At 38.6% G+C, this 288,358-nt stretch overlaps 2 protein-coding genes across 2 annotated transcripts; both read left to right on the top strand.

Moving 5' to 3' along the window:
* The first annotated feature begins 88,807 nt into the window (after positions 1–88,807).
* On the top strand, positions 88,808–89,599 carry LOC149248336 (uncharacterized). Its single transcript, XM_089449157.1, has one exon. The coding sequence runs from the start codon at positions 88,808–88,810 to the stop codon at positions 89,597–89,599; it is 792 nt and encodes a 263-aa protein (XP_089305283.1).
* A 34,024-nt stretch (positions 89,600–123,623) lies between these two features.
* Positions 123,624–281,955, top strand: LOC149248335 (protein ABC transporter 1, mitochondrial-like). Its single transcript, XM_089449139.1, has 4 exons — positions 123,624–124,734; positions 205,874–206,099; positions 268,178–268,330; positions 281,782–281,955. The coding sequence occupies exons 1-4, from the start codon at positions 123,923–123,925 to the stop codon at positions 281,953–281,955; spliced, it is 1,365 nt and encodes a 454-aa protein (XP_089305265.1). The 5' UTR covers positions 123,624–123,922.
* The last annotated feature ends 6,403 nt before the right edge of the window (positions 281,956–288,358 follow it).

The raw sequence follows: 288,358 nt of genomic DNA, 5'->3' as shown, positions 1-288,358 counted from the left end.
CTCAATACATATAGCAAGAAAAATAAATAGAACAAAAACCACTCCACCAATGCATAAGAAATTATACGAGGTTTGCAATGAAAATGAACTCTTTATTTGTGATAGCACTTGTTTCAAATGAACAACAACAACTTTACAATGAGAAGAGCCTAGCCTTTTATAGAAAAATTATAACGTCTAGTTTGACACCTCCTCAATAGAATATTTAGTAGTCATCCACATGTTGGAGACTTAGTAAATTAATTCATAAATTATTACAAATATAATTTTTAATTGATCCACTATGGGTTGACTTGAACAAATTTACACAATTTAGCTCAAGATTCCCTTTGCTCATGGTCATGTTGACACTTCGAAAATCACTGCGTCAACATGGGAGAAAACTACCCAGTCCGTACCTTAAGACAACTCCTTTTTCGTTTAGGTAGTGGCTCCGACTAGGGATAATGGGACCAGTTTCCCAATGACAGGTTATAGACTGGATGTGTAATGCTTATAGTGAAGTAAAATAGATGGATTTTTAGTCATGAATTAAATGGAAAACATATGCATTAATATACTCTATAACATGGGATTGTTTGACATTTATCTCGATGCGATCTATAATGATTTTCTTTACTAAATGACAATATAGATTGCTCAAACACCAATGGAAATGAAAATATTTCAAGATGATTACTTTGACTAAATAATTAATCAAAATAATGTGTATAACTCATAGCGCATTCATAATATCAAAGCAAATTGCTTAACATGTAAAAAATATCAATGGCATCATGATCAGAAATGAATACATGTAACATTGTTCTTTAAATACCATGTAATAAGAAATTTGAAAAGATAAATACACTATTTATTTATGAAAAAAACAAAGCTACAACGATAGAAATACCAGATGCACATTGCTCGGCTCATAAAAGAAATAGAAATATTTTAGTCCTTCTCACAAAGATGATTTCGGGAGTACAGAAATGCAACTTCTCAAAATTCTTTATGAAAATTCCTAAAACAATGTTCTAGTCATTCTATTGAGAAAAGTATGAAAGTACAATAGTGCGAGCTTTCGTAAGCCTTTCTTCATAAAATTCCAGACCTTAATTTCATGCAACACGTAAGCCTAAATAACAGAAAAACAATTGAATGTATTGTGTAGAGCGTTGAGGGCATTTAAACAGATCCCTTCAATAACGCTTAAAGGAAAACAATTTTTTGGTAGAAATTTCTGAATGTGATTTGATGTCTTCATCGGCTTTGTTTGTTCCATCGGATTATCTGGATGTTTGTCCGTCTGTTTGAACTAAATTTCCACTTATCAACACAATTGTCCTCCTCTGTCATGAACCTGAACATGGAAAATAGGAATCGATAAGCTGAAAATAAATGAGACTGATAAGCGAGTTTTATTTGAAACAAATCATGTTTTGCAGCAAATCATGATAAAAATGTAGAGCGTAATAAATCCGAACACAACCATCATGGAAAGGAATGTAGAGTGAGGTCTATGACAAGACAAGTTAGACTTTACGGTCTTATCGCAAATCACAATTGCTTTTAGACCGGGGGTAGGACTTAGAATAATCTCAATCGGTTGGAGACCAGGAGGGGATGAATTATTGTCATATTTCGAGCAGGAAGAAACCCTATCGAAAGTCCAAATCATATCCATTAATACTAAGTCGCAATCGTAATGGAATGGGAAGAGGAGAAAACATGACATATGACTCTTTGGTATTTGTGATGGACGAAGACACGGGGGAATTTATGAATTAACATGTAATTTCTATCGGGTCCAGGGCTTGATTGCAGATTGCAATACTTGGGAATAACGCAATTGCAGTTATGGAGTGGTAGACTATAAGAGGTGGCCAAAATACTAGCGATTTGTGATATGCAGGATGATATAAGGGATGACGTGGAGTATGACGTGGAGGTGACATGGAGTATGATGTGGATCTGACGTCACTGATGATGTCATATCGCAATCGGCATGAGACTTCATATCGTAATCATAATTGGTATGAGGCTTGACGCTAGGAACTTTGCGATTGCACGAACACGATATTTAATTTAAATGTGTTTTATAATCACGGCGGGTCCGGCTATATGGAATATCTCAATTGGTTAAGGCATGACACATGACCCTTTGGTAACTGCGATAGCTCCGGACATGGGAGATATATGGAATGGATTGTATAATCCCGTCGGGTCCGGGCATTATCGCATATCGCAATTGGTTAAGGTCTGAGACTTAAGTTCTGTGCTTTATTGCGATAACTGCGAACGTGGGGTAATAATAGAATTGTATTAATCTTGTCGTCGGGTCCGGGGTTAATTGCATTTCGCAATTCAAAGTTGGCGGAGGGGTATTTTCCTTTGGAACTTTGTTTATTTGCGATGTGGGGAAGTCTTTGCCTTTAGATAAGTCAGAGTTTTAAATTATAACTTGTATTTTAATTGAACTCCAACTTGTTATTTTTATTTTGATAACCCATATTGTTTAATACTTAAGGTTTTTTGAAGCCTAAGTATATTTTTGGTCTCGGGGGCTATTAAAATTTTGTTTTTTGGATAATCAAGGTTTAATACTTGGGATTTAATTAAAAATCCTAAGTATTAAACTTTGGTTATAGTTCTTTATTAACAATTTTTTTGTTAATTTTCTATTTTATAATTTTTTGGTTTTTTAATTAAATAAAATCAAAGGCTTTTTAAAATTAAAGAGTCTATTTTTAATATAATAAATCTCATAGGAAATTTATAATATATTAAAATGGGGGTTGTTGAATAGTACAACAATTGGTGGTTCAGTGGAAGAACCACTTATCTCTAATAATAATGAATTTTTTAAAAAATTCAGTAAAAATAATTCAAGAAGTGAAAACTACTTTTCGAAATATTTAGATAAATAAATTAATCTGACTATAAAACTCATTAAGGTCCAATTTCTTTAAAAAAACTCGTGAATGAAAAACTCCTATTTACTTGTGTTAGTCATTAATCAGTTGTAAAAATAAATCGAAGTTTTAAATTATAACTTGTATTTTAATTGAACTCCAACTTGTTATTTTTATTTTGATAACCCATATTGTTTAATACTTAAGGTTTTTTGAAGCTTAAGTATAGTTTTGGTCTCGGGGCCTATTAAAATTTGGTTTTTAGATAATCAAGGTTTAATACTTGAGTTTTAATTAAAAATCCTAAGTATTAAACTTTAGTTATAGTTCTTTATTAACAATTTTTTTTAAATTTAGTAAAAGTAATTCAAGAAGTGAAAACTACTTTTTGAAATATTAGGATAAGTAAATTTACTCTGACTATAAAACTCATTAAGGTACAATTTCTTTAAAAAAACTTTCGTGAATGAAAAAATCCTATTTACTTGTATTAGTCATTAATCAGTTGTAAAAATAAAGTAGGGGGGCTTTTATGACTTAGTTTGTAGTGTACTCGTTTGTTATAGGTAGAGCCACTGCTGCCAGCAGGAGTTCATAGCCTCGACAGGGTTACCTTTTAACCAACAACAATCCAGTATCCCATCCATTTAATAGTGCAATAATTAGAGGTAAGCTTATTTTTCTTTTCTTTTTTGATGCTAAAAAGCCATTGTCCTGGTTTGGTGGCCAGAAAACGACAATGCCATTCACAGGCAATAATTAAAACTGAACAAGTTGTCTCGTGATGAGACCCCTTGTCTTACAATTAAAAATCATAAGCCATTACCCTGATTTTGTATTCAGTGTGGTAATATCAGTTTAATTGGTCCCCTATGAACATGGTAAACAGGCTTGTGATCAGACCTCTTATCTTTTTAGATTTATTGTATTTTAGAATTACACTCTAAAAATTCTCTTTTTAATGGGTGGGGAGGATCATCAACTCCTTAAGAGTTTTGGATGACAAATCCGAGTTGAAAGTATTTTAGTCATAAGGTGGTCTTTACTTTTTTAGGATAACCTTTTTTTTAATTGAAATTAGAGTATAAGGATATAAATTTTGAGGCTTTTTTTTAAGATTTTACAATTTAATGGAAAAGATTTTCAAAGTTCTATAATTTTTATTTTTATTTTCAATTTTGGTAACCACTTCTTAAAAAATTCCTACCTTCAAAATGAAAAAATAAAAATAACTTCAAGAGATGTTTGAAAAGTCAATAGAGTACTATTTAACATTTTATTAACAAAATATGTAAAAGGAAAATTAAATTGCAGCGGGATGTGTTAGCGCTTGAAATTTCACCTCAGGCTGAGAAAGGTAAACCTCAAGGCAACATCAAACCATTTAGCCTCGTAGCTAGCCCTACGGGGCAGGAGAAGGCTCTCTCCGGTCTGTCTCATAAAATCTTCAATAGATGGAGATGACCAATAAGGTAACACTGATACTAGGCTAGTAAACTTATCAAAGAGTTTGATTTGAGGTTTTTTGAGTTTTTGGTGGCAAATTGAGGAGAGGGCAATTTAGGGTGCGGGGATTGGACACAGTTTCTGCAGGGGGTTCCTTGGGGCAAGGTAGGAGACAGTGTTGATGCCTTTAACTGAGGTGGATGGTCAGGAATGAAATGCGAAGAGCTAAAGAGAGCAAACAATCACTTTGAATTCTCTTTAGACAGTAGAAAACATTGAAATTAAACAAACTTAAAAGCAGAGCATGGCAAGCATGAATTCTTACTTTAACACTTCATTTGTTTAATGTGCAGAAGCAAAAGAAAGGAAATGAGTCACATAACAAGCTTACAAGTACATTGAGAAAAACACCATCAACACATGAGTCCACAAGAATCCCAAAGAGGACTGCAAAACCCTGGTCTTCCTTAGCCAAAAATTGCAGAGATAAAGTGAATAATACAATGATAGCTTCTCCCTCAAGAGTCCAACCATGAAAATGAACAAGAAAGTACATAATATAGATGATCTAACCTCTTTCCCTGCCTCCATGGGTCGAGCTCACTATCCTAGGAGCTGTTTCAAACACTTCTAAACTAAGCACTACAAACTAGGCAGTCAAAACAACTTGCCTCTATAAGCTAGGAAACCAATTCATTCATTTAATATTTACCCTTTTCATGAATGAATCTTCTAGAAGTGTTACATAAGAGTAAAAGTGTCTTAAAATTACTATAATTACATCAAAGATAATCATCTTCCACCCCAAAAAGTAAAACTGGGTCAAAACTGCGTTTTCTGGGCTGTACAATGCAATCTTGGCAAAAACTGCCTGACAGGTCGCGCGCCTTTGGAGCGATGTTTGAGGCACTTTCAGGTGTCCAAATTGAGCAAAAGTTGGCTTGTTGGAAAGTTCTGTGAGTCTACTTTCCAACCCAACTGGAATTTTTGAATTTGGAGGTCATTTGCTATGTCAAAACTTAATTCTCCCAAGACTGGTTTCTGCAACTCAAAAAAGGGCCAGAAAGTCATTTTTTGGTAGTTTTTTTACCTTTTGGGGGACCAAAACTGCACAAAATCTCAAGTCCATCCATGGGCATATGTAACTTTGCATGAAAAATCTAGAAATGCTGAGTTTTTGCCAAAAGGAGTTGCCATGATGAAGGGTCGCGCGCGGGGTGAGACCCGTTAATGGGAAAAACCTGCAAATTGCCTGAAAATGTCAAAATTCACCCAAAATTCTCAAAAAAAATTGGGTTTTGTGCTGTGAGTCCCCAATAAAGTACCATTCTCAGTCAAAGAAGCTTTGGCCAAAATTTGGAGTGGATCGGGCGTTTTCCTTCGTTTTTGTGCTTTGGCCAACCGTCCTTGGAGCACCTTCGTTCTTGCCGGTATTTTTGACATTTCTTTAAAACCATGACACCTGTGAAAAAAGTGAAGGAGGTTTTTCTTCTTTGGCATGTTGTGGACAAAAAACTCTCTCCGTTTTGCAAAATTCATCTTTGATTGCTCTGCAACATCATTTGAGTGCGACTTGTCCAGATGTGTGAAACAAGGAATTTTGTCGAAATGGAGCGAAATGAAGGGGATAGGGGGATTCTAAATTCTTGGGGAAATTTTTGGGAGTGGGGAGGGATGTTAGGAAGCAGGGGAAAGTGGAATCTCAGAGATTGAGCGACGGGAAGGGGTCCAAAAGGGAAAAACACAGGCCAAACCTAGAAAATTGCTAGGTTGTAGCTAGAAACTAGGGTTTGTGCAAAAATGAGGAATTTGGGCGATCTAAGGGATGGGAAGTGTTTGATAAGGTACTTTAAGGATATGGGAAGGTGTATGAACATCAGGAAACAAGTTTTGCCGATGATTTGACCGTCCAAGAGAAATTGCCCTCAAAACCCTAGGAGAGGGAAATGACCTTGCCTAGGCGCAACTGAAGCATGAATAAGCTGTAGAATGACCCTATGGAACTTGACATGATGATGAAAACCCTCTGAATGATGATAGACTCAGCTAAATGCTGACATGAATTGGCATTTTGACAACTTTAAGCCCAAAAGCACAATGGAGACTTTTACTTGCAAATGAAGACCTTTAAAAATACAATCATGATCTTCTTGAACTGTAGCAAGAAATAATTTTTCATGATGGAGGGCCTACCTTGCAAAATTTGGCAATTTGTGGCTCCTTGGTGAATTTTCAGGCGGTTTTACAAAGAGGACACTGACGGGTCGCGCGCCTCACCCAACGGGTCGCGCGCCTCTGACGGGTCGCGCCCGTTATAATTTTGCACTGCTGGAAGGCTGCTGACGGGTCACGCGCCTCTGACGGGTCGCGCGCCTGGTCTGATGGGTCGCGCGCCTCTAACGGGTCGCGCGCCTGGTCTGACGGGTCGCGCGCCTGTCAAGCTCACAAATTTCTCCCAATCTCTCTTGCAGGCACTTGCTCAATGACTTAGATGCACAATGAGGCTCGATGGAGGGAGATTGGGGCTTTTATAACCTTATTTGAATTAATTTCATGCCCAAACCCACTTTATAATGTTTTTCCTTGACACTTTATAAACTTAACTTTTTCTTGGTTTCCTTTGTCCTGAAATTCACTGATTTGATGCTTTTCTTTGATGCTTTTTGCAGGGATAGCATCTGAGGGATCTTGGCAAGGGAGCCAGGGTTACATGCTGTCCTTAGAACCCTTTTGAAATTTCACCACCTTTACAAAAATTTGAAAAATGACCTTGGCTTTAAAAACAGAATTTTTAAATCCAAGGTGAAAATTAACTGTACAAGATAAAAAAATTCGAAGAAACATCTTTACAAACATCCCTCTGGCTTGCTGAACACTTATTGACCTTTAGAAACATGACCTTGTAGACATACTTGACCAAAACCCTAGACCTAGGAATTTGACCTCAAGACAAGACAAGACAAGCTTGAAAGAGATTTAAGGACTGAAATGACTTTGATCCAGCAATGCCAAGAGGGGGACAAAGACATCAGCTCCTCCATCAGGGTTATGGCATGCCTAATGGGATGCAAAAATTGACACTGATGAGACACCTACTTATGCAAATGCAAAGAGTTTTGATCGCTGATGGAGGGCTCAAGACCGACTCTAACAGGATGTACAATGGAAGTGATTTTTTACAGATTTTATTCTTTATATATATATACATATATATATATATATATATATATATTAAGAAAAGAATTTCTTTAAGGTGAGCCCATTTATAGGAAGAGAATCTCTATTGTCTGATAAATCTTGCAGTATGAATGTAGATGGGCTTATCTGCTCAATAATCTGAAATGGACCAAGCCATAATTTCTGAAATTTGGTATGTTTCCCTTTTTCTTCGTGTGCTTTGTCCCACTTGAGAACTAGATCTCCAACTTGGAAGGATCTTTGTGTGACTGAACTTGCATCAAAAGAAGCTTTCATCATCTGTTGATGTTTGGTGTGTGTGATTTTGGCATTTTCCCTTTCTTCTTCTAGTTTTAGGATTTGTGAATTTCTTAAATCCAAGGAAGAAGAGGGTGTTTCTTCAATAAATTGAACTAGGGCTAATGAAGGAAGAGCTAAATGTGATGGAATAATGGCTTCCTTCCCATAGACTAGGTTAAATGGAGAAGTGCCTATAGAGGCCTTATGAGTTATCCTATCAACCCATAGAGAAAATATTAAAGCTTTGTGCCAGTGTCTCTGATTTTGATCAACAATTCTTTTGATTATTCTAAGGATATTTTTATTAGTGGATTTTGCCAAACCGTTTCCCTAGGGATAGTAATTAGCAGAATATTTGAGTTTAAAACCTCTCCTAATTGCAAATTCAATCATACTGGTACCCGAAAAATAAGATGCATTATCAAATATAAGTACAGAAGGCAAACCAAATCGTGTGATGATAAATTGATCAATAAATTCAATAACAGATTCAGATTTGACTACCTTTAGCGGAATTCCTTCCACCCACTTAGTGAAGTAATATGTAGCAGTCAGAATATATGAACGTTGTTTAGAAGAATGAGGAATGATCTCACCTATGATATCCTATCCCCATTGTTTGAAAGGTTGTTCGATGTTGACTGGATACAGAGGCAAGGCTGGTTTCCGTTGTCTTCCAGAAGCCAATTTGGCATGTTTTGCAATTCCTTACGTATGTGTGGGTATCTTTGAAGAGAGTGGGCCAGTAGTATCCAACATGTAAGATTTTTTGTACAATAGTATCTCCTCCAAATTGCCTACCTGCTAGTCCATTGTGAAGTTCCTGCAAAACGGTTTGTGCTTCAGACTTTTCAAGGCATCTTAACAATATGGAATCATAGTTTCTCCTAATAACACGTTATCAACAATCTCATAATGACTTGCTTTTAATCTTAAAGTTCTCTTTCTTTTATAATTGAATTCGGAAGGAGCATATCCATTTTTCAAGTAAAAATTAAATCAACGTAATGGGACTCTACATCAATTACACTTACCTCGGAAATGTGTTCATTGTTACTTGTGTCCCCTTTGGCTGGTATGTTGGATTCTCATGTAAGCAACCTGCAGAAACCTTGCCTTCTAACAATTTTGGTTGGCTTAATTTCAATATCGTACTCCTATAGAGTTGTAACCCAATTTGCTCTCTTTTCTACTAATTCTTTATGTATTAGTAATTGCCTCACTGTTGGGAATGGGATTATTACTTTCATGTGTGATTTTAAAAGAAAATGTCTAAAATGGTTTACAAATTTATATACACCAAATGCTTGTTTTTCTACTTCTGAATAATTCAATTCAGCACCCTGAAAATTCAAACTGGAAAAAGAAATGGGTGCTTCAATTTTCTGATTATCAATTTGTGTCAAAACAACAGTATAAGGTGTTGAAGAAGCAAAGGTATATAAGATGACATGATCGAAGAAATTTGGAGTATTTAAAGAAGGAGCATTAATAATTTGTTGTTTGATTAAATCGAATGCTTGCTTTTCATGCTGACCCGATTTAAAAACCGCATCTTTCTTAATCATTTGTTGTAACAGCAAAATAATTTGTGAGAAATAAGGAACAAACCTTTTGACGAAATTGATCTGTCCAAAAAATGATTGCATGCGTTTTTTGTTATATGGTGGAGAAATTTCTGATATTTCTTTTATTCTATCAGGGTCAATGTAAATTCCATTTTTTGACATAATGGATCCTAAAAGTTTCACTTCACTAAGAGAGAAAAAGACTTTTTCGAATTTAATGAAATCCCATATTTTCTACAGCGTTCAAAAATTTGTCTTAAGTCCTGCAAATTATTATTTATGTTCTTTGAATAAACAGTAATGTCATCCAGATAAACAACAATCGTTTTGTTTAACAAACCTTTGAAAGCTATATCCATGGCTCATTGGAAAGTGACCCCTGCGTTTATTAAACCGAATGGCATTTTTTGGTAGGCATAAGTTCCCCATTTAGTTCTGAAAGTAGTCCTTAGCCTATCAACTGGGTGGACCATGATTTGATTATATCTTGAGAAACCATCAAGGAAATACATAAGTTCGGAAACAACAACTAATCGTAAAATATGTTACATAATGGGCAGTGGGAATTTATCCTTTTGCCTGGCCTTATTGAGATTCCTAAAATCTACACAAATGCGGATATCACCGTTTTTCTTCCTAACAAGTACCAAGTTGGAAACCCATCTCGAATGCCTAACAAGAAAAATGATTTTAGCCTTCAGGAGTTTATTCAATTCCATTTGATTTTATTTTCTAAGTTTGGGTGAATTTTCCTTAATTTTTGTTGGACAGGTTTATCATTTGATAACATCAGGATTGTATGTTGAATGATGGAAGTGTCAAATGTTTTGAGATCTTCATAACTCCAATCAAATACATCCTTATATTTTTTAAACAAATGAATGAAGGATGATCTTTCTTCAGACGAGAGACCAAGTCCTAAATTGATGTTCCAAGGTTTAAGATTTTTCCCAAGGTTTATTAATTCAAATCTCAAAGTTGAACTTTGTAGTTTTGAATTAAAAACTCTTTTAAATTTGTCTTTTAAATCATAGAGATCCTCAAGTTTTACTATAGATTTGGGTATGGTATTATCATCGATTTTCTGTTTTAATTGATTGTCATGTTCATCCTCATCAAGTATTTTTTCATCGTATGATTTTGTAGAAGTTAAGAACCTTAAAATGTCTTCATCGTCATTGAATACCAGTCAGTTGGTGATATTATCAGGAATGGATGGTATAAAGAGTAACTCTACAAAAAATCTATTGGGACTGTAATCTTCGAATGGGATTAGTTTTGATGCAATGTTAGCAAGAAGGTCAACATTGGCATTATGAATCCTAGGAATAGTATAAATGTTAAACGCTAAAAAATGTGAAGTGAGAGACTGAACTAATGTCTGATAATGCTTCAAGTGTGTAGAGATACAATGCATCATGTTTCTTACTTGTTTAATTACAATTTATGAATCTCCATAAACTTGAAGGTATTTAACGTCAAGGCTAATTGCTTTATACATACCTTGGACCAATGCCTCATATTCTGCAAGTCAACTTTGTCTTCACACCTTCAGGATTAATCAATATTCAACCTGCTCCTATACGATCACTTGATTTCGACCCATCAAAATACAATGTCCAGAATAAAGAATTAACTAATGGTTTTTCTAGCATATTTAAACATTCGGAAAAGTATGTTTGTGAAAAAATTTCAATTTGAGAAGTTACATAATTACTCAAAAACGGTGACGTTTGTGCTTTAAAATTCTCAAAAAATGATTCAATAAAGCAGTTTCCAAGAATGTTGTTATTAAATGCTATTTCCTCATTTTCACCTTCAAAATATGTTACCGAATGTTTCATGTGTTTTTCCCTGTTGATTCTAATTTTATTCGGCTTTCCATTAAATGGGAGCCATAAGTGAGACCTATCAGTGGAAAAATAACTGTGTAGTTTTTCTTACCAATCTCTAATAAGAATTAAACCGTAGAAATATGGGATACCAACAACTAGTATATCAATTATTTGACAACCTTTAGGATTCGAACATAATATAATAAGAACTAAATTCATTTCTCCTATGAATTTTACTTTGGTCCTATCGATTTGTACAATGTGAACTGCAGTTTTCTGGGGTGACATGTTTAATTTCAGACAAACTGAATACGACATGATATTTGAAGAAGCCCCTGAATCTACCAAGCATTTATGTACTTTTTTATTAAATATTTCAAAAGTCAAAACAAAAGGAGGGGTATGTGAATTAGACTTGTCACCTATTAGAATAGCATCAAAGGAATTGAATAATGAATGACTAGGAGGTTTACCCATTCCATTAGAAGCTTTGGATACCACAGCAACAGGAAGAGGAGAAGCAGGTACTGCGTTCAATTCTTTCAGTAAAAATTTTTGTTGTTGTTTGAGTTGAGTGAGTTCATCAAGGAAAATGTTTGCTTTTATTTTCTTCATATCCTCAACTATATTGTACTCAATAGTATCTGAAATTACTAGAGTTCTGGGTGAAGATGGAGAATTGGATGAAGACAGAATTACTTGGGGGAAGTGGAAGTGGATTTTTTAACAGCAGCTTTATCTTTAGCAGTGGAAGTTGAAGGTTTCTATTTTTGAACTGGTTGTATAATATCAACTGGACCTTTACTTCTTGTGCCAAAAGGTAATGTTTCATATTCATTTTCATTATCATAAATAGGAAGAATAAAATCCCACATTCCGTTTAACTCAGCTCTTTGTTCATATTAGGATTCATCAACAGAAAATGTTGCTTCCTCCTCATCTTCATCATAAGTTTCTGCATTAAAAATCATGTGTTGGAGTTTGTGGATTATGTTGCGTTGTGTTATATTCTTTCCATGACTAGCCTATGTAGTTAACCGAGGGGTTAGAGGGGGGCGGAGCCCCCCCTTCGTTGCGTTGATTGCGCAGTGGGGGCGGCAACCCCCCCTATCCGGGGGGTTTGAGGGGGAGGGTAGCCCCCCTCTACGGGGTCTGGGGCAATGCCCCGGGAACAAAAAAATTGGACCCTGTATTAGGTTGGGCGAACCTACCTATGCTTTTGTGCATGGTCTTCGCACATGGTTTTGGATGCGATGGTTTTCGATCAATGGTTTTGGACGCGATGGTTTTCGGCCCATGGTATTGGATGCTTCGGCATGTATAAATATGTATTGTAACATTAAAAGGAAAATAATGAAAAATCAAGCTAGTAGCCCCGGTTTTGGGATCCATGGGAAAATCTCTATGTATATGTGTTTTATGTGTTATGCTCTCGTTATTGTTTATTTTCTGTGTTTAAGAATTCATATGCAGGTAATTTCTGTACAGGGTTAAAACCTACATTTGGTATCAGAGTTGTTTTGGCTTCAAGGGGACGCCTTTGTTGATGAGGGGTTTCGCTCAGGCCTGTGGTAGACCCTATTCAGTGGGAGATCTGCAGGATCGATTCTGGTGGTGAAAGAAGATGGCGAGCAGTGGAAAGATAGAGATCAATAAATTTAATGCTTAGAGTTTTGAGTTGTGGAAACTCAAGATGGAGGATCTATTGGTGGATAAAGATCAGTGGATTGCAGTAGATCTAGGTACTAAACCAACGGGAGTGTCTAATGAAGAATGGAAGAAGTTGCATCGGAAGGCAAAGAGCACAATACGATTGTGTGTCTCAGGTTTAATATTGCTAAATGTATCAGGGGAAGCTACCGCTAAGGCTTTGTGGGACAAGTTAGGGACTTTGTACCAATCTAAGTCTCTGGTGAATAAACTGTTCCTACGGAAAAAGATGTATAACCTGAGGATGAAAGATGGAGACTCGGTGACAGAGCATCTGAACGCATTTAATACTGTGGTAAGTCAGTTATTATCTGTTGATATTAAAATTTCAGATGAAGATAAGTGCATCATTTTGTTGTGTTCTCTACCAGATTCGTGGGATTGTCTGGTTATTGCAATAGGTAGCAATGCAACTGCCTTGCAGTTTGATTAAATAGTCTCATCCTTGCTGACGGAGGAGATGAGACAGAAAAAATATGGATAGCCAGAATGGTGATGCCTTTTCTATACGAGGACGGTCCTAGAATAGAAACAAAAATAAGTCATCGAGCGGGAGATCTAAATCTCCAGGAAAACCTGTAAAGGTGGTTTGCTGGAAATGTGGAAAGGAAGGGCACTAAAAAAGGGACTGTAAATCTAAAGATCCTAACAAAGGAAAGGGATCTGATGATGCTCCTTCTGCAGAGGCGAAAACAACCTTAGATGAAGGTCGGGTTGTGCACTTGGCTTCTTCAAGTACACATGTAGATCATGAGGCATGGTTGATTGACTCAGGTGCATTCTTTCACTTCACTCCCCATAGAGAGTGGTTCTACGAGTATGAGAAATACGATGGTGGTGATGTCTTCTTAGGGGATGATAGGAAGGTTAGAAACGTTGGTCACAGAAAAGTAAAGTTGAAGTTGCAAGGTGGAAGAGTTAGAACACTTCCGGGTATTCTGCATATTCCTGCATTGGCCAGAAATATGATTTCTGTAAGAAAGCTGGATGATGCAGGTGTAAAAATAGTGTTTGAGAAGGATACCTACAAGATGGTTCGGGGAGCACTGGTATTGATGCAGGGAGTTCGGATTGGAACTCTGTACGAGCTGCAAGGTAGCACTGTTGTGGATGGGTGTAACAGTTCTGTGGTTCCTGGAAGTGGAGCAGAAAATCTAGTGGTCTCTGGAGAAAAGACCATGCTATGGCATCAAAGGCTTGGACATAATGGAGAGAAGGGCCTTCGAATACTTCATGGTAAAGGTATGGTGGAAGGTTTGAGTAATAGCTCTCTGGATTTTGATTTCTGTGAAAATTGTGTATATGGGAAGCAGAATCGGGTGAGTTTCCCCTCTGATGGTAAGAGGACGAAACAGATATTAGAGCTTGTGCATAGTGATGTGTTTGGACCTGTGAAGGTTCCATCACTGGGTAAATATGTGTACTATGTATCATTTATAAATGACTTCTCAAGGAATACATGGATACATGTCCTTAAGAAAAAAATCTGAAGTCTTTGACAGGTTTAAAGAATTTAAGGCTCTAGTGGAAAACCAGACAGAGAAGAAGATAAAGGTTTTGAGGTCAGATAACGGTGGAGAGTTTTGTAGCAAGGAATTTGAAGAATTCTATAAGAAGTATGGTATAGCATGACAGAAGACTACTCCATACACACCTGAGCAAAATGGAGTTTCAGAAAGAATGAACAAGACGTTGATGGAAAGGGAAAGAAGCATGCTCATTGGTGTCGGGTTAGAACAGGAATTCTGGGCAGAGGCGGTGGAGACAGCATGTTACCTAGTCAACGGATCACCTTCATCAGCATTGGAGGATAAGACTCCACAAGAGGTATGGACTGGTAAGAAACCCTCTCTTTCACATCTGAGGGTATTTGGATGTGATACATATGTACATGTTCCAAAGGAGAAAAGAACAAAATTGGTTAGTTAATCTGAAAAGTGCATCTTTAGTGGGTATAAGGATGGTTTAAAGGGTTATAAGCTTTGGAACCCAGTAACAAGGAAGGTTGTGTACAACCGAGATGTGGTGTTCAGAGAGGTGAAAGATGTTATTAAACATGTAGTCTCATCAAAGGAACCTGAGAAGATAGAGTTTGAGCTTAAGGAGTAAGACTCAGACTCTATAGTAGAAGAGGAATCAGAAGATGAAGAGCCACAAACTCCGAGTATGAGAAGATCAATTCAAGAAAGAAAGTAGCCAGAAAGGTATAGTCCATCTGCTTTCTATTCAAATTTTGCTTTATCTATTACTGATGATGATCCTAGAACTGTGAAGGAAGCAGTGGATTCAGAGGATGGAAAACTCTACAAAGAGGTCATGGTTGATGAAATGGCATCTTTGCACAAAAATGAGGCTTGGGATCCTATCGAGTTGCCGGCTGGAAGGAAACCTATTGGCAGCAAATGGGTGTTCAAGAAGAAAACAAATGCAGAAGGAAAGGTGGAGAAATACAAATCTTGGTTAGTAGCAAAAGGTTATTCCCAAGTACTGGGAATTGATTTTGGTGATATTTTTTCTCCTGTTGCAAAGGTAGCTTCTATTATATTACTTTTATCGGTTGCTATTGCTTTTGATTTTGAGGTAGAACAGATGGAAGTGAAGACAGCATTTCTTCACGGGGATCCGGAAGAGGAGATCTACATGAAGCAACCTGAAGGCTTTGCGATGAAGGGTAAGAAAGAACTGGTATGCAAGTTAAAGAAGTCTTTGTATGGGTTAAAACAGTCACCAAGGATGTGGTATCAGAAATTTGATACATTTATACGGGGACTTGGCTTCACTAGAAGCAAAGCAGATCACTGTGTGTATTTTAAATTAATTGGTGACCGTGTTATTTATCTGGTCTTGTATATGGATGATATGTTGTTGGTTGGAAATGACAAAGAAATTATCTAGGATTTGAAGACCCAATTGTCCTCCAAATTTGACATGAAATATCTTGGTGCTGCAAACTATATTTTGGGCATGGGAATTACAAGAGATCGAGCAAAGAGGAAGCTCTAGTTAAATCAAAGGAAGTATGTCGAGACAATATTGCAAAGGTTTAATATGCAGGATAGTAAACCGGTGAAGGTTCCTATTCCTGTAGGTGTGAAGTCTTCTGCTAAACAGTGTCCCAAGACACAAGAACAAGAAGAGGACATGTCCCGTGTTCCATATGCAAGTGCAGTCGGTAGCCTGATGTATGCGATGGTCTGTACTAGACCAGACATTGCATATGCAATGGGAGTATTGAGCAAGTTTATGTCAAAACCAGGGAAGGAGCATTGGACAGCAGTGAAGCGGGTCTTCAAGTATTTGCATGGCACTAGTGATTATGGTTTGTGCTACCAAGGAAGACTGGGATTGGACAGAGTTTTGGATATTTGTGGCTTTGTTGATGCAGACTGGGCTGGAGATCTGGATCAGAGAAGATCGACAAGTGGGTATGTGTTTAACCTATTTTGAGGTGCAATCAGTTGGATGAGTAAGAAACAATCTGTAGTGGCACTATCAACTACAGAGGCAGAATACATGGCAGCCACTCATGCAAGCAAGGAAGCAATTTGGTTGCAGAGATTGTGTTTAAGTATGGGGTTAGTACAACGAGCTATAAAGATAGACTGTGACAGCCAAAGTGCAATTTTCTTGGCAAAGAACACTGCTTATCATTCAAAGACAAAACACATTGATGTTCAGTATCACTTTTTGGGGGATATGATAGAAGACAAAAAGGTGTTGATGGTAAAGGTGGACACTTTGAAGAATACTGTAGATGCATTGACAAAATCTGTGAGCTCTGAGAAGTTATCTTGGTGTAGAGAAACAATGGACATTGCAGTGCTGGATAAATGACTAAGCTCTCTTGTGGCCCCCTGTGGAAAGAAAACAATAAGTGGGAGAATGTTGGGTTGTGTTATATTCTTTCCACGACTAGCCTATGTAGTTAATCAAGGGGTTAGAGGGACGGGTAGAGCCCCCCCTTCGTTGCATCGATTGCGCAATGGGGGGGTCACAGGGGGGGTTTGAGGGAGGTGGGTAGGCCCCCTCTATGGGGTTCGGGGCAGCGCCCCAGGCAAAATCTTTTTGAACCCTATATGAGGTTGGGCGGACCTACCTATGGTTTTGTGCATGGTTTTCGCACATGGTTTTTAACGCGATGGTTTTCAGTCCATGGTTTTGGATGCGATGGTTTTTTGTCCATGGTTTTGGACGCGATGGTTTTCGGTCCATGGTATTGGATGCTTCGGCACGTATAAATATGTATTGTAACATTGAAAGGAAAATAATGAAAAATCAAGCTGGTAGTCCCGGTTTTGGGATCCAGGGGAAAATCCCTGTGTATATGTGTTTTATGTGTTATGCTCTCACTATTGTTTATTTTCTATGTTTAAGAATTTGCATGCAGGTAATTTCTGTACGGGGTTAAAACCTACAGAATAGGTGGTTGATTTCTTTTATATGTTCTAAAAGGTTTTTTGGAAGAAGATTCAACTACTTGTTTTTTGATCTCTACCATCTTGTTAGACAAAGTTTTAAGGACTTGTTGCAAGCCTTCAAGATCAAAGGGATCTTTAAGTGCTTTCTTTTTTGTCTCATCCTTAAATGTAACTCTTTTTAATTTTCTGTCTTCCTGATCCTTTTTATTTTCTAGTGCATTTATCCCCTTCTCTACAGACACAGCTTCTTTCATGTTTTCTACTAAGGTATTTTTATTACCTTTATCTACAAAAATTGCTACGTTAGAAGGAAGAGATGAAATATAGCATTCAATTTGTACATCGTCACCAGGTCTAGAAGTAGCTGGGATTTATTTAACAATTTGTTAAATCTGGAATTGAAATCTTTTATCTTTTCCCCTGAATTCATTTTTAAATTGGAAAGGTCATTGATAAGAGATGTGGTTGAGCGATCATCACCAAATTTAGTCAAAAATATCCCAACTAGTAATAGAATTGGTTGGAAATGAAAAGTTCCAAGACCCTATTGATCCTGTAAGAGTGTACACGAATAATCTAACAACAATGTCTTCTTCAACTACCTCATTAAGATTGATGGCTAGCATATAATTATGAAGGTGATCTCAGCAAGTAATCCATCGTTAGGATTGAATTTGGGAATTCATATTTCAAGATGTTTTAGTAGAGGATGAAGTGGTGCTGGCATTTGAACAACTCTCGGATCGGACTACGGTCTAGCTGCCATTGTAACAATTGGGGAGGTGGATTTCATGAAAGAACAATTGGCAGTTGTGATAATACTGCTTGAGGAAGCACTAGTCATTTGTGTAGAGGAAATGGAAATAGATGAAGGGATCGGTAGAGAAAAAGGAAATGAAAAAGGAATTAATGGAGGTGTTTGTGAATGAGAGAATGAGGTAATATGTCTAATAGATATTTGGGAATATGATGTAGCAGTTTTAGTTTAGAGGGATTGAAGTGGAAATTCAAATGGCGAGATTCCAAGTTTTCCACTTTGGGACCGAGTCAAAACACCAATTCCTTGAAAAATAGAAGTTATACTTCCTTCAGAAACTTCGGATGATTCAGGCTTTTCTGTTGAAATGGAGACTTCTTCAGTTTTCTTTATCAAAGTTGTAATTTCTAGTGATTCTGGAGTATAATCTGCAGGGATTACCTCAGGAAGTATTCTAGGAGACTTGGGAGGTGATTGTACAACTCCTGATCTAAAAGTAGGATATTTTGGAGAGGATCTGGAAGTTGTAGGAGATTTGGAGGGGGAATGACTCTTGTAATGGCCTTTTGTTTTTGGTTTGGACTTAATTTCCATTCATAATCTGCATGCCCTCCTTCTAGCACGAAAAGTGTTGAGGCCTCGAAAATTGATGCGTCAACACGAGGGAAAAAACCACCCGATCTGGACCTTAAGACAACTCCTTTTCCGTTTAGGTAGTGGCTCCAACTAGGGATAATGGGACCAGTTTCCCAATGAAAGGTTATTGACTGAATGTGTAATTATTATAGTGAAGTGAAATAGATGAATTTGCAGTAATGAATTAAATGGAAAACATGTGCATTAATCTCCTCTATAACCCAAGATTGTTTAACATTTATCTCGATGTGATATATAATCATTTTCCTTAGTAAATGACAATATAGATTTCTCAAACGCCAATGGAAATGAAAATATTTCAAGATGATTACTTTGACTAAATTGTTGATCAAAATAGTGTGTATAAATCATATCGCATTCACAATATCAAAGCAAATTGCTTAACATGTAAAAAATATCAATGGCAGCATGATCAGAAATGAATACATGTAACATTGTTCTTTAAATACCATGTAATAAGCAACTGAAAAGATAAATTCACTATTTACATATGAACAAAACATACGTACAACGATAGAAATACCAGATGCATGTTGCTCAACTCATAAAAGAAATAGTAGTAGTTTAGTCCTTCTCACAAAGATGACTTCGGCAGTACAAAAATGAAACTTTTCAAAATTCTTTATGAAAATTCCTAAAACAATGTTCCAGTCATTCTATTGAGAAAAATATGAAAGTACAGTAGTGCAAGCTTTCGTAAGCCTTTCTTCAAAAAATTCTGGACCTCAATTTCATACAACACGTAAGCTTAAATAGCAGAAAAACAATTGAATGTATTGTTTAGAGCGTTGAGGGCATTTAAACAGATCCCTTCAATAACGCTTAAAGGAAAACAATTTTTTGGTAGAAATTTCTTGGTGTGATTTGTTGTCTTCATCAGCTTTGCTTGTTCCATCGGATTATCAGGATGTTTTTCCATCCTTTTGAACTAAATTGTCGCTTATCAGCACAGTTTTCCTCCTTTGTCATGAACCTGAACATGGAAAATAAGAATAAATAAGCTGAAAATAAATGAGACTGATAAGCAAGTTTTATTTGAAACAAATCACGTTTTGAGGGAAATCAGGATAAAAACCTAGAGCGTAATAAATCCGAACACAACCATCATGGAGAGGAATGTGGAATGAGGTCTATGACAAGACAAGTTGGACTTTATAGTCTTTTTGCAAATCGCAATCGCTTTTAGACCGAGGGTAGAAATCAAAATAATCGCAATCGGTTGGAGACCGGGAGGGGATGAATTATTGTCATATTTCGAGCAGGAAGAATCCCTATCGAAAGTCCGAATCATATCCATTAAGACTAAGTTGCAATCAAAATGGAATGGGAAGAGGAGAAACATGACATATGACTCTTTGGCATTTGCGATGGCCACGGACGCGGGAGAATTTATGAATTGACATGTAATTTCTATCGGGTCTGGGGCTTGATTGCAGATCGCAATACTCGGGAATATCGCAATCGCAGTTATGGAGTGGAAAAGTATAAGAGGTGGCCGAAAGGCTTGCAATTTGTGATATGTGGGATGATATAAGGGATGACGTGGAGTATGACATGGCAATGACGTGGAGTATGACGTGGCGGTGACGTGGAGTATGATGTGGATCCGACGTCACTCATGATGTCATATCGCAATTGGCATGAGACTTCATATCGCAATCGCAATTGGTATGAGGCTTGACTCTTAGAAATTTGTGATTGCGCGGACGCAGTGTTTAATTTAAATGTGTTTTATAATCACGGCTGGTCTGGCTATATTGCATATCGCAATTGGTTAAGGCATGAGGTAGGACCCTTTGGTAACTGTGATAGCTCTGGACGCATGAGATTTATGGAATGGATTGTATAATCTCGCGGGTCTGGGCTTTATTGCATATCGCAATTGGTTAAGGTACAAGACTTAAGTTTTGTGCTTTATTGAGATAGCCGCGGACACGGGGGAATAATAAAATTGTATTAATATTGTCGTCGAGTCCAGGGTTGATCGCATTTCGCCATTCAGAGTTATCGAAGGGGTATTTGCCTTTGGAAATTTGTTTATTTGCAATGCGGGGAAGTCTTTGCCTTTAGATAAGTTGGAGTTTTAAATTATAACTCATATTTTAATTGAACTCCGACTTGTTATTTTTATTTTGATAACCCATATTGTTTAATACTTAAGGTTTTTTGAAGCCTAAGTATAGTTTTGGTCTTGGGGGCTATTAAAATTTGGTTTTTTAGATAATCAAGGTTTAATAATTGGGTTTTAATTAAAAATCCTAAGTATTAAACTTTGGTTATAGTTCTTTATTAACAATTTTTTTTTTTTAAGTAAATAAAATCAAAGGCTTTTTAAGATTAAAGGGTCCCTATTTAATATAATAAATTTCATAGGAAATTTATAATATATTAAAATGGGGGTTGTTGAACAGTACAATAGGTCCATTACTCAACTAATTGGTCCATCAAGTGTCCGATGGCTAGTTAGACCCTATAACAACTAGTTGACTTCACCAAGGGCTATTTTTTACTTGAGTATTCCTTACGGTAATTGAATTAGCCACATGGAAGTTGGATACCCAACAACCTTGACTTTTTGACAACTATGGAACCTAGGTATGTTGAAATTAGTCTGGATCTAAACTGGTTATCTCTCAAAATATTCATATCTTGCCTAGTGTTGCCACATCATCGCCTACCTACCACATCATGATCCTTGTGCTAGAGCTCTAATTCCCTAGGGAATTTGGAGAAACCAAGACATTGATTTTGTTCCTTATTCTATAGACCAATTTTGATATATTGCATGTCAACTTTGTCAAGATTTTCAATTGTTAAGCCTCTTGGAAACTTGTTAGCCACATCATCATGTCCAAGTGGGGGGTCTCTAACGCCCTTAAGGATTTGGAAAATCTAAAAAAGCATGGGTTTTGTTCCTCTCATTGAGGAGATCACTTTTGACTTAATGCATGTCACAAACAACCTAATGCTTTACCTGAAATTCCCCTTGGAAACGTTTTCTGACTTGTTGACCAAGTTGTAGCTAGCCACCAAATGCTTAAATTGGGAAAATTCCACGTGACATGGAATCCTTTCATCATGCTCTACATTATGAGATTGGGTTGACTTTTTGACCACCTAAACCATTTTTCATTGGGGACCATGAAATTCCTCAGGAAATGTGAAAGTTGTCATATGAGATGTTATGTTGTGAGAGTTTTAATGAGGAATACCAAGGTGAAGGTCACCTATATACTCGATCAAACTCTAACCATGTGGAATGACATAGGTGTTAAAATTAAAAATTTGTGGTCAAATTCCACCTTGGAAAGCACAGATGACAGATTATGATTGCATTGAATTCCTCTTTTCGAGAGGACCAAAAGTGACCTAAAGATCACCTCATTTGGACAAGCAGAAGTTGGTTTTTGAATTTATGTACCCACTCATGTATATTGGATTAGGTTAGCCCTATGCATATGTACCAATGGTTAGGTCGACCTCAACATCAAGTGGACCCTCATGGAAGCCTATAAATAGAAGATACCTCAAGCTCATTTGGACACAATTGACAAAGATCTCTTCTCCTCTTCTATTTTGTCTTGGCTCACACAGGTCTGACGCAGGAAGCTCACAGAAGGGTCCGAAGCTACAGGGTGAAGCTCACACTGAACTAGGGTTTTCTGATTCTTAGACGTTAGCACAAAACTGGGCATTTTATTTCTTAGACGCTAGCACATAGTGGTCCTAACAACGTCCAGTGACCCTTGGATGCTGGCACAGAGTGTTATGGGAAAGTCAGGGAGGTTAGGGTCTTTGTTGCTCAGTTTGGTCCCCAAATGCTCGCACAGTATGGTCCTCAAAGTGGCTGGGCTGCCATAGACGCTCACACAGTAGCCTTAAGGGAGTTTCTGGGGGTTTAAGGAAGAACATAGTATATTTCTCCCCGGACGCACGCAAAAATTCCACCAGAGAGCATCCATAACTACTATAGACGCTCACACGGCTCCTCCTACCTGCGTCCGGGACTCAAAGATGAAACTACAGTACTCCGAAGTTTTTGCTCAGTGACAACAGTGTTCAGCAATAGGCTACAGACAGTGATAGTACATTATAGTTATCAAAATCATAGGTTTTATGTTTGGATGCATTTCATGGATATTCTAGTTGTTGTGAAGATATGGATCGTTGTACTCTCTTTTGAGGGATCATTTGATGAAAATCTATTAGAAGAATATTTGCAAGGGTTTTCTCCATAGTGGGTTTTTCCCTAGTCTTTGACCAATCCTGGTGTCTCTATTTGTGCATGCTTTTCTTCTATTGTTCCTTTATGTTCCACTGCATTGATGATGATGATGTTGTTCTTTCTATATAATTTCATAAGTTGATGAATAATGGTGTAGATCTAAATAATGTAATGATGATATGGGGTGAACTTAATGTGTTAATGGAGAAATGCAATTATTAAAGCAAAGAAGAATATAGCCCTATGAAAAAATAACACGTGATCAGAGCTGGGCTGAAGAAAAGCCATGGAGATCACCCCCATGGAGATACTTTTGATGTAAGCAAGAAGAGGATGGTAGAGACCTAAAAGAATCCTAGGGTATGAAGGAAACCCTAGGTAGTAAGTGCTTAAGGAATTGATGTTTAGGGTTTGAGATAAATCTTAGTTTATGGAAAAGGCTTGAGATTTGGTGTATGAAACTCTAACATGGTCTATGTGAAGATGCTCAAGCACTTGGGACAGATTTGATGAAGCCCTATATGACTTGGTTGTTGATAAAGTTGATTAAAGACAAAATTCTTATGTGGACTATGGATAGTGATTACTCTTGAAGGCTAGTTCAAGAGGGAGAGGATCACCCCTCATTGAAGATAAGTACTCCTTGACTTATGATGTTTCTTTGTGTCTTTACTCTTATGAATATGATTATTATGATTATTGTTTTGATCATTTCTTATACTTCCTACATGTAATTTTGAGTATATGGATGTATCTAACCTCCTTGATGAGATGTGATAAGTGGATCCCTCTTGAGGATCATTTGAGATGCAGGAAAGAAAAGCTAGATCTAGAAAGAGGTAAAGAGGCACTTGATGAAAAGGTGACAAGCACTACAAGCTGTATATGAGAAGGTGCACACGTATTTGAACACTACAAAAGGTATATTGTTTCAATGTTATGTTTCAGTTATAACATTAGATGACTAGGTAATCCTTATGGTATGTTGAGAATATATCCTTTGCAAATGGCTCATGCTTGCATATGAAAGATATTTTGATTTATGTTTCCTATGATGAAATGGTGCACCTGGTATTGAATATTTTGATCATGATGATCTTCTTGATTCTATGAGGCTACTTATTGTTGATCTTGGATATAGTGGCATAACTTGATGTTTGGCTAACATCTATTGTTCTTGGAGATCCTCATTCTAGTACCTCAACTCTATTAAATGAAACTCTTGACACTTGAAATGCATAAGACATGATGAATCTCTTATAGAAGGTTACCTCATTGATACTCATAATGCTTGTGATGAGTATGATGAAAGTATGTGGAAAATCGTGTTGTTTTAGAAAAGTTTTATTGAATGACCTGACTTGGTCCTATGGTAACCTTGATGATAGAACTATGAGATTGATACTCTAGATCTCTTATTAACCATGTTCATGTTTTTTATAGTAATTATGGCATATGGTAAAACTGAATGCCCTAACCTAATGGATTGACTTGATAGAAGTGATATTGTGTCCATGATCCTTGAAGTATGTTGTCACACTTGTCCGTTGTCCCTATAATGTGAATCTAAACTTTGATGAAAGATTGATGTCATGATGTGATGATCTGAAACGATCATATGTTAAACGAAAGTAGAATTGATTATGCCAACAGTGAACTAAATGTTAACTTAAAGTGCTTAAACCGTGAGAACTGCTTGAGAAGAAAGACTTTACGACAAATGATAAACATAAGCAAGATTTAAAAAAGAAATGAAAATCAGCAAAACACAGCGATACTAGATAGCAATATTGATTACGGAGTTTGTCCCTGATGGACTACATCTCCGAGTCCGCTTTCAAGATGGGTGACTGCTTTATTAGGATTGAATCCGAGGAGGTCAATTACACAACAAACTGACCAGAATTATCGTGCACACAGGCACTTCTAATCACTATCACAAGAAATCTCTCTGAATCAGCTTTCCTACGCCTATCTCGGTTCCCAATTCTGACTCCCGATTCTCCTATTACACTGAAAACAAAACAACCTATATCATCCAGAATCTGCATACAAAACTCAAAACCACTCTCCCCCATCTTCAATGAAAAAAACTAGTTTTATAGCCCTCAAGATGCATTCTAACTCCTTAGGCTGAGTTTAGGGATGCATAATCTGAAATTAGGGTTTGTTTTCCTTGGTCTTGTCATTATTTGACACCTTAGGTAATGGTTACAAGGTGGCTTTAATTAAAATAGTCAAAACTTAAACGAAAAACCCAAAGTAAACCATATAATAAACATAATCCGCTGGCGGTTTATCTAACGGCGCGTTCTTGGCTAACTTCCCATGTGAATAGCGAGTTTCAGTGGCGGTTGACTGGCTGACTGCCACCTACATGGTTACCCTCCAGCGATTCCGGTCTATGGTTGCCTACGTGTTCATATGCTTGCGGTTCTTATGTCGTGGTTATGTAACCTCCGCCTGTTTTGTAGCTGAATGCCATGGTTCTGTTACCTGTTCACATGTTGTCTAGTCAATTTAACGTCTTAAATTGCTCTACATAAATTATCAATCCGGGTATCCTAAACTGATGAAGTGTGGTGCACCATATGTGCTTAGTTAACCTTTTTCTTACTTCGTTGTTTTATAGTTTTTTGTTTTGTTTTGGGGTTTTGTTCTTGTTGATCTCCTAAAGTGTCTAATGCAAATGGAAATCCTATTCCTAAGTATCTAGAAGGCAAGTGTGGATACAAATTTTAAGGCAATTATGTCCTCTATAATGATTTCCGGAACTTAACACTTCAGAAGGTCTTAGAATATACTAGTGATGACAGTAATGCTTGAACAAGAATGGAAAATGTGCTACTATTTAAACGAGTAAATAATGAACTATTGATCATGAAACTATTATCTCTGTTGTTGTCTAAATATAGAAAAGCGATTTAAGCTACTGCACTCAAAGAAATCAAAAATTGCAAGGAAAGTAAAACTAAAATCAAATTACACATTCATAATTCGATCCCTTGCCAGTAGTCCTGTTATGGCTTTCGGAGGTAACCGTCAATGATATGAGCAATTTAATATCTAATTGCAGAAAAGTAAAACTAAAATCAAATCACACATTCATAATTTGATCCCTTGCCAGTAGTCCCGCTATGGCTTTCAGAGGTAACCGTCAATGATATGAGCAATTTAATATCTAATTGAAGAAAAGTAAAACTAAAATCAAATCACACATTCATAATTCGATCCCTCGCCAGTAGTCCCGCAATGGATTTCGGAGGTAACCATCAATGATATGAGCAATTTAATATCTAATTGCCGAAAAGTAAAACTAAAATCAAATCACACTTTCATAATTCGATCCCTCGCCAGTAGTCCCGCTATGGCTTTCGGAGGTAACCGTCAATGATATGAGCAAGTTTATTTCTAAACTAACTAACAAAGCAAGTAAAGAAGACTGAAATCAAAACAGAACTGGAATTAAAAAAAAACTAAGAAAAGCAAAGTCAATAGAGAGGTTAATATCATGTCACTAGTTGATGCAAAAACATATAAAGAAAAACTAATCTACAATCAACCGGTTGAACACACTTACATGAATTAAAATTGCATGAATGGAAAATCTAAACTATCAAACTTGAAAGAAATCAAATGACATAATGAAATCAAAGCAAAATTACAAAATGAAATCTACTCTACCTTACATTCTAATATGCTCCATGACATCTACTTCACATCTCCTTCCATGTTGAGAACATCAAAGCTTTATTCAAATTCTTCAAAATTACAAAGTACAACAAAGCTTTCCAAAGCCATCTCACAAGCTAACAAGCTTAAGAACTTAAGAACTTACAAGCTAACAAATGAAGGAGAGAGATCTCCTATTTATACAAAAAGATTACAAGCCATCTCATTAATGAGAGTCCATGAATCTCTCCCTCTACCTCTAGAGTCCTAATCAATATAGGAACTGATAAGAAACATGTCTTCTTAGAGTTACAATATAATTAGGAGATGTGACACATATCCTCATGATCCCATGATTCTTTCCATTCAAATTCGAATTTGGCCTTAGAGTGCCACATAAGGGTCTTCTAGAAACCTCCTTTCAACCTACACATGTCGACAATCTCAACCCATTTGTTAGGTATAAGCATATGCACATTATTTTCTAATTTTTAACCACAAATTCACTTAAAAAGCTTAGAATTAATAAAGTTTGGAAAAACATAAATGTGGCCCAACGATAATGAAAGTGGGATGAATGTCGTGACATAGTAGTGAAATGGAGGTGATATAATGGACATAATAGTGAAAGTGTAATGGAAATGAATGACATTTTCAAGACTCAACACATGCCACCGGTTACGGTTTCCCTTTCCACTGATGTTTGATGTTGCAGTTAGCTCTAAACTCCGCCCGATGAACCTTGTTCACACAGCACGCAGTTCCCGATGCACTTAACTTTGCGGTTAGGGGACTGATATATGGTTTATGACTGTTTTATTACATATTTTGCAATGTATTTATGTTTGCAATGTTTACAAAGGTCCAAGGGTTAGGTTTAGGGTTTGTAGACTTAGGTGTCAAGCTTAGGTTTTTTTTAATACAGTGTGTTGAATAAAAGTCAATTAGGACTTGGTACATCAATTACAAAACCCTTTTCACAATATGACATCACCCAATGACCACATCACGGAACCACACATTACTGACAACGACTAAACGATGCCCATGAACTGCATGCTGATGATGAACTGAACTTGTGCAACTGATCTGACGAGATCCTCCTGGATCAATCCTCTCCACTTGAAAGCTTTTGGACCACAAAAGTTTGATTTTAAGCAGATATCAGGTGAGGGTATAGTTCCCTCACTTTTCTTATTTCCGTCCACCTTGCCTTGCTCGGATTCATGCCCTTGAGTCCTACTCGAAGATATTCAACATATCCACACCTCAAAGATCGAAACATCCTGTCCAAGACGATATCTTCCTGCAACTCATTCATATACTCAGGTGTAAATCATCAATAGTCGAAATCTGTGTATCTTCCTTGAGATCCATGATCATCGGAGGTTCATACAATTTCAGATTTTCCACATTTACAACTGAGTAAATTCGCATGTAAGGAGGTAAATTTAATCGAAATGCATTATTTCCAATCTTTTCCATAATCTTGAAAGGGCCATACCTAATAGGTTTTTGTTTCTTACCTTCTCCTTTCAACCCATCTTTACTGATATACAACCATACCTGATCACCGACCTGAAAATGATGATCAACTCGATGCTTGTCATGGCACATTTTATACTTGGCCTGACTCTTCTCTAACTGATCTTGCACTGCTGCATGTATCTGTTGTATCCGTTGAATGAACTTGACTGCTTTGTTCGCATCATCATGTTCACCCACTTTATCCTCTTCACCGAACATGATATCCATCATTGACTTCGATAGATACCCAAAACATGTTTTGAATGGCGATCGATTAGTTGATGAATGTAAGGCTCGATTGTAAGCATGTTGCATGTAAGGTAAAGATTCATCCCACAACTTAGGATGTTTACTGCAATAACCTCGAAGAATATGTATGACTTTCCTGTTCACCACTTTTGTTTGTTCGTCGGTCTATGGATGAAAAGTTGTGCTCTTCTTCAGCTTTGTGTCCATGAGTTCCCATAAAGTGGACCAAAATTCTCCTACAAAATGAGTGTCTCGATCAGAAATAATGGAAGTAGGTAACCCAAAATGAACCCATACCTGATCGAAGAACATCTTTGCAGTCTGTTCAGCTGTCACTCGCTTTTTGCATGGAACAATAATACACATCTTGTTGAATCTTTCAACCACAACATATAGGTAATCAAGCGCTCTCTTGGACATAGGAAGTCCTCCAACAAAATCCATAGAAATATTGTCCCATGGTTGAAAAGGAACTGGAAGTGGCATGTACAAACCAATCTTTCGATTGCATGGTTTGCTGGTAGAACACATCACACATCCTTTAATGTATTTAGCAGCAATTTCATACATATGAGGCCAGTAACAATACCTTTGAACTTGTGCCATTGTTTTGCTTACTCCAAAATGTCTTGAAATGCGAGAAGAATGTGCTTCCTGGACAACATGTGTTCTTTTTGTCTGTGGTATGCATAACTTACCCAGATGATATAGCAACTTTTCATGAACATGATAATTGATCTCTTTCACCTAAGCACCATGAGTTAGTGATTTATAAATATCTTTGAAATCAACATCCGTACTATATTTTTCTATATAACTTTCATGCTTTAAAGAACTACTATGAAGCACTACTGAAGCATTCAAAGATGGTCTAGACAACATATCACCTACTTTGTTTGTGACACCTTTCTTGTACTTAATAGTAAGTGAAATTGCTAAATAAACCCCATCCATTTGTAATGACGAGATTGTTGCAACTTAGTTTGAGACTGAAGGTACTGAAGCGTCTGATGATCTATGTGAATCATTGTTTCCTTACCCATTAAATAATGTTTCCACTTCTTAACACTTTCAACCAAAGCAAATAGTTCTTTATCATATGTCGGATAATTCATTACTTCCTTAGAAAAAGTTTCTGAATGAAAACAAATTGGTTTCCCTTTTTGAAGTAAGACTGCACCCATTGCATAACCACTAGCATTTGTTTCAATTTCAAATGGCTGTTGAATATCTGGTAAAGCTAAGATTGGTGTTGTGACTATTTTCTGCTTAAGTGTATCAAAAGCTTTTTTTTGTTTACCTCCCCACTGAAAGGGAACTTTAGAACCTATTAATGCATGTAACAGTGAAACAATCAAAGAAAACTGAGCAATAAATTTTCTCCAGTACTGAATTGCACCTAAAAAAACTTCTAACTTCAGTCACATTCTGTGGTCTTGGCCACTTAACAATCACATCGATTTTAGCTGGATCTATTTTTAAACTTCCACCTCCAACTATGTAACCAAGATAATTCAGTGAAGTTTTCCCAAACTCACATTTAGAAAGTTTAAGGTACAACTTTTCTCTATGCAATACTTCGAAAACCTGCTTAACATGATTAACATGCTCTTCTATACTGGAACTGAAAATCAAAATTTCATCTAAGTAGATTATGACAAATTTCTCAATGTATGGGCGGAAAACATCATTCATAACCCACACTAAATTTGTTGGTGCATTACACAAAACAAAAGGCATTACCAACCATTCAAATAGTCCCTATCTAGTTTTGAATGCAGTCTTCCAGATTTCATTTTCTGCTATGCGGATTTGATGATACCACTTCTTAAATCTGACTTAGTGAAATAGACAGCATTTTTCAGTTGATCAAGTAAATCATCTATCCTGGGAAGAGGATACCTGTTTTTTATTATTATCTTGTTTAAGGCCCTGAAGTCGACACATATTCTCCATGTCCCGTCTTTCTTAGGAACCAAAATTATGGGTGAGCCACATGGAGATGAACTAGGTCGAATAAAACCTTTTTGAATCAATTCTTCAATTTGTTTCTTTATTTATTCGTTCTCTATAACTAATAGTCGATACATTCCAATATTAGGAAGAGGGGCATCAAACATTAATTGTATTTCATGTTGTATTTATCTTTTGGGAGGAAGATTTTTCGGTTCCTTAAATAGATTTTGAAAAGAATCTACCACTTTAACCAATCTATCTTTGAACTGAGATTCACAACCTGAAAAAAACATCTTGTCGATCCTTATGTTGTTCTTTTACAACCATAAGTACATATTTCTTACTTGAACTTATTAATCTCTTCATCTGATTAACTGAAACTAAATCCAAGTGTGTTTTAAGTTTATGTGCCATGACAATAAATTCAATCCCATCTTTCTTAAGATGATATTTATGCTCTTTCTTATAAAACACTGCATCACAATCATAGAGATAAGGACTTCCTAGCACTACTCCACATATATCTACTGGAATCACATCTAAATCCACTTCATCAATGTAGTTATTTGTTATGGAAAATTTTAACCAACACTGATTTGTGACATTAATCTCAGCCTCTTTATTTAGCCAACCTAGAGGGTATGGTCTTCGATGATTATGTGTCTCCAAACCCAATTTCTTAACTAAATATTCATATATTAAATTTGCCTGTGATCCACTGTCAAATAATGTATCTATCTTTATGTGCTTATAAGTTATCCTTATGTGAAATAGTTCAACCCTTTTATCCTCATTTAGATTATTTCAGTTTGAAGAAGGTATATAAGTGCTAGAACTTGAATTAGTATCAAAAGTTTTACCTGTTGAAACCATTGCGGTTATTTTACCTTCATCACCTGAGTTGGAGCCCAAATCTTGTTAGATTATTGTATTGGCCTTCTTTTCACCTTTCTTCTTTTGGAACTTCTTTGGTCTGAGTTCTAGGTGAAGTTTCCAACATTTGGACTTATCATGTTCGATCCTATGGCAATGAGTACAAGTAGGTCTTTCACCTCCCTTTTGAGATTTCATTGATCTCTTTCCCTTCAGGTTGCCCTTCTTCTTGCTGTCTTTGGAATCCTTGATTTCCAATTTCCTGGATGGTTTCTGTGAAAACTTGAATGGTCTACCACCTGATTCAACATGTATGACTTGAACACACACTTCATCAAAATCATCAAGATTAAACATCAATAATGTATGCTGTAAATATGAATGTAAACTAACGATGTATTTTAACAAAGTTTCACGTGTATCCAATGAAATACCAAGCGCTAATGCTTTCTTTTTGAACTCGTCAGTAAACTCCTGAACACTCTGCCCTTTACCTGCCTCATATGTTGCCAACCAATAACAGCTTGTTGCATGTATCCTAAAGGATAGAATTATTTCCTAAGAGCTTTTAAAAACTTAGACCATCAAGAGATGACTTTACCTTTCCTCTTTACATATATCTGAGTTTTACTTTCCCACTAGATTAAAGTTGTTCCCCCCACTCTAAGTGTAGCTAACTGAATTTTCGTTTTATCGCCAAAAATCTTCTAAATACTACAATACACTTCTAACTGCTTAATCCAGTTATCTATCTTTTCAGGATTCATTTCACCATCATAAATAGGTAACTAAAATTTTACATCAAGTTTCAAAATATATGTTTTCTTAGGTTTTTTTTCTGTTTCGGATTCTGAACTGGATGAAGAAGAAGATGATGATGATGATGGAGATGAAAAAGGTGAAGGAGGTTTATCAGCCTTTCCTTTACCTTTGTCCTTATTCTATGTCTTTGAAGAAGAAGCTACATATCTCCCCTTCTTATCTTCATAATGTTCTCCCAACATCTGCTGCATAGTCAAGAATGCTTGTTGAGACTATTCATCGCTCATCTAAGTTTCAGGGGTTTCACCTGCATCAGATCCTGTCATGGTGGACTTATGAACAACTCTTCGCTTTCCAATCTCTAGATTAATCTCCTCAAGTATTCCTTCTCCACGTTGCAACTTTGACCTGGTTAACATTCACTGACAAATTCTACAAATGCAACGTACTCTGATACCAAATTATATGATCTGAAATGATTATATGTTAAACTGAAGTAGAATTTATTATGCCAACAGTGAATTGAATGTTAACTTAAAGTGCTTAAACCATGAGAACTGCTTGAGAAGAAAGACTTTACAACAGATGATAAACATAAGCAAGATGTAAAAAAGAAGTGAAAATACGCAAAACACAGTGATACCAGACATCAAGATTGATTACGGAGTTCGTCCGTGATGGACTACGTCTCCAGGTCCGCTTTCAAGATGGGCGACCGCTTTATTAGGATTGAATCCAAGGAGGTCGATTACACAGCAAATTGACCAAACTGATCATGCACACAGGATCTTTTGGTCACTGTCACAAGAAAGCTCTCTGAATCATCTTTCCAACGTCTGTCTCGATTCCCAATTGTGACTCTCGATGCTAATGTTACACTGAAAACAAAACAGCCTATATCCTCCAGAATCTCCATACAAAACTTGAAAAACCACTCTCCCCCATCTTCAATGAGAAAAACTGGTTTTATAGCCCTCCAGATTCATTCTAACTCCTTAGGCTGAGTTCAGGGATGCATAAGCTGAAATCAGGGTTTGTTTCCCTCAATATTGTCATTATTTGCACCTTAGGTATTGGTTACAAGGTGGTTTTAATTAAAATAGTCAAAACTTCAACGAAAAACCCAAAATAAACCATCTAATAAACATAATCCGCTGGCGGTTAATCTAACGGTGTGTTCTTGGCTAACTTCCCATGTGAACAGCGGGTTTCAGTGGCGGTCGACTGGCTGACTACCACCTGCGTGGTTACCCTCCGGCGGTTCCGGTCTACGGTTGCTTGCGTGTTCATATGTTTGCGGTTTTTATGTCGCGGTTATGTAACCTTCGCCCAGTTTGTAGCTTACTGCCATGGTTCAGTTACCTGTTCACATGCCACCGGTTACAGTTTCCTTTCCGCTGCGGTTTGATGTTGCGGTTAGCTCTAACCTCCGCCTGGTGAACCTTGTTCACATAGTACACGGTTCCCGACACGGTTAGCTCTGCAGTTAGGGGACTAATATATGGTTTATGACTCTTTTATTACATATTTTGCAATGTATTTGTGTTTTTCAATTCTTACAAAGGTCCGAGGGTTAGGTTTAGGGTTTGTAGACTTAGTTTTCAAGCTTAGGTTTTTTTAAATACAATGTGTTAAATACAAGACTTTTAGGACTTGGTACATCAATTACAAAACGTCTTTATAATAAATTGTCACAATGTGACATCACTCAATGACCACATCGCTAAACCACACATTACTGACGACCATTAAATGATGCTTATGAACTGCACACTGACGATGAACTGAACCTGTGCAACTGATCTGATGAGAGCCTCTTGGATCAATCCTCTCCACTTGAAAGCATTTGGACCACAAAAGTTTTATTTTAAGAAGATATCAGGTGAGGGTACAGTTCCCTCACTTTTCCGATTTCCATCCAACTTTCCTTGCTCAGATTCATGCCCTTGAGTCCTACTCGAAGATATTCAAGATATCCACGCCTCGAAGATCGAATCTTCCTGTCTAAGATGATATCTTCCTACAACTCATTCATATACTCAGCTGCCAAATCATCAATAGCTGGAATCTGTGTATCTTCCTCGAGATCCATGATCATCGGAGGTTCATACAATTTCAGATTTTCCACATTTACAACTGAGTAAATTTGCATGTGAGGTAAATTTAATTGAAATGCATTATTTCCAGTCTTTTCCATAATCTTGAAAGGGCCATACCTGATAGGTTTCAGTTTCTTACCTTCTCCTTTCAACCTCTATAAACTGATATACAACCATACCTGATCGCTGACCTGAAAATGATGATCGACTCGATGCTTGTCATGGCACATTTTATACTTGGCCTGACTCTTCTCTAATTGATCCTGCATTGCTGCATGTATATGTTGTATATGTTGAATGAACTTAACTGCTTTGTTCGCATCATCATGTTCACCCACTTTATCCTCTTCACCGAACATGAAATCCATCAGTGACTTTGGTAGATACCCAAAACATGTTTCGAATGGCGATCGATTAGTTGATGAATGTAAGGCTCGATTGTAAGCATGTTTCACATAAGGTAAAGATTCATCCCACAACTTAGGATGTTTACTGCAATAACCTCAGAGAATATGTATGACTGTCCTATTCACCACTTCAGTTTGTCTATCAGTCTGTGGATGAAAAGTTGTGCTCTTCTTCAGCTTTGTGTCCATGAGTTCCCATAAAGTGGACCAAAATTCTCCTACAAAATGAGTGTCTCGATCAGAAATAATGGAAGTAAGTAACCCAAAATGAACCCATACCTGAATCGAAGAACATATTTGCAGTATGTTCAGCTATCACTTGCTTTTTGCATGGAACAAGAATACACATCTTGTTGAATCTGTCAACCACAACATACAGGTAATCATGCCCTCTCCTGGACATAGGAAGTCCTCCAACAAAATCCATGGAAATATTGTCCCATGGTCGCAAAGGAACTGGAAGTGGCATGTACAAACCAATCTTTCAATTGCTTGGTTTGCTAGTAGAACACATCACACATCCTTTAATGTATTTAGCAATAGTTTCATACATACGAGGCCAATAACAATACCTTTTAACTTGTGCCATTGTTTTGCTTACTCCAAAATGTCTTGGAATGAGAGAAGAATGTGCTCCCTGGACAACATGCACTCTTTCTGTTTGTCGTATGCATAACTTAGTTAGATGATATAACAACTTGTCATGAACATGATAATTGATCTCTTCCACCTGAGCACCATGAGTTAGTGATTCATAAATATCTTTGAAATCAGCATCCGTACTATATTGTTCTATATAACTTTCATGCTTTAAATAACTACTATGAAGCACTACTGAAGCATTCAAAGATGGTCTAGACAACATATCAGCTACTTTGTTTGTGACACCTTTCTTGTACTTAATTACTAAGTGAAATTGCTAAAGAAACCCCATCCATCTGTAATGACAAGATTGTTGCAACTTAGTTTGAGACTGAAGCTACTAAAGTGGCTGATGATCTATGTGAATCACTATTTCCTTACCCATTAAATAATGTTTCCACTTCTTAACACTTTCAACCAAAGCGAATATTTATTTATCATATGTCGGATAATTCATTACTACCTTAGAAAAAGTTTCTGAATGAAAACAAATTGGTTTCCCTTTTTGAAGTAAGACTGCACCCATTGCATAACCACTAGCATTTGCTTCAATTTCAAATCGTTGTTGAATATCTGGTAAAGCTAAGATTGGTGATGTGACTATTTTTTGCTTAAGTGTATCAAAAGCTTTTTGTTGTTTACCTCCCAACTGAAAGGGAACTTTAGAACCTGTCAAAGCATGTAACAATGAAGCAATCAAAGAAAACTGAGCAATAAATTTTCTCCAATACTGAATTGCACCTAAAAAACTTCTAACTTCAGTCACATTTTGTGGTCTTGGCCACTTAACAATCACATCGATTTTAGCTGGATCTATTTTTAAACTTCCACCTCCAACTATGTAACATGGATAATTCAGTGAAGTTTTCCCAAACTCACATTTGGAAAGTTTAAGGTACAACTTTTCTCTATGCAATACTTCAAAAAGCCACTTAACAATCACATCGATTTTAGCTAGATCTATTTTTAAACTTCCACCTCCAACTATGTAACATGGATAATTCAGTGAAGTTTTCCCAAACTCACATTTGGAAAGTTTAAGGTACAACTTTTCTCTATGCAATACTTCAAAAAGCCGCTTAACATGTTTAACATGCTCTTCTATATTGGAACTGAAAATCAGAATGTCATCTAAGTATATTATGACAAATTTATCAATGTATGGGCAGAAAAAATCATTCATAACCGCATGAAAGTTGTTGGTGCAATACAGAAACCAAAATGCATTATCAACCATTCAAATAGACCTTGTCTGGTTTTGAATGTAGTCTTCCAAATGTCATTTTCTGCTATGCATATTTGATGATAACACTTCTTAAATCTGACTTAGTGAAATAGACAGCATTTTTCATTTGATCAAGTAAATCATCTATCCTAGGAAGAGGATACCTGTTTTTTATTGTTATCTTGTTTAAGGCCTTGAAGTCGACACACATTCTCCATGTCTCGTCTTTCTTAGGAACCAAAATTATGGGTGAGCCACATGGAGATGAACTAGGTCGAATAAAACCTTTTTCAATCAATTCTTGGATTTGTTTCTTTATTTCTTCATTCTCTATAACTGATAGTCGATACATTCCAATATTAGGAAGAGGGGCATCAAACATTAATTGTATTTCATGTTGTATTTCTCTTTTAGGAGGAAGATTTTTCGGTTCCTTAAATAGATTTTGAAAAGAATCTACCACTTTAACCAATCTATCTTTGAACTGAGATTCACAACCTGAAAAAACATCATGTCGATCCTTATGTTGTTCTTTTACAACCATAAGTACATATTTCTTACTTGAACTTATTAATCTCTTCATCTGATTAACTGAAACTAAATCCAAGTGTGTTTTAAGTTTATGTGCCCTGACAATAAATTCAATCCCATCTTTCTTAAGATGATATTTATGCTCTTTCCTATAAAACACTGCATCACGATCATAGAGATAAGCACATCCTAGCACTACTCCACATATATCTGTTGGAATCACATCTAAATTCACTTCATCAATGTAGTTATTTATTATGGCAAATTTTAACTCACACTACTTTGTGACATTAATCTGAGTCTCTTTATTTAGCCAACCTAGAGGGTATGGTCTTGGATGATTATGTGTCTCCAAACCCAATTTTTTAACTAAATCTTCAAATATTAAATTTTCCTGTGATCCACTGTTAGATAATGTATCTATCTTTGTGTGCTTACAAGCGTTCAGCCCCGAAACCACACTTTTCCTACACATTTTCCTAAACTTTTTCCCATCCACCTGAACCTCATAAGCTATCAACATCATTGCATATTGAGTTTAAAAGAGCACATAAAGTGGTTTTCTAACTATGTTTTGTGTTTGTTGTTTGAACTAGATTTTTTCTCATAAGCTACGGAATCTTGTCACTTTTCGCAGCCAGTTCAACTTTCCGCAGCCTTTTTGTTAAAGTCTATATTGCAGGTGTCTTCAGGAAAATCGAGCCACATAGGCAAGTTGAAATGACGTGGACATGGACCGAGTCCTATTGCCTCAGTCAAATTCATCAAAGAAGGCCATGGTCAAAGGTGGTCAAGCGGTGGTCAAATATAGGAGTCCTACAGCAACAGGACTCCGTTTTCAAACACGTGAAGACTTTCGTGGCCGTTCCTAGATCTTTGGGGACTTATCGACACCTGTGGACTGCTCCATAAGGCGAATCCAACAGCCACCCTCAATAGATTTAATCATCACGGCAGCCATGATGCTAGATTCATGGACGTTGTCGTTCACGGGTCCTTTGTCAGCGCAGTTTTTAGGAAATCAGTTATATAGCCTTCTGATATAAATAATGTGTTTCCATACGCATAATAGTTAGTCTTTTGAATATATTGTTGACTGTTAAAGAGCCCACTGTGTCGTGACACTGTTTCGTTGTTATGATTGCGTTCTGAATATATGAGAAGACTCTGTTTCTGAGCATATTTCGTGGTTGATAGTTGTTTCCCGAGCTTGTACAAAAGGACCCTGCACATGCCGAGGTTTTGTTTATTGTTGTACAGTTTCACGTTGTATTTCTTTATGTTTATCATGCCATAGTTATCCACTTATGTATATTGCATTTCCTATGGTATTAACATTTCATTTTTGTCCATAATTTTACATGTTTTACATTGCTATTAACGCTGATCAGTGTATTTGTTCCAGATTACAGTAGGCAGCCAAGGCATTTGTATATAGTTTCCACAATGACTAATGACATGGAATCAGTCTTGTCTTTCTGCTGACTTACTTTTCTTAGCTTTTAATTCCAGTTTTGTTTTGTTTATTCCAGTTATGCTCATTGGCTTTATCAGTTAGCTTAGATATTAAATTACTCATATCATTGTCAGTTACCTCCGAAAGCCATAGTGAGACTAATGGTGAGGGATTGAAGTATGAGTGTGTAATTTGATATTAGTTTTATTTTTCTGCAAATAGATATCAGATTGCTCAAGTTGTTTATGATTACCTCTGAAAGCCATAGCGAGACTAACTAGCGAGGGGTCAGACTATGAATTGATGTGATTTGATTTTAAGTTTACTTTTCTGCAAATAGATATCAGATTGCTCAAGTTGTTTATGATTACCTCTGAAAGCCATAGTGAGACTAACTGGCGAGGGGTCAGAATATGAATTGATGTAATTTGATTTTAACTTTACTTTACTTGCAATTTTTGGATTTCTTTGAGTACAATAGCTTAATTCATTTCTCTTGTATTTAGACAGCAGCAGGGATAATGGTTTCATGATCAATAGTTCACTGTTTGTTTGATTAGAATAGTGGCACACTTTTATTTTCTTTTAGGAATTAATTTCATCATTGCATGTTCTAAGACCTTCTGAAGTTTGAAGTTTTGGAAATCATTATAAAGGACATAATTGCCTTGAAAATTTATATTCATACTTGTCCTTTAGAATTTCCATTTCACATTAGGAGATAAACAAAGATAAAAACCCCCAAAACAAATAAAAAAATCTAAAACGACAAAAAGTAAGAAATAGGTTATCTTGCACATATAGTGCGCCACACTTCAACAGTTTACGACTCCCGGATTGACAATTAATATAGCAATTTAGGACACTCTAAATTGACCAAACATTTTGGCGCCATTGTCGGGGAAGTGTAACTAGGTAGCCAATTTCTTTTAAAAAAAAAAAATCAAGGAAGGTAAAAATTGATAACTTCTCAAAGTATGCTCTCCTCTTGCACCTAGTGTGATCTGGAGGATCAAAAAAGAGAGTTATTGGTTCAATAAACTCTTGAGTATGCTCTCTTCTTGCACCTAGTGTGATCTAGAAGATCAGAAAGAGAATTATTAGCCCAACTTGAAGATAAAAATAAAAAAATGACATGCATAGAGCAAGAGATTCTAGGGGAAGGTTTATAGCTAGGGCCAAGAGTTCAATTTTTACAACTCCATCTACTTCAAGGCATAGACAAGATACACCTCCATCATCTCCAACTCACACTCCCAGCCTTAGGATTCCTGGAATTCAAGGGGCAGCAGTTGAATTAGGAGACTCTCCCACACTATCCATCAAATCTGACCTAGGGAAAGAACCTTTCTTCACTTCTACAAGGGAACATATTGTAATCAAAGAAGTAGAATCACCTGAGGAAGAAGAGGGAGAAATTCCTCCTCATTCGCCATTAATAGAAGAACCAGAGGACTTTGAAAACTCTGAGGAAACTATCATGACAGAGGAAGTAGTAGACGGATTTGGAGGAGGAGGTAGAGGTAGAGGTAGAGGAGGAGGAGGAAACAATGGAGGAGGTAGAGGTAACAATGGGGGAAATAGGGATGGAGATAACTCGTTTGGATTTCCTATAGTTGATGAGGAAACTCATACAATAATGAAAAGCATCTCACCATATGTCCTCCCAAACTTTTATGGGTTGCGAAGTGAGGATCCTGAAACATTTCTATTTGAGTTTGAAGTCATGTGCCGAACTTATGACTTTATGGAAGACTCTCAAAAACTCAAATTGTTTCCTTCAACATTGAAGGGAGTTGCTTTGAAATGGTTCATGGGATTAGTCACTCAATCTATTAGGACTTGGAATTATGAAACAAACATTTTTTGATAAATACCTGGACTATTGCATGCCCACCAACCATAACGATGAGGTATTCAAAATGGTGCAAAAAGAAGATGAAAACTTGGAGGATTTACTTGAAAGATTTCAATACAACTTGAAAAGATAAAAAATTAGTAACTTAGATGAGGAGACCTTGAAAGCCCTTCTATTAAAAGCCATCAGAGATGAACGGATAGATATTTTAAACATGATGGCAAAGGGAGATATTTCTTAACTTCCACTTCATGACATAGCAGAACTATGTGTCCATCTCTTGAGGGGAAAATCTAAAACGAGAAAAGGGCCTAGAGATCCTTCTCTTATTAGAGCAAACAAATCTGCAACTGGATCAGTAAGTAGGGCAGAGATTGGCAATATGCTTGATGAGTTCAAAACTGACATTCTAGGGAGCCTTAGTGAACAACTAGACACCCTTAAAATACAAAACAAGAAGAGAGCAGAAGCTGAAGCTTTGGCCATCTTTTGTCCAAAATGTAGGAAGAAACATGCTCTAAGCGAATGCCCCTTGGATGCAAAAGTTGTAGAAACATGTATGATTTTCTCGGAAAGCCATGAGACCAAGGATTGTCCTTCAATTCCTGGGCTCAAAGCTGTTTTTTAAGAAGATCCAAATTCAGTAGAGTCTCTCTGTTTTGTTTCAAGGAGATATTGGCAGGGGACAACAAAATCAAGGGATTAACAACCCTATGAACTTTCAACCCCCGCCAAATTGGAATTCTTGGCAACAACCTTGGTCCCAACCTCAAAATCCATATCAACCATGGATACAAGGTATGCAAAATCCTTATGGGAGATTTTCTCAATTCTATCAATATCCTCCATCTTTTCAAAATCAACAAGCTCCACAACTTCCAAATCAAAATCCACAACTTTCATTACCATTTCCACAACAACAACAACCTTCTCAACAAAATCCAAATTCTCAACTCTTGCTTCCATTTCAACAAAAGACAAATCAACTACCAGCCCAGCCATTGCCAAATCCCAATAATAAAAATCCTCAGAATGCTTACATGGTAGAAGGACAACAATTTCCTACCTATATGATTGTTCCTCTCAATGATGTACAACTCAGATCTGGTAGAGTTTTAGAAAAACCTTCTATAGATGCTCAAAAGAAAAGTATTTCTGAGGAAGATTCTCTTAAAGTCAATAAAGGTTCTGAAGCATCTCTTCAAAACCCAAACACTCAAAAAGAAAAAGAAAAAGAGTCAACCCCCACAACTCCTATAGTTGAGCAACCTGCATCTTCATCCACACCTCCTTTCCCTGAAAGATTACAAATTGACAAAGGGGTGGAAAAACAAATCTTGTTGCCTGACTATGATTTCCTAGATGAATTAAAGAATGTCTGTATCAAGATTCCCTTGCTACAAGCCATTAGAGAGATTCCTATTCTAGCAAAAACAATAAAGGAGTTGAGTCTCAAAAGACCAGGAAGGAAACCAAGAGATACAAGAAGAATCCACCTGGTAGGAAAAATTGCAGATATCATGATGGGAAAAATTACCATGCAGAAGTATGTAGATCCCGGTAGTCCAATTGTCAAGACACATATAAATGGGGTAGAAATTCCAAATACTTTGATTGACTTAGGGGCTACTATCAACATTATGAGTAGACAGACTATGGAACAGCTTAAACTTCCTAATCTTGTTTTTACACCTACCTTACTGCAGCTTGCAGATAGATCAATAATCAAACCAGATGGTGTATTAGAAGATATTTCAGTCTCCTTAGATTCTTGGGAATATCCAGTAGATTTCATGATTTTGACTCCCAAGATTAATTTAGGAGGGCACCCACTTATCTTAGGAAGACCTTGGCTAGCCACAGCTGATGCTTTCATTAGTTGTAGATCTAGAGATATGTACATTTCTAATGGTAATTCGACAAAGAAGTTCAATTTGTATCCTCCAGCAAAAGCAATTACAGAAGTAGGAGATAATGAATGGGTCGATGATGAGGACACTATACAACCTGTCTTTACCATTTCTAAAATTAGTGAAGATAGTCAAATTCTAAACACATTAGAAAACTTTGAAACATCTTCAGAATATGACCACACACAATTTCAGTTAGATTCTGACATTGAGTATTTATCATCAAGAAAAATGTCTCTTTACTCTATGGAAGAGTTTGGTAGCTCTGCTATTGAGATTTTTCCAGGTAAAACATTGAATATCAATAAAAATTTGGAAAAGTCACAACAGGAAGAGCTAACCAAAATCTTGCAAAAACATTCTACTGCATTTGCATGGGAGTATACTGATATGAAAGGTATTGACCCTAAGACTTGCATTCATCACATCTACATCGAGGAAAACAGTAAACCAATCAGACAACCTCAGAGAATGGTGAATCCAAACCTTAGGGAGATAGTGAAAGAAGAGCTCCAAAAACTGCTCAATGTAAATTTCATTTATCCAATTTCAAATAGCCGATGGGTTTCTCCTTTGGTTATAGTACCTAAAAAGAATGGTAAATGGAGGGTATGCATTGATTACAGGGAATTGAATAAAGCAACTTTGAAGGATCACTTTCCTTTGCCCTTTATCGATCAAGTATTAGATACACTAGCAGGCAAAAACTACTTTTCATTTTTGGATGGTTTTAGTGACTATAATCAAATTCAGGTAGCACCTGAAGATCAAGATAAGACCACGTTTACCTGTCCATGGGGAGATTTTTCTTATCGAGTGCTTCATTTTGGATTATGTAATGCGCCTGCAACATTCCAAAGAGTAGTACTAGGAATCTTTTCTGATCTAATCCATAATTGTGTAGAGGTTTATATGGATGATTTTACAGTTTATGGTAATTCGTTTGAAGAGGCATTAGAGAATTTGGAAAAAGTCCTTATAAGATGTAAAGAAACAAGCCTTTCATTAAGTCATGAAAAATGCTTTATGATGTTTACTGAATGTATTGTTTTGGGACATCACATTTCAGGGGATGGGATTAAAGTCGATAGATCAAAAGTTGAAGTCATCTCCAAGTTGCCTATTCCAAATTGTCAAAAAGATGTTAGAATTTTTCTAGGATTTACTGGGTACTATAGAAGATTTATAGAGAAATTCACGAAAATATCATCTCCACTCTTCAAATTACTTACAAAAGACTGTGAATTCAAATGGGATCCTGATTGCCAATCAGCATTTGAAACTTTGAAGACAAGAATATCTGAAGCACCTATCTTGAGAGGACCAAATTGGAAACTTCCTTTCCATATTTCTACAGATGCTTCAGATACAGCTCTAGGAGCTGTGTTGGGTCAAAAGGATTTAGTTCCTTATGCCATTCACTATACCAATAAAAATTTGACTCCCACTGAGTTGAACTATACTGTAACTGAAAAAGAGTTCTTAGTTGTTGTTCATGCAATCAATAAGTTTAGACATTATATAATAGGTTATGAAACTTTTATTCATACTGATCATTCTGCGATTAGATATTTAATGAACAAACCTGTTACTAATGGAAGAGTTACAAGGTGGCTCTTACTTTTACAAGAATTCAATATTACTGTGTTAGATAGACCAGGGAAACAAAATACAATAGCTGATTTCTTGTCTAGGATTCAGAATACTAAAGAAGATTCTCCTGTAGAGGACAAGTTTCCTGATGAATATTTATTTGCAGTAACTACTAAGACCCCTTGGTATGCAGATATTGCTAACTATTTGGTTACAGGGAAACTACCTCCACATCTATTTCCTAGTGAAAGAAGAAAGATTATTCAAGAGAGTTCAAAATATTCATGGATTTCTAACGAATTGTTTAAAACAGGGCCAGATCTTGTGATCAGAAGATGTGTTAGGGAAGATGAAATTCCTGACATCCTCAAGGCATGTCATGATGAACCATGCGGTGGACACTTTGCTGACAAAAGGACAGCCTATAAAATCCTCTCTTTAGGATATCATTGGCCTTCCCTCTTCAAAGATGCAAAAGAATATGTCAAAAGGTGTGACAGCTGCCAAAGAGTAGGGAAACCGACCCTTTCAAATGAAATGCCATTGCAACCGCAGGTACTCATCGAAACCTTTGAAAAATGGGCTTTAGATTTCATTGGACCTATTAATCCACCATGTATACAAAAGAAGTATATATTGGTATGTACTGATTATGTCACTAAATGGGTAGAAGCCAAAGCATTATTTTCTGCTACTGAAAATTCAGTTGTTAATTTTCTTTATGAGGATATTTTTACTCGCTTTGGTGTTCCAAGAGAAATTGTGACAGATCAGGGAAGTCAATTCACATCCAACCTGGTGGAGAAGCTGATGGAAGAATACAAAATCAAGCACAGAAAATCTACTCCTTACCATCCGCAAGAAAATGGCCAAGTGGAGTCTACAAACAAAGTTATTGAAGGCATCATCACCAAAACTATTCATCTACACAGAAGAGATTGGGCAGAAAGGCTTCTTGAAGCCTTATGGGCCTACAGAACCACATGGAGAAATACAACAGGACATTCTCCCTATGAACTAGTTTATGGGAAAGAAGTCCTGCTCCCCATCGAGTTCCAAGTCAAAACTTTTAAGATGGCAGTTCAGTTGGGGATGGATCTATCAGAAGCCCAAAAGCATAAAATGGAGCAGTTGAATGAGCTAGATGAGATCAGACGAGAAGCAATCCTAAGAACTGATCTAGTTTAGTTTCAAAGAGCTAAGTGGCATGATAAATACATCAAAGAGAAAAAGTTTCAAGAAGGAGACTGGGCATTGCTATTTGATTCCAAGTTTAAAGACTTCAAAGGTAAATTTCAGACTCATTGGCTTGGGCCATATGAGATTGACAAAGTCTTTAGCAATGGAGCGGTAAGAATCAAAACCATTGATGAACTTCAAACTCCTCCTATTGTGAATAGCCACAGATTAAAGGTCTATCATAAGCCACTCTCAAAAGAGGAATTTGTCAAAATGTTTCAAGATAGTTCTGCAATAAGGCTGGTGAAGAAGAATCCTTCTTCTCCACCAGCCTAGCCTTTGTTCCTTTCTGTTCTATAAAAAAAACAAAAAAAAGAGAGTAATGTATAAGCCTAAAAACCAATCACAGATTGGCAGTCTTATACAGAAAATACAGGGCGAAAATTAGAATCTTCTAACGCCCTATATTTTCCAAAAAAAAAAAAAAAATCTTTCCCATTTTCATTCCACTCCACTTCATTTTCATTTCACTCCATTTCATTTTCACTCCACTCCACTTCATTTCATTCCACTCCACTTCATTTTCATTTCACTCCATTTCATTTTCACTCCACTCCACTTCATTTCATTCCACTCTATTTCATTCATTTCATTTCATTCGGCCAAATAAAAATTTTTATGACCCTTCTCATTCATTCAGTCATCATTTATCCATCTTCATTCAGTCAAATGATTGTTGTGTCAGTTTCCGCAGATGAAACCAGTTTCCGCAACTATCACTCTTGTTTTCAAAACTGACAATCAGATGTTAGTTAAATAATCATGAAATCAAATGCAGGTATGACCGAGGACATATTATGAAGACATGGGGCACCTAAAGGCATCAACAAGGAGAAATTGATCAAGGGTTAATGGACAACAAATGGCAAAAATTCCAAGGTATGAGTAGAAATTTATTTCAAATAGCAATCAAAGCACATTTTTGTATAGTTATTAAACCATAAGCTCCACTATATGCAATGATTGGTGTGATAGCCTCCATAACCATTCCACGACATTCCTCCACGAACCATGCATTTATTTTCCAAACGGTCTAGTGATTAGCCTTCGGATTTAATTTGTGTTGGCTGCATTTTAACACTCCACCTGTAATCATGAGGACGTGGTTGGTTTGACTACGGCTCTTCTCAGCCGCACAAAATCCGCAGTCGTTTCATAAACGTGTTCGCGTCTACTCTGCAGCCACCCAATTTAAAATTCTGCCGAATGCACTTTACTCCCCCTACTATTCTATTGACATCACAGCTGCATTTCCACCTTGCTCACATAAGCCTTCGCCCCATTTCACGAATTCACTTCCGCTGCCTGTCCTCTGTTTTCCGCTCACAGTCACTGGTTTTCTCCATAAACTCTATGTACTCCCACAACCCAGTCGTCTCACTTCCGCTAAACCCTCCTCACGTAGACGAGTTTTAAGAACAGAAGGAAAGATGGGTCTGTTGTTGAGGGCAGAACCGGAAGGGCCCAAGTTTTTGGAAGGATAACTGCAAGTGAAAAACATACTGAAGAAGGCAAGATGGCTACGGTTTATTCAAAAATTCAAGGGCTAAAACAAGGAAATTACAAAGACTTTTGCGAGGCCTTTTAACGGCCAGGAAGTGGAAGTTGGAGACCTCAAGTTTACAATCACCGAGGCATCCATAGCATCCGCTACAGAACTCCCGCAGGAGGGCGAACGTTGGTTCAAGAACAAGAGCTTTGACGAGAAGGCTTGGAGAGTCATACTATGCAATCCAGGTATGGATGTAACTATATTCAAACAAGGAATTCATGTCCATGCTTTAAAAGAGGAGTGGGCCAGTTTATTGTTAATTATTCAAAAGTTCATTACCTGTGAGGGCCGTTTCGGGTCAATGTATATGTATCATACCCGGTTGTTGATGAACTTTTTAGAAAACCAAACCCTTAATATGCCCTACTTTTTATTGCTGAGCTTGAAAAAGATGTGCACAACAGTCCAAAAGAATATAGAAGACATAGAACCCCACTTGTATCATCATGGGCTTGTGAAAATTCTAATTGAAGAAAAAGAGGGACAACTGGGAATGGTTTCTGGTGAGAAACTACTTTCAAGAGCCACCCGACGTACCTGAGAGCAATACAACAAGAAGGAGTAGGAGGAAGGAGACAAATGTAAGAATTCAAGACCCTCCTATTAGCAAAACCAAAGAAGTTAATCAAGAAGAGAGGCTGGAAAGAACCAAGGATAGAAACCAAGGAAAATCAAAAGGGAAACGAAACATAGAAGCTGTATATCAAACTTCAGAGCCTTCTCAAAAAGAAGACCACCAAACATTGTCTGAAAGATTAGCTTATCTTCGAAAACAAGCGGTTGCAGCCAAGAAGAAACGAAAAGAAAAGAAGAGTATGGAGGAAGATACTAGTCCACAGCATGTAAGAAGAAGCTCTAGGCTTAAAGGGAAATTAAAGACAATAAAAACCAAAGGGCCCCACTTTATTGATTTGGGAGGGGAAACCCCAGAAAAGCCTCCAGCAACCTCTCCTGACCGTAGCCCACACCATACTTCCATTTCACAACCAGATGTTGACATGAGTCCCTCTCGGCAAAATTTTGAGATCAGTCCCTCTCAACCAGATTTTGGGGTCAACCCCAGGAAGAGTACACCTGATGTAGACCTAAATCAACAGGAGATGTATGATTATATAGAATCCTTAGAGAAGACAGCTGCAGGTCCAAGCATGTCATTCACTCAACCTCACACAGCACAAGAAGCTCTAGTCCAATCATTGAAACAAGAAGTTTTTGAATTGGAGGTCTTAAACAGACACATTAAACAAGAAAATGAAGCACTAAAGGAACAAAGTAGATTGGACAAGATCATTCATGACAACACAATGTTACACCTTGGACTATGGCAAAAGAAGAACAGGAAATTAAAGAGAAAGTGCAGGAGGTTGAGTAGGGCATTGATCAACCTCAAACTTAGATGCTTGATGAGGAATCCAAGGATATTAGCAGCACCAAAGAAGAAGAGAAGAGGGTTGGATGTACTGGCAGAAGTTTCAGAGCACATGGAATAAAGGGAGGATGATCAAAATTTTGGTTGCATGGGGACATGCAACACCTTCGCAGTGGGGGTATGTTGAGCCCCGAAACCACACTTTTCCTACACATTTTCCTAAACTTTTTCCCATCCACCTGAACCTCATAAGCTATCAACATCATTGCATATTGAGTTTAAAAGAGCACATAAAGTGGTTTTCTAACTATGTTTTGTGTTTGTTGTTTGAACTAGATTTTTTCTCATAAGCTGCAAAATCTTGTCACTTTCCGCAGCCAGTTCAACTTTCCGCAGCCTTTTTGTTAAAGTCTATATTGCAGGTGTCTTCAGGAAAATCGAGCCACATGGGCAAGTTGAAAATGACGTGGACATGGACTGAGTCCTATTGGCTCAGTCGAATTCATCAAAGAAGGTCGTGGTCAAAGGTGGTCAAGCGGTGGTCAAATATAGGAGTCCTACAGCAACAGGACTCTATTTTCAAACACGTGAAGACTTTCGTGGTCGTTCCTAGATCTCTGGGGACTTGTCGACACCTGTGGACTACTCCATAAGGCGAATCCAACAGCCACCCTCAACAGATTTAATTATCACGGTAGCCATGATGCTAGATCCATGGACGTTGTCAATCACGTATCCTCTGTCAGCGCAGTTTTTAGGAAATCAGTTATGTAGCCTTCTGATATAAATAATGTGTTTCAATACGCATAATAGTTAGTCTTTTGAATATATTGTTGACTGTTAAAGAGCCCACTATGTCGTGACACTATTTCGTTGTTATGACTGCGTTCTAAATATATGAGAAGACTCCGTTTCTGAGCATAATTCGTGGTTGATAGCTGTTGCCCGAGCTTGTACAGAGGGCCCTTGCACACGTCGAGGTTTTGTTTATTGTTGTACAGTTTCACGTTGTATTTATTTATGTTTATCATGCCATAGTTATTCACTTATGTATATTGCATTTCCTATGGTATTAACGTTTCATTTTTGTCCATAATTTTACATTCTTTACATTGCTGTTAATGCTGATCAATGTATTTGTTCCAGATTACAGTAGGCAGCCCAAGCATTTGTATATAGTTTCCACAATGACTAATGACATGGAACCAGTCTTGTATTTCTGCTGACTTACTTTTCTTAGCTTTTAATTCCAGTTTTGTTTTGTTTATTTCAGTTCTGTTCATTGGCTTTATCAGTTAGCTTAGATATTAAATTACTCATATCATTGTCAGTTACCTCCAAAAGCCATAGCAAGATTAATGGTGAGGGATTGAAGTATGAGTGTGTAATTTGATATTAGTTTTATTTTTCTGCAAATACATATAAGATTGCTCAAGTTGTTTATGATTACCTCCGAAAGCCATAGCGAGACTAACTGGCGAGGGGTCAGACTATGAATTGATGTGATTTGATTTTAAGTTTACTTTTCTGCAAATAGATATCAGATTGCTCAAGTTGTTTATGATTACCTTCGAAATCCATAGCGAGACTAACTGGCGAGGGGTCAGAATATGAATTGATGTAATTTGATTTTAACTTTACTTGCAGTTTTTGGATTTCTTTGAGTACAATAGCTTAATTCATTTCTCTTGTATTTAGACAACAGCAGGGATAATGGTTTCATGATCAATAGTTCACTGTTTATTTGATTAGAATAGTGGCACACTTTTATTTTTTTTTAGGAATTAATGTCATCATTGCATGTTCTAAGACCTTATGAAGTTTGAAGTTTTGGAAATCATTATAAAGGACATAATTGCCTTGAAAATTTATATTCATACTTGTCCTTTAGAATTTCCATTTCACATTAGGAGATAAACAAAGATAAAAACCCCCAAAACAAATAAAAAAATCTAAAACGACAAAAAGTAAGAAATAGGTTATCTTGCACATATAGTGCGCCACACTTCAACAGTTTATGACTCCTGGATTGACAATTAATATAGCAATTTAGGACACTCTAAATTGACCAAAAAAGAAGTTATCCTTATGTGAAATAGTTTATCCTCAGTTAGATGATTTCGGTTTGAAGAAGGTATAGAAGTGCTAGAACTTGAACCAGTATCAGAAGTTTTACCTGTTGAAACCATTGCGGTTATTTTACCTTCATCACCTGAGTCGGAGCCCAAATATTGTTGGATTGATGTATTGGCATTCTTTTCACCTTTCTTCTTCTGGAATTTCTTTGGTCTGAGTTCTGGGTGAAGTTTCCAACATTTGGACTCATCATGTTTGATCCTATGGCAATGAGTACAAGTAGGTCTTTCACCTTCCTTCTGAGATGTCATTGATCTCTTTCCCTTCAGGTTTCCCTTCTTCTTGCTATTTTTGGAATCCATGATTTCCAATTGCTTGGATGGTTTCTGCGAAAACTTGAATGGTCTACCACCTGATTCAACGTGTATGGCTTGAACTCACACTTCATCAAAATCATCACATTTAAACATCAATAATGTATGCTGTAAATATGAATGTAAATTTCCGATGTATTTTAATAAAGTTTCACGTGTATCCAATGAAATACCAAGTGCCAATGCTTTCTTTCTGAACTCCTGAGTAAACTCCTGAACACTATGCCCTTTACCTTGCCTCAAATGTTGCCAACCAATAACAACTTACTGCATGTATCCTAAAGGATGGAATTGTTTCCTAAGAGCTTTTAAAAACTTAGACCATGAAGAGATGACTTTACCTTTCCGCTTTACATCTATCTGAGTTTTACTTTCCCACTAGATTAAAGTTGTTCCCCCCATTCTAAGTGTAGCTAACTGAATTTTCGTTTTATCGTCAGAAATGTTCTAAATACGACAATACACTTCTAACTGCTTAATCCAATTATCTAGCTTTTCAGGCTTCATTTTGCCATCATAAATAGGTAACTCAAATTTTACATCAAGTTTCAAAATAGATGTTTTCTTAGGTTTCTTTTCTGTTTCAGATTCTGAACTAGAAGAAGAAGAAGATGATGATGATGATGGAGATGACGGAGGTGAAGGAGGTTTATCAGCCTTGCCTTTACCTTTGTCCTTCTTCGTTGTCTTTGAAGAAGAAGCTACACCTCTCGCCTTCTTATCATCATAAAGTTCTCCGATTATCTGTTGCATAGTCAAGAATTCTTGTTGAAACTGTTCATCGCTCATCTTAGTTTCAGGGGTTTTACCTGCATCAGATCTTGTCATGGTGGACTTATGAATGACTCTTCGCTTTCCAATCTCTGGATTAATCTCCTCGAGGATTCCTTCTCCACATTGCGACTTTGAATTGGTTAACATTCACTAACAAATTCTCAAATGCAACGTACTCTGATACCAAATTATATGATTTGAAATGATCATATGTTAAACTGAAGTAGAATTGATTATGCCAACAGTGAATTGAATGTTAACTTAAAGTGCTTAAGTCGTGAGAACTGCTTGAGAAGAAAGATTTTACGACAGATGATAAACATAAGCAAGATGTAAAAAAGAAGTGAAAAGAAGCAAAACACAGCGATACCAAACATCAAGATTGGTTACGGAGTTCGTCCCTAATGGACTACGTCTCCAGGTCCGCTTTCAAGATGGGCGACCGATTTATTAGGATTGAATTCAAGGAGGTCGATTACACAGCAAATTGACCAGATTGATCATCCACACAGGAACTTTTGGTCACTGTCACAAGAAGGCTCTCTGAATCATCTTTCCAATGTCTATCTCGGTTCCCAATTGTGACTCCCGATGCTCATGTTACACTGAAAACAAAATAGCCTATATCCTCCAAAATCTGCATACAAAACTCGAAAAACCACTCTCCCCCATCTTCAATGAGAAAAACTAGTTTTTAAGCCCTCCAGATGCATTCTAACTCCTTAGGTTGAGTTTAGGGATGCATAATCTGAAATTAGGGTTTGTTTCCCTCAATCTTGTCATTATTTGCACCTTAGGTATTGGTTACAAGGTGGTTTAATTAAAATAGTCAAAACTTCAACGAAAAACCTAAAATAAACCATATAATAAACATAATCCGCTGGCGGTTTATCTAACGGCACATTCTTGGCTAACTTCCCATGTGAACAGCGGGTTTCAGTGGCGGTCAACTAGCTGACTGCCACCTGCGTGGTTACCCTCCGACAGTTTCGGTCTACGGTTGCCTGCGTGTTCATATGCTTCCAGTTTTTATGCCACGGTTATTAACCTTCGCCTGGTTTGTAGCTGACTACCATGGTTCCATTACCTGTTCACATGCCATCGATTACGGTTTCCCTTTCCGCTGTGGTTTGATGTTGCGGTTATCTCTAACCTCCGCCTGGTGAACATTGTTCACATAGCACACGGTTCCGGATGCGGTTAACTCTGCGGTTAGGGACTAATATGTGGTTTATGACTCTTTTATTACATATTTTGCAATGTATTTGTGTTTTGCAATGTTTACAAAGGTCCAAGGGTTAGGTTTAGGGTTTGTAGACTTAGGTGTCAAGCTTAGGTTTTTTTTAATACAATGTGTTGAATACAAGTCTTTTAGGACTTGGTACATCAATTACAAAACCCTTTTATAATAAATTGTCACAATGTGACATCACCCGATGACCACATCACTAAACCACACATTACTGATGACGACTGAACGATGCCCATGAACTGCACACTGACGATGAACTGAACCTGTGCAACTGATCTGACGAGATCCTCTTGGATCATGTGATGATGTAGTAGCTAATGTGAACATGTTATTACCATGATGGATATATGTTTGATTCTATGATCTAACAAGATTTGTTGTTGCATGACTCTAGTAAAGTCAAGTTGACAACATGAAAGAAATCGAATGAAGTGGATTCTCATTCAGAGGGAGAATCTCTCCATTTGTATTATATGTACTATTGAAGTATGATTTATGGGTATCTGACATTGTTGATGTACAACAAAGATCTGAACCTCACTTGCACAAAGGAAGGCCCATAGGTGCGACTATGCCTGATGGACACAAAATTGAACTTTTGTGCACAAAATCAGATGTTCACCTGGAGGATGTCAGTGCTACAAATAAGTAGAAGATATCTAAAAGATCTGAGACCAGGGAAGTTTGAATGTTTGCAGGTGACCAAGACATACATATAGATATGTCATTATGTTTAAAGTTTTTGTTACACGAGTTTGACATGATTTGGTTGATTGATATATATGAGTTGTATGATGTCTGATGATGACCTAGATCTTTGACTCAATGATTAAGATATGACTTGGACTATAGATCTTAATATGATATAAAATTTGGATATTGACATGATGTCTAATTTTTTGACTTGACGACTAATGATTTGCCCTGATGACAGTGATATATGAGCATAGTCACTTCCAATGACTTGTATTATGGGAATGCCTTGCTTGATATTGTGTGGTTGATGATAAGTTATTGGCATGATAATAGACGATGGCATGTCCTGATGAAATCCCTACCTGTCATATGGTTCAAAGAATTGACATTGAGATATTGATGACTTTTGATATTAGTATTGATTTGGCTTCTAAACTTTGATGATCTTATTTAGTTGATTTGATAGCACAATAAGGATTTATGAAAGGTTGGGCATGATGGTTTGGTAAAGTGTTATGGTTGCAATGAGCATTGCATGAATCAAGCTCCCTTGATCTAGATATGTCCATGATGATGTATTGGTCCAAGCCTTCAACTCAGAAGTGTTCCAAGGTATGACTTTGATATTATTTTGGGTTTTTATATATTGATGATCTACCATTGCCAGGTAAAGAGCCTCTGATGATATAAGTAAGAGGGATATGGCCTCTGAAGCTTGTAATAATGTACCATGGCATGATGAATTGATTTATGAATTTGGGAAAATATAATTTATATTGTGAAGCTATTGGAAAGTGGAAATGCAAATCCTTGGACACTTTGATTTGAATTTAAATATGTTGTTGAACTTGACATGGCATTTGACAGTTGATTGAAGCATTGATATTCCGTTTAGAACATCCATCCATATATATATATATATATATATATATATATATCTATATATATATATAATGTGCATAGAACCTGAATAAGTTCATGATTGAGCCTCTTTATACACATTGGGTTGCCGCTAATAATCCTTCAAGATGTTTGCATGATATGATCTATTCTTGGTCTGAGTTATTCTTCCTATGATATATGACTGTATGGACATGTTGATGATGATGAGATGAGCACATATGAGTGCTACCTTAGTATGAGATCTGCCATGATGAGAGGTTTGTCTAGTCAATTTAGTGTCCTAAATTGCTCTACATAAATTATTAATCTGGGTATCGTAAACTGATGAAGTGTGGTGCACTATATGTGCTTAGTTACCTTTTTCTTACTTTGTTGTTTTATAGTTTATGTTGTTTTTGGGGGTTTTGTTTCTCATGCCTAAGGAAATTAATCTAAGAAAGAAAAGTTATGCTTCTAAATGAAATCTCTAAATGTTAATGGACAACTAAATTTAATGACTTTTAATGCTAAAATCTAATTTCTAAAGAAGGGAGAAAAGGAAATGAACATTAGATAAATACAAATCAAAACTTTGAATAGTTCAATTAATCTAAGCCGACAAAATGTCTATGAAATAAAAGCAAAAATGATAATGTTATTTGAAATGGAAAGCAAATACAAAACATGTAACTAAATGAAGTGTTTTGTCACTCTCCTACACAATTTTGGGAGAACGACCTCCTTGTGATAGCATTTTGAGGGATTCAATACTTCATTGTTCTAAAACTGAAAATGAAATTTAAATGAAAGACTAAGACTGAAAGTGAAATTGCAACTAATCTACTATAACAGCTAAATGAAGTGCTTTATCACTCTGCTATACAATTTTGGGAGAACTACCTCCTTGTGACAACATTTTGAGGGACTCCATACTTCATTGTTCTAAGAAAAAGTAAACATAAAAATGCAGAGAAAGACTCATTCATAAATGAAATACTTCACCACTTAACTTTAAGATGAACTATCAACTGAAAGGGCTTTTCGGAAATATTCACTTACAACATGAGTTATTAAACTAACATCAAATCTACTGTGTGTTCTAATGCTCCAAGCACCAACTGGAAAATAGGAGGACTACTTTCTTGGACTATTTTGCTAAGCATAGATTACACAGTTAGATAGATCTACAATCAACCGGTTGAACACACTTGCATGAATGGGAAATCTAAACTATTAAACTTGAAAACAATCATAAAAATAAAATGACATACTTGAATGAAATCAAAGCAAAACTACAAAATAAAATCTACTCTACCTTACATTCTAATGAGAGTCCATGAATCTCTCCCTATATCTCTAGAGTTATAATCAAATTAGGAAATGATAAGACACATGTCTTCTTAGAGTTTCAATACAAATAGGAAATGTGACACATATCCTCATGATCCTCTCCACTCAAATTCGAATTTGGCCTTAGGATGCCACATAAAGGTCTTCTAGAAGCTTCCTTTTGACCTACACATGTCAACAATCTCATCCCACTTGTTAGGTATAAGCATATGCACATTATTTTCTAATTTTTAACCACAAATTCACTTAAAAATGCTAAGAATTAATAAAGTTTGGAAAAACATAGATGTGACCCAATAATGATGAAAGTGAGATGAATGTAATGACATGGTAGTGAAATGAAGGTGAAAGGGAGGTAATATAATGGACATAATAGTGAAAGTGTAATGGAAGTGAATGACAATTTCAAGACCCAACATACCCCGCAATTGAAGCTATTGCATGTCCTCATGCAATATATATTACATTAATTCTTTTGATCATTGAGCTTTGGCTTAACTTTGCATGATATTATTTGATAACTTCATATTTCTACAAAGTGTTTTACTTGAATTGCAACATGGTTGGTTCTTGTGTTACAACTATATTTTGTTGTTGCATTCAATTTTGATCTTTGAAATTTGCATAATGATAATTTGATTATCGCTGCAAAGTATATCTTTATTAGATTGCATCAAGGTTGGTTCTTGTGTGACAACCATGATTGTATTTGTATCCAATTGTCCTTTAAGCACTTTTGAAAAGCCATTATATGCTCATAATAATAATGTAATAGTTAATATATTTTGGAAGTATGTGGGCTTCTGAATATGATATGAAGATGGCAAGATATGAATATGAACGTATTTCACCCCCCCCGCCAACTGATGGTATTGGCAATTTTATGAAATAAGGAAGAGAAATGTTTTTCTAACAATTATCATTCTAGCTTTTTATGGAATTCTATGGTAAAAAGTTAGAAAATGACATACCTTAACTTACCCTTTGGAAATGGATGAGTTGTATGTGTGGTGGCTACAAAATTCTGATCATAATCTTCTTCAAGTGGTTGGACAAAAAGAGTCATGGATAAAAGAGTCAAGATGACTTTTTATTGCTTCTACTAAAACTTGCTGAATCTGCTCCAAAATGCTGAAAATAATAGTCTTCATGTCTTCAAAACTCATTGGCACAATTCTTGTTATGTGAATGGATGTTCTGATGTCGAACATAGCAGAAAATTGTTGACTTAGTGGCCATTAATGGATGCCACTAGTCAACATGAGAACTCTCACCATTGATGACAATGAGAGTCAAGATGCCCAAACACATCTTGCTAGGTACAAATAAATTTGCCGATGTCGAGTCACCTAGAAGATTCGATGAACAAGGGACATTAATGTATTCCCATTTTTCATCGGCATGAGGACTTGCCATTAAGGCATGCAAGCCTCAAGGTATTTTTGCAAGGAATTTAGACTCAAAGGGCTATGGACTCAATAATTTGCATTGAAGCAGGGTTTATTTACGAAATGAAAATGATAAGAAAGGGAAAATGAAAATGGAAGATGGAAAATGGAAAGTAATAATGGAAATGGGCAATAAGCATGTAACTGAGCCTCTTGCTTTTATTTGTGGGTTAGGAGTGGACAAAAAGTAATGGAGAATGTATGTGAGTGTAAATGGAAAATATGAAGGGAAATGAGGTGAATGGTTTATTATGAAGTATGGATGCAATGGAGACAATAGTATCTGAAAGTTTTGCAAGCGATTGGATCTGATTTTGCATTAGCATGTGCTCATGCATTGATACTTCTTCTTTGTTGCTGCTCATTCTCTTATGAAACAAATTGGTCTCTAAGAGAGACACTATTCACTTGTAGTCATCTGTCCTTCCTCCTGGAACCTGCAAAAAAAACTAATACTTCTTCTGCAATGGAATGTAAGACTATCAAAAGAGAGAGGTGATCAATCTCTCTAGTTATGATATTTACACACAAAATTAAGAATTCGTATTAATGAAACAAGTTCACGAAGGAAAACCAAAAGAATTTATACCTGCTTCAGAATTAGTGCCTCAAGTTAACTGTTATATCTTTTGAGCAATTTATTCATTCTTGACTGTTTCAAACTCTGATGATGGATTTCTCATTGTGTATATCTTGTCAATATCTTTCCAATGACACTTCAATCATTGAAATCCGATTTCGTATGAGAAAATTAGACTGATTTGAACAGTGAGGTTTTTCAGTTACATAATTGATGTTTAGTTGCGAAATGCCTTTAGCTGCAAAACGTGCACAGTTTTTGTAGCTAAAAATCTTGAACAGAAAGTTAGCTATCCATTTTTCATTATCAGTCCAAAATTAATCAATACCTTCCAGAAAAATGAGCAAATAATCTACTTATTTCATTGATTCAATTTATTTTTTTATATATATACCTGTGAACCTTTTGTTTTGTTTTTCATTTTGCTCCCTGAAGTCAGGAAGATCATGCGGCGACATAGTGATAACACACACCTCAAAATTCCTGCCCTGATGTTTTCCAAGCTACCCATGTAGTCATTTTTCCCTCTTGACACTTGGAACCTGCAAAAGCGTGAAAGTAGCTGCGGAACAGCCGATTAGCTGCGGAATGTGGCTGTGTTCCGTAGCTAAAAGACAGCCAAGACATCAGCTTTCTGATTTAAGTTATTGGAAAAGAGATTTTATGCAGCCAAGTACCAGGAAGAAAGTCCAAGACCGCAGCTGGTGCACTTGGATGAAAACAGAGTGATTGTATGCACAAAAAGGCATTTGACAAGTGTGTGGGAGAAGTCTGGTTAAGCACGAGTCGAAAACGGAGATTGCATCATTAGACCGTTTGGCATTGAGGATGGAAGGCGTGGTGTCATCAGTCTAAATCGAATTGGACTCTTAGATTCGCCATATGGATTGAATGCCACAGCATGATTAGTTTTCAAATCGAATTTTCCTTCCTCAAGCGTGCCGTGTTCAAACAGTGCTCTGCTCATTTAATGAAATTCGTTTTTTCCTCACACAACATGCCAAATGGGGCTCTAAAGAACCGGAAAATGCTCCCAAACCATTGTGAAATTATCCAAACCGTTTTTAGGTTATCTAATTGACCCCATTCTCAAAAAAACCCATGTTTTTTTTTTCCTAATTCGTTTTTATTTGGCTGGAATTTGCATTTAAAATTTGACTTTTTTAGTTCTGCGTTTTTCTGGCAAATGCGTCTTCTGTAAAAAATCAATTTCGAATTTTCTCCAGATGCAATTACAGCACAGACAATAGCACCAGCAAATGAACCAGCCAATGGTGTGTTCTCGGTGATATAGCCTCTACAAGTAAGGCTCTCGGTGATCTGAACACTTGCGTTTTCTGGAAATGGTGTATGGATTAGCAGGCGCACTGGTGGACTATTTCATCATATGTTTCAAAGAACATCTCATCAATAGGTCCAAGAAGAGCTATTCCCGATTGCAATTCTACCTCTGGTTGATCTGTTTCTGCCTCAGCCGAAACAAAAGCAATGTACTTCCCTTTGGGAGCAACATTATGTGAATAAGAACAACAAAATACATACATGTCAGACTTGCGTCCAAGTTGCTTCTGAGGCAGAATTATCTGTACTGATTGGGAGTCATTTGTGTTTGGGATGGGGTGGCTCATTACACAAATTGCACGAGCAACCTCCATAGACAGCACTAAGACGTGCAAATCTCTGAGGTAGTTCACCCAACCCATACAATGGGTATATGTATGGCGACCCTCCTTGAAAACGTGCAAGAGATTCTTCATATAGCTTTATTTTATTTACGGTCTTTTCTCTCTTCATGTGGGCAATGTTTTATGGACCTTCTCCTCGGCTGCAGTGGTGATATGTATTATTCGTTGGTTTTTTTTTTTTAATCGATTTGTTAATAAAATTATATGTTATACTTTCAAAAAAAAATTAAAAATATACATATATATTTTATTAAACAAAACAATAATTTTTTTTAAAATGATTTGTTATTAAAATTATATATATATTCAAAGATTTAAAAATATACATATATATTTTATTAAACAAAACAATTTATTGAAATTAAAGTTTTCATTGAATCAAATGAAATGATGAAAATATATATATAACATAAAAATTCTTTTTCTGATCCTCCAGATCACACAAAGTGCAGGAGGAGAGGATACTCGAGAAATTATTAATTTTTTTTTTAGATGTAAGAAATAAGGTCTCCTAATTACACTTCCCCAGCAACAACGCCAAAATGTCTAGTCAATTTAGTGTCCTAAATTGCTCTACATAAATTATCAATCTGAGTATCGTAAACTGATGAAGTGTGGTGCAATATATGTGCTTAGTTAACATTTTTCTTACTTCGTTGTTTTATAGTTTATGTTGTTTTGGGGAGTTTTGTTTCTCATGCTTAAGGAAATTAATCTAAGAAAGAAAAGTTATGCTTCTAAATGAAATCTCTAAATGTTAATGGACAACTAAATCTAATGACTTTTAATGTTAAAATCTAATTTCTAAAAAACAGAGAAAAGAAAATGAACATTAGATAAAAACAAATCAAAACTTTGAATAGTTAGATTAATCTAAGCCGGAAAAATGTCTATGAAATGAAAGCAAAAATGATAATGCTATTTGAAATGGAAAGCAAATACAAAACATGTAACTAAATGAAGTGTTTTGTCACTTTGCTACACAATTTTGGTAGAACGACCTCCTTGTGATAGCATTTTGAGGGATTCAATACTTCATTGTTCTAAAGCTGAAAATGAAATTTAAATGAAAACTAAGACTGAAAGTGAAATTGCAACTAATCTACTATAATAGCTAAATGAAGTGCTTTATCACTCTGTTATACAATTTTGGGAGAACTACATCCTTGTGACAGCATTTTGAGGGACTCCATACTTCATTGTTCTAAGAAAAAGTAAACATAAAAATGCAGAGAAAGACTCATTCTTTAATGAAATACTTCACCACTTAGTTTTAAGATGAACCATCAACTGAAAGGGCTTTTCGGAAATATTCACTTACAACATGAGTTATTAAACTAACATCAAATCTATTGTGTGCTCTAATGCTCCAAGCACCAACTGGAAAATAGGAGGACTACTTTCTTGGACTATTTTGCTAAGCGTAGATTACACAGTTATATAGATCTACAATCAACCGGTTGAACACACTTGCATGAATTAAACTTACATGAATGGGAAATCCAAACTATTAAACTTGAAAACAATCATAAAAATAAAATGACATACTTGAATGAAATCAAAGCAAAACTACAAAATAAAATCTGCTCTACCTTACATTCTAATATGCTCAATGACATCTCCTACTTCACATCTCCTTCCATGTTGGGAACTTCAAAGCTTTATTCAAATTCTTCAAAATTACAAAGTACAACAATTTGAGCTAACAAAGTTTACAAAGTTCCCCAAATAAAGGAGAGAGATCTCCTATTTATACAAAAATATGAGAAATCATCTCATTAATGAGATTCCATGAATCTCTCCCTATACCTCTAGAGTTATAATCAAATTAGGAAATGATAAGACACATGTATTCTTAGAGTTTCAATACAAATAGGAAATGTGACACATATTCTCATGATCCTCTCCGCTCAAATTCGAATTTGGCCTTAAGATGCCATAGAAAGGTCTTCTAGAAGCTTCCTTTTGACCTACACATATCAACAATCTCATCCCACTTGTTAAGTATAAGCATATGCACATTATTTTCTAATTTTTAACTACAAATTCACTTTAAAATGCTAAGAATTAATAAAGTTTGGAAAAACATAGATGTGACCCAATAATGATGAAAGTGAGATGAATGTAGTGACATGGTAGTGAAATGAAGATGAAATGGAGGTGATATAATGGACATGATAGTGAAAGTGTAATGGAAGTGAATGACAATTTCAAGACCCAACAACGTTCGTGGCACAATCAAGGTTGAGTATGATGTTGCTAGAATGACTAGCTATGAGCAGGATGAAGAATCTCCTTAGAGAGTTGTCTGGGCATGAACTGGATATGACATGGGTAAGTTGCGATAATAAAGAGTGGGATCCGATTGGCAGAAATCCCATATATATAGTTGGGACCGTGGTACTCTCATATACTAAGATAGTGCAACTATATGAGACAAGCTTAGGCTAGTGGATGGCACCTCCTTGAGAGGGAGGACGATTATGGTATCTTTTTGTGATTTATATGATTATTTATGCTCTAACATGATATTTGATTTGATGTCTTGTATAAACAAGAGACAACTTCTACTGATAGATGATGATTACTTTATACAAGTACGATGATATGAGTATGATGAGAGAAATGTTGATCGAGGACACTGAGCCAAGCTCTTCCTCCCCTATCTGAGCTCCCAGGGTATGGAATTGAGATAGAGGGCTCCTGGGGTTGAGGGAACTTTAGACAATAGGGTGTTACCCCTATTTGTTACCCATAGGTTTGGAGTAGTAGCTCACCCTATATTGGTCGTTGCAGAGTATACCCTAGTTGGCATCATACCCACAAGCTGGGCTTGTTGGGATTATCCCTCTCTGTCTGGCCAACGGTTGAGGAGGCTTGGGGGCGTGAGATACTTACCTTTGGTAAGTCGGGTATCTCACCCAAGCTAGGATTATGATGTAGGTGTTCTACCACTTGACTATTCAGGGTCATTGATGGGAAGATCAGTAGGAAATAGGATGGGTTGAGTAGTAGCTCCCCTATATCACCTATTGCTCGATATGGGGTCATAGTAGTAGCTCCCCCATGATATTCTGGGTTGAGTAGTAGCTCCCTAGTGTGGTTCCAGGTTAAGGTGTGCTCCCTAATGATATTCTCTCTGATGATGATGTGGATCATGGATCTGACTCCTCGTCGATATTCCTGGGTAGTAGCCCAATGGTATTCCCGGGTAGTAGACCGATAACATTTCCAGGTAGTAGCCTGATAACATATTTCCGGGTTGTATCTCATTGACATATTTACGGGTAGTATCCCATTAACATATTTATGGGTAATATCCCGTTGACATATATTCTGCGTAGTAGCCCGCTAACAAAGATTCTAAGTAGTAGCCTGTTAATAGATATTCTGGGTAGTATTCCACTGGCAGAGGTTTCGGGTTGTAGCTCGATGAATAAACGGTGGTAGCTTAAGCTCCCCACTAGTAGCAAATTATTTTTCTTTTAGATTCGATAATATTCGTCATATGGGCAAGCCAAGAGGTAAGCGAGAATAAACAAGAGATGTATATTGATGATTTGAAATGATGAGATACTTGGGATGGGACGTATGTCAGGTATAATCAATGGCCAAATATTGGCAAGTGGAATTCTCCCTAGTTGAGAGGGAGTGTTAAATTAAGAAAATACGGTCAAATTCCACCTTTGACAGCTCAGATGACATAGATGATGATTGCATTGAATTCCTCTTTTTGAGAGGACCAAACTCAACCTAAATATCACCTCATTTGGACAAGTAGAAGTTGGTTTTTGAATTTATGTTCCCACTCATGTATATTGGATTAGGTCGGCCTTATGCACATGTACCAATGGTCAGGTCATCCTCAACATCAAGTGGACCCTCATGGAAGCCTATAAATAGAAGATACATCAAGTCATTAGGACACAATTGATAAAGCTCTCTTCTCCTCTTCTATTTTATCTTGGCTCGCACAGGTCTGACGAAGGAAGCTCATACAAGGGTCGGAAACTACATGGTGAAGCTTGCACAGGTCTAACAAAGCAAGCTCGTACAAGGGTGGGAAGCTACATGGTGAAGCTCGCACTAAACTAGGGTTTTCTAATTCCTCGACACTCGCACAACACTAGTAATTTTAGTCCCTAAACGTTGGCACACAATGGTCCTCACAACGTCTAGGGAGACTTGGACGCTGGCATAGAGCGTTATGGGAGCATCTGGGAGGTTAAGGTCTCCGCTACTTAGTTTGGTCCCCGGACGTTCGCATATTATGGTCTTGAGAGTGTCTGAGTTGCCATAAACACTCACACAACACCCTTAAGGGAGAGTCTAGGGGTTTGAGGTAGAACCAATCATATTTGTCCCTGGATGCACACACAGAGTCCACTAGAGAGCATCCAGAACTGCTATAGACGCTCGCACATCTCGTCCTCCCTACATTTAGGACTCAAAGATGAAACTGCGGTACTCCAAAGTTTTCAATGAGTGACAGGAGTGTTCAGCAATAGGATACAGGTAGTGATAGTACATAACAGATATCATAGTCAGAGTTTTGATGTTTAGATGCATTTCATGGATATTCTAGTTGTTGTGAAGATATGGATCATTGTACTCTCTTTTGCTGAATCATTTGATGACAATATATTAGAAGAATATTTGCAAGGGTTTTCCCCATAGTGGGTTTTTCCCTGGTCTCCAACCAATCCTGGTGTCTATATGTGTGCATGATTTTCTTCTATTGTTCCCTTATGTTTCGTTACATTGATGATGATGATGATGTTTTGTCTATATAATTGCATATGCTGATGAATCATGGTGTAGATCTATATATTGTAATGATGATATGGGGTGAATATAATGTGTTAACGGATAAATGCAATTATTAAAGCAAAGAACAATATAGCCCTATGAAAAATTAACAATAGGTGCACCTTGACATGTGTTGCATTGACCCATACACTGGTGATCACCCCTACAAAATGCAAGTTCCCATAAAACAACGAGTTCTTAGGAGAGTCCACCAAAAGCCATACAATTCAGTTAGGAACGAGAGTTCTTAAGTGAATCTTTCAAGGGATATGGCATGATTCAAGCAAACAACTGAAATACAGACTCAAACTGACAAGGCCTAGGTCTAGGATGCATAATATAGGGCCTCACACAGTTTTTACATGGCTTCTGACTTGTGACCTTGAGCATACAGTGATGGTGGATAGTGCACTGAAAAAATGTATTTACCCCTATTGACAAGAGGGGTTACAGGACTAGTTTGCTTGGTAAATTTAGCAAATGTCAATTTCATGTTGTCACGGAATTTTCTCTTGTCCCTCGTTGTTCATTCATTGCCTGAAAAATATGTGTTGTTGTAGGTGTCCTCTTAGTTTATCATCCAATTTCTGATTTGGTACAGCCATCTTTGTCTGAAATATCATGTTTGTATATGCACAAAGTTAGCTTAGATATGAACTAGTACTAATATGGATTCATAAGAAAATTTGAGCATTGATTCAAGGGCTAACCATAGCATAAATAATACTATTGTTACACATGATTGTGTGCTAGAGAAACATGTCCAAATCACACTTATAAAATGCACCCAACGTGGTTGTAAACATTCTAAATCGATGCCCCTTCATTTTTAATAAATTCTAGATGAATGAAATCCACCAAATCTGTCACAAAATTCTAATTTTGATCGCCATATTTCATATTCACTTTGTAACCCAGAAAAGGCTTCAAATATGAGCATAGTTTTAAAAATCGCCTAGGTCAAACCAAAATTTGACCAAACTAACTAGTTAGTTACCTGGGCTATCAAACTAGCCCAAAAAATGTGATTCAATGGTTGGTCAGTTCCAGTTTGGTACCTAACTAATAGATCCCATCAAAAATCAGTTGGTTTGGATGTCGCATGGTTGGGCATGTTGATGGGGCCTGTGGGTGGTTTTTTGAAAACCATAAGTAGGTTTCCTCCTAAATTCTCCCCCCCCCCCCCCACACAAGCTTATAAAAGGATGTATAAGCTCATATTTTCCTCACACATTCGTTTTCTAGTGTTTGTGAGCATATGAGAGCTTGGAAAGTTCTGAAACAACATTGAGTTTTGGAGGAACAACAACAAGTTTGGAGGTTCATTGTCATCTTGGAGCTAGTTTGGAGTTGTGTAGTGGAGTTAGCATCTTTGGGAGGAGGCTTTATCAACTAGTTTCATTCCCAGGTATGATTTTTCTCTTAAAATTTTCCATATTCCATTGTTGTCCCTATTTTAATTTTTTTTTCCATTATTTCAACTTTCAAGTAAAAAAATTGCCCTTGTAGTAGACTAGTAGTTGATCATAGATTTTGAATTTCTCTTTCATATTTTCATATCTCTTTCCTTTCAAATTTGAAATTTCATCATCCACCATGGCTCTAAAAGCCAAATACAGTGCATGGGTTCATTGTGATGTTGTTAATTGCAAATGTTGGGAAATATTGCAAACACCCAGTGGGAAGAGGGTGTATTTTTAGGTTGAAATGACACTTGGCTAGTATAGGAGGCCAACTAACCACTTATGATGCACCAGATAAAGTGATAGGGCCTACTAGGGAAGAAAACTTTGAAATTTTTGAGAAGTTTCATGAGGCAAAGGCTAGGGAAAACGTTATACAAGAAAAAATTGCAAAGAAGAAAGAACTTGCAGAAGCTATGGCTAGGAGAGAATCAAGTGGGTTTGATGATTTTGACCTTGAGGAGTCCTTCTCTATCCCTTACACTAATCTCCATGACTCCTTTCATTATGTTCCTCCCCCTCTTGGCTCTCACTCTCAAGCCAAAGGTAAAGAGGATGAACATTAAGAGTTATTTCACACCTTCCTCTGCCTCTGCCCGTGCTAATGCCACTGCCTCCCAACCAAGTCTATCTCTACCCATCTTGGATGCTCATTGAAAAATAATGCAAATATGTTGATTTTGAATACATTGCAATATGGTGATATGATGCAGCTATCCCCTTTAATCATTACCCGCTCACCTTATTACGAAATTATGTGGGATGTTGCTTTCGTTGCAGGAAAGAGCTTCAAAGGCCCTACTATGCATGACTTGAGGGGAGTGCTTTTTGGAAAGAGAGGTTTCATCCATAAAGGTCAAGGAAAGGGGAAAGGGTTTCCAACAATGATCTTCACAAGGAAAAGGTACATGAAACCCTCAAAAAGTCCTCAAGTTGAAGCTAAACCTAAACTATGGTTAGCTTAGGGCTAGTAACTAGTGAAAAGAAATTTATGGACGATATTGGAGTGAATGGCTACCAAAAGGAAGGATTTTGTGGCAACCACTCTCCTCTTAGCATTTATACTCTCTAACTTCGAAAATTCCTCTTCCCTAGAAATTTGCACCAAGCCCTAACTTGGCCACTTGGCCTTAAAGCGACCAAATTAGGGCAAAAGAGAGAAGGATAAATTAATGGGTTAAAAGTTAAATTGATCATCCACAAGAAGTGTCAGTTCCTAGAGCCTTGGGAGGGTGGAATCTATGATGTGATAGATTAGCCAACAAGCTTCTAAGGAGGTTGAAATTTTGATGACCTATCAATTTCAATAATTACCTATGCAATGTATGATAGAGATTTCATGGGAGAGCTACCAAGATTTCACCACTAGGACCATTCATTCACATGTTATGTATGAGTAATGTATGCAATAGATCATCTAGATAGAGTTCAAAATATCTTCAATCAATTAGGGCACAATTAGCATAACCTGGAATCAACATCATTCCATACATTAGACATAAAGAAAAATGGATATTAAAAAATTAGGTACACTTCCAAGATAACATGAAAACATTCCATCAATGATCTAAAGAATAGATCCAAAAATAGACAATTCAATTTCGAATATCAAAATGCATTCATAGATCTTTGATCCTCCCCAAGAAAGAGGCCGAAATTTTTAGAGAGGGTGAAATTGCAAATGCTTGATGATGAATGACAAGAAGTATCCCTCCTTTATTTGTATGAGGAGTCTGAATTCTAATTTAGCCTATTATCCCCCTTAAATTAATAAAATCATGTGCCATAACATGCTAAGCCATAATTCGATGTTGGGTCCCTATAATACTAGTGATTACCCCATTACTATTGTAGTTATACCCCTTATTTATATTGTTGTGCCCCTATTACCCCCATATTGTTATTTCTGTGCCCCATAGAATCCCTCTATTGTTATTTTTGTGGCTTTATATTATTATTGTTAGGTCGGCTGGATTATATTGTGACTCCTTAGACTCCTATATATAGAAAGGAGGTTTTGTCATTTGTATCATCCAAGAATTGTTCATTTATGTAATGTAAAGGAGGTTTCCCCCTCGAAGAGGCTGAATTCTAAGGCGTTGATCTATCTCTTCTATCTTTTCTTGAGCTGGTTTCATAACATTTGGTATTGGAGCTTTGGATTCTAGGGTTTCGCTGCTCCAAACAGGTCATCTTGGCATTTTCGCTATAACTTTTTTCTGTGATGTTTCAGAAGTCGCAAAAAAAACCCATTTGAGAAGAAATCGTGCTGAACCTTGGGTCCGAATTTCAGAGATTTTCGTGCGATATTTGCGGAGATATGATCTGAGGAAGTTGGTCTTTTTGCAGACTCCTGAATTACATTCAAAACAGGTGACCTGGGGAAAATCATCATAACTTTCTCTCTGGGAATCAGATTGAAATTTCGTAAGAAGGTACAGAAAGAGGACGGACTGTAGTTTCTTGTATATCTTTTTCAGAACCAAAGATTGAAAATTGTGCACGTGGCACTTATTACAAGTTCACTCTTCTGGAAAGGTCTATAATCAGGTCATCTTGGGAGATTGTGCATAACTCTTTCTTGGAGAATCCAATTTGGATCAGACTGGTGGCATTGGAAAGAGGACACAGAGAGCTACTACAGGTCACAAATTCATAACTAGATAATTGGAAAGTACAGAGATACATCAGAGGCAATATCAAGCTCCTACAAAGTGAAAAAAGGTGTGTAGATTTTTTTAAATTTTTGCTTAAGCTTGGTTTGAAAATTTATTTTGAAGGAATTCAAAGGGCATAGTAGAGCATTATTATCGGTAATTGATGCCCCGAGGAAAGAAAATGCAAACACCTAGTAAGGAACCTGAAAGCTCTAGCATGACTCATGAAGAAGAGGAAGAAATGCTACATGATATATCAAAATTACAAGAACAAGTGCAACAAATGTCACGCTCACAAAAGTTAACAGATGCTAAGATAAATGGCGTGGAAGCTAAGATGAATGGCATGGAAGCTAAGATGGACAATTTGAAGATAGATTTGAACAAAAATTTGAAGACAGGCATGGCAGATTTGAAGACAGATTTGACAAATTTTCTACAAGAAATACTTACTAATGGTGAAAAGGTAGTAAAGGAAACTCATGATGAGAACAAAAGGAATGTTAATCATGATTCCATAGACGCTAATGTTGGATCGAAGAATCACCATATTCTAAAAATCGATATGAGGAAGTTTGATGGCAAGGATCCCGCCACATGGATATTACAAATGGAGCAATTCTTTGATCTCAATAATGTGCAAAACGCACAAAAGGTACGTATGGCAACTGTATATTTGGAACCAAATCAGTTTGTATGGTATCAATGGCTTTGTTCTCGTAAACAATTTATCACTTGGGCAATTTTTATGGAAGAATTGATAGCACATTATGAGGATACAAAAAGCAACACTTTTTTTAGCCAATTGATAAGTCTCAAACAAAAGGGTTCAATAATGGAGCACATTGAGGAGTTCCAAAAATTGAACATAAGGGTAAAAGATATTCCAGAGGAGCATAGGATTGATGTGTTCATAGGGTCTTTAAAGGATAATATCCAACATGATGTGCGCCTTTGGGAACCTGATTCATTAGAGAAGGCATTCAGGTTAGCAAGAAAAATGGAAAGCAAAATTATGGCAACTAGGAAGCATACTATTCACAACTATAAAGACGGAAGTGTTGTTGCCCATAGTCTTCCACAACCTACAAGGTTGACACCACAACAATTGGAAGAAAAAAGAGAAAAAGGGCTTTGTTACAATTGTGATAGCAAATACACAAAAGGTCATAAGTGTGCTGAGAAGAAATTATTCTACATAGATTGTGAAGAGGAAGAAGAAAAGGAACAAGAAAGGTCAAAAGAAGAGGATATACTCCAGGAACAAAGCCTAGATGAAGACATAACACGTTGAAGCGATGAGCAAACCAAAAGCTAACTAAAATCATCGTTGAACGCTATCACTTGCCACATCATTAACCTTTACGTCATTGCTAACCGTCCAATTGATAGGGGAGCTATTAGTCGACAGCTTTATTTCAATACGAGGATTTTTATTTTTTTTCTTATTTTTTTAATTTATAATTTAGATTGATTTTCAAGGAAATATGTTGAGTGTTTTTAAAGAGGACGTATGGTCATATTATAAGTGGTGGCATAATTTAATGGTCTATAAGTGAAGTATTATAATATTAAAATGCTTTGTGCCCCTCTTTTTGAAGACCATAAAGTGGATGAGTGGAGTAATGAGTATAGGGTGGTGTGATATTAATATATTAAGGTGTGGTGACACATTCATATATTAGGAGTGGTGGCACATTATATTAGGAGTGGGCATATAATATATGCCACATTAAAATATTATTGCGAAGTTTTTTTATTTTCGTAATTAAATTAATTTTTATCTAATAGAAGATATTAATTTTTATCTAATAGAAGATATCTAAAAAGGTTGAGATTTTGAATCGAAAGTAAATTGTTTTTTATGATGCATTCACTCATTTCTATTGTGGGTGTAGTTCTTTCTCGAAAAGAGAATTATCATGTGTGGTCTAGGAAGATAAAACACACGTTAATTTTTAATGAGTTGTGGGAAGGAATTTATGAAGGAGAAGAAGACAATACACCAGAAAAGCCTACTTCGGGCAAGGAGCTTGTCATCTGGGAAAACAAGAACAACAAGGCCTACGCCTTGATTGCAGCGTCTGTAAATGAAGAGGTGAGTCATCATATATCAACATTTTCAAATTATTTTGAAGCTTTAATGAAGTTGAAAGAATTATATGACTCACACTCTGAGCTTGAAGTTGTTCAATTGATGATCAAGTTGTTCAATCTTGAGTTGAAAAATGATGACCCTCTTGCCTGATCCATTGTGCATGACATAAAAGCCACTGGTGTTGAAATAGATGTTCGTCTCACTGCTTATGTCAAGGCACTATATCCCAATTATTCACATTATCTTGAGTCATTGCAAGCAAGTGGCAAACTTAAGGAGATTTATTTTGACTCCCTTAAGAAGAAGTTTCGTTAAAGAGAGAAGGTGTTTGGGAAGAAGACAATTCCTCAGTCTTTTGAAGAAGTTGTGTGCCTTGTTAATTCTCTATAATTTTCCCTAGGCTGAGGAGAGAAAATCAGAGGTAACCACAAACCACTTGTAAGCTAGAATCTAGCCCTTCTAGCTTTAGAGAGGGCTCTCTCTGTCTAGAAGTTTGGATTACTCAGATTTTTGGCTAGGTATGGTGCTCAGTAGGATGTAGGTTTAAAAGTTTGTTGGAAGGAAGGAAGACAGATCCATTGGGCATGGAGTCATGTCAATTTGATTGTTTTCCCAGTGAGAGGATGAAGAGAGAAGGGGTCTTATACATGGGAAAGGTAGGCAGTCTTGGTGGTGAAATAAAATTAGTTCATTGTAGGAGGGTGAGTATAATAAAAGTGGAAACAACACATAGAGCATCAAAACTGTGGATGAATTCTAAATGTTGTTTCAAGAAGAAAACATGGATTGTTTGGCAAACTATATCAGATCATTATTAAAATGAATTCTGACACAATATTGGTTTAAACCAAACATGAAGAACATGAGACAAACTTACAACATGAAAGAAGCATGACACCATCAAGCGCTAACACAGGAATCCCTGCAAAAATTGACCTATGTCTTTCCTTCACTGCAAAATATTTGGAAAAATACAATGCACACAAATTTTGTCTTCTAAAACTTGTCCAACACTTTTCTCCTTTGTAATCACATCATAAATAAGCAAAAAAGAGTCAGCTCCCACCTCTAGGGGTCGAATTCCTCATTAGGATTTCAGTTTCTAACTTCTACAATGAAAATAGAACTGACTGCTAAATATTGGGAACTGCATAACTAGATCTTTTCTAAGCATTTCACATTAATTTCTCAACCTCAAAACGAGCGTGTGAGTTACTGAATGCTTTATTATAATTACTACAACCACAAAAACAAATTACATCAAATTTTGACTTAGTAAACTCGTCCAAAAAGAAGTTTGTCTGGAAACGCAGCGCCAAAAACGTAGCACATCTGCCAGTTTCGCAGCAGCTCCCAATTTTTGCAACAACTCCCAATTTTCGTAGCAAAATCCAATGGCAGACAACAATGTTCCTTTGGTAGCCTCCAACGCGTTTTGAGAGCAGAGAATGGGTTTTGAATGAGTGAAAAGGAGATCCAAATGCACTTTTTAAAATTTCATCCACCTCTAGAGCCTTCCTTTATGTTAATGATGATCCATTTCAAAATGAAGTGGCATTTGTTGAAATGATTGGAACATGACATGACTTACCATGATTGATTCCCTATAACTGACATGACTCACCTTAACTAACTCATGATGACCAAATCTTTCATGACATGACCAATGACCCCTTTAAACCATAATACTCATGAAATCAAGATTGACATTTACAAATTGACCTCAAATGCATAGAAAGACTGAAATGACTAAGATCCCTATAATATAGGACCCTTACATGCCTTGCACAGAAAGAGAAGAATAATGCACAATATTAGTTTAGAGGAAGAGGTGGTCGAAGAGGAAGAGGAAGGAAGAATTTTAGAGGCAAGGGGGGCAAACATTTCCAAGGAGAAAGATTTAATCTTCATTGCATATGATGCAATAGAGATGTACATGATGCTTCCACTCGTAAATTGCCTTGGGACAAGAAAGAAATGAAGAAAAGGGTAAAACATTTGGTAAAGGGAAATGAAAATCACTTGAGTTTGCTCATTATGTTGTGACACATTGCAACATTGGAGTAACTGAAGATTTATTCAATGCTTCACTTGCTTCACGGAAAGATGCTTGGTTGTTTGATTCGGGAGAAACTTGCCACGTGAATTTTAGAAGAGATTTATTGGAATAATTCATTGATAATGTTGATGGAGCCGTATGCTTTGCATATAAGTCAAATCTCAAACCATCGTGGCTTGGCACCATTAGGCTCAAATTTCCTGGACTTCTACATTTTCTTATCTATGATGTTTTATACCTTTCAAAGCTGAGGAGAAACTTGTTGTCTCTGGTCCACATCCACGAGCAAGAACACTCCATTCACATATTTGGTGGCAAGTTTGAGGCCAGAAAAACATCAAATCATTCACTTGTCATGATTGGGATAAAAGAAGAAAGACTTATGAAGTTGCAAGGAACCTCTGCTCATGCACATAACTTTTCATACAGTTCTCACTATGAAGAAGGTACACTTCCATCAAGTCTTTTATGGCATGCTATATTTGGACAATTGAACTATGATCATCTTTGTTTGTTGAAGAAAAATGGTGTTATTGGTTTGCCTATAATTCCTAAGAAACTTAAGCAATGTGATGCTTGTATCTTAGGAAATCACGAGAAACAATATTTTCATGATTCTCATTCTAGAGCACAAAAAAAACTTGAACTCATTCATTATGATTTATGTGGCCCAATGCGTGTTCCTTCTGCAAATGGTTATAAATATATGATGACATTTATTGATGACTACACTAGAATGTCTTGGGTTTATTTATTAAAGAACAAATATGAAGCTTTTGAAACATTTAAGAACTTTCATGCATGGATTGAAAATGATGCACAAAATCACATTGGCTCTATTCATACTAATAATGGAAAAGAATATACTTCAAATGAATTTGAAAACTATATTCGCCAGCATGGGATCAAACATCAAACAATTGTGCCTTATAATCCCCAACAGAACAAAGTGGTTAAAAGAATGAACACGACAATCTTAAATATGGTATGTTCAAACATCAGCCTTATAATCCCCAACATAACGGAGTGGTTGAAAGAATGAACAGGACAATCTTAAATATGGTACGTTCGATGATGTTTTTCAAGAATGTTAAGCTAACTTTTGGGGTGATGCAATTCTATGTGTTGTGTATATAAAGAATAGGTGTCCATCTCATGCTATTGACAACAAGACTCCTTATGAAATGTGGCATGACCACATTCCTTCGGTGAGGCATCTCAGGGTTTTTGGTTCCACTTATTAAGCCCTGATAGCTAAGGAACAAAGAAACAAACTCGGTGCAAGGAGTCACAAATGTATCTTCTTTGGGTACTCAAATACCTCCAAAACATATTGTCTCTATGCTGAAGTGAATAAGAAGTTTAGAATATCTAGAGACATGATCTTTCTTGAATATTCCAAGACTAACAATGTTGTTGAGCGGCAACTTGATTGCTTGGATAGATTCGAACATGCAAAGTCCTTTTAAGAGTTTAATAATGAGATTCCACATTTTGAAGGGGGGGTCCCTATACTGGATAAATTTGTGGAATCTTCTTCTGAAGAACTTTTTCCCCTGCATGAAGGTCCAACCATTGATGGCACTTTGAGTGATGTGATTGACAAAATTAGGAGGCTAAATCTTGATTGATCCCTATCTTAGTCAACTAAGAAGCATGGGCCATCTCAGAAAGGTCCTCCAAAATGGCTGACAAAGACACTTGAAATTGTTCATCATGGTGAGGTTGGAAAGACAAGAACAAGAAGCTCAACCAGATAAAATGGAGGTGATGTAGACGATCCTGATTCACCTGTTGATTTGGATGTTTCGTATGATTGTGAACTAAATTTGTCTAGATATTTTGAAGTAAATTCCTTCAAATAAGTCACTTCTCATGATGAATGGAAAGAAGTGATGCAAAAAGAATATGTTGCTTTGATAAATAATGGAACCTGGAAGTTAGTTGATCCTCCATTGGGAAACAAACCAATAAGCTACAAGTGGGTCTTCAAGAACAAGTATAAATAAGACGTCTCACTTGAAAATCACAAATCCAGGCTTGTGGCAAAAGGTTTTGCACAAAAGGAAGGGGTCGATTATGATGAGAATTTCGCCCCCACAGCAAAATGGGCTACCATCTTGATACTCTTTTCCTTGGCAGCTCAGAACAGTTGGAAAGTCCATCAAATGGATGTAAATACTACATGTAAATACTACTTTCTTGAATGGAGATCTGAAAGAGAATGTTTTTATGTCCCAACCAAAAGGATTTCTTCTGAAGGGTCGGGAACAAAAAGTATGCAAGCTTGAAAAATCCTTGTATGGCCTTAAGCAAGCACCACGAGCCTGGTACGAGAAGTTAACTGAGCATCTTTTGAAACTCAATTTCAAACATTGTGATCTTGATGATGCAAATTTGTTTGTCAAGAAATTTGGAAAAACAATTGTAAATCTTGTGGTGTATGTAGATGATCTCGTGATAACATGGAACAATGAGAACTACACTGCATCCATAAATAAGGAACTGAGGAAAGGTTTTGAAATGAAAAATTTGGGCTATGTTCACTAATATCTTTGTATTGAAGTAACCCAACATCCAAAGTTTATATTCCTCTCTCAAAATAAGTACATTGGAGATCTATTGTACAAGTTTGGCATGGCTGAGTGCAATTCTTTGACTACTCCAATGGAATAGAACTTAAAGCTCACATCCATTGAAGGAAATGGATTTGAGGATGCAATGAAGTATAAACAGCTCGTAGGAAGTCTCAACTACCCAACTACTACCAAACATGAGATTTCATTTGTTGTTGTAATCCTCTCCAAGTTTATGCAAAATCCTTGTGAGTGTCATTGGTCTGCCGCAAAAATATTTCTAAAGTACTTAAAGGAAACTCAAGACTTTGGACTCAAGTTAAATAGGTGGGTGACTTCAGCTTGATTGGATACTTTGATTCAAATTTCGATGGAGTTAAAGAAACTAGGGAATCTACTTCAAGTTATGTTATGATTCTTGGATCAGGAGTTGTCTCCTGGAGGTCATGCAAACAATCAGTTCCAGCAGATTCCACAACTGAGTAAGAATATATGCCAACAGCAGAAGCAACAAAGGAAATTGTTTGGCTTAGTAAAATTTTGGAAGATTTGTAGGAGAAACAAGTATATTCAACTCCTCTTTTTATTGGCAACACTTCTGCAATAAAGTTGGGCAAGAACCCAAAGTTCCATGATCGAACGAAGCACATCAATACAAAATATCATTTGATTCAACATCATGTTGAGGCCAAAACAATCCACTTATGGCATTGTTCCATAAATGAGTAGATTGCAAACATATTGACCAAAGCACATGGAAGGGAAAAGTTTGAAAGATTCAAAATGATGCTTGGACTCACCAACATCCCTTCGTATTAAGGGGGGGAATGTTGACACAAGGAAATTGGAAATATTGTAAATAGATAAATAAAGGAAATTGGAAGACAAAGAGACATTGGGAGATTAAACCCAATAGTCTCCCTCTCCTTGTATATATTCATATCCTCTCTTAACGTAAAACAACAATTTTATTAAGAGTTACTCTTGGCTTGCAAAAAGGATTATTTGTATTTTCTTTGAGACTCTGGGTTTCGTTCTTAAAATGGTTATCCATGGGGAAAACCCTGTTGGAACTGTGATCAATTCTAAGCTCAACTAAATTGTTGGGGATATAAATTAAAGGAAATACAAGTATTGAAGGAGTTCTACCTTTTTCTCTTGATTTGCTTCACCGAGTTGGTACAAATACTCGGCCTCATCAAGACTATATGTTGGCACACTTACATGACAATATTCTTGGGTATTTTGACAAAGTCTAAGGTACGTTCTGAAAATAATTTCTAAGGTTAAATCAAACCCTAACTAGAGAATTCCCTTGGCATGTGGATGTCTAAAATTTGTAGATTTGAGGAAACTTGTTTGAATACTCTACTCAGTCTTTCTTTGGCACACAGTTTTGTTACAAATTCCTAATAATTCGTAGTGTTTCTAGGCGTGATTAGAAGTGTTGTTACAAATGAATGTCTGTGCATACTAGGGCATGATCTGAATCTAGTAAAAGTCTTGATCCAAGGCTCCAGCTCACATTCTTTTGCCTCGGTCTGTGGAGGATTCTGGGACAAACTCTTAAGAGTTTTGCAGCTCCCATTGATGACAAAAGGCATCCATATCTGAAGTATCTTACACTGTAATTTTTGAGACAGTTTGTGAAGTTATAACCTGATCACTTGAAGTATAATTGTTCATAACATCACATTGTGAAATTAGTTATGCTCATGGTTTAAGGGTTTTGCCACTTTAGTAGTATCCTATTTGCCTATTGAATCAAAGGTTGTTCGTGGGTGTGTTGTATATTTGAAGATAAGAAAACTATGATGAATACTCATTGTGCTTGAGGATTGTTTTATCCTGGATACATGAGATGGAAATAACAAATTCATATTCATCAAATAAAGGCATAGGCATCAAATCATCTCCAAGTTTGTCTATAGTAAGTTGAAGGCAAAATTGGTTCAGGTGCTTACATTATTACATCATCTTGTAGAAGGCTTAATGCTTGAGGTACAAATTTGTTCAGTTTCATTATCACATCTTTTGCAATAGTTGAAGAAGTTTGGCTTGTTCAGCAGTAAGGGTTCATGTGTCACATCCTTCTATAGTAGTTGAAGAAGTTTGGCGTAAGTGAATAGTATTAGTCTAGGCATATCAACAACTGAGCTTGAAGTTGGGACATCATTGCACAATTGAGTAGTGTAAGAGTTGACCCTTGAGTTTGCATGAAAACCTCCACTAAGATTTTAATTGCATCATAAGTCTTGATGAGATGATGGCATTAGGGTTTAACAGTGAAATATGTTGAATTGTTGAATCAAGCTCACATTGCAAAGGCATATGGTCATGTGTTCATTATGACAGAAATTGAGACAACTTACAACTAGGCATAGGTCGAATTGGTGGCATAAGGGATTGTGCTCGTGGGCACAAGTCAACAATGAAAGCAGTGGTAGTTATACAAGATATTGAGACCAAAGCAAAGACAATGTTGATTTTTTTATTGTGTTTTTTGACCCACTACTGCGATAGTTACCAATATATACATTTATATGACAAACAATATTGGTCACATTTGTGAAGCTAGGGTTTTTATTGCAGAAGTTGAAGTACAACATTGGAATTGATAGCTAGGGTTTGATCATTGAACAAAAGAAGGTATTGTATATGTTGACGACTTTGTGCCAATACTACAAAATGACATAAGCCAACAGACTATTTGATGTTATTTATTTTATTGAGCGTAGGGTGATCTAGTCTAAAATATATATGAAACGTGGTCCACTATGGTGAGCTTAAGGTCTGAGCCCTCAGGGCAAGTGGTAGCTTGTTGAGTAGGGTGGTTGGGTGGTGCAAGGCAGGAGAGTGGAGTCTCCTTCAGGTTGGAACCTAAGAACACTTCAGGGTGGCAGGATGGTGTTAAGGCAGGTTGAAGCATGTACAAGTTGTCAAAGCATCCTTCTAGTCAAAATTGATAAATCCAAATTGTTGGAGTTGGTAAACTAGGGCATTGGAGAATCCTTTCGGTTGTAGCTGATAAATTAGGGGGTTAGAGCCTCCTTCCAGTTGTAGCTAGAAAATCTTGAAAGTTGGAGCTCTCCATTGAGGTAATCTTGAAAAGACATATATTAAGAAGCGTCTGGTGGTTTTTTTCCTAGAAGGATTTCCACCTAAAAAAATGTTTTCTACTGTATTTGATACTATGCATTATTGAATGGTGTTTATTTATGTTTTGATCTAATACTAATGCTAATTAATTCTCTGAAAAGTAAAAATTAACTAATTAAAGAGAAATATTGCTTCACCCCCTTCTCAGTATTTCCAACAACTCAAGGATTAGAGCTTGCTTTGTACGATGTATGGCAGTGATTACGACCTTAAAGGTGAGGAAACTCATTGCCCACCAGGGGTTGGGACATGCAAGGGCTCCTTCTCATAATATGACTAACAACATGTGCTTAGGAACCAGGTGACAACCATAATAAGTGAGGTAGATTTCATGCTAGGCTTTTGCTCACACGCTAATGTGTATGTCTCAACAATGTTTTTCATTTTGGTTTTCTTTTGTTTTTTCATTTATGTTCCTCATATTCTTTTTATTTTTCTTTTATTTGCATCAACCTCCCAGGGCCAAGTTCTAGTCCCTACCCAAGCATCAGGATGTATGGTGTCAACCCCAAAGAACCATTGGTCAGTTGAACCCGAAGAAGGGAGGTGGAACATGGGGCTCATAATGTAAGATGGAAAGTGGTAAGTATGGAATAGGGAGAGATGGAACTACACTATGTCAATCACGACTTCCCAAGTAGTGCCCCTCCTATACCCATTGGGCCATTAGGGGAGGTCTAACTCAACTAGGCTGAAAGATTAACCCCCCATTTAAGGTAAGGGAACGAAATAACGGCCAAAACCCCCCTCTTCCTTTTAGGTTAGCAAGTAATCCATGCCAAATTCCCAAAATACAAACATGCATAAGCACCTGATTGCGAAATGAATGAAGTACCTTTTGATTGGAATCCCAACTTCCAATGTGCGCTCTTGCCAAATGGGTGAGGAAACATATGACTGATGCAGGTGGTGGAGAAATGAATGGTACATCATCATCAATTATTAGTGGTGGTCAAGGGTTATTGGTTGTCGGTTGGAAAAGATTATAGAAGTAAAAATTCCCATATGGGGTCGCCCACTTTTGGTGGGTAACATCTCCAAGAATGAAGGCCTCCTTTATAAATAGAGGAGGGATACTTCTTGGCATTTATCATTAAGAACTTAGAATTTCAGCCTCTTTCTTGGGAAGGATCAAGGATCTATGAATGAATTTTGTTGTTTGGAGTTGAATTATCTATATTTGGAGCTATTCTTCGGATCATGGATGAAATATTTTCATGTTAGCTTGTATGTGTACCTAATTTTTGAATATTTGTGTTTATTCATGTCTAATGTATGGAATAATGTTGATTCTAGGTTATGTTAATTGTGCCTAATTTATTGAAGATATATATCTATTGCATGCATTACTCATACATAGCATGTGAATGAATGATCCTAGTGGTGGACTCTTGGTAACTCTCCCATGGAAACTCTATCATCTATTACGTAGGTAATTGTTGAAATAGTGGTGCTATGGCATCAAAATTTCGGCCTCCTTAGAAGCTATTTGGTTGATTTATCACATCACAGAATCCACCCTCCAAAGGATCTAGGAACTTGCCCTACTTGGGATGATCAATCTAACTTTTAATTCATTAATTTCCACTTCTCTCTTTTACCATAATTCAGTCCCTTTAAGGCCAAGCAAATAAGTTAGGGCTTGGTGCGAATTTCTAGTGAAGAGGAATTTTCAAAGTTGGAGAGTCTATATTCCAAGAGGAGTGTGGTTGCCACAAAATTCCTCCTTTTGGTAGCCATTCACTGCAATCTTGTCCATAAATTTCTTTGCACTAGTTACTAGACCTAAGCTAACCCTAGTTTAGGTTTATGTTCAACTTGGGGAATTTTTGAGGGTTTCATGTACCTTTTTCTTGTGAAAATCATTGTTGGAAACCCTTTCCCCTTGCCTTGACCTTTGGCCATCCCAACACTCAACCCACTAATCAAACCCTAGGTCTTGTGCCTCATCAAATAGGCCTCTACCAAGAAAGTGAATCACCTCCTATTAGAGCCTTGTTCCTTTTTTGTGTCTTTCTTGTAGAAGGTCTAGCCAAATCACCTAACACTTTATACCTAGAATAGTATACATAGGTGAAATTTATCACATAATGGGACTCCTCCTATCGATGAAAACCCGTAAAGAGCAGGGTGGTTTTGGTTGTGGTGACAGTGAGCCACTGACCCACTATTGTCTATTGGTTTATTTTATTCCTTGTAGAGTTTCCCTCTCTAAGGTCTGTTAGATTTTGCAGAAACAAGCCCCTTGTTAAGGTGTTACAATTAGTGGATGGGGAAAAATTGGCCATGGGCTACATTTATGAGGCTATGGATCAGGGAAAGGAGTAGATACGGGAAGCCTACAAGGACAGGATAGGTAAATATGTGCCTATTTGGGATATCATTGATACTATATGGAACAATTAACTCCATCATCCTATACATGTATCCAAGTATTTCCTGGACCCAAAATATCATTATAAAGCTTAACGCGAAGAAGATTAGGATGTAAGGTCAAAGATGGGTTATACGAGTGCTTGGAACACATGGTACGTGAACATTCATAACAATTGGAAATACATTGGAAACCCACTAATTTATCTAGGGACACATGCATATTTGGCAAAAATCTAGCAAAGATTGCAAGAGATGTGGATCAACTACGCAAGTAATTCCAATTTTTTTGTTTTGTTTTAAGTTTAGTTGTTTAAAATTCAAGCTATAATTTGTAAATTATTCAAAACTACCATCTAAATTATTAAACAATGAACCAACTCTAGTCTTTGTCTTTGTAGCACATTGGTGGGAATCTTTTGGCAACCAATGTCCTCAATTGAAAATTTTTGCAGTTAGAGTGAGTAAGCCACAAAAATCTGCAAGAAAGACTCAACCTCATCCTCGAATATACTTGAGTGAATCCTTGATGACTCGACCTTGGAGTAGGATAATCTATTTATGAAAGTGCTTCAAGTGACATTAGAAGGGCATAACACTAAGATATAAAAAAATTTTCAAATTGACTTCAACTAGGTCTACAATAGGTCCTAAACTGGACTGAAAGAAGCCATAGGAATAACGTGAATATGCGACAAAATAATATTATACTTTTCCCTAGAGCTGTCCACAAAGATGTTGCAAGAGACTCTCAAGGAGGGTCTAAATTAGGCCTTAGTCTAGTCAAGGAAATGGTTTCAATATATGTTAGGTTACGTCCAAAACATGCTTTGAACAAGCCACATAGATTCCCCTTTTTGGTATGCTTTAGTGTGTCCAAAAAGAACCTCAAAAAATCCCTAACCAGAATACAAACATATGTTAGATAACATCATAGATTGCCCTAATCAAACTCAAATTTGATGCAAAGGGTACTTCAAATAAGGATGAATTTTCTACCTCAAATAAAGAATGATAATTCCACAGAACCTTGAATCTTTAGACCTCGGGAAGAATGAATGGCCTTAGAAAATGATCTCAATACCCTAGTGTGAAACCCTTAACCAAAAAAATCAAGCCCATAATACCTTCAAAACTTCGACCTACTTCAGATAAGTGTGACTACTCCAAGCCACAGATAATTCTTGCAAATATGTGCATACTTGTGTTGCTCTAGGGAGGATAAACGGAATATGTATATATATTGGTCAAGGACTTATCTAGAAGGGGAAAGGCGACTTGATAACAGGAGGGAGCCAACCTATGAAATTTGAATTTTTAAATTCAAAATTTTGGAGCCAGATTTTAATACTTTTTGGAGGCCGACTTGATCTCCAAACTTAATTAATTATTAAACTCTTTACAAAATCCTCCTTCAAAATTGACTAAGGTAATTCTTGATAAGCCCAACAAATTTCAATTAATTCTTCATTAATTGACCAAACATTAAGCTACCCTTTTTAATCACATTTGGCTACTTTCACCATGACTTTTGGGTTCCAACTTCAAGTAACCATATCTCCCCAACTGAGAGGACCCACTTGACATGTCACCTACCATTGGAATTAGCATGAGGAGGATAATTAAATGAATATGGTATTGTGATCAAAATCATTGTCCTTTACACCCATTTTCCTCAACAAGTGCGGGGCATTCTAGGGCATCCCTTCCACTCTTCCAAGGCTTGTTATTTGGACCTTCCAATCAACGCAAACTAGATGAATATTAAGAGTGTCCAATGTTTATTTTCTTGAAACTTTGTAACTACTTAGATGAATTATTGAAAACAAGGCAATTGAAAATTGAAACCAAAATTACTTTCACCAATATATTGAGTTTCATAATAATCTATAAGCAGTGGAAAAACACCAGAGATAAAAACACATGCGCACAAAATTGGCACACTTATTTTGCCTAGGAAACCCAAAAGGGGAAACCTACTTTCTTTGTTGTGGTATTTTATTGATTGTTCTTGAGCAATTGGATCTATTACAATGCACGTTGCTACTGCAACCAACTATCTCTCTCTGAGAAATAGTCTCGACCTACCCTGAGAATCTTTGTTCCTTTCTCCACAATCCTTGCACCCTTGGAGCTCATATTTCCTTGCCCACCAGTTCCTATTTCCTAGCGCACTAGGGCTCTTATTTCCTTGCACAATTCAACTCCTATTTCCTAGTACACAAACTCCTATTTCCTTATGCACTTGTGGCCTCATAAATCTATGCACACTTACTCGTCAAGAATATGCACTCCACACAAAGAATTATCTATGATCTGATCTCACAGAGAATGATGTCTCAATTATGCCTTTGTCGTTCTCCTTATATATAGAATTTGAGCCATGCAAGCAGGCCTAATTCAATTTTCAATTCTCACTTGTAGCACGAGTTGTGATTTCGAGTTAAATGAGAACTCAACTCGTTCTCTCTCCAATCAACATTGGAGTCTTAACTCGTTCTCTCACTAATCAACACTGAAGTATTAACTCATTCTAAATGAACTATAACTGGACTTGTCACTGCCACCTCGTCGTGTAGTCTAACTAAAGAAGACTCCACTTAACTGAAGCTCCAACACTACACATGAAAACTTGATGACCATTCCAATAAACTTGAAATCAACTCATCATAACTGAAGTCTATCTCATGAACTCACACTCATGATAGAGAAAGACAAATTTGTGGTTTTCATTGGTTAAGGCACAAGCCAAAAGACCTTCCATCACTAGATTTTCAACACTCCCTCTTAGCAAGGAAGGTATTCTATATAAATCCTAACTTATCTTTGAAATAGACGAAATTGCCTCTTGTCAATGCCTTAGTCAAGATAGTTGTTGTCAACTCCTCTGTTGGAATGTATGATAGCTTCATTATCCCTTTTTGTACACAGTCCCTAAGATGATGATACCTAATCTCAATACGCTTGGAGTGATCATGAAACATTAGATTCTCAAAGAGGTTAATGCAACTCTTATTGTCACAATGTATCAATGTGGGCTCCATCCTTTGTTGAAAAGTCCCATAAGCAACTTCCTCATCCAGATAGCTTCACAAGCTACCAAATTGGCATCCATGTACTCGTCCTCTATTGAACTAAGTGCCGCTGATCTCTACTTCTTTTTGAACTATGAAATAGTTTTTGAACCAATATTGAATACGCAACCTAAAATACTTTTCCAATTTGTAGAGCTCCCTGCCCAATATGCATCTGTGAATCCCTCAGGCCTTACTCCATGAACCTATCTATACCATAATCCATAATCTGTCGTGGCTTTTTTATATCTCAAAATGTGCTTCACTTCAACACAATGAACTCCGTTAGGATCCATTATGAAGTGGCTCAATTGGTTCACTACAAAACATATGTCAGGCCATGTTTTGACTAAGTAAACTAATGACCTCATCAGCTTCCTGTACAATGTAGCATCTACTCGCCCTACTCCGCTAGCATCCACCTTCCTCCAGTTTGTGACTAGAGGCATGGTCATGGGTCTGCAAACTTGCATATGAAACCTCTAGAGGATCTCTATAGTGTACTTACCTTGCCCCAAGAAGATGTCTCCACCACCCTGCCATACCTCCAACCCAAGGAAATAGTGCATATCCCTACGTCCTTCATTTGAAACTCTCTTGCAAGATCTTCCTTTCAATCCTAGATCAAGATGTTTGCTCTAGTCAAGAAAATATCATAAACATAGAGCACTAGAATGAGCGGAAGCCCTCCAACTATGTTTTAGTACAGGTTGGCATCCGCCTCACTCTTAGTGAAGCCCAATCCCCAAAGGTAGTAGTCAATGTGTGCGTATAATTCTCTCGGAGCTTGCTTGAGCCCATAAAGAGCTCTCTTCAGCAAATAGACATGAGTGTCTCTACTAAAGGTCTTAAATCCCTCTAGCCGCTTCATATAAATTTCTTCCTCAACCACTCCATTAAGGAATGTTGTCTTCACGTCCATCTAGTGGATCTTCCACCCTATCCAAATTGCAAGTTCTAGAATCGTCCTCGTGGATGAATAATGTGCCACTCAAGAAAATGCCTCATCATAGTCAATGCCCTCAACCTTTGAGAATCTCTTGGACACAAACCTAGCCTTGTACTTCTCCACAATCCCATATGCTCCATGCTTCACCTTATACACCCAGCGCAATCCTACTACTGATTTTCCCACTGGCCATGACACAATCTCCCAAACATTGTTCTTCATGATGGAGGAGTATTCCTCCACCATGGCATCCCACTAAACTCGCTGAGAGGTTGCCTCCTCGTAACAAGAAGGATTTATGTCAACAACTCATAAGAAATGATACCAGACTCATAATCAACAATAAATCGACAAGGAAAAAGAGTCAAAGAGGTTTAATCGGATTAGGAAAAAATCAGTGAATTCAATAAATAAAGATATATACATATATTGAAAAAAGAAAAAGAAAAACAAAACACACACACGCACATTTTTCATTGATATTCAATAAAGTCATGTCCATACAATATATAATATCAATAGATGTCCAAAATGTCATGAATGAATAATTATCTCATGTATGTTACGAGTCCAAACATGATCCAAAGTACTAAATCTTGACTCCTAACCAGTGACTACATAGAACCAGAAGCATATGCTTCTAAAAGTTTACAAAATACTGCATACTAATCAGTAAAAAATCAGTAACTAAGAGTCTGAGACTCTAAGAGTGAGAAATATAAGCGATTCCTCCCACTCCTTTGCTTGCTTGACTCTCTAAGTTCTCCAAGTCATATAAGCTTAAAAGAGGAGCCCCATCTACTTGGACCCAATATGATGAATTTGTAGTTTGCAGACCTATCTCTTCAAGGTCAATTGGCGAATGATCCAAACCTATCATTATCACGAGACATTGAAATGTGAATTAAAGTTTGAACTTTAAAGTTCAAATCAGAGTATCAAACCTTCAAATTTAGGCTCTCACCTAGTATTTGCTTGTTGTGAAGTCGTACATTGTAATGGAAAAATACAAGGTCATTTAAAACATCATTACCGATCAAACGAGAACTATTACCTCAAAATGAGAACTCTAGCAAAAAAACCCCAAAAAACATGAAAAAAACACCCCGAAAACAAAAAGTGTTGATTCTACATCACCACTTTTTTTCAGAGTAATTTTCAATATTTTTTAAAAATAACAGTAAAAAACAATAAAAACCATTTTGTTTGGTGCAAAAAACACCTTGAAATAGAAAAGTGTTTATGCTGAAATAACGATTTTTTTCGGGGTAAATTTTCAACATTTTTTAGCAATGGCGTTAAAGATAAAATATCAAGACTCTGAAAAACCTTAAAATTGCAACAATTTTCAAGCATGGAATTAAAGATAAAATATCATGTCTCTGAAAAGCCTTAAAATTCAAACAATTTTCAATCATGACGTTAAAGATAAAATACTTATAATTGCTTTCAACCATAACATTAAAGATAAAATATCGTGACTTAGAAAAACCTTAAAATTTTGACAATTCTTCAACCATGGAATTAAAACCAGTTATCACGACTACAAAAAACCTTAAGTTTTCAATATATTTCAACCATTGCATTATTGAAAAATTATATGACTAAAAAATCTTTAAAAGTGAACACTTGAATAAAGAAGTCATTATACCAAGGGTAATTTATTTTTTAAATGTTAAAAGTATAGCTATTTTAAAATCTTAGCCTAATACAACTTGACACATTGCAGCAAAAATTTAAAAATCAACCATCAAATTGACATGTGGTGTAGGCCAACTACACCTACTGCAATGAAATTTTAAAATTCAATCATGAAATTGATACGTTGTGGGGCAGACTTGTCCATTATAACGATAACTTTAAAATCAACGATCAAATTCAATCATGAAATTGATATGATGTGGGGCAAACTTGTCCATTATAATGATAACTTTAAAATCAATATCAAATTGACACATAATGAGGTCGGGTTGCTAGTTGATGATCGACACGAACCCTAAAAAAAAAACAAAACAAAACAAAACAAAATAATAAATAAGTAGATAAATAAATAAAAATACAAAATACAAAACAAAGCAAAAATTAAAAGATTAAAAAAAATGAAACTAAAACAAAAAACAAAAACAAAAAAATAACAAAAATTGATAATAAAAAATAACAACTAATAAATAAAACAATATATTAAAACATAATAGAAAAATGACCAATATATATATATATATATATATATATAGATATAGATATAGATATATATTCTTTTGATGACCTCCTTTGTGAGATCCATCACCTCATAAATGTATCCCATAGCGGGTTTGTCACGATCAACCATCCTGAAAGTTCAAGCTTTCAAAAATAAAAAGAAGCTTGAAATGAAATTTTAAAAATGAAAAAGTTAAAAGACATGAAGTGCCTGAGAACTCTCACAAGGGACTTCGTCACAACAATAATCTCTTTGACAGCTTTCCAAAAATTGTCGTTAAACACAAATGCAATGATTTCAATGCCTTTAAGGGCCTTGGAATGTTTAGATTCCATCCACTCAGGTCCCAAGAACATCCTCTTCAGATTTACCTTTTGCTCAACCACAGATTGCAAAGATATGAAATTTGTTGCAAATCTAGTCACTACAGGCCGAACAATTTCTTTGTCTTCAGTGTATTTTCTAATGGTGTTTAGGAAAATAGTGTGGTTGTATAGGTATTTGGTTATGGATTTGGCCTTCTTCAAAACTTGACGTAACCAATGAAGCTTACCAATGTCCTCAATCATTAAATCTATGCAGCGGGCAGCACGACAGGTCCAAAAAATAGTGGGGTGCCTAATCTCAAAAAGTCTACCAGGAGCCATATAATTAGCTGCATTGTTGGTGACAATTTGTACAACATGTTATTCTCCCATTTCTTGAATGACTTCCTCCATTATTTCACAAATAAGTTGGGCAGTCTTAACCTTGTCTGAGGCATCCACTGATTTGAGAAACAATGTGCCTACTGGATAAGATACAAGGAAATTCATTAAAGTTCTATTCCTTTGACTTGTCCATCCATCACTCATGACGGTGCACCCTATTTCTTCCCATCATGAATGAAACTCAAATAGCACAAACATAACATCTTCAACACTCTCTAACTACAAATTTGTCCTAAGTCTCTTTGATGAAGGGGCTTTGAACCCTAAAACTGCTGCTGCTACTGTGCGCGCGCGCGCGCCTGAGCCTGCCATCGAATCTCCCTGCTTCCTTGCAACAGCTTGATCGACCAGCATCATGGATCCTCCGGATCCGCCCAGTGGGGATCCGGAGCTACAGAGGGCTTTCTCAAATCTGGTTAAATCTCTTCCTCAGCAAAGACCTAGACCAACAACAACGAAATTTGTGAAGAAGCTAGATATTTTACAGGAAGTTCATTTGCCCCCGACCATTCCTCGCATGGCAGCCATTTCCTTAGCAAAGAAAGGATTAATCGGGCAATTTACAGGACTGTGGCCTTCCCCCAAAACAGTGCAAAGGTGGGTTGAACGGAACTGGTCGGACAAGATTCAAGGCAAAATATCCATCAGATTCTGTGGTAGAGGATACTTCACCTTTCATTTCGAAACTAAGGAGGACAAGGATCTAATCTTCAGAAACGGACCTTACTTTATGGACTCCAGGGGTCTCTATCTCAACAAATGGACCCCGGATTTCGATCCAGAGCTAGACATACCAAGCGCAGTTCCAGTCTGGGTCAGGCTGCCCCATCTTCCTCTTCACTGCTGGGGCGACGATTCGGTCAAAGCAATAGGAAACGCGGTCGGAAAATACATAGACCGCAGTGAACCCAAAGACAACATGCAGGCCTGTGCGCGGATTTGTGTTGAAGTTGATCTGGGGCGTGGACTGCCGGAAGCCATCAAACTGAAAGTAGACGACTGGTGCCACATTCAGCAGCTGGATTATGAACAGATCCCCTTCAAATGCAAGGTATGTCACGAATATGGACATTTTGCAAATAGATGTACTAAAATCATAAATGTAGAATCAGAAGAGCAAGAAGGGCAATGGGAAACTGTAAAAAGGAAAAAATCATCGCCCCCTCAGAAACCATCGGACTCTGAAGCTCCTGGGCCTTCCCACCAACACCCCTCCAATCCTCATTCAGCCCACCAGCTCCCTTCCTCTTCCTCCCAGCAACCTCCTCTCCATCACCCCTCCTCTCCCCCTCGATCTGTGGATCCCTCCATTCCTCCATCTTCTAATCCTTTCGCATCTCTCACTGAGGAAGATTCCGACCCCTCATCTGATCCTCCTCTCCATCCCTCTCCCCCTCACATTTCTCAACCCTCCCCTGATACCCCCTCTGCCAGAATAACCAGAAGTTCTTCAAAGGATCATGGAGCGCCCAGTGATGTTCCCAAAAAAGGGCCTGGCAAAAAATCGGCCAAACAGCAGAGAGAAGAAAGCACTCAGAAAGATATCGCCATGGGCTCTCAGACTCCTATAGAATCCTTTATCCTTGGACACTCGGATAAAGAAAACAATACCAAAGGCAAAGAGAGGCGAGCACCTCTCCATGTATCTGGTAAATCATGATGAAAATGCTATCCTGGAACAGTAGGGGACTAGGGCACCCCTCCAAGATAGCAGCCCTTAAGGATTTAATCCAAAGTGAAAAGCCTGAAATCATCCTTGTTCAAGAAACAAAGCAGGATCAATCTGAAATCAATAGAGTCATCAGCCAGCAAAAGCGTTACAGTGGTTGTGCAAGTGAAGCAAGAGGAGCCTCAGGTGGCATCCTAACAATGTGGGACAGTAACAAATGGAGCTGCAATTCCACCAAAATACATCAGAACTGGATCAACGTTAATCTAGAAAGCAAGGAAGATGGAACAACGGTAAAAATCTACAATATTTATGCTCCGAATCACTACAGGGAGAAGGAAGTGTGCTGGAATACTTTGGAAACAAATATAGAAGAAGAACAGGACAACAATCTCATTCTTGCAGGGGACTTCAATTTGGTTTTGCATGCCAACGAAAAAAGAGGGGGAAACTTCAACCCAGACCCTTTCAGAAACCGACTTGAGAGCATTATGCAGGATCAAGATCTGATCGATATCAAACCCAAGAACTGCAAGTATACCTGGAGCAACAGACGATTAGGAGCTGGCAACATCATGGAGCGCCTTGACAGGTTCCTCATAAATATAAAATATCTGTCCACCTTCACCACTGGCCAGTCAAATATTCTTAATGTCTCCGCCTCTGATCATTATCCAATAATACTTACTCTGCACAGACATTGCCAGCTAGGACCTCTTCCTTTCAAATATTGTTCTCTCTGGAATTGTATCCCTGCAGCAAAAGACGCGGTGTGGTAGGCTTGGACCCAACATGTAGAAGGCTCCCCGACTTATATCTGGGAGACAAAATTAAAGAGAATAAGGCAGGCTCTAAAACACTGGGCAAAGAGCAATTACCAAGAGCCCGAGTTGAGTAAAAAGAAAATTAAGAAAGATCTTGAGGAAGTGCAGCAAAATATTGAAGTCTTTGGGCTTTCCCGGCAAGCCAAAGAGAACGAAATAAGACTTTATACCCAGCTGAAACAAACTATAAGGGATGAAGAAATTAAATGGAGACTGAAGTCAAGGCAGCTGTGGCTGCACGAGGGAGATAAAAATACTTCATATTTTCATAAGCAGGCTACAATCAGAAAGGTTCGAAATATGGTGAGCACAATAAGGGATAGCGATGGGAATAGCTACAACACCCAGGATTCCATAAAAGAAGCAGCCACCAATCACTTCAAAAATCTTTTGACAGAGGAAAAAAGTGAGGAGGATTACACAAGTTTACTTCAGCACATGCCTAAAGCTGTCACCCAAGAAACAAACAGCAAGCTCACGCAAGAAGTAGAAGAAGAAGAAGTTCAAAAAGCAGTATGGAGCCTTCACCCAGACAAAGCTCCAGGACCTGATGGGTTTCCAATCAGTTTTTACAGAGAGTACTGGCAGATGATCAAAAAAGATCTTTTAAAGATGATACGATGGGTTTTACAGAAAGGCAAAATGGGGGGGCTCACCAACTCAACCCATCTAGCCTTAATTCCAAAAGAAAACAGACCCTCCACCTTCTCAAGGTTTCGACCAATATCCTTATGCAATTCTGCATACAAAATAATTACAAAAATTCTTTCAACCAGACTTAAGCCTTATCTCTCCTCTTTGATCTCAGAAAACCAAGGGGGATTTCTCCCCAATAGGCACATCTCTGACTCCATTCTTCTTGTGCAAGAGGCCATTCACTCAAGCATAAGCAGAAAGGAGAAAGGGTTTGTCCTAAAGCTGGATCTTGCCAATGCCTTTGATAGGGTTAGGCACTCCTTTCTGCTTGCAGTCCTTCATAAAATGGGATTTGACCCCTCCTTCATCAATATGATCAAAGCCTGCATATCGAACCCATGGATTTCCCCTCTGATCAATGGGAGACCTTGTGCTGCATTCCAATCCTCTCGAGGCCTAAGACAAGGCTGTCCCCTGTCCCCATACTTATTTATCCTCATGGCTGAGTCTCTTAGCAAAATCTTGGATTTCAACCGAAGAATAGGCCTAATCACTGGCATCAAATTTGAGCAAGGTACAAAGAACATCAACCATTCCCAATTTGCTGATGATACCCTCTTGATTGGAGGGGCGTCCACCACTATTGCAAGGCGCTTCAAGACGATATTAGATCAATTCATGGAATACTCAGGAGGGAAGGTTAATCAGTTAAAAAGTTGTATTTATGGGTGGAACACATCAGATCACACCATCCACAGCATTGCAAAAATTCTAGGAGTCTCATACAAGATAAACTGGAACCACTTCACATATCTAGGGATGCCGGTAAGTATGGGACCTTTGAAGGCTGATACTTGGAACGAAATCCTTGACAAAATAAAGAGAAAAATCCAACAATGGGGATCTATGTGGCTGAACCCAGCAGGTCGCCTGGTTCTACTAAAATCAGGTTTGGCTTCTCTACCTATTTATCGTTTCTCTTTGTACCAAGCTCCAATGGTCTTCCACCAAAAAATGGAAAGAGCTCTCAGGTTTTTTTTATGGCAAGGAGGAAAAAAAAAAAAAAAAAAAAAAAAAAAAAAAAAAAAAAAAAAGTTCAATCTGGTCAGTTGGAAGAATGTTATTCAATCTCAGGAGAAAGGAGGACTTGGAATAAGATCTCCAAAACTGCTGAACTTAGCTCTTGGAGCTAAAATAATTTGGAGAATGATCACAAGGGCCACAGCCTGGTGGAAGACGGTTCTTGAAGCAAAATACCTGAACAGCTCTAGGCACCAACTCCTGGACACTAATATTCCCAATAGAGACAGTACAAAAATTTGGCAGCTCTGTAAGAAAGCCATACCCTTTTTGTCACAGAATACTTCAAAGGTCCCAGGAGGAGGGAGCAGCATCAATTTTTCCACTGACCGCATATTAGGACAGCTTCCCATTGGATCAAATCTGGAGGCAACTCCTGCCATAAACTGGCTTAACAGCAGAGGTATATGGAGCTTAGCCCAAATTTCGCAATGGGACAACCACTCTCATGCATGGACAGGTTGGACATTACCGAATTACCCCAGAGAGATAGAGGCAAGCATCACAACTTTCAAGAACCTTCTACACAATAAAGCTCCAACTCAAAAAGGCAAGCAAGATGGCTACCGTTGGGACACAACGGGAACCCATTACACGGCAAAAGCTGGTCACCAACACCTCTGTGACAGCATCTTTCCACAGGAAGTATGGAGCCAATGGAAACTGGTGTGGAGAGTAGAAGCGCCCCCTAAAGTCAAATTCTTTTCTTGGCTCCTCCTGAAAGGGAAGATACTAACAGCAGAAAATTTAAGGAAAAGGGGTATAATGGGACCGTCAAGATACTCAAATTGCTGTAAAGCAGAAGAAACAATACAACACCTGTTTATAGATTGCCAGGTTGCTGAAGAATGCTGGAGTCAGATGGCCACAATTGGGGAAATAACATGGGAGCCCAAGACAACTATTGCAGAAACTGTTTATAATTGGAAAAAAAATTGTCCATGGAAAGGGAAGAAGAGCAACTTGACACAAAGGATATGGAACATCATACCCTTGACCCTTCTCTGGCGCATCTGGTTGGCGAGAAACGGGAAGGTCTTTCAAGAGAAAGGATGCAATACCAGAGTCATGTGTCATAAGGCAAAGACTTTAGCGGTGGAGGCAATTTTAGCCCACTCTCAAGGCAAGATCGAGGCTACCAACTACAGCATCGAAGAAAGAAACTTGATCAGCTATGCCCAAGGGATTACAAGTAGCACTCAGGAGTCAAGACAAGAAAGGATTCAACCGAAGGAGACAAGCACTGTCTGGAAGCTGAGGTTAAAGGAAGCGGATTTTGCAATTTGGTTGGGTAACTGTAATAGGTTCTACATGTTCTTCGATGGCGCCTCAAAATCAAATCCAGGCCAAGCAGGTGCAGGGGGCCTTATCTGCAATGCTAACGGCGAGACAATTCTTCAATTTGAATGGGGATTGGGAGAGTTATCTAATAACAGGGCTGAGGGATTGGCTCTGTATCAGGGTCTCACTCAATTGATCAAGATAGGAATAAAGAAAGTTATAGTCTTCGGCGATTCAGCAATCATCATTAGACTCATGGCTCTGAGGCAGAGCACGCCAAACATTCTATTGCAACAGATAAATTGCAGGAATCAGATTCTTCACGACCTGCTAGAAGAAGTCCGCTACTATCACATTCTTCGTGGGCTGAATAAGGAAGCTGACAAGGGTGCCAACAGGGCATGTGATCGTGCCAAAGGTAGTCTTCGCTGTAATAACACATCATCCTTCCACCCGTTACCATGAACGTCACGCAGCTAGTCAAAGCCTGGTGTACCGTAGTTAATAGAATCTATGACTGCAGGAAAGCAATCAGTGCAGGAGACAGAGTAGGTATGGTAGATAAGACTTATACCAGAATTCAGATAAGGAAATCTATTCAGCGCAGGGGAATCGGTCATCGAGCAGGGGAAAATCGTCCTAACAATCAGATCCTAGATGCAGGCCAAGATATGCATCGGACAGTGTGGTGGATTATTGGGAGACGCAGGGCTCACTCCCGCCAACACAGCCTGTTGAAAATGCCTTTATATGCCCCGGGCATCACAAGCCATCCTCCCATAGGAGATATCAGTGCCCATAGTTGTAAGAGCGGAGCTGCTTCTGCTTCTTTACAAATCGATCGAGGTAGCTGCTTCAAGGCCCTTGCGCGCACGGTGTCAGCAATCAGTAGCAAGCAAAGAATACAGAGACACTGTGTTAAGAAAGAGATCCACACAGCCAAGTATCTTCCAGCGACAATGGAGCGTCCAGAACAATGCTTCCACTGCAGGGATTTACAAGCAGAGTTTGAAGAAGTCCGAGCGCAGCAACGAGCCCTGGAGGATCAAGTGAGAAATCTGGAAACAAGACTTGAGGAACAGTGCAAAATTATTCATGAGAAATACAGGGCTGAGATGAACCTCTTCTTACACAGAGTTCATTCCTTGCATGAACAGTTTAGCAGTCTGAGCAATAGATGTAGCCATGCTGAAGAAAAGATATCTATCCTCAAGTACATGATGGATAAAAAGTTTAAAGATGCAACATCCTCTTCTAGTGCAAAGCAGAACGAACCAGATCTGGACCCAGAAGCGTCCACAGCAAGAAAGATGAGTCATATAGACATAGATTAGATATGGTTTGTAAATGTAAATTTTGGGGCCTGCAGTTCGTAAGGATTTATAGTAACACTAGAAGTTTTAGAGGCAGGATAACTAAAGTAAGGATCAAGGAAAGGAATCTTTTTGTAATTCCTTGGATCCAGAATGCTCAGGATGCATTATATGTATGGCAAACTGCCTTTTTCTTTTCAGATTAATATATAGCAACCGAACTTTGTCTCAAAAAAAAAAAGGGGCTTTGAACCCTGGACCTACAACAACAACTGCATCAACCATAGCTTGACAATAAGGACTTCTGGCACAATGGGAAGGTATGTCAGAATAGTACCAAAAGTTAGAAATGGCCTTCCTTGACTGGATCTGGATGTTTTTTTTTCCAACCAGTGCCATCCAAGGTAGGTTGGGAACCGTTTTTTGTGCGGGGAGCAAGAAAATTGTTTATGTTTCCACCTCCAGTGTTGAATGCAGGAGGATTCATTTGGCCTTGAGTTTAACTTTGATTTGGAGGCATGTGTGGGAAATTTGGGAATGACATTTAGGATTCAACAAAGGGAGATGACAAGGGAGTATTGGAATAAGAATGTTAGCTCCAAGGGTTCCTATTTCTTTATTTTGCTTTACTTTCTTGGCATTATGCCGACTCAACATATCAAGGGCCAAGGTTGCTTGGTGTTTGACATTTTCGTCAACATTCTCGCAAATACCTATATCATGGTTGGGTATTTGTGCCCCACTGAGACTTAAAGAACAAGTTTCTCACGTGAATCATGTATAACAAGTAACTAAAGTTATCGAAGCACAAGGGAGAATGTGAAGCTTAGTCCATATCTTTACTAAACAAGCATTTCAGTGGTTGGACACCCACACCTCTCAACTCCAAACCTGGATAACAAAATCAACTTACCTTATAGAAATCTTTGGAGGACACAAATTGTCAGCACAAGTGAACATCCCAATGTTTAAACCTGGATAGGACATTGTCCAACATATAAAAAATTGTGAGTCATAATGGCAAAGAATTGGGTATGGGGACGAAAGAGTGTGACCACATATGTTTCCCAACGCTCTTGAGGACTTGCCTAACAAGTGGTATAATCTAGAAGAAACTCGAGGTCAGTCATTATAATCGGGTGAGTTAAAAGATTACTTTATTAAAGATTTGAATTCTGACCAAAATAGCAAGCACTATTTGAGGAAACTCACTAATTTTTATTTATATTTTTTAAATGAGTCTTCTAATTCACATAAATAAAAAAGAGAAATAATAGTTGAATCATCTTCGACTCATGTATGTAATCATACATCATGCTTGACAAATCATAATCTAGCTAAGTCACATGGAAATGGAGAATATCCATATTCCAGAACAAAGTTTTTGTTGGAAAAAGGAGAATCCCAAAAATCTTAAAAAAGTTTAAACAATGTATAAAGTTAAAAAGGAGGAAAGCAAGAAATCAAATAAGTTATTCATCCCGCCAATGTATTAGGAAATAAAATTTGGAGATCAGAGACTTGATGAGTCGAAGACCCCCGCCTAGATGGATGCAGATATAAAGATTAAGGAAGTCGATATCTTGAATGATGACTGACCAAAAATGGCTCGACTCGGTGACTATTGGTTGGATAGACAAACAAAATAATTCATCGACTTGCTAAAAGAGTATCAAGACGTATTTGCACACGACGAGTAATATCTCAAAGGATTTGTCAAAGAAAAGGGGGAAATGAAGATTGATCTCATTCTTGGAACAAAGCCAATAAAGAAAATACCTTGCAAGCTTGATCATACATACAAATTGTTTGTATAAAAAGAGATTGAAGGAATTCTAATTGTTGGCATCATCTATCCCATTAAAAAACCGGAACGAGCAAGTCCCATGGTTGTGCAACCCAAAAAGCGTGACCTGACTAGTTTGAGAATATGCATTGATTTCCATGGATTGAATAAGTTAACAATGACTGATCCATTCCCAACACCATTTGCAGATGAGATCATAAACAAAGTGGTGGGTCATGAATGTTACTCTTTTACATATGGTTTCTCAGGGTACAATTAGGTACCCATTGCAAAAGAATACCAAGAAAATACCATGGTTGTTACATGATTTGGCTCTTTTGCATATAAAGTAATGCCTTTTGGTCTAAGAAATGCACCCTCGGTCTTCTTGAGAATAGTAGTTAAGGCATTCCAAGAGTATTTTTATAATACGATAGAAGTATGTTTTGATGATTGGACTATCTAGACATTGTTAAAAGATCATACTCAATGGCTAAGGTTGATGTTATAAAGATGTTGACAAATCCAATTGTCTCTAAATATTAAGAAATGCATATTTTTCTACTCCTATTGGAATACTATTGGGGCATGTAGTATGCAAGGAAGGGATCAAAGTGGATATGGAAAAAATCAAAGTGATCCTTGACTTGAAACCCCCTGTTAATTAAAAGAAGATTAAGATATTCTTGGGGCACACTGGATATTATAAAAAAATCATTTGACACTACTCTAATATTACTTTCCCATTCGACGAACTACTAAAGCAGGATCTTTAGTACATATGGAAAAAATAATGCAATGAGTCATTTCAATTACTTAAAAGGATATTAGTTGAAGCACCTATCTTAAAGTTTCCCAACTGGTCAAAAAAATTTCTATGTACACGTCGATGCATCCAATGTCACAGTCGGGGTTATTTTATCACAACCAGACAATGATTCCATAGACCACCCCAATGCGTACATTAGTTGAAAACTAAATAAAGCTAAGTGAAACTATTCAACAACAGAAAGAGAAGCACTTGCCACGATCTTCGTTCTCTAGAAATTTTGCCACCACCTCCTTGCAAATCCTTTCATCTTTTCCACAAATCATCAAACTTTGAGATACCTTGTCAACAAGGCACTCCATCAGGGTTAGATCTATCGATGCCTATTTTTATTCCAACAATTTGAATTTGAAGTAATAGTCTGACCAGGTAAAAAGAAACTCAGGTCCGACCATCTGTCCTAACTGGAGACATCGAAGGAGTTGACATATATTGAGGATGATTTACTTGTTGCTCATTTATTCAAAGTAGAAGAAATTCCTGTGGAACTTGTAGATATCACCATTTTTTTACACATAGGGAAACCACCTGATAGATTGTCCAAAAAGAAGAAGAAGACAGTAGCAATTAAAGCGACACCATTTTCTTTGATAAATGGCCAATTATATGACCTAGGAACTAATGAGGTACTTAGAAGGTGCATGAAAGGGAATATATTATTGAAGAAGCTCATAAAGAAGGTGTTGGCGAGAATTATAAAGGAGACAAAACTGCAAGGAAAATCCTCCGAGTTGGATTATGGTGGCCGACTCTATTTTGAGATTGTTGAATACAAGTCCATAAATGTGATGTGTGTCAAAGAACATGTCGTTTGTTTTCAATAAATTGTATGCTTCTCCACTCGATAAACCTGACTCAACCTTTGGAGATCTAGACGGTTGACTTTATCGACCTATTTCCCAAAAGAGCTAGACAAATGGGTGCAAAATACATTATAATTATAATGGATCATTTAAGAAAATGGGTGCATAAAAAGCCAGTAGAATCTTGCACAAAAGAAGTAGCGGCTAAATTCATTTATGGAAACATAGTAATAAGATTTGGTTTTCCTATGACCCTAATAAGCGACAAGGGTACACACTTTATCAATTCTAAAATCCAAACAATGTTGCAAAAATTCATGGTTGAGCATAGAAAAACTACAACTTACCACCAACTGGAAAATGGCACAATAGAATCATTCAATAAAATGTTGCACAAAGGAGTCATTAAAATATGCAACTTAGACAGAGATGATTGGGATGACAAAATCCTGACAATCTTCTCAGCATATCTAATGACATATAAGCAATCGAATGGATACACACAACTCAAAATGATCTATGGACAAGAGGAAATTGTACCATTTCACTATACAACCAATGTTACGAATGTATCGACTGTGTCAAAATGTGATGATAGAAAGGTTGAGAAATAATGACTCTATTAGTTACAACATCTAGACAAGGACATGATCCACGCATTACACCAACAAAAAGTGAGCAAAAATCAATAGAAGGCATGGCATGATAGCAACTTACAACCAAATAATTCAAAAGTAGGAGACTTAGTGTTGTTATATGACAATCGAGTAAAGGGGAAGCCAAGGAAATTAGAAATTTCATGGCTTGGCCCCTTTGTGGTCGAAGATATACATTCTTCGGGAGCTATTTAGCTTAAAACGATTCAAGGTCACATATTCAAATCACTCATAAATGGTGCTTGACTAAAAAGATATATCACTTGACACCGTCGCCATGCGATGAGTGAAAACTTCTTTGAGCTGCCAGGAACATGGGCTAGTCTGAAAATGACATTGTAGCATACTAGCTAATGGAATAAATGTATTATATTTTTCTTCAACTTAATTTTAGTTGTTACAAGTAATAAATAAATATGATTATTAACAAATAGTTATAAAGTTGGTAGAATAATAATTGTGTTAGCAAATGAGCACCATTAATAAAGAATACTTCTAATCAAATGAACAAGTGTCACAAAGAATGGAGCGGGGACAAGACTTAAGGAAATTCTTAAATAGTAAATCACAAGAAAATACAAGTCGACATTGACAACATCATGAAAGAAGAAAAGACCGATGAATAATATATAGAGAGCAATTTTAAAAAGAGGTCGAATCGACCAGGAATAAAGAATATAGACTGCAAATCAAAAGTCGAATCGACCAAACAACTATATCCGATCGGGATACCACAATTGACGGCATAATCACATCACATTTAAAAATTCATGATGACTTAGAAAATTTTAAAAAGTGAATTGACCGTCAAATCATGAAAAGTTAGGTAGCCATGAGCATTGCATGAGTCGAGAGCCATTGAAAAATCAAATATTAATGCGAGGAGATGACTTCCACGACAGAACACAAATAGAGTTAATGAAACAATTAATTTGATGGCTATAAATTTGAAGGACCGAACAGTCTCACCTCCCATTGTTGAATTCTCATCGAGTGTTGCATTTGAATTGATGCAGCTTCTAGACCTCCCTAGCCCAACGATTTCCGACTCTGAGTTGCTCGAGTTCTCTAGAGGACAAGAATTTCAGGAGGATTTCAAAATGGGGAAGAGAAGAGTTCACTTCCAAGATGAGGAGATTACCATAGAGCTAAGAACTAAACCTTGGTTCGATCAAGCTACCATGATAGAGCTAGAGCTTCAACTCCACAATATCAAACCAGCAAAAATGGATGAGCCATTGTGGGAAAAACACTTCGAAGCATTAAAGGAATGGGAACTAGTAGACAAGAAATTGATTGCAGATGTCGAATTGTTGCACAAAGCTGAGATTCGAGACTATCTAGGAACTTCACTGGTCACGAATTTCCAAGGCCTAAAATAAGAAGCCGTGAAATTCCTAATTAGATGGTACTGTGATGGCACCTTAAGGTTGGAAAAACCATTTCATATTACACCAACAATCATCTACAACATCACTAGGCTGTCACATACTGGAGAAAAGATATTGAAGACGATTTCACTGCATAGACTCAAGAGTTCATAGGAGGAATGAAGGCCAAGAATTCCAAAGGGCTAATTATCACCTAAGTCTGGGATCCACAGGTAAAGTGGCGTGTATTATTGTCTCCCTCTATCTTAATCCAACTGGTCGGGCATCAACATCAAATTGAACATGCTGGAAGTAATCAACCAAATTACCAAGATAAGAAAACAATATAACTGGGCAAAAATATGTTGTCAGCATCAAAAAAGCTAATTGCTAGGCATGTCAAAATTCCGGTAAGATCATTCACTTTACATCCTTAATAATATGGTTAGAAATGAAACAAGTCTCCCTAGTTGGTAAGGCAATATTAAGAAAAAATTATATCTCGCTGATGAAAAATTGCAATTTTTTTTCACACGACTGGTCAAGAACCCCTGAGTTGGTTTCCCCATAGGATATATTTAGGAACTAGTAGTTGAATTTAAAATTGGTGTTAAACAAATGGAGGGTTTACTAACAAATTCGACGAATGATACCTAACATGTTGCATATTCAACTAGGCCTTAACACAACAAGGGTCTGGTATGTTGACTCGAGTGATGTCGACCCTACGGGCCTTCCCAACCAATCTTTTATTGAATATATCTTTGATGAGCTAAGTCGATAGACAAACAAAGTCTTCCTAATTCTCGTATTTTCTTGGGAGCTGCAAAATAAAGTATTTTTTTGTTAATAAATGGGGAGCTGGAGGAAGAATGGGAAGCAAAGTTATATAGAACATTGTTCAAAGTTGACTTGTTTGGTCCTTTGCAAGAATCATCAAAGAATCCCACAGGCAAAGAAACTAATAAATCTATCAATGTTAAATAGCAAGGAGTCATAATTAATTGGAAAAAAGTCTTAACAAACACCATACTTGACGACCCTAAACTACAATGTCACCTCGACTCAATTGCAAAACAGGTCTTAGAGGAGACAATAAAAAAAAGTTGAGAAAATCTCAAGATTTTTTGTGTTCATTTATCTACCCAAATATTTTATTGTCCTTGGGACATGCTAAGGAAATTTTTATTGAAAAATTCAAACAAAAGATGATGTTCGACTAGGACAAAGAAGCATATCAACAGTCGACACCAGTGAGGTCAAATGCCTAGAAGGTAACACCTCCATAAAGGTAGACCCAAGGTCAGTCGAGTAGCGACAACAAAGAGAAAGAATAAGTACTAGATATCGACCTAACTTTAGACTCGCCTCCTGTCACTTAAACACATGTTGTATAAGTGAATCATGGACAATATACACTGAATGGCCAACATGTCGATGTTCATGAAATATCATTAAAACAATTTGAGCCAATTGACTTGGGTAAGGGTACTATAGTAACGACTAAATTAGAGACAATAGATTCACTTGGGCACATCCTCAACTCAACAACAAGTACCACCTACATGGCCCACGAGGATTGATAGTTCTGCTCAGACATCAAGTTTAGGATCAACAAAGGAAAAACCCTCCATACCATATATTTTTACCTATGCATTTGATAAACTTGTCTTTTCTTGCTTGGAATATACAACAAAATAAGCCACAAAGACATGTAAAAATAAAGCTAATGCGAATGATAATCTAAGACAAAGGAAGCAACAAGAAGAGGAGACTTGGTCGAATTGCATGACCCAAGTAGCAGAAAAACTTAATCTAGACATTCCAACCAAGGTTGACAAACCACTTGTTTCTATTCAGCAGTTGGTCTACCAATTGGTAGACCACAATGTGCAAATGAACGAACATGTCACCAACTTTAGTAGTAGGCAAAGGATCAAGGAAACAAAGCATTGTTGGGTATTATCCAAGAGGAACACATGGAATTTGTGAAGGCCAAGCAAAGCTTAGAAAAACAATGGATAAGATTGCTACACTGGGCACAATCCTCAACAATTGGCTGGCTTATCTATTAACCACATGTAGCCGACTAAGACCACAACAACTTCTCATTCTTGATTTATCGACATGACAACACACTGTCTTCAAAATTCGACCAAGAAATGCTTTGGACAATCAAATTTCAAAGGAAAATAAGATAGAGATGTAGTTGATGCAAGAGGAAATATTGTGGCTCGGGGAAGGAATAAGGCATAAATGGAAGCAACCAACACCATTGATCAATTACAAAGCACCCACGATAGAATCAAATAGTTTAAGTAGCAGAGCATGCCCGACTAACGACTGACCCAATAGAGCTTAGTGGCTAACAAAGTGCAATACTTGGAAAACTTGAAGACCTTGGAGGTGCAAGATCAACAATTATCAAATATTGATCGATATTCAACTGACACATTCAATAACTTACACCTATCATTTATTAAATTACTTTTGGAGAAGCACCTGTCTAGGCACAATCAATGGAACCGGCCCCTCCTCGGACAAAGTTTAATGTTTCTAAAACCAAGTATGTCAGAATACGACCCAACACCTGAAAAATACTTTGACATACGAGTGATTAAAGTGGAAATGGTCCAACTAGTTGCTGAGAGAGAAATGGAGAAGAGGAATTCATATCTTAAGTTCCACCGGTGGGACAGAAGCAAAATTAGTCAACCAATCTATAGGATCCATTGACCAACCAACCCGCGAGCAGCCAAAATCTCAACCATCATCATCACTAACAAAACAATTATTCATCGACTACTAACTCTCCTGTTATTCCCTTTCTATTTATATTTCTATCCTATGTATTAATTTTCTCAAATTTTGAAAGTCTCCAAATCTCCCCCTTCTTCCTGATAAAGAAGGCATTGAGGGTGGGGGAGATGTTGGAGGGGTTAGTCGACTTGATCAACTAGCCCAGTCGAATCAACCTATCAAGTCGGTATAGATGATTAAACCATCGTATATATATATATATATACACACACACACACACGCACTTGACTCTGTGTACTAATCTTGATTGGTTGTCGAGGATATCTAATATAAGTGTGATTTTTTGGTTCTCCACTAATTTGTGTCTCTTCTCTTTTCCTTGTATTGCATATGATTATGTAGTTTGCTTGTTGTTCCTGCCTACTTGCTACCAATGCATACATTCTGGTAGATTGCAACACACACCTTAATTTGGAGAATATCATAATGACTAAAGTCTTATTAATAAATTTATGAGATTTAAGCCCTTTTAGATCTAAAAAATTATTTTGTAATACTTTGATACATTATTTCCTACAATTCAATAGGTATGAACTAAATTTGGTGTGTCAAGTGAAAGTTATGGTAACTTTCCTAAAACTTGCTTAATTTTGGCCTCCTCCCACGAGCAAAATTGTATAACGTGCCAAGTGTCCAATTCTTCAAATATGATTTTGAAATTTCTACCTAAGGTACTTCTATATGTCTCCTAAAATGCTTGAATATTTCACAATCTTAAAATTCCCAGACAGAAAGATACAGCAAAAACACCAAGCTGACCTATTTATAATTCATTTCATGACTATTCACAAACCCTAACGTCCATAGTGTATAATTACGAAAGTATAGTGAACCAAATTCTGAAAATTGAACTAGATGTCCCCCAAGATTTCTCCTTAATATGGTCCAAGTTTCATTGATTGAAGAATCACATAAAAAAAGTTATTGCAAAATGCCAAACTGACCCGTTGGAAACTGATTTAAGGAGAATCCAGGAACATAGGCTTCCTTAGAGCATATATCCAAAATTATATGAACCAATAACTAAAATTTGAACTATATGTTCCCTATTTAAAAAGAATCCAGGAACTTAGGCCTCCTTAGAGCATATATCCAAAATTATATGAACCAATAACTAAAATTTGAACTATATGTTCCCTAATATTTCACCTCAAATTGGTCCAAGTTTCATAGTTTGAAACCTCATAGAAAAAAGTTATAACGAAAAATGCTAAACTAACCTGTTTGAGACAGATTTTATGGGCCATTAAAAAACCTTAACTTCCTTGGAACATATCTTTGAAAATATAATGAAACGAGATCTAAAATTTTAAATGAGATATTTCTTGAGATGTATTCTCAATATTCTCCAAGTTTCACCATGTAAAACCTCCTAAAGATTAATGAACTGACTTGTTTGAGACTGATTTTAGTAGCATTTAGAAACCCTAACTTGGAGAATATCTCTGAAAATATAGCGAACCAAGATCTCAAATTTGAATCAGATATTGGTTGAGATGTCTTCTCACTATTTTGCAAGTTTCACCATATGAAATTTCCCATAAAAAAAAGTTATTGCAAAAATGCCATAATGGCCTATTCGAAGAAGCAAAACACTAGGATCATGAGCTTTGATACTAAATGTTATGATCCTTAAGCCTTAAAAATGATAAGAAACCAATAATTACAATCCTCTTCGAGGGGGGAACCTCATTTTGCAATGAATAGAATATATAAGACAATATTTTATGATTTTAAGACAAGGTATCCTTTTGTTCAATGTGTGCTTGGAGGTCACATTTCCCCTTGCCTTTTCCTTTGGTTGGGACTTTCTGAGGATCCTTCCCAGCATGTTCATCAAGCATTGTGTTTTTGCCTCCTCGACTCAATTACAAAACAAGTCTTAGAGGAGACAACAACAAAAAGTTGAGAAAATCTCAAGATTTTTTGTGTTCATTTATCTATCGAGATATTTTATAGTCCTTGGGACATGCTAAGGAAATTTTTATTGAAAAATTCAAACAAAAGATGATGGTCAACTAGGACAAAGAAGCATATCAACAGTCGACACCAGTGAGGTCAAATGCCTAGAAGGGAACACCTCCATAAAGGTAGACCCAAGGTCAGTCGAGTGTCAACGACAAAGAGAAAGAATAAGTACTAGATATCGACCTAACTTTAGACTCGCCTCCTGTCACTTAAACACATGTTATATAAGTGAATCATGGACAAGAGACATTAAATGGCGAACATGTCGATGTTCATGAAATATCATTAAAACAATTTGAGCCAATTGACTTGGGTACGGGTGCTATAGTAACAACTGAATTAGAGACAATAGATGCACTTGGGCACATCCTCAACTCAACAACAAGTACCACCTACATGGCCCACCAGGATTGATAGTTCTGCTTAGACATCAAGTTTAGGATCGACAAAGGAAAAACCATCCATACCATATATTTTTACCTATGCATTTGATAAACTTGTCTTTTCTTGCTTGGAATATACAACAAAACAAGCCATAAAGACATGTAAAAGGAAAGTTAATGCGAATGATAATCTAGGACAAAGGAAGCAACAAGAAGAGGAGACTTGGTCTAATTGCATGACCCAAGTAGTAGAAAATCTTAATCTGGACATCCCAACCAAGGTTGACAAACCACTCATTTCTATTCAGTAGTTGGTCTACCAACTGGTAGACCACAATGTGCAAATGAACGAACATGTCACCAACTTTAGTAGTAGGCAAAGGATCAAGGTAACAGAGCATTGTTGGGTATTATCCAGGAGGAACACATGGAATTTGTGAAGGCCAAGCAAAGCTTAGAAAAAACATTGGATAAGATTGCTACACTAGGCACAATCCTCAACAATTGGCTGGCTTATCTATTAACCACATGTAGCCGACTAAGACCACAACAACATCTCATTCTTGATTTATCATCATGACAACACATTGTCTTCGAAATTCATGCAAGAAATGCTTTGGAGAATCAAATTTCAAAGGAAAATAAGATAGAGATGTAGTTGATGCAAGAGGAAAGATTGCGGCTCGGGGAAGGAATAAGGCATAAATGGAAGCAACTAACACCATTGATCAATTACAATTTATCCACGATAGAATCAAATAGTTTAAGCAGCAGGGCATGTCCGACTAATGATTGAACCAACAGAGCTTAGTGGCTAAAAAAGTGCAGTACTTGGAAAACTTGAAGACCTTGAAGGTGCAAGATCAACAATTATCAAATATTGGTCGATATTCAACTGACACATTCAATCACTTACACCTATCATTTATTAAATTACTTTTGGAGAAGCACCTGTCTAGGCACAATCAATGGAACCGGCCCCTCCTCTGACAAAGTTTAATGTTTTTCAAACCAAGCATGTCAAAATACGACCCAACACCTGAAAAATACTTTGACATACGAGTGATTAAAGTGGAAATGGTCCAACTAGTTGCTGAGAGAGAAACAGAGAAGAGGAATTCATATCTTAAGTTCCCCCGGTGGGACAGAAGCAAAATTAGTCAACCAATCTATAGGATCCATTGACCAACCAACCTGCGAGCAGTCAAAATCTCAACCATCATCATCACTAACAAAACAATTCTTCATTGGCTATTAACTCTCCTGTTATTCCCTTTCTATTTATATTTCTATCCTATGTATTAATTTTCTCAAATTTTGAAAGTCTCCAAATCTGCCCCTTATTCCTGATAAAGAAGGAATTGAGGGTGGGGGAGATGTTGGAGGGGTTAGTCAACTTGATCAACTAGCCCAGTCGAATCAACCTATCAAGTCGGTTTAGATGGTTAAACCATTGTATATATATATATATATATATATATATATATATATATATATAGACAGACACATGCACTCGACTCTATGTACTAATCTTGATTGGTTGTTGAGGATATCTAATATAAGTGTGATTTTTTGGTTCTCCACTACTTTGTGTCTCTTCTCTTTTCCTTGTATTGCATATGATTATGTAGTTTGCTTGTTGTTCCTTTCTACTTGCTACCAATGCATACATTCTGGTAGATTGCAACACATACCTTAATTTGGAGAATATCATAATGACTAAAGTCTTATTAATAAATTTATGAGATTTAAGCCCTTTTAGATCTAAAAAATTATTTTGTAACACTTTGATACATTATTTCCTACAATTCAATAGGTGTGAACTAAATTTGGTGTGTCAAGTGAAAGTTATGGTAACTTTCCTAAAACTTGCTTAATTTTGGCCTCCTCCCACGAGCAAAATTGTATAGCATGCCAAGTGTCCAATTCTTCAAATATAATTTTGAAATTTCTACCTAAGGTACTTCTATATGTCTCCTAAAATGCTTGAATATTTCACAATCTTAAAATTCCCAGACAGAAAGATATAGCAAAAACACCAAGCTGACCTATTTATAATTCATTTAAGGACTATTCACAAACCCTAACGTCCATAGTGTATAATTACGAAAGTATAGTGAACCAAATTCTGAAAATTGAACTAGATGTCCCCCAAGATTTCTACTTAATATGGTCCAAGTTTCATTGATTGAAGAATCACACAAAAAAGTTATTGCAAAAATGCCAAACTGACACGTTGGAAACTGATTTAAGGAGAATCCAGGAAAATAGGCTTCCTTAGAGCATATATCCAAAATTATATGAACCAATAACTAAAATTTGAACTAGATGTTCCCTAATATTTCACCTCAAATTGGTCCAAGTTTCATGGTTTGAAACCTCATAGAAAAAAGTTATAATGAAAAATGCTAAACTAACCTGTTTGAGACAGACTTATGGGCCATTAAAAAACCTTAACTTCCTTGGAACATATCTTTGAAAATATAATGAAACGAGATCTAAAATTTTAATGGGATATTTCTTGAGATGTATTCTCAATATTCTCCAAGTTTCACCATGTAAAACCTCCTAGAGATTAATGAACTGACTTGTTTGAGACTGATTTTAGTAGCATTTAGAAACCCTAACTTGGAGAATATCTCTGAAAATATAGCGAACCAAGATCTCAAATTTGAACCAGATATTGGTTGAGATGTCTTCTCACTATTTTGCAAGTTTCACCATATGAAATTTCCCATAAAAAAAGTTATTGCAAAAATGCCACAATGACCTATTCAAAGCAGCAAAACACTAGGATCATGAGCTTTGATACTAAATGTTATGATCCTTAAGCCTTAAAAATGATAAGAAACCAATAATTACAATCCTCTTCGAGGGGGGAACCTCATTTTGCAATGAATACAATATATAAGACAATATTTTATGATTTTAAGATAAGGTATCCTTTTATTCAATGTGTGCTTGGAGGTCACATTTCCCCTTGCCTTTTCCTTTGGTTGGGACTTTTTGAGGATGCTTCCTAGCATGTTCGTCAAGCATTGTGTTTTTTCCTCCTCGACTCAATTGCAAAACAGGTCTTAGAGGAGACAACAACAAAAAGTTGAGAAAATCTCAAGATTTTTTGTGTTCATTTATCTACCCAAATATTTTATAGTCCTTGGGACATGTTAAGGAAATTTTTATTGAAAAACTCAAACAAAAGATGATGGTCGACCAAGACAAAGAAGCATATCAATAGTCAACACTAGTGAGGTCAAATGCCTAGAAGGGAACACCTCCATAAAGGTAGACCCAAGGTCAGTCGAGTGGTAACGACAAAGAGAAAGAATAAGTACTAGATATCGACCTAACTTTAGACTCGCCTCCTGTCACTTAAACACATGTTATATAAGTGAATCGTGGACAAGAGACATTGAATGGCCAACATGTCGATGTTCATGAAATAGCATTAAAACAATTTGAGCCAATTGACTTGGGTAAGGGTACTATAGTAACGACTGAATTATAGACAATAGATGCACTTGGGCACATCCTCAACTCAACAACAAGTACCACCTACAGGGCCCACCAAGATCAATAGTTTTGCTTAGATATCAAGTTTAGGATCGACAAAGGAAAAACCATCCATACCATATATTTTTACCTATGCATTTGATAAACTTGTCTTTTCTTGCGTGGAATATATAACAAAACAAGCCACAAGGCATGTAAAAAGAAGGCTAATGTGAATGATAATCTAAGACAAAGGAAGCAACAAGAAGAGGAGACTTGGTCGAATTGCATGACCCAAGTAGTAGAAAAACTTAACCTAGACATCCCAACCAAGGTTGACAAACCACTCGTTTCTATTCAGCAGTTGGTCTACCAACTGGTAGACCACAATGTGCAAATGAACGAACATGTCACCAACTTTAGTAGTAGGCAAAGGATCAAGGTAACAGAGCATTGTTGGGTATTATCCAGGAGGAACACATGGAATTTGTGAAGGCCAAGCAAAGCTTAGAAAAACACTGGATAAGATTACTACATTGGGCACAATCCTCAACAATTGGCTGGCTTATCTATTAACCACATGTAGCCGACTAAGACCGCAACAACTTCTCATTCTTGATTTATCGTCATGACAACACACTGTCTTGGAAATTCGGGCAAGAAATGCTTTGGAGAATCAAATTTCAAAGGAAAATAAGATAGAGATGTAGTTGATGCAAAAGGAAAGATTGCGGCTCAGGGAAGGAATAAGGCATAAATGGAAGCAACCAACACCATTGATAAATTACAAAGCATCCTCGATAGAATCAAACAGTTTAAGCAGCAGGGCATGCCCGACTAACGACTGACCCAACAGAGCTTAGTGGCTAACAAAGTGCAGTACTTAGAAAACTTGAAAACCTTGGAGGTGCAAGCTCAACAATTATCAAATATTTGTCGATATTCAACTAACACATTCAATCACTTACGCCTATAATTTATTAAATTACTTTTGGAGAAGCACCTGTCTAGGTCCAATCAATGGAACTGGCCCCACCTCGGACAAAGTTTAATGTTTTTCAAACCAAGCATGTCAGAATACGACCCAACACCTGAAAAATACTTTGACATACGAGTGATTAAAGTGGAAATGGTCCAACTAGTTGCTAAGAGAGAAATAGAGAAGAGGAATTCATATCTTAAGTTACCCCGGTGGGACAGAAGCAAAATTAGTCAACCAATCTATAGTATCCATTGACCAGCCAACCTACGAGTAGTCAAAATCTCAACCATCATCATCACTAACAAAACAATTCTTCATCGGCTAGTAACTCTCCTGTTATTCCCTTTCTATTTATATTTCTATCCCATGTATTAATTTTCTCAAATTTTGAAAGTCTCCAAATCTCCCCCTTCTTCCTGATAAAGAAGGCATTGAGGATGGGGGAGATGTTGGAGGGGTTATTCGACTCAATCAACTAGCCCAGTCGAATCAACCTATCAAGTCGGTTTAGATGGTTAAACCATCGTGTGTGTATATATATATATACGCGTGTGTGTATATATATATATATATATATATATATATATATATATATATATATATATATATCTATATATATATATATATATATATATATATATATATATATATATATATATATATATATCTATATATATATATATATACGCGTATATATATATATATACAGACACACACGCGCACTTGACTCTGTGTACTAATCTTGATTGGTTGTCGAGGATATCTAATATAAGTGTGATTTTTAGGTTCTCCACTACTTTGTGTGTCTTCTCTTTTCCTTGTATTGCATATGATTATGTAGTTTGCTTGTTATTCCTTCCTACTTGCTACCAATGCATACTTTCTGGTAGATTGCAACACATACATTAATTTGGAGAATATCATAATGACTAAAGTCTTATTAGTAAATTTATGAGATTTAAGCCCTTTTAGATCTGAAAAATTATTTTGTAATACTTTCATACATTATTTCCTACAATTCAATAGGTGTGAACTAAATTTGGTGTGTCAAATGAAAGTTATGGTAACTTTCCTAAAACTTGCTTAATTTTGGCCTCCTCCCACGAGCAAAATTGTATAGCGTTCCAAGTGTCCAATTCTTCAAATATAATTTTGAAATTTCTACCTAAAGTACTTCTACATGTCTCTTAAAATGCTTGAATATTTCACAATCTTAAAATTCCCAGACAGAAAGATATAGCAAAAAAACCAAGCTGACCTATTTATAATTCATTTCAGGACTATTCACAAACCCTAACGTCCATAGTGTATAATTAGGAAAGTATAGTGAACCAAATTCTGAAAATTGAACTCGATGTCCCCCAAGATTTCTCCTTAATATGGTCCAAGTTTCATTGATTGAAGCATCGTATAAAAAAGTTATTGCAAAAATGCCAAACTGACCCATTGGAAACTGATTTAAGGAGAATCCAGGAACTTAGGCTTCCTTAGAGCATATATACAAAATTATATGAACCAATAACTAAAATTTGAACTAGATTTTCCCTAATATTTCACCTCAAATTGGTCCAAGTTTCATGGTTTGGAACCTCATAGAAAAAAGTTATAACGAAAAACGCTAAACTAACCTATTTGAGACAGATTTATGGGCCATTAAGAAACCTTAACTTCCTTGGAACATATCTTTGAAAATATAATGAAACAAGATCTAAAATTTTAAATGAGATATTTCTCGAGATGTATTCTCCAAGTTTCACCATGTAAAACCTCCTATAGATTAATGAAATGACTTGTTTGAGACTGATTTTAGTAGCATTTAGAAACCCTAACTTCCTTGGAGAATATCTCTGAAAAATATAGCGAACCAAGATCTCAAATTTGAATCAGATATTGGTTGAGATGTCTTCTCACTATTTTGCAAGTTTCACCATATGAAATTTCCCATAAAAAAAACGTTATTGCAAAAATGGTACAATGACCTATTTGAAGCAGCAAAACACTAGGATCATGAGCTTTGATACTAAATGTTATGATCCTTAAGCCTTAAAAATGATAAGAAACCAATAATTACAATCCTCTTCAAGGGGGGAACCTAATTTTGCAATGAATACAATATATAAGACAATATTTGATGATTTTAAGACAAGGTATCCTTTTGTTCAATGTGTGCTTGGAGGTCACATTTCCCCTTGCCTTTTCCTTTGGTTGGGACTTTCTGAGGATCCTTCCTAGCATGTTCGTCAAGTATTGTGTTTTTGCCTCATTTCCAAGTAAGAACGTGGTACAAAGATTCCTTGTTGAAAGGATAAAGGCTTAAGGGAGCAACCAAATTTATTTATTTATTTTTGGCAGACATGTTAGACAAAGATTCCTTATTGAAAGGATAAAGGCTGAAGGGAGCAAGCAAATTTATTTATTTTTACATGTTTCATTCATGCTTGGTGATGAACCCTACCCCTTTTCCTAGTGCATTAAAGTGCATCCTTGATCTTACTCCATCGAGCACATATCTTTGCTAATATACACATACACTTCACTTCAATGAGCAAAGATACTTTAGTCGATGCCTCATGCTTAGTTCAAGTTTACATGTTTTGCTCTTAACAATTTTCTTGGAGGGTTATTTATAGTTTGTAATTTGCTTTCATAAAATGGTTTTGCCATAGGTTTTGGGAGCATGAAATCCTATTCTTGCTTTTGATGTCCATTTGGCTCATGGATAGACTTCATTTTCAATGTGTTTTACTTGTGGAAGAGGCTCGCTGATAATGAATTTTTTGAAAGTTAAGGCTAGAAAAATGTAGGGCATAGATTTAAGCACTAATAAAGTTCATCATCCAAAAAAAATTCCTCTTTATACAACATATCCAAACCTTGATTCCTTCAACTTCCCCTTCCCTTATTGTGAAAAAAAGTTAATTTACTAAACATAATATTTTTTTGCCCGAGGGAAAAATAGTAATTTTCATTAAAAGATAAATAAAAATTACATATTGTAGTTTGCTATTAAAAGCAAATTCCAAAAGACTGTTGTTCAAACAACAATCATCCGCTGCTAATGTCCATATATAGTTTAGATACATATTAAACAATAATGTTGTCAGTGTTTGTATATATATATATAATTGTTGTTCCTGTAATGTCAAAGTATGTGCAAAAAACAAACATGTGATAATGTGCATCAATCATGAATTGTATCATCCACCCAAATGGATGACATCCCCTCGGCTTAGTAGCAAAGCCTAATCCTGAGGGTGTTGAGGAGAGTTGACCCCATGAGCTCCCATTAGTGAGGTGATTTAACGACGAGAACTCAACCAATTGAGCTAACCCTCTAGGCTACTAAACATAATATTATGGACATTATTGTGCCAAGAGATTATACTAGAAAAATGAATTCAAATAATTCTTCAATCCTTAACACTTTTGATATGACTAATTTTGAAATATGAGAATCACCGTTTGCCATTATTTCTATAAAAAAGTATCTAAAAAAATTATTATTTGAAGTGATTAAAACATTAAAATCACATAGAAAAAGTAAAATAAGAATCCAAAAAATCAAGTCTATGTTGCACCGAGAGGTGCTCTCCAGCCAGTATGGAAGAGATGTTGTAAATGTCCTTCCTCTCTTATTAAACATTTTTTACTTGCTCAAATTATATACAAATAAAATAAAATTATTAATAAACATTTTGAATTAGTCAAATTACATAAAAATAAAAATAAAAATAGAATAAAATAAATGAAAAAATGAATAATTATAATTATAATATATATTTAAACCGATCTAGATTAATCTTAACTCTGGATCTATGAAGCGTCGAGAGGGATAAAATCTCTTGAGGTGTAAACCTCTTTTAGAGTGAAAAGAAATTTGCTCCTTCTCGACGTTTGTTAGATTGGGAGTTAAGATGGATCTAGACTAGTTTAATATTTTAGAGAGTAGAAAAACTTAATCAACATTGAATATAATGATAACTAAATGTTATATTTGAATGTGAATGTAGCCAACTAAGAGCACAACAACTGCTAATTTGTGATTTATCGTCATGACAAAACACTGTTTTTGAAAGTCAGGTAAGAAATGCTTTCGAGAATCAAATTTCATAGGAAAATAAGATAGAGATGCAATTGATGCAAGAGGAAAGACAGTGGCTTAGGGAAGGAATCAGGCATAGATGGAAGCAACCAACACCATTGATCAATTATAGAGCATCCACGACAGAATATAAGAGTTTGAGTAGCAAGGCACGAATGACTAACGACTGACCCAGCAGAGCTCAGTGGCTAACAAAGTGCAATACTTGGCAGACATGAAGACCTTGGAGGTGCAAGCTCAACAATCTATCAAATATTGGTCGATATTCAACCGAAATCTTCAATCACTTACACCTATCATTTATTAAATGACTTTTGGAGAAGCACATGTCTAGGCACAATCGATGGAACCGATCCCTCCTTGGCCAAATTTTAATGTTTTTTGAACAACGCATGTAAGAATACGACCCAAACAAAAAACAAAAACAAACAAACAAACAAACAAACCCCAGCCCACGAGTAGTCAAAATCTCAACCATCATCGTCACTAACAAAACGATTCTTCACCGACTAGTAAATCTCATGCTATTCCCTTTCTATTTATATTTCTATCCTATGTATTAATTTTCTCAAATTTTGTAAGTCTCCAAATCTCCCCTTCTTCAAGACGAAGAAGGCATTGAGGGTGGGGGAGACGTTGGAGGGGTTAGTCAGCTTGATCAACTAGCCTAGTCGAGTCAACACAAAAGGATTGTATTGTAAGTCGACTGACTCTCTAGTCGAGTCAACCTATCAAGTTTGTCCAGTAAAGTCGGTTCAGATGGTTAAGCAATCGTGTATATATATATATATATATATAGATATAGATATATAGATGTATATGTATATGTATATGTATATGTATGTATGTGTACACACACACACACATATACTCGACTCTATGTACTAGTCTTGATTGGTTGTTGAGGATATCTAATATAAGTGTGCATTTTTGGTTCTCCACTACTTTGTGTCTCTTCTCTTTTCCTTGTATTACATATGATTATGTAGTCTGCTTGTCGTTCCTTCCTACTTGCAACCAATGCATACTTTTTGGTAGATTACAACACATACCGTAATTTGGAGAATATCATAATGACTAAATTCTTATTAATATATCTATGAGATATGAGCCCTTTTAGATCTTAAAATTTATTTTGTAATACTTTGATACATTATTTTCTACAATTCCACAGGTGTGAGCTAAATTTGATGTGTCAAGTGAAAGTTATGGTAACTTTCCTAAAACTTGCTTAATTTTGACCTCCTCCCACGAGAAAACTTGTATAGTGTGCCAAGTGTCCAATTCTTCAAATATAATTTTGAAATTTCTACGTAAGGTACTTCTATATGTCTCTTGAAATCCTTTAATATTTCACAATCTTAAAATTCCCAAACATGAAGATATAGCAAAAACACTAAGCTGATCTGTTTAAAATTCATTCAGGACTATTAACAAGCCCTAACTTCCACAGTGTATAACTACAAAAGTATAGTGAACCAAATTTTGAAAAGTGCACTAGATGTTCCCTAAGATTTCTCCTTAATATGGTCCAAGTTTCATTGATTGAAGCATCATAGAAAAAAGTTATTGCAAAAATGCCAAACTGACCAGTTGGAAATTGATTTAAGGAAATCTAGGAACTTAGGCTTCCTTAGAGCATATATCCAAAATTATATGAACTAAGAACTAAAATTTAAACTAGATGTTCCCCACGGTTTCACCTCAAAGTGGTCCAAGTTTCATGGTTTGAAACCTCATAGAAAAAAGTAATAGCAAAAAATGCTAAACTGACCTGTTTGAGACAAACTTATGGACCATTTAGAAACCTTAACTTCCTTGGTACATATCTTTGAAAATATAGTGAACCAAGATCTAAAATTTAAACTAGATATTTCTCGAGATGTATTCTCAATATTCTCCGAGTTTCACCATGTAAAACCTCCCAGGAAAAAAAGTTATAGAGAAAATGTCGAACTGACTTGTTTAAGACTAATTTTAGTAGCATTTAGAAACCCTAACTTCCTTGGATCATATCTCTAAAAATGTAGTGAACCAAGATTTGCAATTTGAATCAGGTATTGGCTGAGATGTCTTCTCACTATTCTGCTAGTTTCACCATATGAAATTGCCCATTTTTTTTTTATTGCAAAAATGCCACAATGACCTATTTAAAGTAGCAAAACCTTAGGATCATGAGCTTTGATACTAAATGTTATGATCATTATGCCTTAAAAATGATAATAAACCAATAATTACAATCCTCTTTGAGGGGGAAACCTCGTTTTGCAATGAATACAATGTATAAGACAATATTTAATGACTATAAGAGGAGGTTCTTGCCTACATGACAATATAATGATAGAAATGTAATATCTCAACATTTAGGGCATAATAAGGGGTTTTAGGGTTAACATGGGCTTATAGAGGACTTAACAACACATGAACATTTATTTCGAAGTCATGTACTTAGATGCATTCTTTGCCTTTTCCTTTGGTTGGGACTTTCTTAGGATCCTTCCTAGCATGTTCGTCAAACATTGTGTTTTTTCCTCATTTCCAAGTAAGAACATGGTACAAAGATTCCTTGTTGAAAGGATCAATGCTTAAGGGAGTAACAAATTTCTTTCTGTTTTTTTTTTTTTTGTGTTCAGTAGACATGTTTCGTTCATGCTTGGCGATGAACCCTACCCCTTTGCCTAGTGCGTTAAAGTCCATCCTTGATCATACTCCATTGAGCACATACCTTCGCTAATATACTCATATACTTCACCTCAAAGAGCAAAGTCTTTTGGTCAATGCCTCGTTCTTAGTTCAAGTTTACATGTTTTGCTCTTAACGCTTCGCTCAAAGGGTTATTTATAGTTTCTAATTTTCTTACATTAAATAGTTTTTCCATAGGTTTTGGGATCATGAAATCCTTATTCTTGCTTTTGACGTCCATTTGGCTCATGGATAGACTTCATTTTCAATGTGTTTTACTTGTGGAAGAGGCTCATTGATAATGACTTTTTTTTTTTAAGTTAAGGCTAAAAAAATACAGGGCATAGATTTAATCACTAATAAAGTCCATCATCCAAAAAAAATTCCTCTTTGTAAAACATATCCAATCCTTGATTCCTTCAACTTTCCCCTTCCCTTGTTGTGAAAAAAAGTTAATTTACTAAACATAATATTATTCCCCCCCCCAAGGAAAAATCGTAATTTTCATTAAAAGAAAAATGAAAATTACATATTGTAGTTTGTTGTTAAAAGCAAAAAACATTGTTGCTCAAACAACAATCATCCACTGCTAATGTCCATATATAGTTTAGATACATATTAAACAATAATGTTGTCAGTGTTTGCATCAGATATATAATAAAAAATAACTTGTATAACTCTGTCCATATATATATATATATATATATATATATATATATATATATAACTATTGTCCCTGTAATGTCAGAGTATGTGCAAAAAACAAACATGTGATAATGTGCATCAATCATGAATTGTATCATCCACCCAAAGAGATCACATCTTGTTGGCTTATTAGCAGAGCCTAACCCTGAGGGTGTTGAGGAGAGTTGACCTCATGGCCTCCCATTAACAAGATGTCTTAGCGACAAGTACTCAACCAATTGAACTAACCCTCAATGCTACTAAACGTAATGTTATTACTAAACATAATATTATGGACATTATTGTGCCAAAAGATTAGACTAAAAAAATGAATTTAAATCATTCTTCAATCCTTTACACTTTTTATATGACTAATTTTGAAATATGAAAATAACTTTTTGGCATTATTTCTATATTTAAGTATTTAAAAAAAAATATTTGAAGTGATTAAACATTAAAATCACATAGAAAAAGTAAAATAAGAATCCAAAAAATCAAGTCTGTGTTGCACCGAGAGGCACTCTCCGGCTAGTATGGAAGAGATGTTGTAAATGTCCTCCTTGTGTGTTAAACATTTTGACTCATTCAAATTATATAAAAATAAAGTAAAATAACATAATTGCTAATTATAATTATTAATAAAACATTTTGAATCAGTGAAATTACATTAAAAAATGAATAATAATAATTATAATTAATATTCAAACCGGCCTAGATTCATCTTAACTCTGGATAAATGATGCACCGAGAGGGATCAAATCTCTTGAAGTGCAAACCTCTTTTAGAGTGAAAAGAGATTTGATCCCTCTCGACACTTGTTAGATCCAAAGTAAAGATGGATCTAGACTAGTTTAATGTTTTAGAGAGTAGAAAAACTTAATCAACATTAAAGATAATGAATGAATGAATGAAATTTTAACGTCCACGAGACTAGATATAGTCTATGGGACCACTAGCTACCATGCTTTTTTCCTTTTTCAATTCAATCCTATTATTATTCAAATTAATGATGAGTTGACCCATCCTTCTAATAGTCCCCTCATTGAAAAGGCAATGCCAAGGAACCGATGTTAACATATTGTTGTAACTGTGTTTGTTGTCTCTGAAAGCATCACATTCCAAAATGAAATGTTTTTCCGATTCCACTGCCCTAGAAGTGCAAAAAGTACACACCCGCTCTTCCCAAGCTTCTTTAGGCCTTTTCCACCGACCTGTTTCGCACCGTAGTTGATGCAAGTTAGTTCTTAATTGAACAATAAGAATCTTTGCTCTCCATGGAATGCTAACTCCAACATACTCTTTTTATTGGAGATCACACGCAGGGTTGAATTCTTGAACATAGTACTTCTTCTTTCTACCCAACTCTTTTCCCCATATATGCTTACGAAACTTCTCCATAACATAACTCTTTAAATCCTTGCTATTTGTGGGACATGCATTGAGGTAAATATTCCATTTTTGCATCCATTTGTTGTTTTGTCTCATCCATGATTTCTTTCTTTCACTCATTCCTTCATTGAAGATAACTTTAGGCCATCTACCTTCTCCCATTTGCTCAATTCTCTGAAGATACCTTATGAGACGCACCATAGCAATTGCTTCAATGGAAGTTGCTCCTGTTTCACTCAACATTATCTCATAAGACACCAAACTTTTTATTTTAAACTTGCTCATGATCAAACGTTTTTGGATTTTCTCAATTTGCTTCCATTTTGAGATAGGGATGTTGCTAGCCCACAATTCACACCCATATAATATCACTAGACAAACTAGGAGCCCAAAAAGCACTTTAATTGTTTTCAAATCCCATAAATCTGTCTCTCTACATCTGTTTTGAAGAGCATATAATGTTTTCCACCCTCCTAAAATTCTCTTCTTTCTGCAATGCTCCCAATTAAGCTTGTTGTTGAAATCAATCCTGAGGTACTTGTATTCATTTACTTCTTCAAGAATGTTGCCTTCAAATAAGAACATGTGTTGGCTGTGTTTCTTTTTATTTGAGAAAAACATTATTTTGGTCTTGCTAATATTGACTTGCATCCCCACAGCTTTACAAAAATTTCCAAGGGCATAAAGGTGCATCTGCAATCCCTGGGTCGATTTAGCAATCAATACAAGGTCATCAACATATAAAAGAAGCTTTATCACAAACTTCCCCAACCGAACACCATCCCCACCTTGCAGATTTAGCCATTCTTCCAATTTATCAATATATAAACCAAAAAGAGTAGGGGATAAAGGGCAACCTTGCTTGACTCCGATGTCACTTCTAAAGCTTTCTGAAATGCCTGCTGAAGTTCTAATTTTGACTTTCACCTCTTCATAAAGCCTATGGACAACAACTCTATAATGCAAAGGAATTTCAAGTTCTTCCATTCTACTCCACAACTTATCTCTAGGGACTGTGTCAAATGCCTTTTTGAAGTCAACAAAGCAGAAAAATACTTCTTCTTTTCCCTCCCAAACCTTTTCAATAATGTGTCTCAACGTGATACCATGATCTACTGTAGAATGCTTCGGCCTAAAACCTACTTGCCCTTTTGCCATCTTTTCTTTGACTTTCGCCCACTTACATATTTTATTTTCCACCATGTTACTAAAGAGCTTTGCAAATAAAGAATTTATAATAATGGTTCTATAGTTGGAAGGATTATTAATGTCTCCACTTTTGAAAAGGGGTATTTCTAGACTAGTTGTCCAATCTCTTGGGAATCCTTGTCGAATGACGTTGTTGAATATTTCCATGATGTGCGGTGCAAGAATGTTCATTCCCCACTTTAGATATTTTGCTTGAAGTTCAACCAAGTCCTTTGCCTTTCCTATTTTCAACTTCTTAATTCCTGTCTCTACTTCATGTAATGGGAAAAGCTTTGTAGTTGTGCTAATCTTAGGAGGAGGCTCCTCCCTTGATTCTTTCTCATAGAGTTATCTTGCATAGTCAAACCATTGATTGGTTGTAATATTATTTTCAATTTGCTTCTTCCTTGGTTGAAGTTCATGTCAAAAACGCTTTGGGTGATTCTTGCCTAGATATATTAACTCTTATCGCCTTGTTTGCATGAAATCATCTTATTTCTTTTTTAAAATATGCTTATATAACTTTACATTCATTTTCTCCTCACCTGCCTTTTTCAAGGTTTTTCTTGCCATTTTTCATTCCTCGTCAAACCAAGCACAACAGGAAAACAATTTGATTCATATTTCCTATTTTTTGCTCTTTTGCACTTCTCATGTGCACTCTAAATTGTATTTGTTAAATCATGACTATTGAGGATTTAGGAACCACTCTTCTCCTTCTTAATTGATCTCTCCAACATTGTCTTGAAGACACTGCAATTTTCCTGTGTTAGAAGAATTTTGCCCCTTGATATCGATTGCCGAGAACATTGGGTTTTCTTCCTATGTTGTCTTTCTTCTAACCAAGATAGCTTTATATAAATTGGGTTATGGTCTGATTTTAAGTCCCACATATGCTCTCCAATCTTAACTTCATCTATCCTTTCTATCAAGCTTTGTGAACAAATAACGTAGTCAACAACACTTGCCCCATTGTATGTGTTGCAAGTGAACTTCCCAGACCTTTTCCATTTATCAAGACCATTGCAGATGATTAAGTTGAAAGCACCACACAACGTGAGCAACTCCTCTCCAAAATGATTGCTAACTTTGTCATCTTCTGAACGTCTCAGCCATTGGGGATTCTCCTCTTCAATGAGCCAGATAGGATTGTGATCTTCTTTGCAACAAAAAACTAGCTTGTTGATTTGTTGTTCTAGCATTGAAATCTCCCACTAAAATAACTTCTCCCTACTGAGAATATACAACAATATCTTGCTTTAAAGCTGCATATGGGTCTTTGCTATCTAGCCCCTTATTTTTGTAAGTTTTTGAGGCTTGAGGTGCAAAATAGCATGCTGCAATTCTTATGTGGTTCTCATTCTCTGTTATTTTGAACCATAAATATTGCTTATTTGTATCTTCTTTCACAAATTGTATGTGATGACCTTCTTTTTCTTTCACTAAAACCAGTATTCCTCCATACCCTTTGCCATTTCCTGTTGTCTCGTTCCAAACTGCTAATTTCAAATAACCATCAAACGTAGGAGTTTTACAATCATCATGTTCATGAGTTTCTGTAAGACAGATTATGTCTCTACCTTATGCAATAGGCCCTATCCCAGGTCCCCTCCTCCAAGGGTAACCTCTATAGTTCCAACGGACTAGACTTAGGTAGCCCTGGGTAGTGTTTGATTGCTACTACAACTTGGCACACAGGACTCAAATTTGAGTCTTCACCCCTTTTCATCCATGTTGATCCCGTTGTTTTCCTCCCTATTATAGAATTAAATGGTTTTTCTTTACTACCAAATTGTTGCTGCTTTGCCATGAGGCCCAAACATTGTAATAACCACTTTACCATTGTACAACCATGCTCTTTTCCCTTCGTTTCTTGCTGCTCTAATTTTCTCCACTTCTTCTCTTGTCACCTCTTGTTTTTTGCTAGTTAGATCTTCATCTAAGAAGAAGTGCAAGCCTTTCAATAGTTTCTTTTTGCTTAAGAGATAGTGTTTGTCTTGCACATTCGCCATGATGGCTTTTTATGGGTCGAGGCCTCTCTTCACATATTTTTCCCACCCTTCTTGCTTGACAAATTTGCCCTCTCTAATGTAATTTCTCTTTCAAAAAGTCTCTTGTCAAATTGAGAGTGCTTTCATTCTTTCCATAGTCACTTATTCCTCTTATAATAAAATTTGTTTCCCTATCTTTTCTATCTTTGTGCTCTCTTTCCTGTGCTCTACGAGCACTTACATCTTCTTTTTCCTCCATCCTTATGTAACCTTTAGTGCCCTCAGCTTTGGTTTTGATTTCTTTTGGAATGCTTGTCCTCTTGATCTCTTTTGCCTTTTTTTCGGAAATGACTACCTACTGAGATATTTGTGTGTCCACCTGAGTTGCTTTAGAAATTATCACTTCCTTGTTTGCTGCCATTGATTCTTTCATGGTTTTCCATGTTGCCTTCATGTTTTCCCATTCTTGTTTTCTTGTCTCTAAAGCCTCTTATAGCATTGCTACTTGCTCTTTTAGGATCATATTACCTTCAATTAAAAATCGATTTGCAAGTGTAATCTTTGAGATTTTGTGGTCCCTTTCCTGTTCTTTGGCTTCCAAAATTTCCAGCCTTGCCTTAGCCTTCATCAGTTCCTGGACATAGAGTTTTGACGACCAAGTAAGAGGTGTATATGTGGGACTATAAATGGTTGACTCTTCTTTTACTTTTGTTGCTTTCCTTTTCTGGGACTGTTTTCTTCTTCTTTGTTCCCATTTAAAGCGAGCAAGTCTGTGCTTTAAAATGCCCCAATATTGTTTTGCATTTACCCAAATCCACTTCCCTGTTTTGCCTGTTGAAGCAATTTTGACTTGGCCTAAGTGATTTATTTCCACAAAATCTTAGATTTCCTTGCCATTGTTTTCAATTTTGGGATGAGGCTTCTGTATGTTTAGCACACCCACTGTAACCTGTCTCTGTGTGTCGTGCAAAGTGTAACGCAAGTCTCTGTATATGCGTAACGCAACAAAAAATGACAATAACGCACAAAATACCAAACGAAAGAGACCCTGTCTATTTGTCTGATCACTGGATGGGGGAGTTCTGAGCGTTGGTCCTCGTTGAACACGAATTGAAATATTAACAAGCAAAGTAGAAAATAGATAGATGGGTACCTCACATAACTTTTCTGTGAAATGGGTTTTGCGCTCACATATCATGTAGGTCGAACAGGGGATGAGTCCTGCAATGAATAGATTGAACGCTTCTTATAATGGTTGCCTGCAAAAAAAAGCATCATGAAAAGCGACAACAACTCTGCGACTACAAAATGCACGAGAATGTAGCACCGAATCCCGAACCCCGAAAAACAGGCCTCGTTCTTCTCTGTGGACATCCTCATAACCACTGAATTAGCAATGCTTTTGTAATATTTTAAGGTTCTTTCACATGGAAACTTAACCGCTAAATCTACAATGCTTTTGTGAGATTTTAAGGTTCTTTGTATCAAAACTTAACGACTGAATCTGCAATGCTTTTGTGAGAATAGGTAAAATAGTCACGAGCCCGAATCTGTGAATCGAGACGCGAGTCGCTGCGTAGCTGCTATAGAGACTCGAAACTTATGAGTTACTTTTATGTTCGCTAGAGAAACTTCCACTTGCAAAAGAAGTGCGAACCGAATCCCAAAAGGACCAAAAGAGAGAAAAAATGATACACCCTCTCAAACAAATACGCTAAAAAATATTCGAGCCCAAAAGAAGTACGAACCGAATCCCAAAAGGACCAAAAAAGAGAAGAAAATGATAAACCCTCTCAAACAAATACGCTAAAAGATATTCGAGCCCAAAAGAAGTACGAACTGAATCCCAAAAGGACCAAAAAAGAGAAGAAAATGATAAACCCTCTCAAACAAATACGCTCAGAAATATTCGAGCCCAAAACACCCCAAATATAGAATAATAATGAGAACTAATTATTATTTGTGAATGTAAATTAACTCATCACTATTATATTAAAAAAATGCTAATAAAAATAAACTAATACTAATTCATAAGAGACAAAATTTTATTCTTACACAATATTTTGGATCTTGCCCATGACTCTATTTTTTAATGTGCCAAAAAAGAAATGAATAACTAATAATTAAAAAGTGATTTTAAATGATGTAAAAACCAAAAAACAATGTCAAACTTCATAAAATGGATGATTGCTTTTTCATCTTATCTATTGAATATCACTTTATTCTTGTCACATTAAATAATGTAAAAACAAAAAATAATATTAAACATTAAAAAAATCTCTATCTTTTTACCTTTTCTATTAAATATTACTTATAAAAAAATATCAAATTATTAACTTAAGTAATAATTAAAAAAATAAACAATTTTAAAAATCCAAAACTAGAACTAATTTTAAATTATACCTTCCTAAACTTAACTTCAATATTACAAGGATTTAAAAAAAACGTTTATAAATTTTGGTAAATTCCAATTTCTTAACTGTGTTTGCTGGTCTAATTTTTGGCGGCATTTCATCGTCGAAATGCCCACTGAAATGGGCCGTCAATAAAGTCAATATTGAGTTTATTTCGGAATTTCGGTTCTTCAGCCCTCGAGGGCGGCTGGATGGAACAATGAAAACTTAAGTTTGACTAATTTTCGTTTTTAAAAAACAAAAGAACTCTGTGGTTTCCAACGTATATCCGTGGCAGCTCGCACGCCTTTTGTTTCAGGAAACTCCATACGAAATTCAAAGTTTCAGTCGGTAAAAAGTATTCTCCTGGACACTTCTGCGGATCGACTGTGGAATCTCCTGCTTCTTTGTTATTTGCTAATCTCCATTTCATCTTTCATCGAATTTCTCATGGCTAAATATCGAGATCTCAGAAGAATCATCGATGGTGCTTCATTAGTAGCCAAGGAGGCCGTGGAGACAACCCAAGGGTTTAAGTTCATCCGAAATGGAGATATAGGGGGCTTTGTTTCTTCGACTTTAAAGGCCATTCTCAATACTTCTACGGACGTTACTGGGCTGACGCGAGGAACCATACACGAATTCTCAGAAACCAGAAAACCTCAAAACAGTGTTGTGTATTTCACGGCCGAGAGTTCTGTAAGAAACGCCAAAACTGAAGAGATCAACAGGCTATCGGAAAAGAACGAGATTTCTTTAGCTTCAGATGCATCTCGAGTTTCCTTGCCAGTGCAAGAATCTTCTGCTCTTTCAGAACAGGCCGATGCAGAGATTAGACGTCATGCTTCGCAGCAAGATAAAATCCTGGAAGATTCAGAAACTAAAGTCGAATCTCTGGGGCAAGAGAACGAGATTTCTTTAGCTTCAGATGCATCTCGAGTTTCCTTGCCAGTGCAAGAATCTTCTGCTCTTTCAGAACAGGCCGATACAGAGATTAGACGTCATGCTTCGCAGCAAGATAAAATCCTGGAAGATTCAGAAACTAAAGTCGAATCTCTGGATCAAGAGAATTTTTTACTAGATTCTAGGACAGGGGCTGGGGATGGCTTGCAGGTTTTGACAGGGGAAGATAATAGTTTAAAATCAGGGTTTAGTGAAGTTTCAAATGCCATGGAAATCAAGCCGGCCGTGTTGTCACCGGTGAAAAGGCGGAAGCCACGGGAGCGGAGAGTGCCTTCAACTTCTTTCGGCCGAGCATTAGGGTTCGTGTTCTCTCAACTTGTACCTGTGATCAATTCTTAATTCAGAGAGATTTTTGTCTTGTGAACGAACTAAGAAGTTTCATAACTGAAATGTTCAAGCGATAAATGAAATATTAAAACTGTCATGTTTAATCAAATTCTGACTAATTTTGTTTTTCAACTTTGAAAACTAAGAAAAAAGGTACTACAATTGTGGGTAATTCTTTAAGCATGTTCCAAATTAGTGATAAAACAGAAATATAATTCACATATTTACACGCAATTGTATATGTTACTCTTTTTGCTTCCTAGGTTGCCAATAAGTTCAGTATTTCTATAAGGAAATGCAGACTTATATTCAAATATTTATAAACGACAACCAAAATTTGGTCTGATAGATAACCAGGCCAAGCTAAAGCTAATAAAGAACTGGTTTAGAACCCTTTAAAGCCCAAAGTATCTCTGCTAGTCCAAGACTGTCCAAACTAGACCCACATAATGAATGTACCTTCTCCAAGCTTCTGAGTTGAATCACAATTTGATTTCTCATTTCGGTTAGTGAAATGGCTAAGCAAAACTTTAAGATGGAATTTGGTGCCAAGAAGTGTATCATAAGGACAATAGTAAGGTGGTTGTCATTAAGACAAGGAAAAAGGCTTTTACAAACTTTCCGCTTCACCAAATAGTCCAAAGGCAATGGTGGCAGAAACAAATCATATAATGTCCTACAGCGTATGCAATATGGATAGTCGACTTATTGCATTTCTGGAGCTTTTGAACAGGAAGAACATAATGCATGGATTGCTGGTGATTGGAGGGAAGTGAATTTGTGAGGCATGTCTGGAGGTAATCGTGAAAATTCCTAATCCTCCAGGAATTCCTACTGCAACAAATCTGAATCTATTTCACCTACTTGATTTTAATTACATTCATCAAGTTATTCTTTTGAATACTGAAGTAAACTACTTCTGCAGTCTACACTACTTTAAATTTGATTACATGAAACAAGGAAACTGAGCAAAGAACAAGATACATAGGTGTTAATTTTGGCAACTAGGGCCAAACTTTACACTGGACAGCTCATATGAGATAGCTCATATTTTTCTTGGATTCCTCTCTCCAAGAGGTGTTGGATTGATCTAAGGATCATCCCATTATGACATTATACAAATGGAACTATGAATTTATTTTGATTATGGACAAATTGTCAAGGTCGGCCAACAAACTCATGTAGACTCAGAAGCCCAACAGTCATGTCTATTCATCTTCAACGTTTGCATATAAATACATGATGCCTCCTCATTTTGGACACTTCACTCACTCACATCTTCTCTCTCTTTCATTGATTGGGTACGAAATTCAGAAGCTGCTCTCCACACGTGTGAAGGAAATGAAGGGTTTTTCTTTTCCAACGTTGACCAGAGTTGACCTAAATTGTAGAGGTTGTTTTTGACTTGCGTTGACCCAACGTTGACCTGTTTTGGTGCGGTTTTGGGTGAGTATTTCTGTTTGAGCAGGCCGCAGTTTTGGGCACAAAATCCGAGGCAACTTTGAGTCTTGTTTGACCAGCGTTGACTATGCTAGGGCTGGCTGTAGTGTTGACCTTTGTTGACCAGGTTTGATTGGACTTTTTCAGACTATTTTTGGGCTGATTAGACTTGCTGTTGGAGGCCGAAGTTGATTGGGTTTGACCGAGCTGAATTGAGGAAGAATTCTGCCCTGTTGACCAGTGTTGACTTTCTGGTTAGGGCTTTCTGTTTCTGCTGTTTGACTGATCAGATTTTCACTGTAATTGGACAAGTGAATATTATACATTGTACTCTTTCTCTTTGGTGAACTTTTGAATAATTATAAGAAGAATTGATCAAGGGTTTCTCCACATTGGGGTTTGTCCTTGGCTAGTGCCATATCTTGTGTCCTCTTGTCTTGGCTAGTCTTCTACTGCTATTGTTTATGTTCTATCTGCGTTTTACTATCATGTTGATGTGATTGCTAAATTGGATATTGATATTGGGCTAATAAAGAAATTGAAATAAAATTGCTCTAAGCATAGAACATACCATTGTTATCCTAAAATTAACAATAGGACACAGTTATTTTTGGACAAAATAATCCTCGGAAAACCCTAATGCAGGAAAATCGGTGCAACAACTCTGAGGGTTTTCTATTATTAAGCAGTAATTATGAATACAAATGCTGGTAGCCATCCCGACAAACCAGTGACAGAGAAATACAATGGTGGAAAATCTGAGTGAGTTTTACCTCACTTCACCCAGCAGCAAAACTGGCTAGCCTCGGCTACATCTGCGCTGGCCTTGCATAAGCCCTGCGTTAGCCCTATAGGTTATGCGTCAACTTTTCTGCCCACTGTGTTAGCTTTCCCGGCTGTTTTGGCATTTCCCCGACAGTTTCAACTTTTTGCGTGGAAAGCAACTTTCTCCTCTGCGTTGGCCCTTCTGGCTCTATGTCAAGGTTGCGTGGGCCCAGACTGGCCCAACGTCAGTCCTTCTGGCTACTGCACTGCCTTCACAAGCTTCTCTCCGCCTCTTTGTCAGTATTCCCGAACTATCCCTGCCCTTCAGTTGCAATATCTCCCCAATTGATTTTCCTCATGAGAATTTCTCACCTCAGAAAATCGATTTCCTCAATCTCTTTGTGTGTTTATAACTGAACCCCAAGCCTCCTTTTTATACTTTTCCTGTTGAGACTTCAACGACCGAGATTAAGTCTCTAATCAATGGCTAAGATTAAAACATGATTTGATCTTCCTTTTAGATTATTCTCACCCATATTTTGATTAATACCCATTAATATTTTAATTTTCATAAGTTTAGACTTGTGAACCCTATTAAAAATATTAATTATTTTAATAAAATACAATTCGGGTGGAATTTCACCAAACGGTTTCTGGGTTCTTTAGAACTCATGTGCCTTAGCCTCTCCACCAATGTTCAAGGCTAGAACACTTTTGATGCTACCAAAAACTAACACGCCCTCTTAGCAAGGAAAGTGCTCTAGCAACAATGTCCAACTCCATGCTGCTTTGTCTTTGAAGCACCTCCTTTCCGCATTGTTGTTGCCACCAACACGGTGCTGTTGCTGCTACTGTACTGCTGCCCATGACACTACCACTGCCACTGTTGCATCTGTACTACAACTCCCTCTTAAATGTTGCATTTGCTATGCTGTTAGCACTGCCACTGCTAACACTACATTCGTACTGCGACTCAGTTGCTGAGAGAAGCAACTGAAAAACATCCAAAATTAGTCGAACTTAACTGTGTTATGTACGATGAATGTTGGAATCTGACTGCTCTAGTCTCTGACCCTCTGAATCTTCTGCGTTGCTGCTGACTTTTGCATTGTGCCAACCTTGCTCTGCGTTGATCAGCTCCTGGTCTCGGGCTACTGCATCTGTCTATCTAAACAATCCATTGCATCATCTGACACTAAGTCCATCTCGCTATTGCTGAATCTCGGGCTTCCGTAGCAAGGAATTGATCTAAGTGGTGGACTCCTTAAGGATCCTGCCCACATGTAGCCCTCCTGACTATAGCTCAATATCGCCACATCTCCCTCTTGGAGATGCGTGGGCACTCATGGCAAACTCATCTTTGTCAATCTTTGCTGAAGCAGCTTTAGGATCATGTTTCTCATCCTTATCCTTTTTCCTCAAAGGACATTGGGATGCATAGTGGCCCATCTCGCCACAACTGAAACATTTCACCTTCGAAATGTCCTGCTTTTGCTTTTGCTGTCCCTTTGATGCTAGAGCTGCGTTCTCCTCCTCCTCCTCCTCTTCCTCCTTGGTCTTCGTGCCATTTCCACTGCTGCCATTGAGGTTGACCTTTACTTGGTCCCTCCTTAATTCCCCTGTTGAAGAGCTGCCCACATCTCCTCCCATTAAGGTAGTCTTTCCCTGCCCAATATGCTTTGGACGAAGACTTGCCATTCATCCGAGACTCCATTCAGGGCTATCCTTACCATCGCAGTAGACGGAGGAGTGGACCCCATTGCAACAAGCTGGTCTCTAGTGTCCTGAAGACGTTGAAGATAGGAGTTGATTTCTTCTCCCTTTTGCATCAATGTCTGTTGCAACTTCTGTTCTAGGTACATCTTCTGTTGTTCGGAAGAGCCTTCATACAGAGAAGACAAGGCTTCCGACATCCCTCAGGCTGTATCCTTGTCCTGCAAGTGTGAAACCACATGATCTCGAACTCCATCGAGAATAAGCCTCTTTGCCTTCCCCTGCTCGTCCTTGTACTTCTTCTTTTGATCGTTTTTAGTAGGAACAACTACAACACTTTTGACGCAGGCTTTGAGATCGTACTCCTCCAGAACAACTAAGATTCTGGTCTTCCATATGACATAGTTGGAAGCTCCTTCCAACTTGTCCTGATCTCTGTGCCCATGCGATGCCATCTCACTCAATTGTTGAACTGACTTCTCTGATCACTCCTCAACACTGCCCAAATGCTCAACAAGTGAGAAATTCGAACTTTTTGGCAAAAAGTTCTATGAGGAGAAAATTCCCCTTCTATGTGTCTTCGTTCTTTTCTAGCATATTTCTGCCCCGGCAGAAACTGCGCCCTTTAAGCACTGCGTTGAGGCTCTGCGTCACTTCCTTTGCCTCTGCAAACTCACGAACTAGAAATCGTACCTCTTTGTCGATTCTCTCAGAGAGAGATTTCCTCAGAATCTCTGCTTCCTGGCAATGATTGCGCAATCCCTTCAAGGGGATTTGAATTGCTGCCAAGTGCAACTTTTGGCCTCACTACTCAACACTGGATTTGCTCTTCCTGTTTCAAAATCAATGCTCTAATACTATGTGAAAATTCCTAATCCTCTGTTATGAATAAATATATAGGAAATAATGTAAAATAGTGTAAAGGATAATAATTATAAATAATGATTAGTTAATTAGTAATTAGGTTGAAGAGTCATGTCTAAATGAGACATGACTCTCCATGAAGAGACACCTGCTTGGTATATAAGCAAGCCTCTCATTCTCATTGTATCATCATTCTTATTCACACATTTAATATATAATATTTGTATTCTCATGGATATCTTTATATTCCAAGTCTTTTGGAGTAATTAATTTGAAGAAGGAACTTTGTTTGCTTCATTTGGTATCGGAGTCATGTTGGCTGATCACGAGGCCTTTGGCCATCAACCCGTCATCAATTGTGTTGCTATCGTGATTCTAGCGTTTCGCTACCAGTTTTGGAGCTTCTCCAACTTGCTGTCAGGCCCTCGACCATATATATATATATATATATATTTTTTTTTTTTATATGTTGATTTTTATAGGTAGTAAAAAAAAATCAACATATAAATATATATATATATATATATATATATATAATAAAACTAATATTAAAAAACAAAAAATAAAAAATAATATTATAAAAAAAATTGAAGAGGAATAATTCAAACAAAAAAACATGGTAAACTGTCTGCCAGGCGCCTTTTGCAGTGGCCCAACACCTAACAATCGCCAACGACAACAACGCGGCGGTGCCCTACTCTCAACCACTGCAATCGACTGCAGGCAAGCCACGCACTACTGTTGTTGCCCGTTGAAACTCCCTCAAACTTCCGTCTACTGCCCAACGAATTTACCACAGCTCGTCCACCGAACCCATTCTGCTCTTGTTCCCTATTGACTGTCTTCCTTCTCCTGTACACTCCAACCGCAATCCATAGCCAGACAAGGCGCAAGCAGCCTGCGAATTGCTCCCCGTGGCACCATTGATCCCTCGCCCTCTAGTGACCATCTATCCTTGGTGTAAGTCGTCTATTGTCCACGCAGCTGCTGAAGCTCACACATTGCACACAACCACCAGATCCCCGTTCGCACAAATCTTGACTGTTGTTAAAGGTTTTCTATGCGTTGTATTATTATTATTTTTTATTTTATTTTTTGCCACAGCCGCCAACGCTTTAGACACGACTTGAAATAGACCACCGCCTTTGCCCCCGCGATCTCACAACCTTGTGCCCATTGCCGTCTCTCCCTCCATTGACATCGTTGCTTGTCCCTAACTGTTGCGTTGCAGGCCACAGTTGATTACTACGGAGACTACCATCTCTCCTAAGACTTGCAACTTGCGCGTCACCATTAGAACCATCCACAATAACATGAATCTTCTTTGGAATTTCAATCAACCACATATTAAGATATCTCTGAACAGTTGCGACATACTTATCACAAGCGCCATTGAGATCATTTTTCAAAACGTGCTCATAAAAAAGACGCAACGATACAGGGAAATACCTCCATAGTATAACTATTATCATTCATATTAAAATTTACAAGCGGTTATTTAAAAAGAAAAGTAAAGAAGTTAATATTTAAAGGATAATTAAAAAAAATACAAAAAAAAGCATCTATTAAAAAAAATAGAAAAAAAGAGTCAATATATATATATATATATATATATTAAAAAACAAGTTTTAAAAAAAAATCATAAAAAAGAAGAATTATATATATATAAGGGGGTTACCTAAAATAAAAATAAAAAAATAAAAAAAAAGAAAAAGAAGAAGAAGGGAGAGAGAGAGTAAAAAATAGAAACGATAGAATTCGTTAAGGATTAATATTAAAGTCCGAAGGAATAATAAAGTTTTGAAGAAAAAATATGGGTTTCTTTGCAATATGCATTTTTCAGAAGGATATCGTAATTGTTAAGAGTCATTCAGAAACCAAAATATCGTTTGTAAAAAATGTTACAAAACTTTTACCTTAGTCGAATCTCTAAGTGATGCACAAAAACAATCAATCGCAAGAGATATAGAACAATTAATGACAATATTTAAGCGACAACATGCAGATTTTAATGATGAGAAAAAGAAAATGGAATCCGAATTGCAAGTTGAACGTCCATCATCACTCCTACAAAACGATATAATCCAGTGTACTGAGAAAGTGCAGCGAGAAGACCAAGAGAATGGAAAAATAGCCAAACCTCAGCAAAACAAGAAAGCGTTACAACACGAACATAAAAATCTTGTGGATATGCATTACAAAGAAATAATGGAAAAAGACGAATAAATTTCTCGCCTCAAGGACCATGTCGAAAAATTACTTGCACAAGTGGAGAAGACTAAAGTCACAAAGAAAGAACTCAAGAAGCACTTATCAGAACAAGAAGATGAAACTTCACGTTTAAAGAACCTTAATAAAAATTTATTAGAACAAATCAGAGATCTGAAAGATGAAAAACTTAAAAGTTCAAAACATTGAAAATAAGATTGATGAATCAGAAACCAAAGAACTTTTATGTCTGAGAAACCATAATGAAAGTTTATTCACTCAAATTAAGAAACTTAAGAATGATAAGAAAGCGTTAAAAGACAAGTTAGAACAATTTACTCAAGAAGAAGTATCGAAATCTCCAGTCGTAACAGTCCAAGTTGAAGATAAGGGAACGAATACCGATCTAGTGAACATGACAACTCAAGAAGACAAGTTAGTTAAAGAAACAACACACTTAGGTGTTGCATTTAAGATGATTAACATTCCAAGTGAAGGTTTTGTAACCAACTCAACAACATCGTTCCCTGAAGTAAATAAAAAAATTTCCACACACTTAATAAGGAAATGTCAAACAAAAAAGTTCCCTATCAGCATCTGAATCATGAGAGTAGACAACTCAACCATGCTACATATCGGGACCATTCAGAAGAAACAACAAATTGATGTTCTAGAGAAGAGTGATGTAACCTCAATCTAGTCCTATGATGACAAGTCGTTACAAAATTCCAGTGATCAGAATATTACACAGAAGATTAATCTAGGATGGTCTGTTCCTTTTTCAGTACGATAGTTTTTTTTGTCACTTAGAGGATCATATCAACATGTATCGACAAATATGACAGTTCCGAGACAGAAAGACATTCGAAGTCGAAAAAGAGATCAAACCTTTTTCTTTAACAAGCTTTGAGGACAAAGCTTTTTGAGGAGGAAGGCAATGTTATGAATAAATATATAGGAAATAATGTAAATGATAATAATTATAAATAATGATTAGTTAATTAGTAATTAGGTTGAAGAGTCATGTCTAAATGAGACATGACTCTCTATGAAGAGACACCTGCTTGGTATATAAGCAAGCCTCTCGTTCTCATTGTATCATCATTCTTATTCACTCATTTAATATATAATATTTGTATTCTCATGGATATCTTTATATTCCAAGTCTTTTGGAGTAATTAATCTGAAGAAGGAACTTTGTTCGCTTCATCCTCTAGAAACCCCTACTGCAACAAATTTGAATCTACTTCACCTACTTGATTTTAATTACATTCATCAAGTTATTCTTCTGAATACTGAAGTAAACTACTTCTGCAGCCTACACTACTTTAAATTTGATTACATGAAACAAGGAAACTGAGCAAAGAACAAGATACACAGGACACATTTATTTTTGGACAAAATAGTTCCCGGAAAAACCCAATGTGGGAAAATCGGTGCAGTAGCTCTGAAGGTTTTCTATTATTAAGCAGTAATTCTGAATACAAATGTTGGTAACCCTCCCGACAAACTAGTGACAGCGAAATACAATGGTGAAAAATTTGAGTGAGTTTTACCTTACTTCACTTGGCAGATTCCAGCTGATCCAACATCAAAATTGGCTAGCCCCGGCTACATTTGCGTTGGCCCTGTGTCAGCTCTTCTGCCCACTGCATCAGCTTTCCTGACTGTTCCAACAATTCCCTGACAATTTTGGCTTTTTGCGTGGAAGGCAGCTTTCTCCTCTGCGCTGGCTCTTCTAGCTCTGCGTCAAGGTTGCGTGGGCCTAGACTGGCCCAGCGTTAGTCCTCTTAGCTACTGCGCTGCCTTCACAAACTTCTCTCCGCCTCTCTGTCAGTATTTTTGAACTATCCCCGCCCCTCAATTGCAAGATCTCCCCAATCGATTTTCCTCCTAAGAACTTCTCACCTCAGAAAATTGATTTCCTCAATCTCTGTGTGTGTTTCTAACTGAACCCCAAGCCTCCTTATACTTTACCTGTTGAGACTTCAGCGATAGAGATTAAGTCTCTAATAAACGACTAAGATTAAAACATGACTTGATCCGCCTTCTAGATCATTCTCACCCATATTTTGATTAATACCCATTAATATTTTAATTTTCCTAAGTTTAGACTTGGGAACCACATTAAAAATATTAATTATTTTAATAAAATACAATCCGGATGGAATTTCACCAAACGGTTTTTGGGTTCTCTAGAACTCATGTGCCTTAGCTTCTCCACCAATTTTCAAGGCTAGAGCACTTTTGATGCTACCAAAAACTAACACTAATATGGTAATGAAGGCTTTAAAATCTGAAAGTGGAGTTCAACACAAGTGTTGGATCTGGTACATAATGACTACTGACTTGTGCTGTACTATGAAGACCAAGTCAATGGGTGTGTGGTCCCTGTATTTCATGACCTTCATTAAAATATAGGTGTACTACTTGTAGGAATAGTGATGCACTAGAAAGTTTCAAGCCCATCAAGGCAGAGGTTGGAGCAGAATATGTTTCAGGGAAGTTTAAAAACTTTTGTTAAACACAAGGAACCAAAAAACAATGGACAATCCCTACGTGACTTACCAAAATGAGAAGATAAAACAGAGTGATAACAGAAATGATTAGGATTATGTCAAAAGACAAGGAGCTTACAAATACATTTTGGTTAGAGGAAGTTCACTTATACTTGTTGAATAAGAGTCTAACAAAGGCATTATAAGATAAGACACGAAAGAAGAGCTTAATTAGGAAGGAACTCTTTGATCACATCTCAAAATGCCTATGTTATGCATATGTTCCAAAGGAGAAGAGACAAAAATTTGAAGGCAGGGACAAGAAATATATATTGATTGGAATGGTGGTTTTCTCAGTTCAACATATTGTTTGATTGGTTTCAGTTCATGTAAGATTTTGAGCCAATGTGTTTTAACTTTTGAGTGAAGACTTTGTTACCCACCATTTTGTGGGTGATATCCCTAGGATAATTTTTTTCTCCAAGATGGTCCTCAGCTGGCACCCAACAGCCTCATGTAGCCACCAACTAGCTCATTGTGCCATTTCTTCGCCACCTGAGACAACCATGTGGTCCCTCACCCATCTGCCATGATCGTATGTTTGAAGGTGGGCCTCCCGAACCTAAAGGTGTGTTTTATCATTTGGTAATGGAGTATTGTAGTTTGTTGCTTATCATGGACATTTTTGGGCATGGATTAATGGGGGGATTCGGCGGAAATAATGAGTTAGGTTTGTACTCTTGTCCCTTAGACCCCTTTTGGATATTAACCTTGGATTCTAGTCAGCGGGATCTCTTTTACTGACCATTTGGCTTTAGGGATGGTATTTCATGGGAAACCTTGATTTTGGTTGGGTGGTCCTGCTCACTCATCCGCATATATTATCCCCTTTCCACTCAGTGTTACCCCATTCATCATTGCTCCCACCTAGGTCCACATTCCTCCATTGGGTCCACATAGGGCCAATTCTCCCCTTCCCCTTGCCCTTGGGTTAGGCCTTGAATGATGCCTGGGAGGTTGATGTGGCTAAAAAGAAAAGTAAAAGCATAATTGGCCACATTCAACAGGAAAATGTACCACAAAATGCAAAAGATGGCTGGGACAAACACATTTAGCACGTGGGCAAAAGCCAATCTATAAGCTCCATCCGATCATCATGGCCATCACCTTGGTTCCTACAGGTTCTATGAGCCTCCTTCACCATATAAGAACCCATGATTGTCCCAACCCCTGGTGGGCAATGAACCGCCCTACCTTAAAAGGGGGTATCCACTGCTACATCTCACACATCATGCTCTTGCCCCTTGAGCCTCGAGCAGTTAATTAAAGAAAAATCATGAAAAGGGAAAAGACATATAAAGAAGGGTGAGAGGTTGGGGCACCTCATGTACCACGTTTGCTCCCTCCTATACATTATATACCCAAGTGTGGGCTTCCCCTTTTATTAGCTACCTTTGTACCCCAACATGTGGCCTAGGGCTGTCCCTTCTTATCCTCTACTCCATTCACTTCTTTATCACATACCACCATCTTTTAAAGGATGTGCCTTGGACATATATCCTCTTTAAAGTAGAAACCACCTAATAGAATACTTGGTTAAACCCATTTGGAGTTTGGAGACATTAGCACATGCCTAAGCCCATTATGGAAGGGTAGGCCATTATGAAGCCCCCATCTATGGTCCATGGTTTGTGAGCTCTTCTACTCGATTTCTTTGAGGACTTGTTGCACTGGAAGGCTACAGGAAGCATTGGATCTTATGCAGGATTGCAGGTGGTCTCCATCTTGGGTTTGGTCTCCCTATACAGGGTTCCAACCCTCCAGAGGGCTACATTGGAATGTGTAGGGTGTTTGTTGAGAGCCATGGGTCTCTACAAAAGTAAACAACACTCCATGGATCCCCGAGGATGTTCAAAGATTGCTCGTGTCTCACTTATTGGACGAAGAAGATGCACCTGATCCATCATGCCTAGTTGGCCCCGGAATTGCACCATACATTTGGCAAATGATCCAGGACTTGCATGATGATGTGGCATCACCTACACCATCATCCTAGCCCTTGCAAGCGATCTACAAGCATCTTCGATTTGTTTGGAGACCCATGAGGACACTTGTGTGCCCCCACATGTCATTTGGAGCACCACAGGTTATTACAAGGGGCCAACCCCTTGTCCACTACTTTTGGGAGTTCAACTACACATTATGGCACATATGGACTCCATTAGGCCTCCTCCAAGGCCCAATGACATGCACTATTCATTATTTGACCTCTTGAGAGGCTTATTCTTTTGTTTATGAGCTAGTTTGGTGGGCTTGTCACCAAAAGTTAGTTATTTTGCACATTATTTTATTGTAGGGGCTAATGTAGGCCTAATTAGCTAAATCAAACTCATTAGAAGTGTATAAATACAAGTGATGTGAATTCATTTTAGCATCATCACTTGGTTGGACTTGTATCTCTTTAGAGAACTTCGTTATCCTTCTTGGTGGACAAAGTTTTGGAGCATGGAATGAATTTTGATGTTTGGATCATTTTCTCTTGTCTTGGAGCTTCTTGTTTGGCAAATTTTTGATGGTTGGATATACTCTAATACATGTAAGTGAAATTTGAATGCTATTCTTTGCTCTATTTTTGTCACATACATTGTTGCTGGGATTTCGCTATTCTCGGCCTAATTTGTGTGAAAATTCAAGAATCCCACTCAAATCTACTATTGCAGCAACTGATTAAACTTCTCCTATTTGTTAATCACTGAAACAAATTACTTACTGCTTCCTACAACAAATATCGAAGCTCATACAAATGCAGCCTTCACTTAATTAATTAATTTGCCCAAAACAAGAACAGAACAATAGAGAAAGATACACACAAGTGACAATATTTTTTGGACAAATGTCCCAGGAAAAACCCAATGCGGGAAAATGGTGCAGCAGATCTGAGGGCAATCCAGTGATGAGAAAATCACTTGGCAAGAAAGACTGGTGAGATTACCTCACTCAACACTGCTGATCCCGATTGATCCGACAGTTGAATTGCGAGTTCCCCGACTACTTCTGTGTTGCCCCTGCGTCAGCTCAACTGGGGATGAATTTGCCTTCAGGAGCCTTTTCCAGCCCTCCCGGCTCATAAACGTTAGCTCCTTTAGCAAATTTGGACCTTTGCACTGGAAGTTGTTGCACTGCTTTGCATGGGGCCTTCCTGGATCTGTGTCACCCTCTTTGCACTTTGCGCTGCCTCCTCTGTGTGTCTTTCTTCCTTTCTGCTGAGTATTTTTGCCTTCGAAGAAGATCCTGCAGCCAAAACTCTCTCTACCCCTCTCTGCAATAGCTCACTATCGAAATTCACCCAACAGTTACTTTGTTTCAGAAAATCGAACTTTTGAACTCTCTGTGTGTTTTTCCAAGCGACCCTCAAGGCTCCTTAAATAGTCTCCTCGTTGACATTCAACGACCCATATTAGAAGCTAATCAAAGGCTAAGATCATTTCTGTTTGATCCTCGTCTTTTTCTAGAAGTTACACTCGTCTTTTTCTAGAAGTTACACCCACATTTTATATTAATACCCTTTAATTATTTTATTTTCCTAAGTTTAGACTTAGGGTCCCTTTAAAAATAATTAATTATTTTAATAAAACTGTTTCTGGGTGGAATTTCCCAAAACGATTTCTGGGTTCTTTGGAATACATGTGCCCAAGCCTCCCTGCAAAATGTGAGAGTTAGAGCACATCCGATGCTACTAGAAATCAACACTTCTTCTTAGCGAGGAATATGCTCTAGCAATGCACCCTGCTGGAACATTACTCTGTTATGTAACATCTCCCTCTGTGCTGCTGATGTCTCACCTCCTATCCATCAACCACTGCGCAAATGCTGCATCTGTACTGTTGCTAACCCTGCCACTGTCAACACTGCATCCGTACTGCAACTCCCTCTGAAATTCTGCATCTGTGCTGCTGCTGGCACTAGCACTGGCAACTGCCACTGCACTGCAAACCATTGCTGCTACTCCATCAGCGACGGAAAAGCATCCCAAATTACTGAACTAATTGTGTTCAATATGATACCATGTGAAAGCTGGACCCTGATTGTTGCTAGTCTCTACGCTGACCCTTTGAATCCACTGCACTGCTACTGACTACTGCTTTGTGCCATCTGCACTATTGCTAACTTTGCTTTGCGTTGTTTAGTCTCTGGCGCTCGTAGCCACTGCAACTGTCTCTGTGACACTCCTCGACACCATCCAACACTAGTCCATCTTGTTACTATTGATCTGGGCTCTCGTAGCAAGGAGTTGATCCAAGAGGTGGGCTCCTCAAGGATCTTGTCCATTTGTATCTCTTTCGAACTACAACTCCAAATCAGCCCACCTCCCTCCTGGAGGTATCTTGGCTGTCATGGTGAACTCCTCCTCCTCGATCTTCACTAGCGCAACCTTCGAAGCATGCTTCTCATCTTTGTCCTTCTTGAGAGGACACTGTGTTGCATAGTGTGTTGATTTGGGGTAGCATCGGATGTGCTCTAGCCACGAAATTTGGTGGAGAGGTTAGGGCACATGAGATCTCCAATACCCAGAAAGGGTTTGGGCATATTCTAAAGAGTTTGGGAGATATTAAAATAATTAATATTTTTAATGTGAATTAATATAAAATTGTGTTAGAATGGTCCAAAAGACATGGATCAAGCCAGATTTAATCTTATCCGTCGATTAGGGACTTAATCTCGACCGTTGATATGCCAACGAGAAAAGTATGAGAGGAGGCTTGAGGGTCACTTGAAGAAAACACCAGAGTAATCAGTCATTTTATTCTTTAAAGCGGGGTTTGCTAAGAGAGATAGAATCAGTGATTGGAGTTGCAGCTGAGGGGCATTGAGTACAGAGAGACAGAGAGGTAGAGATAGTGTCGGGAGAGCAGCGCAGGAGCCAAAGAGAGTGATGCAGTAGCAGCCAGGGCTCACGCAGAGGGAGCTGGGAGCTGTGCAGTGCTTCAGAGAGGCCAGTGTTGCTGACGCAGAGGGCCAGAAGGCTGACGCAAGGCCCCCTGAGGCTGTCGCAGACCCATTCAGGGTGACACAAGGCCAACGCTGGGCAGAGAGAGGCCGACGCAGTCTAGAAAGGCAGATGCTGGGGTTTTGGGGCAGATTGGAGTTGAGGAACTGCCGAAAGGTTTATTTGGGGTTTCAGCTAGGACATTTGTCTCAAATTGAGAGGTATTACTGCCAAGGAAATTCTCTGTTGGGTAAGTTAGATTTGGCACCGAGATTGTACTCTCTGATATTGCTTAGTAAGAAAACCCTCAGATAGCTTCACCGGTTTTCCCACATTGGGTTTTTCCGGGGACATTGGTCCAAAAATAACGGTGTCAGTTGGTGTGATTGTTTCTGTTTCCTTCAGTTGTTGATCTGTAATATGTTGAGCATGCACTAGTGTTTATTTTCAGTATTTACATTGTAAATAACTTGTTATGTAACATAACAAGTAGGTAGGAATAAATCAGATAAATTGCATGGAGGGTTTCTCACTGGTAGACTTAGAAACTTCAACATGGTATCAGAGTGCGATTGCAAATCACAGGAGAACTGAGGACATCAGCCAAGCGGAGCAATAGCAGCAGAAAACAGTTGTCCCGAGGTGACAAAAGCTGTTTCTAGCAGAGCAACAAGGGAAGGGTGACGCAGTGCCTGCGTGAGCCAGGAAGTAGCAGCGCAGAGGCTAAGTAAGGCAAAGGGAGCCTCACACAGAGCCACGCAGAAGCTAGGAGGGTTGACGCAGTTGGCTGAGGAGGGCGGGTTGCTAGTGTCGGGATTGCGCAGAGCCTAGGAGCTCTCACCTTCAGGTTGCTAGGGTTTAGAAGGCTGTGGGAACATTGTAGAGTGGAGCTGGTGAGGTACTGTAGTCAGAATAATATCTGACAAGGCAAGGCCAAGAGGAGGGAGTTGCTATCGAGGGTTTCTAGCCGAGAAACCCGGATCAGTGGTGCAGTTGCACAAATGATCAGAGTAGGGGGCATCTTGACATCGGCAGAAGGATTTCCGGGAGGGAAATCGAGACTCAAAGGGAGTCAGATCAAGAACTTCTAGGAGGGAAGTAGAAGAGCATCATGGCACTACACGGAGTAAGAGACTAAGAAAGGCTCGACGAAGCGTCGAACTTCGCAGTCTGGAAGGTCAAAATCTTATCTGTACTTGATAGAAATCATGTCAAGCACTTCGCCTTGAAGATGATAGCTATCCTAGTTGACCCAGCTGAGAATGATACGTATGAGGAGGCAATGGCGAGGGCCAAGAGCATCATCCTTGACGGGGTCGAGGACCATGTAGTACCACACATTGCTGAGATGGAAACGACGTATGAGATGTGGGAGGCCCTAAAGAAATTGTACCAACATACTTCTGTGCAGAGAAGGATGTTACTTGAGAATTCGCTGAGATCGTATCAGATGAAGAAGGGAGAACCGATTGACACCTTCCTTGGAGGACTGAATGAGATCCGAGATCAGTTGACTGCTATAGAAGCCATGGCAGATCAGGAATTGATGGTGAGGACAACCTTAAATGCTGTCTTAGAAGATTGGGAGGTATTTGTCCAGAGTATACTGGGTAGAGGGACACTTCCACCTTGGGATGAGATGTGGGCGGCTCTTTGCCAAGAAGAGATCAGAGGGCAGTCAAAGGCGGGAAGCAGCATTTAGGGGATCAAAGTCAAGCAGGAGGAGGAAGATGTTGCCCTAACATCTGAGGGAAAGCAAGAAACGTGGAAGAAAAAGGATCTCTCCAAGATCAAGTGCTTCCACTATGGGGAGCTGGGTCATTATGCGACCCAGTGTCCAACGAAGAAGAGTAAGGGAGAGTCTTCCGAGACTAAGGCAGCGCCAACAAGGGCAGAGAAGGAAGTGTTGATAGACGATGACTGTGCCATGAGTGCACATGCACCACTTGAGCGAAAGTGGGGAGACATTGAGCTGTAGTCAGATGGACTACAAGCAATGAGGGGCAGGATCCTCGAGGTATTCAGCCTCTTGTATTAGACCTTGCTATGGGAGCCTCGAAGAGGAGTAGCAGGATTGGCTGATGTGGTTAGAGATGGATGCGGATGGAGCGGCAGAGAGAGCTACAGTGCAAGAGTCCCAAGACAACGGAGGCTAGTAGGTTGCAACAGTGTGAGAGGCATGGGAGTGTTGCACTAGTGCAGAATGGCACAGAGAAGTGTGCAACGGTGCGAGATGCAGGGAGTTGTTGCAACAACGCAGAGGTCAGAGAGGGAGCACTTGTTAGCAGCGAAGGGAGCTTCAACATCAGGAGGGTCTCTAGCCCAACAGAGAGGTCAGAGTTGGGAGATCAGTTACTTCTCAGTAACTGAGTTGCAGTGGCAGCACGATGCAGCATGATGAGAGGAGTTGTAGTGCAGATGCAGTGTTGGGAGAAAAGGACCAGCAACCGCACGGATGCAGGGGGAGCTGTCGTACAGAAGCAGCAGTGGCAGTGGCAGAGCCATGGGTAGCAGTACAGGATGCAACAGTGTAGAGGATGGTGGGAAGCAGGCCTAGCATCAACACAGGTATCGATGTCGGATGATCAGGGTAATACTCAGTGAGGAGTATTGTTAGAGCACAGTCCTCGCTAAGAGGGAGTGTTGATTTGGGGTAGCATCAGATGTGCTCTAGCCACGAAATTTGGTGGAGAGGTTAGGGCACATGAGATCTCCAATACCCAGAAAGGGTTTGGGCAGATTTAAAAGAGTTTGGGAGATATTAAAATAATTAATATTTTTAAGGGAGTCCCTAAGTATAAACTTAGGGAAATTAAAATATTAATGTGAATTAATATAAAACTGTGTTAGAATGGTCCATAAGACATGGATCAAGCTAGATCTAATCTTAGCCGTTGATTAGGGACTTAATCTCGGCCATTGATATGTCAATGAGAAAAGTATAAGAGAAGGCTTGAGGGTCACTTGGAGAAAACAACAGAGTAATCAATCATTCTATTATCTAGAGTAGGGTTTGCTAAGAGAGATAGAATTAGTGATCAGAGTTGTAGCTGAGGGGCATTGAGTACAGAGAGACAGAGAGGCAGAGATAGTGTCGGGAGAGCAGCGTAGGAGCTAGAGAGAGTGACGCAGTAGCATCCGGGGCTCACACAGGGCCTCGCAGAGGCCGCTGGGAGCTTTGCAGTGCTTCAGAGAGGCCAGCGTTGTTGACGCAAAGGGCTAGAAGGTTGACGCAGGGCCTCTTGAGGTTGTCGCAAACCCATTCAGTGTGACGCAGGGCCAGCGTTGGGCAGAGAGAGGCTGATGTAGTCGAGAAAGGCAGACGCTGGCGTTTCTGGGGCAGATTGGAGTTGAGGAATTGTCAGAAGGTTTATCCGGGGTTTCAGCCAAGACATTTGTCTCAAACTGAGAGGTATTACTGCCACGAAAATTCTCTGTTGGGTAAGCCGGATTTGGCACCCAGATTGTACTCTGATATTGCTTAATAAGAAAACCCTCAAATAGCTGCACCGGTTTTCCCACATTGGGTTTTTCCGGGGACATTGGTCCAAAAATAACGGTGTTATTTGGTGTGCTTGTTTCTGTTTCCTTCAGTTGTTGATCTGTAATAGGTTGAGCATGCACTAGTGTTTATTTTCAGTATTTACATTGTAAATAACTTGTTAAGTAACGTAACAAGTAGGTAGGAATAAATTAGATAAAGTGCATGAAAGGTTTCTAACTGGTAGACTTAGAAACTTCAACATAGTGACCCATTTCATCACACCTGAATCACTTTATCTTCGAGACATCCTTCTTACGTCTCTGCTCATCTTGCTGCCCCTTTGATGCAAGGGCTACATTCTCGTTCTCCTCCTTGGGCTTCAACCCACTGTTGCTGCTTCCGTCAAGCTTACATTTGACCAAGTCTCTCTTCAACTCCTCTTGCTTGAGAGCCGCCCACATCTCATCCCAAATCGACAAAGTCGCCCTACCCAGGATGCTCTGGACAAAGACTTGCTACTCATCTGAGACAGAATTGAGAGCCAGTCTAACCAACTATGTGTCTTGAGGTGTAGACCCGACAACAGATAACTCATCACGGGTCTGCTTTAGCTTTGTGAGGAATGGAATGATCTAGGTGGATGTTGGTGGCCACCCACCTATCCCACTTGGACCCCCACAACTGTCTCTTTCAGTTTTTCAGTTTTCTTAATTGTAGCACAATTTATTATTTTTAGTAGTTTTTCGGGTCTTGAACTTTCAGAGCTGTTTTGAGGCCCTAAACGTCGTTTTTTGGGAAAACTGGGAGCAACATGGGTCCATGGAGCCATGTTGCTCATCTCAAAGTTGTAGTCCTCGGATAGATCTTTTTAATGAGGTATTGTGTGCGTCAAACGGAGATCGTATGCCAAAGTTACGACCCCGGGAAGTTGATGTACCAATTTACCCAAAACAGGGCCCATAGTTTGTCGTTTCATCTTCTAGTGTTAAGTTTTTGGATGTTTAGGGTTTTCTATTGTTTCTCAACAATAAATAGGTCTTCGAGCCTCATTGTAACACAGTTCAGAGGCATGTAGCTGCCACATCTCTTCTTAGAGATAAGCTACCATCACCCTAACTGGTTTATTTCCATTTCTGTTTGTAAGCATATTTTAGTATTTTACATTAATGAAATGAAGTAGTATTTCTGCTGCATCTCTGTATTTATGGTTATTTCTGTAATTTGTTGCGTTCTTGTATAAATCCGAATCAGTGGTATTAGAGCGGTCTGCTCTTTCTCTGTTTTTATTTGCATGTCCCCAACAAGGTCGGGATATAAGGAGTTAGGGCTTGAACTGGTCGAACCCTTGCAAGACCAGCTTCGCAAATCTCAACGGCCTCCCATGGCGGATGAAAAGAAAGACGAGGGGGCAGGAGATCTTATCAAAATCTTGTTCGAAGAAGCCCTCGAGCGACAAAGGAACGCGATGATGGAAAACTTTTCCCAGATCCTTCAGCGGCTACCCAGGGGCGACGCATCGGCTTCCAATAGCTACTCTAGAAACACCACACCCTTTAAGGTACAAGTTAATTTTGAAATCCCCATATTCAAGGGTCAGATAGACGTAGATGCTGTAGATAAATGGTTAAATATGTTAGAAGGGTATTTTTTTGGTCATGATTTTTCCAGCCAGCAAAAGATCACTTTTGCACTTCTCAAAGTAGCCCCCCACGTCAAGGACTGGTGGGAAACCTACTGCAAGCATAAGGATGAAAGTAGGAACTCACTGTTTTTAGCCGCTCCCACTTGGAATTCATTCTGGGACGCCATCAAGGAGCAATACTACCCTGTCAAAAACTATGAGGACAAATACATAAAGTGGACCATGTTGCGGTAGGGAAGGGACCAAGATGTGCCGGAGTCCACAAACATTTTTCATACCCTTCGCACACAGTTGGGTATCAAGGACTCTGAGTTGCATTTTTTTTCAAATACCGCGACTGTCTACATAGATACATCCAAGACGAGATGGAGTTCTTGAACATCTCCTCGCTCGGCACGACGTACTGATACGCTATCAAAATTGAGCAGAAGTTTAAACAAAAGAAGCGAGACTTTGGATCTGAGAATCTGAAGAACAAAGGACAAAGCCAAGGCGGGGTGACCCAAGACAACCAGTCGAAGCCGCAAGAAAAGAACAACACCACGATGTCAAAGAAGGACACAGGAAAGTGGTGCAAGTTCCATAAGAGCCCCACTCACAACACAAGTGAGTGTCGGACCAAGCAGTTGTTGGTGGCTGAGTTGAAGGCTTCAGAATTAGATGCATGTTCCGACCCTGAGTCAGAACCCGACAAGGGGAATGGCAAATGGAAGCAGATCAATAATGCGGAGCCCATCGCCACTGTTGCCACCGCTAAGATCTTGAAGAATGAGCTCGAAGATCCAGAGGAGGGGGAGCGACTTTTCCACTCACAAATGTGGGTGAAGGGTTCGCTGCTGCAATTCATTTTTTACAGTGGGAACCAAAAGAACCTCATTTCAGCAGAGGTCGTGAAGCGGCTGGGACTACTGACCATACTAGGCCCGCAACCGTACAGTATCGGGTGGCTTCACCAAGGACGAGATTTCCGAGTCCGCCAGCAGTGCTGCCTTCCCTACAGCATCAAGCCCTTCACAGATGAGGTATTGTGTGATGTTGCACCTCTTGATGTTTGTGATGTACTATTAGGCCAACCATACTTATGGAGACACTATGCTGTGTATGAGTCAAGGCCTCATGTTGTTATTATTTCTTTGGGTAATTCATTATATAGGATACCGGAGGTAGCCCCACCTACCGCCACCTCTTTGATCACTGCTAAAAAATGCAGCAAGCTCATCTCCCAGACTCTCCCAGACTAGGAAATTCATTTTCTATTTGGTTTGCTCCCAAAGTAAGGGGAAGATCATCGCCACATCCATGACCCTTGCGAAGGGTTCCTCCACGCAGCAGCAACAGCAGAGGGATACGGTCATGAAAGAAGACAGGAACATCTTCTCCTCACCCACAGGGGTACCGTTGCACTGTCAGGTCAAGCATTCATCCGATCTGACTTCCGGAGCACCTCTACCCAACGGGCCGATCTATTGCCACTCCATTCGGGAAAATGCCAAGTACAAGCAACGACATGATCAACTGTTGGAAATAATACTGAGAGGGGGGGTGAATCAGTATTAGCAAGTCAATTATTTTTCATTTCCAAAATCAGATTTATATACACTACTTCAGTTAATGGAACTCGTGTGTATACGCAACTATGTTTAAGGAAACTAGCGTATATCCTGCAAACTTATGATTCAATTAATTCATCAAATGTTGATCTTTAATCAGTGCATCAGAGCCATATAAACAGTAACCAGGTGCAGTAAAAACAGAACAGACAATCACACATATGAACACAAGATATAAGGTGGAAACCCAATGTGGGTGAAAACCACCTGCTGCAATCGTCTCTATCTTTTTAATAATAAGAAACTTCTTTTTACAATTTTTGTACTGGTGCAGACTTATACCAGTATGCAGGCTTCTACCCACAGAAGGCTACAACCTTCTCTTTTTCTCTAGCTTCTCCTGAAAGGGAGCTACAACCCCCTAGCTCTTGTACTAGTAACTAGCTGATATGTTTACTAGTATGTAGGTGTTGGCCTACAGAAGGTTACAACCTTCTCTTTTCTTCCAGGGATCACGTTTCATAAATTTTCAGACTGGATCCATCAATAACATCATTCAATCAAAATATATTTGCATCAACCAATCTCCTTTTCACAACTGAACCAATAAACCACTTTGACAACCCTTCAATCAGATCTTTCAGAATACTGTAACCAGAACCCAAGCCAGAACCTAGAACACTGCAACAGCAAACAGAAGCAGCTAAAACATATTTTACAAGTTATACGCTACTTCCCTGTGTCGAACCTGTGTGCATACGCACCTTTCTCAAGACGAACCTGCGTACAGATCTGCAAATCAAACTTAAGATGTATACGCTGTTTTGATATGCAGAACCAACGTGTATACGCACCTTTTCTAAAGTGAACCTGCGTACAGATCTGCAGATGATGATTTATGCATTACAACAATTCCAGACTTTAGTTATACCCAGATCATCATATTTACACACTACAACATGCGCCAGTTATTAGATAAATGATCAAACCACATAAATATACTTCACTTCAAGCCTTAAGGTCTTGACCTCTCATTAGATTTTATCCTTCATCAAGCGCTAAGGTTCATCCTTGGTTCAGATCCAGCTATGCACCACAACCCAATAACCCGTGCACTAGATCTTGCTCATCATCAGATATTCAATACTTGAGTAATGATCTTCTTCTCCTTATATAGTGTTAGGCTTTTCTCAATACCATGGTCCAAAACCACTTAGGACCAATAACTTGGACCAAATACCTGAGACCAATACTTCAGACCAAATACTTTGGACCAATACCATGGATCAAAATACCATGGGCCAAATACCACGGACCAAAACTTGGATTTCCAACATGTACGCGCCTTTCCTTTCGTGAAACTGTGTGTGTACGTTATACACACTTTTTGATCTGTTAACCCGTGTGTATACGCTACTTTGTCAAGGTGAACTTGCGTATACTTCTCCTTCCTCATTCTGTGAAGTTTGATCTGTAACTTTGCGCTGTTAACCTGCTGAACTGTACTTTGACATCTGAGTGAGTTGCCATCAAGGACAACACTTGTGTCAAATCTGAGTCATAATGCCAACATCAAAATCAGGTACCACACAAGTTTCAGGTGGGCGACAAAGTCTGGTTGCATCTGCAGAAAGAACGCTTTACAAGAGCCCATCAGAACCTCAGACCACTCTAATATGGCCCTTACACCAGTTCCAAGGTTGTGGGAAACAATGCTTTGGAGCACAACATTCCCCCATTCTTTTGCTTGCACCAAGTATTCAATGTGGACCGCCCTCGACCAAGCTTCCCACCATTATTGGACACATCAAAGGTTGTAGAACAGCTCACCAGGGACCAAGTTCAGCAGAAGTTTCCTCATCTCATGGAGGAACTCAACGCAATGGGGACCATTGCTTCCTAACGGGGGAGGAATGATCCTGGTGGATGTTGGTGGCCACCCACCTATCCCACTTTGACCCCCACAACTGTCTCTTTTAGTTTTTCAGTTTCCTTAATTGTAGCACAATTTACTATTTTTAGCAGTTTTTTCAGGTCTTGAACTTTCGGAGCCATTTTGAGGCCCTAAACGACGTTTTTTGGGAAAACTGGGAGCTTCCTGGGTCCATGGACTAATGTTGCTCTTCCCAAAGTTGTAATTCTCGGATAGATCTTTCTAATGAGGTATTGTGCGCGTTAAATGGAGATCGTATGCCAAAGTTACGACCCCGAGAAGTTGATGTACCAATTTACCCAAAATGGGGCCCACAGTTTGGCGTTTCATCTTCTAGGGTTATGTTTTTGGATGTTTAGGGTTTTCCATTGTTTCTCAACAATAAATAGGCCTTCGAGCCTCATTGTAACACAGTTCAGAGGCATGTAGCTGCCACATCTCTTCTCAGAGATAAGTTACTATCGCCCTAGCTGGTTTATTTCCATTTCTGTTTGTAAGCATATTTCAGTATTTTACATTTATGAAATGAAGTAGTATTTTTGCTGCATCTCTGTATTTATGGTTATTTCTGTAATTTGTTGCGTTCTTGTATAAATCCGGATCATGGATCCACATGTTCCCTCTTCTGCATTTGAGCAGATCTCAACTTTTGCTCCAAGCACATCTTCCATTGCTCGGAAGATCCCTGATATAGTGTAGACAACACATCCCACATCTCCTTAGCAGTCCCTCTGCTAGAGATGTGACAGACAACATGATCCTTCATTCCGTCGAGGATCATTCTTTTTGCCTTTGCCATTTTAGCTCTGTAGTTCAATGGATATGCATCTGTAGGCACAACCACCACGCTATCGACATATGTCTTGAGGGCATGCTCATCTAGAAGGAATGACATCCTTGCCTTCCAGATGACATAGTTGGATGCTCCGTCCAATCTATCTTGATCCCTCAATCCACTGGTTGCCATCTCTACCACTGAAAAAATGTCGAAAATCTCCTCTCTGGTTCTTACTACTACTGCTCAGCCAATAAGAAAACAAACTTCTTGGCGGGAAGTCTTATTGAGGAAAAGTTTTCCCATAGTGCTTCTCTTCTCTTTTGATGTCTTTTTGCCCGGTAAAATGGTCTGTAGAAAAGGTCCCACCAGCTTCTCCTCACGCTGAGGCTTCAACGTTGCTCCCTTTGCCACGACAAGATCTCGATCTGGTAGCCTTTCTCTCTGTCGACTCACTCAGAGAGTGACTGCCTCAAAATTCAACCCTCCGTCTAGGACTGCGCAAAGCCTTTGGGGTTTTGAACTGCTGCCTCCTGCAACTTTTTCGATCTCGCTCTTTTGCTTAGCGTTGGGTTCTCTGGCATTGTTCTTCTTGCTTCACCTGCACTGCTCTGATACCATGTGAAAATTCGAGAATCCCACCCGAATCTACTACTGCAACCATTGATTAAACTTCTCTTATTTGTTAATCACTGAAACAAATTATTTATTTCTTCCTACAACAAATATCGAAGCTAATACAACTACAGTCTTCACTTAATTAATTAATTTGCCCAAAACAAGAACAAACCAATAGAGAAAGATACACACAAGTGACAGTATTTTTTGGACAAATGTCCCCGGAAAAACCCAATGCGAGAAAACCGGTGCAGCAGATCTGAGGGTTTTTATTGTTATGCATAAATATTCTGAATACAACTTTGGATGCCCTCCCGACAATCTAGTTACAAAGAAAATCACTTGGCAAGAAAGACTGGTGAGATTACCTCACTCAACACTGCTGATCCCGGCTGATCTGGCAGCTGAATTGCGAGTTCCCCGACTACTTCTGCGCTGCCTTTGCGTGGGCCTTGCGTCAGCTCAACTGGGAATGGATTTGCCTTCAGGAGCCTTTTCCAACCCTCCCGGCTCAGAAACGTTAGCTCCTTCAGCGAATTCAAACCTCTGTGCTAGAAGTTGTTGCGCTGCTTTGCATGGGGCTTGCGTGGGGCCTTCCTGGCTCTGCGTCATCCTCTCTGCACTATGCACTGCCTCCTCTGTGTGTCTTTCTGCCTCTCTGCTGAGTATTCTTGGATTCAGAGAAGATCCTCCAGCCAAAACTCTCTCTGCCCCTCTGCAATAGCTCACTATCGAAATTCACCCGGTAGTTGCTTTGCTTCAGAAAATCAAACTTTTGAACTCTCTGTTTGTTTTTCCAACTAACCCTCAAGCCTCCTTAAATAATCTCCTCGTTGACATTCAACGACCTAGATTAGAAGCCAATCAATGGCTAAGATCATTTCTGCTTGATCCTCGTCTTCTTCTAGAAGTTACACCCACAATGTATATTAATACCCTTTAATTATTTTATTTTCCAAAGTTTAGACTTAGGGTCCCTTTAAAAAGAATTAATTATTTTAACAAAACTGTTTTTGGGTGGAATTTCCCAAAACGCTTTCTGGGTTCTTTGGAATACATGTGCCCAAGCGTCCCTGCTAAATTTGAGACTTAGAGCACATCCGATGTTACCTGAAATCAACAATTTGTTGCATCTATTATTGCGAAGTTGTAGAAATTTTGTTTCTAGATAATGATGCTTCATGTATGGGCCATGTATGATGAGTGAATGTTCCTAGGGATATTTCATGGTTGAAATTTATCTTAATATGCCATTTATTTTGCAAAACAGAGTATAAAGTCTTTGAAGCTGCTCTCCTTTGCCCTAGTGCTAAGTGAAGCTGCCTTTAAGGCCTCCTTGATCAAGAGAATCAAATCCGAATTCATAATCATTCTTGATTCCAATCTCCCCAAAGGATTAGGCATTGGTCTACCATAGGTGATCACCTTAAAACTTATTTTTCTTCACCTTCTCCTCTTCTTTCTAGGTCTAGCCCCATAGGTCACCTAGGACATTGAATATCTCACAATCTTGCCATCCAAATACTTCGATTTTTGGTCCACAATTGTGCTTGTGTAACCTCAAGAAGCCCTCCAAATTTCATGAGATTCCAATGGTGGGATCTTGAGATATCGCAAGACCTAGCTCAAAGACCAGTTTTTGCTGTTGGTTTTCCTTAAGGTAGTTACCTCATAGGGATCATTGTGCCACCTTTCATTGAATTTTTTTCTTTGATCCCCTTCTCTTCCTTGATTAGGTCAAGCTCATCATTGGTTGCTAAACCCTCCCCCCTTGACCTAACCTGGGGTCCATTTGGTCCTGTGTGGTCCCGTTTTATATCAAAGCTAACTTTTCAAGGATCACTTAGGAATCAAAGTTACATAAGGATTTTGAGGAATAGGAAGTTCCGTTGCATGAAATACTCCCTAAACCTAACCCTCAAATCTTCATCAACCTTTCCTAGAAAAAGCCTACACCTTGCTTACAAAGCAAGCAAGCCCTAGTTTTGAGTTTCTCCTTGGAAATGTTGATTGGAATCACTTCTTATCCATTGCATTGATATATTATTTGTAAGTGAGTCCTCATACTGGCTCTCCTCCCATCGATGAAAGTCCGTAAAGAGTAGGGAGCCTTAGCTGAGGTGACAATGGGCTAAATCTCCATTGTTGCCCTTGTTCTAGCAGTTGCCCCTTTAGGATTGCCTTTAGGACCCTTGCTAGTTTGAGCGGTAACATTTTTGCGCCGTTGCCGGGGACACGAAACATGTGTTTTGTTCCCTATAGGACATATTGACATATCATCGTCGACGACTCCATTGGAAGAACAAAGCCCTAGTTCTTCATTGAAATTCAAAGTTAATGCTTCTAGGGTGAAGTAGGCATTTATCAAGGCACTTTAATTCACCTTGGCGACTCCATTATAATCCTAATATGCAAAATCATAGAAAATGGAGATTTCTCTTGGTCATATATTTACAAAACTCAATAACCAAGAGATTCAGGAACTGCAAAAGAAAGTGGTGGAATATGCAGAATCTTATCAAAATATATTGGAAGGTATGGATATGGAATTCATGCTTAGGTTTTATAGGTCGCAAGAAGCACAACTCGACATAGTAAGGTGTGCTTATGAAAAAGATCCTAGTCATCTCCTTGACCTTGCTCACATAACTTGTGCTGTGAATATTTTGGATAACCTGATCAATAACAATGAGAAAGGGAATACCTCCTCTAAGGATGACGAAGAGTTGGATCCTGTGAGCCTCCAAATCATGCAAGAAAGAATGGATGAATATAGTAGGACGTGCAGGGGGTTAGTAAGCGAATGTAATTTTAATGAAGTATTCTTCCGTTTACATGAAGAAGAGGTAAAGCTTCATAAGATGAAATGTGAATATAAAGAGAGCCCTACTAATGCTCTCCTCCTGGAAGCGTATTACCAAAATCATGTAACAAATACCTTAGCCATTGTTCTTCAAGAGAAGAGGGAAGAAGAGAGGTCCCACTAGTTAAACCACCAAGATGAAGATAACCTTGAGGATCTCAGTGATGAGCAAGAAGATGAGTCCTCATTAGGTCTGCATGATGAACACGATGACTTTGAAAACACAGGTGTTGGCAAGGATGAGTTTATGGAAAGTGAAATCGAGACCTTTCTTAAGAATATTACCCCTGATGACTCTCCCATCCTCGTAAGTGCTCGCAAATGGAAATGTACTCGGGTTTGACTGCTCCGTTTTGAACCCTGTCTTTGATGAAGTGATACTTGATCTCTATGTGTTTTGACCTGCCATGAAATATTGGATTTTCTGTGAGCTTTATGCAACTTTGGTTGTCACATTGTATCATTTTAGGTCTCAACTCTCGATCAAATAAGCCAACCAACAACTTATGAAGACACAACGCCTCGCAACTGGCCTGACTGGCTACTATGTTGTATTTTGCCATTGCTGAACGAAGTGGTATCGATCTCTGCCTCTGACTATGCCAAGACACTACTGCTGAACCCAATCCAAAACAACCACCATAAGTCCTCTTCTTGTCTGTAGCACTCCTTGCCTAGTCTAAGTTTGTGTACCCCACTAGTCTCACTCCATCTCGTCTAACATAGTCCAAGCCATAATCCACTATGCTTGCCAAGTACTTAGAACATGCTTTGCCGTTACCAACCACATTGCTAGTGTCCACCAGGAACTAGCTGAGAGTGTTCACTGCAAAGAAAATATCTTGCCTATACATCAGGAACTAGATACATCAATGAACCAATCAACTGTCGATACCTCTTAGGATCCACCAACTCACTCTCAGAAGCCCTCATCTTCTGGAAGTTGGTGATCATCAATGTAGACATGGGTCTACAATCCTCCATCTGAAATTTCTTCAAGATGTTCACTATGTACTTCCTCGCCTGAGAAAGATATGCCCATCCTCCTGCTAGATCTCTAATACCAGATAGTAATGCATCAGTCCAATATCTTTCATCTCGAATAATGAAGCCAACTCCCTCTTACACTTGCTGATGAGCTTCTCCTTTCCTGTAATAAAGATATCATCCACATACAGTATGAGAATGACCATCTCTTGATCCGTCACCATGTAGTAGAGGTCTAGATCTGTATCACTCTTCACAGAGCCCACTTGCTGCAAGTATGAGTCAATCCTAGAGTGTCATGCTGTAGGTGCCTGCTTTAGTCGGTACGAGGCTTTCTTAAGCCTGGACACATGTGACTCTCTCTCGTGAACCTCGAACCCCTGTGGTTGCTCAATGGACACCTCCTCCTCCATGAAACCATCTAGGAAAGTTGTCTTCACATCTATCTGATGAACTTTCCAACCCATTGCTGTTGCTATGGACAACATGCTCCTAATGGAAGTATACCTCGACATTGATGCAATTGTCTCATCATAGTTGACTCCCTCAACTAGTGAGAATCCTCTCGCCACAAAGCGAGTTTTGTATTTCTGAATGCTGCCATCTGTAGCATATTTGATCTTGTAGAGCCAACATGAAGTCACCACTCACTTACCTTAAGGTCTAGGCACCACCTCCCACTCATCATTCCTTATGATGGATTTTACTCTTCCGCCATAGCGTCCTTCTAGACACTATGCTCAACTGCCTGCTCAAAGGTGGTAGACTCAGAATCCTGGATACTGGTCACCATCACCACATAGCTGCAAAACCTCTTAGGAGCCTTACTCTTCTTCATCATACTCTTTGGCTCCCCTACAAACTCCTTTGCCTCCTTCAGGGTGTCTTGGAACCATCTCGGTTTCCTCCTCCTCGAAGTGACCTCTTGTGGAGCAATATCCTCAGGCCCCTTAGTCCTTGTTGTAGTCCTAGATGTATAGATGTCACAAGCACCTGATCCCTTGTCTCTCTGCAACCTATGATCTAGTACCTTTACCTGTACTCGTACCTTGTCACCCGATCGCCCCTAAAATATGGAATGAAATTTGTGACTCTAAACTATATGGTGTTGGTTCTTGCTATGTTGCCTCTAGCACTTGGGGACTCTACTCATCTTGCTCTCTTAATTCATAAGAACTCCTCAGGGCTCTATCCTCCTCAAATCTAACCTCTCGTCTCACCACTTTCCTCAGCGCTGGTATGTGTATCTGGTAGCCTTTGGAGACCTCGCTGAACCCAACTTGAATGCCCTTCTCTGCAGTGGGCTCTAACTTCGTCCTCTTCTCTGAAGGGACGTGAGAGAATGTCAAGCACCCAAACATGTGAATGTGAGTGATGTTTGGCCACCTCCCTGTGAAGGCCTCCTTAGGAGTCATGTTCCCCACAACCTTGTGAGTACTCTTGTTCTGTAGATATATTGCAGTACTACATGCCTCTGCCCAAAGAAACAGTGGCAATCCATGATCACCCAACCTTGCCCTCGTGGCCCTGATGATGGACTTTTTCTTCCTCTCTACTACTCCATATTGCTGTAGAGTATACGGTACAATGACAATCAACTCTTTCCCGATACCCTCTTGCCTACAGAAGTCCTGGAACTTGTTGGAGGTGTACTCTCCCCCATTGTTTGACCTAAACACCTTGATCATTTTCCCTGTCTGGTTCTCCACAACAGATTTGAATTCTTCTTGGAATCAACACCACACTTCACTGTTGGCCCTCAGGAAGTAGATCCAGGTCTTCTTGGAGTAGTCATCAATGAACATGACATAGTACTCATATCTGTCCAGAGAAAGTGTGGACGTAGGTCCACACACATCTAAATGCACCAAATCTAGGATCCCAGCTGTTCTGCATTCACTGGGTGGAAACATTGTCTTTTGTACCTTACGAAGGTACATCCTCTGCATACCTCCTAAGGATTTGTGCTAAACTGTGGCTCTCTCGTCACCATCTCCCACAACACTCTCAAGGCACTATGATGCAAATGTGCTATCCTCCTTTGCCACAACTCACATCGCTGCTTGCTGCTACTAGTACATGTCAATGCCTTTAGTGGCTGATAAAGAAGTCTATATAACTGTCCACACCAAATCTCTATCACTTCGGCACAAGTGATACTCTTCCCCTTTGGATGGATGAGGACCTTCCCATCTCAGAACACTACTGCATATCCTCAATACTCAATAGTGGGCATTGAAATAAGGTGCTTCTTTAATCTAGCTACATACTGTACATCTCGGAACACCATGGGTGGCCGAGACTCCCTTTGAAAGGATACTGTGCCACTCCCTCTCACCTTGACAACTGAATTGTCCCCAAGCTTAATCTTGAGCCCTACACAAATATTGTACTTGATTTATCGAGATTAATAAAAGTATTTATTCTTATTGTTCATTTTGTGTTCTAATTATAAGTGATCTAACTGGTAAAAATAACAATTGAAAGAAAAAATTGATTCACCCCTCTTCTCAGTATTTCTAACAAAATCTTTTACTTAGCAACCTTATATAAGGAGGAAAAAATTGAAGCATCCTTCGCCCTATGATGAGTGCAACCGCAATCAAATACCCATTCATTCTGCATGGTGTGAGTGTGCAATGCTTGAGTTGTGACTAAGAAAGTGAAGTTGTCATTTGAACGACTAAGTGATCTCTTGACTGCCTTCTCTTCTTCTTGATTCTTCTCTCGCTTCGACATAGTTATCATCAAGACCTTATCACTGTTTCCTCATCAACTTCTCACTGTCATATTGTTACTTTTGTAATGGTCATTTTTTGAACTGAGATAGATCCATTACCTCTGACTGTAATGGCATCCTTCTTGCTGTGATCATATTGACCCTTTAACACTGTAGAGGCACGTGGCTTATAAAACTGTATTAACACCGAGTCTGTGGTCTTCAATATGGTTCTGATCTGAGGCTTCCTCCATAGCATCGTAACTCTCACAACAATCTGAAGTGACTGTATCGAACTATATAGATATCTCAGAAATCCGAACCCATTACAGTGGTCTTCTATTGAATCCAAATTTGTTCTTGCTTGCCTATAGATCTTAGAGGAATCTACACTTCTTACTGTAATCTACCATCCGAAAATCACAAAAGAATCCGAACTCTGAACTGGAGATCCGAACCTTCTCTCTGTTTTTACCCATCCGAAAATTATAGAGAGAGATGCGAAATCTTCTAATAGTGGAATAGGTCGAGGTGGGTATATATAGTAGTCTGTCCATGTATATGAGCCGATGTGACATCTCGAATAGATGTGTCTTCATATAAGTTGAGTTGACATGATTTTCTTATGCATATTGAGGCCTGACATCAAGAGGAGTATTAGTGCTTGTCGTTGGAGGGCTTTCTAGACATATTATAGACTCAAATACATTGTTATATCCCCAAGAAGGGTTCTTCATACATGACATAGACTCTTTGACTTTTAATGACCAATCCTAGGGCTCTCAATGGGAGCCATCTAAAATAAAATCACTTGCTCATGAAACCCATGAAGCAAGGCTTACAATAATAATTTTATTTTCTTCATTACATCATTTACAAAAGTCACAATTACATGTCATTATGAAGATTGAACCTAGTTACACTTTTCAACACTCCCTCTTAATTAGGGAGGTATTCATAATGGTACTTGGTCATTCTCAATCTGAAGAATTTCTCATAAGAAGAATCAGATTGGTAACCCATCTGTCTAGCATCATATCAACCAACATTGTCACATAGCAAGGCCTTGACTAACAACTCTATCCACATGATCAGAGCACAATGCTGGCGAGACCAATGATTCATAGGCACTAAAATCATTCTCTCTAGGTACATACTTCACCCGGGTGTTCACAGAGTATGTCCTTCTTTGGACTATTATTATTTTGGATAGGAAGTCCTCAAAGAATATCGGTCCTCGACTACTCTTATCTTGGATGCCTGTCTCATCCTCAAAGAGTATCAGATGCCAGATGATTACCCAATCCTCCATTCTGTCTTCCCAGGTGAAGACCAAAATGATGTGTCTATCTCTCCCTCTCAATTAGGGAGGACATATCAATTCCAATAACGGAATGTACTCATTCCTATGGAAGGAATGTACCTAAGCTCCCTCTTGGCTTAGGAATTTCCAAGTTTCTTCCAAGTAAGAAACTTGCTTTCAGGCTCCCTCTTAATTAGGGACCTACAACAACTCCTCGACCAACTGCTTGAAGAGCTCCTTCCTTCGATGTCATGAATTTCTTTGTCCAGGAGTCTTCATCTTTGTGGCTTCTACATAGGGCACAAACCATCCATCACTTTCATCCACGAGTCAGTCATGTCATCATTCCTTTCATTAGAAAGTGATCCATTAGTCTTCATCTGGCCTTGCTTCATGTCATGCTGCTTTCTTCATGCCATATTTTCCAGAAGGATCTTACATCCTTCTATATGGTCCTCTTGGAAGTCATCCACAGTTCTTCCCTTTGGCTGTTCTGCATAAGCCCGTCTAGATATTTGCTCGAAAATAAGAAATGAACACTTAAATCAAAATTACCTTTGTGATGATCTTTTATCATAACATCTCCCTGTAGGTATCAACATCATGCATACATGTTGACACATCTCCCAAATATATCCGTTGTCAAGGGTCTCCATCATTTTTTGACTTCCATCAGAGTCTTCATATCTTTTCGGGAGATTTCTTAGTCAAATCTTTCTTGGTCTTTTGGATGTTGATTGCTTTTACCATGGTTGCATATCTCACAATCTCTTCCTTCCTTTTCTTCACACATTTCATTCTCAGGAACTTCCAATCAGAGTTCCTTAATTGTAGTCAACCACCTCATACTTCATATGAGGACAAATTATGTTGATTTTCTTTGGTGTGGCCTATGTTGATTTTGGGTAGCATCGGATGTGCTCTAGCTCCGAAATTTTGTGGAGGGGCTAGAACACATGAGATCTCAAAGACCTAGAAATCGTTTGGAGAAATTCCACCCAGATTGTATTTTATTAAAATAATTAATATTTTTAATGGGTTTCTTAAGTCTAAATTTAGGAAAATAAAAATATTAATGGGTATTAATGAAAATATAGGTGAGAGGCTTCTAAGAGACGATGATCAGGTCTAATTTAATCTTAGTCGTTGATTAGAGATTAGATCATGGCCGTTGATATCTCAACAGGAAAAGTATAAAGGAAGACTTGAGAGTCATTTGGAGACATACCAGGCAATTACTTAGTAACTTGAGGGAAATCAATTCTCAAGGAGTACGAGTTCGATTTCAGAGGGAGAGTTGTAGGGTGAAGGAAGATAGGGCATCAACATTAGTCAAAGATTGAGGAGGAGGTGACACAGTGCATTAGAGAGACAATGCAGAAGGAGAGCTTTGAGAGACAATGCAGCTAGGGACGCAGTTCTCACGCAGAAATGATGCAGTGAAGGTTGGAGGGTCTCTAGGGTGTCAAAATTTCTCCAGAGGGAGGATGAAAATTATCTCAGGTGTTTTCTCAGAGGTTTCTGTATGTTCTGCAAAAATCATTCCTTGTAAAGAGATTGTTGTTGAAGAATAATAAATAAACCCTCATTTGTTGCACCGGATTTCCTGCATTGGGTTTTTTCGGGGACGATTCTCCAAAAATAATTGTGTTGATGTGATTGATTCTTGTGCTTGTATTTCTCTGTTCTTTTCTCTATGCTATTATGTGACAACTGCAGTAGAATTTACTTTGATGTTTACGGAAGGGTTTTGTAAATAACTTATTATGGAAAATAAGTAGGAGAAATAAATCAGTTACTACAGTAGAATTTCATGTTTGGAATTTTCACAACCTATGCTTTCCTGCATCCTTTCAGAGGAGGAGATCTTTTTCCCTTGATCATGCTTCTCAATATGAAAGTAGTGATCCATGTTATCTGCAACCATACGACATGACATCATAATATTAAATACAAGCGTACATACCTCATTTACCTTTAGGTAATCTGGGCTTCTTTCAACAACTTCCTTGATTGAAAAGATCTTCAACCCCTTTATTTGCTACATCTCTTATGTCATCATACCATCATCCCATGAACTCCACAAGTTGGAGTCCCTAATGAAACACTTGCTTCCTTTCTAGATCGGTGAACCCTTCGATGAGGATTCCATCAGAGAATCTTGAGGATCTTGTATATCCCTATCCGACAGATGTTTCCTTTTTGACTTGATGTATGATGAGCCTTGTCCTGGATGACTTCTTCCTTTCCTTAAGTTTGCAATGAGGTTCCCAAGAGCTATATCCTTCATATTTGACTGCCATGGATTTTGTTCTGTCTGTCCTTCATGATTCCCTATGGTGATGTCATGAGCTCTTGTTTCTAATGCTTCCATGATGCCACGATGCATCTTATTATTTATTATAGCCATATCCTATAACAAAAGATTTAGGAGCTATGACAAGACCTTTTGTGAGGGAGACTATCTCAGCATAGTAGAGATCTCTTACTTCCTCTTTTCTTGGACTTCTTCTCTTCAACTCCACTTCTTCAGTGATATGGGCTTCTTCTCTTCCTCTTTTGATATTGTCTCTTTAGGACAATCTTTCCTGTAATGTCCATAATTTTTACATCCATAACATTGAATCTCAGCTATGCTCTTCTTTCTTTTCTGAGGACCAAATTTTCCAAACTTCCCTTTCCTTCCTGCAAATGTTTGAGTCCTTTAACCTTCAACACTTTTGCCCTCAACTTGTCTTCTTCTATCTTGCATAGAAACCACAAGTTGTCGAATGGGTAACTTTCTTATCCCTATGGATATTTATTACCTTGTTCATCAACTATTGCATTTAAAACAATGATGATTATTTGCTTATCATCTCTCCCAGATCTTGTAGTTGAGATCTTATGAAGATATCCCTTCATTCTTTGATACCTTCAATTTTGTGTAGATCAGATCTAAGTCATGTGACCTTCTTTATCACATCTTCAGAGAAAAGTCTTACGAGCTTATCATATACATCTCTTTGATGTCTCCAATATTGCTATATGAGGGGACCTTTCGTAGGAGTCCCTTTCCATGTGAAAATTCCTAAATCTAACAATCTCAGGAATCCTACTACAACCAGCTGAATCTACTTCACCTAGATTGTAAATTACATTACAAATTTATTTCAGATTTCTTCTTGAAATATTGAAGCAAATTACTGAAGCAGCCTACACCAAATTAAATATGATTATGAAACATAGAAACTAAGCAAGGAAATACAAACACATAGGACATCGTTATTTTTGGACAAAAGTCCCTGGAAAACCCAATGTGGGAAAACCGATGCAGCAACTCTGAGGGTTTATTATTATTAAGCAATAGCAAATTCTGAATACATCTCTGAATACCTCTTTGGTTATTCAGTTACAGAGAGAAATACTGACAGAAAGAATTGTGAGGTTACCTCACACTATCACTGGAAATCTTGGCTGATCCAGCCCCAGACTGATTGCCCTCGGCTTTTCTGGCTGTGTTTGCGTGGTCTCTGCGCAGTATTTGCATCAACCCAGTGTCAAGCTCTCTGGGGATTGCGTCAATCCTCTCGTTGGTCGATTTGCTGCCAGGAGATTCGATTTCTGCCTCCCGGTCTCACACCCCGACTCACGACTTTTGAAACTCAAATTCCCTTTGCAAATTTCAGACTCCTCACTGGCTTTTGTGCTGCCTTTGCGTGGCTCTGCGCTGCCACTGCTGGATTACTCTCTACCTCTCTCTGTTGATGATTCTCCGACTGGAAAAATCACTCTCTCTCTAGATGCTATCCCTGGCCCTCTATTGCAAAAAATCTCCTCAATCGAATGTTCCTCTTGAGAACTTCTCACTTTAGAAAATCGATTTCTTGATCTCTCTTGGTGTATTTTCCAAATGACACTCAAGCCCATTCTTATATCTTCATGTTGGACAACCAACGACCTAGATTAACTCCTAATCAAAGGCTCAGATCATTTTGACTTGATCTCCGTCTTTTTATAGAAGTTATACCCACAATTAGATTAATACCCATTAATATTTTAATTTTCCTAAGTTTAGACTTAGGAACTCCATTAAAAACATTAATTATTTTAATAAAATCGTCTCTGGGTAGAATTTCGCAAAACGGTTTCTGGGTTCTTTAGAATGCATGTGCCCAAGCCTTCCTGCAAAATTAGAGGCCTAGAGCACATCCGATTTTACCCCAAATCAACACTCCCTCTTAGCGAAGAATGTGCTCTAGCAATATACTGTTGCTGCATAGTGCTCTGACTCTGGAGCATCATCCTCTGTGTTGCTGATGTCTGACATGCTATCCACCAACTATTGCGCTGCTGCTGCAACTGTAGTGCTGCCTTTGACACAACCACTGCCAATGTTACATCTGTACTACAACTCCCTCTCAAATGCTGCATCTGCTATGCTGCTACAACTGCCACTGCTAACACTGCATTTGTACTGCAACTCAGTTGCTGAGAGAAGCAACTGAAAAACATCCAAAATTACTGAACTAACTGTGTTCAGGATGATATCACATGAATGCTGGCACTGATTGCTGCTAGTCTCTGTGCCGACCCTCTAAATCTATTGCGCTGCCGCTGACCTTTGCTCTGTGCCATTTGCACTGTTGCCAACTTTGCTCTACGTTGTTCAGTATCTGGCGCTCCTAGCCATTGCAACTGTCACTCCGACACTCCTTGGCACCATTCGACACTAGTCCATATTGATACTACAAAACTGGGCTCTCGTAGCAAGGAATTGATCCAAGAGGTGGAATCCTCAAGGATCCTGCCCATCTGTAGCTCTTTCGAACTACAACTCCAAATCAGCCCACCTCCCTCCTGGAGGTATTTCGGCTGTCATGTGTGAAAATTCTATCGCTGCAACAACTGATTTAATTTTCCTACTTATTTCATCATAAGTTCTTCATGAAATTACTTCAACAAACATTAAAATAAATACTGCTGCAGTTATCACATCGTAATACCAAAACAAAAAAAATATGCACACATTGACACAATTATTTTGGACTAATGTCCCCAGAAAAACCCAATGTGGGAAAACGGTGCAGCAAGGGAGGATTTTATTATTCAACAGTTTTCTTGTACAACAACGTGCCAAACTAGCTTACCCACAGATAGACAAACTTCCAGCTTCTTTCCTAAACTCAACATAGGCCCTACTGACCTCTGCTACAACCTGAAACCCTCTGCGTCAGCCTGTTGAGGCTCTGTGCAACCTCTCTGGGCTTTTGCGTCACTCCTGGAGCCTCTGCGTGGATGACGCAGGCCTTTCTGGCTCTGTGCAGTCTCTGCTGCCTCTGCATGGCTTCCTCTGGTTCTGCGTCTGTCTCTTCTGCGCTGATCTCTTGTCTCTCTGTTCCGTACTTGCTGCCTCTTGACTGCTCTCTAGGCCACTGGTTCAATTTCTCAGGAAACCCTGCTCCATAAATTGAACTGATTGGTTTCCCTCAATGTGTCCTCCTCCAAGTGCCCCTCAAGCCTCCTCTTATACTTTTTTTGTTGGCATCTCAACGGCCAATATTAAGTCCCTAATCAATGACTAAGATTAGATCTGGCTTGATCCATGTCTTTTGGACCATTCTAACACAGATTCATATTAGTACACATTAATATTTTATTTTCCCTAAGTTTAGACTTAGGGACTTCATTAAAAATATTAATTATTTTAATATCTCTTGATCTGTTTAGAATCTGTCCAAACCATTTCTGGGTATTGGAGATCTCATGTGCCCCAACCTCTACCAAATTTCGTGGCTAGAGCACATCTGATGCTACCCCAAATCAACATCATGGCGAACTCCTCGTCAATCTTTGCGGCTGCAACCTTAAGATCATGTTTCTCATCCTTGTCCTTTTTCTTCGAAGGACACTAGGATGCATAATGGCCAATCTCGCCACATCTGAAACACTTCACCTTGGAGACGTCCTTCTTTCGTCTTTGTTGCCTCTGCTGCCCCTTCGATGCAAGGGCTGCATTACCCTTCTCCTCCTTAGGCTTCGACCCACTGCTGCTGCTGCTGCTTCTGTCAAGTTTGACCTTGACCATGTCTCTCTTAAGCTCCTTTTGTTTTAGAGCTGCCCACATCTCATCTGAGATAAAATTAAGGGCCAGTGTAACCAACTCTGAATCCTGAGGTTTATGCCCTGCAGCAGACAACTCATCACGGGTTTCCTTCAGCTTCGTGAGGAATGGGTCCACACGCTCTCCCTTCTGCATCTGAGCAGATCTCAGCTTCTGCTCTAAGTACATCTTCTGCTACTCGAAAGATCCCTGATATAACGTGGCCAAGGCATCCCACATCTCCTTAGCAGTTGCTCTGTTGGCAACGTGGCACACCACGTGATCCTTGAATCCATCTAGGATCATCCTCCTGGCCTTTGCCATCTCAGCCTTATACATTTTTAGCCGATCTGCATCCGCAGGTTCAGCCACCACGCTGCCAACGTATGTCTTGAGGGCATGCTCATCTAGAAAAAATGACATTCTAGCCTTCCAGATGATGTAGTTGGATACTCTGTCCAACCTGTCGTGATCCCTCAAGCCACTGGTTGCCATCTCCTTCGAAAACTGTCGAACAACTCCCTCTTTCTCCCTACTGCGTAGGTTCTAGGCTGGCTTACATACTCCTTAATGGAGTTGGTAAGTCTGCTGCTCCTCTGCTGCCCAGCAAATGAGAAATATTGATTTCCTCGATAAGAAACCACTGAGGAAGTATTCCCTCACTCTGTGATCTGCTTCCTTCTTCCGATGACTTTTTTGCCCAACACTCGGCTTGTAGAAAACTGCGCCCCTCTAACTCCGCGTCGAGGCTCTGCGTGGCTCCCTTTGCCTGGGCAAATTCTCGATCCAGTAGTCTTACCTCTCTGTTGACTCACTTAGAGAGAGACAACCACGAAAATATAGCCCTCCTGTCTACAATTGCGCAATCCCTCAGGGGATTCGAACTGCTTCTTGCTGCAGCGAGTTGGCCCTTGCTTCAGTGCTAGCTCTGCTCTTCCTGTTTCATATCAAACGCTCTGATAACATGTGAAAATTCCTAGATCTAACAATCTCAGGAATCCTACTGCAACCAACTGAATCTACTTCACCTAGATTGGAAATTACATTACAAACTTATTTCAGATTTCTTCCTGAAATATTGAAGCAAATTACTGAAGCAACCTACGCCAAATTAAATATGATTATGAAACATAGAAACTGAGTAGGAAATACGGACACATAGGACACCATTATTTTTGGACAAAAGTCCCCGGAAAAACCCAATGCGGGAAAACCGGTGCAACAGCTTTGAGGGTTTATTATTATTAAGTAGTAGAAAATTCTGAATACATCTCTGAATACCTCTCTGGTTATTAAGTTACATAGAGAAATACCGACAGAAAGAATTGTGAGGTTACCTCACACTATCACTGGAAATCCTGGCTAATCCAGCCCCAGACTGATTTCCCCCGACTTTTCTGGCTGCCTCTATGCTGTCTCTGTGCAGTATCTGCGTCAGCCCAGTGTCAAGCTCTCTGGGGACTATGTCAATCCTTTGGCTAGTCGATTTGCTGCCCAGGAGATTCGAGTTCTGCCTCCCGGTTTCACACCCCGGCTCCTGGCTTCTGAAACTCTAATTCCCTCTGCAAATTTCGAACTCCTCATTGGCTTCATCGCTTCCTTTGTGTCAACCCCTTTGGCTCAGCGCTGCCATTGCTGGATTACCTTTGCCTCTCTCTGCTGATGATTCTCTGGCTGAGAAAATCACTCTCTCTCCAGATGTTATCCTTGCCCCTCTACTGTAAGAAATTTCCTCAATTGAATTTTCCTCCCAAGAACTTCTCATTTCAGAAAATCAATTTCTTGATCTTTCTTGGTGTATTTTCCAAATGACCATCAAGCCCTTTCTTATATCTTCCTGTTGGACAACCAATGATCTAGATTAACTCCTAATCAAAGGCTTAGATCGTTTTGACTTGATATTCGTCTTTTTCTAGAAGTTACACCCACAATTAGATTAATACCCATTAATATTTTAATTTTCCTAAGTTTAGACTTAGGAACTCCATTAAAAATATTAATTATTTTAATAAAATAGTCTTTGGGTGGAATTTCCCAAATTGGTTTTTAGGTTCTTTGGAATGCATGTGCCCAAGCCTTCCTGCAAAATTCGAGGACTAGAGCACATCCGACGCTACCCCAAATCAACATTCCATGCATTCAAAGGAGAACTTTCTATTGATAAGTTCAATGACTTCACTTTCTTCGAGGATTATGTCTATCCTCCTTTTCCATGCAAGGAATTTCGATGACCCAACCAACTTATAGATCTCCTTGCAAAACGAAGTCATTTCACCAAATTTGGTTATAGAATGAAAGATACTTACTTGACAAGTGAAGATGAAATCCTCAACTTGATCACTTTGATGGTGGTTGAAGAAGATGTATTAGTGCTCCTTTTGGATGATCTTCTTCCAAATGAAAAATCCCTTCTTCAATAGAGGCGATTGCTCCTTTTATGATGTCAATGCCTTTAGATCTAACTTCCTTTGTTGATGGTGATAGATGAGGATGTTTTTCTGCTTCCTTGAATGATCTTCTACAAGGATAAGGAGGGGATCCTTGCTGCAATGTTAGGGAGCTTGCCATATAGCTTTGAATATGATGATAATGCCTTCATGCCTTCAAGATACTTCGACTTCTCTTATATTGTAGATCAAAATTCTTCTAGGATTTTGACTCTCTTCAAGATGATGTGATCTTCATCTTTAAAGCCCTTCGAGCTACCTTGCTTTGAGGGTCTTTGTGGTCTTTTGATTATGACTATAGGATCCAAAACTTTTGCTGTTGTAGACTAATTCTTCGATCTAGGATTTTATTCTTCACTGTAGATCTTGATCTTTTGCTTTGATAACCTTCGACTTGCTTAGATGCCTTTCTTGAAACTCGATCCTTGAGTGTCTCTTTGATTAGATGCCCTTCCTTTGACTTTAGCACCTTAGCTCTGATACCATGTTGAGAAATCTAGGGCATTAGCATTAGGTGATTTCTCTTCGATTAGTGACTGTTTGTGAATGCTTTTTACTTGTTTAGATTAGGATCTTCTTCATGTTAGATTATTAGTGTTCTTCTTCATCAAACAGTAACCAATGCATGAACATAAATAGACAAGAGACACATCATGTAGGCTATGAGCCAGGGCCAAAACCTCTCACTCTTTGAGAGGAAAACCCACACAAATTCTTCTTATAGAGATTCCAATTGACGAATACCAAGACCAAGACCCTTGACCTATTAGCCACTCCAAGACCAAGACACTAATTCTCTTGACTGTCTTCTCTTCTTCTTGATTCTTCTCTCGCTTCGACATAGTTATCATCAAGACCTTATCACTGTCTCCTCATCAACTTCTCGCTGTCATATTCTTACTTCTGTAATGGTCATTCTTTAAACTGAGATAGATCCATTACCTCTCACTGTAATGGCATCCTTCTTGCTGTGATCATATTGACCCTTTAACACTGTAGAGGCACGTGGCTTATAATACTGTACTAACACCGAATCTGTAGTCTTCAATATGGTTATGATCTGAGGCTTCCTCCGTAGCATCATAACTTTCTCACAACAATCTGAAGTGACTGTAATCCGAACTATATCGATATCTCAGAAATTTGAACCCATTACAGTGGTCTTTTATTGAATCCAAACTTGTTCTTGCTTGCCTATAGATCTTAGAGGAATCCACACTTCTCACTGTAATCTACCATCCGAAAATCACAGAAGAATCTGAACTCTGAATTGGAGATCCGAACCTTCTCTCTGTTTTTACCCATCCGAAAATTACAGAGAGATGCGAAATATTCCGAGTGTGGAATAGGCTAAGGTGGGTAGATATAGTAGTGTGTCCGTGTATATGAGCAGAGGTGACATCTCGAGTAGATGTGTCTTCATATAAGCTGACCTGACATGATTTTCTTATGCATATTGAGGCCGACATTAAGAGGAGTATTAGTGCTTGTCCTTGGAGGGCTTTCTAGACATATTAGAGATTCAAATACATTGTTATAACCCCAAGAAGGGTTCTTCATACATGACATAGACTCTTTGAATTTTAATGACCAATCCTATGGCTCTCAATGGGAGCTATCTAAAATAAAATCACTTGCTCATGAAACCCATGAAGCAAGGCTTACAATAATAATTTTATTTTCTTCATTACATCATTTACAAAAGTCACAATTACATGTCATTATGAAGACCGAACCTAGTTACAATTTTCAAAATGTTTTTCCCCTTGTGGGGTTTTGTCCCAATAAATTTTGATGTTTCTTGTTCATTGTCTTTACTGTGATCTTTGTTGCTCTATTGAAGTTTATGGTTGAAATTTTCAAGTATAACTGCTTAATGCTTGGAATGATCTAAAGAAGTCAAATTGTATCATTGGAAGTAGTTATCAGCGTGAAAATTGTACTAGTATCGTTTGCACTAGAAAAATCAACATGGGATCAGAGCTTTGGTGAAGGGATAAGAGCATTGAGATCACCTTGAAGAGCATTGAGAGCACCTTAGAGAGCATTGAGATCCTACATCTTTTATTTTGATTAATCATCTTCATCATGAATTCCTTCATGAAGATAGAAAACAAGCTTGAAGGAGCTACAAATTACAGGGCATGGAAGACTAGAATTGACCTTGTCCTTGCAAGGCATAAGGTCTTGGGTGTTGTATTGGGAAAAGTTATTGAACTAGCTTATCAAGTAGGAGAAGACAAGTTTCAAGAGGATGACATCTTGGCCATGAGCAACATTGTGCAATCTGTTAGAGATCATTTGATTTCTTATATTGCTGATCACAAATCTCCAAGGAAATGTATGATGCTGTCATTGGATTATACACCATCAAAAACATTAATCAATATATAAATTTATGGAGTCAACTTCATGATATTAAGATGACAAAGAATGATACTATGGCATCATTTTCGTAAGAATATCTCAATTAAGAGATCAACTCAAAGCTATTGATGAACAAATATTTGACAAGGAATTAGTAGCTATAGCAATCGGTTGTTTGCCTGATTCATGGGATTCTTTTGCAGTAAGCATTAGTTGCAGAGAAAATGCACCTACCTTTGATAAACTATGGGCTACCTGCACTCACGAAGAATCAAGGCTCATGTCCAAAGACAAGATTCCAAATCCAGGTGAAGATTCCCAAGCTTTTGTAGCCCACTCAAAGAATAGAAAGGGAAGAAGAAATTTTGGAAGATTTCAAAGAATTATAGGTAGAAGACATTCCTCAAGATCTGCTCCACAAATAAGACCTCCTCCTCCCTCTCAAGAAAGAAGGGACATGTCTAATGTTCAATGTTTTCATTGCCAAGCATATGGTCACTCTAAAATAGTTGTCCTCATGTTAGAAAATTGGAAAGGCAGAAATATTTTCTTATATCGATAATTACTAGTGATATTATTATGTTCTTATTAACTTCTTTATGTTCTTTCTTTATTTTCTTGTCATTAAGCAATTATCAAAGCAAAAACATGAAGATCATGGACACAAGATATAGGCACTTAGCCAGGGCTAAAACCCTATATAAGGGAAAACCTAGTCAAGAACTCTTCCTTTAGTAGATTCAAAATGACATAGACCAAGACCTTCCTCCTCCACCAAGTTAGCCTTTGAAGATGATTTAGTAGTCTCTTCTTATCTAGCAACTTCATCGTAGCAACAATCTAGAAATTTGACTCCCCGACTATAGAATTTCAACCCCAAGCTACAAAATTTCGGCCCAGCTTCAACTTTGCAATTTTTGGCCCCTCCAACAGCTTCACAACTTCACACGAGAGAGAGAATTTCGACTTCTTATGCTTGAGAGAGACCTCCTTCTTCTTTGCTAGACCTTTCCTCTTCCTTCCTTGAAATTCACACTTTTTTTGGCCCCGGAACTTGCAGATCAAACTTGATGAGTGAGTGTTCCAAATGAGGATGAGTTGTTGCCTTTATATAGTAGTTTTTGCCCCTCTGTTTAGGCCGAATTGTTCAGTTTGATGCTGACTTGGTGGAGGAGGCTTAGAAGACCTAATTTACATGAAAATAAATTTCTTTCTTGACAAATAAATCCCAGGAAGGGTTCTTTACATTATGACATGGACAAGGATACTTGAAATCAATGTTTTAAGATTCGGCTGGCTCGGAACCGATTCGGTCGAGTTGGTCCGAGTCAAGGCCTCATCGGGTCGACTTGGCCAGTGAACCAGTTCGGCCGGTCGGGTTATTATCGAGCCGGCCGAGTTGTCTAACAACTCGGTCGGCTCAATAATAACCCGGCCGGCTTGAGAGGTTTGTTTAGGTGGTATCACATATGTAGTAGAGATTCCTTAAGGGATAGCTTCATTCTTTTTCAAAACCTTCCAATAGATTCTTTGCCCCTTTCTTAAAGCAAACCTAACTTTGTTGCCCCAACCTTGGCCCTCCAAAGATGAGCATCGAGCCTTGAGTTGATTCCACGTGATGCTACACCCCTTGATGAGCCTCCAAATGCTAAAACACTAAACTTAAAACCTTGGACGTTGGACCATTTGATGATATGCCTAAATGGACTGAAGATGCCCCCTGGCTGGCCTTGACCCTGTTTTGGTGGATGGTGCCTTCTTCCAAAGCACAAATGAGGATGGTTATCATTGAGATGACTTAGGAGGACTAGCACATCCCTCTTTGATGCCAATGCTTACCCTTGGGGATGCCATGTCACTCACATGCTTGAAAAGGGTGACATAGGGTCTCTCCTAGATGACATCATGGTGGAGGATGCACCTTTTGAAGATGTACACATGCACTTTGGGTCTTCCTTGGAGTGAGGAATACTCTTGGACCCTTGTATTAGTTCCTTGATGACTTACAATCTATTTTGGAGGATAACGCCATTTCTAGCCTCCTTGGTTATGTGTTTTTGTTTTCATCTCTATATCATCATCATGTATGTATTGGAAAGTGCACTGGGTGCCATTTTGATATAATGGATATATTCATGAGCCTACTTTGATCATATGTTGTCTTCTATCTATATTCTAATGTTGTGTTTGGAAACATGAATGAAAAACTTTAAAATTATGTTTTTTTAATCAAAAAAAATATTTAATGTATTTTTCACAACGACCGAGTCATTGAAATCTAGCCGATCGAGTCGATACTGAGTTGGAGTCGGAGTCGGAGTCAACCCTCGGCAGAGTCGAAGTTTTAAAACATTGTTTGAAATAAAGCCTAGAAGCCTTCAATGGAGGGTTTGACCTAAAAACAATTGACCCAAGCATGAAACCCATGCTTTAGTAAGTTATTTTCTTTAATAATAAAATTTGTTTCCTTTCTTTTGATAAATACATTACATCATGAGTCAAGTACAATTATGAAGACCAACGCTAGTTACATTTTTCAACACTACCACTTAACTAGGGAGGTATTCATAATTGCAAATATATAGAACATGGAAGATATCCAAAATGAATTACGAAGAGTTCTAGCACACTCAGTGCTGTGGACTAGATACCTGACCATATGGTATTCTATCTGGGTAGGACTAAGATTGACTCAAGCTTTTGACCAATTTAGGTACCATCAAGCTTACTTGCTAACCATCAACCCAGGGATCTAGGTGTGCATCCAAGGTCAGAGCTCTAAGACCAACACCACCCTCTCTCTTCGGGATGTAGACATCAACATAAAGGCCAACTAGATGTCCTCCCAAGCATCCGCCATTAGATGCTTCATCTCTCCCTAACAAACTAGATATATCCATTTGTCCAAGCATGCTTCCCAATTGTTCATCCTTTATGGAGATATTTACCTGTTCAAACACAAACCCCAATTAGCAAATAAACTTTCAAATATACATATACAAGTAAACACAAACCTTCGGGGTTCTCAATCATCTTGATGCCACTTAGTTATTCATATTCAAATATTGGGAAGTTTTTCTTCTTTCATTTCTTCAACAACACCAAGACATCCTCAATACATTGCAGATTTATTCATTCTCTGATTTCTTCTACAAGGTATCCATCATGACTATCATAATATGCCCTCCCTCTCAACTGGGGAGATGTACTCTTTTCTTCTAACCATGCTCCCTCTTAACTTAGGGAGATCAACAATTTTCTTCTTCTATAACATTGGAGAAGCTTCAACCTTTCACGACTTCATCAAGGTCATCTTGATCATCATCATCCTTATAGCTTCCTTCATCATGCTCATCATTATTTTTCAATTACGAATATCTCCAACATCTTGAAGATTATGTACCTGCAAAACTTTAATAGCAAGTACAACCAAATACATATAGAAGCATGAGGTTAATTATGTCAAATTCTTATAATGGAAGCATCAAAGCATTCAAACTTTAGACATCAAATACCTAAACCTAGTTAGGTTCATAATTGATAAGAGACACATCTATTTGCATACTAGACTTCAACTTCTTACTAGGGTTTTGTCATAAACCCTAGATTCCATTTCGAGACACAAGGCCTTAGATAGAAAATCAAATAATAATCCAATCACAGTACTATAAATCTAAGGTTTCAATAATATATTCTATGACAAACTCTACTAGGGTTTGCTCCAAATCCTAGATTTTCATTATCAAAACTAAACATATCTATACTATCATGAAGTCCTAGAATATCAATTTCTACTAGGGTTTTGTTACAAACCTTAGAATTCACAAACTAAAATATGAGTATCAATAAGCGTACTCGCATATACATAACTAGGACTTCGTGCACTAACATCTCATATCAATATTCATATCTACTAGGTAAACCTAAGTCTCAAACATTAAAAGTTAGATATACAACAATTTTGACTAGGCTAGGGTTTTGATCAGACAAACGAACAAACACCTAGGGTTTCATTCTTATGATCTTACTACAACTATCAAAAGGGTTTTAACTTATAAACCCTAATTTATCAAACCCTAAAGATCTAGGGTTTAGACATTAACAACAAACCCTAAAGGGTTGGGGTTTCTATCATAACAATACCAAAACCCTAAACATCAAAAGAATAAGATTTCTAGATTTCATCAACAACCCTAAGTAGACTAGGGTTTCATAATATTGGCATACCCTTAGCAACAAGAGGCTAGGGCTTTGTAGTGAACCCTAAAGGTTAGGGTTACACAAGAATGATCAAATAATATCATGAGGGTAGATTCAATCTAATGATTAATCACCCTAACAAGAATCTTTGTGATTCAAAACCCTAGACATAACGATGTCAGTAATGTAATGAAAATTTCAAAAGAGAATGAACATACCTTTTACATGAAGAGAACTTTATAACAAAACTTATAGTCTAAGACATACCTTGAGTTGTTCCTTACCAAACCTTGTAGGACATCAATTCTTTGAAGGGCTTCCTTTGCAACATAACTTCCTCCATGCTTCAAGTTTACCCTTTGAAGCTAAGTTGCACTGAAACGGATACGGGAACGAATACGGATATGAGGTTTGAAATGGATACGACATATTTTCAAAAAATCTGGATACGATACGACAAGGAAACGACATATATATACAAAATTCATTTTTCATATTACCATTCATCTTTTAGAATCTAGATTTTATATTTAAAAATACATAATCGAACTTAGACTATTACTATGCAGTGTGCATTGAATGCTATGTTGACTAAAGACAACAAGAGGCCATGCTTGTGGTTTGAGTGTCAGAACCATAAAACTTTAAAAGTAAAACAGATTTAACCAAAGGAACCTTATTGCTTAAAGCTTGAAAGGGTTCGACAAATATATCAAGACCCCGAGAATGATTAAGATCCGACCATTTTTTGTTTTGAATTCATGTTATGTTACATTTACAATCATGCTTTTTTTCAGTTATTAGTAGCTTTTCAAAAAGTTTAGTGTTTCGACTATCTGGTAGAATTTGGTAGCTGGTTTAGTGTTGTGCAGATCTCACAGTCATAGGATAAATCCTTGGTCTTTGATAGTATTACATTGGCCATCGATCTACTCCATCGATCTACTCCAATCTTGGCAACCATTAAACTCGTTAACTAAACATTAATAATTTTTGTTTCTGTAGCAATCTTCCTATACAGGACTGTAAAACATGCATAATCAAATCTATTGGATTCAACTCTTTTTGTGACTAAATTTTGATGCATACAAACTACAATTAAATTAAATGGAAATCGAGTAGTAGAAATTATTCTCTTGAGTTTCCATTTCTTCTTGAGAGGGGAGCTTGTTGAGATTACAACTACTTAAACCTATTTGGGGGTTTAGTTTGCAGGCTACTCTCAACTTGAAGGTAGCTTCTCAATCATGCTTTGTAAGGGTTAAGCCTCTTTTTGTGCTTGAGCATCAATATTTCCATATACATTTCATGGATATCCCCTTAAAAATGCATAGCTTTGAAGTTTGATGTGATTACAAAATCCATTGTTTTTATTTAATACACAATCTTTCTCGAATCTCAACATATCCAACCTGTACCAGATGATAGATTCGTGGTTGTAGTAGATAGGTTGTATGTAGACGGCCTCCTCCAAGAAATGATAGCGTCTGGGCTTTTCCAACTCCAAGCAACCACCGCGAAATGAATTATGACGACCTCCTCCAACACGCAAATGGCATGAATAGGTTAAGAGGGCGGCAGGTGAACTTTTCCCCAAGCAAAAAACCCACTAAAATGAATTTTTGTTCTCAACAAAGACTTTTACGTGTGGATCCGTTTCCAAAAATTTGGATACATATCACATTTTTTCTAGATACGTATCCAGATTTCCAGAAATGGATCCAAAATCCTTAAAAAACCCCTGAAATGTTTCAGAAATAGGATCCGGCGTTTCCGAAAATCTGAAATGGCTTGGAAACATATCAGTGGCGTTTCCATGCCGTTTCGTACGAGTTTCCGTTATCAAAATGCAGAACGACATTTCTGGGGGTTGGGAGGGATGTTTCCAGTAACTTAGATTTGAAGTCTCCTCCATAACCTTTGTGTATTCTGCAATCTTTTCCTACCAAGGAAAGTACAAAGAAAAGGTTATTAGTATATAACACAAACAAATCTTGATATGAGAGAAAAGCCAAACATAAAAGAGGAGACAAAGAACAAGATACTTATCTTTGGTAAAATGGTGAGGGCTCCCTCTTAATCCAATCTCGAGGGATACCTATAATTTATCAAAATAATTCAAAAATGTTAAGTCATGTTAGACTTACAAACTCTAGAAATCAAAACATAAAGGAAAACATTGCAAAACTTAGAATAGCAGGATATGCAAGGGATAGTGTCCCTAATAGTCCCTAGCAAATAAGTCTTTGACTTCGGATTCTTTTGTCTTGTTCTTCTTTGGTGGACCTTCATCAACAACATTCACATGTTCTCTTTCTCTCTTCTTATTCTTGGAACTCTTAGGGCAGTGACTTTTATAATGACCCATCTTATGACTATTATCACCTTCAATCTTTGATAGGTCAACTTTCTCCTTTGGTCCTTTGAACTTCTTGAAGGTTCCCTTCTTCTTGTGATAAGTAGATGTAATGACCCACCTATAACTATAAATAAAATACAAGTATTAGCATACATACGAGACCTCCATACGATAGCTACGTATGCATGGACCCGTATGTAACACACTATATATATGATAAACCCTCAAACGAACAGAAAATGTTAGTTTTAATGTTAAATTTTAATTTGTAAATTAAAATTTATGAAATTAATAAAATTAATTAATTAAAATTATAAATTAAATAAATTCATTAAAATAATAAATAAACTTTATCAAATCAAATTTTCATATTCGAATAAAATCACCAAATCAAATAAGATTTTGTTTTATAAAATTACACGTATCAATATAATGACACGGAGATGGGAGGGAGGCGGTGAACGAAGATTTAAAAGAAGGAAGGAAATCTTGAGAGAAGGGGGGCGGGGGGGAAATCAAGGGCAGTGGGAGGAAGCACAGTTGAGAGGAGGAAAATTTGTAACACGAGGTTATCGACAGTAAGGACTGAGCCTTGTTTGTTCTGAAGTTTTTGGGCACGGGGGAACAGATTGCAGCGATTGAGAAGCATTCTGGACTGAGTACCTAGGTTGTACCCAGTTTGGCTGGGAGGTTATGGTTTTTTGGTAACGGGAGCGAGAGCGGGAGCAATTCTGAAGCCTCTTCATCTGCAGGAACCCAGGTAGGTACTTCTCATCAAATCAATTAATTTGATATATGAATTTTGGTTAAATTTTAAAGCAGGTTCATGTAGAATTCATATTCTGTTTAGGTTAAATATCTGGTTAAGTTTTTTTTTTTTTTTAAGCATTACAACAGAATAGGCATTAGAGATGTTTTCTTCTTCATCCTCCTCCTTGTTGTTTACTAATGATACTCGAGCTTCTTCTTGATTGCATGCATTCCACATTTGTTCAAATGTTGGAGTATCCTTCCAACTGTTAAGTCTTGCTGTAAAGGCACTCCAAGATTTTGGTTGTCCTAGAAGGGCAGTAATTATGAGCTCTTTTTTGGTACAACTTCATCTATTGCTTGGAGTTCATCTCTGATTCTAGATATCCTTATAAAATACGATGATACAATATCGTCTTTTGTCATCTTAATAGTTCTTAATTCATTCTTGAGACTTGCTATTTGACCAATGTTCTTGATTATGAATAGTTTGGAAAGAGCCTCATACATTTCTTGAGTAGAATCTATGTTGGATATGTATGGGATGAGGTTGTCTTTTACTCCATCCACTATTAGGTTCATAGCTAATATTTCTGTTTTTTATGAAGTTTGCTTTCTTTGCTTCACTTGATTCATTTGTAGACTTCTTGATTTTTCCTTGAACAAGATTCAAAACTTTGTTCTTTTCGATAATGAGGTCTATTCTCTTTTTCCAGGCCTTGTAGTTGGAGGCTCCTTCTAGTTTGTTTTCTCCTTTCATTGAGTTTGACATGGTTCCAACAGATAGTAGGCTTGTTTCTTTATATGATCTCCTTTGATGACCTTTCTTTGATCTCCTTTTCTTCAATAGATCTTCAGCCTGCCTTTTGCTTTCTTTTTCACCTTAGCTTTGTTACCATGTTAGAAAATCAAAGAAGCAGAAAGATTTTCTTATATTGATAATTACTTGTGATATTATTATGTTCTTATTAACTTCTTTATGTTCTTTCTTTATCTTCTTCTCATCAAGCAATTATGAAAGCAAAAACATGAAGATCATGGATAGCGGATGTAGGCACTCAGCCAAGGCTAAAACCCCTAGATAGTGGAAAATCCAGTCAAGAAATGTTTCTCTAGTAGATTCAAAATGAGATAGACCAAGACCCTAGACCAATAGACCTTCCTCCTCCACCAAGTCAACCTTCCAAGATAATTTAGTAGTTTCTTCTTATCTAGTAGCTTCATCCCAACAACAACCCAAAAATTCGACATCCCAGCTACAGAATTTGGACCCCTAGCTACAAAGTTTCGACCTAGCTTCAGCTCTGAAGTTTTCGACCCCCCCAATAATGTCACAGCTTCACAGTTGTGTGTGAGAGAGAGAGAGAATTTCGACTTCTTATGCTTGAGAGAGACCTCCTTCTTCTTCGCTAGACCTTTCCTCTTCTCTCCTTGAAATTCACACTTTTTCTGGCCCTAGAAGTTGCAGATCGAACTTGATGAGTGAGTGTTCCAAATGAGGTGGAGTTGTTGCCTTTATATAGTAGTTTCTGCCCCTCAGTTTAGGACGACTTGTTCTGTTTGAGGCTGACTTGGTGGAGGAGGCCTAGAAGATCTAATTTACATGAAAATAAATTTCTTTCTTGACAAATAAATCCCAAGAAAGGTTCTTTACATTATGACCTGGACAAGGATACTTGACATAAACCCTAGAAGCCTTCAATGGAGGCTGACCTAAAAACAATTGACCCAAGCATGAAACCCATGCTTTAATAAGTCAATTTCTTTTTCTTTCTATTGATAAATACATTACATCATGACTCAAGTACAATTATGAAGACCGACACTAGTTATATTTTTCAACACTAATAAAAATGTGTTGTGCTCAAGTCTTGTAACGGTGTCATTAGACACCAACTATCATCTTAGAGCTTAATTACTCTTTTGTTCATTTCTTTAGATTTTGCCTTCTATTTTCTATTTTTGGGTTATCTCTACCTCGACATGGTATCAAAGCTATTGGCTTTGACATAGTCCTGTTACCTTCAAATTGTGTTGAGTCGGATCTTGTAGTGATGGACTCTAGGCTAATTGATTTTTTTGACTGAAACCTTATTTTGAACAAATTTGATCTATTAGAAACTTAAAGATGGCTTCCAAGATTGATATTATCGTTTTGAATGGACAAATTATGTTGTTTGGGCATCAGACATGGAAACCCTACTAAAAAGAAAAGGGCTTTGGCAGTGTATGAAGACCACTATTCCAAATCCAAAGAATGACCAAATGAAATTTTGTCATCCACAGAAAAAAGATGAAGTTGTTGGGGTCATTAAGACCTATATAACAGAAGAGGCCGAAGTATTGCAGTCCCATTCAAAGGTCAACACGAGGAGGAAGCAAACATGTATGTCAAGCCGAGTTGTGAAGGAAGCTACCTCCACCAATAGCGAAGAGAATCAAGGTTCCAAAGTTGATCATTTACACGTGCTAGGGTCTCTGAAGGAAGCCTAGAAGTTGCAGGTTTGAAGCAGAGATAAAGAAGGTCGAGATCTGAAGTATCGTTGAGGTACAAAGGAAGGTAAGTAGTTGGACCTAGTGTTGACTTGGGCACGAAAGAGAAGCAGTGAAAGGAAACTTGAGTCTTGGTATTGAAGCGGCAAATAGGTCAAGGGTCTTAGTCTTGGTATTTGTCAATTGGAGTCTTAATAAGAAGAAGAATTTGTTCGGGTTTTCCTCTCTAGTGGGAGAGGTTTTGGCCCTCGCTGATAGCCTATATTCTGTGTCTCTTGTCTCTTTATGGTTTATGCATTGGTAGATGTTTGATGAAGAATAACTGTATACTAACATAAGTAAAATAAGATCCTAATCTAAGAAGTAAAAAACATTCACAAGCAGTTATCAATAAAAGAGAAATCACTTAATCTTGATGCCCTAGATTTCTCAACATGGTATCAGAGCTAAGGTAACTAAGTCAAGGAAGGGCAACTTATCAAGGGACACTCAAGGATCAAATCTCGAGGAAGACATCAAAGCGAATCTAGAAGATCATCTTGAAGTCAAGATCTACCAAGGAAGTATCAAAACCCTATATCAAAGAAGAAATCTACACCAAATGGATGTCTTGGGATCATTATCTACTCAAGTTGAAGATATCTACGAATCAATATAGGTTGAAGACTATTCATCCAAAGGAAGTTAGATCAAAAGGCGTTGTAATCAAGATTCTAAGGTGATCTCTCTCTCATTGAAGCAAGTGTTGATTTGGGATAGCATTGGATGTGCCCTAGGCCTCAATTTTTGCAGGGAGGCTTGATCACATGTATTCCAAAGAACCCAGAAAGCGTTTTGGGAAATTCCACCCATAAGTGATTTTATTAAAATAATTAATATTTTTAATGGGGTTCTTAAGTCTAAACTTAGAAAAATTAAAATATTAATGGATATTAATATAATCAGGGGTGAAACTTCCAGAAAAAGCCACAGATCAAGCCAAAACGATCTGAGCCTTTGATTATGATTTAATCTAGGCCGTTGGTTGCCCAACATGAAGATATAAGAAGGGGCTTGAGGGTCATTTGGAAAATACACCAGGCAGATACTTAGTTGCCCAAGTAAAATCGATTTTCTCACTGGTCAAAGTTCGACAAGAGAAAATCGATTCAGAGGGAGAGTTGCAGGTGGAGGAGAGACAGAGAGGGTTCAACATCAGTCAGAGAGACAGGGACGAAGACACAGAGCAGTAGAAGGGACAACGCTGGGCAGTTTGACGCCGGGAGGGGTAGCGCTGGCTTGAGTGATGTAGGCATTGCACAGGCTAGTCCAGAGGCCAGAGAAAATGACATTGGGTAAGCCAAAGAGACGCAGAGGGTGGAGGAACCTCTCTTTGGGGTTAGATACTTCAGGAACGTCTGTAAATTTTTCTTAGAAAGCCTTGTTCTATACTATTGGGTGTAATTTGTACATGTTGATTTTTGCTGAAGAATAATAAAAGCCTCATCTGTTGCACCGGTTTTCCCACATTAGGTTTTTTCGGGGACAATTGTCCAAAAATAGCTATGTCATTGTGTTTGTATATGTGCCAACATTTTACTTACATTTACTTTCTGCAATGTTTTAATTGTGAAGGCTGTAGTAGAATATGTGTCGATATTTGCCATAAGAATACAACAGATAACTTATTTCTAAGGTAATAAGTAGAAGAAATCATATTAATCATTGTAGTAGGATTTCTATTTTATAAATTTTCACAGCAAGGTCCTTACCATTGAAGACATCACCAAGAAGTAACCATTGGTCTTCATCAACAAAGACATCACCATCAAAGGATCTAAAGAGATCTCACTCTTTGTGGGATCAAGGATCATTCTTGAAGAAAACCCTTTATCAAGGAGAAGTTTTCTATCCTCTATATCATCATCAACGTCAAGGAAGCCGCAAGGAGAAGGAGCATCCTATTAAGTAAGTATATTTATGTCCACATCTGAACCTGTCAAAATGTATTTTTGCAAGGAAAGCAACAAATTGGTTGGGGCTTCAAACTATCTTGCATTGAAGAAAATGACAGATCTGAATCTCATTGAAAATGAGGTTATGAAACATGTCAAAGGATCTATCACCAAACCAACAAAGGAAGATGCTCAAGCACTTGTAAAGTATATGAACGGGGAAGTTAGGGCTCAAAGGATTCTCATAGAACCTGTCAAGGATCCCCTCATCCCATATGTATCAAAACTTGAAACTTCAAAAGAAATCTATGACAAACTAGTAGAGTTGTATTCCATAAGCACAACTGGATAATTCATCTCATTAAGGCAAGAACTCTACAAGCTGAAGATGTCAAGGGAAGATGGAATAACCTCATACTTTATGAGGATTTCTGAGATCCGAGATGAACTTCAAGATTTGGGAGAAGTCATGTCTGATATAGAAATGATTATAGTTGTACTAAATGCACTACCAGAGGAGTGGGTAATTTTAGTTCAAGTATTTATGGGAAGAAAGAAGCTACTCCATTCCAAGATCTATGGTCACTAAGCAAGATTGAAGAATCTAGACTAAAGGCCAAATCTGATGTGGGAGCAGGTGAGCAAAATCATGCTTATGCTACAATGACATGAAGAAAGGGAAAATTAGGAAAGTCTAGTTCTCGGAAAAAGTAAAGGGACATGGCTATGATTCAATGCTATGGTGTCAAGAATATAGGCACTACAAAAGAGATTGTCCTAAGATTAAGAAGGACAATAACAAAAGAGGAAGAGAAGAAGTCCACATCACCGAAGAAGTGGAGGAAGTTGAAATGAAGAAGTCCAAGAAAGAGGAAGTAAGAGATCTCTACCATGACTGAGATAGTCTTCCTCAACTAAGTTCTTTTCAAGTTCCTAAGTCTTCTGTTGTAAGATATGGATATCATGATTCACTAAGAAAATGATGGGATGTATCATGGCATCATAGAAGCATCGAAAACAAGAGCTTGGGACATCATCATAGAGGAGCATGAAAGATGGTGGAAATTGGAATCTATGGCAGTCAACTATGAGGGATGTAGCTCTTGGAAACCTCATTTGTAACATAGGTGGCACTTATGGAAAAGAAAAGAAAATAAAGGTCATCTAATACAAGGCTCATCATACATATGTAAAAAGTAAAACATCTGTTGGATGAGGATACTCTAGATCCTCAAGATTCTCTAATGGAATCTTCATCGAAAGGTTCACTGATCAAGAGGAGAAGCAAGTGTTTAATCAAGAATTCCGAACTTGTGGAATTCATGGGATGATGGTATGATGACATAAGAGGTTAAGCAGATCAAGGGATTGGAGCTCTTTTCTGTCAAGGAAGTTGCTAAAGGAATTCTGGATGATATAAAGAAAAATGAGGTATGTATGCTTGTATTTGATATTGTAAAGTAATGTCATATGGTTGCAGGTAACATGGATCAATGCTCTATCTTGAGAGCATAATCAAAAGGAAAGATCTCCTCCTTCGAAGGGATGCAAGAATGCATGAATCCCACATTCACTAGATAAAATCAACATAATATGTCCTCATATGTAATATGAGGTGGTTGACATTAATTGGAGGAACTCTGCTTGGAAGCTTCTCGGAACAGAATGTGTAAAAGAAAGGAAGGAAGAGATCGTGGAATATGCAACCATGGTAAAGGAAATCAACATATGAGAAACCAAGAGATCTGACTCGGATATCTCCAAGAAAGATATGTAGACTTTGATGAAGTTTGAAAAATAAGGAGACCCTTGACAATATATATATCTTTGGGAGATGTGTCGTTATGTATGCAGGATGTTGATGCAAACTAGAAGATGTCATAATGAAAGACCATCAAATAGGTAATTTTGATTTAATGTTCATTTCTTTATTTTTGAACAAATATCTGGATGGGCTTATGCAGGGCTGTTGAAGGAAGATCTATGGATATCTTCCACCACCGATGCCCATGTAATAGGATGAAAGATCCTTAAAGAAACATGGCACGAAGAAGGCAACATGGCATGAAGGAATGCCAGATATAAACTGATGGATACTTTCCAATGATGACATCACTGACTCATGGATGAAAGTGATGAATGGGCTGTGCCCTATGAAGAAGTCCCAAACATGAAGACTCTTGAATAACGAAAAAAAGTTCATGACATCATGAGGAGGAGTTCTTCAAGTAGCTGATTGTCCCATCATCTCCACCTGAGGAGCTGTTGTAGGACCCTAATTATGAAGGAGCCTGGAAACAAGTTTCTTACTTGGAAGAAACTTGGAAGCAAACTTCCTAAGCCAAGAGGGAGCTTAGGTACATTCCTTTATTTGAATAGATATGTCTTCCATAATTAAGAGGGAGAGATAGACACATAATTCTTGTCTTCACTTAGGAAGACAAAATGGAGGATTGAGCAAACATCTGGCATCCGATACTCTTTGAGGATGTGTTAGGGCATCCAAGATAAGAGTAGTTGTAGAGGATTGATATTCTTTGAGGACCGGGAATCCAAGATAAGAATAGTCCTAGTGGAACACACCTTGAAAACTCGGGTGGGGTATGTTCCGAGTGAGACAATGATGAGGGTGTCTATACATCATTGGTCTCGCCAACATTGAGCTCAGATCTCATGGAGAGATAGCGCTGTTAGTTAAGGCCTTGCTATGTGTGACAATGCTAGTTGATATGATGCTATACAGATGGGTTACCAATTTGACTCTTCTTATGAGAAATTCTTTAGATTGAGAATCACCAAGTACCATTATGAATACCTCCCTAGTTAAGAGGGAGTGTTGAAAAGTGTAACTAGGTTTGGTCTTCATAATGACATGTGTAATTGTGATTTTTATGTAATTGATGAAAATAAGAAGATAAAATTATTTTTGTAGTACTTGAATCATGGGTTTCATGATCAAGGAATTTTATTTTAGTTAAGGTTCCCATTGTGAACCTTTAGGTTTTGTCATCTAGTCATAAAAGTCAAAGAGAGTCAATGTCATGTATGAAGGACCCTTCTTGGGCATGTTATATTTGTATATGAGTCAATGAAAATGTCAAATAGCCCTCCAAGACCAAGCTCAAGCATCTACTTCAAGTCGGCCTTAAATGAAATAATGAATTTGCTCCAACAGTCATGTTGGCTCACCCATTGCTAAAGTCGGCTTATTATGGAGGCTCCAACAACTATAAATAGGGAAGCTCGACCTCATTTCAGAGCAAGAATTTCGGTCAAGATCAAGTTTGAAATAAGAAGTGCGAAAGTCACTTGGGAAGGAGCCTAATCATCAACGAAGAGAGAAAGAAGGAGAGCGAAGTCTTTGGCACCATTTTGGATCTGTTTTTGGGTTACGTTGATCTCACACGTGCGAAGAAAGGGACTGTCTCTATTGCAGAAGAGGCCGAAGTATTGCAGTCCCATTGGAAGGTCAAGACAAGGAGGAAGCAAAGGTGTATATCAAGCCGAGTTGTCAAGGAAGCTGCCTCCACCTATAGCGAAGGGAATCAAGGTTCCAAAGTTGATCATTTACATGTGCTAGGGTCTCTAAAGGAAGCCGAGAAGTTGCAAGTCTGAAGCAGACATAAAGAAAGCTGAGATCTGAGGTATAACTGAGATACAAAGGAAGGTAAGCAGTTGGACCAAGTGTTGACTTGGGCACGAAAGAGAAGCAGTGAAAGGAAACTTGAGTCTTGGTCTTGGAGTGGCAAATAGGTCAAGGGTCTTGGTCTTGGTATTCATCAATTGAAGTCTCTATAAGAAGAAGAATTTGTTCGGGTTTTCCTCTCAAGTGGGAGAGGTTTCGGCTCTAGCTAATAGCCTATATTCTGTCTCTTGTCTCTTTATGGTTTATGCATTAGTAGCTGTTTGATGAAGAATAAAAATATACTAACATAAGTAAAAGAGGATCCTAATCTAAGAAGTAAAAAGTATTCACAAGTAGTTATCATTAGAAGAGAAATCACTTAATCACGATGCCCTAGATTTTTCAACAGCTTGGAAGGTTGCTGGAGCATTGGTTAATCCGAAGGGCATTATCTTAAATTCATAATGACCTTCATGTCTTCGAAGGGCAATCTTCGCTATGTCCTCTAGCGTTATTATGATTTGGTAGTATCTTGATCTCAAGTCCAATTTTGAAAAATATTGGGCTCCATGCAATTCATCTAGCATTTCATCTATAAAGGGAATCGAAAACTTGTTCTTAATCGTTACCTTGTTCAGTCCTTGATAATTTACACACAGTCTAAAGGATCCATCCTTCTTTCGGACTAAAACCACCAGAGCAACGTAAGGGCTTCTACTTTTTGTGATGATTCTACACTTCAAAAGATCTTGGACTAATCTTTCGATTTCGGTTTTTTGATGATGTGGATATCTATATGGCTTGATGTTGACATGGTTTGACCCTAATTTGATTTCAATTATGTGTTCGATTTCCCTTTCAGGAGGCATCTTCATCAGAAGATCTTAGAACACCTTTTTGTGTTTTTGAATCAGTTCTTGAATTTCTAGTCGTAGTTCTTGAATTTCAGGTGGTACTTCGCTAACCAATTTCGAAGCCAACATTTCCATTTGATGACATTGCACTACATTACGCTAGTGCTCCGTTTTGAATCAACTTCATCATTTCGTAGGACGATACAATTTGATTTTGAGGAGGTTGAAAACCATATAACTTGTATTTCTGCCCTCTCATCTAAAGTTTATAAATTGTTTTTGATGGTTGGTAGAGTAAGTGCCTAGGGTTTGTAGCCATTGGATACCTAGGACCACATCCACTCCTAGTGGTACAATTTAGAATGGAGATTCTAGATTGGAGTCCTACATCTTCCCTACTTTTTCGATTTTCTTTCCCACAACTACCATCACTTTCATATTGGGCATTGGATAGGTGAAAATGTTGAGCTTTTTCGCCATATTTGAGTCCAAAATTTTGTGGGTGCTGCTATTATCTATTAGAACCATTACGTTGCTCTTTTTGATATGTCCTTTTAACTTTAATGTCTGGGGCTGAGATATACCTGTCATGGCTGATAATGACACTTGCAGAATATTCTCGCTATTTGATTCTGGAGAAAATTGCGGAGAATCTTCAACTTCTTCTACGTCTCATTTCTCACTATCTGAATCATTGGTTGCTTCACATGTACACATGATCTTGGTCTCTTTTCCTTTAACACATTTATGTTTAGAATCCCATTTTTCGCTAGAACGTTTGCACTTAATCTCTTTCATTCTTTGCATTTCCAAATTAGTTTTTCCTCCTTCACGTAGCTATGGTGGAACATACTTTGTATTATCCACGTTAGCAGTTTAGGGGAATCTTCGTCTTGATTATACTCTTTCAACTTGTGGCAACTGTATTCTTTTGAGCTTCTTTTTTGCAACTTTTGCTTTTTGTCTTGCTTCTTCTATAGAAGTGATGTCATGAAGCTTAAGCTCATCCTAGAGATGTGGTTTAAGTCCTGTGATGTATGATTGAATAAGACGAGTCTCTGATAACCCAGGTACTCATGTAGCTAAAGTTTCCCATTTTGTAGTGCATTCGTCCACATCTCCTTTTTGTTGCAGCCTGGTGAGTGTCGAGAAGAACTCTTCTTCTTTGACACCTTGGAACCTCTTAAAGAATGCATTTTTGAATTTCCTCCAACTGATAGCATGTGTCGTTTTGTTCCACCACATATACCAATTATATGCTTTGCCTTCCATTTGCATGGATGCATGCTTGATATTTTCATTGTCATTGTCAATACCATAAATCTCGAAATATTCTTCTGCTTTATTGAACCATGCAACATTGTATTTCTCGTTACCATCAAATTTGGAGAGCTCAAGTTTTGCTCTTCGTTGATATGTAGCAATTGAAGGGGTGTTGATTCGAGCGCTGCATATTTGGGTATTGATTCAAGAGCTGCATATTTTGAAAATTCGTGTTACTATTTTGTTGATTGGGAATGGAAGATGCTTTTGGAGATTCAGGGGTATGATGTGAGTTTGCTGAATTTGATGTATTTGAAGGATCTTGGTGTTGAGTAGCTTCATTATTCTGGGGTAGTTGATCAGTTGTAATTTTCAACTTTTCACAAATAGAGTTCAACGCCACCATTGCTTCATTATGAGCCATTATTGCTGCATTATGATTTCGATCCACCTTATTTGAAAGGATTGCATGATCCCTTTTAAATTCGTTATGATTTTTCTCGAGCTGATTCTTTATTCTCTTTGTTGTGTCCTGGAGCTCCTTGATTTCTTCGGCATGTTTGGTGACTTTATTCTCAAGATATATCAATTTTTTATTAAAGTCACTAATCATCATTGGCGACGACATTGATCGAGTGTGAGGTGGAGTATATTTATCTAGCTTAACTCAATTTTTTATTTTTATAACTTGAACCTATTTTTCTTTTCAATATATATATATTTTAAATAATATATATATATATTTTAAGTAAACAATATGATTAAAATATATATAAGTAATATATAAACATAAATATATATAAATATTTTTTTTATTAAAATTATGAACCAAGAAATCAATTTAACAAGGGTTACAAATGGTGGAGAGATAGGAAAAAGTGTTGGATAGGCGTGATGTTCGAGAGGGAATAAGCCGGTCAAATGGAAGACACAATGAAGAAAAACAGAACGATGGATATGATAGGGAAGATGAATTTGTTGGCATGATGTTTGGTGATGGGAGGTAGGGATTGTCGAATGGTTATGATAGTGCGGGGAGCAGCGAAGGTGTTTACAGTGTAGTGAAAGACGACGAAGTCGAAGGTGGAGACGAGGGTGACAAGGGGGAAGATGACGAAGGTGACGGTGGAACAGAAGTGCGGCAGTGGGAGTCGATGGTAGCGGGGGGGCGACTAGGGTGATTACAACACTATGGAGCACAATGGTTGAGTGGCAACAATAAGTGGCAACAATGGTTGGTGGCAAGAGCAGGAGGTGACTAAATGACAACAGTTAACTGAGTGAGTGCAATAATCGTGGCAGATAGGGCTGAGATTGCTATATGGCTCTCACGAGGCTCTAATACCAAATGGAGCGTATAAGCTCTATATTGACAAAAAAGAAATATGTTTTTATTAATAACTTGAATGATTGATGATTACAATGGTGGAAGGCCTTATGGCTTAAATACAACCCAAGAGCCATTACATGAGGGGGCATGATCTTTTATTATTCTCCTTAGTTTAGAAAATTAAATTAAATAAATTTTACATAACATTCATGCTAGCATAATCACATACGAGGAGTTTATGTAGAAGCTCACAAGCGCTTTGACAAGGATTCATTTCAAAGAGCTGGCACAACTTAAGCAGACTGGTAGCCTAGAGACATATATCTCAGATTTTTAGATGTTGGCAGTAATGGTCAACGGCATCTAATGCACAATTGGTGATGTTGTTTGAGGATGTAAAAATTCCGAAATACGGAATCCTACTGCAACCACTGATTAAGTTTCTTTTATTTGTTAAATAAACTGAACAAATTATTTACTACATTCTATGGTAAATATCGAAACTAATACATTGCGGCCTTCACAAATACAATACCGTGGAAGAAAAATAATGCTAGAAGAATAGATGCACACACACAAATACACAGTTATTTTTGGACCAATGTCCTTGGAAAAACCCAACTTGGGAAAACCGGTGCAGCAGCTGAGGGTTTTATTATTATGCAGTAGTAAATTTGAGTACAAAGCTATGGATGCTCAAATCTAGCAATCCATACAGAGAAATGACTGATAGAAAGTCTAGTGAGAAAAATCTCACTTGCACTTGCAATCCGACACTGACCTTGGCTCCAGATGAGCTGCTCTCTGCTGCCTCTACGCAGTCCCCACGTTAGTCTATGAAGTGATGCGCCCCACAACTCGGACCAACGTCTCTCTCGCTAACTGATCAACTGCTGTCTGGAAGATCGATTCTCCTGGGCTCCGGGCTCCTTCTCCGGCTTCTGGCACTGAATCACTGCTTCTCCCCAGCAAAGCATGGATTCCCCTTTGAAGCACTGCGATGCCTCTCTGCTTTGTGTTACCTCTTTGCTATGCACTCACCGGACTAGAAAATCTATCCTTGCCCTTCTCTCATTGCTTCAATCTTACTAAATCACCTCCGACAACTGAATGCTACTACTCTAGAGATCGATTTCCCAGCAAAATTGAATTTCTGGTGCCTCAAGTGTGTTCTCCAACCCCCATCGAATTTCTTCTTATAATCTCTTGTTGAGACATCAGTGGATGAGATTAAAACATAATCAACGGCTATGATTAACAAGAACTCGATCCATGTCTTCTTCTAGAAGATTCTCACCATGACTTAATTAATCAATTTTCCTAAGTTTAGACTTAGGAACCATTAAAAAAGATTAATTATTTTAATTAAGTTGTCTCTAGGTGGAATTTCCAAAAACGATTTCTGGGTTTTGGAAAATACATGTATTCTAGCCTCTCCACCAAATTTCGTGGCTAGAACACAACCGATGCCACAAAACTCTAATAGAGTAGGGGCTATTTGAGCCTCTACGTGGTTAGGCTAAGGCTTATAAGCCTACCACTCTACACGACACAATCAAGAGAACCAGGGACATGTAAGATGCTGTTCTTAGAAGCAGATTTCCTCCTAAGCCATCCTTCCCCCAAAAGAACAAAGAAGTTAAACCCTTTCAAAACGAGGGGACCGGGAGACCAAGGATGGATGAGGAGACTTGGCAAGGATTGAGGAAGAAAAAGCTATGTTTCAGCTGTCAGGAGCCTTGGGCACTAGGGCACAGACGTGCAGGGAAGGACAAGACCAGTAAAGCCCATTACATTGAGGTTTATTCAGATAGTGACAGTGATGAGGAGGCTGAGGAATCGGTACAGGATCAGGGACAACAGGCAACAGGTGAGGAGACATCACAGGCTGAGGCTAAAGGCCCTGCTATTGCATCCATGTCAGGACTTCCTAGATATCACACATTCAGAGTCAGGGGAGTTCTGTTGGGACATAATGTGATAATGTTGATTGACAGTGGGGCATCCCACAACTTTATAGACGCAACCATGGTGGATTGGAGGGAGATTTCGACAAAGGAGTTTGAGGGCTTCACAATGGTCATACCTGTGGAAATTTCTGAATCTAACAAACCAGAAATCCTACTGCAGTAAACTAATTTGCATTACTTACTTGTGTTCTTCATTTTAACAAGTTATTTTTAGAAATATTCAGAAAATATTAATGCAAATACATTGTAGCCTACACCACTATACAAATCAAGTACTGAAAAATAAATGAGACAACCACACAAAGGACACTTATTTTTGGACTAAACGTCCCCGGAAAAACCCAATGCAGGAACACTGGTGCAACAGATATGAGAGTTTTAACTTTTATTATTAAGCAGATTTTTGAATACAACTAGGGTGCCAAATCCGGCTAACCCAACAAAGAATAAACCTGCCAGAAGTACCTCTATCCGCAGAGACAGATATTTTGGCGAATCCAACAACTGGATGAACAAACCTCACAGGTGATTGCGCTGTCCCCAGTGCTGTGCAACGATGGCTGCTCCAAGCTCTGCGTTGGAACTGCGTCACCCTCCCAGTGAGCCATGCTGGCTCATAAATCGATTTGCTGAACTGTTGCTCTCTCTGCCTCACGAAAACCCCAACATTGCTTGTAAGTGACTGCATCAGCTCCTTTAGCCTTTGCGTCACCCTTTCTGGAGATGCGCTGTCTCTCCCTGGTGCTGCTTTGCCTCTCTGCTATGTATTCTCGGCCTTGAACTGAAGTCCCTCTTTGCACTAGAAACTCACTCCGAAATTCTCAACAAACCACGCCCCAAAATTTCGATCTAGCTCAAGTGCTGCTCTGTGTTTGTGTGTTGTCGAACTGACCCCAAGCCTTCCTTTATACTTTTCCTGTTGAGAAATCAACGGTCATGATCTAATCTCTAATCAACGGCTAAGATTAAATTAGACTTGATCCTTGTCACTTAGAAGCTTCTCACCCATATTTACATTAATTCACTTTAATTATTTTAATTTCCTAAGTTTTAACTTAGGCACCATTAAAAATAATTAATTATTTGAATAACATGCACTCTGGGTGGAATTTCTCCAAATGATTTCTAGGTCTTGGAGATCTCATGTGTTCTAGCCCCTCCACAAAATTTCGGAGCTAGAGCACATCCAATGCTACTAAAAAAATCAACAACACTGGGTGGACATTCGATGGAGTGCACTAGGTGGATTCTTAATGGGAAATTACACATTGACATATGACTTTTTTGTGGTGGATGTGCGAAATACCAATGTGGTACTCAGAGTTCAGTGTTTGTATTCCATTGGGAGGTACACTATAGATCAAAGGAGGATGGAGATGGAGTTCACAGACCATGATGGCAAAAAGGTAGTTTTGCAAGCCCGACATCAATATTCGCCCAAGATAGTGTCGTCTCACAGCATGGAGGCAATGTTGCTACATGGAGACATAGAGTGGGCAGTTGACTATTATATTTCTATTAGGAATCCACCAGATCACCCTCATCAACCTCCAGATGATATTCAGGCATTACTCCAAAAACATTAGAAGGTTTTGGCGACATTCCTCTAGGTGGACCCCTAGATAGAGGGTTTGAGCATGTCATAGAGTTAGAGGAAGGGGTTGAGGTAGTTATAACCAATCCCTAACACCATCCCAAGGTATACAAGGACGAGATCGAAAGAAGTATCAAAGAGTTGTTATGGTTGGGCCACATTTGTCCTGGTTCTAGTCCCTTTGCTTCTTCGTTAGTGTTGGCCAAGAAGAAAGATGACACCTTGAGGATGTGTAACGATTATAGGGCACTTAATAAAAAAAATCAAGAACCGGTATCCAATTCTGAGGAGATGAACTCATGGATGAGTTGAAGGGAGTAAAGTGTTGAAATTCCATGACCTTGGGTCTAGGTTAGAGTCTTAAATCACTGACGCTACCAAACCAAGAGTCTCAACCATGAACTACTTTACACAGTGGAATATAAATAGCAATAAATCACAAATGTATAGAATATAGACAACTTTTTAATTTTTCAACCCAACTTCGTTATATTAACAACATATAATACAACAGTCTAGGGCTTCCGTACCAAGGATAATGGCCCTCATATATCCACTAGTACAAGATAGGATACTATGACCATTTGGCTGTAGCATCTAACAACTTCTCTCTGTCGTACCCTGTACCTGCCCAGTCCTTCGGCTCCTGATCGGTAACTCCTGCCTCTATCAATGCTCCAAGTCCATCTAGCCACTGAATCTTGGTTATCCAATCTGGTCTTTAGTTGTCCCTTCATCCATCAAGGGCACAACTCATCGAGACTCCTGTCGAGTTGTTCATAGCTCCACTTGTGAAAAACCCTCAATCTGCCCACTGTTGCTCCTTAGCTACTTAGGTACTTTAGCCCACTATGGTCTTCCTGCGGTGCACCAATGATGACCAACATAGGGCACAGAGGGCTCCCACCTATCACTGCAAGATGTCCATCTCCTACAGTGAACACGGGCTAGAAGGACTGCCCTTCATCTGCTGCAAAAGTCCTTCTCCACATGCACGCCTCAAGCTACACAATCCTGTTCCTGGTTGATCAGACCCTTGAGCTTATCAACAACTGCTAGGCTAGCAGTCTCCTTTGTCCATCAAGGTGCTGCACTTCGGCTTCAACATGGACGCTGACACACTGTCCTTCGACAGACCATAAGTGTCTAATTTCGCCCACACTTGGTCTTCTCTCACGCTGCCCTCCAACAATCCTTGAGAGACCAAGTTCATGCTGTAGCATCTTCTCCTAGTTAGGGCATCCTCACACCTGAGAGACCCTTACACATGGCTGCCCACAAACTCCATCAATCTGCCATGTGTCCTCACCTAGGACATCATCAATCCATCGTACATGAGTCGATTTGCGACATATCTTGCTGCTGTCCTCTTGCCTTTTGATCTAATGTGACTGTTGTCACCTTGGCTGCTTGGTAGGCCTCCCAACAGTCCATGTGGGATCCACCAAACAACTCCTAAGGGCTGCTACAATCGACACATCAAACAAACACTGCAAGAGTCAACCCTTGACCCAATACACCTCTAAACACGCTGTTGTTCACCACACTGCACTATCTCTGTGGGATCTATCACTAGGGCATCGAATCACCAGATCTGCCCTCTATTCTTGACTCCCACAAGCTGCGTTTCAATTGATCCAAATCTGGTCACTACAATGACCCAATGTTCCTCCAAAACATTGCTCATAATTCTGTTTGCATTTCGCTGTTGGTTGCTGTTCTGGTTAGGGCACTTGCTGCAACCTTAAACTCCCTTGACAATCTCCAAACAGTCCCTTAAAGGGTTGTGACACACCCTTGAGGAGCTCCTCCCTTGCTATGCTGCTGCCTTAGAGCATATGCCAGCCCTTGACTACCCTACGTAGCCCTTGCTGTGGTGCTATGGCTTGCGGCCTAGCACACAGCAACCCCTGTAGCAAATGGTCCCCAAAACAGTGCCCAAACACCATCAAATCAGCAACATTTTAGTCTTCAAGAACTCAGCCTAGCTGTCTACACCTTCAAGCACCCAACCACATACACATCAAACCGTATGCTGATCTGTCCTTTTCCTAAAACGGATCTGAGAGTTACGCTGTACCTACAACAAACTCCACGCTGTTTAGGGCAGACCTATTCAATGCATAACTTCTCGTTATTGCTGTGGCTTCCCTGCCTTGCAAACACACCTAAAACAAACCTTAACTTATGCCCTAAAACAACCTCATTCACCATGCTGTCACCTACAGCAAACAGAGACTCCCACGCTGTTCTTCCAGGCTCCTTCACGCTGTCTTTAGGCTCCTCCTTTGCTGCGACTAGGGCTTAAGATCCTCCTTTCCACCAAGTCCTTCTCTAGAGGAGACGTTGCCCTCATGGATGCTCCAAATGACTCCCATCCGTCCTCTATTTATACTAAAAGAGGCCTCCACGAAGCCAATCATGAACCGACACGTCTTTATGATATTTTTCACGTCGGCCTACCTGGAACTCATGTCGGCCTGCTTAAAAAATCCATAATTATTATGTTGACTTCAAAATTCAATATCTCCCAAATGACAACTCGGATTCGGACGATTTTCGATGCGTTGGAATCGTCTTTCCGAACACTATCATCCTCATCCATCACATGCCGTGAGATCATCATGGTTCTGCCCCAAAAACACGATTGGTGCAAAAACCCCTTTCTTGGGTTCCAAGCCCACAAGCTGCCCTTGTGGCGCTTTGTCTTACAACCCTTGAACCCCTGGGGCTTGGAGTACCTCCTAAGCTACACAAAAATCAACATAAAGTACTTCTCGAAGATAGAGCTTCACTCAAGCTACCATCAGATTAGAGTTTGGGAACATGATATCTCGAACACTGCTTTTTGGTGCCCTTATGGGTACTATGGGTTTTTGGTTATGCCATTTGGTTTAACCAATGCACTCACTACATTTAGTCCTGCATGAACCACATGTTCAATAAACAATTACAGAATTATTTGTTGGTTTTCTTTGATGACATACTCATTTACAATAGGACTTGGGAGGATCATCTCAGGCATTTGGATGAGTTGTTGGGAATTCCAGAAAAACAACAACTTTATGCAAAAGAGTCCAAATGTGAGTTTCATATGACTGAGATGCTTCACTTGGGGAATGAGATTGGGGAAAACAAGGTCCAGGTACACTAGGAGAAAATCAGGGCAATTATCAAGTGGCCTACGCTAAAGAATGTGATAGAACTGAAAAACTTACTTGGCCTTTGCACCTATTACAGGAAGTTTTTTAAGGGGTTCTCACAGCTGACAACATCTCTTATAGACCTCATTATGAAGGGAGATTTTAGTTGGACAGATGAGGCACAAGCAACCTTTGAGAGGATGAAACAAGTGATGAGTTCATGTCTTGTGCTAGCTTTGCCAAACTTCACTCAACCATTTGTGCTTGAGTGTGATGCTTCAGGGACAGGGATAGGAGTTGTGTTGATGTAGAATAACCATCCCATTGCTTTTGAGAGTCACAAACTCAGGGAATATGAGCGACATTACTTGATATATGATAAGGAGATGTTGGCCATCATGCATAGATTGCCCAAATTCAGGTGCTACTTGGTGGGGAATAGATTTAAGGTGAAGACAAATCACAACAACTCGAGGTTCCTCATGGAGTAGAAAGAATTGAGTGAGCGACAACAGAAGTGGATCAACAAAATTCAAGCTTATGATTTCAATATTGCTGATTTGGGGTGGCATCGGATGTGCTCTAGCCACGAAATTTGGTGGAGAGGTTGGGGCACATGAGATCTCCAATACCCAGAAAGGGTTTGGGCAGATTCTAAATAGTTCAGTTGATATTAAAATAATTAATATTTTTAATGGAGTCCTTAAGTCTAAACTTAGGGAAAATAAAATATTAATGTGTATTAATATGAAACTATGTTAGAATGGTCCAAAAGACATGGATCAAGCTAGATCTAATCTTAGCCATTGATTAGGGATTTAATCTCGGCTGTTGATATGTCAATAGGGAAAGTATAAGAGGAGGCTTGAGGGTCACTTGGAGGATACATCAAAGTGATCAGTCATTCTATTCTTTAGAGCGGGGTTTGCCAAGAGAGATAGAATTGGTGATCGGGAGTTGCAGCTGAGGGGCATTGAGTACAGAGAGATAAAGAGGCAAAGATAGTGCTGGAAGAGCAGCGCAGTAGCCAGAGAGAGTGACACAGAGCCAGCCAGGGCTCACGCAGGGTCACGCAGAGGCAGCCGGGAGTTGCGCAAAGCCTTAGAGAGGCCAGCGTTGCTAATGCAGAGGGCTGACGCAGACCCATCCGGGGTGATGCAGGGCTAGCGCTGTGCAGAGAGGGGCTGACGCAGTCCAGAGAGAGGCTAATGCTGGGGTTTCTGAGGCAGATTGGTGCTGAGGAGCTGCCGAAAGGATTATTTGGGGTTTCAGCCTGGAGATTTGTCAGAAATTGAGAGGTATTACTGCCAAGGAAATTCTCTGTTGGGTAGGCTAGTTTCGGCACCGTAATTGTACTCTGATATTGCTTAATAAGAAAACCCTCAGATAGCTGCAGCGATTTTCCCACATTGGGTTTTTCCTGGGACATTGGTCCAAAAATAATGGTTTCATATGGTGTGATTGTTTCTGTTTCCTTTATTTGTTGATCTGTAATATGTTGAGCATGCACTAGTGTTTATTTTCAGTATTTACATTGTAAATAACTTGTTAAGTAAAATAACAAGTAGGTAGGAATAAATCAGATAAAGTGCATTGAGGGTTTCTAACTAAGTAAACTTAGAAACTTCAAAATGGTATTAGAGCGTGATTGCAGATCACATGAGCACTAAGGACATCAGCGGAGCGGAGCAATTGCAACAGAAAACAACTGTCCCGAGGTGATAGAAGCTGTTCTGACAGATCAGCGACAAGCGAAGGGTGATGCAGTGCCTTCGTCATCAAGGGTGAGCCGGGAAGAGGTAGTGCAGAGGCTAAGGAAGTCAAAGGGAGCCTCACGCAGAGCCACGCAGTAGCTGGGAGGGCTGACGCAGTTGGCTGAGGAGGCCGGGTTGATGGTGCTGGGATTGTGTAGAGCCTAGGAGATCTCACCTTAAGGTTGCTGGGGTTTAGAAGGCTGTGGGAATATTGCAGAGTGGCGCTGGTGAGGTACTGTAGTCAGAACAATACTTGACAGATCAAGGCCAAGAGGAGCTGCTACCGAGGGTTTGTAGCCGAGGAACCCGAATCAGTGGTGCGGTTGCACAAGACGATCAGAGTAGGGGGCATCTCGACAATGGCAGAAGGATTTCCAGGAGGGAAATCGGGACTCAGAGGGAGTCCAAAAGAGAACTTCTAGACGGGAAGTAGAGACTCAGAGGAGTCGAACAGAGAACTTCCAAGAGGGAAGTAGAGGAGCATCATGGCACTACACGGAGTAAGAGACTAGGATAGACTGGACGGAGCGTCGAACTTCGTAGTCTGGAAGGCCAGAATCTTATCCGTACTTGACAGAAATCGTGTCAAGAACTTCGCCTTGAAGGTAATAGCTATCCCAGTCGACCCCAATGATAACGACAAGTACAAGGAGGCAATGGCGAGGGCCAAGAGCATCATCCTTGACGGGGTCAAGGATCATGTAGTACCACACATTGCCGAGAAGGAAACGACATATGAGATGTGGGAGGCTCTCAAGAAATTGTACTAGCATACTTCTGTGCAGAGAAGAATGCTACTTGAGAATCAGTTGAGGTCGTATCAGATGAAGAAGGGAGAACTGATTGACACCTTCCTCGGAGGACTGAATGAGATCCGAGATCAGTTGATTGCTATAGAAGCCACGCCAGATCAGGAGTTGATGGTGAGGACAACCCTGAATGTTGTCTCAGAAGACTAGGAGGTATTTGTCCGAGTATACTAGGTAGGGGGACTCTCCCACCTTGGGATGAGATGTGGGCGGTTCTTCGCCAGGAAGAGATCAGACGACAGTCGAAGACGGGTAGCAGCAGTAAGGGGATCAAAGTCAAATAGGAGGAAGATGTTGCCCTAGCATCTGAGGGAAAGCAGGAAAAGCAAAAGAAGAAGGATCTCTCCAAGAACAAGTGCTTCCACCATGGGGAGCTAGGTCATTATGCGACCTAGTGTCCAAGGAAGAAGAGTAAGGGAGAGTCTTCCGAGACTAAGGCAGCGCCAGCACAGGCAAAGAAGGAAGTTTTGACAGATGATGATTGTGCCATGAGTGCACACGCACCACTTGATTGCAAGTGGGGAGACATCGAGCTGTAGTCAGGCAGACTACAGGCGATGAGGGGCAAGATCCTCGAGGTACCCAACCTTTTGGATTAGACCTTGCTACGGGAGCCTCGACAAGGAGTAGCAGGACTGGTTGATGTGGGTAGAGATGGATGCGGATGGAGCAGCAGAGAGAGCTACAGTGCAGGAGTCCCGAGACAGCGCGAGGCTAGTAGGCTGCAACAGTGCAAGAGGCACAGGGGTGTTGCACCAGTGCAGGATGGCACAGAGAGGTGTGCAACAGTGCGAGATGCAGGGAGTTGTTGTAGCAGTGCAAAGGACAGAGAGGGAGCACTTGTCAGCGACAGAGGGAGCTTCAGCATCAATGGGTGTCTCTAGCCCAACAGGGAGGTCAGATTAGGAGATCAATTACTTACTTCTTAGTAACTGAGCTGCAGTGCAACAATGGGCAGCACGATGCAACATGATGAGAGGAGGTACAGTGCGAATGCAGTGCTGGGAGAAAGGACCAACAGCAGCACGGATGCAGAGGGAGCTGTCGTACAAATGCAACAGTGGTAGTTGCAGAACCATGGACAACAGTATAGGATGCAGCAGCGCAGAGGATGTTGGGCAGGAAAGCCTAGCATTAGCATAGGTACCAATGCCGGATGATAAGAGTAATACTTAGTGAGGAGTATTGCTAGAGCACAATCCTCGCTAAGAGGGAGTGTTGATTTGGGGTAGCATCGGATGTGCTCTAGCCACAAAATTTGTTGGGGAGGTTGGGGCATATGAGATCTTCAATACCCAGAAAGGGTTTGGGCAGATTCTAAACAGTTTAGGAGATATTAAAATAATTAATATTTTTAATGGAGTCCCTAAGTCTAAACTTAGGGAAAATAAAATATTAATGTGTATTAATATGACACTGTGTTAGAATGGTCTAAAAGACATGGATCAAGCCAGATCTAATCTTAGCCGTTGATTAGGGACTTAATCTCGGCTGTTGATATGTCAACAGTAAAAGTATAAGTCTTAAGAGGAGGCTTGAAGGTCACTTGGAGGATACACTAGAGTGATCAGTTATTCTATTCTCTAGAGCAGGGTTTGCTAAGAGAGATAGAATTAGTGATCGGGAGTTGAAACTGAGGGGCATTGAGTACAGAGAGACAGAGAGGCAGAGATAGTGCCGGGAGAGCAGCGCAGTAGCCGGGGAGAGTGACGCAGAGCCAGCCAGGGCTCACACAGGGCCACGCAGAGGCAGCTGGGAGCTGCGCAGAGCCTCAGAGAGGCCAACGTTGCTGATGCAGATGGCTAGAGCGCTGATGCAGGGCCTCCTAAGGATGACGTAGACCCATCCGGGGTGACGCAGGGCCAGTGCTGGGCAGAGAGGGGTTGACACAGTCTAGAGAGAGGCTGATGCTGGGGTTTCTGGGGCAGATTGGTGTTGAGGAGCTGCCGGAAGGATTATCCGGGGTTTCAGCCAGGATATTTGTCAGAAACTAAGAGGTATTACTGCCAAGGAAATTCTCTGTTGGGTAGGCTAGTTTCGGAACCTAGATTGTACTATTATATTTCTTAATAAGAAAACCCTCAGATAGCTGCACCAGTTTTCCCACATTGGGTTTTTCCAGGGATATTGGTGCAAAAATAATGGTGTCATATGGTGTGATTGTTTTGTTTCCTTTAGTTGTTGATCTGTAATATGTTGAGCATGCACTAGTGTTTATTTTCAGTATTTACATTGTAAATAACTTGTTAAGTAAAATAACAAGTAAGTAGGAATAAATCAGATAAAGTGCATGGAGGGTCTCTAATTAAGTAAACTTAGAAACTTCAACAAAGATCGAGTATGTGCAAGAATAGTGTGGTAGCTAATGCCGTTTCCAAAGTGCCAACCACTCTCTCTCATGGAGATTTCAGCTGATTGGAAATCTCTTGTGCTAGTAGAGTACTCCAAGAACAAGTTTGCTTGAGAGGTCCTCGATGGATTGCACTAATCTGATAGTTACTGTGTTGTTGACGATATCATTTATTACAAAGATAGGATCTACCTGATACCAGAATCCCAACTTTTGGAAAGGATCATGTAGACAGTGCACAACTCTCCATTGGCATGGCAACCTGGGTACTTGAAAATTTGCAGGCAGGTTAGGGAAAGGTTTGCATGAAAGGGCCTTAAGATGGATGTGTTGAGATTCGTAAGACATTGCAATATCTGCCAACAAAATAAAGCAGAGGATACTCATCCGACGAGGTTACTTCAACCACTTCCCATTCCAAAACAAATATGGGAAAGCATTTCGACAGAATTCATCACAGGGTTACCTCAGGTGCAAGGGAAGGACTGCATTTGAGTGGTGGTAGGTTAGGGAAAGGTTTGCATGAAAGGGCCTTAAGATGGATGTGTTGAGATTCGTAAGACATTGCAATATCTGCCAACAAAATAAAGCAGAGGATACTCATCCGACGAGGTTACTTCAACCACTTCCCATTCCAAAACAAATATGGGAAAGCATTTCGACAGAATTCATCACAGGGTTACCTCAGGTGCAAGGGAAGGACTGCATTTGAGTGGTGGTTGATAGGCTCAGGAAGTTTGCACACTTCCTCTCTATACATTCTTGATTTGGTGTGACATGTAGTTGAGTTATTCTTTAGGGAGGTATTCCGATTACAGGCGCTGCAAAAAAACATTGTTATCGATAGGGACAACATATTCATGGGAGGATTTTGGTTGGAGTTGTTCAAGTTGGTTAGGACAGGGTTAACATAGAATGCTAGTTACCACTCGCAGACGGATGGGTAGATTGAGATAGTCAACAAATGGGTGGAGGGATATCTGAAAAACTATATGTGAAGCCAACATAAAGCTTGGATAAATTGGTTACATTGGGGAGAGCATTGTTATAACAACACTTATCACATGTTGATTGATATGACTCCCTTGAAAGCCCTATATGGGTATGATGCACCAACCTTTGTCGATTGGGTGTTTGGAGACAGTAAGGCACCTATAGCTAAGGACTAGGTTCAGGAGAGCCAGGACATACTGCGACTCAAAGATAATCTTTAGATGGCTTAGAATCAACAGAAGATGTATGTAGATAGGCATCGAGTGGAGCGTAGCTTTTAAGGTTTGGGACTTGGTATATCTTTGTTTGCAGCCTCATCGAAAATCATCACTTAAAAGGACAATCATCACTTAAAAGGAAGGGGCAAAGAAATTGAAACCCAAATTCTATGGACCCTACAAGATTGTGAGGTGTATAGGAGAGGTGGCCTATGAGCTGGAGCTTCCAGAGGGGTGTAAGATACATAATGTCTTCCATGTTTCATGCCTCAAAAAGGGCCCGGGGCAACACATTCTCACTTCTACTAAGCTTCCACCATTGGATGAAGAAGGGAATTTGATTCTAATATCGGAAGAGATTTTGGAGGTAAGGGAGCAGAAGCTAAGAAATCAGATCATTAAAGAATATTTGGTCAAATGGAAAGATTTCCCTGTTGAGGATGTCGCTTGGGAAGGAAAACAGGTGCTCCAACATCTTGAATTGAAATTTGCTTGAGGATAAGCAATCTTGGGTGGGGAGGACTATAATGTCCCCATCCGTTTAGGAGACATAAGGGTATGACTCTGCTAGCCTAATTAAGTTCTTGTAGGCTAGGACGAGAAAATTAATTTAGGGAACACAATTTGCCTAGGAGAGAACCTTATAAAAGCTAAAGGGAGAAAAATGGGGCATGGGTCCTAAGCTAACGAAAAATCACTATTAAATTATAAAGTGAGATAACCCACTAAAGTGATTATTAAGATAAAAGCTAAAAAGGTGGCAAAAGAGTCAAGTGAGTTATAAAAACGGGAAAATGAAGAGTCTATCCTCATTCTTGCATTCACTCACTTGAAAAATAAAATTTTGGTGAGCTCTTGAGAAAGAGACTAGAGTTTTTGGAAACCTTTATTTTGGTTGCTGGTTTTGGTGTTGAAACTATACATCCTAGTTAGTGTGGGAGTGGAGTCATTCAGATTCAGATATTGTACTTCATTGTTGAAGAGGAAGAAGACATTGGCAGAAAGGAGTAAGTCAGAGGTGTTATCAGTTGATTTTATTATTTGATTTTTAGCATTCTATATTTCTTATATAGGCTGAGCTCACACCTTCCAAGAGGGCGAGTTCCATCACTTTTTGAGGGCCGAGCACTATCATTTCTTAGAGGGCCGAATTTTGAGAAACATGGGGGTCGAGTTTCACATCTAAAGGGAGGTCAAATTCATTCCTGTGTAGCTGGCCAAGTCTGATAGCAAAGAGACTGAGTTTTGTGCCCCTCTTGCTGGCCAAGTTCATCTATTAGAGGGCTGAGTTGCTGCTTTTATTGAGGGCCGAGTCTGACCCTTTTGAGGCTGAGTTACACCTGTACATGAGGTGAGAATCTCTAACTTTTGCTGGTTTGGTTTGTTGCTAACGGTCTGTACGTGGGAGCTGAGATCTCTGTGGAAAGGGATGAGTTTACAGTCATGTTGAAGCTGGTACCTCTGAAGAATATTCTGTTGGTGCCGTACAAGAAGGTGACTGATATATGGGAGTGTAACGAATAAAATATATATAAATAAATGTAAAATAATGTAAATGATAATAAGCATAAATAATTATTGGTTAACTAGTAATTAGGTTGAAGAGGCATGTCTAAATGAGACATGACTCTTCATTAAGAGACACTTGCATGGTATATAAGCAAGCCTCTTGTTCTCATTGTAAATCATTATCATTCTTATTCATATATTTAATATATAATATTTGTATCCTTATGGATATATTGATATTCCAAGTCTTTTGGAGTAATTAATCTATAGAAGGAACTTTGTTCGCTTCATTTGGTATCAGAGCAGTTCGGTCCTCTAGGTTGTTTAACCAGTGCCCAAAGCTCGTTCTCCGATCCAAGTCTTTGGCTATTGAATCTTTGTCAAATTTATTGTTGTTGCAGTTCAAGCGTTTCACTAAATATTTGGGGATTCTCCGTCTCGCTACCAGGCCTTTGGCTATATATATATATATATAACAAAAATAATAATAAAGATTATTAATTTATAAAAAAAAGTCATAAAAAAGAGATTAAAAATATAGAAAAATATCAAATTCAAAAAATGAAAAAAAAAGGTGCATAATAAAGATAAGAGGGAATCTTTCCAAGTATATTTAAATTTTTTACGTGGAGAAGCCCGTGGTTTTAAAAACAACCCATGGTAATTGCCCATGGTATTTTAAAAAGTTAAAAAAAAACAAAAAACAAAAGGAATACGTTTTACTTTTTACGTGGAGAACATTTTAACGGAGGTTTTAAAAACAACCCATGGTAATAGCCCATGGTATTTTAACATCGTGACCGTGTCATATGAAAAGACGTGACCTTTATATTTATTAAGTGGGGTGACATTAAAAATTTATCAAGGAAGTAATTAAGTATATAAAAAAAAGGGACCAATTTATTATTAAAAAAAGGTAAAACTATTATTATTATAAGATAATAAAGTTATTTTGAAAAGGGGTCTTAATATAAAGAAATACATACATATATAAAGGGCAACAATATAAAGGATTATTTTTTTAATAAAAGGGTATTCAAGTTTTAACAATCCACATTAAAGGAGAATATTTGAAAAATATATATAGAAGAAATAAGTTATATTTTATAATAAAAATAGCTCCAGTTGACATATTATCTATGTAAAAACATCAAGGCAAAAATGGAGACTAGTAATGAAAGGTTTCCTGAAACCTTTAGTACATGTGTTTATACACTATTTAAAATCAAAGGATCACTCGCAGGAAGAGACATCATAATCTCTATCAGTGCTACTAAAAGAAGTAATTATGTTAGTCCTAAATGTGCTGACCAAGTAGTGATTCCTGAATCAAATATAGTTGAAACAAATATTTTTGGCACATGTAACAAACAATACGATATAAGCAATCTACACCTAAATATTGGAGATTATACTTTTACCTCACAATTCACCGTGAAAACCTTATGTTTTAACGATAGTGACATTGTTTTGGGATCACCATGGATGAAAACTCTAGGTTCCTTTATTCTAAATATTAAGAAAAAGTTCTTAACATTTTTTTACAAAAAGAAGAAAATAACACTCCAAGATGTTACACTGGAACCTAATTCAGTAACGCCAGAAGATAAATCAGATATTTCAAAAGTAATTTCTCAAGAAGGTAAAAAAGTATTACAAAATATGCAAAATGAAATTGACAAAATCACTTTTGACAAAAATGAAGAAGTTTCTCGACTTGAAAAGCATAGTGAAAAATTATTGATGCAAATTAAGGAACTTAAGAAGGATAAGAAGTCATTAAAAAACAAGGTACAACAACTTATCGAGAAGGAAGCATCAAATATAGGAATTCAAGTTGATGACAAAATAACAAATACTGATCCAGTGAATGTCACAACTTAGGAAGAAGACAAGCAAGTTGAAGAAAAGATGCGCTTGGATGTTGCAAGTTAGATGTTAAATATCCCCAGTGAATGTTCCATAACCAACTCAACAACATATTTGTCAGAAGGAAATCTAAAAATTGCCACATGCCCAATAAGGGAAAGTAAAGTCCCATATTGGCATCCGAATCATAAGAATAGACAAATCAACTATGCTATGCATGAGGACCATTTAGACTAGAAACAAAAAACTCATGTTCCAGAGAATAATGACGTAACATCAATCCAGTCTTATGCTAACAAGTCGTTACAAAATTCTAGTGTTCAGAATATTCCACAGAAAATTAATCTCGGATGGTCTGATCCCTTCTCAGTGCGACAATTTTGTTTGTCACTAAGAAGATCATATCAGCTTGTATTGACGAAGATGACTATTCCGAGACAGAAAGACTTTCGAAGCCGAAAAAGAGATCAAGCCTTTTTCATCACCAAGCTATGAGGACAAAGCTTTTTGAGGAAGGAGGCAATGTAACAAATAAAATATATGTAAATAAATGTAAAATAATGTAAATGATAATAAGCATAAATAATTATTATTTAACTAGTAATTAGGTTGAAGAGGCATGTTTAAATGAGACATGACTCTTCATGAAGAGACACTTGCGTGGTATATAAGCAAGCCTCTTGTTCTCATTGTAAATCATTATCATTCTTATTCATATATTTAATATATAATATTTGTATCCTCATGGATATCTTGATATTCCAAGTTTTTTGGAGTAATTAATTTATAGAAGGAACTTTGTTCGCTTCAGGGAGTTTGTACTGCTGAAGATTTTACTAGGTTCCTCTTAAATATTGAGCACTTTAGTTTCTGCTACACTGTCCTTAGATTTGTTGCTGTTATAATTCTGGGTTGTTTTCAGTGGAGGAAAAGTGATTTTATTGCCATGGAAAACATATATCAGTGGTATTTGTATTTCTGGGCTTAGTATAAATCATGTGCTGCTGGTTTGAAGTGTTTATTAGTCACTTTTTTGGAATTGTATATCTTTGTGTGACATAAAAATGATAAAAAGTGCACTTGCAGCCATATGCATGCAAATTGTTTGATGAAACTCCACAGTGATTGACTTAAACCAACTCAGAAAACTTTAAGGGGAATTTTAAGATATTCCAAGGGGGGTATCTTACATGTGGTCAAATTACTGCTCATGTACGACCCTCCTGCAACTCAGTTAAATCTGGTCAAACTCAGTCCAAAACAGTTGAGTCAACTTCGGTCAAACTCGGTCAAACAGAGAGAAACAGCTTGGTCCAATAGTCAACTTGTCCTCCTTTTCTCCACATGTGCGGCTGTCCAAGAGACCTTAGAAAGATGAAGAAGAAACTCACTTGGTTGGTGGAGAAAATGAGATGTCACATTATCTATATATACTAGTGGAATGGGGGTAAATTAACCCAAGGGACACACCCTTTCATGAGCTGGGCCGACTTGTCTTCTTGGGCTGACTTGGTGCCCCAAAAATAAATTTTATGTTTAATTCTTTCTTCATAATTCTTTGAGGCCAGCTTAGGCATGCGGGAATACCTTCCGACGCTACAAAAAATCAACAAATGTCTTGCTCAGGAACTTGAGCAAGGTGGTATTTGAATCTGTTTATGCCACCACTACACTGAGAAAGACAGACTTTATACCTCTGCTTAAGTTTTCTGGGAATCTTTTAACAATAAGCCGATGCAAAGTCCTTCTTTGTCAGCATTTTTAAGGTTTGGCTTTGTTTTTTTGTGGCTGTTAGGGTTAATGGCACTTTAGGTGCGTGGCCGATTGAATTTGCATTTTATGGAATTTCTTAAGAGTGTTTTGCTGTGGTTTAGGGCTCTTACGGATACTTATAGTCTTCATATGCTAGAAAAAACATTAACAGCCAAAAAACCCTAAACAAACACCCTAAACAAACAGTAAAACAGTCAAACGAATCCTAAAAACAGAGGTTCTAGGCCTAAATCCGTAGCAGTAGATAAGAAAAGAGAAAATCTGCTTCCATGGGGGTACCCTTTTGTCGTGAAAACAAGCTGTAATGGTAGAATATGAGAAACGCTAGTTGCCTTATGCACTCTGAAAGAAGAAACTCCTACAAACTGCCTCTGTTATGATGCCCTACTTGAATTTGTGAATATCCTAGTTGCTTTGGGATGTTGTCCTTGAGTTCTGCTGGTTTCCTGTGGTTGCATTTAATGAAGGATAGAGAAAAATAGCTAGAAAACACAGGAAAAATTGAGCAGTTTGGAGGGTCTCTGGTCATTTATAGACAACTCACCAAGTTCCTTTTTTTTTTTTAAATTTTTTATCAGTTTTTACTCTATTTCATTAAGGACCTAGTAGAACAGAAAGAGAGGATTTCATATAGTTTTCCTGAATTTTCTTCATTTCACAATGGGTTTTAGATGATGTGCAAGGAGAGGAGATTCAGTATCATCGCTTCTTGTCTTGTGATTGTTCAGCATAAAGGAACTTCATTGTTCTGTGACCTGTTTACCACGTGGGGAATTATAATTTTGGACCATGTGGCCAATTCATTGGTCAGGTTCTTCACTATTTATAATGTGGGAATGACCTGTGTTTTTATGTAATTCAAGGAATATACTTTTGAAACAAATTTGTGGGACTTCTGACTATTCTAAGCAAAATCATGTCTGGTTAAAAAACACAGCTAATTTATATAAGCTCTTTGCTCTCAACTCTCTATATTCAACAGTTTTACTGTATATTTAGCATCATTATTGAAAATGCTCCAACTCAGTATTATAACTCTTATTGCCTCAGAACCTTTTACAATTGTGCTTTTGCAGGTTTGCAGGGTTAGGAGCAGGACTCGCTTGGGGTACAATTCAAGAGTCTGCAAAGAGGCTTGTGTTTGGAAAGGGTGATTTGCAAGGAGGGCAATCTACTTTTTCTCCTTTCTTATCTGAACAAAATGCAGAGCGCCTAGCTCTTGCACTTTGCCGAATGCGTGGTGCTGCTCTTAAACTTGGACAAATGCTGAGCATACAGGACGAATCCCTCATACCAGCACCGGTAGTGCATTTTCTCACAGATATATATTTCATTTTTCCTGATATAAATTTTTGTTAGAAGATGTTGGATTGCACATTGGTTTTGTTTAATGCTTGGAGGAAGTGTCTGTCAGATGATAGTTCTGGTTTCAGATCTAAAAGAAACTTTAAAATTTAACACATGAGAAGTAAATCTATGAACTCTTGTTCCTTTATAAGTCAAGTGTTGATGTGATAGGAGGTGCAACTAAAAGCAATCAGCTCCCATAGAATCAAGGGGGGATCCTGTGTGACTCAAATTTCCTCAAAGAATGCTTGTTAAAGTCTCCATTGTTTTCTCATGATTCACTTCGCTGTAGCTGAATTTGACTAAATTTCACACACACTATCATAACTTGTTCAGCTGATACGTTATCAGAATTTTGAAAGAGTGCTGCTAAATTGTTCTTAATGATTTTTCGTCATATAAAGTCATTCATTTTACCCTGAATGTTTTCCAGGGCTAGATTGCATTCCAGTTATGTCTAGTCCTGTGTTGTTAATATTACCGCTCAATCTAGCAGGGGTCCTAGGTGGGGTCCCTATAGAGCAACTACTTGGTCAAGTGGCAACAATGGAGCAATAGCCCATTGTCACCTCACCTAAAGCTCCTTGCTTGTTATGTACTTTCACTGATGGGAGGAGTCCCGATATGAGAGAATCACTAAGAGTAATATATCAATGGTGTAGAGGTAGTGATTTCAAGAGCCTATTCAAAGGAGAGACTCTAATGATAGGGGTTGCTTGCTTTAGAAGCAAGATGTGTGGCTCTCCAAGAAGGGCTAGAGGGAAACCTAGACCTAAGGTTGAAGAGTATTTCCTGATATAAAGTGCCCTAGACCTAAGATTTCTAAGAGAATAGAGTTTTCTAAGCAATCCTTTTGAAATTGTAGTGACAAGGTTTTTGGACCACAAAGAAACCCTAGTGGGGCCAAACAAGGTCAAGGGCTTAGAGTGAGACTTCAAACAAAAGGTCTTGACCAAGTGAGGGAGAAGAAAAGGATCAAAGAGATTAGATTTAACCTGAGGTTTTAATGCAATGATCCTTAATGAAGGCATTAACCAAAAGAAAACTAGGGAGAATGGTTCTTGAGCTAGGGCTTGGAAAAAATTAGAGATTCAACTATTGGAATGACTTCAAAATTGGAGGACCTCTCAAGGACACACAACGCAACTCTTGACCAAATTTCATCAAGTTTGGATGGCTGCAATTGATTTCGTGTGATGCCCTAGGAGACATTAGGGTTAGGGCTTAGAGAAAGAGTAGGAGGGAGATGAAAAGATTTTCATTTAGGTGATCATCAAGGATTGGACCAGTGGCTAGTTTGTTGGGAGAATGGAGTTAATGAGATTTTGATGTTAGAGTTTCTTTTACCCAATCAAACGACTTCGTATAGCCCTAAAGGCAACAATTATATTACTAGGAAAATTTACACTTCTTTGATGCTGCAATTGATGACTTATTAAGGCAATTATGAATATCACATACCCTAGGAACATTCATTCATTATACCAAGCACGAAATGTATGAAAAACCCTCACAAAATCAAGATTCAACTAATTCGCATTCCCATTACGGCAGCAACTCCAGCTTCATGAGAGAAAATTTCATACATTATACATTGACATGAAATAGAGAAATAAATCATGAAAATGGCACTTACAAGTATAGCGAATATATCTAGTCATCAAGAGAGACAAAAATCAAAGCTCCAAGACCAAGAAAAGATTTCCAAATATCAAAATGCATTAAAGATATCCAATTCGTCCTCCAATAGCTATAGTGAAATTCTCAAGAAGAGATAGAGATCAAAATCCAAGTGATGATTAAATGAAATGATCATCACATCAATATATATCCTCCTCTAAGGGGTTCGATTTGCGTAATTAGGCCTAATGATGCCCCAACAAATAAAATAATGTGCAAAAATAACATTACTTGGTGACAAGCCCACCAAGATAGCTCCATAATACAAAAATAAGCCTTTGAAGAGGGAAAAATAATAGATACAATAGGTCGAAGGGCCATTGAAGAGGCCTAGTGGAGTCAAATGTGTGCCAAAGCGAAAGGATGGGCTCCAAACATAGTGATAAAGTGGGTGGCTCCTTGATATCCAAACAAATAACCTGTGGTGCCTCCAAGTGGCTATGGGGGCACAAAACATCCTCATGGGTCTCCAAATGGATCAAACAAGCCTGTATCCCATCTGTAAGGGTTGAAAGAATGATGCAAGCCCTCCCATTGTCTCCCATGGTGAGACACATCCTCATCTAGGCCCTTGGATCAACTGCCAAGTGTGTGGTGCAAGAGTGTAGTCGGTTGGGCAAGGTGGTCTAGGTGCATCATCATTGTCAAATAAATGGAACACGAGCAAGCAATGAGTGGAACTGAAGGATCCCATGATGTGGCAATCTGCTCTCTGCTATGGTGGAGGCCCATGGCTCTCAACGCTCACCCTACAAATGCCAATATGACCCTTTGGAGGGCTTGGACCTTGTATAGGGAGACCAAACCAAATATGAAGACCCACTTGCAATCCTGTATAAGATCCAATGCGTCTCCCCACCTTCCAGTACAACCAAACACAATTGAGTAAGTGAGCTTACAAATCATGGAACCAAGTGGACACTTCATAATGGCATGCCCTTCCATATTGGGCTTTAAAACATACAAGTGTTTCCAAGTTGAAGAAGAAGGTTAACTTAGAACTAATGGTCCTATTAGGTGATTTCAGCCTTTAAGGGGTGTGACTTGTCCATGGTGTATCCATCAAATGGAAGGTGGCATGTTATACAATGATGGAACGGAGCAGAGCATCAGGGGAAGGCTGCAAGCCGCATGCCACAGTACAAGAGTAGCTTATGATAGCGGAAGCCCACAATTGGGTATATAAATGAAGGAGGGAGCAATCATGGTACATTAGTTACCCCGACCTTTGTTTTTCCACCCTTCTTCTTATGCCTTTTGCCTTTTATTGATTTTTCTTTTCATAACTGCTTGGGGCTCTAGGCGATGAGAGCATGATGTGTAAGATATAACAATGAATAACCCATTTAGGTAGGGTAGTTCATCAATCACCAGGGGTTGGGACAATCATGGGTTCCTCAATGATGTAAGGGGCTGACATGAGGGGCCCTAGGAACCAGGGTGATGGCCATAATGATAGGGGTAGAGCTCATGTTTAGCTTTTTCCCACGTGCTAAATTTGTATGTCCCGACCATCTTTTGCATTTTATGGTACATTTCCTGTTGAGAGTGGCCAAATTATGCTTTTTCCTTTCTTCTTTAGCTGCATTAACCTCTGGGGCATTGTTCCAGGCCCGACCCACAATGTAGACAAGGGGAGGGGGAAGATATGGTGAAAGGGGTTATAATGAGCAAAAGGGAGCGATATATATGGTGTCGGGAAGCGAGATCACGAAACCAAAATTGGAGTTTCCCATGTAGTGCCACCCCTAAAGCTAGTAGCCAATAAAGGAGATCCCACGGGACTAGGATCCAAGGTTAACCATCAAATTGGACAGAGGAGTCAAGAGCACAAACCAAGCCGATTCTTTTCGCCAAATCCCCCCACTAATCTGTGCCCAAAAGTGTCCATGATAAGTAAACAAAAGTACCCTACTACATAATGATAGCCATACCTTCGGGCTCAGAAAGCCCACCTTCAAACATACGATCCTAACAGGTGGACGAGGAGCATAATGTTTGGCTTAAGTGGTGGAGATGATGACACATCGAGGTATCTAGTGGCTGCAAGGGGTCGTCGGCTGAGGACCATTTAGGAGAAAAAATTCTCCTATGGGTGTCATCGACAAGTTGTGGGTAACAGTTACCGTGTTGTTTTTTGGTACAACCTCAATCATTATCATGTTGCTTCATGGGGATATTTTTCCAACACATTTATTATTTCATTTGCTATTTATTTTTATGTTGTTTTGTTTTGAAGTTTAGCTCTATAATAGTTGCTTTGGTCTTCCTCCCCCACAAAACTACTGGTACTAGTATGATTTTATGAGGGTGTGGGCTTTGAACACAAGTTGTGGGTTTTGTACCCAAAGCATAGTATTCAAAACTGGGACCGATGACCAGACCGGTCCACCTACCAAATTGATTTTTGAACTGGAACCAAAAAAATCGGACATGTTAGATCTAAATGATGTTACGAATATAAATTATAGAAAATAAAATAAAAATAAAAATGTAAATATTAAATAATCAAATATTGATTATGTTAAATAGTCATTAAGTTAAATGAAAGGACATGTCTAGTCTGGAAAGGACACCTGCCTAGGTATAAATGTAGGTCCTCATTGTAACGTTCATCATCACTTGTACATTCCTATATATAATAAATTCTTACTACAAATACTTTTGTGTATTTCTACATTAAGTCTTCAAGCTATTAGTTTTGGTGCTTCAGTGGTATCAGAGCCATGCCGCACAATATAATCATGTGGGTCTTTGAACGTTGTTCACCGCACAATATGCCATCGCGTTCACGTCCTGAATTCATGGAGCAGTTTAGTAAAATTCAAGAAGCATTTCAGCATTTAGAAAAATCGTGTGTAGAAGTTACAACATGTTTTAAGAAAAGTTATGCAGAAATCCATAATAAGGAAGATGATAGTGACGGTGAAGAAACCAAAAAAGATCAAGATGAAGTTGATGTTGAAAGTAAAGGAGAAGGAGCAGATATCGAGCCAGAAAGAGATATTAGGGATCAAAGGTTTGAGAGTGAACAAAAGGAAGCACAAAATGATGTAAAAGAGGCAACCAGTAGAAGACAAGAAATCAGTCTAAGTGTCTCTGAAAGATCTCATGAGCAAAGAAATCTAGAGGATGAAGATAAAGAAATTGAACAAGTTAGAGAACTAAGTGATCAAGGTGATGAACACCGTGTAACTCGTTCAACAGTAGATATGCGTGATGTTTTTGGTTATTTTGGCGAGGAAGAACAACCCGAATATGTTGCTCAACATAGTCCAAAGCAAAGTGTGGGTAGGGTTGCTTCAGAGGAGGGAGGAAGTGAACAAAGGGGATTACATCCGGATGATATAATACATGATGAAGTGGATCAATATGAATAAGCAGAAGAAAACAATGTGAGCAAAGGAAAAAGGAGAAACTAGTAGGCCCTCCCGTAGAGCTGGAGTTTCCATTACGCCCACCTCCAGGTCAGCCAAAACCAATGGATATTCCAGATGAGGAGAAAAAGGTGGCTTGGAAAGTAGAGGCACAGAAGGAAAAGGAACTTGGAAATGTAGCTTATAAGAAGGAAGATTTTGAGGTTGCTATTCAGCATTATCCGAAAGCAAGGGATTTGGATGAGGAAGGTATCTCCTTCTTGACAAACAGAGCAACTGTCTATTTGGAAATGGGGAAGTATGAAGATTGCATTAAACACTGTGGCAAGGTCGTTGAAAGAGGGAGGGAGCTTCATTTAGATTTTAAAATGATTGCATGGGCATTGACTAGAAAAGGAATTGCATATGTTAAGATGGTTAAATGCTCTAAGGACTATGAGCCAACAATTGAAACTTTCCAGAACGCACTTATAGAACATTGTAATCCAGATACATTGAAGAAACTTAATGAAGCGGAGAAAGAAAAGAAAGATTTGGGACAACAGGAAGATTTTGATCCAAAGTTGGTAGATGAAGAGCGGGAGAAAGGAAATGAATTCTTTAAGCAATAACAGTGTCCAGAGCCTAAAGCACTATACTGAAGCTCTTAGAAGAAATCCCAATGATGCAAGGGTATGTAGTAACAGAGCGCTTGCTATACGAAGGTTGCAACTTTGCCAGTAGGTATCAAGGATGCAAATAAGTGTATTTAGTTGGATCCATCATTTATAAAAGGCTATTCAAGGGAAGCTGCTATTCAGTTCTTCATGAGAGAATATGACAAAGCCTTGGAAACCTATCAGGAAGGTCTCAAACACGATTTCCCTGAGGAATTTCATGAAGCGATATTGTCGTGGTTATCACTTGAATACTTGCTAAGGTTTAACTGTATCTCTAAATAATGGAACGCTTTAGTTTCTTCAACCCAACCCAAGAGAAGGAGGCCATGGCTTCTTCTTCACCATTTTGACGACTGTCAAAAGCCTTGTGCGGCTTATTGTTACGACACACAGACGTGGAAGACATTCCTGTTGCTTTCCTCAATTTGGGAGAATGAAAATATCAAATGTAAAGTTGTTCATTACTGTGGATCTGTGGCAGGCTTACTTTTGGTGAGGACGACTCTGGGTGCAAAATACAAATTGTGCAATCCTCGCACTCGGTTGGTCCATTTCATCGCTGAATTGGTCCATTTCTCTGACTTGTTTATCTGCGACTCACGGGTTCTACTTTTATTGACAACACTTTAGCAACCCGAAGCAGATGGACGCATTCTTGGTTTACAGGGTGTGATTTTTTGGGAGTTGGAAAAGAAAAATAATACAGGTTCCTATGCTTTAACTCTGTCCATGCATCATGCTGTAACCTCCAACCTTGGTTTGTTTTCCCAACATTGCCTCATCAACGAGTTCATACACGGTCACATACACAGTCAACAACGTGCTGAGTGCACATAGTCGCATACACAATCAACAGCGTGCTGTGTGTACGCAGTCGCATACAAAGTCAACAACTTGTTTCATCTAACCCTCCGTTGCTCGAAGTCGACGAACCATGAAAATTTCAAATTTGTCCACGCTGTCAAGCATCGTGACACTGTCAGAGCATTGTGACTCGGAGTCAAAGGGCGGATATGGATTCGATATGCAGGTTACGTGATACAACATGGTAATATAATCGTGATTTGCATTGATACACAACTATAAAATCAAATAAAAATAATTTAATTAATTTGATTAATTAAAATTATTAAAATTTTAATTAATTAATTAATTTAATTAAAAATAATAATAATAAGAATATATATATATATTATTTAATTAAAAAAAATATTATTTGCAAAAAAAAAAGAGAAGGGGCCACTTTAAAAAATAAAAAAATATTATATTGAAAAATAATATATATATATATATATATATATATATATTCAAAAAACCATTTACTATTTAAAAAAACAAATCAGTAAAAAAAAAACCCTAGTTTCAAGACAACATTACTGGAGAATTCTACATGCTAAGGTACCAGTGACGAATTACTTATGCCAAGATGAAAAACACAAGGTGAAGAAAATTGTCGGAAATTAAGCTTTGAGGACAAAGCTTTTCGAAGAGGAAGGCAATGTTATGAATATAAATTATAGAAAATAAAATAAAAATAAAAATGTAAATATTAAATAATCAAATATTGATTATGTTAAATAGTCATTAAGTTAAATGAAAAGACATGTCTAGTCTTGAAAGGACACCTGCCTAGGTATAAATGCAGGTCCTCATTGTAACAATCATCATCACTTGTACATTTTTATATATAATAAATTCTTATTACAAATTGTTAATTTTAGGTATGTTCTATGCTTAGAGCAATTTATTTCAATTTTCACAGTTAGCTCAATATCTTTTCCAGATTAGCAATCACATCAGCATTAAAATAAACTGCAGATAGAACATAAACATAAATTGTATAAGACAAGCCAAGACAAGAGGACACAAGATGTGGCGCTAGCCAGGGACAAACCCCAATGTGGGGAAACCCTTGATCAATTCTTCTTATATGTTCTTCAATAGTTCAACAAAGAGAGAGAGAGAGATAGTACGTTTACAATAGAAGTCAACACTTTGACTTATCTAGATAAGAGCATAGATCATCTTTGAGAAGATGATACATGAGATCAGTTGAAGACATGCTGCTTCAACTGATTCTCCAAGGTGACTCCTTCACCTATCGTTGTGCTGCATTTCGTCATCATGCTGCACCTCACCGCGCTGCACCATGCTGCACCCATCATCACTACGTTGCATGTCATCACTGTACCCATCACTGTACTGCATTATGTGCCATTGCTACAACATGTTGCCATACTGACCTATGTGTTGGCTGTCCCTTGCTTGCTTGTTGTTCCTAGCATGCTTGTTGTCCTTAGCATGCTTGCTGTTGCATGCTAGCTGCCCCTTGCATGCTAGCTGTAACATTGCATGCTTGGTGTATTTGTTGCTAAGTACTATACAACTGTCCCAATGTTAGTTAGTTGTCCCTTGCATGCTGCTCTCCTTCAGAGACAGATGCTCTGGCTGTTCCTGGCAGTTTCGACAATTCCGGCTATTCCCAACAGTTCTGGCAGTTCCCAGCAGTTTCTGCAGTAATGATAGTTCCGGCAGTTCCGGCTGTTCCTGTTGTTCCCGACAGTTCCGACATTTTCAGATGTTCCCCGCAGTTCTGACTTCTGCCCTCTGCGTCAGCTTTCCCACCTGTTACGGCAGTGCCCGACAGTTTCGGCTTCTGCCCTTTGCATCATCTTTCCCGGCTGTTTCGACAGTTCCGGTTGTTCCGGCTTCTGCCCTTTGCGTTAGCTTTCCTGACTGTTCCGACAGTTCCCGGCAGTTCTGGCTATTCTCGACAGTTCTGGCAGTTTCGGCAGTTCCGGTATTTCCCGGCAGTTCTCGACAATTTTGACAATTCTTGCTGTTCCCGGCAGTTCCAGCTTCTGCCCTCTGGATTAGGGTAGTGTTATCCCTTAGGATCTCTCCTCCTACTAAAACCCAAAGACAAGTAGAGAGGAAGAGATCCCAAGTGTGTTGAAATGACTTGAAGGCCACCTCTATTTATACTAAAATGTTGAGCACAAGTGAGGTTTATTTGGTTGCTGGCCGACCTTGACGAATTGTCCCATAACACAAATAAATTCATATCTCCATGAATACTTATCGGAGTCGGATGATCTTTAGATCAATCCTACACCTCTCGATGAGAGGGATCCAAGAAAAATATCAGCTTCCATTAATAAGATGACCCACATGGAGTTTGGCCCTAGCTGCCAATTTTAACACTCCCTCTCAACTAGGGAGAACTCCATCCGCTGATCCATATGTCCGACTGTACTATCTCTGCCATCAGTGCCCTGCACTGCTCTGCTGAACCATGAAGAAGAAGAATTTATCGAGAATGTCTCATACCATTTTCTACTGACCCGAAGTCAGTTTCATCTGAAGAGAGTGTGTCACATCACTCTTACTGGCCCGAAGTCAGTTTTACTGATCTCGGATCAATATCACAAGAGAGTGTCTCAAACTACTCATACTGATCCCAGATCAGTTTCATTGATCGCAGATCAATGGAGGTCATCCTAGCATAGGGAGTACGGTAGATACATCGATGTGTCCATCGATAGTACTGCTATGGTCCCTAACTCCATTTCCCTGCTCATTGATTAGATGAGAGGTACTTCCCATGAGTCCCAGACTACATGGGTAGGATGCCTCGACAGGAGAACTAATCATCTTGTCCACAGGAGAACGAATCATCCTGCCCCATAGTCGCCACGGGAGAACTAATCATCCCGACCCACAGGAGAACTAATCATCCTGTTTCACAGTTGCCATGGGAGAACTAATCATCCCGGCCCACAGGAGAACTAATCATCCTGTTCCACAGTTGCCACGAGAGAACTAATCATCCTGGCCCACAGGAGAACTAATCATCCTGTTCCACAGTCGCCACAGGGTATCACAAGGGAAGGTTGAACTTGTCATCTTGTACATAGCGCACCACCAGGGGAGGGTGAGTCGCCCTGTGGTCGTATGTTGCTCCAGTAAGTACCCCAAGCCCCCCAAAGCTCCCAGAGCTCAATGCATGCAACATGCAAGACCCTTATAAGAAGGTCTCTCAACGACTCCAAGTCGTTCGGGAAAGTCACAGATTTGACCTTTCCCCGGGGCTTTGACAAAATGTCTGCGACCTGTACATTAGTCTCAATGCGATGGAGCCTCCTCGCTCATCGACTTACCATATCCCAGATAAGGCAGTATCTGATGTCTATTTGCTGGAGCAATCATCGAATACAGGATTTCTCAATAATCGAATCCCCCCTCAGGTTGTCACTGAGAATCACAGTGGTATTCATCATGTGTACAAACAGCTCACTTAAGAGCTTCTGCAACCATGCAGCTTCACACGAGATCATACTCGTAGCTATGTATTCGGTCTCGGCGGTGCTTATAGCAACCGACTTCTGCTTCCTGCTCATCCATGATGTCGAAGCATAATCCAAAGAGAAGTAGCACTGAGAAGTGCTCTAGTGATCCTCCACACTACCTGCCCAGTCAACATTCGAATAATCATGCAGTTTCATATTTCTGGCAGTGTATCTCAATCCATGAGAGATTGTGCCCCGAAGATATCTCAGAAGATTCTTGGCACCAATCCAGTGAGGCTCAACCAAATATGAGCTCACCATGCTAACTGCAAAACATATGTCCGGACGGAAGTTCACCAAGAACATCAACGCGAATGAGTTTATGAAACTCAGAGGCATTTCCCAAATCTAGTCCGACATCACTACCATATAACTTCTGAAAGTTAAGATCCTCGAGGTAGTCACAGGCTTGCAGTTTATCATTCCACATTTGGAATCCAACTCCCTCTTACTTCTGCAAATGAGAGGGTCTGCACCTGTCAGAAATAGGTCGTCCTCATAAGGTGCCGGCATAAGAGGTCTATCATCCACAACCTTCAGGTAATGGTTTGGATCGGTTTCATTCCTAGTGAATCTCAGCTTCATCAGACAACTATCAATCCTCTCATACTACGCCCGGGGTGTTTTGCTTCAAGCCATAGAGGGCTTTCTTCCACCTGTATACATGAGATTCCCGATCATGAATCTCAAACTCCTCGTGTTGTTCCAAACCTGTGGACTTGCTGCATGAGGGGAATGGTCCCCTTATAAGATTTTCCTTTGGTACATCTCAGAAATGTACCTTCATGCTCTTCTTGAATTCAGGCATCCCTATCACCATCTGACTCACATCAGGTAGGGCCCCATAGGTAGACCTGCGGTGTTATAGATGTGATATGTCAATTGACATGATCCCCAATGGACCATCATGCAACTTGATACAAATTGCCAACCCTGAACCCATGAGAAAAAAGCATCTTTGAAAATTCTATTTTTTAACATGTACCTTTCCATCGATGAATGCCACCTTGAAACCTTTGACTTCCATTTCCGAGATGGACACTAGGTTCTTCTTATGATTAGGTACATAAAAGAGATTCTTGTAAATGAATAGAGTTACCCTCATTCAATTGAGGGGTAACATTCCCTACACCCTTTCCGGGATAGGTGGCATTGACTCCAAGTATAATCCCATGGTTGTTTCCGTCTCTACCAAATTCGAGAGAGCACCCTTCTATCCGATGAGGTGCCTTGAAGCACTACGATCAATAAGCTAGATTGCCAAAGAATCTGAAGGAGAGGGCCAATACAAGATAATGCTTCTTTATCTTATCAGAAACAACATTTGATTCTTCATACCAGGGGTTCCTTGCTTTCTCTGAAGAGTCGGTCGTTTCCTTGATGACCTGCATTACCTGTCATTCCTTTGATCATTGAGGATGTCCCTGGAATGATTGTGATCGTCATCAAGTGATGTGTCCCTACCTCAGATACTCCTTCGCATAATGGTCGAACTTATTACAACCAAGGCATCTGCCTTTCCTTCCACCCTTAGATTCAGACTTCCCATTGAAGTGATCTTTAGGTAGGCCATCAGAAACTTCTGCTGTGCCATTTTGATAATATTCTCTGCTTCGACTTCACCCTTGGTGAATTTGAAGAGGGATGAGGAATCCATTGATCCTTTTTTTTCTTTCCCAACGGTCTTCGGTGATTGCTCTTTCACTCTTGCTTGGGCATTGCATTCACCTTAGCTCCGATACCATGTTAATTTTAGAGCAATTTATTTCAATTTTCACAGTTAGCTCAATATCTTTTCCAGATTAGCAATCACATCAGCATTAAAGTAAACTGCAGATAGAACATAAACATAAATCGCAGAAGACAAGCCAAGACAAGAGGACACAAGATGTGGCGCTAGCTAGGGACAAACCCCAATGTGTGGAAACCCTTGATCAATTCTTCTTATATGTTCTTCAATAGTTCTGCAAAGAGAGAGAGAGAGATAGTACGTTTACAACAGAAGTCAACACTTTGACTTATCTAGACAAGAGCATAGATCATCTCTAAGAAGATGATACATGAGATCAGTTGAAGACATGCTGCTTCAACTGATTCTCCAAGGTGACTCCTTCACCTATCATTGTGCTGCATTTCGTCATCATGCTGCACCTCACCGCGCTGCACCATGCTGCACCCATCATCACTATGGTGCATGTCATCACGCTTCATTAATCATCACTGTACCCATCACTGTACTGCATTATGTGCCATTGCTACACCATGTTGCCATACTGACCTATGTGTTGGTTGTCCCATGCTTGTTGTCCCTTGCTTGCTTGTTGTCCCTAGCATGCTTGTTGTCCTTAGCATGCTTGCTGTTGCATGCTAGCTGTAACATTGCATGCTTGGTGTATTTGCTGCTAAGTACCATACAACTGTTCCAATGTTAGTTAGTTGTCCCTTGCATGCTGCTCTCTTTCGGAGACAAATGCTTTGGCTGTTCCGGCAATTCTGGCTGTTCCCATTTGTTCCGGCAGTTCGCGGTAGTTTCGGCAGTTCCCACAGTTTCGGTTGTTCCCGGCAGTTCCAACAGTTCTCGACGGTTCCTGGCAATTCTGACAATTCCCGACAGTTCCTGGCAGTTCCGACAATTCCGGCTGTTCCTTGCAGTTCCGACTTTTGCCCTCTGCGGCAGCTTTCCTGCCTGTTCCGACAGTTCTCGACAGTTCCGGCTTCTGCCCTCTGCGTCATCTTTCCTGGCTGTTCCAGTAGTTCTGGTTGTTCCGGCTTCTGCCCTCTGCGTTAGCTTTCTCGGCTGTTTGCGTTGGTTCCTGGCAGTTCCGGAAATTCCTGCTGTTTCGGCTTCTGCCCTCTGGATTAGGGCAGCATTATCCCTTAGGATCTCTCCTCCTACTAAAACTCAAAGACAAGTAGAGAGGAAGAGATCCCAAGTGTGTTGAAATGTCTTGAAGGCCACCTCTATTTATACTAAAACCTTGAGCACAAGTGGGGTTTATTTGGTTGCTGGCCAACCTTGACGAATTGTCCCATAACACAAATAAATTCATATCTCCATGAATACTTATCGGAATCGGATGATCTTTAGATCAATTCTACACCTCTCGATGAGAGGGATCCAAGAAAAATATCAGCATCCATTAATAAGATGACCCACATGGAGTTTGGCCCTAGTTGCTAATTTTAACACATACTTTTGTATATTTCTACATTAAGTCTTCAAGCTATCAGTTTTGATGCTTCAAATGAACCGGCCTTTAAAAAAACAGATGAAATAACTATTTTTAATGAAAAAACTACAATTAAGAATTAAAAAATATGATTCGAAACCAATAGAGACAAAATATGCAATGTTTGCTCATCTATATACCATGTAAAGGTGAATATATCAAAATGGCACCAAGTGCAATACATGTCAGCAACATAATGCATAATCAATGAGGCTCTAAATGGCACATGACTGAAGAGCGTGGGAACCTTTCAATCATGACAAAATAGTAGTCTCAAAGGGTTGGACTGGGTGACAATAACAACTGTGTAGTCAAAGGAGTTGGAAAGGCATCCATAGAGTTGGAATCTGGTAACAATGTACATCTCAACAATGTTCTTTATGTACTAGGTTTGAAAAAGAATCTTGTCTTTGTTTCTTGTTTGGGAGATAAAGGAGATAGAGTAACTTTTGTGGATGGCAAAGTACTTGTTTGGTGCAAGGGCTTTGGTATAGATTATGCTAGGGTTATTGCAATTCATGATGGAATACTATATAGACTTGTGAGTCAACCTGATCAAGCACTATTACATGATGAGATAAATCTAAGCGAGCTATGGTATAGAAGGTATGAACATCTTCATTTCAGAGCATTGCCTGAGTTGAGTCAAATAGTGTCATGCTTTCCTGAACTATAGATAAAGAATGATGGTATATACAAAGGTTGTGCTCTTGGGAAGAACATTTAGAAACTATTTCCAAGCAGTGATAGTAGATTTAAGGAAGCTTTGGACTTGATTCATTTTGATATATGTGGTCTGATGCCTGTGTAATCACTTGCTGGCTCGTTGTACTATGTGACATTTATTGAAGACTTCTCCCATAAGACATGGATATATTTTTTGAAGGCTAAAGATGAGGTATTCGACAAGTTCGATGAAATCAAAGATGAAGTGGAAAACTTGATAGGAAGGAAGGTCAGGATATTGAGATCTGACAATGGAGGAGAATACATCTCGAGGGAGCTTGTTGCTTTTTGGAAGCAGGTTGGGATTAAGAGGGAGCTAATTGTCCTTTGTAATCCACAACAAAATGGTGTAGCAAAACGAAAGAACAGGTCCATTGAAGAATCTGTCAAGGCCATGATGCATGCTTTGGACTTGCTGTTGTTTTTATGGGGAGAGGCATCACAGACAATTGTGTACATTCAAAATAGAAGTCCTCATAAAGTTATAGAAGGTATGACTCTTGAATAGGCATTCTCTAAAAGGAAGCTAGAGGTTGGACACATGGGAATCTTTGGTTGTGCTGTATATATTCATATTTCCCAAGGATAAGAGGAACAAGTTCGAGCCTTCAAGAAAGAACGACATATTTTTTGGATACAACTTATCATTGAAGGCCTACAAAATATACATTCTAGAGCAGTGATAGATTGAGGTTAGCCGAGATGTCACCTTCGATAAGAAAGTGGCATATTGGAAGTCTAAGGAAGTCTCCATTGATTCCTTGGATGAAGTGAAGGAGGAGGCCTCGAGAAGAGCATTCAAGTTCTACAGAATGCACTAGAAGGCTAGAAGGGCCTCAAGATCCAACATAACCAGTCGTAGTTCCAAAGATCAAGAAGAGACCAGCATGGCTTAGATCTACATTAGAAGAGGCAGAAGGACATGTAGCTCCTGATGGCACATCTAGAGAAGTTAAGAAACCCAAGAGGTTTTCTAGCTATGCAACTCTCATGACAAAACTCATTGATGCAGAACCTTCCACATATGAAGAAGCAGCTAGCCAACAGGTGTGGAAGGAAGCGATGAATGAAGAGTACCAATCAATCATGAAGAATGATGTCTGGGAGATTGTGCCAAGGCCTGAAGGGAAGTCAGTGGTGACTTCCAAGTGGATATACAAGATCAAGCATGTTGCAAATGGTAGTATTGACAAATATAAGGCGCAGTTCGTGGCTAGAGGGCTCCCAGAAAGAGGGAGAAGACTATGATGAGACCTTTGCTCTAGTTGCCAGGTACACCTCTATTAGATCCATAATTTCTCTTGTTGCTTCATTGAGGTGGAAATCACACTAGATGGATGTGAAGATAGCTTTCCTAAGTGGTGTAATTGAGGAAGAGGTGTATATAAGGCAACCTCAAGGCTTTGAGGACCATCTCATGTTTGCAAGTTGAAGAAGGCATTGTATGGACTATACTCGTATTGATAGCTATTTGACGAGACTGGGATTTACCAAGAACGATGTCGATCCAAACCTTTATTTTAAGGTTGTGAAGAATGCACTTGTGATATATGTTGATGACTTGTTTCTGACAAGCATTGAGCCCTTTATCATTCAGTGCAAGAAGCAGCTGGCTTTTGAGTTTAGTATGAAGGATCTTGGGTTGATGCACCATTAATTGGGATTAGAAGCATAGCTGTGAAAATCACGATTTTTTTCAAAAAATCGTGTTTTTTTTTGTTTGCGTGGCAATTTAATCGGCCAATGTTATTGGTGATTTTTTTCTAGAATGAAAAAATTGCGATGAAATCATAAAAATTGCCAAGATCTTTTCCAAATGAAAAAATTGTGATAAAATCGTAAAAATCGCCAATAATAAATTAAGTTTTTGAAATCATTAAATAATAAAAATTATAAACTTTAAGCCCCGAGGGTTAGCTCAAGCCCCGAGGGTTAGCTCAATTAGTCGAGTTCTTGTCACTAAAAGCACGTCATGAATGGGAGCTCATGGGGTCAATTCTCCTCGATGCCCTCGGGGTTAGGCTCTCTTAATAAGCTGACGGGAAGTGATCCCTGCGGGTGGATCTGCCCAGATATTTCCTTGGAAAAAAATTATAATTCATTAGTTTTATAATTAGTCATTTATAATTTATGGCCCTCATATAGGTTGGAGTCCCACGCCTTAACGACATGGTCTACGTCTATTGCAATCTGTGATTGTGGGTGAGGCAACTTCAAAAGACACATGGTGTGGAGGCCATCTCATTGGATGGGATTGACACCACTGTTGCATGGAGGGCTGAGGCCGAGATGCTTGTCATGGAATCAACCCTTGATTGGTTAGGGGAGGAGGACGAGGAGCAATAGGAGGAGGAGGAGGAGGTGACACCGCTTACCATGGTCATTAGTAGAGTACGTGGTCTAGCTCCTTTGGCTCTTAGTTGTTGATTTGGGGTAGCATCGGATGTGCTCTAGCCATGAAAATTGGTGGAGAGGCTAAAGCACATGAGATCTCCAAGACCTAAAAATGGTTTGGGCAGATTCTAACCGGTTTGGGAGATATTAAAATAATTATTATTTTTAATGGAGTTCCTAAGTCTAAACTTAGAAAAAATAAAATATTAATGGGTATTAATATAAAACCTGGTTAGAAGGTTCCAAAAAGTCATGGATCAAGCCAAATCTAATCTTAGCCGTTGATTAGAGATTTAATCTCGGCCGTTGAAGGACCAACGAGAAAAGTATAAGAAGAGGCTTGAGGGTCAGTTGGAGAACACACCAGAGTGATCAGTCATTTGATTTGCTAGAGCGGGGTTGCTAAGCAAAGTCGAATTAGTGATCAGCAGCGAGGGGCAGTGAGTACTGGACAGAGAGGCAGAGACAGTGCTGAGAGACCAGCACAAAGGCAGAGAGCGAGAAGCAGCAGCCAGAGCAGGCCACGCAGAGCCCAGCAGAGACAACGCAGAGGCCAGAGGGACTGCGTCATCCACACAGAGAGTAGCTGGAGTGACATAGAGGGTCCCAGAGGTTGTGCAGTGCCTCAGAGAGCTGACGCAGAGGGGTTTGGGGTTGATGCAGAGGCCAAAAGGGCCAGTGCAGTGCTTCAGAGTTGTTGGAGAGGGTTTTGTGGGACAGGTTTTCTGAATACCTGTTTCCGAATAGAGAGGTATTGTTGCCGGTTATTTTTCTCTTTCGGGTGAGCAAGTTTGGCACTTAGTTGTAATCAAGGAAATATTGCATAATAATAAACCCTCAGAATAGCTGCATCGGTTTTCCTGCATTGGGTTTTTTCAGGGACATTTGTCCAAAAATAACGGTGTCACTTGTGTGTTTGTTTTCTTTTCGCTGATGATCTGTAGATATTGAGACTGTATTGTGTTTATTTCGTTATTTATATGTTTTAAATAACTTGTTCAAAATCAACAAGTAGAAGAAATAAACCAGAACAATACAGATTAAATTTCTAATGGATAGACTTAGAAATTTCAACATGGTATTAGAGCGTGGTTGCAGATCACAGGAGAGCTGAAGGCATCAACTAAGCAGAGCATTTGCAGCAGAATCAGCTGTCCCAAGTGACAAAAGTTGATCCTTGCAGAAAGTGACAGAGGAAGGGTTGACGCAGAGGAACTGCATCATCAGTCCGGGCCAGAGAAAGGCTAGTGCAAAGGCTGAGGAGGGCAGAAAGAGGCTCACATAAAGCCACGCAGAGACCAGGAGGGTTGACGCAGTTGGTTGAGGGAGTTGTTTTGCCAGTGCTGGGATTGCGCAGAGCCTAGAGGCTCAGTCCTTCAGTTGCTGGGGCATAGGAAGCTGTGGGCAGTTTGCGAGAGCGAAGCTGGTGGGGTATTGTGGGCAGAACAATACCTAACAGGGCAAAACCAAGGTAGAGGGAGTTGCTACCGAGGCAGATTTCTAGCCAAGGAATCCAGATCAGTGTTGCGGGTGCACAGAAGATCGGAGAGGTGTAACTTGACGATTGGCAGGGGGATTTCCAGAAGGGAAATCGGGACTCAGAGAACTTCCAGGCGGGAAGTAGAGAGACTCAGCAAGAGTCGAAGAGAGAACTTCCGGAGGGAAGTCGAGAGACTCGAAGGAGTCGATGGAGGAGCAGAGAGATGGCCATGAATGGGCTGAGGGATTAGGACAGGTTGGACTGGGCGTCCAACTTTGTGGTCTGGAAGGCTAGGATCTTGTCCATTCTAGATAGACATCACATCAAGGGCTTTGCCTTGAGAACAATGGCTATCCCAGATGACTCGACAGCGAATGAGTAGTACGAGGAGGCAATGGCCAAGGCAAAATGCATCATCTTTGATGGGGTCAAGGATCATGTGGTCCAACATATTGCCGAGAAGGAGACGACAAAGGAAATGTGGGACACCTTGAAGACGTTGTACTAGCATAATTCTGTGCAGAGGAAGATGTTACTTGAGAATCAGCTGCGGTCATACCAAATGCAAAAGGGAGAGCAGATAGATCACTTCCTCAGTCGGTTGAAGGAGATCCGGGACCAACTGCCTTCCATAGGAGCCACGCCAAATGAAGAGTTGATGGTGAGGACCGCACTTAACGCAGTCTCTGAGGAGTGGGAGACATTTGTCCAGAGCATACCGGGCAGGGCAAATCTTCCAGATTGGGATGAATTATGGGCGACTCTTCGCGAAGAGGAGATCAGGCGGTTGAGCAAGGCAGGAAGTAGCAACAAAAGAGTTCGGATCAAGAAGGAAGAGGAAGAAGATGCAACTTTGGCATCTGTGGGAAAGCAAGAGAAGAGGAAGAAGAAGGACCTCTCCAAGGTCAAGTGCTTCCATTATGGGGAACTGGGTCATTATGCGAACTGGTCTTCGAGGAAGAAGAACAAGGGAGAGGCTTTTGACTCTAAGGCAACGCCAACGAAGGCAGATAAGGAGGTCGAGGAGGATGACGATTGTGCTATGAGTGCTCATGTGCCTCTAGAGAAGAGGTGGGGAGACATCGAGCTGTAGTCAAGAAGACTACAGGCGATGACAGGCAGGATCCTTGAGGTACCCAACCTCTTGGATTATACCTTGCTACGGGAGCCCCGAAGGGAGAGTAGCAGGACTGGCGGATGTGAGTAGAGACGGATGCGGATGAAGCGGTAGACTGTGCTACAGTGCAGGAGTCCCCAGGCAACGCGAGGCTAGCAGGCTGCAACAGTGCGAGAGGCACAAAGAGTGTTGCACCAATGCAGGATGACACAGAGAGGTGTGCAATGGTGTGAGATGCAGAGAGTTGTTGCAGCAGCACAGAGGTCAGTAGAGGGAGCACTTGTTAGTGGTAGAGGGAGCTTCAACATCGGGAGTGTTTCTAGCCTGACAGGGATGTCAGAAGTTGGGTGGATCGGTTACTTACTTCTCAGTAACTGAGTTGCAGTGCAGTAGCATGATGCAACATGATGAGAAGGGGTTGCAGTGTAGATGTAGTGCTGGGAGGATGGACAAGAGGCAACACAGATGCAGAGGGAGTTGCCGTACGGATGCAGTAGTGGCAGTGGCAAGGCCGTGGGCAACAGTACAAGATACAACAGTGCAGAGGATGTTGGGCGGGGAGGCCTAGCATCAACATAGGTACCGGTGCTAGATAATCATGGTGATGCTCAATGTGGAGTATTACTAAAGCACAATCCTCGCTAAGAGGGAGTGTTGATTTGGGGTAGCATCAGATGTGCTCTAGCATTGAAAATTGGTGGACAGGCTAAAGCACATGAGATCTCCAAGACCCATAAATGGTTTGGGCAGATTCTAACCAGTTTGGGAGATATTAATATAAGTAATATTTTTAATGGAGTTCCTAAGTCTAAACTCAGAAAAAATAAAATATTAATGGGTATTAATATAAGACTGGGTTAAAAGGTTCCAAAAGTCATGGATCAAGCCAAATCTAATCTTAGCTGTTGATTAGAGATTTAATCTCAGCTGTTGAAGGACCAACGAGAAAAGTATAAGAAGAGGCTTGAGGGTTAGTTGGAGAACACACCAGAGTGATCAATCATTTGATTTGCTAGAGCAGGGTTGCTAAGAAAAGTCAAATCAATGATCAACAGCAAGGGGCAGTGAATACTGGACAGAGAGGCAAAGACAGTGTCGAGAAACCAGTGGAGAGGCAGAGAGTAAGAAGCAGCAGCCAGAGCAGGCCACACAGAGCCCAACAGAGACAACACAGAGGCCAGAGGGACTGTGTCGTCCATGCAGAGAGCAACTGGAGTGACATAGAGGGTCCCAGAGGCTGCGCAATGCCTCAGAGGGCTGACGTAGAAGCCAGAAGGGCCAGCGCAGTGCTTCAGAGTTGCTGGAGAGGGTTTCGTGGGACAGGTTTTCTGAATACCTGTTTCCGAATAGAGAGGTATTGCTGTTGGTTATTTTTCTTTGTTGGGTGAGCCAATTTGGCACCTAGTTGTACTCGAGGAAACACTGCATAGTGCATAATAATAAACCCTCAGAATAGCTGCACCTGTTTTCCCGCATTGGGTTTTTCCAGGGATATTTGTCCAAAAATAACGGTGTCACTTGTGTGTTTGTTTTCTTTCAGTTGATGATATGTAGATGTTGAGACTGTAGTGTTTATTTTGTTATTTATATGTTAAATAACTTGTTCAAAATTAACAAGTAGAAGAAATAAACCAGAAGAATACAGATTGAATTTCTAACGGATAGACTTAGAAATTTCAACACTAATTCTTCTATAGGACATCAAAGTCCAATGCCATCCCCAGGGCCTTCTTCATCTAGTGGGAAAGTTATTACATTTTCTCGCAAAAGGTGTGGAGGACATCATTAGTTACTTAGTGGTTCATTTCATTTTATATGACTCATGATATGAGATACATTGTTATATTTTTTGTTGATATTTTGAGGTTGAGTAAGGATTCATGATTCAGGACATAATTCACTGTTTGTGCAATGTGGCAGTAGACATATTACACATCTTATAAATTAGTTTTCTTTTCAAATTTATGTGTCAATGCTTTTGTTTTATGTTGTGGATGCTTTACATGCATTTATTTTATGTAGCACTAGACATATTACACATCTTATATATTAGTTTTCTTTTCAAATTTATGTGTCAATGCATTTATTTTATGTTGTGGATGCTTTAGATGCTAAAAATATTGGAAAAAAATGAATATTTTGTATCTTTAATTTTGTTATTTTTTACTGATTTTTTCTTTTGTCGGACCCTTGCCGATTTTATCCTGATCACAAATTTTGTAGCATTGATTCTAAGTATGGAAGAAACCTGGCGAAGTCTTCCTTGGTCAAGGAAATGTGTTACAAAATTTTCAGAGATTTGGTATATTGGATTGCAAATCCGTGGCAACTCCCATGGTGAATAACTTGAAGCAGGTAAGAGGCTCCGACTCCAGCTTGGTAGATCCATATATGTACTGGCGGCTGATTGGTTCGTTGATGTATTTGGTTAACACAAAACCGGACACATGCTTTGCTGTGAACACATTGACCCAGTTCCAAGTTGAACTGAGACATGAGCATTGGATTGTAGCAAAACACAGTTTTAGATATTTGCGTGGTACAGTGAATTATGGCTTGAGATTTGTTGCAAACAAGGATATATAACTTCAAGAATATACGAATGTTGATTGGGCAGGAAGTGTTGAAGATAGGAAGAGTACCTTGGGAGTATGCTTCAGTTTGTGATCCGCTATGATATTGCGGTTGAGCAGGAAGCAGAGGTCGATTGCACTTAGCACTGTTGAAGTAGAGTACATCGTAGCCAATGAGGCCTGAACCATAGCGATATGGCTTGAGAAGTTTTTTGCAGGATTGTTTAGGCTGGAGTTGGAATCGATGGTGATATACTGTGATAATCAAAGCGATGTGAAGGTTTTAGAGAATCTTGTGTTCCATGACAGGTGAAAGCATACCACTACATCTGTGACATGGTGCAGAGGACAAAAATAAGGTTTGAGTACATCTCCACCGATGAGCCAACAACTGATGTTCTGACGACGCTGTTGCCGAGAGACAAGTTCCTGTACTTCAAAGACAAGTTGGGGCTCGTGGGGATTACCTCTCTCATTGAGAAGGAGTGTTGATATGTCTGCAACACAGGTGGACATTCTCTTGAAAGGGACAATGGGTCCAAGAGACCTAGAGTGCTCAACAGGCTAGCTTGAGTGAGTGCCTTTTGGAGGGCCCTGATCACACAACAGGAATGGTGGAGGGAGGTGTTGGACCTTGATCACATACTAGGGATGGTGGAGTTAGGTCCTCAACCCTGATCACACACCAAGAATGGTGGAGTGAGGTCCCTTAGCATCTGGACCCTGATCACACACCATAAGAGTTGACCTTGAGGCCCTGGACCCTGATCACACATCGGGTAGGGTGGAGTGAGGTCCTTTTAGCATCTAGACCCGATCACCAACTAGGAAGGCATTGAGTGAGGTCTTGGCTGAGAGTGATCACCATGAAAGGTGAGTTAGCGCTTGTTAGTTGAGGGTCTCAACATTTTGGCATAAGAATAGGCCATGGGATTCGAGGACCGATCACTCTGGAGGAGTGAATCCTAATATGCTGATGACATTGCCATGGGTTTGGCACCAATCAAGATATGGCCATTAGCAGACGTTGATGATAGATGATGATGCTTGTGATGATGGATCACCTTTTTCTTTAGAAAAAATGTTTAATTTTAGAATACCTCTCCCAAGTTAAGGGGAGTGTTGAATTTGTAACTATGGTAAGTCTTCATAATGTATACTGGGTCACTTCATGTATTTGTATTTATCTATTTATCATTGTAAATCATGTTTATAAATGCTAGTGTCAAAGGAAAATTTATTAAGTCAAAGTCTCGTTGAGACTTTTTAAAGATGAAAATTTGAATTTTTGAAATGTAATTTTTGTCTCCAAAAGTGACAAGTCGGCTTCCCTCCATGTCAAGTTGGCCCTAGCTCCAAAAGACACCCATTCAACCTAGATAGATCACTATATAAAGGAAGCACCTGCTCCTCCACTTGGGCATTCGATCTCTCACACATAAGACAAGTTCTTGGAAAGCAAGTGAAGGACAAGAAGGACAAAGTAAAACGAAGGAGGAGGCCGAAATCTATCTTTTCTCTCTCTCTCTTGCAACTTGCATGTGATAGTTGTATGGATGAAGGACATTCTTCCTAAGTCAAAGATTTTGACTAGGATGAGGAAGAATGGTCTTAGATGTTGGGAAATGCAGTATGGCAACAATTAATTCATATTTTCCCTAACCTTAATAATTGCCTGTGAACTTTATTTTTCTTCTTATGTTTCTTTATTAGATCTTCTTCATCAAACAATTATTAAGAACAAAATCAGTAAAGACAATGGACACAAAAATTAGGCTCCAAGTTAGGGGAAAACCCCTCCAAGGGGAAAACCAAAAAAATCTCTTCTCTTCTTATAGAATATACTTCAAATGAGGCAATCAAGATCCAAACCCTAGAGCAAGTCCTCCAAGTACCAAGTTAGCCCTTCAAGAAGTCCTTCTAGATAGATCAGATCAACAAGGCTCAATCTTACTTCAACCAGCTTCTAGTTACGACTTTGAACCCAACTTCGACCTTGCAACTTCGTCCCACAACTTTGGCCCTGTCGCAGTTGCAAAAACCTTAAGTCAAATTTTCAAGAGATCCTACTTTGAATAGGACAAATCCATCCAAGGTCAACGAGGTGAGAATAAAGTATTTGATCTTCCATCAATTTGATACTACAACTCGCTCTCTTGCAATTCAGACTTGCAGTTTTGACCTTCCTTGAAGCCGCATAAGCCCTAATTCTTAGCATGTGTGAGAGAGATAGACCCCAAAAATAAACTTTCTTCCTTCTTTTGGATTCATATTTCCTTCTAGACATTCACTCTTCCTTACTTGCCTCTTCTAGCTTCAGATCGAACTTCTTCTTGAGAGATTGGACTTGTTAGTGAGTTAGTGCCAAAATGAGGTCGAAACTACTTCTATTTAAAGCCTTTCTTGTTGAGAAATCTAGGGCAGAGATATGAGGTGATTTCTCTAGCACTGATAACTGCTTGTGAATACTTTTTACTTCTCTAGATTAGGTTCTTCTTTAGCTTGATTAATATTGTGTTTTTTTCATCAAACAACTATCAAAATATAAACAACTATGAGACAAGGGGCATAAGATATAGACGATCAGCCATGGCCAAAACCTCTCCAATCTTGAGAGGACAACCCACCAAATTCTTCTTCTTATAGAACCTTCAATTGATGAATTCCAAGAACAAGACCCTTGACCTGCTAACCTCTCCAAGACGAAGTCACAAGACCTTTTGAACAACTTTTGCTCTTCCAAGTCTACGCTTTACAAACTGGGTTCATACACTTCTTATCTCAGCTTCTCTAAAATTCGACCTCTTTACATAGACTTGTAATTTTCGGCCTGCCCGAAATCACTGCAATTTTGCACGTGTGAGCTGATTGGAGGAGTTTGGTGAGGTTCCTTCCCTTCGCTTGATTTGGACACTTCTCCCTGTGATCTTGGCTAGCAAGAATGCTTGTTTAGTGACCCTTTTCTTGGCTTCTTCAAGGACTGATGTGACCTCATTGCAGAAACCCTAACTGCAGTCACATGTCTGAGGAAGATGACCCAAAAATGACGACAAAATACTTTGATCTTCTTCTCTTTCCTTTCGATGGATAAGAGGCTTCTTTTTACCTTTTACTCACAGTTCTTCTATTTTGGATGCTTGATGGATGATCTGCCAAGTGAGGCCGAGCCCTCCTTTATATACTGATTTGTCCATACAAATTAGCTGACTTGTCCTTTTCTCTAGGCCGCCATCTCCTTCTAGAACGATCTATAGCTTCTTTTGAAGGCCGACTTGATTGAGTACTTGTGACGAGGTCTTGGAGGGTTTTTGACTCTTCTAATGACTCAAATAAATTCTCTTTTACACTATGTAACATGCCCAAATGGGTCTTCAATACATGACAATGACTCAATTGACTTTATGACTTAATGAACAATCCTAATAGCTCACAATGGGAGCTTGATCTATAAAATTCCTTGAGCATGAAACCCATGTCTCAAGCATAACATAATTTTTTTTTCTTCTTTTCATTAATTACATAAAATCATGATTACACTTGTCATTATGAAGATTGAACCTAAATACATATTTGAACACTCCCTCTTAACTAAGGAGGTATTGATAATCCATAGAAGGTCCTTGGACATTCTCAATTTGAAGAATTCTCATAAGAAGAGTCGTTTTGGTAACCCATCTGTTTAGCATCATATCATCCAACATTGTCACATAGCAAGACTTTGACTAACCGCTCTGTGAAAATTTCTGAATCTTCACATCATAAATTCTACTGCAATCACTGGTTTATCATCTCCTACTTGTTTTTACATTCAACAAGTTATTTAATTATTTAAATAGCGATGAAAACACTATTGCAGATTACACATACATACAAATCATGAACTGAAATAGAATGAGACAAATACATAAGGGACACCGTTGTTTTTGGACAAACCTCCTTGTAAAAACCCAATGCGGGAAAACCGGTGCAACAACTCTGAGGGTTTTTTATTATTGAGCAGTAGTTCTGAATACAACTTTGGATTGCCTCTTGGCTATCCAGTTACAGAGATAAAAATATACCGACAGAAACCTAACTGAGATTACCTCACTTCGCTCAGCAAAATCTCTCTGTTCCGGCAATTGGACTGACTGTCCCCGTCTACAACAGCGTTGCCCCTTCGTAGTAGCTGTGGGCCTGCGTGGAGCACACTGGGACATTGCGTCAGCACTGCGCCTCCTCCTCTGCCTCCTGGAGCTCTGATGTCAACCTTCTTCGTTGATCTTGCTGCTCGACTGAATTCGGATTTTTTTTGGAGGGTGGCTCTACCCCAGCGCTGGAAATGCGTGGGCCCTTCTTGGCCCAGCACTAGTCTCCCTGGGTTTGCGCTGCCTCCTCTGGCGTCTCTTTGCCTCTCTCTGCTGTGTATTCGAGGTCCTGGAGAAGATCCTCCAACCTCAACTATCCCTGCCCCTCTGTTGCAACAAATCACTTGTTTGATTTTCTTAGCAAACCTTGCCCCAAAAAATCGAACTGACTGATCTCTCAAGTGTATCTCTAACTATTAAAATTGGCAACCAGGGCAAAACTTCATGTGGGTCATCTTATTCATGGCTAATAATATTTTTATTAGATTCCTCTCGTCGAGAGGTGTAGGATTGATATAAAGATCATCCGATTCCGATAAGATACTTTGGAAAAATGTCTCCTAGTCCTCGGTGACTGCGTTCAGGGTAGTCCTGACCATGAACTCAGGATCTGGTGTAGACCCCACAGAAGTCAACTGGTTGCGAATCCCTTGCAACCCGTGGAGGAAGGGATTGATCTCTTCTCCCTTCTGCGTCTGGTATTGTCTCAGCTGATTTTCTAATAGCATCTTCCGTTGGACGGAAGTGCCCTGGTACAAGGTGGTTAGCGTTTCCCACATCTCCCTTGTTGTGTCCTTCTCAATAATGTGTGGGACCACATGATCTTTGACCCTGTTTAGAATCATGCATTTAGCCTTCGCCTGGGCCTCCTCGTACTTCTACAGCGGATCAACATCGACCGGAACAACAACTACTTTTAAGGCATAGTCTTTGATGCAATGTTTGTCTATAATTTCCAGGATCCTAGCCTTCCAGATGACAAAATTGGATGCTCCATCCAATCTGTCCTGATCCCTCAGTCCATTTCAAAGACCGCCATCTCCGCTAAAAAAAATATAGGACTAGTTCTCTTCTCCCTCTCATGCTGCTATCCAACAAGACTTGGATTTGGATTTCTTTGGCGCAAGAAACCCTCTAAGGAACAAGCTCCTCTAGATTCCCTTTGAGTATTGATTTCATTCACGAAAATCCTTTGGCCAAATCTCAAATCACTCGTCTCGAATCCTCCTTTGTTGTTGCAACTTGGATCTAGATTTCTTTGGCTAGAAATTTGTCAAGGCAGTGACTTCCTCTACCTTGGCTTTGTCTTCACAGACACTGTTTTGCACCAACAACAACAATGTCCCACCAAATCCACTGATCGAATTTGCACTGCTTCTCCAGCCTCGACAACTGACTGAATTGAGCCTCACAGGATTTGTGCTGGCCCAGAGAGCTGATGCAGTCACTACGTGAGCTCCTCTCAGGTACTGCATCACCCTCTACAGGCTCGGAATACTGATGCAAGCACTGCGTGAGCCTCTACGTCACTCCTGCAGCTGCTCCTTTGCTTCTGAAACAATGCTGTCACTCGGGACAACTGCTTCGCTACAACAAATTCTCTGGATCTCCCGGCTAGTGTCTTCAGTCTCCTATGATCTGCATTGCTTTGATACCATGTGAAAATTTTTGAATCTTCATATCATAAATCCTACTGCAATCATTGGTTTATCATCTCCTACTTGTTTTTATATTCAACAAGTTATTTAATTATTTAAATAGCGATCAAAACACTAATGCAGACTACACAAACATACAGATCATGAACTGAAATAGAACAAGACAAATACATAAGGGACACCGTTATTTTTGGACAAACGTCCCCAGAAAAACCCAATGCGGGAAAACCGGTGCAACATCTTTGAGGGTTTTCTATTATTAAGTAGTAGTTCTGAATACAACTCTAGATGTGCTCTCGGCTATCCAGTTACAAAGATACAAATATACTGGTAGAAACCTAAGTGAGATTACCTCACTTCACCCGACAAAATCTCTCTGTTCCGGCAACTGGACTGACTGTCCTCGGCTACAACTGCGTTGCCCCTTCGTAGTAGCTGGGTGGGCCTGCGTGGAGCACACTGGAACACTATGTCAGCACTGCACTTTCTCCTCTACCTCCTGGAGCTCTGACATCAACCTTCTCTCTTGATCTTGCTGCCCCCCGACTGAATTCAGATTTCTGGTGGAGGGTGGCTCTACCCCTGGAAATGTGTGGGCCCTTCCTGGCCCAGCGCCAGTCTCCTTGGGTCTGCGCTACCTCCTCTGGCGTCTCTCTGCCTCTCTCTACTGTGTATTCGAGGTCCTAGAGAAGATCCTCCAACCTCAACTATCCCTGCCCCTCTGCTGCAACAGATCACTTGTTTGATTTTCTCAGCAAACATCGCCCCAGAAAAATCGAACTGACTGACCTCTCAAGTTTATCTCCAACTGACTCTCAAGCTTCCTCTTATACTTTTCCTGTTGATGAATCAATGATCGAGATTAAGTCCCTAATCAACGGCTAAGATTAAAATAGACTTGATCCTCGTCACTTAGAAGTTTCTCACCGATATTCTTATTAATACCCATTAATATTTTTATTTTCCTAAGTTTAGACTTAGGAACCCATTAAAAATATTAATTATTTTAATAACTCCTCATCCGAGTGGACTTTCTCCAAATGATTTTTGGGTTTTGGAGATGTCATATGTTCTAGCCCCTCCACAAAATTTTGGAGCTAGAGTACAGCCGATGCTACCCAAAATCAACACGCTCTATCTCTCCACAAGATCAAAGCCCAATGCCGACGAGCCCAAGACACCCTCATCATTGTCTTTCTTAGAACATAGCCTACCCGGGTTCTCTCAGAGTATGTTCCATCAAGATTGTTCTTATCTTGGATTCCCAGTCCTCAAAGAATATTGGTCCTCTACGATTATTCTTATCTTGGATGCCCTATCACATCCTCAAAGAGTATTGGATGCCAAACGATTACCCAATCCTCCATTCTATCTTTCCAAGTGAAGACAAGAATCATGTGTCTATCTCTCCCTCTTAACTAAGGAGGATATAAACATTCCAATTAAGGAATGTACCCAAGCTCCCTCTTAATCAGGGACTTGACCAAGCTTCCTCTAGACTAGGCACTTGCTTCCCGCAACTCTTTAGGTGGAGATCATGGGACAAACAACTGCTTGTAGGACTCCTTCCTTTGATGTCATGAGTTTTTTCTTTGATATGGATTCTACATCTTTTTGGGACTTCTTATAGGGAACATACCATCCATCACTTTCATTCATGAATTATGTCAGTCATGTCATCCTTTCTTTCATTGGAAAGTGATCCATTAGTCCATATCTAGCCTTTCCTTCATACCTTGTTACCATCTTCCCATCATGTTTCCTTCAGGATCTTTCATCCTACCACATGAGTATCAGTTGTAGATGACATCTACAACTCTTCCCTTGGTAGCTGTGCATTAGCGCATCCGGATATTGTTCAAAAATAGAAAGTTCACATTAAATCAAAATTACCTTTGTGATGGTCTTTCATCATGACATCTCCTTGTTTGCATCAACATCTTGCATATATATTGACACATCTCCAAAAAGATATATAATGTCAAGGGTCTCTTTCTTTTCTAGACTTTATCAGGATCTTCATATCTTTCCCATGGAGATATCATAGTCAAATCTTTTAGTCCTTGGATGTTGATTGCCTTCTCCATAGTTGCATTTTTCATGATCTCTTCCTTTTATTTCTTCCTAGGAACTTCCAATCATAGTTCCTTCAACTTTGTCAACCACCTCATATTTCATATGAGGACATATTATGTTGATTTCATCTAGTCAATGTGTGAACCATGCCTTCATGCATCCTTCCAAAGGAGGAGATCCTTTCTTTTGATTATGCTCATGAGGTAGAGCATTTATCCTGCTACCTGCAACTATATGACATGACTCAATTTTATTAAATACAAGCATACATACCTCATTTTTAGGTCATCTAGACTTCCTTCAACAACTTCTTTGATTGAAAGAACTTCAATCACCTTAACCTGCTTCACTTCTTTTGACATCATACCATTGTTCCATGAATCCCATAAAAGGTGGAGTTCTTAGCGAGACACTTCTTCCAATAGGTGAACCTTTCAATGAAGATTCGAGCAAAGGATCTTGATAATCCTTATCCAGCAAATTCTCCTCTTGAATGATGTATGATGAGCTTTATCCTAGATGAATTTCTTCTTCTCATAAGTACTACTTATGCTTCTAATGAGGTTACCAAGAGCTACATACTTCTATAGGTGATTACCATAGACTTGTATTTCAGCTATCTTTCATGCTTCTCTATGATGATGTCACGAGCTCTTGCTTTCAATCGTATGCTTCTATGATGCCATGATGCATCCTATCATGCTTCTTAGTGATTCCTATCATGATAGCTATACAACAAAAACTTCAAAATAGAAACTTGAAAAGAACTAGGTGAGGAAGACTATCTCAATCATAGTAGAGATCTTTTACTTCCTTGTTCTTGGATTTCTTCTTTTTAGCTTCCTCCACATTTTCATTGATATGGGCTTCTTCTCTTCCTCTTTTGTTGTTTTTTTTTGTTGTCCTTCTTGAGTTTAGGAAAATCTCTCTTGTAGAGCCCATATTCTTGACATCCATAGCATTGAACCTTTGCCATATTCTTCTTTCTTTTCTAAGGACCAAATTTCCCAAACTTCCCTTTTCTTTTTGCCATAGCAGCGTATGCTTGAGTTTGCTCATCTGATCCTACAACAGATTTTGCCTTCAATGTGGTTTCTTCAATTTCGAATAGTGGCCATAGATCTTTGAATGGAGTAGCTTCCCTCTTCCCATAAATGCTTGATGTAAAGTTACACCATTCCTCTGGTAGTGCATTTAGTACTATGGTAGTCATCTCCTTGTCAGACATTATTTCTCCCAAATCTTATAGTTGGTTCCTTATTTCAGACACCCTTATAAAGTATGAGGCTATTCCTTCTTCTTGTAGAGTTCTTGTCTTAACGAGATTACTTCTCCTACAGTGCTTACGGAGAACAATTCTATAAGTTTGTCATATATTTTTTTGATGTTTCTAGTTTAGATACATAGGGAATGAGGGGATCCTTGATGGATTCTATGAGAATCCTTTGAGCCCTTACTTTCCCTTTCATATACCTTGCAAGTGCTTGAGCATATTCCTTTGGAGGTTTGGTGATTGAGCCCTTAACATGTTCCATGACCTCATTTTCTATGAGGTTCAGATCTGTCCTTTTCTTCCATGCAAGAAAGTTTGAAGCCCCAACTAGTTTGTTGCTTTCCTTGCAAAAAGACATTTTGATAGATTTAGATGTAGACATAAATATACTTACTTGTGAAGATGCTCCTTCAACCTGTTGCCTTCTTGAATTTGATGATGATATAGATAATAGAAAACTTCTTCTTAATGAAGATGGTTTTCTTCAAAAGTGATCCTTGACTCCAAAGAGAGGGAGATCACCTTGAATCCTTTGATGATGCCAACAACTCCTTTCTTCTTGCTTTCCTTGGATGAGTATACTTCAAGATGCTTTGATTTGATAGTCTTTTGAGGTCTCCTTCGTAGTGATGATGATTTGAGCGAGGATCCCAAGAATGCTTTAACTGTGGACTTCTTCTTTAATCGATCTAGGGTTTTGACACTTGCTTCAAGATAATGATGTAGTTTTTGCCTTCAAAATGCCTTGGAGATGAGAGGATCTTCTTAATTCTTTGATGCCCTTGACATCCTTCTAGAACCTTGGTCCTCGAGTGCTTGAGTATGCCTTATTGAGCTGCCCTTCCTTGACTTGTTACCTTAGCTCTGATACCATGTTGAGAAATCTAGGGCAGAGAGATGAGGTGATTTCTCTAGCAATGATAACTGCTTGTGAATACTTTTTACTTCTCTTGATTAGGTTCTTCTTTAGCTTGATTAATAGTGTTCTTTTCATCAAACAATTATCAAAATATAAACAATAATGAGACAAGGGACACAAGATATAGGTGATCAGCCAGGGCCAAAACCTCTCCAATCTTGAGAGGAAAACCCACCAAATTCTTCTTCTTATAGAACCTTCAATTGATGAATTCCAAGACCAAGACCCTTGACCTACTAACCTCTCCAAGACCAAGTCACAAGACCTTTTGAACAACTTCTTCTTCTCTTCCAAGTCAACGCTTGACAAACTGACTTCTTACACTTCTGATCTCGGCTTCTCTGAAATTCAGCCTCTTTACACAGACCTGCAATTTTCGGCTTGCCTGAAATCACTGCAATTTCGCATGTGTGAGCTGATTGGAGGAGTTTGGTGAGGTTTCTTCCCTTCGCTTGACTTGGACACTTCTCCTTGTGATCTCGGCTAGCAAGAATGCTTGTTTAGTGACCCTTTTCTTGGCTTCTTCAAGGACTGATGTGACCTCACTGCAGAAACCCTAATTGCAGTCACACGTGTGAGGAAGATGACCCAAAAACAATGCCAAAATACTTCGATCTTCTTCTCTTTCCTTTCACTGGATAAGAGGCTTCTTTCTACCCTTTACTCACACTTCTTCTTCTATTTTGGATGCTTGATGGATGATCTTCCAAGTGAGGCCGAGTCCTCCTTTATATAGTGATCTGTCCATGCAAATAAGGAAACTTGTCCTTTTGTGTTAAAATTGGCAACTAGGGCCAAATTCATGTGGGTCACCTTATTCATGGATGATAATATTTTTACTAGATTCCTCTCGTCGAGAGGTGTAGGATTGATCTAAAGATCATCCAATTTCGATAAGTAGTTATGGAGATATGAATTTATTTTGATTATGGACTAATTGTCAATGTCGGCCAGTAACTTATGTAGGCTCAGAAGCCCAACAGACGCATCTATTCATCATCAACGTTTTGCATATAAATACAGGATGTCTCCTCCTCATTTGGACATACACTTCTCATCACATCTCTCTCTCTCCTGCGTAGAAAAGAGTCTCTTTTCTCTCCTGTGCAGAAAGGCCTCTATCTCACACGTGTGGAAAGGAGGACATAGATTTTAGGGCTGAAGCTGCAGATCGGAACTTTGACCAGCGTTGACCAACATTCTTTCTCTTTGAACTGCGCAGTAGGTGAAGCTGACTCTCTTTGGAAGGCCGCATTTTTTGGTGAAAGAATCAAGGTGATCCGACCACCGGTTTGGCAGATATTGATTGCCCTAGTTTAGGGCTGATGCCGTTGATGCTGTTGATGTAAATTAGACTTTTGTACTGTTTTCTCTCTGCTAAATTATTGAAGATAAAAGAAGATTTTATCAAAGGGTTTCCCCATATTGGGGTTTGTCCCTGGCTAGCCGCCACATCTTGTGTCTCTTGTCTTGGCTTGTTTTCTATTGATCGTTTAAATGTTCTATCTGCACTTTACTTAATGTACATGTGATTGCTAATCTGTGGATAATAAAAAGAAAGATAAGTAAACTGCTCTAAGCATAGAACATACCATAATTTAACATGGAATCAGAGCTGAAGTGAAGACAAAGCCCAAGCAAAAGCAAAGAAGATCATCCGGGATTCTATCGACAAGCGCTTGGTGGCCTATGTTTCTGAGTTCAACACCTCCAAGGAAATCTACGATAGACTGGTGAGTTTATTTAAAGTTAATGATGCAAATCAAGCTCTGTTTCTTAGAAATAAGCTGAAGGAAATTAAGAAGGGTAAAGATGAAAATATGCAAGCATATTTCTCAAGGATCACCGAGATCAAGAACGATCTCCTATCTATTGGGGAAGTAATTCCTGACAGGGAAATGACACTCACAACTCTTGGAGGACTACCATTTGAATGGTATATATTCAGGACTACTCTCCTCAACAATAATGTAATTCCTGGATTTGAGGAATTAATGGCTAGATGCATTCAAGAAGAAGCAAGAATGGAAGAACAGGAAATGCCCACACTTAAAGGTCATCCCACTGCCTATTCTTCTCATGCTAAAAGAAGAAACAATTCCGAGGCTAAATCCAAAAGGAATACTGGACCAAAGGGTGGAAAAGGACGATGTTACCATTGCAATAAACCAGGTCATTATGCAAGGGAGTGTCTTGATAAAAGGAACTCACACTGGGATGATGATCAAAATCCCTCTCAAGGCAATCAAAGAAATGGCAGGTCAAATGGTCGAGGTAAAAGGAATGTTGGAAATCAAGAAAGGAGGACGCAGATTTTAGGGCTGAAGCTATAGATTGGAACTTTGACGAGCGTTGACCAGAATTCTCTCTCTTTGAACTGCGCAGTAGGTGAAGCTGATTCTCTTTGGAAGGCCGCATTTTTTGGTGAAGGAATCAAGGTGATCTGACCACCGGGTTGGCAGATATTGACTGCCCTAGTTTAGGGTTGATGTTGCTGATGTAAATCAGACTTTTGTACTATTTTCTTTCTGTTGAATTATTGAAGATAAAAAAAGATTTGATCAAAGGGTTTCCCCATATTGGGGTTTGTCCCTGGCTAGCCGCCACATCTTGTGTCTCTTGTCTTGGCTTGTTTTCTGTTGATCGTTTAAATGTTCTATCTGCACTTTACTTAATGTACATGTGATTGCTAATTTGTGGATAATAAAAAGAAAGAAAAGTAAACTGCTCTAAGCATAGAACATACCATAATTTAACATTTTGTCTAGGCCGACATCTCCTTCTAGAATGATCTATAGCTTCTTTGGAAGGCCGAATTGATTGAGTACTTGTGACGACATCTTGGAGGGTTTTCAATACATGACAATGATTCAATTGACTTTACGACTTAATGAACAATCCTAATAGCTCACAATGGGCATTTGATCTATACAATTTCTTGAGCATGAAACCCATGTCTCAAGCTTAACATGAAAATAATTTTATTTTTCTTCTTTTCATTAATTACATAAAATCATGATTACACATGTCATTATGAAGACCGAACCTAGTTACACATTTCAACATTTCCAAGCGGTCAAATCCCTTCTTAGGTCGACTTGAAGTTGCCAGGGCCGACTTGTACTTTAGAGGTTTCCAGGACCTTCTAGATTCAAAATAAATTCTTTTACAAGTTATATCTTGGCCAAAAGGGTCTTATAAACATGATGTTGACTCTCTTGACTCGTGACAATAAATCCTATGACCTAACAAACCCTAGAAGCATGAAGAACACGCTTTTACCTAGAAGACCATCAATAAAGAGCATGAAACTCATGCTTTAAAATAATCTCTTTTTATTTTCTTCTTTTGTTTGTTACGTAAGATACATATTGAAATGAGAACAATAACAATTATGAAGACTGAAACTAGTTACATTTCCAACACTCCCTATTAACTTGGGAGGTATTCATAATTGTACAACTAGTACATCATTCTCAAATTGAAGAGTACTCATAAGAAGAGTTGGATCGATAAGCTAATTGTAAGCATCATTATTATGACCGACACTATCTTTGAGGCCTAACTAGACAAGCACATCTTCATTCAAGAGCATTATGCTGGGAGGCTTTATGTGTGGTATCACACTACCTCTATAAGGCACATACCCCATGCGGATTTTCACTAGGTATGTCCTTTTAGGACTATTCTTATCTTGGATTCCTAATCCTCAAAGAATATTAGTCCTCTTCGACCACTCTTATCTTGGATACCTGTCCTATCCTCAAAGAGTGTCGGTCCCTTTCCTTTCTTGCATCTTCTATCATCAAGGAAACCACAGATGCTTATCCAATCCTCCACCATTCTCTCTCCATGGCCTTCACTTAGGCTTACGACTATTAGTCCTGGTCGAGTGCATGACACATGAAGAAGAGAATGCACATGTGATGTCCATAATCACTCCCTCTCAACCAGAGAGGATATCCCTATTCCCTCTTGCTTGGAAAATAGATCCTTGCTCCTATTCAAGGAGACTCCTTTACTTCCTCCCAAATCTAGAGGAGATTCAAGACTTCCTTTGAATTCAGGATGTCAACACCGCAAGCCTTATAACTTGTCTTCTGTAAGAGTATCAACCACTTGTTCTTTATAGCTACATGGATCCTTCTTTCTTACCCATCTCATTATATTGAACTTTCTTCCTTCTTGGGTATCATGGAGACGTCTTCTTCCTTTAATCTTGTGACAATGTTGATGTATGAACTTGTCCTTTAGGTTATCTTCTCGCATTGCTACCTTTCAATCCCAAGATGAAAACATCTTGACTTCATAATTGCCAAATATCATATGTTGAGCTTGTCTCAACATTCTTCATATATTCCTGCAATATCCTTCCAGGTAGCAAAACAATATGTTAACCAGATAACCAACAACAATTATTAATATTAGACTTACCTCATCATGATGACCTTCTCATCAACATCGTCATGGTTGATCTCCACATGAATCTTCTTTCATGCATCAAAATGCCCAAGGATCGAACTTGATTACCAAGTTACAATTTTCTTCTAGAGATTATACTGGATGTTGATCACTATTTTACATAATCTAGTGAAAAAGTCTTAATTCTTTATTCATTCTAGAGTAAGTCAAATTCTTCTTTTAAGCATCATATAACCATATGGAAGATTCACCATGCATGATCAACTTCTTTTAAAGGATTCTGTACATATGAATCGTACCCAAGAGTTACTTCAAATATGCATTCCTATGCTTTCATACAATCATCTAGCTATATGCCCTAAAATGAGCTTGCAATATGAACAACTGCATTCCTTCATCCCTCGAGTATTGTTTCCATACTATATGGAATATATATACTATCCTTGTCATAATGCCTCTAACAAGAACCTTAAAAAATGATGGTTCTTATGATGATCCACCTTATCTAGATGACTACCTCTAACAATATGTTAGAGAGTGCCTAGATGAATAATATATGAAATGGTCCAATCTTCTCAAGATTAGATGATTCCTACAAAGCAACTCAATCAAGTAGACTCTAATTCTTCTACTACCACATGCTTCTATCTATGATGCCATACAAAATCAAGAATCTTAAACAACAATGCATGCTCTTCTAAGGGAAATACCAACTTCATAAAGAACTTGACAGAGAGGATGCTTTCTTTTAATAGTAAAGATCCTTGATATCTTCTTTATTTGGCTTCTTCTCATGTTCTCCCACTTCTTCAGTTGTGTAAGCTTCACTTCTTTCCTTTCTCTTGTTGTTCTGCTTGTTTGGACAATCCCTCTTAAAGTGTCCATATTCATTGCATCCAAAGCATTGAACCTTGGACATATTTGGCTTCTTCTTGGACTTTCCAAACTTTCCCTTCTTCAACTTCTTGGTTCTTGCAATAAACACTTGAGACTATTCATTTGATTCAATGTCATCATTTGCCTTGATCCTAGTTTCTTCCAAAATGCATTGAGCCCACAACTCATTAAAAGGAGTTGAGTCTTTCTTAGAGTAAATGATAGTTGCAAAACTACTCCATTCTGGTGGCAATGCATTTAGTACACAACTGGTCATTTCAGAATAAAAAATTGTCCCCCCATGCCCTTGCAATTGATCCCTTATTTGAGAGATCTTCATTAAAAATGATGCCATGTCCTCATCCTTCGATTTCTTCATTTTATATAGCTTATTTCTCAATGATAGCGTTTGTCCCGATGTACTTTTAGAGTACATGTTTACTAGCTTGTCATACATAACCTTAGAAGTCTTCAAATTAGCAACAAATGGAACAAGATGATCCTTAATGGATTCAACAATGATCCTTTGTGCCCTTTCTTCTCCTTTCTTATATTTTGCTAGTTCTTGAGTCTTGTCTTTGCTAGGTTCAATAATTTCACCGAGAACATATTTCATTACTTCATGTTCTGTAAGTGCCGAATCAATCCTTTTCTTCCAAGCTATAGGAAATTTGCTGAACCAACGAGCTTATTGCTTTCCTTGTAGAAAGAACCCATATCACTTATAGATTCAGACATATAGTAATATGATACTTACTTGTCAATCAAGAGTCTTCCCTTCTCTGATGATGTCTCCAACTATCTCGAGGCTTTCAAGATCTTCAAAGAGACTTCAATGATGTCCTAGAAAGATGTCTTCTAGGATACCAAGATTGCTTGATGCTTCTTTCAAAGATGCATTCCAAATAGATCTCCTTCCAAGAGAGACCAACAACCTACTTGAAATCCTCCTCTTCAAGCTTTCCTTTGATGTATACGTTGTTGATTTCTTGTAGCATCGAATGTGCTCTAAGTCTCAAATTTTGCAGGGAGGCTTAGACACATGCATTCTTCAATAACCAAAAATCGTTTTCGGAAATTCCACCCAAAGACAGTTTTATTAAAATATTTTTTTTTTTTTAATGGGACTCTAAGTCTAAACTTAGGAAATTAAAATAATTAATGGATATTAATCTAAATTATGGGTGAAACTTCTAGAAGAAGGTGGAGATCAAGTCAATATGGTCCTAGCCATTGATTAGGATTTAATCTGGGCCGTTGATTGATCAACAAGAGGATTATAAGAGGAGGTTTGATGGGCACTTGGAGAACACACCAGACGCAGATACTTAGTTACCCGAGTAAGATCGCTTTTCTCACTGGTCGAAGTTCGACAAGAGAAAATTAAATCAAAGGGAGAGTTGCAGGTGAGAAAGAGAGAGAGGGCATCAACATCAGTGAGGAGTACAAGACAAGAAGATGTAGAGTAGGGAGAGCCAGCGCAAAAGTGTGATGCCGAAAGAGGCAGTGCAGGGTAGGTTGATGCCGGGACTGCATGAGCAGTCTGACACTAGGCCAACATGGGGAAAAGTGAAGCAGTGGGACGTAGAGGGATTCAAAGGGATGAGGATCACTTCTCCTGGATCAAAGATTTGTCAAGAAGCGTCTGTAAATTTCTTCACTATTGTTTTGTTGATTGTATAATGTACAAGAGATTTTTGCTGAAAAATAATAAAGAAACCCTCATTTGCTACACTGGTTTTCCCACTTTGGGTTTTTCCGAGGACGATTGTCCAAAAATAACTGTGTCATTGTGGTTATTCATGTGTTGTTATTGCATTCACTTTCAAAATTTTATTTGTGAAGACTGCAGTAGGATTTATTTTGATATACACCGTAAGAACATTGTGAATAACTTATTTCTGAGTTAATAAGTAGAAGAAATAATATTATCACTACAGTAGGATTTCTATTTTGAAATTTTCACATGGTATCGGAGCGAGGTTAAGCAGGTTTGCAGACCAGAAGAGCCTACGTTGAGGAAAAGGAGGGAGTTCGAAATCACTGTAAAGGCAAAAAATTGAAACCCCAGAGAATTGCGTAGTTCTCAGGAAAAGATGCAGTTTATTCTACATCAGTTTCTGGGGTAGGATAGCGTCAGAAAACAACACAAAGATGGACACTCAAAGTAACTCAAAATTGGCTTCTGGACTAGAAGAAGAATTCACATGCCTAGCAAGTTCAGCGTCAACAAATGTTTGGTATATTGATAACGGGGCTTCAACGCGTATGACTAGAGTACGAGAATATTTCTCGAGCTATCAAGAAGAACAAATGGATTTCCATATTACTATGGGAAATCGGACAAAGTGTACTCTAGTAGGGAGGGGCACCATAGCATTTCAGACAAAAGTAGGAACCAACATCTGAGCCACCAATGTTCTGCATGTGCCGGGATTAGGAATGAATCTGATTTCAATGTCCCAGTTATAGGACAAGGGATACGATGTATACTTCATTGGAAAGAAAGTATACGTCAAGCATCCAAGCTGGAAGAAGAAGAGACAAATTGGAACTTGAAGCAACAAATTGTATAGGTTGCAGCTTGAGTCTCCAATGGCACTGATAGGCAACAACTATGATGGTGAAAAGGAATGAAATGAATTATGGCACATGCGAATGGGACATTTACACCATGGAGCACTGAGGATGCTCAGAGAGACTGTTACAGGAGTACCAGTCCTTAGTAGCAAACATGATGACTTATGCAGAGGATTGCAGATTGAATGGGTTCACAGATGCGGATTGGGTAAGTAGTTTAGTAGACCGAAAAAATACCTTGGGGTACTGCTTCAATGTTGAATCAGGGATGATATCTTGGTGCAACAGGAAGCAAAAATCAATAGCTCTGAGCTCAGTAGAGGTAGAATATATGGCAGCCAACACAGCTACGTGCGAAGCTATATGGCTCAGAAAATTGCTTTTGAGCTTGTTCAGAAAAAGGATGGAAGCGACCATGATTTACTGTGATAATCAGAGTTGTATCAAACTCTCTGAGAATCCAGTATTTCATGATCATTCGAAACACATTAATATCAGTTGTCACTTCATCAGAGATTGTGTTCAGCATGGGGCAATACAGCTACAATATGTCCCCACAGGAGATCAAGTAACAGACATCCTCACAAAGGCTCTCAGAAGGGTTAAGATCAATCAATTCAGAGAGTAGATGGGTATGGTAGAGAATCCGTCTCGATAGCAGAAACATGCGATTTCTCAGTTATCGTGGCAGAGGGAGTTGTAGTACGGTTGCAGTGTTGATAGTGGCAGGGTTAGCAACAGTACAGTTGTAACATTTGCGTAGTGGTTGATGGACGATGTTATGAAGTCAGTGTGATGCTTCAGATTGAAGGCCTTACTAGAGCACATTACTCACTAAGAGGGAGTGTTGATTTCTGGTAGCATTCGATGTGCTCTAAGTCTCAAATTTTGTAGGGAGGCTTAGACACATGCATTCTCCGATACCCAACAATTTTTTTGGGAAATTCCACCCGGAGACAATTTTATTAAAATAATTAATTATTTTTAATGAGACCCTAAGTCTAAACTTAGGAAATTAAAATAATTAATGGATATTAATCTAAACTGTGGGTGAAACTTCTAGAAGAAGGCGGAGATCAAGTCAATATGATCCTAGCCATTGATTAGGATCTAATCTGGGCCGTTGATTGGTCAAAAAGAGGATTATAAGAGGAGACTTGATGGGCACTTGGAGAACACACCAGAGGCAGATACTTAGTCACCTGAGTAAGATCAATTTTCTCACAGGTCGAAGTTCAGCAAGAGAAAATCGAATCAGAGGGAGAGTTGCAGGTGAGAAAGAGAGAGAGGGCATCAACATCAGTCGGGAGTACAAGGCAAGAAGACACAGAGCAAGGAGAGCGAGCGTAGAAGTGTGACACAGAAAGAGGCAGCGCAGGGCAGGTTGACGCTGGGACTGTGTGAGCAATCTAACGCTGGGCTAGTGTGGGGAAAAGTGACGCAGAGGGATTCAAAGGGCTGAGGATCACTTCTCCTGGGTCAAAGATTTGTCAAGAAGCGTCTGTAAATTTTCTCACTACTGTTTTGTTGGTTGTATATTGTACAAGAAATTTTTGCTGAAGAATAATAAAGAAACCCTCATCTGCTGTATTGGTTTTCCCACATTGGGTTTTTCCCGAGACGATTGTCCAAAAATAACTGTCATTGTGGTTATTCTTATGTTGTTATTGCATACGCTTTTAGAATTTTATTTGTGAAGACTGTAGTAGAATTTATTTTGATATTAATCGTAAGAACACTGTGAATAACTTATTTCTGAGTTAATAAGTAGAAGAAATAATATTATCACTGCAATAGGATTACTATTTTGAAATTTTCACATAAGTCCTCTTCATTGTAGAAATCATCCTCCTAGGTCAATAGGTCTTCTACTTCTTTTCTTGTGCCCTTCCGCAAATGATTCCTCTTGACAATCAACCTCTTCTTTATGTCCTTCCATTTGCCTTCTCTTGTTCACCTTAGCTTTGGTCCCATGTTGGAAAATGAAGTATGGCATCAATTAATTCAAAATTTCCTTAACCTTAATAATTGTTTGTGACCTTTATTTATCTTCTTTTGTTTCTTTATTAAATATTCTTCATCAAACAATTATCAAGAATAGAAACAGTGAAGACAGTGGACACAAAAATTAGGCTCCATGCCAAGGGAAAACCCCTCCAAGGGGAAAACCCAGAAACCCGATCAACCAAAATGTTGAATTGAATCATACCATTCTCTATTGGGGGTTGCTTCTTATTATAGAATCTGCTTCAAACGAGACAATCAAGACCCAAACCCTAGACCAAGTCCTCCTCCAAGTACCAAGTCAGCTCTTCAAGAAGTCCTTCCAAATAGATTAGATCAACAATGCTCAATCTTACTTCAACCAACTTCGAGCTACGACTTTGGCCCTAACTTCGACCTTGCAAGTTTGTCTTGCAATTTCGACGCTGTAGCAGCTGTAGAAACACTATTCAACTTTTCAAGAGATCCTCCTTTGAACAAGACAAATCCTTCCAAGGTCAATGAGGTCAAAACAAAGTATTTGATCTTCCAACAACTTGATAATGCAACTCGCTCTCCTGTAATTCTGACCTGCAGTTTCCACCTTCCTTGACGCTGCAGAAACCCTAATTCTTCTAGATAGAGCCCAAAAACAAACTTTCTTCCTTCTTTTGGATTCTTCTTGCCTTCTAGACCTTTGCTCTTCCTTTCTTGCCTCTTCTAGCTTTAGATCGAACTTCTTCTTGAGAGATCAAACTTGGTAGTGAACTAGTGCCAAATGAGGTCGAAACTGTTTCTATTTATAGCCTTTTCCAAGGGGTCGAATCCCTCCTTTAGGCCGACTTGAAGCTGCCAGGGCCGACTTGTACTTTGGAGGTTTGCAAGACCTTCTAGACTTAAAATAAATTCTTTTACATCTTTCCCAGAATGGTCTTATAAACATGATGTTGACTCTCTTGACTCATGACAATAAATCCTAGACCTAACAAACCCTAGAAGCATGAAGGACATGCTTTTACCTAGAAGAACATCAATAAATAGCATGAAACCCATGCTTTAAAATAATAACTTTTTCTTTTCTTCTTTTGTTTGTTACATAAGATACATATTGAAATGAGTACAATAATAATTATGAAGACCGAAACTAGTTACATTTCCAACATGAGAGGCCCAAATTACTCCCCAGATAGGGTTGAGTGAGGCATAGAGTCAGATTACTCCCCAGGTAGGGTTGAGTGAAGTCTTTCAGCATCATACTCATATTACTCTTTAGATAGGTTGTGTGCGACCCTTTAACGTCGTGACCTAGAATGAGGCCTTTGGATTTGGGATCAAATTACTCAAATGAATTGAGTATGTCCCTTGGGTTTCACCACGAATCACAACTGTTGACTAGGATAATGGTGAATCAGGACTTGTTAGTGTACCATGAGTAAGAGGCGCCAACCAGAATCATGGTGACTAGTCGATGCTAAAGATGTACCATGTGTCACAGTTGGCGACCAAATTATGGTAACAAGTTCATGCTAAATGATGTGCCATGTGTTAGGAGTACTGGCTAGTTGGGTCAGTGATACTGATTAGTTCTCGCTACTAGTTGATGCTGACAATATCAAAGATTCCAACTAGTTGATGCTGATATTGATGATGATGCTGGTGACGTTAGAGATGCTAACAAGATGCTGATGATGTCAAAGATGCTAATGATGTTAGAGATGTTGACAAAGTTGATGATGATTGTTATAATCTTTTCATAGAGAAATTCTGTCAACGTGAGAACATCTAGATAGTGATTATGAATACTTCCCTAGTTAAGAGGGAGTGTTGATTTTTGTAACTTTGGTTAGTCTTCATAATGTATATTTGAGTCATTAATATATTTGTAAGCATGTTCTTCATGCTAGAAACAAAAAGAAAATTATTTTTGAGTCATCTCCCTTCTTGACTTTTAAAAGAAAAAATTTGAATTTTTGAAGTCAAAAATTTTGGCTCCAAATGAGCCTAGTCAATCTTCGCCTAGTCAAGTAGGCCCCTCAAATTTTAAAGTCAGCTCCATAAAAGAGGGCACCCATTCGGACTAGCTAAGTCTATAAATAAGAGGCAATTCGACCTCCCCCAAGGCCAACAAGGAAGCTCACATATGTCTGAGGGAAGAAGAGCCTAATTTGAGATTAGAATGAAGTTTTGAGGCCAACAACAATGGTCTGAAACATACAAAGTAGATCTGAGGACAACAAAAGTCTATCTGAGGCATACAAAGTGCATCTGAGGTCAGCAAAAGTCTACCTGTCGCATCTGAAGTGAATTAGAGGCCAACGAAGAAATATTACTAGTTGGGTCAGTGGTACCCACGAACTGTGGCTACTAGTTGATGTTGACAATGTCGAAGATTCCAACTAGTTGATTATGATATTGATGATGACGTTGGTGATGTCAGGAATGCCGACAAGAAGCTGATGATGTCAGAGATGTTGACAAGGTTGATGATGATTTGTTATAATCTTTTCATAGATAAATTATATCAACATGAGAAAATCTAGATAGTGATTATGAATAACTCCCTAGTTAAGAGGGAGTGTTGATTTTTGTAACTATGGTCAGTATTTATAATGTATATTTGAGTGATTAATGTATTTGTAAGGATGTTCTTCATGCTAGAAACAAAATGAAAATTATTTTTGAGTCATGTCCCTTCTGGACTTTTAAAAGAGAAAATTTGAATTTTTGAAGTCAAATTTTTGTCTCCAAAATGAGCCTAGTCGGTCTCCTCCTAGTCATGTTGGCCCATCTAATGTTCAAGCCAGATCCATCCAAAAAGGCACCCATTCAGACCAACTAAGTCTATAAATAAGAGGCAATTCGGCCTCCCCCAAGGCCAGCAAGGAAACTCGCATCTGTTTGAGGCAAGAAGAGCCTAATTTGAAGCTAGAATGAAGTCTGAGGCCAACAACGAAGGTCTAAAACATACAAAGTGCGTCTGAGGTCAGGGAAAGTCTATCCGAGGCATACAAAGTACATCTGAGGTCAACGAAAGTCTATCCATGGCATATGAACTGAATTAGAGGCAAATGAATAAGTACGACTTAGGTAGGCCAGCGAGGATGATGAATCTGAGGCCAAAGTAGATATGGATCATCATCTTTATGAGCAACCTATGACTTGACAAGGATGGAGAAGCCAATGGACCAAGTTTTTGTGAAAATTTTATCACTGCAACAACTGATTTATTTTACTTACTTATTTTCCCAATAAGCTATTTATGAAAATCCTTTAGTAAACATTAAAATAAATTTTGCTGCGGATATCACACCATAATACAAAAACAAACACATGCACAAGAATTAACACATCGACACAGATATTTTGGACAACAGTACCCTAAAAAACCCAATATGGGAAAACCGGTGCAGCAAGGGAGGATTTTATTATTTAGCAATTCTTCAGTACAACTGGGTGCCAAATTGGCTTACCCAACATAGAGAAAATTCTTTAGCACTTCTCCCAGTCTTAGCGTCAACCTGGCTAACCTATGCGTAGCTCCTAGACCCTTTGTGTTAGCCCCTGCCTCTCTGTGTCAGCACTGGGCCTCTCTGCGTCACCCACATAGGCCCTCCAGTGACTGCGCAGTCTGTTGCCCCTGCGTCTGCCTCTCCAATCTCTGCGCTGTTCCCCTGGTGATGTTCTCGATTCTCTGTTCCGTACTTGTTGCCTCCTGCTGCTCTCTAGACCACTAGTTCGAATTTCTCAGCTAACCCCGCTCTAGAAATTGAACTGACTGGTCTCCCTTAGTGTGTCCTCCTACTGACTCTCAAGCCTCTTCTTATACTTTTCCCGTTGGTTCTTCAATGACTGAGATTGAATCTCTAATCAATGGCTAAGATTAGATTTGGCTTGATCCATGACTTTTGGAACCTTCTAACCCAGTTTTATATTAATACCCATTAATATTTTATTTTTCCTATGTTTAGACTTAGGAACTCCATTAAAAATATTAATTATTTTAATATCTCCCAAACCGGTTAGAATCTGCTCAAACCATTTCTAGGTTTTGGAGATCTCATGTGCTTTAGCCTCTGCACCAATTTTAATGGCTAGAGCACATCCGATGCTACCCCAAATCAACACTCCCTCTTAGCGAGGATTGTGCTCTAGTAATACTCCACACTGAGTATCACACTGATTATCCGGCACCGGTCCCTGTGTTGATGTTAGGCCTCCCCGCCCAACATCCTCTGCATTGCTGCATCTTGTACTGTTGCCCATGGCTCTATCACTGCCACTGCTACATCTGTACTGTAGCTCCCTCTGCATTCGTGGTGTTGCTGGTCCATCTTCCCTACACTGCATCTACACTAAAACTCCCTCTGCATCCGTGTTGCTGCTGTTCCTTCTTCCCAACACTGCATTTGCACTGCAAACTCCTTCTCATCATGTTGCATCATGCTACTGCTGACTGCTACTGCACTGCAACATCATACCCATTTTTGCTACTGAAATGGATTCTTTATCATCCCCATCTTCTCCCTGAAATAATCAAACTTGGTTCTTCTAAGGGCCTTGCTAAGGATGTCTGCCACCTGTTCTCCTATAGGAGTGTAGCTCAACTGTACATCTCCTCGTTGGACACAGTCTCTGACAAAGTGACATTGGATATCAATATGGTTTGACCAATCATGAAACACTGGATTCTCAAAGAGCTTGATGCAACTCTGATTATCACACATGATCTTGGTCGCCTCCATCTTTCTTTTGAATAGGTTCACAATCAGTTTTCTAAGCCATATGGCCTCGCACGAAGCTATGCTTGCGGCCATATATATTCTTCCTCAGCTGAGATCAGAGTCACGGATTTCTTGTTTCCTACTGCACCACGAGGTCATTCCTAATCCAATGTTGAAATAGTACCCAAAGGTACTTTTCCGATCCACTAAATGTCCTGCCCAATCTGCATCAGTAAACCCACTCAATCTGATCTCCTTACCCTTGGAGTAGAAGAGTCCACAATCGACTGTTCCCTGTAAATACCTGAGAACATGTTTCACTGCTGCCCAGTGTGCCCTCATCGGCTCCACCATGAATTGACTGAGGGTGTTGACAGTGTAGAAAATGTCTGGCCTGGTATTGACCAGATACATTAGGGACCCTATGCGCTGCCTGTATAAAGTGGGATCAACATCTTTGTCTTTTGATGCATTAATCTTCTTCTAGTTGGTTATCATTGGAGTAGGCATGGGTCTACAGTCCTCCATCCTAAATCTCTTCTTGATTTCTGTAGCATATCTCCCTTGCCTAAGGAAGATCTTCCCCTTTTGTTGCCAAACTTCCAACCCAGGAAATAATGCATTCGTCCCAAATCCTTCATGTCGAATTTCGTGGCTAGATTCTTCTTGCAGTCCCCTATGAGCCTAGATTATCCTGTTAGGAAGAGATCATCCACATAAAATACTAAGACTAGAGGCTCATTCTCTACAACCAGATAGTAGAGATTTGGATTTGCGTCACTCTTGGCAAATCCCATTTTCTGCAAGTAGCCATCGATTCGCCCATACCATGCTCTAGGTGCCTGTTTAAGCCCATACAAGGCTTTCTTCAATTTGCATACATGAAACTTTTTCTCATGTGTCTCAAAGCCCTTTGGTTGTTCAATGTATACCTCTTCTACTATCACATCATTCAGAAATGCCATTTTGACATCCATCTGATGAATCTCCCACCCCATCTGTACTGCAAGACATATCATGGTTCTAATAGAGGTATACCTGGTTACGGGGTGAAGGTCTCTTTGTAGTCAATTCCTTCCTTCTGAGCATACCCCTTAGCCACAAACCTGGCTTTGTATTTCTCAACACTGCCGTTTGTAGCGTATTTAATCTTGTAGATCCATTTCGAACCTACCATTGATCTGTCTTGAGGCCTTGGCACTAACTCCCAGACATCGTTCACCATTATGGAGTTGTACTCCTCTACCATCACATCCAACCAAATGTGATGTTGAGCTGCCTCCTGAAAAATGGCAGGCTCCCCATTCCGAGCTACTAATGCCTAAAATCTATCTGGCTGTTTTCTCTCCCTCTTATTGTTCCTTGGTGCACTGATGAAGTCCTCTGCATCTCATAGAATCTGACGAAGTTCCCTGCTCGTTCTTCCTCTGCCAGCAGGTGCGTCTGTTATCTCCTCTTCATCTTGTGATTCTTCCTGACCCAAGGAAGAATTCTTTTCTTCCGTTGGTTGAAAAGGTTTGACCAATGATTCCTCTTTTGACTACTCCTCGGAAGGCATTTCTCAAGATTTCCTGAAAGCCTTGTCTTCCATGAACTTCACATCTCGTCGAACTACTACCTTCCTACTCCCTGGAAGATAGATTCTGTATGCCTTAGCGTTCTCGCTATATCCCACTAGATATCCTTTCTCTGCAGTTTGATCCAGCTTCTTCCTCTTTTCCTCGGGTATGCGGCAATATGCTAAGCTCCCAAATATCCTGAAATGATTGACTTTAGGCGTCTTCCTTGTGAAGACTTTCTCTGGAGTAATCTTGCCCAATGCCCGATGAGGAGTTCTATTCTGAACATAGACTGCTGTGTTGCATGCTTCTGCCCACAGGAATTTTGGCATATCCTGATCATACATCATGGCCCTAACTGCTTCTACAATAGTCCTGTTCTTTCTTTCTGCTACTCCATTCTGCTCCGAATTGTAAGGAGCTGTCCACTCTCTTCTGATGCCCTCCTTAGCGCAAAAATCAATGAAGTCCTTATCGACATACTCTCCACCATTAAGTCAACGCACAACTTTTATTTTCTTCCTAGTCAGATTCTCCACCAAAGCCTTGAACTCTTTGAATCGACAGAAAACCTCGTCTTTGGTTTTCAGAAAATAAATCCAAGTTTTCCTTGAGTGGTCATCAATGAAGGTGAGGAAGTACTCGACACCACTAAGAGCTTTAGTGGACATGGGTCCGTAGATATTTGATTGTATCCTAGTACACTCTTGGCCTTGTTTTTACTTCTAGGAAATGCTGCTTTGGCATACTTTCCTAGAGCACATTCTCTGCATACATCATCTCGTTCCGTACTAAGATCCAGAACTCCTGTTACAATGCTCCTGAGAATTCTCAGAGCCCCATGGTGCAAATGTCCCATTCTTCTGTGCCATAGTTCGTTCAAATCCTTGTCCCCATGACTGCTTATTAGTGCCATTGGTGATTCTAGTTGTAGTCTGTACAACCTGTTACTTGTGACCCTGATCTGCACTTTCTTTTTCCAGCTTAGGTGTTTGACGTATACTTTCTCCTTGATGAAGAAAACGTCATAGCCTTTGCCTTGAAGTTGCGACACGGAAAGTAAATTCATCCCCAATCCTGGTACATGCAACACACTGGTAGCACGAAACCGCTCTCCCGTTTCTGTTTGAAAAACTATGGTACCCCTCCCTAGTGGAGTACACTTTGGCTTGTTCCCCATGGTGATCTGAAAGTTCATCTTCTCCTCCCGATAATCTAAGAAACATTCCCGGATTCCCGTCATATGCCAAGAGGTTCCACTGTCTATATACTACACCTTTGATGATGCCGAGCTAGTCACACAAGCCACTTCTTCTTCCAGCCTAGAAGCCAATATAGAGAAATCAAAATCACTTTCTCTTGTGCAATTTTTTGAAAATCTGTGAGAGTCTCCTGATGTAGATGCCTCTGCATCATGGTCTCGACCAATAATTGATTTTCCCTTCCTGTCTCTGATACCATGTGAAAATTCTATCACTGCAACAACTGATTTGTTTTACCTACTTATTTTCCCAATAAGTTATCTATGAAAATCTTTCAGTAAACATTAAAATAAATTCTGCTGCAGATATCACACCATAATACAAAAACAAACACATGCACAAGAATTAACACATCGACATAGATATTTTGGACAACAGTCCCTGGAAAAACCCAATGTGGGAAAACCAGTGCAGCAAGGGAGGATTTTATTATTCAGCAATTCTTCAGTACCACTGGGTGCCAAACTGGCTTACCCAATCGAAAGAAAATTCTTAAGCACTTCTCCCAGTCTTAGCTTCAGCTTGGCTTACCTCTACGTAGCTCCTAGACCCTTTGCGTCAACCCTACTTCTCTGCATCAGCACTGGGCCTCTTTGCGTCACCCACGCAGGACCTCTAGTGGTTGCGCAGTTTGCTGCCTCTGCGTCTGCCTGAGAGGCTCTACGTTTGCCTCTCCAACCTCTGCGCTGTTCCCCTGGTGTTGTTCCTGACTCTCTGTTCCGTACTTTTTGCCTCCTTCTGCTCTCTTGACCACTAGTTCGAATTTCTTAGCTAACCCTGCTCCAGAAATCGAACTGACTAGTCTCCCTCAGTGTGTCCTCCAACTGACCCTCAAGCCTCTTCTTATACTTTTCTTGTTGGTCCTTCAACGATCGAGATTGAATCTCTAATCAACGACTAAGATTAGATTTGGCTTGATCCATGACTTTTGGAACCTTCTAATCCAGTTTTATATTAATACCCATTAATATTTTATTTTCCCTAAGTTTAGACTTAGGAACTCCATTAAAAATATTAATTATTTTAATATATCCCAAACTAGTTAGAATCTGCCCAAATCATTTCTGGGTCTTGGAGATCTCATGTGCTTTAGTCTCTACACCAATTTTCATGGCTAGAGCACATTCGATGCTAGCCCAAATCAACAGTTTGACCTAGTTATTGACTAAGATGTATCTCTGTTGAATTGAAGAATTTCTCTATTGAAAAGTGTTAAAATTGGCAACCAGGGCAAAACTTCATGTGGGTCATCTTATTCATGGCTAATAATATTTTTATTAGATTCCTCTCGTTGAGAGGTGTAGGATTGATATGAAGATCATCCGATTCCGATAAGTATTCATGGAGATATGAATTTATTTTGATTATGGAATTATTATCAAGCCGACCTACAACTCATGTAGGCTCAGAAGCCCAACAGTTGCATCTATTCACCCACCAACGTTGTGTATAAATATAAGAGGACTTTTCCTCATTTAGATTCACTCATCTCATCACATCTCTCTCTCTCTCTATTGCGCAGATATGAGTCTCTTCTCTATTGCGCTGAAATGGGTCTCTCTCTCTCTCACATGTGAAGCCGGAAGTTGTTGAATTTGAAGCTGCAACTGCAGAAGTAAAGATTGACTTGCGTGGCCTAGAAGATCTCCTCTTTGGAACTGCGCTGTAGGTTCATCTGAACCTCCTTTGAAAGCCGCAACTTTTGGTGGTGGAATGAAGTCAATCCGACGAACGGTTTGCAAGATATCGACTGCCCTAGTTTGAAGCCGGAAACTGCTGAAACTGAAGCTGCAACTGCAGAAGTAAAGATTGACTTGCGTGGCCTAGAAGATCTCCTCATCTGAACTGCACTGTAGGTTCATCTGAACCTCCTCTGGAAGTCGAAACTTTTGGTGGTGGAATGAAGTCAATCCGACGAACGGTTTGCAAGATATCGACTGCCCTAGTTTGAAGCCGGAAACTGCTGAAACTGAAGCTGCAACTGCAGAAGTAAAGATTGACTTGTGTGGCCTAGAAGATCTCCTCATCTGAACTGCGTTGTAGGTTCATCTGAACCTCCTCTGGAAGCCGAAACTTTTGGTGGTGGAATGAAGTCAATCCGACTGTCGGTTTGTGACATATGGTCTGCCCTAGTTTGATAATGAAGCCGCTAATGCTGATGCTACTGATCTAGGGTTTGCTACTGGTGATATGAATCAGATTTATTATACTATTTCTCTCTGCTGAATTATTGAAGATAAAAGAAGATTTGATCAAAAGGGTTTCCCCACACATTGTGGGGTTTGTCCCTGGCTAGCCGCCACATCTTGTGTCTCTTGTCTTGGCTTGTTTTCTGTCGATCGTTTAATGTTCTATCTGCACTTTACTTTATGTACATGTGATTGCTAATCGGTGGAATATAATAAGAAAAAGAAGTAAACTGTTATAAGCATAGAACATACCATAACTTAACATGGTATTGGAGCTGAGGTGAAGACAAAGCCCGAGCAAGAGCAAGAGCAATCATTGAAGAGAAGATTGGCAAGGCTATCCTAAAAGAACTATGGGGTCCTCAACACTCTTTCCTGCCGAAGACAAGCTCCGTGAGAAAGCTGACTATCACGGATGGAAGATTTCTGTCGATCTAACCCTTGAGAATCAAGGAGTGTTGGATCATGTGAGAGGCAATATTGTTGAGCCTCCATCAAATGCATCCGCTGCTGCCTGGAACAAATGAAAAAATGGAGAAGTCAAAACAATAGAAGATCATCCGGGACTCTATCGACAAGCACTTGGTGGCCTACATCTCTGAACTGGACACCTCCAAGGAAATCTACGATAGACTGGTGAGTTTATTTAAAGTTAATGATGCAAATCAAGTTTTGTTTCTTAGAAATAAGCTTAGGGAAATCAAGAAGGGTAAAGATGAAAGTATGCAAGCATACTTCTTAAGAATCACCGAGATCAAGAACGATCTCCTATCTATTGGGGAAACTATTACTGACAGAGAAATGGCACTCACAAATCTTGGAGGATTGCCATTTGAATGGTATGTGTTTAGGACTACTCTTTTGAACTATAATGTAATTCCTGGTTTCGAGGAATTAATGGCTAGATGCATTCAAGAAGAAACAAGGGAAGAAGTGCAAGAAATGCCCATGCCTAAAGGTCCTCCTGCTGCTTTTTCTTCTCATGCAAAGGAAAGAAATAATTCCGGGACTAAATCAAAAGGAAAGGCTGGACCTAAGGCTAGAAGAAAATGACGATGTTACATTTGCGATAAAGCAAGTCACTATGTATGAGATCATGAGCATCGTGATGAATGAGATCATGGACATAAAGGGCAACATGAGATCATGGACATATAGAATAGAATGATGATGATGCACACTAGTTTGAGCAGCATTATGATGGATAAAATCATGGACATGGGCAGCATGATGATAATCATGATTAGAGAAGCATGGTACAGTATGCAGTGGTGCAACTCGAAATCCCTCTGATGGCAATCAAAGGAATGAGAAATTCAATAGCAAAGGTAAGAGGAGAGTTGGGAATCAAGGAAGAGGACAAGCATTCAAGAAGGTTAGAAATTCTAGGATGTATTAAATGCACCTGACCTCAAAAGGAACCTAGTGTCCATCTTGGCAATGGAAGATAGAGGCTACAAGGTAACCTTCAGCAATGGCAAGGTATGTATATGGAAAAATAATGTTAAATATGCCTTTACTCTTGGGTTTAGTGTTGATTCATTATATCAGGTCGATGGAAGTCTGCTAGGTGTCATGTCTTGTGACACAACTCTTTAGTCCGAACTTTGGCATCGGAGGTTTGCCACCTTCATTACAAAGCTCTACCCGATGTAAGACAGATGGTAACAGGGATGCCCAAATTCCAAGTAGAGAAAGAAGGTGTATGTCCGGGATGTGCCAAAGGAAAGCTCAAAAGGGGACCATTCCCCTCAAGCCAAAGCAAGACCTCCGATATATTACAATTGGTTTACTCAGGCATACCTGAGGTTGGCATTAAGAGGGAGACTACTACACCACATACTCCTGAGCATAATGGTGTGGTGGGAAGGAAGAACCACACGATGATGGAAGCTGTCCGGGCCATGCTACATGATCAAAGACTTCCAAAGTTTCTATGGGCTGAAACTACAATCACCGCCGTATATGTAAAAAATCGATGCCCTCATCAAGCATTGGGTTCCTCAACTCCTGAAGAAATGTTCACCATCGGTCAAAGGGAAGTCGTGATTAGTCATGATGTCACCTTTGACAAAGATATGGCTCTCAGCAAGGTGGACAATCCGCTGACTTTGAGTAGCTCTCAAGAAGCCGACACCAGGGAACCGAAAGAAAAGGATGATGAATCAATGCCGGATGTAGAAGAACCCATGGATCTGATTGATCCTCATCCACATGAGCCTTCCTCTTCTAGGAAGAGGCCTTCATGGCTTAGGGGGATACTTGATGATGCTGAAGGACATGCTGCACCCTGAGGAACCTTCCGTCAAAGTAAGAAACTTAACAGGTATCAGGGATACCTGACCATCATGAGCACGATCATACAAAATGAACCTTCATCATTCTCAGATGTCATCAAGCATTAACTATGGAAGGGTGCTATGACCATAGAATATGAGTCTATTATGGAGAATGATGTCTGGGAAGTAGTTCCCAGACCCTGGAAAAGACAATTGTTACTTCAAAATGGCTTTACAAGATAAAGCATGCAGCAAATGGAAGTATGGAAAAGTATAAGGTTCATTTTGTTGCTCGTGGTTTATCCCAGAAGGGAGGTACAGACTATGATATTTGCACCTGTTTCCAGATATACGACCATCCGCTTGATCATAGCCCTTGTGGCTTCACAAGGATGGAACCTACATCAGATGGATGTTAAGACCGCGTTCTTGCATGGTTCTATCAAAGAAGAGGTCTATGTGGAGCAACCTGAAGGATTTGAGATTTATGATTGAAAATCTCATGTATGCAGGTTGAAGAAGGCTCTCTATGGGCTGAAGAAAGCACCCCGAGCATAGTATGAGAGGATCGATAGCTACTTGATGAAGCTGGGATTCACTAGGAGTGAAGCTGGTCCTAACCTTTACTTTAAGGTTAAAGATGACAAGCCTCTCATACTGGTGTTGTATGTGGATGACCTCTTTCTAACAGGTGCAAACCCTCTCATTCACAAATGTAAGAGGGAGATGGCTTCTGAATTTGAAATGAAGGACCAAGGACTTGAAGTGTGGCAGAAGCCAAGGGAAATTTTCCTATCTCAAGGAAAATATGTGGTAAATATATTGGAAAGATTCAGTATGATGGACTGCAAGCCTGTGACTACCTCGAGGATCTTAACTTTTAGAAGTTATATGGTAGTGATGTCGGACCAGACTTGGGAAATGCCTCTGAGTTTCAAAAACTCATTTGCATTGATGTTCTTGGTGAACCTCCGTCCGAACATATGTTTTGCAGTTAGCATTGTGAGCTCATATTTGGTTGAGCCTCACTGGATTGATGCCCAGAATCTTCTGAGATGTCTTCAGGACACAATCTCTCATGGATTAAGATACACTGTCGGAGATGTGAGACTACTTGGATATACTGATGTTGATTGGGCAGGCAGTGTGGTGGACCGTAAGAGCACTTCCGAGTACTGTTTCACCTTGGGATCTGCTTCGATATCCTAGATGAGCAGGAAGCAGAAGTCGGTGGCTTTGAGCATCGCCGAAGCAGGATATATTGTTGCTAGCATAACCTCGTGTGAGGCAGTCTGGTTGCGAAAGATCTTCAGTGAGCTATTTGGATTTACATTGGATACCACTGTGATTCTTTGTAACAACCAGAGGTGGGATTCGATTATTGAGGAATCTCGTATTCGTCAATTGCTCCAGCAGATAGACATCATCTGGGATATGGTAAGTCGATGAGCAAGGAAGCTCCATCACATTAAGATGATGTACAGGTTGATACACCTTGTCAAAGCCCCGAGGAAAGATCTAATCTGTGATTTTCCCAAACGACTTGGAGTCGGCAAGAAACCCTTGTACAAGGGTCCTACATGTTGCATACATTGAGCTCTGGGAGCTCTGAGGGCTTGCGGTTCCTACTGGAGCAACATATGACCACAGGGTGACTCACCCTCCCCTGGTGGTGCACACTGGAACAAGATGATTCGCTCTCTTGTGGGACAAGATGATTCGCTCTCTTGTGGAACAGGATGATTCGCTCTCCTGTGTAGCAGGATGATTAGTTCTCCTGTGAGGCCTGGATTGATGTGTTCTCCATGGCAGCCTGGATTGATGTGTTCTCCACGGCGATTGTAGCAGGATTGATGTGTTCTCCTGTGAGGCCTGGATTGATGTGTTCTCCACGGCGATTGTAGCAGGATTGATGTGTTCTCCTGTGAGGCCTGGATTGATGTGTTCTCCATGGCAATTGTAGCAGGATTGATGTGTTCTCCTGTGAGGACAGGATTGATTAGTTCTCCTGTCGAGGCATCCTACCCATGCAGTCTGGGACTCATGGGAAGTACCTCTCATCTGATCAATGAGCAGGGAAATGAAGTTAGGGACCATAGTAGTACCGATGGACGCATCGTTGTAACTACCGTACTCCCTACGCTAGGATGACCTCCATTGATTTGGGATCAATGATACTGGTTTGGGACCAGTGGTAGGAGTTGTACCATACTATGACGCTGACTTCGGGTCGGTTGAGACTGGTCTGGGATCAGTGGTACATACTCTGAGACTGACTTTGAGTTAGTGGAGGATGATATTGGTCTGGGACCATTGGAGTTGTACTCACTATGACGCTGACTTTGGGTTGGTTGAGACTGGTTTGGGACCAGTGGTACATACTCTGAGACTGACTTTGAGTCAGTATGATACATCCTCGATCATTTCTTCTTCTTCATAATTCGGACAAAAGCAGAGTAGAGCAGAACAATGCAAGAGCAGAGCAGAACAGAGCAAAACAGTACAGATCAGTGCAGGGCAGAACAAGACAAAGCAGAACAGGCAAAATAGAGCAGAGCAGGGCAAGGGTCAGGCTGTACAAGGCAGTGCATTTGATGGATGAATAGTAACGACCGATAAACAGATTGCAGATGAAGTTCTCCATGGTTGAGAGGGAGTGTTAAAATTGGCAACCAGGGCAAAACTTCATGTGGGTCATCTTATTCATGGCTAATAATATTTTTATTAGATTCCTCTCGTCGAGAGGTGTAGGATTGATATAAAGATCATCTGATTCCGATAAGTATTCATGGAGATATGAATTTATTTTGATTATGGAATTATTATCAAGCCGACCTACAACTCATGTAGGCTCAGAAGCCCAACAGTCGCATCTATTCACCCACCAACGTTGTGTATAAATATAAGAGGACTTTTCCTCATTTAGACTCACTCATCTCATCACATCTCTCTCTCTCTTCTGCGCAGATATGAGTCTCTTCTCTACTGCGCTGAAATGGGTCTCTCTCTCTCTCACATGTGAAGCCGGAAGCTGTTGAATTTGAAGTTGCAACTGCAGAAGTAAAGATTGACTTGCGTGGCCTAGAAGATCTCCTCTTTGGAACTGCGCTGTAGGTTCATCTGAACCTCCTTGGAAAGCCGCAACTTTTGGTGGTGGAATGAAGTCAATCCAACGAACGGTTTGCAAGATATCGACTGCCCTAGTTTGAAGCCGGAAACTGCTGAAACTGAAGCTGCAACCGCAGAAGTAAAGATTGACTTGCGTGGCCTAGAAGATCTCCTCATCTGAACTGCACTGTAGGTTCATCTGAACCTCCTCTGGAAGCCGAAACTTTTGGTGGTGGAATGAAGTCAATCCGACGAATGGTTTGCAAGATATCGACTGCCCTAGTTTGAAGCCGGAAACTGCTGAAACTGAAGCTGCAACTACAGAAGTAAAGATTGACTTGCATGGCCTAGAAGATCTCCTCATCTGAACTGCGTTGTAGGTTCATCTGAACCTCCTCTGGAAGCCGAAACTTTTGGTGGTGGAATGAAGTCAATCCGACTGTCAGTTTGTGAGATATGGTTTGCCCTAGTTTGATAATGAAGCCGCTAATGCTGATGCTACTGATCTAGGGTTTGCTACTGCTGATATGAATCAGATTTATTGTACTATTTCTCTCTGCTGAATTATTGAAGATAAAAGAAGATTTGATCAAAGGGTTTCCCCACACATTGTGGGGTTTGTCCCTGGCTAGCCGCCACATCTTGTGTCTCTTGTCTTGGCTTGTTTTCTGTCGATCGTTTAATGTTCTATCTGCACTTTACTTTATGTACATGTGATTGCTAATCGGTGGAATATAATAAGAAAAAGAAGTAAACTGTTATAAGCATAGAACATACCATAACTTAACAAAAAGGTTGCTGGGTTTTTCCCCGTATGGGTTTTCCCAGGGTAAAATAATGTGTTCTTATGTGGCTGTCTCTTTATGACCCTCTGGCATATTGTTGTTGTAGTTCTCTGTTTAATTATTTTATGATGCATAAAGAATGTAAAATAAGATTTGTTTGAGAAAGAATCAAAAGAAATAATTATCAAATTGGAGAACTATTTAAAATTCAACATCAAGAAGACCATAAACAATTTTTTTAGGTACCAAGTATCACACAAGATTTCTAGATAGAGATTATCACACTTCTAGATACTTTAGTAGTCAAATCATTGCATGGAGACGAGCCACTTTTCCCACAAACTAAGGGGTCTCATACACCAATTTGGTGTCTGGCTTGACCATGACCTTAAAATTAGATTGTTATTATTATCATCATCAAAAAATTGAAAGAGTAACTGAAATATGATGGTGAGGATCACATAGTAGCTTTCATGTGGGTCAACAAAATGTAAGGTATTTTTGAATCAAATCCTCTGCTAGGTGAATGAGAAAAAGTATTGACAACCTTTGACAACTTAAAGGGGGAAGCTTATGATTGGTTTCTATAGTGGTCCATAAAATGTGATGCTCTTTCCTTTCACTGACAAAGTTTCATGACTGTCTTATAAAAAATATTTCATGATGAAGAAGACAAATTCATTCATTTAAACAAAGTCTTTCGGTAGAAATCACATGAGAGAATTTTTTGCCCGATGTGTTTCGAACCAACAAGTGTGGTAAACGAAAAGGACAAAAAGGAAACGTAAATGACTATAGACACAAGTGGGAGGTTTTGGCAACTAGACAAAGAGGATTCATAGCTGAGTAATTGCTAAAAATGTATATCCGTGGGTTGAAAGATTACATTTGTAGTGAAATAAAACTATGGAACCCAAAAACTATTAAGGATGCTAGACATGCAAAAAAACTAATGAAACAAAGAAACAAATTCAATAGGCCATCATTCACCAAGGAAAATGAAAATTGATACCAATACCCAAATAGGAAAGCGGTAAACAAATGTAGATATTGAGGAGAGAAATGGTTGAAGGCATAGATGCAACAATAAGAAATTATATACTTACGAGCCAAAGAAGAACTCAGATGCATCTAAGAGCGAATCATAGAGAAGGAAAAAGAAAAAGAAAAAGAAATTGGACATTAGGACATAGATGTGAAGATATGTCATCACGCTACTATAAAATAGTGGATGGAAAGAATGTAGAAGTACATAATATAGACGAGGAAATCATTAGATCATACAACACAGGTTCAGACCATGATGAAACATCACAAAAAACATCACTAGCTTCAATCTCATGTGACAAGCAAAATAGAAGTGAAGAAAATGAACTTAAAAGAAATATAATTACTCCAAAATGCCAAATACAACCATTGATTGCAAAATACGTTCCACCACATCTTAGAAAGGAGAGAATCTAGTATCCAAGAAAGAAACAAAGCAAACATATAGTTCCATTGGTAACCATGATAGGGAAACCACAACTTTAGACCCTAAAGCTTAAATGAGTCATAAGAGATAGAAATATCACAATACTCAATAGATTTTGGTAGTACTCATAGTTGTGTAGACATTGTTGTTACTAAAGAACTTAACCTCTTTTTGTAATCCACCGCCTCACCGTTACAGTCGCTAATGGGAAAAGGTCAAGGAAGTAGGAAAATGTTACAAGTTTTCAATTCAAATAAAGAACTCGAATCACAAACATGACTCTATGCTCTACTGCTTGAAGAAATGGATATGGCATTCAAGGTTCCACTCTCTAGAAGAATCAATTAAAATTAACAAAATGGGGGCAAGAAACAGATAAATTTTATTCGACAAATATGTGCTCAACTACATAGAATGCTATTTACTATTCTGAAGACAAAACATTTCTTAAGTGGGCAGCAATATTATAGGCATAGTAATAAATAATAATAAATTAATTAGTTAATGAAAAGTCAAAGGGTACATACCCCTTCACCTTGTGACCAATTTGTTGGAGCGAACAAAGTTCATTCTTCAAGTTAAATACTCCAGAAGACTTGGAATATGTAGATCTCCATTGAGATACAAGAATATAATATATATATTAAAATGTATGAATAAGAATGATGATTCCATGAGAACGAGAGGCTTGCTTATATACCAAGCAAGTGTCTCTTCATGGAGAGTCATGTCTCATTTAGACATGACTCTTCAACCTAATTACTAATTAACTAATCATTATTTATAATTATTATCATTTACATTATTTTACATTATTTGCTATATATTTATTCATAACATTGCCTTCCTCCTCAAAAAGCTTTGTCCTCAAAGCTTGTTAATGAAAAAGGTTTGATCTCTTTTTTGGCTTCGAATGTCTTTTTGTCTCGGAATTGTCATCTTTGTCGATACATGTTGATATGATCCTCTAAGTGACAAACAAAATTGTCGCACTGAGAAAGGATCAGACCATCCTAGATTAATCTTCTGTGTAATATTCTGATCACTGGAATTTTGTAACGACTTGTCATCATAGGACTGGATTGAGGTTACATCATTCTTCTCTGGAACATCAATTTGTTGTTTCTGTTCTGAATGGTCCCAATATGTAGCATGGTTCTACTCTCATGATTCAGATGCCGATAGGGAACTTTTTTGTTTGACATTCCCTTATGAAGTGTGTGAAATTTTTTTGATTTACTTCAGGGGACGATGTTGTTGAGTTGGTTACAAAACTTTCACTTGGGATGTTAATCATCTGAACTGCAATATCTAAGTGTGTTTTTTCTTCAACTGACTTGTCTTCTTGAGTTGTCATATTCACTGGATCAGTATTCGTTCCCTTATCTTCAACTTGGACTGTTACGACTGGAGATTTCGATACTTCTTCTTGAGTAAATTGTTCTAACTTGTCTTTTAATGCTTTCTTATCATTCTTAAGTTTCTTAATTTGAGTGAGTATACTTTGATTATGGTTTCTCAGACGTAAAAGTTATTTGGTTTCTGATTCATCAACCTTATTTTCAATGTTTTGACTTTTAAGTTTTTTAGCTTTCAAATCTTTGATTTGTTTTAATAATTTTTTATTAAGGTTCTTTAAACGTAAATTTTCTTCTTCTTGTTTTGATAAGTGCTTCTTGAGTTCCTTCTTTGTGACTTTAGTCTTTTTCACTTGTGCAAGTAATTTTTCGACATGGTCCTTGAGGCAAGAAATTTCTTCGTCTTTTTCCATTATTTGTTTGTAATACATATCCACAAGATTTTTATGTTTGTGTTGTAGCGCTTTCTTGTTTTGTTGAAGTTTGGCTATTTTGTCATTCTCTTGATCTTCTAGCTGCACTTTCTTGGTACATTGGATGACATCGTTTTGTAGGAGTAATGATGGACGTTCAACTTGCAATTTAGATTCCATTTTCTTTTCTCCTCATTAAAATCTGCATGTTGTTGCTTAAATATTGTCATTAATTGTCGCTTTGATACCAAATGGAATGAACAAAGTTCGTTCTTCAAGTTAAATACTCCAGAAGACTTGGAATATGTAGATCTCCATTGAGATACAAGAATATATATTAAAATGTATGAATAAGAATGATGATACAATGAGAACGAGAGGCTTGCTTATATACCAAGCATGTGTTTCTTCATGGAGAGCCATGTCTCATTTAGACATGACTCTTCAACCTAATTACTAATTAACTAATCATTATTTATAATTATTATCATTTACATTATTTTACATTATTTCCTATATATTTATTCATAACATCTGTGCTATAAGTAGATCATCATGAGGCTCATTGTAATATCATCATTCTTATTCACTTTAATATGTGTGTGTGTGTGTCTTTAATTATAAACAGGAACTGTTATATACACAGAATGAATTACTTCAGCCATCTGTAGTGAGAACCTTGCCAAACCTTTGGGCAAACAAATCAACAAGCATACAATTGTTTGTAGGCAAAGCTGAAGATTACAATCAAAGAAAGTAACAAATTTGGCCCTGATCATCTAGATTGAAATCCATTGTTCAGAACTAAAAATACCTAAAAATGTAATGCCCTTTATTATGGAAATAATAATAATAATAGTAACCTATGTTATTATGAAATCAATAATAATAATAATAAGTAAAAGATTCTTTCTTAGATCTGGCACATGTTGCTTATATGCTTTGCAAGTGATTGGCCGTCTATGTTTAATCTTTGGCAGTGATAACTTCCAAGAGGATACATGGGTGAGTTGCAATTTTTTTAAGTAGATATAAAGTTTCTTCTAAGTATACATCAAAATTCTATGCATGTTATATAGAGAATGCCGTTGAGAGATTGTTAAGTGTGCAATTCTGACACATCCTCAAGCGAGCAGCAGTTCAAGTTTGTTTTTCTTCCAGATATAAAAAACAGTATAAGGATTTCAAGTTGTTTGCCTCCTGACTCGTCTGAGATTAGACATTCTGAAATAATTGATTAATGAATTATATTCGATATGATTTATTGAAATCCTTTTGCAGGCATAATAAGTGATTTGAGAATTGCTTCAAAGTTCATTTTTCATATACAAATGTGAGTCAGATTAGACTACTTTTACACCTTTTCAATGCTTTGGTTGTCTGCAGATTTTGTCAGCCTTGGAAATTGTTAGACAGGGGGCGGATGTTATGCCAAGACGACAACTTGATAATGTATTGATTGCTGAATTAGGTTCAGATTGGCAATCCAAGCTTAGAAGTTTTGACTATGAGCCATTGGCTGCTGCAAGCATAGGGCAGGTGATTATTGTGTACAACAATCCCGCTGCTAAGAAGCTGTTATCATGTTCTTTTACTTTTCCCATTTCTACCTATCTTTTATTCTTCTAACTAGGATATAAGTTTTAAGTTGTGTTTCATATGAGAAGTTGAATACCATCCTCGTTTTTTATTTGGCCAGAAAATAGTTGACTTTATTATTGCTTAAAGAACAAAATACAGTGGCCTCGTTTATCATCTAGAAGTACCTTGATCAATTTTATAATCATCCTAGCTACTTGCACAGTAAAAAAGAAAAAGAAAAAGCTTACATGGGAAAACTGTAATTTACAAGCAGTTGCTAAACACCAGCAGTCATAAAATACCAAGTCGTGAAGGCAGCACCTTATCCTTGAGAACTCACAGAATGTGAGTGGCATGGCAACAATTGTGATAAACATAAGAGGGATACATATCCAGAATTTAAAATGACCAAGGCACTCTGCCTCCGTTCTCCCCAATCTCCCATGTCAAGAAAAAAAGCCATGACCAACTGAGTGGCCTCCCTCACTTCAGCATCTGCTGCTCTATATGTTTTCTGAATGTGTTCAAACTGGATGGCCTGGAAGCTTCTTCTAAATGTGAGGCCTCTGGAAAGGTTCTCTAAGCTGCAAATTTCTGATATCTACTACCTCTGAAAAGGTTTTCTAAGTCGTAAATTTTTAATCTCCACTCTACCCTGCATTGCATTTGATATCAGCTTAGTCTCCTAAGATAACCCAGTTATCTATTCCAACCACCCTCACAATTCTCATTACTAAAAATGATGTTCATAATTCTGCTATGAAGCCCAATACCTTTACATATCCTAAAAATGATCCTCCTCCCTCTTAAGACCAACACTCCCCCCACACTGGCTCTTTCAGGGATGCCTTGGGAAATTCCATGAAAGAATGCATAGTTTGTTGCAGAGAACCAGTACACAGGAGTATAGTTGTATGTAGTCTGTGTATTTGTGTGAATAATAAGTAATTTTATTATTGAATAAAAAATGAATAGTGATTACAATTCCTCGTGGCGGTGTGCTTATATAGGCGTTGACTGGCCACGAAGATGAGTGGTCACATCTTTTGACCTATGATCCTTCATAATTAATGGGATATTCATTATTATTTTTTATATTTTTTATCAATATTATTATTTTAATATTATTAATTAATTGATATTTTTTTATGAATATATTATTCATAACATTTCCACCCCCTTTAGAGATGCTTTGTCCTCAAAGCATAACAAGAAGGGTTTTCTCTAGTTGAACACATTGCTATGGAATGACATCTTTACTTTGACTTTGTTTGTGCCTGGTGAAGTCCTCATGTGTATTTGTACCTTCCTTGAAGATGGAGGAGTTAACACCATATTATTTATAATGTCGTCCTTGCGAGTTAAACTCCATTAAATGTTCTTCAAGGTTTGTAGTATAGTTTCCTAGTTGTATTAACCATTCTGCCCCTAGAACTATATCCATTTCTTTGAGTGGTAGGGCAAATAGATCTGTTTGTAGCTCTAGTTCTTATATCTGGATTGAAACCTTATGGCATTCTCCTATCTCTTCGAACTTTTGCCTAGTAGCGACAATCATGCTTAGGTCCCTGATTGGGCATACACAAAGATCAAGTTGTCTAGCAAGATCAATGTTTATACAATTGTGAGTATTGCTAGAATCGACAAGTATATTGACATTTCTGCCTCTTATGATCCCTTTAAACTTCACGATTTTAGGGCATAATCTCCTTGTCATGTTTGTTGGTAGAGTAGTAGGCTTAATGTTCTTTCGTCTTGGGGACTGGTTTCTCTGCTTCCGAAGGTGTGGTGGAATGTATTTTGCAGTGACTTGTTTTTGACCTTTTGAAGAATTGCTTTCTTCATCCTGATTTTGTTGGACACATGAGATTGTAGCTAATGACGGTTCCTCAAGATCTGAATCTTCATTGTGTGTGACAACGATTTCTTCATCAGGTTCTTGTACTTCAACTTGCCTTCCATCTACTATTTTATAGTAGCGTAAGGATGTGTCTTCACATTTATGTCCTGGCATCTAGTTTTCTCCACACTTGCGACAATTATTTTTCTTTTTTATCCTTTTCTTTGACTCATTACTTGAAGTGTCTGATTCCTTCTCAACTTCATAAGTATACAATTTCTTGTTAAGGCATCTGTGTCCTGATGTCCATTTGTCTCCACAATACCTACATTTGTTTGATTCTTTTTTACCTGAGTATTGTTGTTGGTCTTCGTCTTCCTTGAATGATGACATTTTGAACTTATGTTTTTGTTCAATAAGCTTTGCTGCATGTCTAGCTTCTTCGATAGTTTTTAGGTTTGTACAATTTCAATTCTGCACGAATATACTCCTTAAGTCCACATTTATACATTTTAAGTAGTTGTTCATTAGTAAATCCTCTTTGTCTTGTAGCCAATACTTCCCATTCGTGGGTGTATTCGCTTACAGACCCTTTTTGCTTGAGATGAACAAATTTTTCGTAGACATCATCTTTTTCTTCGTCGTAGAATCTTCTTAGTAAGACATCCATGAAGGTCTTCCAGTGAAAGGAACGACTGTCACATTTTCCAAAACACCATAGGAACTAATCATGTCTCTGCTTCCAAATTGTTGGATGCGGTCATGATTTTTTCTCGTTCACCTGTTGGAGGGTTTGATTCAAAAATGGCTTCCATTCTATTAACCCTAGACAATAGTGCCTTTATGGTCTTTTCCGTTGTATTTTGGGAGTTCCTTTTTAATCTATTGATAATCTCTTTCTTGAAATTTAGTGTAATACTGGCTACTTGAAAAATATATCTCAACTGGATCAACTGGTCCATGCACAACCCTACTTTACGGGTTGGACTCTTGTTGTTGAATAGTTTGGACTGTTAGCATGTCCACCTTCTCCATTAATTGACTAAGTGGTTCGTTATGGTTGTCAAGTCTTTTGGTGGTTTCCTCAAACTTGTCATCTCTTTGTAATGTCTTTTCTATCATTAATGTTAACTTCTTTTGGCCTTCATTAAATTATGTCTGCGCTTTTTCTAAATTGCCAAGTCGAGATATGTCACGCCATTGATGTCATCTCTACGACGGCTAATGTCGGCTTGTAGTTTTTCATTATTCACTATTTTTCCCTTTTTCCTTGCGAACCCCACTTCCTTTTTTTTAAAATTATATATATATATATATAATATAATAATAATAGTAATTTTTTTTTTAAATTATACATTTATTTCAATTAAAACTATATAATTTTAATTATATAATATAACTATTATATAATTCTAATTATATAACTATATAAATTTTAACTTATATACTGTCGTGATTAACGCTTGTATGAAAAGGTATGAGTATGGCATTGAGGGTGTGACATCGTTTGACAAGCATAGATGTAGGAAGAAATTGCGACAGAGTGGATTGGTCAAACGGTGGATGGAGAGGGATATTCGTTCGATATACAAGTCGTTCGACAGGGAAACACTGCGACACGGATCAGGCAAAATGTTTGACCACACAGGTAAGAGGGAACAAGCCGACACTGTTGTCGATTTGATGGAGTACGTAGATGGTGCAGAACGATGTTACATTCGTTGACAGAAGCACCAAGCAGAGGGCGCAGGGAGATAGGGCAAAGAGCAGGCGTGGAAGAATAGGGCAGAGGAACCAAAAGGCATGCGCAGTGAATTGGTAGATTGGGCACATAGGGATAGTTAGAGGATGACGAGAGCAGTGGGCAGTGGTTTAGCAAAACTTATGTCGGGAATGCGTTGTGAAGCTACGATGGAGGGAAGACAATGTGGCAAGGAACACACGAATGACACAACGAAAGGTGAACAAGCAACATAGTGATGCACAAGCGAGAGGAATGTTTGCTATGATACCAATGTTGTAGAGACCCAGTACGTAGGAGTATAGTTGTATATAGTCCATGTAGTTGTGTGAGTAATAAGTAATCTTATTATTGAATAAAAAACGAATGGTGATTACAATTCTTCGTGGCGGTATGCCTATCAATGTTGCATTAATTGTTGTCGGGATAATATCGACGCGAAGAAAAAATCGTAATTATCGGGAAATAATTAGAAATAATCGTTTGGTACAAAAATATTCATTTTTTTTCAAATTTTTTAATATCTAATCCATCTACAACATAAAATAAATACATTGACACATAAATATGATAAAAGAACTAATATATAAGATGTTTAATATCATTTCTAGTGCTAAAATCACACATAACATTGAATCATGTCCTGAATAGTAAGTCCTGACTCCTGAGTCCCAACTCAGCCTCAAAATATCAACAAAAAATATAATAATGTATCTCATCATGTCATAATGTCATATACAATAAAATGAAGAAAATAACTAAAGTCTAATCCTATTGATTTCCTCTACCCCTCTTGCGAGAAAATGCCACAGTTTTCCCTTTCCCTTTAGATGTAGATGCTGGTGCTGGTGGAGTTGGCAGTGGAGTCTGCTGTGCTCTAGAAGCTGAAGAACTAGAAGTAGGAGCTATAGGAGGTAGACCACGTCCTCTACTAGTGGCAGGGGTAGCCCTGGCAGGTGGTGTCACCTGGAAACATTACAATCTCCCAATCCTAAAATCCTGAAAAACTGATAAGTCTGCTGGATTTTGAATGAAATCTAAAATTCTGCTTTCTCCATATGAAATCCAATGAAGCCGAAACCACTCTCAAACATCTTGAGTCATATCATGGTAATGTTAAAAATTTAAGTAAAAGGATGAATGCCACTTTTACTTTAAGAATTTAACATTACCATGAATAGCATATCAATACTAGGGCCTAGATTTGATCATTAAGCTGCCCCACTAAAAAATTATTTGTTTCTTTCAAAAAAAATTGCATTTCGAACATTTAGCATCCTTTATAAAACCGCGCTGCCCCAAACCTCGGCGATAAATTGGGAAAAAATTGCGATTTTTTCGAAAAAATCCCGATTTCTTCAAATTATCGCAATTTTTTTCGAAATTATCGGGTATAAAAAAAATCCGCGATTATTACTCATGATAATATCGGCTTCGGGAAAAAATCGCGATAAAATGATAATATCGCGATATTATCGCGATTTTCACAACACTGATGCCTATATAGGCATTGACTGGCCATGAAGATGAGTGGTCATATCTTTTGACCTATGCCCCTTCATAATTAATGAGACATTCATTAATTTAATTAATTAATTATTATTAATATTATTTATTAATTGATATTTTTTATGAATATTTTATTCATAACATAGTTGAGGCAGTCATCCGAATCAAGAGGATGAAGATTTATCCTTTTAGGTGCCTGGAACAAATTTCCTTGACCACATGAGGTAATGAGGCCTTAAGCTTAATGACAATCTGTTCTGGTGTAAGGATAACAGATTTGGAATTTGCATATTATCTGGCTAACCAATTTGACCTCAAGACCGATAGCAGGAGGCTGTTGCACTCCTTGCATTGCTTTGTACCTGAAATCTAGTTTTGTAGAGCCTCAACCACCAAATCCCCTTGCAATTTAGGAAATATATTGCTGAGACCTTTCAATCAATTCCCAAACTGCAACAGAAAATTTAAGGTGATGAAAGATATCGACACCATTTTCTTCCTCCAAGCAACACAAAGCACAGTAGCTCAGACCTTGCCAACCTTTTGATTGGAGAACACCCAAAGTTAAAGCTTTATTGTTTGCAGCTAGCAAGAAGAAGACCTTTGCTTTTGGTTGAGCTCGTGAAGACCAAATCTTTTTCCACCACCACTGTCTATGCATTGACTTCTTAATGAGTAATCTGCAACAACTTTTATCCTGGTATACACGAGTCTTGGTTGGCCACCCAAACAATTTGATCCTCCTTTCCATTTAATCTGATCATGGCTCTACTGCCTTCCCCTTCATTCCCCTCTTAGGTGCTCTGGTTCATTTGCTGATAACCATTCTTCATTAGAGGGGAAACTTTACCTTATAGACATCATCGTAAATTTCCTTTTCATATTTTCTGGAATTTTTATGGAAACTGGTTTTGGGATAAATGATAAGCAGAGCCAGAACACTGGCATTACTTCAAGAGAATGCTGTAACAAAATGAGCCTTCCTGTTATATATAACGATCTATTGCTCGATGCTCTGACTTTCTTTTTGATTTTTTCTGTCATCACTTTAAGTTTCCTTTCCTAACCTCTGCTTTTATCAATAATCAGACAGCTCAAGGATTCTGCCAAAGGAAAAGGAGGGGGGACAGTGGCAACCCTATCTAATATCTTTGGGAGGCCTTGAAAAATGTAGAGAGATTTACATCTATCAGTACTGCATATTAAGCATACTGAAGCACGCCTCCTATCCAGGCCAATTTGCATCATGATGAGACAGAGATACAACCAATTTAAACCCTCATATGCTTTGTGTAGATCTAAGCTAACAAGAAGTAAAGACTTTTGTTTCTGAAACGACTGTGTGTAGTGCCTCCTGCACCAATGTTGCTGCACCATGATTTTGTCTATGCTCCTGAAAACCCATCTTCTCTGTTAGGATTGATGATGATAAATTTGGTTTTAATGTGCTAGTTATTGCCTTGGTGATAATTTTGTAAATGTGATTGCATAGGGACATTGGCCTCTAGGATGTACACTCCCTTTTCTGATATGAGCAGTGAAGGTTGTGCTGACAGCTGAAGGAATCTACCTTGCTTCTCTAGACTCCTCCGCTACTTGAGGGTAGTGGGTTCCCACAATGTAATGTCCTCTACGGATTGAGGTAAAATGTGACTCATTAGCCTATCCATCCCCGTAGGCTATAGTCCATTTAAAAGGGGAAACCCCAAAAATACCCATTGCTGGGCAAGTTTTAGGGCAACTGGGCAAAAAAACCCAGAATTGGGGTTTTGAGTAAGATTTACTCAATCATGTAAGAAAATGAAACCCCTCAAGAAAATCTATAAATAGAGGAGGATTGAATTCAATTTGGAGCATCAAGTGTGGATCAATTCATTTGTTTTTGAGCATTAGCTTTGAGGGTTTTTGACCCCTTCTCTCTCTTGTCAATTTTGATGGTGAAAGATTTCACTGTAGTTGACATTTTCTTATTATTTCTTTTTGTCTGGGCACAAGGGTCTCTAGTTGGTCAACGAAGTTTGTTAGGTATTGGCCTTTTGTCTTTTTCTGGGCATAGCAACTTTGTTAAAAGGAACGAATTGGAAAGACAACAATACAACAAGTTCTGTGGGCATACACCTCCCCTGAAGGAAGTATCAAAGTTTTCTAAGTTGTTAATCTCCTCTTCTTGGCAAAGCGATAACCTAAGGCAATGAATTTGTACCAAGAGTAGTGTAACTCTTGCTCTAGGTTTTATGCATCTAAGGAAACAATGTATGATTTAATTATTTCTGTGGACGGGTGAATTAATTTCATCCTCTAAGTGGAAACCCTAAATAACCCCAAAATATGAAATTAGGCTCTTACGTAGGATGCCTGTGGCATAAATTGATTATCTGGGAGGGCGACAATCATTCTGAAGACTCAATGGCCAGATTGGAAGCTATTTTAAGGGACAACAACATTCGGTGATTTCCTGTTGGACCCGAGCGTCAAGCTAATCACATAAGACCGTCAATATGAATATCGAGGATTAATGCATACACGTCTTTTTGTCTTTACACCGACCACACCATGATCAGTTTGTCACAAGTCAACAAAAGGTTATACGTAGACTTAGGAAACTGTGTAGAATCGAATTTTGGAAAAATTGGGGATTTGTATCAGAATTAAATCTGTTTATTGTCGTTTGGTTTTTGGTTGTGGACAATTGAAATCTTACAGTTGTGGATTGGTTTCAAAATTGTTGAAGTACTCAGTATTGTTTAACACTGTTTCCACAATATCGTTCTTTTAATTGCATTGGAGTTATGGAACTTATAATATAAATTTCGCAGTATTAATTGGTATCTTGATTGAGCCACTTTATATGAGATTCTATAATGACCCTAGGGTAAACTAGGGCAAAAATTCCACTGCCTCATTACAGTGGTATTAGAGTGTTAGCATCCTGTCAACTGTGAGTATATGAGCCTTGTATGCTTCCTGCGGATACAAGCAACGTCACTGTAAGGAGAAAGGGGTACTAACTGTTCAGACATGGAGTATAGAGCAGGGCAAGGAGAACATGACCCTGATATCTATTGAACGAATTACTTTAGGGACAACATAAAATGCAACAACAAGGGAAACAAATGAAATTCAAGGGCGGAGGGAGATTGCGCAAGTTTTGGTTCAAGGACATCAACAACTTGCTCAAGTAATTGCTCATCTCACATGACAACAAAATGTTGCTGCAAACAATAGAACCACCAACGAAGATAGTGGTAATCATAACCCTGGTTTGCCTAATAACCATGCAAACAACAAGAAAAGCAACTCACCATTACTCCCTTGGAGCAAACAAAGTTCGTTCTTCAGGTTAAATACTCCAGAAGACTTGGAATATGTAAATCTCCATTGAGATACAAGAATATATATTAAAATGTATGAGTAAGAATGATGTTACAATTGAGAGTGAGGGGCTTGCTTATATAACAAGCAGGTGTCCCTTTATGAACGGTCATGTCTCCTTAGACATGCCTCTTTGTTTAACTAATTATTACTTAAGCAAAGTTTTTCAGTAGAAAACACATCAGAGAAATTTTTGGCCAACACGTTTCAAACCAACAAGTGATGAACCACACTTGTTGGTTCGAAACGCGTTGGCCAAAAATTTCTCTTATGTGATTTCTACCGAAAGACTTTGCTTAATTCATTATGGATCACAGAAGCTTGAATACAGTAATTATTACTTATTTACATATTATTATGTTTATTATTTATTATCTATATTTATTACCTTTATAGAATTATATTCATAACAGTGCCTTCCTCTTGAAAAATCTTTGTCCTCAAAGCTTGTTGATGAAAGGGCTTGATCTCTTTTTCTGCTACGAAGGTTTTCTCGTCTCAGGACAATCATCTTCGTTGATACAAGTTGATATGATCCTTGGAGCGATATATAGAATTTTCGCATGGATGTTAGGATATTCTGACACATAGGAAATAGTTAAGTATAACTTGGTCTAGTGTAGAGTTAGGTAAAGCGTGTTTCTTTACTATGTACTTTTGTAACTTACAATCCGAAGGTCACAATATTTAGTGATCCGACGATTCATTCTCTCCTCGGTATTACCGACACTTGATTCGTGGCTTAACACCCGATTGGTCCATGATCTCTATTTAAAGAGCATGGAGGGTCATTTGTAGGGTAACTGTTCATGGGAGAAGCTTATGTAAATTTTCATTCTTTTATTAATAAATTGCCTGAAGTGGCCGCGTTGGCTCAGGCCGTGGACTGTTTCCCTCTTTGAGGGTTTTAACCACGTCAACAATACTGGTGTATTGATCTGTGATCTGTTTGTGAGCAGTGTCCTTTGGTGTCTTGTCTAAGGAACTTACCCTGTAAATTCCTACAGGGGAAGGATCTGACCATCCTAAATTAACCTTTTGTGGAATCTTTCGATTACTGGAAACTTGTGATGAACTGTTATCGCTGGACTGAGTTGTGCGCACTTCAGTATTCTTCGGAACATAAGTTTGTTGTTTATGTTCTGAGTGATACAGATTCAAAGATTGATTGAAATGTCTGTTCTTGTGATTCAGATGTAAATAAAGAGTTATTTTGGTTTCCCTTATCATGTGTGTGGCAAGATTTTGATTTACTTCAGGGTTCGATGTCATCGAGTTGGTTGCAAAATCTTCACTTGGAATTTCCTTTGTTTCAACATCTGAGTGTGTTTTTTTTTTAAGTGACGTGTCTTCTTCTTGAGTTGTGATATTCACTGGATCAATATTCATTCCATTTTCCTCAACTTGAATTTCTTTATTTGAAAACTTCAACGCTTCCTTCTCAATAAGTTGTTGTACCTTATTTTCCAATGACCTTTTGTCCTTCGTAAGCTTCTCAATTTGTGTTAATAATTTTTCACTATGGTCTTTACGTCGAGAAACTTCTTCATTTTGTCAACAATGATCTTGTCAACTTCTCTTTGCATATTTTGTAGTACTTTTTTACCTTCTTGAAAAATTACTTTTGAGATATCTTGAATGTCTTCTGGCGCTATTGAATTTGGCTTCATTGTAACATCTTGTATTGCTATTTTTTTTTGTATGGAAATGTCAAAAACTTCTTTTTCATATTCAGGATGAAGGAACCTAGGGTTTCCATCCATGGTGATCCTAGAATAATGTCTTCTTGATCATTCCATAGGGATTGAACAGAGAATTGCGATATAAATATATAATCCCCAATGTTTAACTATAAATCAGTTATTTCGTATTGTTTTTTGTCCAAGAAGTTTATTTTTTCAATTATATTTAACTTAGGAATCACCAATTGGTTTGCAATTTTAGGGTTTATATAATTTTTACTTTCAGCGGGAGAGATAGAAATTGTAACAACTTTTCCTGCGAGCGTTCCCTTAATTTAAATTAGCACTTCAGCATAGGTGGGTAAGGTTTCTAAAAATATTCCTTCTTTTGAGTTAGACTCCAATTTTTTTAATTTTATTTTTATTTTAAGAAGTGAACTACTTTTGCGTTCGTCAATGAGCTTTAAGGTTTAATAATAACCCCTTTAAGCCTTGTAATAATAGTCTTTTTCCTTTGTTCCTTTTAAATCTTTTGTATGACTTTCAACACACCTTAAAAAATCTTAATATAACTTTGTTTTTTGTTTTCTTTTCTACAACTTCAGCAATAGTTGATTTTGACTTTAATTTTCTTCTTTAATATACCCCTTTGTACTTCTTTTCTATAACTTTGTATAAAATATTTTTTCCTTTTTATTTATTCCTCTTTTATATTTCAGTGAAAAAGTGTTTCGATCGAATTTTATGATATGTATATACCCTATGAATAGCCTTTCATGACAGTTTTTATTGTGAATTCAATTAGTGAGTTTGGCGGCTCAACATCTAATTAGATTAACGTACTAGAGCCCTTGGACCATACAAGTACTTTCCCACCCAGAAAAGTTAGTTTATCTTCTAAACATGAAATAAAGACTAGATTATTTTTCAAATTTGGTACATATTTAACATTGCTGAGATGAACAATGTTTCAGATTCCATCTCAATCGATACCTTTCCAATTCCTTTGACTGCATAGCTGTGGTTGTCTCCAAGCTCTACGCTTTGGGATAGCCTCTTTACCAGCACGTTAGTAAGATTTCCACAATATCCAGTCATATGTCTTGATGCACACTATCTACCAACCACATATCATCATCATCTGCAATAGAACCTGTTAGAGCATGAAAGTAAAAGAAATCTTTGTCACCTTTAGACATCTTTGGATGTTCATCTTCAATGTCGGCTGCAAAAGCATGATGTTTACCCTTTCTCTTTTTGTTATTAGCCATCTTAGGAAAATCCCTTTTATAATGTCCAAATTTTTGACAACCATAACATTGAATCTTTGACATATCTTTCTTCCTTTGGGGAGGAGGTGATCTTCTTCCTGACTTCTTGTGTTGAAAGCCAAACTTCTTCTTTCCTTTATACTTGAAACGAGCTGCAAATGCTTTAAAAATTTCTTCCTTTTTGTCTCTTAACATAAGCCTTGATTCTTCTTGAGCACAAGAAGTCCGTAGTTGTTCAACTTCAAACAAAGGAGCTTCCTTCTAACTACTTAAACCTGCTGCAAATGCATCCCATGATCTAGGTAGACCGTTAAGTGCTGTAGTCATAAGTTTGTTAGAAATAGTTTCTCTAGTTGCTTGAATTTGTAATTTTATTTGTGAGATCCTTATGAAATATGAAGCCATGGTGTCATCATTTGTCATCCTTATATCACAAAGCTCATTTTTCAAGCTCATGGCTTGACCAACATTCTTGACATTACATAGATTAGTTAGGGCATCATACATCTTCTTGGAAGTATAAAGCATTGCATTGTAGGGAATTAGATGATCTCTAATGGAGTCCACAACAAGACTCATGGCAGTGATGTCATCCTCCTTACACTTTTCCTTCGCTACAGTATCTGCTGGTTTTACAACTTTTCCTATCACAATATCCAAAACTTTCTTTGCAAGAATAAGATCAATTCTATGTTTCCAATCTCTGAAGTTTGAGGTTCCTTCCAACTTGTTCTTAGATTTCATAGAAGAAGCCATGGATGCAAATCAACAAGGACTTCGATACTAGTGATCTTAGTGTTCCTTTCTTCACTAAAGCTCTGATACCATGTTGATTTTCTAAGTGCAATAAAGACTAGCACAATATTTCTGAAAAACTGATAATTACTTTTGTTGTTGATCTTTTTTTTTAAATTATTCCAATATATCATTCAACAATTCAACCATACAAGAATAGTAGAACAATAGAGATCACAATGCCCAAAGAGAAGACAAGATTTACCCTGGGAAAGCCCATCAAGGGAAAAAACCCAACAACCTTTTCAATAGAGAAATTCTTTTGTTTAACAAGAGACGCACCTAGACCTTCTAGTCATTAACTAGGTCACATCTGGTCAAACCCTCCAAGTCAGGCCACACAAATTGGTCCAGCACTTCGCTCTGACTTATCTGACCCAGAATTTTGGCCCTCCTGCGACTGTCAGAATCCCAGAATTTCAGACCCCAGCAACTGCCTATAAATTTTGTCCCTGCAACAGAAATTGCCCAAAAATATGCAAACTGCAGAGAGAGAGAGAGTCTATCCATATGTGCGAGCTTGAGAGAGAGAAAGAGATCCAATTCGTCCTCTTTTCATCCTCCTTGTCCTTCTTGATCTTTTCTAGGATGCCCAAGAACTGTCTTCTTGAGAGAGTTCAAATTGGTGGTGAGAGAATGAGGTTGAGCTGCTTTTATATAGTGATCTGTTGGGTCAAAGCGGTGTGCCCTTTGCTTGGGCCAACTTGACTTGGAGGGAGACCGACTTGACAACTTTGGAGCCAAAAATTTCCATTTCAAATATTCAAATTTTCTTCTTTCAAAAGTCCAAATGGGACTTGACTCAAAATATAATTTTCTTTTGACTCTAGCAATTAAAATATGCTTTACAATAATCAATATAAATACATCAAATGGTAAAATATACATTATGAAAACCGACCATAGTTACAAAATTCAATAGTATGGCACACATATTCTAGTTGTAAATATATCCTTTATTGCTGGTTTACTATGCCTGGAAGACACCTATCTTTTCTTCTACTCTTCGACTTTTAATCATTGCATCTCTGGAAAATATTACATCACCAGAAAGATAATGAATTCGGTGTCATTTAAAACAAGAAAGTTCTATTCCTGAAATTTTTACTCTATTTCATAAAGCTTGATATTGTCAAATTGAGGCACCCTTTTATATTATTGCCTAAGTGTCTTCAGTTGTTTGATTTATATACTGGCAGGTTCACAAAGCTGTTACAAGAGATGGTATGGAGGTTGCAATGAAGATTCAATATCCTGGTGTGGCAGAGAGTATAGATAGTGACATAGAAAATGTTAAACGGCTTCTTGATTACACCAACCTCTTACCAGATGGGCTCTATCTTGACCAAGCTATGAAGGTATCCATAATTTAAGATAGCAACGCAAGCTTTCTATTCATATTATGGTTGTTGGTATACACAGGTTTTTAGCTCTGCTGTTCCTTCGTTTCTTTTTTTTTATACATCAAATTATTTCAGGCTTGCAATGATTGTACACATACAGCTTTCTGTAGTGGATGATAGGCTCCTATACATCTCTATAATTCAGAAAATTTATGACTGTGTGAACTGCAACGTGACCATTCTCTCTCCAGTTATTTGAAATTTGCAAATGATCTGAAGCTACAACTGTTGTGAAATTTTCACAAGTCCAAATTTCTGTTCCTTCACTGGTTCAAGCTCAGACTATGCATATCATAAGCTAGATGTGTTCTGATCCCTCTATGGCATTTTGTTTCACTTTAACGCACTCCTGATCTTCACCTTGACATTCAGAAGTGTTATAATTTGTGGAATTCTGTCATTGAAATACATGCTGATTGAAAAAAATACTACTTATACATTTGATTATACCACTAATCATCTCTGTTAACAATGAAAATTGTTTGTGCCAGGTGTAAACTGTACGTAAGTTTAGACTTTTCTAGTGGTGTGTTTTGGGGGTCTCTCAAATGACATTAAACATCATTTACTCAAAGGATTTTGATTCTAAATGGTGCTAGTCAATATTTTGATCCCTATAGGAGGCATAACACTTGGCCAAACCAAAGGAAGACTAGAGGCTGCCACACTTCTAGTCATGTAGATGCATAGCAAGATGAAACATTCCACAATAGGCAATATGTTCTATTATCAGTTTATGATACCGGTCAAGAGTATAGAACTCCCACTGATATGGTTGATGCTCCTGAGATCAATAGGATTATTGACAGGATTTTCATTTTGTTGGTAATCTTGGTATCCATCTGTGTAAGAAGGTTTTTTTGGGGTTTTCTCATCTCTCCCAATTCTGGGATATTTGTTATTTGGTCGTAGAAATGAAATGAAATTATATTAATGTTCACTGATAACCAAAATAGGTCAATGGGACAGTAAAGTACCCCATATCAACATGTCAATAAGGGCACTGCTAAAGTCATCTCCCTAAATTACACAGGCAAATCTGAATCTAATGGAACAAGGAGAAAAAGAAAGCTCTATATATCAATTAGAGCCTGCTACAAGGACATAAGTAGAAGTGAGATGGGCTTGTAGAGAGGAGCATCAGTCACTATTGTTATCACATCCAGGAATGGAAATGTCCATTGCAAGAACATGTCCAACAGTGCCCTCTTGAGAGTTGTCTGGACTTTCGACTGATGGGCCATTGGCAGATATTGCCTACTATCCTGTATTGATGATTTGTACCAAAAGGCCACCAATTGACAGAAGTCTAATCACCAGTATATCGGTGATTGCAGGTGTAAAGCTCAAGTGAGTCGAACATTATGGAGTAATAATTAGTGACCTAGTCAAGTGTGTTAGGCAGTGTTCCACGGGGATGTGTCTACTAGGGTGGGGTGCACGCACACCATGCTTGCCACACACCTGGGACGAGGTGGTGAATTTTTATAGGGTCTTCTAAACAGGTAAATACTTCAAATGATTTAGATCTTTTTCACGTTCTTATTCATTATTTCATCATTAAGCAATTACACAGAAGACATCAACAACATAATGACAGTAGTATCCTAAAGAGACAGCTACACAAAGAAACACAAGAGTTTACCCTGGGGAAACCCACAGGAAAATCCCAGCAACCTTTTCCTTAGAGGAATCATCAATTTCAACAGAGATACATCAGTCAAATACATGGTCAAACAGACCAGCATTAAATCTAGGTCAAACCTGGTCCATCACCTCTCCTAGTCAAGTCAACTAGCTTCTTAATAACTTCGATCTGATCTGATTCAGCTAGGACATAAACTTGACCTCATATTCTTCCTAAAGAAGCTTTGTTCTGCTTCCTTTTCAGACCTTCGCTTACTTGCCTTAGACCTTCTCTTGCGTCAGAAATCTTCGTTTGCCTCAGACAGATTTTGCTTGCCTCATTTTTGTAGCAACAACACTCCATGCCATAACAACGAGTAGAAAGATTTTTTAGTGTGGAAAGCAGTGTTGTGAAAATCGTGATATTATCGCGATTTTATCGTTTTATCGCGAGTTTTTCAGCAGAACGAAAATATCGCGAGTTTTATTCGAAATTATCGCCGGTATTTTTTTTGCCCGATTTTTTGGAAATTATCGCGAGTTTTTCAAATTATCGCGATTTTTTTCCAAAAAATCGCGATAAAATCGGAAATTATCGCGGGCAGTCGGGGCAGCGAGGTTTTATAAGGGATGCTAAATGTTCGAAATGCAATTTTTTTTGAAAGAAACAAATAATTTTTGAGTGGGGCAGCTTAATGATCAAGTCTAGGCCCTAGTATTGATATGCTATTCATGGTAATGTTAAATTTTTAAAGTTCCTTTTACTTAAATTTTTAACATTACCATGAAATGCCTTAGGGTGTTTGAGAGTGGTTCTGGCCTCATTGGATTTCATATGGAGAAAGTAGAATTTTAGATTTCATTCAAAATCCAGCAGACTTACCAGTTTTTCATGATTTTAGGATTGGGAGATTGTAATGTTTCTAGGTGACACCACTTGCTCGGGCTACCCCTGCCACCAGTAGAGGACGTGGTCTACCTCCTATAGCTCCTACTTCTAGTTCTTCAGCTTCTAGATCATAGCAAACTCCACTGCCAACTCCACCAGCACCAACATCTACATCTAGAGGGAAAGGGAAAGCTGTGGCATTTTCTTGCAAGAGGGGCAGAGGAAATCAATAGGATTAGCCTTTAGTTATTTTCTTCGTTTTATTGTATATTTTATTGTATATGACATTATGACATGATGAGATACATTATTATATTTTTTGTTGATATTTTGAGGCTGAGTTGGGACTCAGGAGTCAGGACTTACTATTCAGGACATGATTCAATGTTATGTGTGATTTTAGCACTAGAAATGATATTAAACATCTTATATATTAGTTCTTTTATCATATTTATGTGTCAATGTATTTATTTTATGTTGTAGATGGTTTAGATATTAAAAAAATTGAAAAAAAATGAAAAGAAAAAGAATATTTTTGTACCAAACGATTCTTTCCCGATTATTTCCCGATAATTACGATTTTTTCTGATTTTTTCCTCGTGTCGATATTATCCCGATAACGATTAATGCAACATTGGTGGAAAAAGTCAACAAAAGGCCTTTGAGGAGTTAAAAGAAAAACATTAAACATGCATTGGTTTTTGCATCACTGAACTTGCAACAACCCTTCGAAGTGGAGACAAATGCTAGTGGGTATGCTATGGTAGTAGTCTTCATGAAGGGAGGAAGGCTTGTATGCTACCATTTTGAAGTATTTCATGGGGCGGTTCTCAAGTACCCGACCTATGACAAGGAGCTATTTTCTCTTGTACAAGTTGTTAAAAAATGAAAACGCTATCTAATGGTAAAGGAGACAGTAATCCACACAGATCACTAGCTGTTACAGTACTTACAAGCCAAGATTAAGTTACCACAGACCAAGCATTATAAGTGGATGTGTTTTTTTATAGCAGTTTCATTTAGTGATCAAGAACAAAAAGCGCTGTGAAAATTCGGCTAACCTCGAATCCTATTCCAACAATTGATGTCATTTCTTCTATTTGTTAATTTAATTAAACAAATTATTTGCCATGTGCTACGACAAATATCAAAACAAATACACTACAACCTTCACAAAACAAATACTGCGGAAGAAATAGATGCACACACACAAAATACACGTTATTTTTGGACTATGTCCTGGGAAAAACCTAACTCGGGAAAATCAGTGCAACAATTGAGGGTTTTAATAGTATGAGTACAAACTATGGATGCTTAAACTAGCAATCCAAACCGAGAAATAACTGGCAATGATAACTAGGGAGAAAAATTTCTCACTCCACAGACGATTCCACACTGACCTCAACTCGAATTGAGCTGCTCCTTACTTCCTCTGGGCAGTCACTGCCTCTCACAAGCTTGGAACTACGTCTCCTCTCATTGTCTCGTAGGTTGTTGTGTGGGAAACTGATACTCTTTGCCTTTGGACCCTCTGCCCAACTTCTGGCTTAGAATCTCAACTTCTCCCCAACAAAACAAAAATCTCCTCAAGAGGGCTCTGCACTGCCTCTCTGCAATGTACTCACCGGCACTGGAAAAGCTTCCTCTGACCTCACTATCTCTGCCCCTCTCTCACTTCTTCGACCTCACTGAATCACTTCCGGCAACACACAATTGCTACTCTGGAAATCGATTTCTTAGTAAATCGAACTCTACAATTGTATTCTCCAAGCCCTGTCGACTTTCTTCTTATAACCCTCTGTTGAGACTTCAACGATCATGTTTAAATCTTAGTCGATGGCTAGGATTAACTAGAAATCGATCCATGTACTTTTCTAGAACATTCTCACCATGACTTAATTAATGCTGTTAATTAGTCATATTCCCTAAGTTTAGGCATAGGAAATATTTAAAAAAACGACTAATAATCTAATTAAGTCATCTCTAGGTGGAATTTCCAGAAACGATTTCTGGGTTTTGGAGATCTCATGTATTCTGGCCTCTCCACAAAATTTTGTCGTTAGAACACATCCGATGCTACAAAAACTAACAAGGGCGACACAAACAAGTTGGGAAACATGCTTTCAAGTCCACCCACATCAAAGATCACAACTTTGGAAACTATGATGCACATAGGGATGATGTGGCAAGCCTAGAAGCAAGCATTGGCACCTAGGCATGATTTTCTAGCCCTCCCAAGTAATCTCAATGATATCCATCATCATTTGGGCTTTGCAAAAGGAAACATCCATCAAACATGGCCAAGGCCAACACGGGGGTGTCCTGGGTCCATCTAGGGACATTATCAAATGAGCCAACAACTTGTCTTCTTGATGTAAAGTTTCAACATTTGGAGGTGTAGCATGGGGGTTATAACCATGTGGAGGCTCCTCAAAGCCCAATGTTTATCTCAAAAGCGCAATGTTATGGCTGAGATGTCATCTTTGCTAAAGACTGGGAAAACATCCTCTAAATGGTGTTGGATAGGTGTCAAGTCATGTTTCAAAGGATCTGTGCTACATGAGATCAACATCACTAGGGACAAAAACTGTTAAAGTATTGTAGTGGACCATATTCAATGTTCACACAAATCATGCCTTTTTGTTGATCTAGATTGTCATTGATGTCAATATGGCAATATTCTAGATACTAAATAATGATATGAAGCCAAGGAGAAGCAGAGCAGATCCGTGAAGAAACTGGAACAAGAAGCCAAGGAGCGAAGCCATAGGAAAGCCAAGGAGCGAAGCCAAGCCATGAGTAAGAGTCTGTTACAAACTGTTCTTATTAAGATATCACATGAAATATCGGAGGAGCCAACATATCAAAGGAGTTAACATCGGAGGAGCCATATCGAGAGTATCGCATGTAATATATGCCCAAGAAGTCCCGCAAAGAGGAAGAATTCATTAGAAGGAGCAAAGAGGAACACACAGTGAGGAAAGAGCCAACAGGAACAACAGCTGTCGGAAGAGCAGGGGTAGGAAAGTATGACTCAAGTCCCACACTCGTGAAGTCCCGCAAACCGTCGTTTGTGATAAAGTTGTGGACCCAGTTGAGTTATCAAAAGAAGCTTATTGGAATACCACATCGCAAGTTATGAAAGGCTTGTCACATTGAATCCCCTGACTGCGATATAAGGAGCGGACCCGATCGCTCCATTATAAACCGCCCTATTGTAATATCACATCCGCGTGGACCCGTTATATTATTGTGGACCCGTTACACCATTACAACATGATTTAATGTTATATCACATCCGCATTGGAAGTCATGTATTAAAAAGGAATGCCACTTGAAATCTGCGATTGCGATATATATACGGACCCACGGGACCATTACAATACGCTGTAATACAACATCGCATCTACCACATCGCAAGTTTTTTAAAGCTATTGTCACATTAAAACCCCGATTGCGATATAAGTATGCGGACCCGCTGCACCATTATAATACGCCCTAAAGAAATATCGCATCCGTCGCATATCGCAAGTCTTGAAGAGATGTAACAATGGAAAACCGCCGATTGCGATAAGGTTATGGACCCGACGAGGTTATTAACAACTGCTTAAGATCACATCGCATCTGCTCCATCGGCAGTAGCGGAATCACTGTGTTATGTACAAACCTCCGAAAAACTGCGATTGCGATTAAGGACAGAGTATGTTATGGGCACGACTTGTAAAAGACCCCCAGAAGTTGTGATTGCGATTAAAGGAATGACGCGGCATGTGGGATCTCTAATATGTTTTTAAAATGCAACACTTTTGTAATTCGGCCTCTCTTCCGAATGAACGCGTCCTTTGAGTATTGGTGAAT

The sequence above is a fragment of the Pinus tabuliformis genome, chromosome 7 (assembly GCF_031772625.1).
Source record: "Pinus tabuliformis cultivar Carrire ecotype Pingquan chromosome 7, CPIR1, whole genome shotgun sequence".
Lineage (NCBI taxonomy): Eukaryota > Viridiplantae > Streptophyta > Pinopsida > Pinales > Pinaceae > Pinus > Pinus tabuliformis.
Note: the sequence above shows the minus strand (reverse complement) of the source record. Positions and strands in the feature narration are given on the sequence as shown.

Coding starts and splice junctions, on each gene's coding strand:
- LOC149248336 (XM_089449157.1), top strand. CDS start 88,808: ATGATGAAAATGCTATCCTGGAACAGTAGGGGACTAGGGCACCCCTCC.
- LOC149248335 (XM_089449139.1), top strand. CDS start 123,923: ATGGCTAAATATCGAGATCTCAGAAGAATCATCGATGGTGCTTCATTA. Junction 124,735..205,873: donor TCTTTCGGCCGAGCATTAGG/GTTCGTGTTCTC, acceptor GTGCTTTTGCAG/GTTTGCAGGGTTAGGAGCAG. Junction 206,100..268,177: donor AATCCCTCATACCAGCACCG/GTAGTGCATTTT, acceptor GGTTGTCTGCAG/ATTTTGTCAGCCTTGGAAAT.